The 288,358-nt window shown below is 37.2% G+C and overlaps 3 protein-coding genes across 9 annotated transcripts; all 3 read left to right on the top strand.

Annotated features, from left to right (window-relative positions):
• Positions 1–53,783: 53,783 nt before the first annotated feature.
• LOC588140 (poly(rC)-binding protein 3) lies at positions 53,784–198,156 on the top strand. Of its 5 annotated transcripts, XM_030973096.1 has the most exons (15): positions 53,784–54,281; positions 79,228–79,353; positions 104,617–105,038; positions 107,008–107,031; positions 115,006–115,038; positions 128,759–128,875; positions 149,660–149,788; positions 151,885–152,013; positions 162,319–162,420; positions 165,716–165,766; positions 172,383–172,467; positions 174,762–174,850; positions 179,516–179,565; positions 182,874–182,993; positions 184,206–185,302. In XM_030973096.1, exons 3-15 carry the CDS (start codon positions 104,949–104,951, stop codon positions 184,552–184,554), a joined length of 1,368 nt encoding a protein of 455 aa, XP_030828956.1. In that variant the 5' UTR covers positions 53,784–54,281; positions 79,228–79,353; positions 104,617–104,948; the 3' UTR covers positions 184,555–185,302. The 5 variants fall into 5 exon arrangements, with proteins under 5 accessions (XP_030828956.1, XP_030828957.1, XP_030828958.1 ...); XM_030973097.1 differs by lacking the exons at positions 53,784–54,281; positions 79,228–79,353 and adding an exon at positions 104,071–104,125; XM_030973098.1 differs by lacking the exons at positions 53,784–54,281; positions 79,228–79,353; positions 104,617–105,038; ... (1 more) ...; positions 115,006–115,038; positions 184,206–185,302 and adding exons at positions 117,676–118,334; positions 197,688–198,156.
• A 22,375-nt stretch (positions 198,157–220,531) lies between these two features.
• Positions 220,532–241,334, top strand: LOC100890848 (zinc finger protein 420). Of its 3 annotated transcripts, XM_030972555.1 has the most exons (3): positions 220,532–220,691; positions 230,305–230,354; positions 237,586–241,334. In XM_030972555.1, the coding sequence occupies exon 3, from the start codon at positions 237,616–237,618 to the stop codon at positions 240,526–240,528; it is 2,913 nt and encodes a 970-aa protein (XP_030828415.1). In that variant the 5' UTR covers positions 220,532–220,691; positions 230,305–230,354; positions 237,586–237,615; the 3' UTR covers positions 240,529–241,334. The 3 variants fall into 3 exon arrangements, with proteins under 3 accessions (XP_030828415.1, XP_030828416.1, XP_011683421.2); XM_030972556.1 differs by lacking the exon at positions 230,305–230,354; XM_011685119.2 differs by lacking the exon at positions 220,532–220,691 and having other exon boundaries at positions 229,707–230,354.
• LOC105436407 (zinc finger protein 493) lies at positions 237,691–271,265 on the top strand. Its single transcript, XM_030972557.1, has 2 exons — positions 237,691–237,754; positions 267,569–271,265. The coding sequence occupies exon 2, from the start codon at positions 267,780–267,782 to the stop codon at positions 270,345–270,347; it is 2,568 nt and encodes an 855-aa protein (XP_030828417.1). The 5' UTR covers positions 237,691–237,754; positions 267,569–267,779; the 3' UTR covers positions 270,348–271,265.
• Positions 271,266–288,358: the final 17,093 nt, after the last annotated feature.

The raw sequence follows: 288,358 nt of genomic DNA, 5'->3' as shown, positions 1-288,358 counted from the left end.
TGATTACAAAAATGATTTTAAAAAAAATATTAATTTTTTTTTTTTTTTAAATTTTTTTTTTAGTCTCGATAAATTATGCCCTTCACAAAGCACTTTGCCGGCCGAAGCTCTCCCGTGTCTTCAGCTCACTCACCTGTATCATGCAGCTCACTTACACGGGGGCAGATTTGGTATCCTACCACGATGTGCGGTGTAATATGGAATTGCGATTTTAACCTGCGCAGTTGCGTTGTGTGGCGTGGCAGCTAGCTTCGTAAGAAACGATCATTCACGTCCCTTCTTTTACTTTTTGGCAATATGGTACAGATTTAGATCTAAATGAAATCTACCGGCAGATTTTATTAGAAAAATAAGTTATGCAGTTTATTTTCGTCTTCATATCAACAATGCAACATAAAATTGTCGGTAAGTTGTGTGGTGTTATTCTAGAAATGTCCTGTACCATTGTATAGTCATTGTAGTCCCATATGTTCAAATGGACGTGCTGTTTTGACTGCTGGATTTTGTTGTTGTTGTGCAAAGGTCTAACTTAGTTCACAAGCACTTCAACTAGCCTCGTAATAAAATGAAAGTATTTCCGAACTCTGACATAAGACGGGATCTGATCTGGTTTTAACAAAAAAACAAAAAAAAAGCAAAAAGAATTTCCTGATTTTTTTTTCTTCCTGATTTTTTTTTTTTTTGATTTTAAATTTATTTAATTTTTTTTTTTTTTTTTTTGTCTTAAAAATAGGGGTGCGCCTTTTACACAGGTGCGCCTTATACACAGAGATTTACGGTAGTACTAAATTTGAAAAAATGTTTGATGCACTATTCCTAATACAATCCCCATATAAAGTTACACTGAAATTTTGCCGGTAATTTAATAAATGTGAAACTGGTGCCTGGCCTCCGAAATTCCCCACAGTGGAAGAGCGACTTGGAGCATGGAACTTCAAAGCCATGTGGAAGCTTACGCATCCCATTTTTACACTTTAGAACTCACGCATGCGTTTGAATAAATTACGAGAGTTTGGACTCCTTCTCTATCACCTCCCTGGTGCTACCAAACACTTCAAGCACTGTTGAACATAATTTCTTAACATTGTTCAGTAAGTAATATGTCACGATTTGGTGCATCTACTACAATTTCTCATTTTTAATTGAGGGCTGAACTGTGGCATCATGTGACATTATGTGGCTCCAGTAGATATCCAGATTCCAGTTTAACCTCTGACAAGCTTCAAAATAAAATTCCTACAAATTTTCTGAACAGCAGGATCATTAACGCTCTGCGTAGAAAATAAGGGTGAAGATGACACAACTCGCATCAAATCCCTACTCTGTCAGTGGTGTATGTCATAGGAAAATTGCAATTTGCTTGGATGGAAATGCAACACTATAATACATTATAGAGTTATCCTGTCCCAAAGCCTTTCTGTCATTGACAAGATATCCTTTGTTTATTTCTAACTTCCTTTAATGGCAACTAAGGCACAATGCTAAAGTTTAAAGGGAAATTTCACCCTGATAGTAATTTGGTTAGGAAGGGTAATCCAACCTTCGCAATAGTCCATTGGTGTCGAAGCAGAAAATAATAATTGGAAAAACAGAATGGTGAAAGTTTGAAAGATATCTTAACAATAACAATTTTAAGAAATGTTTTAATATAGGGTCTCTAAATCTGTGTAAATTTTAAATGTGCAATTCTGTTTTTCTCCTAGGTGACTTTTCCTTGGGGCAATATTCAAGATATAATATGGATAGCATATTATTATAGTTCCTCCAAAAGGAAATTATCTCCCTGAGTAATACTGAGTAGAATAAAATACTGCTCAAGTACATTTTTCGTTAATTTGAGACTTGGAACAAAGGTGAGAAATGTCCTCCACTTACACGTCAACTAAAATGACATTACCATTAAGGACATATTACCAAATTATTCCATCTTTCGAAATCCATAAAGCTCTTATTCTTTGCCCGATTTTGTTCAAACATAAATTGGCAACTCTGTGACGTACATGTACCTTCAAACATATCTCCCAGTTGCTTTGTACTGAAACTTTTATGAATTTTATTTTTCTTGGTTGTTGATGAAGAAATTTTATGAAGGAGTTGTGTAAAAATGCTTATGCAATAGTTGTATCTTTAATGTATGTATTCAAATGAAATGTCTTTAGAGCTTTATGTACCAGTAATACATGGACAGACCATAGACAGAAGCAAATTACCAAACCTTGAATGTAAATTAGACCCGAGTTGGTACGGTTGGTCATACCAAATCCCGACCGTCGCTGTTGGGTCCCGGTTTTGTTTTTTGGAAACCGATGCTCCGATAAAAATAATTAAATATGTAAGAAATTGCGGTATTGCACACAACTAAAATGTATCCATCTTAAAACTCTTTATTTAATTTTTACCAATCATATTCTAGCTCATCCTGAATCGATTCGAACTGCCGATATAAATATGGGTTGCAAAGCAGTTCGCGGCATGGGGTTGTTGTTGCCAGCAAAGCTTACAGTACTAGCCGGGTCTCGGCAGGATGAATTAATCAGGTTAAAAAAATATTAATGTTAGAATGATAAAACAGCTTTCTAAAAAATTCTTCTTTACAACCTACCGATCGAGTAATTTTTAAAACGCAAAATAATTATTTTTCTTTTATTTCAAACTCTGCATGCTTCTTTTAAAAGCTGAAAATTACTCGCTACGCCTGTACAGTGCCAAATTATATCACATGACCATAAAAATTTGTTCATATCAATAGTAAAATAGATTCATTGTATTTGGACCATAGCATTTTCCTGCAATTTTATCATACAAATAATGCACTGTTGCGAGTGTATAAGCGCAAGGCCAGTGCACAAAGTTTAGTCAGTTCACATACATGTAGGTGATAACGCATGCGCCCGCAGGGCAAGTGCGTTATCGCACTGACTAAACTGAGTGCACTGGAACTGCGCTAACACACGAGCGAAACAGTGCATTATTTGTTTTATAAGACGGGTCGGCAATACTTTCTTACAATATAGTCTAGATCTAGAGTATAGATAGATATCAGATCTAGATCTAGAATATTCTAGATCTAGATATTGATATTGAAAATTATGCACAAACTAAATTTGGCTGAATTACGCGGAAGCTATACCGGGGCGGGGGGGGGGGGGACCGTAAATCTCCGTGTATAAGGCGCACTTTTTTGCCGCCGAAAAAATTTGAAAGTCGGGGGTGCGTCTTATACACAGGTACAGAAAAAAAAGTTTTTTTTTTTGTTGTTTTTTTGTTGTTGTTGTTTTGTTTCGATTTATGGCGCTATGCCTGGCAATGTCTCCTAGCTCAGTAATTAGTGTGTTGACACACCACTCGGAAACTACAACACTCAAAATTGTCTGTCATCTTGGTTTGAAAGTAATCTTTCTAATATATCTCAATATGTAGTTTATAATAATAATTCCTCAATTTTTTTTCTATAAGAAATGGTGTACCACAAGGTTCTATCCTAGGTACTCCATTGTCAGAAATTTAGAGGATGCTATTCATAACATGCATGACTATTGATGTTTGACATAGAACACAGTGCTTCTGCTAGGTGATGTGATGAGGCTGGTGTGGGACACTTGGTATCATGAAGCCTTAGACTATTATTTTTATTTATGACAAGTTCACAACTTCAACTGCACCTCGATGTAAAATGAAGGTCCTTCCCCGCGTGGGTTTTCGGCAACAAAACAACAAAAACAACAAAACAAAAACAATTTTTTTTTTTCTTCTTTTTTTTCTTCTTTCTCCTCCCCAAAATAGGGGTGCGCCTTATACACAGGTGTGCCTTATACATGGAGAGTTAGGGTATTGAGCGTGTGTCATCAATTTTTGATGGGAGATGTTTTGCACGATGGGAAGAACTAATACACGCCCACGTGATGTCAATTGACCAATCGATTGCTTACATTCTAGAACCCGTCTTATAATCTAATTTAACCCTAAAAAGGTCGGGCTATTTGAGGTCTTAATACGGCCGGGGTTTCAGGGAGGGGAGAGGGGATCTTTGTCCCTCCTTCGAACATAAGGATGACTCAAAATCGCTGCCACTGCCAGGGGATACCTTCGCATTGCTCTGCAATACAGATTGCGATATTTCTAGTTTTCATGGAAAAAGGTTGGGAAATTCAAAAATGGTTGGGAGAATTTACTGTTAATCACTGTTAGAGGGTGTCGACCAGTGATGTCTTCTTAGAAAACCATTAATATCTTTTGTGGTTTGAGAATTTTTCAAGGATTTTTTGCATGTTAGACGGCTAGAACAGTAGAAGGAAGATGATAAGTAACATTTAATACCAAATTCACACAATTTTTTAACCAACCTTCAACAATATTACTGAGTCACTGGGCTACGTAGGATTTTACATTTTAAAAGATCTGTTGTACGTACTGAAGGTGTATACCGCTTTTATAATATACATCATGCACATCGATACATTATACAGAGAAAATTGAATTATAATGAGTTATTTGTAGTCACAAGAAAAGTGTAAGGACGTCTCATTTTGTCTTCCCTGAAAATTTCTCAATTACGGTAATGTTTGTGTTTCATTCAAACTGAACTGAAATACTCCTGCCAAACATAGATTGAGAAGTACGGTTTGTGTAGACAAATTTCCATTTGATGCGAAGGAATGGTGTAATACCAGCATGTAAGGATATTATTGCATTGCTCTCTAGATATAAGAATAACAATCAATAGTAGAAAAGCACTCTTGCTTGGTCAGTCTAAGAGTAATGGAATATTGCCTTAACATTTGATCTATTTATCAAGTAATTCTGATGGGACAGTTAGTGAAACTTTATTTAAAGCAACCTGTAATGCAAAGATCTATTTCATAAGGCACTAGTTGGTAGACCAATTTCTAATATAATTGCTTCCTGTTAAAAGATAAAAATTGTACATTTTATGCCTCTACCACTGAAGTTGGTGCTGGAGTCATTATGTTTTTGGGTAGTCCAAAAGTCTGTCCGTCCATCTGTCTGTCCATATGTACGTCCCAATTTTTTGTTGTCGGTCCAGAATTTTGTTACTGCTATAACTTGAGAACTATTAAACAGACTTTAACCAAAACCTGGATTAAGTATATATATGTATGTAAGTATGTAAGAATAAACTGATTAGATTTTTGTGGTGAAAGAGGTCAAAGGTCAAAGGTCAAAGGTTGCAGGGCCATATAAGTGTTTAAAGTACCAGAAAATATCTTGTTACCATAATAATCATTTAAAGCCCTATTGCACTACTTGTAGCTACTTGCTCCCTCTATAGAAAACAATGCCTAAGTGGTGCTCGTTGGTCCCCCATGATCCTCTTTTTCTTATGTTATTTGAGAGCTGAGTTGATAAGATCCACCTGTCAGTGACTAGCAGGGTGGTCTTATCCTTCCTGGCCAAACTAGTGCAGACAGGCTTAAGCAGTTAAGACCAAACTTGAATGGAGTATGTACAAACATATTGGGGCATTCTTTGTGGAAGAGATCAAAGATAAATGATTACAGTGTCATGAATGTGTTAAACATCCCAGAAAAAAAAATCATTCCTGTGATGCGTAATGATTTGAAAAAATTTCAACCCAACTGAGCTCAAGTATTTTTGAGCGTTTCATATCGCTAATTCTGCCTTCAAAATTAAGCATAAACGTACCCTTAAGGCTCGGTCACACAGAAGGGACGCATGGGGGACACACGGCCAGCGCATTGGAAATTTGCAATTTGGACCAGTATGTTGTCGTTCGCTAGGCGTGCGTCATCATTCCTTACTTGTTCGTCGAGCGCGCTGGACCCACGCTATGCATTCGTCGTCATTCGCTGTGTGCGTCAGGATTTTTTGAGCATGCTCAAAAGTGTGCGCGGAGCTCGACGCATGAATGTACACGCCCAAGGCACGCCAGACATTCTTGGAGCGCGCTAGACCAGTGCCAGACATACGCAGAGCACACACCCTGTATACGCACAGCGCGCTAGCTACACGCTGTGCATTTTGTTTCAGCTCGCTAGCTTTTCCAAAATCATGACAAAAGTTAGGCACACAGCCTTTTCCCATTTCCAATGTGCGGGCCGTGCTTCGTCTATGTGTGACCACCTCTGTTGAGAACGTGGTGCATGCATAGACCATTCGTCCAGCGCTTTAGCAACAGGCTGTGCATTCGTGGAAGTTGTTATTATGTGCGCTCTGTGTACGGTCTGTATGTGCACTGCATGCTCCCTGTATGCGCTCAGCGCGCTAGCAACACGCTATGCATTAGGTGTCAGCTCGCTGTAACTTCGACAAAAGTTGGGCTCATGACAACGCACTGGCCAAAATTGCAAATTTCCAATGCGCTGGCCGTGCGTTCCCCATGCGTCCCCTCTGTGTGACCGGGCCTTCAATGGCACAACAGCATGTTCTTCTTATAAACCCATGACAAAAGAGCATAACATCACAAAGCACCATGCACTTAAGTGTGCAAGGAGACACTAGTAACCAATCAGAATGGACATTTCTGCATGAACGATCTTCACTCAAGTACTACATCCTGGATACAATGTACTTTCTTTACAACAATCCCATCATAAAACAGCACAGCTTTAGTAGTTCATCTTATTTACAGAGTTTGAAACATCTTCATTTTATAAGCAAAATTTGATTTTTTTCAGTTTTTAATTAAGGTGATTATTTAATATAAACACTATTTTATTTCACCATCATTTTGTCCAACGGTTTATGCAATGGTACTGTAGATATTACGATATTGATTCCATGACAATATGTAAAGTGATTACGCTCTATTAAAGGTATTACAAAGTTTCGGTAAAAATATTTAATTCATCTGAAACTCTTTGATGTTATAACAAGATGCAATAGGAATATCTTTAACCAATCTCCACCGCTGAAATACTTTTTTTTTTTTTTAAGTGAATTAAACAGTAATTAATAAATCAATTATTAGTTCCAAGCTGCCTGTATTTAAACCGGCTCATGATGTTGTATACCAGCGCCATCTACTGTTGTAAATGGTTCATGGTATAATCGATATTGAAACACTGTGTTACGTTCGCCCCGCATGGACAGAAGACAAACAGCAATTTTGACACCGCGCTGACCCCGCTCCACGGCGGGGAAGCGACTGTATTCGAATGGCTTCGGTCCATGTTCTTTTTTATAGCTCCATGGTACCAGCTTCTGTGTGCGTTTGTGTGAGAGCAAGTACCGTTCAGGATTGTATCGCACAAATCAAGGGAGTTAATCTCCTTGCAGAGTGAGTTTGACCATAAACCTATGGTTTGACGTACCCGTAAACCCTCCTCCGCAACCGTCTCAATCTAGTCTCAGCTTCGACTGATCAGTCTTTTTGATATACATTTATAACAGACAATTTCAAGTAGGCCTACGGGATACATGAAGTCTTATCATTTTTTCCAATTGTTATATCCGTGAAATGCATTCAGAAAAGAATATCAGAAAGAAAGCAATTTGAAAATGAATGACCACATAATCGTTCAGATAAACATGAAAGAAATACAATAAATATGTCTATCCAGATACCGCTCTCTCTCTCTATCTCTCTCTGTCCCCCCCCCCCACCCCCTCTCTCTTTCCTACAGAAGTTCGATGTAATGTTCATTATACCCTTGGAAGTTTCGAAAAAAATCATTTTCACCACATGGACCCTCTCTCTCTCTCCGAAATATAGACCCAGGCTCTCTCTGTCACTCTCTCTCTCTCTTGTTCCCTCTTTCCCTTTCTCTCGCACCCTCTCGATCTCCCTCTCTTCGCCTGTGCTCCTCTGCACTGCATGTTTGACTTGTTTTCTTTCATCCTCATCTACATTATAACCCCATCAAAAAACTATGGTCCTATCACGTGAATGAAAACTTCTATCGTCTTTGTGATTATTATTATCTTTGTCATTTATATGATCCTCATTTACATACACCCCAACAATGGTCCTATCGCGTGAATGAGAACTTCTATCGTTTTTACGATTATTATTATCCTTGCCAAACGTACAGTATTATCATATTCATTTACATGAACCACAACCAATTATGGTCCTATTACGCGAATGAGAACTTCTATCGTTTTTGTGATAATTATTATCTTTGTCATATAATTATATCACCCTCATTTACATAATGCCGACAAAAAAAATATGGTCCTATAACGCGAATGAGAACTTCTATCGTCTTTATGATTAGTATTATCCTTGTCATAAAATCCAACCAAAAACTACAGTCCTATCACGTGAATGAGAACTTCTATCTTCTTTGTGATTATTATTATTCTTGTCATATCACCCTCATTTACATAACCCCGACAAAAGAAATATGGTCCTATCACATGAATGAGAACTTCTATCTTCTTTGTGATTATTATTATTCTTGTCATATATTTATATCACCCTCATTTACATAACCCCGACAAAAGAAATATGGTCCTATCACATGAATGAGAACTTCTATCGTTTTTGTGATAATTATTATCTTTGTCATATATATTTATATCACCCTCATTTACATAACCCCGACAAAAAAATATGGTCATATCACGCGAATGAGAACTTCTATCGTCTTTATGATTATTATTATCCTTGTCATGAAATCCAACCAAAAACTACTGTCCTATCACGTGAATGAGAACTTCTATCGTCTTTGTGATTATTATTATTCTTGTCATATATTTATATCACCCTCATTTACATAACCCCGACAAAAAAATATGGTCATATCACGCGAATGAGAACTTCTATCGTCTTTATGATTATTATTATCCTTGTCATAAAATCCAACCAAAAACTACTGTCCAATCACGTGAATGAGAACTTCTATCTTTTTTGTGATAATTATTATCTTTGTCATATATATTTATATCACCCTCATTTACATAACCCCGACAAAGAAATATGGTCATATCATGCGAATGAGAACTTCTATCGTCTTTATGATTATTATCATCCTTGTCATAAAATCCAACCAAAAACTACTGTCCTATCACGTGAATGAGAACTTCTATCGTCTTTGTGATTATTATTATTCTTGTCATATATTTATATCACCCTCATTTACATAACTCCGACAAAAGAAATATGGTCCTATCACGCGAATGAGAACTTCTATCTTCTTAGTGATTATTATTATCTTTGTCATATATAATTATTTATATCACCCTCATTTACATAACCCCGACAAAAAAATATGGTCATATCACGCGAATGAGAACTTCTATCGTCTTTATGATTATTATTATCCTTGTCATAAAATCCAACCAAAAACTACTGTCCAATCACGTGAATGAGAACTATATCGTCTTTGTGATAATTATTATCTTTGTCATATATATTTATATCCCCCTAATTTACATAACTCCGACAAAAAGAAATATGGTCCTATCACACGAATGAGAACTTCTATCGTCTTTGTGATTATTATTATTCTTGTCATAAACTCCACCCAAAAACTACTGTCCTATCACGTGAATGAGAACTTCTATCGTCTTTGTGATTATTATTATTCTTGTCATATATTTATATCACCCTCATTTACATAACCCCGACAAAAGAAATATGGTCCTATTACATGAATGAGAACTTCTATCGTTTTTGTGATAATTATTATCTTTGTCATATATATTTATATCACCCTCATTTACATAACCCCGACAAAAAAATATGGTCATATCACGCGAATGAGAACTTCTATCGTCTTTATGATTATTATTATCCTTGTCATAAAATCCAACCAAAAACTACTGTCCAATCACGTGAATGAGAACTTCTATCTTTTTTGTGATAATTATTATCTTTGTCATATATATTTATATCCCCCTAATTTACATAACTCCGACAAAAAGAAATATGGTCCTATCACACGAATGAGAACTTCTATCGTCTTTGTGATTATTATTATTCTTGTCATAAACTCCACCCAAAAACTAGTGTCCTATCACGTGAATAATAAGTTCTCTCGCATTCGTGATAATTATTATCTTTGTAATATTTTTATATCACCCTCATTTACATAACCCCGACAAAAGAAATATGGTCCTATCACGCGAATGAGAACTTCTATCGTCTTTGTGATTATTATTATCCTTGTCATAAACTCCAACCAAAAACTACTGTCCAATCACGTGAATGAGAACTTCTATCGTTTTTGTGATAATTATTATCTTTGTCATATATATTTATATCACCCTAATTTACATAACTCCGACAAAAAGAAATATGGTCCTATCACACGAATGAGAACTTCTATCGTCTTTGTGATTATTATTATCCTTGTCATAAAATCCAACCAAAAACTACTGTCCTATCACGTGAATGAGAACTTCTATCGTCTTTGTGATTATTATTATTCTTGTCATATATTTATATCACCCTCATTTACATAACCCCGACAAAAGAAATATGGTCCTATCACGCGAATGAGAACTATATCGTCTTTGTAATTATTATTATCCTTGTCATAAACTCCAACCAAAAACTGTACTGTCCTATCACGTGAATAATAAGTTCCCTCGCATTCGTGATAATTATTATCTTTGTCATATATTTATATCACCCTCATTTACATAACCCCGACAAAAGAAATATGGTCCTATCACGCGAATGAGAACTTCTATCGTCTTTGTGATTATTATTATCCTTGTCATAAAATCCAACCAAAAACTACTGTCCTATCACGTGAATGAGAACTTCTATCTTCTTTTTGATTATTATTTTTCTTGTCATATATATTTATATCACCCTAATTTACATAACTCCGACAAAAAGAAATATGGTCCTATCACACGAATGAGAACTTCTATCGTCTTTGTGATTATTATTATTCTTGTCATATACTCCACCCCAAAACTACTGTCCTATCACGTGAATAATAAGTTCTCTCGCATTCGTGATAATTATTATCTTTGTAATATTTTTACATCACCCTCATTTACATAACCCCGACAAAAGAAATATGGTCCTATCACGCGAATGAGAACTTCTATCGTCTTTGTGATTATTATTATCCTTGTCATAAACTCCAACCAAAAACTATACTGTCCTATCACGCGAATGAGAACTTCTATCGTCTTTGTGATTATTATTATTCTTGTCATAAACTCCACCCAAAAACTAGTGTCCTATCACGTGAATAACAAGTTCTCTCGCATTGGTGATAATTATTATCTTTGTAATATATTTATATCACCCTCATTTACGTAACCCCGGCCGGCAAAAGAAATATGGTCCTATCACACGAATGAGAACTTCTATCGTCTTTGTGATTATTATTATTCTTGTCATAAACTCCAACCAAAAACTACTGTCCTATCACTCACGTGAATGAGAATTTCTCTCGTTTTTGTGATGATTATTATCTTTGTCATATATTTATATCACCCTCATTTACATAACCCGACAAAAGAAATATGGTCCTATCGATCAAATGAGAACTTCTATCGTCTTTGTGATTATTATTATCCTTGTCATAAACTCCAACCAAAAACTAGTGTCCTATCACGTGAATAATAAGTTCTCTCGCATTCGTGATAATTATTATCTTTGTAATATTTTTATATCACCCTCATTTACATAACCCCGACAAAAGAAATATGGTCCTATCACGCGAATGAGAACTATATCGTCTTTGTGATTATTATTATCCTTGTCATAAACTCCAACCAAAAACTATACTGTCCTATCACGTGAATAATAAGTTCCCTCGCATTCGTGATAATTATTATCTTTGTCATATATTTATATCACCCTCATTTACATAACCCCGACAAAAGAAATATGGTCCTATCGATCGAAGGAGAACTTCTATCGTCTTTGTGATTATTATTATCCTTGTCATAAACTCCAACCAAAAACTATACTGTCCTATCACGCGAATTAGAACTTCTATCGTCTTTATGATTAGTATTATCCTTGTCATAAAATCCAACCAAAAACTACAGTCCTATCACGTGAATGAGAACTTCTATCTTCTTTGTGATTATTATTATTCTTGTCATATATTTATATCACCCTCATTTACAAAACCCCGACAAAAGAAATATGGTCCTATCACATGAATGAGAACTTCTATCGTCTTTATGATTAGTATTATCCTTGTCATAAAATCCAACCAAAAACTACTGTCCTATCACGTGAATAATAAGTTCTCTCGCATTTGTGATAATTATTATATTTGTAATATTTTATATCACCCTCATTTACATAACCCCGACAAAAGAAATATGATCCTATCGATCGAATGAGAACTTCTATCGTCTTTGTGATTATTATTATCCTTGTCATAAACTCCAACCAAAAACTATACTGTCCTATCACGCGAATGAAAACTTCTATCGTCTTTATGATTAGTATTATTCTTGTCATAGAATCCAACCAAAAACTACTGTCCTATCACGTGAATAAGAAGTTCTCTCGCATTTGTGATAATTATTATCTTTGTCATATATTTATATCACCCTCATTTACATAACCCCGACAAAAGAAATATGGTCCTATCACGCGAATGAGGACTTCTATCGTCTTTGTGATTATTATTATTCTTGTCATATATTTATATCACCCTCATTTACATAACCCCGTCAAAAGAAATATGGTCCTATCACGCAAATGAGAACTCTTATCGTCTTTGTGATTATTATTATTGTTGTCATAAACTCCAACCAAAAATTACTGTCCTATCACGTGAATGAGAACTTCTCTCGTTATTGTGATTATTATTATCTTTGTCATATATTTATATCATCCTCATAACCCTAAACAAAAATAATATGGTCCTATATCACGCGAATGAGAACTTCTAGAGAGAGAGAGAGAGAAAGTTGGAGCGAAAGAAAGATGAAGGGTTGATATCATTGACCTACTATGGTGATAGTAAGTGAGAGAGAGACAGTCATCAGACAGACGGACACAGAGAGAGAGACTAACAAGTGATATGGATATAGAAATTATGATACAGAAGGGGAAGAACGAGGTGATGCGATGAGAGGGAGAGAGAGAGAGAGAGAGATATATATATATATATATACAATAAACATCAAAAGAGAATTGTATGGGGTAGAGAAATAAAGAGAGAGGGAAAGAAAATGGGAGAAATAAAGATAGCGAGAGAGAGAAGAGAGAGAGAGAGAGAGAGAAAGGAGAGAAGGGATAGAGAGGGATACAAAAGAGAGATACAAAAGAGAGATACAAAAGAGAGAGGGGGAGATGAGAGTGATATAGAAGCGACAGAGAGAGTGAGAGCAAGGAGTGTAGTAACTCCTTGGTGAGAGAGAGAATTTCAAGGGAGAGTGTTATAACATGGACCGTGGTTATGAGACGGGAGGCGAAGGATATAATTCAATTATACGGAAAGAGAGAGATTAGCCCAAACCATAGCCCAAACACGTGTAGCAATTACTGACCTCTACCAGAGGTCATTTAGCAGGATAAACAAAACGTACTCGTAAACTTACTAAGGGATGATCTAAAAATAAGAATGTGCAGTATACACATGATCGACTGTTCGGGAAAACGTCAAGTCAACCTTATTATTGATTAATCTTCGTTTGTAAGATTAAACGTATCTTCCTTATTTTTAATAAAGAAATGCAAAATAAATAATGTTACGTTCTCTCTATAAATGATTACCCAAACTGTCCCTGTACAACGACTTTGGGGAGTATTTTGAGATCATCCCTAAAAAAAAATGTGCTAGGCCTTCTTCGGGCCAATCCGGCACATAGACTAATACACGTACACACGTAACATGTACTATACGTAGGCCTAATACATGCACAGGGATGCCAGATCATTGCAGTTCGCACGACCACTTGACTGACTTGACCAAAATACAGGCAATGTGTGCGTTCGTTCACAGAGCTGACGAACAACAATATTATCACAGTCGAGCCATAACAAATGCATTTCAAAGTTGAAAACACAGAAACGATTAAGAGAGGGAAATGGAAAAATGAGTTGAAGAGAACAACACAGAATATTCCGGCCCGCACAGGAAATACATAGACTAACGTACGTAAGTACAATAAGATGGCGGCGGTCCGATCGATTATAAAAATTTATATAGCGATTACAGTGTACAGACAAGTGTTTTTTTTCTTCAAATTTGGGAGACAGTATAAAAATCTTACACTAAGGCAACTCGATTTTAAAATAATTATCTTTATGATTATATATATTGTTTAAGTCTGGTAATATGATTTGGTGTCAAAACATGTTAATTACTACACTTTGATAATAGTGCTATATATGTGTTATGCTGTTCAGATGACATGTAAATTTTCGAACTGAGAGGGAGCTATACCAAATTTACCGGGAGTACCGGTAAATTTTTTTATTTTTTAAAATTTTAATTACTCCAAATCAAAAGCTTTTTAGAGCCCAATTTTTTTAGAGTTGGGTGTTCTAACACTATGTTTCACAATAGTAATGCAAATTTTAAATTTCATGATCCAATCCTGATGAAATATTCCCAAAACTTTGTAATACCTTTAAGTAATATTATTATTTACTGTACATTGAAACTGTTAAAACAAAAGTGAATATAAAATGAAAAGAATTAAAATTGAATTAAAATGGATTTATTGTCAATAATAATCAGTTCAACATTTAAAATTTACAATAGTCATACTCATGGTAGAGGTTAATGAGACATCTTGAATTAATAATACAATAGAAACTAGACATAAAATACTTGTTTGGAACAAGTATAGGTGGGCTGGTCAACTAAAATTTGAGACAAAATACAGCAAAAATAAGCGAGATACTGCTAAAAAGACTAGATTCATGTGTGAACGAAATTGATGATGATGATCATGATGATGTCGATGATTATCATCATTATGAGAATGATGATCATGATGATATTGATCATGATCATGAGCGTGATCCTGATATCTTATTGAAAAAATGAGGGATGATTAAGATAGCATATAGTCTCAGCTACAACATATTCAAAAATCAACAAAATCCAAGCAGAAATAACGGCGTTATTGCTCGCAAAAGACAGGAATGTAGAATCCAGATTTGAGAAAAAGTCATCTCCCATAGGGATTACACGCAAAAAGTAATGGATCAAGTGAAAATAGTGTAATAATAAAGTAAAGAGGGGTGTTTATTACATTTGCGATTCTACGTGTTTTAATAATCAAAGTAGATGGTACAGTGAAAGGCCAAAAAGTAGAAAAAAAGGGAAGAAAAAATTTCTTGGAGACGCCCGGACTCGAACCAGGGATCTCGAGGTAGGAAGTCACATGCGTTACCGATATACCAAAACATTTCCCATAGTGATTACACGTAAACGAAAAATGGAATTCTCAAATCCCACTTTGCAAGTGAAATATGAGCATGATCCTGGCATCTGATTGAAAAGTATCAAAGCTCAAGTATTTTTGAGTGTGAAAAGATCTAGTTATAAGTGTTTTGGTTTGAGAGGTCAGATGTTAAAGGTCATATTTAGGACCATTGATCAATGAAAATACATTTACATATATATTCCCCCCCCCCCCATGACAAAATGGCATAACATACAATTTTTTCAAAATGAACATTTGGGGCTTTTGGTACTCGATACATCATATTACACATGTTAAACCATTTTAATTTTTTTTTAAAGAGTCACTATTCATAATTAATTAGCATGTCTAAGGGTACGTTTATGCTCAGCTTTTTCTGGCCAGAATGAGGCATTTGTTACGCGTTTAGTCCAAAACAAGCTTGCGTCCTTTCTCATTTTTGTAGAATCACAAAAAAACGGCGATCATAAAATGTTTAAAATTACCTGAAACGTATGCAAAAAAAATTTGAGACGATTTTGAGTATTAAAAAATTTTGCGCGCGTACTGACGCGCGGACGTACGCGCATGCGCGCATTTTTTGATCTGAAATTGACCGGACTGATATTGACCTTGATCATGATAAATATGAATGAGAAATCACTTTTGGTTATGAAGATCGGATCATGAGCTAATTTTCACAAAATGGCGCCTAGATGATGTCATCAGTCAAGGTCAAGGTTAAAAACGTTATTGTCATTTCTCTGTATGCCTATACATATGTGTGCCAAATTTCAAGTTTTTTGATTGATCCATTTTCAAGTTATCCTGCTAACAAAAAAGTGGTAAGAATTAAGAAAAATAAACTAGATTTGTAATACTTGTTTGGAACAAGTATAGGTGGGCTGATCCAACAAAAAATTGAGACAAAATAAAGGGTACATTTGAAATAGCTTTTTGTCTCAGCTACAACATATTCGGAGTTCAGCGTAAATGAAGCTAAAACGACGTAGATATTGCTCGCGAAAGACGGGAATGTAGAATCAAGTTTTGAGAAAAAGTCATGTCCCATAGAGAATACACGCAAAATGTGAAAAAATTAGCTTGCCTCCTTTAATCGCAAAAATACGCCATGATGCCTTTGTCAAAATGAAAAATTGTGACAACTGGATTTGTAGAGAATTGTCTCAGCTAGAACATATCAAAATTTTAAAGAAAATTAATCAATTTTTAGAAAGATACAATCAATTTTCCAAAAAAATGCTGACGTCATAATAGGCAAATTGAAATTTTGAGTTGGGAGGCCATTATGATGACGTCATGAGTTAATAGAGGGTCGAATGAGACATGAACTCATATTTTTAATCCATACCATAATATTGAAAAAAATTGGGTTCACCTTGCATCCTAAAGCGCGACAATGGATTTTGTAAAGGCATGTTTTTGCCCATGTATGCTATGTATTACAAGAGCTCGCACGCACGGAAATTATCTTAAACGGACGCTCATTCCGTTATTAATGGTCAGAAAAAGATGAACAAGGTATCAAAATGCTTAAAATAATGTGCCAAATATGATGACAGAGAAAGTTTGGCGATTTTATGTTGGAAAATACCAGTACGCGCGAAAACGCGCGCGCATAAGTGCTCTCGCGCAATTTTTGAAAATGCTTAAAATGGCCTGAAACGTATGCAAAATTAATTTGAGACGATTTTGAGTATTTAAAAATTTTGCGCGCGCATTGACGCGCGGACGTACGCGCACGCGCGCGTTATTTGATCTGAAATTGACCGGACGGATATTGACCTCGATCATGATAAATATGAATGAGAAATAGCTTTTGGTTATGAAGATATGATCATGAGTTGATTTTCGTAAAATTTTACAAAATGGCGCCTAGGTGACGTCATCAGTAAAGGACAATGTTGAAAACGTTATTGTGCTTTATACATATGCCTTTACATATGTGTGCCAAATTTCAAGGCATTTGATTGAGCCATTTTCAAGTTATCTTGCTAACAAAAAAGTGGTTAGAAATAAGAAAAATATTTAATAATAATAAATAAATAAAGGCAATTCTAACGAAATTATAAGGTGGTCTGTACGATATACAGCCCACCTGATAAATAAATAAAAAAAATAAAGGCGATTTTAACAAAAATACTAGACATAATACTTGTTTGGAACAAGTATAGGTGGGCTGGTCAACTAAAATTTGAGAAAAAATAGAGCAAAAATAAGCGAGATACTGCTAAAAAACAATGTCATGTAGATTAATGATGTGAACGAAATTCACGTTCCATAGGCATAACACGCAACTTAAGAAATTTCTGATATGTGCCTTTCATCGTAAATTTCACTATGATGTCGTGATCAAAATGAAAAATGGTGATGACTGAGCTTGTAGAGAATTGTCTTTGCTACAACATATCGAAATTTGGAAGAAAATCGATCAATATTTACAGAGATGCAATCAATTTTCCATAAATATGCTGACGTCATTATATGCAAATTCGTATTTTGAGTTCCAAGGCCATTATGATGATGTCACGATACACTTAATGGCCAAATGAGACATGGAATCATTTTTCCGACTCATACTCTATCTAAATATGAAAACAAATTGAAGGTCACGGCTCATTCCAAAGAGCTATAATGGATTTTGTATAGGCATGTTTTTGCCCATATATGCTATGTATTAAAAGAGCTCGCGCGCACAGACGTTTATCTTGAATTGACACTCATCTTGTTATTAACGGTCATAAAGAGATAAACATGGTATCAAATTCCTCGAAAAAATATGAGAAATATCATGAAAGAAAAAAAAATGGCGATTCTATGTTTTGTAATGTTGTTACGCGCGAAAACGCGCGCGCATGCTCGTACGCGCGATTTTTTATAAAATGCTTGAAATGACCTGAAACGTATGCAAAAAAAATTTGAGACGATTTTGAGCATTTTAAATTTTTGCGCGCGCACTGACGCGCGCGCTTTTTGACATGAAATTGACCGGACTGATATTGACCTTGATCATGATAAATATGAATGAGAAATAACTTACCGTTATGAAAATATGATCATGAGTAAATTTTCAGAAAATTTCACAAAATGGCGCCTAGATGACGTCATCAGTCAAGGTCAAGGTTTAAAACCTTACCGTGTTTTCTCCATATGCCTATACATATGTGTGCCAAATTTCAAGTTATTTGATTTAGCCATTTTCAAGTTATTTTGCTGACAAAAAGTGGGTCGAAATAAGAAAAATAAATAATAAATAATAAAGGCGATTTTAACAAAAATATAAGGTGGTCTGTATTAGATACAGCCCACCTGATAAACTAGACATGTTATACTTGTTTGGAACAAGTATAGGTGGGCTGGTCAACTAAAATTTGAGACAAAATAGAGCAAAAATAAGCGAGATACTGCTTAAAAATTCTTAAAAAACAATATCATGTAAATTCATGACTTCACCTTCTATAGGCATAACACCCGAATTATGAAATTGCTGACATGGGGCCTTTAATCGAAATTTTTACTATGATGACGTCATCAAAATGATAAATGATGTACATTGAGCTTGTAGAAAATTATCTTAGCTACAACGTATCGAAATTTGAGAGAAAATCGATCAATAATTACAGAGATACAATCAATTTTCCATAAATATGCTGACGTCATAATATGCAAATTCGTATTTTGAGTTCCAAGGCCATTATGATGACGTCATAATATTTGTAATGGCCAAATGAGACATGAAATCATATCTCCGACTCATACTCTATCAAAATTTGAAAAAAATATTGGTGTCCAGTTGCATTCTACAGAGCTATAATGGATTTTGTATAGGCCTGATTTTGCCCATATATGCTATGTATTAAAAGAGCTCGCGCGCACGGACATTTATCTTGAATGGACGCTCATCTTGTTATTAATGGTCATAAAGACATAAACATGGTATTAAATTGTTCGAAAAAACATGAGAAACATCATAGAAGAAAAAAAAAATGCGATTCTATGTTGTGTAATGGTGTTACGCGCGAAAATGCGTGCGCATGCGCGTGTGCGCGATTTTTTATGAAATGCTTAAAATGATCTAAAACGTATGCAAACAAAAATTGAGACGATTTTGAGCATTTAAAAAATTTGCGCGCGCATTGACGCACGGAAGTACGCGCATGCGCGCGTTTTTTGACATGAAATTGACCCGACGGATATTGACCTTGATCATGGAAAATATGAATGAGAAATGATTTACCGTTATGAAAATATGATCATAAGTAAATTTTCAGAAAATTTCACAAAATGGCGCCTAGATGACGTCATCAGTCAAGGTCAAGGTTGAAAACATTACTTTGTTTTGTTCATATGCCTATACATATGTGTGCCAAATTTCAAGGCATTTGATTGAGCCATTTTCAAGTTTTCTTGTTAACAAAAAAGTGGGTAGAATTAAGAAAAATAAATAATAAAGAATAAATAAAGGCGATTTTAACAAAAATATAAGGTGGTCTGTATTAGATACAGCCCACCTGATAATAAAGGCAATTTTAACAAAAATACAAGGTGGTCTGTATGATATACAGCCCACCTGATAAAGGCAATTTTAACGAAATTATAAGGTGGTCTGTATTAGATACAGCCCACCTGATAATTGACAAAAGGGCCAACAAAATAGCACAATGCTAATCGAGGTTAGTCCCAAATATAAAACCACATAAAGTGGTGATTTTTTGTTGTTGAAATTGACAACGTTCAATGAATATGAATGAATAATACAGGTTTCGATTGATTTTGTCAATTTCATACAAAATCAAATTTGTTTAAAAATCGTTCAAATTTACAAATCGTTCAAATTTAGGCAAACACCCACATCCATGTTATTTGAAGACTTTAATTCAACATGTACATAATATGAAATATAAAAACTCATTAAATTAACAGTGTCTTGGATTAATTCCTTTCTGTCAAAGTATGTCCATTCATTGTTAAAGCAGTAACACCATGACAAAACTGCATAAGACATTTTGAGCGTAAAATGCAAGATTAAATTAATTTTTCTTCTAAAAAAAGGTTTAAAAAAATTAAAAAGCCGTCCGTAGATTTCAAGATTTTTGGGTCGGTTAGGCCTCATCGTAGATAGGGACCGCGATCGTGAACATGATCATGTGAAACCATTATAAACAGGAATTCAACAATAGATAGTCCTAAATGAAAGAATACTAAGATCTTTTAGAGGTGGATTCACTGCCTGCTTCTCAATGAAGACTCAATGACTAGCTTGTACACCAAATAGTGCATAATATATTTATCCTCAAAAAGCAAACCAAGAAAGTTTTTCACTTATAATTTTGGGGCATGTGAAATCTTTCAATGATGGCATTATCAGTACTTTATGTTGTCACCATTCTCCATTACATGTTTATCTCAAACTAATCCCCTCAAAAAAACGTTTGGCATAATCATCACTTTGATTATTATCAGTAGAAAGTGTGCTTATTCATCTTTAAATCAAATATTATATTTGTCATGATTTTGCAGCCATGTAGTGAGCAGAATAAGTATCAGTATAAGGGGCAGGGTAAAATGATAAATATTGCAATTACCTGGCCATAACAAGATGCATCTCTCTGTTCTTAATGAGGATGTTGAATATCATGATGACAATTACGATCTTAAACGTCTTATATGATGTTATGAACAAATATTTGTGTGTTAACGCTCATATATGGTTGGCACAATCACAGGTCCAATTTGACATGCTCTTGTTATCTTTAATGTAACTGTAGTTGGCTCTCACCAAAAATGTTGGAGGCGAAGATGAGAAGGTGAGGTTAGCACAAGCCAAGTTTTCATTAAGTCTCAATCTGTGGTATTCATCATCAGAGCTCATCCTACAGATGAATTCTTATTGAAAGCTGAGATTGCCTTGCAGCCATAATTGAAAGACGAGGGCTTAGTGCTCCCCTGAAAACAAATTAAGTTACCTTAGCTGAGAGATAATCAACGCCACTTATTACACCTTGGGAGAATAGGGTGAAAGGAGAATGAGAAATATTTTTGATCTAATGAAGTTGAGGGTTGTGATTTTTTCTCCCTTGTAGCTTTCTCGAAATGGGTGTGCATTCATAATAATGATAAAGGGGCTTTAATGTCAGTAGGAAATGTTAAAGCCGAATCCCCTGTGGGCAGTGAATTGGCTATAATGCAATAATGTTGCAGAGGAACCCAAAGCAGCTCTGTTTCACCTTGCACTCTCTAACAAGTGGAGCTGTAAGTGCATAAGGTTGGCTCTCATTACTGAGTAATACCCCCTCTTCAGCATCTCTGTACATGTAGTACGCAAACGTTGTCAATTGGTCCAAATCATATAGGGCCTACACAAGGAACGTTACCGGGAAGTTTGACATTTCGTAGAGGGGAAGAAGAAAAAAACGGAAACAAAAACAAAAACATACCAAACGGACCAAATAAAATAATTGTAATTTTCTTGTAGAACACTTTTTTTTCTACAAACTGATACCATATTCATCAATATTCTTATAAATTTACAGGAAGTTTACCTAAATAATAATCATAATTTAGCAGATCTTCATTGATTTTTAAGCTAGTACTCTATCGCAGGCAGATTTGGTATCCTACATAATACCACTACCACGATGTGCTGTGTAATACAAAATCTTTCACTTTTTGGCGATGCAATGGTACAGACTTAGACCGAGATCTACGGGTAGATTTTGTTAAAAAAATAAGATATGCAGTAGGCCTGAGTCATCACAGGTTTTGCCGAACCCGGGTTTGACTTGAAAATTTCGGGCAGGGACCGGGTACCCGAAATTTTCACCACTGCACTGACACCAAAAATCGTGTGCATGCAGCGGCGGGAGTTGGACTAAGTTGCTGTTCTAATAATGTGACGGAAAAGACAGTTACTGCTTTCAAAACAATAAAATAATCAATTGAATTAAATTAAGATGCTTAAAAAATAAATGGATATCGTTTCAGTTGACAGTACCGTTGGTAGGTGTTTTTATCGCTCAAAATTGAGGCTGCAAGAAAGGAATCACGCTTCGTACGTGGTACCGAGTGCGTTCAGAAACGGAAGTGGAAATATGACCCACTGAAGACTGAGCAAGTTAAGAAAGTCCCACACACAAGACTAAAATGTTGATCAGACTATTACAATTAAATCGTAATACTAATAGGCATTAATTTAATTGTCAAAATATATCCAAAACATAATGGTTTACCCTTGATATTTTGATGAAGGAAAATAATTAAAAGCTCTTGAAATAACATCGAAGTGCCTTCCGTTCGTTCCAAAAATGCGTGTATAACGGCAAGCTGAAGTTACGAGTCATGTTGTGTTTACATCGCAATGCGAAGAGAAAATATCAAAAAGTCGGGGTGCAGCCTTTGCGGCAAAAGGGTAAAAAAACAAAAACAAATCAAGTCAAAACCAGCACAAATTTGCACATATGGGACTACGAACGGTAAAATAACTATACCACTATGGTACAGGACATTTCAACACATCTTACCGACAATTTTATCTTGCATTGTTTGTTGACATGAATACAAAAATAAATTGCTAAACCAACATTTGCCGATAGATCTTGATCTAAGTTCGTGCCAATGTATTGCAAAAGTAGAGGAAGGGACCATTTAATGGACCTGCCGCGAAGCATCCATCTGAAGTCGCCATTTTGTTTTCCATTTCATGCAGTTTCGCATTACACCGTACATTGTGGTAGGGGTATATATCGAACACCAAATCTGCCGGCGATCACTTTTTGAGCTAAACTTCCGGTAAATTATAAGAATATTGATGAATTTGGTATCAGTTTGTAAAAAAAAATAGTGTTTTACAAGAAAATTATGATTATTTTGTTTTGTCCGTTGGTTTTTTTTTTTCCTCTTTGAAATGTCAAAGTTGGGGTGCAGCCTATGCGGCGGTGCGGCCTTATCGCCGGCAAATACGGTAGTCACTAACAAATTTGTTTTCCTCAAGCATCTTCCAATCCAATACAAGAAATTAAAATTTAGGTTAAAGGTATTAATACAAAGTTTTGGGAAATTTCGAAAATTGGCTGGATAGTGAATCTTAACAATTTTGGTTTATTTGGATGCCCCTGTGGATGTTTTATAAGCACTACAAACTGTAGCTCCTAAAACCCTTCTGCTTTCGAGAAAAACTGAATATAAAAATTTACCGGTGCTCCTGGTAAATTTTGATAAACTTCAAATAGCGCCTACGGCCGTATAATGGTAGCTGCAACCATGAAATTATCAGAATATGTAGTTGTGATATATAATTTCCAAACGGGAATAGCTAATCAGTCGATTTTAGTCAAGAAACTTTGTTTTATAGTTAATTATTATCTTGACCTTGAGAGGGAGCTATACAACATAAAGAGTTTATTGTTTACAATTTCATAACTTTAGACTCGATTTCAACTGCAACAACGATCACTGAATATTGTAGGATCGCATACGCTTCCAATATGTTCATTTGAACCAAATTCATGACCCCATACCAAACTTTGTATTACCTTTAAGATGAGCTAGGTTGGGGGGGGGGGGGGGGGGTTCTATCACTAGGTCTGAATAAATATTTCTTGTGATATCACAAAGAGTATTTTTATGTATTTTAAGGTGGTGTTGGACGCATTATGTTTTCAGGTTATCTGTCTGTCCATCCCTTTTTCGTTACCGCAATAACTTGAGAACCATTAAATGAATTTAAACGAACCTTGGATGGAGTATGTAACAGCATACAAGGATACACTGATTAGAATTGGGTGTAGAGGTCTATGGTCACAGGGAATAGTAAAAGTGTTAAAAAATATCAGAACATATCTTGTTACCTAGATAACTTGAAAAGTGTTGGAAGTGAATGAAAACTAAATAGCATGAAGTATGTTTGAGCATGCAAGGTTAAAAAGAATAGATTTTGGGTGGAAGAGGTCAAAGGGTTTAAAAAGTGTTAAAAAATCCAGAAAATATCTTATTACTGGGATAATTGAACAGAAATTGAACCAATGACGCCCAAACTGAATTTTCACTGGGTTGTCTGGAATTATTTCTGACTTCTTGTTCTGTCCTTGAGTAAGTGTTCTTGTTGTTCCATAAGTTAAATGATTAACTGGAATACATGCACATGTTGTCCAGTATTACAGGCATGCCATACGTGTAGTAAATTTGTTTCTGTTTTTGATGATTTTAGACGAGTTTAAGCACCAGAGATGACAGAAGGAAGATCAAAGTGTTTTTATCTTGTGCTCATAAATATGCCCAGACTTGTTTATGCAGTGTTTTCTCAAAATTGATGTATGAGTTATGCATCAGCTCAGACTGCCTGACAAGGTACATGTTTTTAGCCAAGCATTACAGCATAATAATAATTCATGTGCGAGATATTGTTTTGATGTCATTAATTCAATGTCACAATTCTCCCTCCAGTGAAGGTGAAGGGAGGGGATAGATTGTAATAAAAAGGGAAGGGGGCAATGGCATTTGATGTATATAAATGTGTATCAATTTTGTATAAACGAACAATTGAAGCAGCAGTGTTTTCATGTCTTGGAATGTTCTGTTACATTTTCAGTAATAGCAATAATATTTGATAGTTTGTTTCATAAACATTGGCCCAAATTTATATCCAAAGGAAGTTTAAATTTAACCCATGGTTTAAATCTTCATTCACATAACCCATGGTCTAAAAGTAGTACAAAATAAGCGCCACTCAGTCAGAGGTCCAATATTAGACTTGCGCAAGGTAAAGTATGCTTATTTTGCTTAATTTTTAAACCATGGGTTATGTAAATGAGGGTTTAAACCATGGGTTAAGTTAAACCTCCTTTGTTAATTCGGGCCATTTTGTCTAGTTTCATTGCTTCTTCCAAGCAGGTATTAATGGGTACCTGGTCTGTTCAGCACTGTGATCATCTGTCAAAGGTGCTTCACTGCAATGCTCCCCAGGGAGTGGAGAAGGTGCTTGTATTTGATTTATGTACCTGATGATTGGGATAATCATATACACATATCTTTAAAGCGCTTTGAGATATTGTAGATGCATTATGTGTGATATATAAGTCCAGAATATTACTTTGGATTCAGCAGCGTTACGCCGCCGCCGCGTCATATTCTTGTGTGTGCTCTAACTACCACATTCCTTGACGGATTTCTTTCAAATTTTGAATGGAGGAGTATCGTGGTATAATCTCAACACCTATAACTTTTGGTGGTGCTACCCCCAGTGTTCCGTCTTCTATGGGGTCAAAAGGTCATAATTTTGTGGATGGTTTGTGTGCGCTCTATAACTGCCACATTTCATGACAGATTTCTTTCAATTTTTTTACAGAGATGCATTATACTCTGATCTACACACATATTGTTTTGGTGATGCTTCTCCTAGTCTTGACAATAGTCTGAGCTACTAGTCGCGATCTCTACGTTATCCTTTTGTTTCAGGGAGGGGAGAGAGGATCTTTGTCCCTCCGACGAACATAAGAATGACCCAACATCGCTGCCACTGCCAGGGGATACCTTCGCATTGCGCGGCAATACAGATTGCGATATTTCTAGTTACATATTACATTGCTTTTTAGGTGATAATACCTTATTTGGTTCTCTTTAGAAACTATAGGGGACAGTCCATTTGCAATGACATGTGATCCTTTTTTGGTCTTGAGATAATTATAGCCTGTTCATACTTCAGACATGACAGCTGGCCGATCAATGCATGGTCATGATAAGCCCTGCCCTTATATACAATTTTCACATGATACAAAATTTACACTAGAGTAAGGATGCTGATTCTTTATGGAGTTTTTGTTTGCAACAATGTGCAAACATGTATTATGTTAAAAGACATTTAGTTTCACAACTGCATATTCTGAGATTTTGAGGGTAGCAGCTACTATTGTACGGCTTTAGGCGCTATTGGAAATTTATTAAAATTTACCAGGAGCAACAGTAAATTCTTATATTCAATTTTTCTCAAAAGCAGAAGTGTTTTAGGGGCTAAATTTTCTAGTGCTTATAATACATCCACATATATCAAAATTGTAAAGAATCACTATCCACCCAATTTTCAAAATTTCCAAAACTTTGTATTACCATTAAAAAAAAGAAATGATCCTCCAAAGTTTGCACAGTTACCTCGATATCCATGCTCCGTTGGCAGTCACCATTTTGATTAATTGAAGTGATGTTAGAATTGAACAACTTGTGAGATACCCAGTGACATTGTAGGACTATCACCCCTGTAAACAGGAAACATTGCAGTATGATGCATTTTTTTTCCAGACATAAGTTCATGAAAATTCATGTATTCATGTCACAACTTACATCCTCAAAATCGCTGAGACATCGGTAGTGAAACTCACAAACAAAATGATATGACGAACAAGTTTCTGTTTTAATGTTTAATAATTCTGTAATACATTACTCTTAAATAAAACATAATTATCATTTTCCAAAAAAATCATTTAAATTTGAGTAGATAGCTTCCAAACATTTGAACTCGTGAAAATGCTGTGTTGACCAAACCCCATGGAATGACCCTATTATGAAAGTATGCCCATACGATGAGAGTAGCATAGTGAGCTTCGACCAATGAAGCTTTCCTTTGATCCTTTGAACTAGTACAAACTTGATTGAAATAATCATGACTCATGTAAGTTTAGAAGTTTAATTTTAGGCTTTGAAAATATTTTTTAATCAATTCAAAACATGCTTCTAAAAAATATATACAATTTGTATAAGCAACTGTTTGACCCCTCACCATATTGCTATAATGAATCAATTGATTACCAGTATTGTTCATATCAATGGGTAACATTGTTCAAAATATTTGAGCTCATGAAATACTCATTCGTTGTGTAGTGAGTAAAGGAATGTGTGATGTACAGTATATAGAATTGCTCACAGAAATCACTGCCATTTTGCCATTTTGCATTGATGGCTCTGTTGTACAAAAGCTAGTCAATATGCAATACCATATCCATGGGGCTGCATTCAAACACCAATTTTTTGCCCAAAATTGCAGTTTTGAAGCAACGTTTAATTTAAAACATGGTTGGGTTAAAGATTTTTTTTTGCCGGTCATAAATCTAATCATGGTTGAGACTGTTGATTTGAAACACAGAAAAAGAAGTGCATTTTGAATCATGGTTGGGCCAGAATCACGTTTTTTCTGTACTGTGTATGGTATTATTTAAAAGGACAATTCGTTGCCGTCATTTTGACAACATTTTCACCCGCTTGCCAGGTACAACTATCATGTAATGTATTTTAATGTAATACGTGATAGATTCAGGTTTTGGGGCGATAATTTTGCAATGACATTAAATTTTTACCAAACTTGGTAGACAATTGTCAAATATATGGATAAAAATGTCTGTTAAGTTTCATTGATGTATATTATACAGTTTTTGAGCAAGTTGAATTCATTTTAGAATTTTCCAGAAAATCATGATTTTAAACAGCACTTTTCGTAAAGTTGGTCAGTGGTAGGGTATAGGTAGGCCTGAGTCATTACAGAGTTTGCAGAAAATTTCGGGCAGGGACCAGGTAACTGAACGGGAAATTTACCCACATCAGAAATTGTGTGCATGCAGCAGCAGGAGTTGAGATTAAAATGCTGAACTAAAAATGCGACAGAAAAGACAAACAGCCTTTTCACAAATGGTTAAAATTCATCGTATCTAGAGCTGATTAGTTTAAAGCTGTTTAACTGAACAGCTTTAAACAGCTTTAAAGTAAATTTTCCCTGTGTGAACGTCGTTTATACGATGTTCGGGCAGATACAAAGTTGCGATTCATATGCTGCTCAAAGCAGGCTGCAGATACGAAGTCCGTATCTAGAGAGCAAGACATTTTGTGTGTGAACGGATATATGTGTTTAAACTGGGCGGGCACTGCTTTTAAACGCTCAGTAGGGCCATTGCGCATTTACGAGCAGTGACAGAGCAGTGAATCTCGAACGACTGCACCAATTGTCTGTGTGTGAATGATGTTGTATCTAAAGCTGATTAGTTTAAAGCTCTTTAAACTAATCGGCTTTAAAGAATTTTACCCATGTGTGAAAAGGCTGTAATACTGCTTTAAAAATTATTCAGAGTGACAGCTTTTTTTCATTCTTTGAAAGGAGTGCAGGGTTAAATCAAGCTTTGTGATACGATACTATGCTGATTAAAAACCCAAGTAGTAGACTGTAGATGGCAGCAGAGAGAAAAAATTCAAAGGCCTTATATCAAGTGAGATTTTCTTCTCTGTTGTGCGCCACCTACAGTGTTCTGCAGGATAATGTATTTTTTTTTTAAATGATGGCTAAATAAACTTAATTTAGAGTGCATTTGTAGTTCCTCAAATATCATTATTCTGTGAGATATTATGGATATCTGTAGTATTGTTTGTCAAGCAAAGTATTGTTTTACAGTGAAGCTTGACTCCTTAATTGCAGCCTCAATTTTACAGCCATAAAAAAGACCTATCATGCTTTGAAATGATATCCATTTATCTATACAGGATATATATTTAATTTATTTGAAATTATATTCATGAATGTATATTTTTAGCTCTGTAGTGCAAAATATTTGCGTGAAATTTAATTTCAAAATTCCGAAATCAAAACACACACGCATACACACAATTGAATAAATAAATCAGAGGCTCAGTCTGAAATTGCTACCTTAATGCATTAATCACAGATCTCTGTTGCCCAGATAAAATACTGGATTAAGAGTTGGAGAAGGAGATCTGAGAGAGATAAAGATAATTGAGTGAGCAAATTGTATGGCATCTCAGTTGAGTGATGAACATCAGGATTTAGGAAGAAGGATTGATATATTTATCATGAACCACTAATTAGAAATACATTTAATTTGCTATATAACAATGTTGGTCACTTTAGAGCACACATGGACACACAACATACATGTAACACATGTAGCTATTAGGGACTTTTAGATTTGCACGTCGACATAGTGGACTGCTACGTGTGACGTCCTTTTAAGGCACTGTGACTTCCTTTATAGGCACTGCCAGTGCCTTAAAAGGATGTCACACTTAACTATGTCGATGTGCAAATCTAAAAGTCCCTATCATGTCAACAAAAATTAAATTTAAAAAGAGTACCATATCTGTCAGCTGCAGCGCCGCATAGGCCGCACCCCCAACTTTGACATTTCAAAGAGGAAAAAAAAACCCAGACCAAACAAAATAATCGTAATTTATCGTAGAACACTTTTTTTTCTTCTACCAAATTGATCAATATTCTTATAAATTACCCTAACAGGTACACTGTAGTTTACCTAAAAAAATGATCGCAGGCAGATTTGGTATCCGATATATACCCCTACCATGAGGTACGGTTTAATGCAAAATTGCATGAAATGGATACAAAGATCAGAAAAAGAGTTGGTGCATGGTGCGACTTCGGCTGGATGCGCAATTGCGTTTGCGGCAGCTCCATAACGGTCCCTTCTTTCACTTTTTAGTGATGCATTGGCACGAACTTGGATCAAGATCTATCAGCAGATGTTGTATTATAAACTTTATTATCATCTTCATGTCAACAATGCAAGATAAAATTGTCGGTAAGATGTGTGGAAATGTCCTGTACCATAGTGGTATAGTTATTGCAGTCCCATATGTACAAATTTGTGCTGTTTATTCATGGTTTTGACTTGTGATTTTTTACTCTTCCGCCGCAAAGGCCGCACCCTGACTTTTTGATATTTTCTCTTCCAAAAATACTGCAGCCTTTACGCCGGCAAGTACGATAAGCAATCAATGTAGCTCCTGTGTTTAAATTTTAAAACAAATGCTTAGTCTGTGTAATTTAATCTGCAGAAATATTGACTCTAAGGTAAAATTTGAGAAGAAAAGACCTCAAACCTCTTTGTGCAATTATTATGAGCAATTTAGCTTTTTTCTATCTCTATACCCCCTTCCTTTATCTTACTGTTCTCTCCTTTCTTCCAACATCTTGTCAGATAGCTTGGAAGAAAAAAAATGGCTTTTGTACATTTGACGTTGTGTGTAAGATAATGGAAAACCGTGTTATTTGGTGCTGCCACGTTTTGAGGTTCCCAAGCATTCCCACTAGACTAAATGTCCAATACTAGATTATTTATTTGCATTTTAACAGTTGCTTTCAAAATTGAATTAAGATTTGTTGAATCAGATGAAGCTATCATTACATGTAACCAGTGCCTCATTGACTGTAATTTAACCCCCCCCCCCCCCAAATGAAATGACAGTGATTGTGTCCCATATATATACTGGTCAGAAAAAATAAGAAATAGGAATCAAAATTTGCATTCTTTGTTGGTTATAGAATGAGCTATGAAGCTTATCCTGAGTACTGACAGCAAAATTACATGTCTGTATTCATATCATTATCCCAAAGGTTGATAATCAATTTTAGGGGGCGCAATAGCTCAGTTGGTAGAGCAGTGGTCTCGTATTCCGCCGACCTGGGTTCGAAACCAAGTCGATGCGCGAGTGCCCTTTGGTAAGGCATTAATCCTCATTACCAGGTCCCTCGGAGGGGACCTAAAGTAGTTGGTCCTCTGATTGCCTACTAATGCCTAGGAATTTATATGATGATTCTTTATACAATGTTTCTTTATAGAGTTTCGGGATACAAAATGTTGTGTGTGGACACGCTGTAAGTTTGAAGTTCATACATTGTAGTTCTTGAGATATCGTGATAAAAAGGCTAAAACCTGTAATTTCAGAGATTGACCCCTATGACCTTTGACATATCTACCCCAGCATCTAATTATATTGTTTTCCTATGGTGATGCATACTATCACTAAGTTTGAAATTCACACCTCAAAAAGGTTCTTGAGATATTATGATAAAAATTAAGGTTAATACCTGTAAATTTCAGAACTTAACCTCCTGCCTTTGATCTTGGACCTACATATCCCACAATCTTATAAGATCTTCGTACCTTGAGTTTATATTGTGGAGTAACTAGGTCAAATGGTCACAGAGGTCGACTTTCAAAATTCCAGGTATTTTCCTCGTTATCGTGATATCTGAAGAACCACAAGAGATACATATGAGACTTGAACTTGGTGATAAAATGTATCACCATAGGAAGATGATCTGATCAGATTTTGGGTAAATAGGTCAAAGGTCATAGGTCTCTTGCAATGATAATTGCAGGGGGAGGAGTGAGACAGAGGGAGAAAGCTGAAAAGTACAGTGTTGCCATTTATACATTCAGTTGTAAGAATAGGTCCTGTTATCATATATTGTGTGGGAAAACTGTTACCCCTCTCTCTGGATTTATAATATGTGATTCATTACATGCAGAAGTGAATGAGTATGGTGGCCCTGAAGGGACATCGCGAATAGACTAAATCGTGAAAAATATGCGATAAAATTCACGATATCGTCAATTTTATCGCATATTTTTCACGAAGAAATTCACGAAATTGACGATATCGTGAACTTTATCGTGAACTTTTCACGATGAAATTGACGATATCGTGAATTTTATCGTGAAAAGTTCACGATATAAAGTTCACGATATCGTCAATTTTATCGTGTACTCTATCGTGTACTCTATCGTGTACTCTCCTGACGGGCGCTTCGTAAACAAAACCAGCCCTAGCTGGGGGAGACAGAGAGAAGGAAAAAAGGGAAAGGGAAAGAGAAGATAAAAGGAAAGAAAGAATAATAAGAAGAAAAGAGGGAAACGGGGGGGGGGGGGGGGGGGGGGGGCGAAGGGCTCTTGCCTCCTCCTCACTCCCCCCCCCCCTCCCCGCCAAAAAAATAAATCAGAGAGAGAGAGAGAGAAGGGAAAGGGAAAGGGAAAGAGAAGATAAAAGGAAAGAAAGAAGAGGAAGAAGAAGAAAAGAGGAAAACGGGGGAAGGGCGAAGGACTCTTGCCCCCCCCCCCCCCCCCCCCCCGCCAAAAAATAAATCAGAGAGAGAGAGAGAAGGGAAAGGGAAAGGGAAAGAGAAGATAAAAGGAAAGAAAGAATAGGAAGAAGAAGAAAAGAGGGAAACGGGGGCAAAGGGCTTTTGCCTCGTCCCCCCGCCCCCCGCCAAAAAATAAATAAGAGAGAGAGAGAGAGAGAAGGAAAGGGAAAGAGAAGAAAGAAAGAGAAAAACGAAAAAGAGGGAGAATAGGAAAGAAAGGAAAAGAGAGAAAAGAAAGGAGGCAAGAGCCCTTCGCCCCTGTTTCCCTCTTTTCTTATTCTTTTCCCTCTTTTTTCTTTCCTTTTATATTTTCTTTCCCTCTCCCTTCTCTTTCCCTCTCCCTTCTCTTGCCCTTTATGGCGGGAGGGGGGAGGGGGAGGTAAGAGCCTTTCGCCCTTCCCCCGTTTCCCTCTTTCCGTCTTCTTCTTCTTTCTTTCCTTTTATATTTTCTTTCCCTTTCCCTTTCCCTTCTCTCTATCTCTCTCTCTCCTATTTATTTGTTGGCGCGGGATGGGGGGGGGGGGGGGGGAGGAGGCAAGAGCCCCTCTTTTCTTCTTATTCTTCTTCCTTTCCTTTTTTATTCTCTTTCCCTTTCCCTTCTCTCTCTCTCTCTCTCTCTTATTTATTTTTTGGGCGGGGGGATGCAAGAGCCCTTCGCCCCCGTTTCCCTCTTTTCTTCTTCTTCTTCCTCTTCTTTCTTTCCTTTTATCTTCTCTTTCCCTTTCCCTTTCCCTTCTCTCTCTATCTCTTATTTATTTTTTTGGCGGGGGTGGGGAGGGAGGAGGCAAGAGCCCTTCGCCCTTCCCCCGTTTCCCTCTTTCCTTCTTATTCCTCTTCTTTCTTTCCTTTTATATTTTCTTTCCCTTTCCCTTCTCTCTCTTATTTATTTTTGGCAGGGGGGGGAGGAGGCAAGAGCCCTTCGCCCTTCCCCTGTTTCCCTCTTATTCCTCTTCTTTCTTTCCCTTTCCCTTCTCTCTCTCTCTCTCTCTCTCTTATTTATTTTTTTGGCGGGGGGGGGGGGGGGTAAGAGCCTTTCGCCCTTCCCCCGTTTCCCTCTTTCCTTCTTCCTCTTCTTTCTTTCCTTTTATATTTTCTTTCCCTTTCCCTTTCCCTTCTCTCTCTCCTTATTTATTTTTTGGGGGGGGGGGGGGGGGGGGGGGGGGGGGGGGGGGGAGTGAGGAGGAGGCAAGAGCCCTTCGCCCCCCCCCCCCGTTTCCCTCTTTTTTTCTTATTATTCTTTCTTTCCTTTTATCTTCTCTTTCCCTTTCCTTTTTTCCTTCTCTCTGTCTCCCCCAGCTAGGGCTGGTTTTGTTTACGAAGCGCCGTCAGGAGAGTACACGATAGAGTACACGATAGAGTACACGATAAAATTGACGATATCGTGAACTTTATATCGTGAACTTTTCACGATAAAATTCACGATATCGTCAATTTCATCGTGAAAAGTTCACGATAAAGTTCACGATATCGTCAATTTCGTGAATTTCTTCGTGAAAAATATGCGATAAAATTGACGATATCGTGAATTTTATCGCATATTTTTCACGATTTAGTCTATTCGCGATGTCCCTTCAGGGCCACCATAAATGAGAAATACTTATTTGCTTAAATAGATAGAGACTGCATTGACAACTGTTGCTGTGCAGATCACACTGCATCACCTGCTTCTACTTCCTGCCATCTGCAATGCCTCCTCTATAGCACTCTCCTTCTCTGTGTCCTGTATCCTTTTCAGCTTTCCTGTTTGCCATAAATATACTCTTCATCATTCATTGTCTACTTGATATATCTTTTTGATTTTTAATGAATAACAAAGCTGGACATTCAAAACTGCATTAGCGAGACACTTTCACTGTGCTGGATTAAAGATAAAGACCAGTTCTGGTCATGCGATTGCATTGTGAAAGAAACGTTGTGGAATCGATCAGAAAAGGTTGATCATCTAGCATATAAATATTGGTGTGTACTGCAGGGTTCTGCAATCATCAAAATGATAAGAAATTTGGCCCAGTCTTGGTAAAGTTACAAGCACTATACACAAAAAGATGTATATGGGACTACCCGACACGGGCGTCATATCTATTCGGTCCGGATATAGTATATATAGTATATATAGTATATAGATATAATAATTTACCAAATATATCAATTAGTAGGCGGTTTCTTGGCAAAATTTGTATTATCACGTATAAGGCAAAACATATTCTTTCACAGCCCTGTTCTTTCACATGATTGGTAATAAGAGCTTCCATTTCATTTTTTTGAGAGGGGGGGGGGGGGGGCGTTTCCAAAACTGATCTTTACCTTTAAAGTTGATATTCATTGATTTTAAAAACTAAATTTATTTTCATTATTGCAAAGTTGAAACTTTGATTCGACAAGGTTATCAAAATTCAATGCTTGGAAACATTCGGAGTAATGATTATTATAAATTACAAAACGCTTAAATACAGCCCCGGCATAGCACCGGAAGAGCTCTCCGAACGCTGCTGAAATGTGTGAGATCACAGTATGGACATGACTTGCACAAGCAGACGATGCCCCATGACATCTCACACATTTTCAGTGCCGTGTTTTCATCTTTTCTTGAGTTCTTTCTCTTACTTCACTACCGTCAGGCTAAATGTATAATCTATGGCCTCACTCTTAACCCCGCGCATGTTTTTATTTTGATGACAAATGCAGCGATACAAAAATAAAGGAATCTGTCGCTGGTAAACAAAATAAGACGCCATTGTATATTCAGCTGCATACACCGGGGTATGTTCGGCGTTTCAAGAGGGAACAAATTCCGTCCTTAATAACATTCCAGGGGGTTTTCAATTTGAAAGTCTGGTTTCTTTGATTGTTAATTAACCCCTATCCTGTGCATTTACAAGCAAAAGATTTTAGTTATCAGAATCGGGTCATATCCCCTTTTGAATGGTTTGAAATGCCATTACATTTATATACACTAAACTCATTATAATTTGACAAATAATAGCTTTGCAATTATGTTCATTCTCTATGGGATGTCGTCTGCTTGGGCAGTGTTGGTCCATATAGTGACGTCATTAAAATATCGTTATTTTTCCTGCGAATCTCTGGTATATCCCAGCTGCTATGGAGGTGGTTGTATTTGTATTTTTTATACATCACCCGATATGTAGTTGACCTATAACTTGTACGATGGCCATCTGTTAGATTACCAGTTTCTAGTCATACATTAGTTGACATATTTGTGATTTTCTTTGAATTTCACCTTTAACAAAATTTAGGTGTCCATGTAAGAGAATTGTGAACAGCACATTACTAGGGGCATTTACACTATCTTCCAAACACGCCAAAAAATGCCAAACCAGAGCCTGACCGCGATGTTACCAAGGGCAACTACGCTTTACCGGCAGAAATGCCAAGCCCGAAACATTCCAAAACGAAGTGTGATCTTTTGGCGTGTTTTGGCGTGTTTGGCAAGTATGAACGCTTGCAGTTGTAACATCGCGATGTTAGGTCACGTGACTTTAGGAGCGGAGCTAGCTGTCGCCCTTGAAGAAAATGATAGAACGATGTAAACAAAGAATAACATAAGGAAACACAGAAAGAGGAAGTGATAGAAAGATAAAAAAACAAAGAATAACATAAGAGAAGGTGATAGAAGGAATAAACAAAGAATAACATAAGAAAACACAGAAAGAGGAAGTGATAGAATGATAAAAAACAAAGAATAACAGAAGAGAAGGTGATAGAAGGAAGAAACAAAGAATAACATAAGAAAACACAGAAAGAGGAAGTGATAGAATGATACAAAAACAAAGAATAACATAAAAGAAGGTGATAGAAGGAAGAAACAAAGAATAACATAAGGAAAGACAGAAAGAGAAAGTGACAGAAGGAAGAAACTAAAAATAACATAAGGAAAGACAGAAAGAGAAAGTGATAGAACAATACAAAAACAAAGAATAACATAAAAGAAGGTGATAGAAGGAAGAAACAAAGAATAACATAAGGAAATACAGAAAGAGAAAGTGATAGAAGGAAGAAACAAAGAATAACATAAAGAAACACAGAAAGAGAAAGTGATAGAAGGAAGAAACAAAGAATAACATAAGGAAACACAGAAAGAGAAAGTGATAGAAGGAAGAAACAAAGAATAACATAAAGAAAGACAGAAAGAAAAAGTGATATAATGATAAAAAACAAAGAATAACATAAGAGAAGGTGATAGAAGGAATAAATAAAGAATAACATAAGGAAACACAGAAAGAGAAATTAATAGAAGGAAGTGATAAAGAATAACTTAAGAGAAGGTGATAGAAGGAAAAACAAAGAATAACATAAGGAAAGATAGAAAGAGGAAAGTTTTAGCATCAGAGTGCCGCGCATGCGCATTACTAACTAAAACATGCCAAAACATCACTGAGCTTTTCAGTCGGTGATGTTTCCGCACAAGTGTAAACGGGTGCGCGAAACATCGCGACTTTTCAAAATGAGGTATATGACAGTATAAATGCGCCTACTGCTTCAAATAATTGATCATGTGGTACCACTAGATTTGTCACTGAGATAACCAGCCTTTCAATCATTCATATCTCAATGTGATAAGCATGTATCAATTTTGTCTTTTGGCAGGGACACTGATTTTGATATATAAATCATCTTAATGTTTTCTATTAGAACATGCTTTCCATATATTGAAGGCATGTTCTCATAGGTTTCCCATATGAATTTGATTATTTTTGAAAAATTTCTGTTTGTGGGCAATTCCACGGTAAAGGATATGACATTCAAACCCTTTTCATATTAGGAGTAGAAGAGGATTTATTCTGGATTAAGGCTGTACTAAAGTCCAGACCCACAAGCTAATTTGAGTATTTTCAGTCTCTCTCAATCCACACGTGATGCAGAATTCTCACTCTGTGTGGAGACTAGAATCAAATCCATATTTAGTTCGGACCAAAATTTGATTCTTCGTAATATAAACGTGATATTCCTAATTAAAAAATTATGCTAGTAATCTCTTTATGGGCTCGCTGTATGTTTCACAATACTTTAGTGCTAATAAAATCTTTTATGACATAACTTCTGGAACTGCTCAAAATCCACTAAAGAGATTGCCTAAAGAACTCTTTTCCATCCAAGGCTTGACTACTGAGGTGCTATTTGGGGTCCTTGTGAAGCTACTTACGTAGGCAACCTGGAAAAGTGCAGAGGAGAGCTGACTACCAATGGACTACAGTACAGGAAGACCAGCAGAGGCACAGAAAATAGATATTTTTCTCGATTTAGAATATGCCGTACCCTCCAAAGATGTTATACCCTTTAAAGAATCTCACTCATTAATTCGCCATTTGCCCCCCCCCCCCCGACCCACAACTTGTTGACGGGAAAATTGCAACTGATATCCCCCTCCTTTTCTTTTCTTCTTCCTCTATTTTCTTTCCCTTTATCTGCTCTTTTCCTTTTTTTCTTTCCCTTTCCTTCCTTCTCTCTTATTTTTTTATGAGGGGGGGGGGGGCTGATTATGTAGGTGACTCATTTATTTTGAACTAAAGAAGGGCATATTATGTGAAAGAATGTGACTTTCCTTAAATCTTGATTTGTGTGGATGTGATAACAACACATGAAAAAGCATGTGCTCTTTTCAGCAAGACTTAACGAATACATAAACGTGTGTCTGATTAAGTAAAATGGCAATTAATTTTTATTTGTAATTTAATGACAGTTATGCAAGACTAGTTAACATTTATAAACTAAATTCCATACAAAAAAAGAAATGGATATTGTTTTTTATTTCAATAAATAAATGACTGATATGCAAGACTAGCTAAACACCTATATTTGACATTATTTAGATATCTAAGTTAATTATTTCATTGTGTTTCTTTTTATTTACTGATTTACCTCTTATTAATGCCTGATCTGCAAGACTACGCAAAAAGTAGTTTCAATTTTGTTTATTTCAATTCATAAAACCACATTTCTATTCCTCAAACATTTTAAACTACTGATGTGAAAGACTAGTCGACGCACCCTTTCGAGAAAAGACCCCCCTCTTTTCTTGAAAGGGTGTGCTAAGACGGTCCTCCGTTCTCAACGCACCCTTTCGAGAAAAGCGGGGGGCCTTTTATCGAATGGTGCGTTGAACTCACCACACCGCGCCGCACCGCAACGCAATGCAACCTTTTGATGTAAGCCCCCAAAGCTAGTCCCTCAAGTAATAGAGTACTGAAGCTGTGACGTCATAAAAATCTATTTTTAGAATTTCTCAATTTCTTCTTCATTTTCAGAAAGAACATAAAAAATAATGTCCAAATGTCGAAAACCAATTGAATATGTTAAATATTCGCTGAGATATGACCATCTGAATAAATATACACCCCATTATTTTTTGGTGTTCTTTCGGAATATGAAGAAAAAATTGAGAAATTCTAAAAATAGATTGTTGATGACGTCACACTTCACCACTCTATACTCTTGTCAAGAGCCAAATTCTAATTGCAACTGCATGTATGAGGGACTGCATGCTTATAGCCTGGAATCGGCTGTTTGTGCAGTATAGACAATACTAAACAATAAGATGGCAAGGGAAAACAATCACAATATCTTGGGGTTATATTAGGCATGCCATGTGCGCAACCATGGAAACAAATGTGCATGGCAGATGTGATGCTTTTTAGCTGGTGTAAATATGAAAATAGTAAATAGGTGCAGAAGAAGTGGTAGCTATATCTCCGGACTAAGTCTGGACTAGTCTCTTTGGCAGTGAATATGAAAAGGGTATCAGATTTATTTTTGTTATTTATCACAGTTTGCAGCATTATCAAAAGTCCTAGAACATATTTCAGTAAGTGAAAAAGATATTATATTCCACATACTAAGAATCTTGCTCTACGATTGGTCAAAATTAAATCACGTGATGAAAGATAGTTCGCCCATTATTGATGGGAGAAGCAAAAAATTTGTTACACTGTGTAGATAGCACTACTATCTACACAGTGCAACACACTTTCACTGAAGATAGAGGTACTATCACTATGAACATGACGGACAAAGAAAGAGGACAAAGTATCACTATGAATATGACTGACAAAGAAAGCGGACAAAATATACAGTTCCTCAGGTAGACAAAGGAACATCCCTTCACTGCTATTATGTAAAAATTTGTAGAACAGGTGTCACATGCATATTCACCTTTTTACATAATAGCAGTGAAGGGATGTTCCTTTGTCTACCTGAGGAACTGTATATTTTGTCCACTTTCTTTGTCTGTCATGTTCATAGTGTATACAGTTCCTCAGGTAGACAAAGGAACATCCCTTCACTGCTATTATGTAAAAATGTGTAGAACAGGTGAATATGCATGTGACACCTGTTCTACACATTTTTACATAATAGCAGTGAAGGGATGTTCCTTTGTCTACCACAGCAATTGTTGAGGGTAGAATGAGGAACTGTTTATTTTGTCCTCTTTCGTTTTCCGTCATGTTCATAGTGTATCTACACAGGGCAACGCACTTTCACTGAAGATTATCCGAAAACGCACTAAAACAGGCGTAATTAAGCGCGCATTACCAATGAGCGCAATTAAAGAAAACACATGCGCGCACCGTACCCTCAAGGGGTTGGGTTAAATTTAAACTTTTTTGGTGTGAATTTGGGTCTAGGTGTCTTTTATGTCGATGCATACACATCCTTTTCTTTTTGTAGTTAAATTGTTTTAGATGTGGAATATAAAGCAAATAATCACCTTTTGGTGATACCGTATTTGCCGGCGTAAAGGCCGCAGTATTTTTGGAAGAGAAAATATCAAAAAGTCGGGGTGCGGCCTTTACGACGAAAGAGTAAAAAAAAAAAAAAAAAGAAAGTAAAAACAACACGAATTTGCACGTATGGGACTAGAAACGGTAAAATAACAATACCACTATGGTACAGGACATTTCCAAACATCTTACCGACAATTTAATCTTGCATTGTTGACATGAAGACGAAAATAAACGTCCTAACACAACATTTGCCGATAGATCTTGATCTAAGTTCGTGCCAATGCATTGCAAAGGTAAAGGAAGGGGCAGTCTAACGGAGCTGCCGCGAACATCCATCCGAAGTCGCCATTTTGTTTTTCCATTTCATGCAGTTTCGCATTACACCTTACATTGTGGTAGGGGTATATCGGACACCAAATCTGCCTGCGATCACTTTTTTAGCTAAACTTCCGGTAAATTATAAGAATATGGATGAATTTGGTATCAGTTTGTAAAAAAAAAATAGTGTTTTCGAGAAAATTATGATTATTTTGTTTTGTCCGTTTTTTTTTTTTTTTTTTTTTTTTTTTTTTTCCCCCTGTTCGAAATGTCAAAGTTGGGGGTGCGGCCTTATCGCTGGCACATACGGTAATCATCTTTTCTCTTGCATAGAACATCTTGGCTGCTTTCCAAGACATGTGCTTATTAATTGCTGCATGAAACATGTTTAATGAGATGATGACACAAATGAGAGGAAACCTGCAAGATTTATGGTCTATAGTCACCTCAACAGAGGAGTGACCAATGTTACATGGACATCATGTCTGAGTAACATCGGTATGATATTAGAGTAACTGTCATCTTACTCACTGAAACATGACAGACTACATCAAATGAAATCTGATATAAATTTCATCAATTGATCAGTAGATGAAAAAATAGTCATACAAGAGACCTGTATAATGATAAATATTGAATGATTAAACTTACAGCGTGTCCACACACAAAACAATTTATCGCAAAACTCTCTAACGAAACGTCGTATAAAGAATCATCGTATCTATTTCAGGGTGTCCACACACAAGAAACGTTGTATAAAGATTCATCGTATAAATTCCAGGATGTCCACACACAGAAGAAAGTAATCCTGAAACTCTACAGCGAAATGTCGTATAGGTGCGCAGTTTGCTACTGCAATCATGAAATGGAAGCAGAAATGAGAGGTCGGGTCTCCTTTCGCTCGAGGTCACGTTAAGCCCCGCCCAGTTATACCGTTCTAGTTCGACTAGTTATACTAGTTACGTCCACACACAACACATTCCGTGATTAGACGTGTTTAGGCGTGTTTAGGCGTGATTAGGCGTGAATCTTTATACGTCGTATAACGAAACGCATGTTTGGGCATCGTTTCGCTATACGACGTTTCGTTATACGACGTTTCGTTATACGACGTATACTTAGTAAGCGTCCACACACACAATTTCATTGTAAAACTATCCCGAAACGGTATTACTAATCACGCCTTACCAAAGAAAAATGTGTGTGTGGACAGGGGGTCAATATCTTCTTCAAAATAGTGATTAGATTGGGAAGATCTTTGTTCTCCAGGAAGGTTTCGATGACTTGTCATTTTGCCTGCTCTCTCTTGGCCGGAGCTGAATCCTTAGGTGGAGGTAGAGGAGCCATGAATTAAATGGATGCGGCAATTTAATAAATGTGCATGAAAAAAATTAAATTAAAACAAAGGTGTTGTGGTCTAGTGGATAAGTCACCCGACTGCAGATCACAAGGTAAGGAGTTCAAGTCCTAAAAATTGAAGCTAGCAGCTGGTTCGGATCTCTTACTCTGTAATTTTATACAAAATCATGATGGACGTCGCACACGATTTACACAGTAATTTAAGTATTTTCTTGTGTTTACAGACTGAATTAATCTTCATTCTTTTGACACATCTTTATAGGTGGTTTTATTACCTTTCTAATATGAAACTTTCTAAGAAAATATGCTGCTAACTTTGTGTAAAATGTAGGAATTACTGACATTACAAAAATGTGCCTAGGACATCGTTTGTAACGTCGGTATTGGGTTCTTTCAATATAGGCTAAAGGATCTTCATTCCTTTTACATGTGTTTATGGGTGGTTTTACCTTTCTGAGAAAATATTCTAAATCTGTGTAAAATGTAAGAATTATTGATGTTACAAAAGAAGTGCCAAGGACATCGTTTGTAACCTTGGTATTGTGCTCTTTCAATATGGGCTAACCCTCTGATATTAAGCACATTTCACTTGAGCTTCTTAGACATGGTAGGGGTATTAAAGGTTACATGTTTTACAGAGGAAATATTGTAGTATGATGTATTTTTTCAGAAATTAGTTGATAAAAAAATGACATGTATTCATGACAAAACTTTCATCCTCAAAATCGCTGAGATATCAGTAGTAAAATTCTCACAAACAAAAAAATATGACCAACAAGTTTCTGTTTTAATTTTTTTTTATTCTGTCATTTGAGTAGATAGCTTCAAACACATGAAAATGCTGTGTTGGCCCAACCTCATGGAATGACCCAATTATGAAAACTGTCTTATTGGTAACCTTTATTCCTTTATGGCAGTTAACTCAAAATAAAAGTCTGAAATACTTGTGGCGTGAAATATTGAGATCCAAAGAAAGGATATTTTGAATAAATATTATAAATATAATATTTTAACAATTCCCTTTAAAGATACTATGTCCCTTTTGCAACCAACATCAAATTCTGTAAAACTGTGTAGGAATTATGAATATGTCATGTATGTCCTAGCCATATTTCTAACCATCACAAGTCAAGTTTAAAGATAAAGTTGGGTTCGGGTCATGTGATTGCATTGTGAAAGAAAAGGTGTGGAATGGATCAGAAAAAGTTGATCATGTAGCATGTAAGTATTGGTGTGTACTGCAAGGTTCTGGAGTTATCAATATCATAATATATTTAGCCCAGTCTTGGTAAAGTAACAAGCACTGTACACAGAAAGATGTATATGGGACTACACAAATGGTGTCGGGGCTACTTACCTTGATTTCCTTATCTTTCTATGCTCATTACTCGGCCAGTATACATTTTCTACCCAAATTGGTTGGCAAATGACATTTATTTGTAATCTTGAACATTCAGCGTAAGTTTCGTTTGATTCTGTGAGAATTCATATTCTTTTTTTTTTTTTTACCAGAACTCAAGTTTATCTTTAAAATTCCTAATTTCATTCATGCAGGGTGAAGTTTGAAAAAGGCAGTGCAAGCTAGGTAAATGCTGATGTTCTGAAACGTTGCTGATTCATATCACTGCAACTGTGTAAATGAAAATACAGGTAGCGCAGGTAAGTTTTGGTTTCTGTTCAATCTGAATGTACATCGAATGCCTCTTAAAACTTTGTGTTTGCAAGTCTCATACTGGGTTTAATCTTTAGAAACAAAAATTGAATTCTGATTTTATCTGTGACCTTTGTCATTCTTGTTGGTACTATTATTAAATAATAATAATAATGTGTTCAAATAAATACATTCCTAGCTGTATTTCACTTTTATTCCAAAAAAAATATGTCTCAATATTTTTGGCCTTTGTCTAAGGGATGTTATTCCTCATCATGCATTTTTTCATCCTGGCTTTGTGTTACTGGGGGTTCTTAAATGCAGATTTTCTGTATGTATTGACATTTTGCAACTTGGAGTTCAGTTCGCGCAAGCTTGAGAATTGGAGATGAGCAAATCTTGATGGGCTTAGACGATAAACACAGCTGCTATGGTTATTGATTGGTGTAGGTTTTGATAATCAAATGTTTTATAGCTGCATGGCAGGCATTTGCCAATGCACCAACAAACAATAAAACCCAAAGTAATTGCAGAAGAGTAAGGTAAGGTGCCTCAGTGCAGTATCACCTAGTGCAATAAACTCGGCAGAAGTGTTAGCTGTTCATTGATAATTAAAACCCTTCATTAATAATGGAGAAGATTCACTGCTTATGCATGCAACGTTAAGACACAAAGTGTCAAAACGGGCAACTTAGGATGATGAGTAAGAGATCATTCTTGTAGACACTATTTGATATCTCTTCAAAATTAGAGTAGAAATGGAGTGATTCCCAGGATCAATACTCTAGGAGCCAAGCTTCTACCATTTTAAATCCTTCTACAAGCAAAACCTCTGGTTTCACTTTGTCATCCCATCATTTTTGCTTTTGTTTAAGTTTTTCACAAAGTTAGTGTCTGTAAAGGCAAAATAATAGGAGTAGGATAGGAGTTTTTATGAATGAAACTTCATCAAAATAATCTCCTATCATCTTAATGCTGATTTGTGTGTGTGTGCAGATAATAGCAGTATCATTCTCAAATTGCCTTAATCTGGACTTATGGTCAAATTAAAGGTCAATTGATTCCCCCTCCCCACTCCCCATGATGCAAGATTTGTGAACAGGTGCTCTTATGATCCTATCAGCGTGTCCACACACAAAACAATTTATCCCGAAACTCTATAACGAAACGTCGTATAAAGAATCATCGTATAAATTTCAGAGTGTCCACACACAAGAAACATCGTATAAATAATCATCGAATAAATTCCAGGATGTCCACACACAGAAGAAAGTAATCCTGAAACTCTACAGCGAAATATTGTATAGGTGCGCAGTTTGCTACTGCAGTCATGAAATGGAAGCGGAAATCAGAGGTCAGGTCTCCTTTCGCGCGAGGTCACGTTAAGCCCCGCCCAGTTAGTTACTTTTTTTTTTTAAAACAATTTTGTTTTATTTCTCCAAATGTACAATACAAACCATAATATACAATTGAATAAAATAAACGTGTTCAATATTGATGCTTTTACATAAACATAATTAAACACAAACTTATTTGCAGTATATATAACTTAGCAACAAAGTAAACGTACAAGTACCTTAACATAATATGTCAATTGTAAATGTTATTCACTTATATACAAAAAAAAAAAACTTAAACAAATCTGGAGGTAATTTTACTGGAACAATCCTGCCCCCTCCCTGCCCCCCTCCATCACAACACAAACATACTCACCCACCCACACACATACTCACCCACCCACCCCCACCCCCCACACACACACTACTCACTCAGTGGATGTCTGCTAACATTCTCAACTCAAGAAAAGTATACTAAACAGGGAATAATTTTCCTCAAATTTTTTGATTAGCAATTTCAGCCGATGGATAAATATTTCAAATGAAATTCTGTACATTTCTATGGAAGAAAACTGCTATACAAAAGATATTTTGTATAGCAGTCATGCAAAAATGCATAGCAAATTGCGATGCGATACCAGGAAAATTATTCCCTGCTAAATAAGTTATCCAGGCTGCAAAATAGAGTTACCCTTTTAACAGGCTCACGGTGGAGAAGAAGAAAACAATCTTAATTAATCTTAAGCTGCTCCCACTTTAAGAAATGTGATCCCAGCTTTCCCATTTTAATTGCTATTTTCTTTTCCTCATCCCTATATCCCTAAAATGTTTTTTTTTTCATCTTTTCTAAAGTTGGTACTTGCCCCCCCCCCGATCTTGACATAAATGTAACATACTTCACCATGAAAATGATAGTATTACACAATTTTATTCTATATGAACTACCTACCAACCCAACAAATATATCTCGCCATTCTAAATCTTTAATTTCATCTAACTCAAAAAGTTGTATTAAAGCCTGCAATATCCTTTGAATGCTCCCGCAAGATAAAAATAAATGTTTGTATGTTTCTATTTCCTGCTTACAAAACGAACATAAATTATCACCTACAAAACCAAATCTATGAAGATGCTCATTAGTGTATATGGCTCCATGCAATAATTTAATTTGAAATTCTCGTTGTTTTCTAATGAGTATAATAATTTTTGGTCTAACAAATATTTCTTTTAATTCTTCATCTATAAAATCATAATCATTTTGCCCATCCCTTACCTGCAAATCATACGTTTGTTGCAGTGCTTTGATAAAATAATCATAAATTGTTCTTGAACCCACATCCACAAACTGTATTTTTTACTAGAAATATGGAAATAAGTATTAAAGCTTATCAAATCAACCTCGAGGAATCGTATTAACCCTGAATCATCCTTCCATAACCTGGGTATCGCATCATAAATATCAATAATCATAAGCAAATTGTTACCTTTCATACCGAGGTTCATAAAATATTTAACAGACTTAACATGGCCTTTCTCAACCAAGTGATTCAGTTGAACAATCCCTCTTTCAAGCAAGTATCTATCAAATATACTTTTTCCATTTATACATATATTCCGATTATTAAAAATAATTGGATTAATATAACCCTCCAAATATCTTAAATTACTTGTCTCTTGCCATGCTTGCAACATTTCCATATAGTATGGTGGAATATCTAAAACGAGTTTAATCTTTTTTAATTCATAATCACATAAAAAAATAAATCTACCACCCACAAACTGTAAGCAATGATCAAAAAACAATTTCCATCCCAAATTTTTCTCTCCATATAAAAGACGTTTTATCCACATTATGCGCTGTATTTTAACAGACATTTCAAAATCAATCATTCTTAATCCTCCAAAGTCATAATCCTGATACATTATTGCCCGCTTAATTCTATCTTTCCCCCTCCATATAAATTCAAATGAAATTTTTGCAACTTCTTTGTATACCCAATGAGGGACAATAACGAGAGATGAAATATAATTTAAATTTGAAAGCGCATAAGTTTTTAACAAATGAATTTTACCCATAATAGTTAAACCTCTTTGTTTCCACCATACAAGCAATTTTTTTTATTTTACTTAGAATTTCTTTATAATTCAAATCATCTTTTAATCTTCCATCTAATGAATAACTAACCCCTAAAGTGTGTATTTCCTTAACCAAATTTCCAAATAAAGGCCCATCAGGTTTGTTCTCATCCTCACCCATCCATATAAAATGTGTCTTTGTTTTATTCACTTTAAGACCACTAATTTGTTCAAATGATTCAAAAATATATCGCAACCTTCTAACCGAATCAATATCCTTCAAAAATGTTGTCATATCATCTGCATATAACACTTGCCTAATTTCAGATTTTCCAAATGTAATCCCTTTAATACCGTTGTCCCTCCTTATTGCATGCGCCAAAACTTTGATGGCAACCAAAAACGAATATGGCGATAATGGATCTCCTTGCCTTACTCCCCTTTCTATTTCAAAATACCCTGTGGAGTGACCACCGTTCATAACACAACTACTTATCTCTTTATACAATAATTTGACCCAAGAGCAAAATGAATCTCCAAAATCGAACAATTTCAATATTTGAAATAAGTATCTATGAGATACAGAGTCGAAAGCTTTCTCAAAATCCACTGCACACAAAAACCCTTTCCCTTGTTCCCCATAATGCATAGAATAAAATAACATGTCATCTATCAATCGTACAGCTTCCCCAATATTTCTATCTTTTATATATCCAACTTGATCATGATGAATTATTTCATTTAAAACCTCTTTCATTCTTTTTGCTAGAACTTTAGATACAATTTTATAATCTACATTCAAAAGCGTGATGGGTCGATAATTTTTTGTATGGAGAGTATCTTTCGCTTCCTTCTCAATTAAGGTAATAACCCCTTGTTTTTGAGATGCCGTTAATTCCCCCCTTTCGTATGTTTCATTCAATACTTCTACTAAAAAATCACCCAAAGCTGGCCAAAAAGTATAATAAAATTCAACTGTTAACCCATCATTTTCCGGGGTTTTATTCAATTTCATTTCTTTTAAAACTTTCAAACATTCATCTTTAGTTAATTTACCTTCACAGATTTCCCTATTGTCTTCATTTAACTTTGAAATATCATTAAAACAGAAAGGGTCGTTTAACTCATTTTGATTTATATCAGCCCTTAATGAATATAAATCTTTATAAAATAGTTTAATTTCCTTTAAAATTTCCTCCTTATCTCTAGTAGCTTCCCCATTTTCTTTGTACACCTTCCTAATTACACTTTTACTTTTATTTAATTTTAACAACTGTTCAAAATATTGCGTATTGTTTTCTCCATCTTCAAACCAAGCTGTTCTTGATCTTATTTTAATGCCCTGTCGAGAAAAATCATACAATCAATGCCGGATTTTTCCTGTAGAATCGGTATAAAGCTAGTTTCGTAGACAGAAATTGAATTTTGTTATAAAAAATCTGTAAATAAATATATAAATGATGTTCCTATACCTCAGAATTTTCTTACAACTGTTTAGTTAAATTATATACGATCGATGCCAGGCCCATTGTCATGAGTGATGGCATCAATTACTGTCTACGAAATGAAACTAGCTTTGGCTTGGCCTTTAGAATTAGAGTCTATAAAAAAAAAAATATGGCCATGATTTTGCATGTTTCGTTATAACAAATACATCGGTATGTGGGACAACAGTAAACATATTTACTCACATTTAAAGGTACTATGTCCCATTTGCAGGCCAAAAAAATGAAAAAGGTAAATTCCAACTGCATTTGAAAGATAATACTAATTTAGAACTTCCCTAAAAAAGGTGGGGCTTGAAAATGTCTTCAAGTGGGAAAATAACGACTATTAGTTGTCAAATCGACTTTAGGGCTATAGAGCCCAAAAGTAATAGTCTTGATTTTCAGACAATTGTACCGAATGGTCATACGTTTTATGCTGCGCAAAGATTCAATCAGTTTAATCTTTGCCATCACAAGAAGTGAGTTATTGATATAGACAAATGCTCATGTACCCTTTACAATTCTTTTCATGTATGTTATTACCAAAGAAGAAAAAAAGCCAGTCAGTCACTCAATAGTGTCTGACAGTGAAGTCTAGCAAGTAAATGGGTTTCCTCGCATAATTTGAATATGAGGACCCTGCTAACGTTTAAATTTCACAGATAGGACATACATGACATATTCATAATTCATGCAAAGTTCTACAGCATTTGAGGTTGGCTGCAAAAGGGACATAGTACCTTTAATGGTTATAAATGTTATAAATAATACAATTTTAAATGGAGTTAGGTCTACATTTAAAAAAAAAATGGGATTGCATAGTCCATGAAGGTATGATAACAACTCAGGGCAGAAAAAAAAGACTAAATAACATATTACCTTCCAATTTGATTGCTTGTTACAGCTTACAATTTGGCTTTAACAAAGTAGCCCCTTTTTTCAAAAGTAGCCCCTTGTTTTTTTTAGGCAATGGGGGAAAAGTAGCCCCCATAAAAAAAAAATCCTAGCCATCAGTGATAATACTTTCTTAGGATATGAAAAACGAACAGTTGAACAAAACACTCCCTTTGACAAGTTTTTAGTGTAAATCATATATAGTATAAGCCACATGTTTAACACAAAGTGAATAAATCATGGGTATCTGAATGCCTGCAATACTCTACATGACATATGTAAGTTACAATTGTATGTATATTTGCCTGTGCTTGGAATTTAAGTACGTAAAACCGCGTTTTAAAAAATACAACCTTTAAAAAAAAAAGGCCCCCCTTAGCTCCAAAATAGCCACCGCAAAATAATTAAGGGGGGCTATTTTTTTAAGGGAAAATTTGAAAAGAGCCCTCGTAAAAAAAAGAAGTAATTTTTTGGTTGCTCTGGGGAGTTGTTGTTTGCAACTGCGTCCCTTCGGGCGGCTTCGGCTGCCATTGTTCCCCAGTAATCTCCTTCTTGTTCTGGACATGCCTCCCGGTCCATTTGTGTGCTGGTCTAGCAAATAATAGGTAGAAACATAGATTTATATAGTAAATAATAAAATCAGTTCTGATTTTTCTGATTTATGACATTTCTAGTGCCCTTTTAGGACCTCAATTTGCTATGAAGGTAATTTTAGACCCCAAAATGTGTGAAATTTAGCCAATATGATCATACCAATTCAGCTCTACTTTAAAAAAATAAATCCAGTGACCGTTAATTAATTAATTAATTAATAATAACAATAACAATACATGGGCCGGCTGGTTGTGCGTATTATAACCAACACGAAAAACCCAACAAAAAGCCAACATCGGCATTTGCTGGAATAAAATGTATGAGGCGCTATTTCATTTTTTCAATGGTTTTTTCAAATCATCTAATATTTGTGGTGGTACACAAATATTAGAAATGGTTATATTTATGGATATTTCAGCTGTCTTTGAACCGATTTTGATCAAACTGAGATGATTTTGTCATTTAAATTGTATGTTCTTTCAAATTTGTCACTCAGTTTTTCATTATCTCACAAAAAATTATCTTGTGTAGCGCCCTCTGCAACAGAACTCAAATATCCCTTTAACACCAGCCACAAAGGTCGGTTCAGCAGAGGACAACTTTGCAAAATCGATAACACTAGCTACTGGAAGATATTCAGAGGTCAAAACCTTAACACCAACTGATGTCCATTTCGGTGTTTAGGGTCGGTGTGAGTGTTTAATAAACATTGACACCAGCCCTAAACACCTAACTTGAAAACACTCAATGAATACGATGTGGCTGATCGGCATGTTTGACAGTAGAATCAAGATTGGAATTTTCAAAGTTTCTCTCTTAAAGCTAAACTTTAGTACTGGTAATGCGATTGCATTGTGAAAGAAAAGGTGTGGAAAGGATCAGAAACAGTTGATCATGTAGCATGTAAGTATTGGTGTGCACTGCAAGGTTCTGGAGTCATCAAAATCATAATAAATTTGACCGAGTCTTGGTAAAGTAACAAGCACTCACATAGAAAGCTATATATGGGACAACACACATGGTGTCGGGGCTAGTACTACCTTGATTTCCTTGTCTTTCTATGCTCATTACTCAGCCAGTATACATTTTCTTCCAAAATTGTTTGGCACATGTCATTTATTTGTAATCTTGAACATTCAGTGTAAGTTTCGTTTGATTCTGTGAGAATTACTATTTTTTTTTTTTACCAGTACTGGAGCTTAGCTTTAAGCTGATTTTTTTATATTTTACCGCTATTTAGGTGTCATCAATTGTCACTAAAGTACCGATTTTTAGTGAAATCAGTTGAGTTTTGTACAGTGGTGTTTGAAATGTTGAGAATTAACAGAACAGTTTTTAATACATAGCCAGAATAGTAATACAGCAGCAATTGCAGCCACAGCGTAAAAACAGCTCATCGATTATGCACTTTCTATATATGGTATGCATGCACAGCCGTTGACGCAAACAGCGCATGCGCACACATCCATTATAGTTGTAGTGTCCAGTCTTTTCATGAATCTTTCCCTAGTTTTGAAAGCAGTTTTACACAAAACTACTAACTTCCCCATTGAGAAACTAGGCAGAGAGTGAGACTGGAGTTTAAAGTCTAGTAAAATATTAATCGTTTGCATATTCATATTGACCCGGACCTGTCACTGGAAAATAACGAAGCCTCTTTTCACCGACCTATGAAAACAGAAAAATACCCATATCTTTAAAAATACATATCAGTTTTGAATGCAAATATATGTGAAGAATAATACAATCATTTTGTATGTGCTGTGAAACTTTTATGAGCTTTGAAGCTAAAATTAAGGAGATAAGCAAATGTGACTGAATTCTGGACGAATTTTGCTCCTCTCTTCGAACAGGGCCTCGATAGCTGTTATGAATTCAAAAGCTTTTACGACTTTTCAGGGTTTTAATTGCACCCTAGCCCTGTGCCTGTACTATCTAGCATTGAAGTCACTACCTTAGCACCATTTTTTCTCGTCTGAACAATGTTACCAAGTAACTATTTAAATTGAAGGAGAAAATACATTTAGCCTGGAATCCAGGCCAGCTAGACAGCACTTTCTCTGCTGATGTAGTTGGGGTGAGAGGTCAGGTACAAGGTCAGAGACAAGAGCTGCTTGCCATAACCATGACCCTGGAAAGGTGACATAAGGTCATACATTCCCAGATTGTTGGAGTAACCTGAGTCTCCTGTAGACAGTGAATAGAGCTGGTGGAGTGATTTACAAGAATCAAATAAACACAGTGAGTGAAATTCCACAAAGGTTATCTCCAGTCAAAATCATTCCATACAGGGGTTTAAACTGTGAAGCCTTTGAAGTCTCTTTTGACAACGGAGTCTGCTAGAGATATGGTCTTTATCATCCAAGTGTAACAAAATGTCATTTTATATTCATCAATATGATGTATTCATGATTCATGAAAGAAGCACAACATAGGATGTAAATGTGAGCTTTAAACCTTATATGTCAGCAATGACAAAGAAGCAAAAGAGGCAAAAGGTGCCATGGCTGGAAGGAGGAGGGGGTGACATCTCTGTGTAGGCTGAGATAGGTATAAGAAATGCTATTAGAGAGAATGACCATACAAAGACAAAAAATAATATGAGGGAGACAGCTTTAGTTGTGCGCTACACATACACTGTAGGTACTTCTGGTTTTAACAATGACGGCTCGCTTGGCTTAAAGTTATAAGTAACTTTTGAGCAGTCCTTATTTTTGGCAAGGGTTAAGGGTGGAGTTATGGTTCGATTTGATTTTCACACTCATTAGGGACTGGGTATATGGGCACTGACCCCATCCTCGTTCTATCTCTGTTTTACTTGCCGTCTGCCTGTCTGCATATAAGTCTGTGTGCCTGACACTGCCTGTCCATGTACTTGTCTATCTTTCCGTATCTTTCCCTTTGTCTTTTACGTACGACCATTTGGTACAAGGGTCTGAAAATCAGACTATTACTTAGGTGATTGTAATCACTTAAGTTGATTTGACAGGGAATGATCGATATTTTCCCACAAAAAGCCATTTTGAAACCCTTTCGTTTTAAGGGCAGTTCTAAATAAGTATTGTCTTTCAGATGGGACATTGTACCTTTAAAATTAATATATATAAGGATTACCCTTAAATGACTCAGATTTGATAAGTACTGCTAACTAATACAAGATCTTTGTTGAGAGGAGAGTTTGAAAATTGAAAAAAGGGTTAGGTTTGTCATTTTCATTATCCTCGTTTTACAAACCATTATTATAATTATTGACCACCTTCACTGACAGGATGCCAATATACTGATTACTTTGTACTGCCCAGATTAATGTCCTACAGGTTAAATCAATAACTCCAACTAAGCTGTGAAAACAAATTCTTATACATAGCCCCACCAAATCTCTTTGGCCCCACTAACGATGAATTCAAAAGCGAGGTGGGGAAAAGCGGACACTAGAGAGTGGGGCCTTGATGATGGTAATGCTGATCCAGATGTTAGGATTTGACCCCTCCCTAAACCATTTTGCCTACCTGCCCCTCAAGGCAGACTTTTGTTGGTTCACAGCTTCATGTTACAAGTTCATAATGATGCTTGCTCTAGCTCAAGAGCGTTTCGCCTACTCCAGAAGACTGGTCATGGTGATGTAGAAAGAGAGAGAGAATTCGAAGGAGTCTGGCATGAAGGTTGAGGGAGGGGGGGGGGGGGGTGCTGATAGGGTTTGAATAAGAGGCAAGAGAGGGGAAGGGAATACAGAAAAAAAATGAGCCAGCGAAAGAGGTAGGCCTGTGGGAAACTGTGGGACGAGTGGTAGCGAGCTGAATATGGAAGACAATCTGAGCTTTAGGAAAGAAGAGAGAGAGAGAGAGAGAGAGAGACACACACACACACACACACACACACTCCGAGACAGATGGATTGGATATGGAGAGAGAAATGAGATAGATGAAGGAATTTACAAATGCATACCGAGAAGGGGACAAAGAGTAATGGAGAGATGAAAATAGAGAGAATGCGGAGACAGAAAGAGAGAGAGAGAGATATAGAGAGAGAAGGGCAGAGTCAGAGAGATTAAGAGAGAGAGAGAGAGAGAGAGAGAGCGAAGGAGGGGGATGATGTACAGAGGGGTGGGAGAGAGAGAGAGAGAGAGAGAGAGAGGAAGAGACAGGTACATGGAGTTGGGAATAGAGGGAGAAAATGGGCGAGTGTTTGAGCAAGAGTGGTATTCAGTGCATTGCCTGAATTCAATCTGGTCAGGGTCATTTACTCAGCTTGCCTTGTTACAGATCCCTCATTCACTGCTGTGTCTGCCTGGAGAGAAGACAGTTAGCCTGAACACTTTCACCTCAGACAGCGCTTCCCTATTTCGTTAGTGCCCAGCGTATCCTCATACCAAAGTACTAGTACACTTTCTGCCCCTCATAAGACACAGAGAGGAGGAATGCTGACCGGCTTGTGTGTGTTTGGTCGTGTTTGAGGACATTTTGTGTGGTGCATCCTTTCGTTGTGTATGGTATCAGTGAAGCTTCACTCTCCCTCATTGTGCATAGTCGCGCATTTACAAGTTGGCTGCTGGTACTACCGCTGTGTACTGGGGCAATAACACCAGGACGCTTCATCTGAATTGTGAGTACTTTCTTGATACTGTGTGGTGTTACGCAGTAGGCCTACTCTGTAATATTCAATTACCTTTGGAGATGGTTTTGAAGCAGGAATCAAGAAGCATGATGATTAAATCAAGCTCTTTCATACTAACCGTGTATTATTATTAAATTTTAAATATGACAAGCATTACAGAAATATTCAACTTAAGAATATTTTGCCAAAAAGTAAACAATTTTTTTGTTCCTTTATGTTCTGATGAATCCTTCTCATTTGCGTGAAGTACCAACAATATTTTTTAACGGTGGAGATACTGAATAGTGGGTAAAGATTTCAGGGTTACACCATGAAATTCTTTCAAAGGAATAGCTATTGACAGTGTTTTTCAACCCTTTTTTCAGTCTCGTCACCCATTTGGGAAGTAGCAAGTTTCGCGTCCCCCCAATTTGTACGTAAATTGTACATAATTCAGCCATTTGGTTGCGAAGTGCATTCATAATAAAATCTTTTAAATCAATCAAATCCCAATTCATCTCAGAATATTTCTTGTGCATCACTCTAAAACTTTTCAAGTGCCATTTACACACCTACAGGCATATTATTTTCTGATTCTTACGAGCGAATAAGGAAAAAATGATATCTGTAATATTTATGAAAATAATTTGTAATCAACATACTAATGAATAATGTTTGTGGCGCCCGCCGCCAAATATACATATTTTGAGGATATTTGGGCATAGCATTGTCACTCCCATCAAGAAAATGCCATTCTATTAAGAAGTGTGTGTGTGTGTGTGTGCATGTGTGTATGTGTGTTTGTCTCTCTCTGTCTCTCATAGAAACATCAAGATATTTAGGGCGCGTTCATGCTTGATTTTGAAGGTAGAATGAGCGATCTGAAACGCTCATCGTAAACGCTCATCGTGATCGCAGTTCCACGGTGTACTTTTCATGCTTACTTCTCTGGCTCATCCAGGCAATTCTCCTTGTGTGGCCTTAATTGGTCTTCCAGCTGGATTCGCAAACCTTCACTGTGCATGCTACGTAGACCCACTAGAGGTCAGTGCGTTGACCCCATTTAAACGCGTTTACAAATTGTAAACGCATCTTTTTGTGAGTTTACGATCGGCGATCGTGATCGCCGTTTTTCGGTGATTCTACAAAAGTAAGCATGGACGCAACCGTGTTTTAAACTAAACGTGTAACAGATGCCTGATTCTGGCCAGAAAAAGTGAAGCATGAACACGCCCTAAAATAAATGACCTTGAATATATGAATATTTGCCCTTGACATGCTTTATAACAATGAAAATATGATTATATGGATACGTACAAAAATGATGCTACTTTCATTTCTTTATACAAATTTTAGTGTACAAATGAAGCACATGGTTGCGACTTGGTCCCCTTCAATTGAATTTTGGGGGAGGTATAATTTAATCCAATCGATTATTGAGGTTAATAATCTATTATCTCCTCAATTTGAAAACATTGTAAACAATTGCAAGCTGCTAATCATTTACTTTCACTGAAGATATTACAATTTTTTGTTTGCAATCAAGTTTTTGAATGAAGACATTTGATTGATAATATAACGGCATCCTACAAAATTAAAATTTAATGCTTATTATCCACAACTCTTTTTACGATAGAATTTTTACATAGTGTTTTGTTTGTTAGACAAGGTAGATTCAATCATATATATTTGCTTTGAAAAATAATTAAAATTTGCTCCCATAATAATTTGGAAAGATTTATTGGAGCTACAGAAGTGGAAGAGAAAAAAATGAGCGAAGGTAGCTGAGCTTGGGTCACACACACAGCTCAGGAGCCAAAAAATAAATAAATGAATACACGCAATTCACATTTTCAGAATATTTAGATAACAAATGTTGTATTTAGAAACTCATGCTTAGTTAAACAACAAATATTTGATGAAAAATTTGCCCAAGTCAATTGAGATCGTTTATAAACAGTCCTCAATATGTCCATCTGGACGGGGTACAGACGAGATGGACGTATTGAGGACAGTTTGTGAACGAACTAGGATCATATTATAGACATTATTTACACATTCTAACCCGACCACAACTTGTTTTACGATTTTCTAGGACTGTTCCAGAACGTAGTGAGAACTAGTTTAGTGTGATGGGGGCTTAATTTGTAGTTGTACCACCTTCACCAAACTAATCAATGAGCTGAGCTTAGCGAGGGATACAAGACCACACACAATGTCAGTCATGAATGAAAATGAGATCACTATAATGTCTAAAAAGTGAGTGACATGAATGACACAATATCGTACTCAAATCTTCATGAAATATACCCACATTGCCTCCTTTTTAGGTAACGTATTCATGTGGAAAACTACGTCCAAACTTTTTGTTTTGTCTCTTTACCGTGACCCATTTGTACTTGAAAGGGGCACACATAGGGCGATGCTTGTTCATGCATTGACCATCTTTTCGGCAAATTTTGACCAATCATAACGATGCAAGCCTGTACAGAAAAAGATGAGGAAGAAACGGGTGAAATCATTCTCCGTAGAGGTTACACATGAGCCCGTAGAGTTTGTACCGGAGCAAGTTTCATAGGAAAGAATTTTCACTGGACTGAAAGGCCCAAAGACATACTTACTATGTGAACTCCAAATAGTTTTGGCCTTACCCAATATTAATACATGCTTTAAATTCTTTCACATGAAACCAAAAGCAAAATGATTGCTCACTACCAATATTTTTCCTTTAACCAGAACTAGCCCTTCTCTTTGATACATTGCTTGATTGTTATACTATTATTCCAGTCATCAGTCTGCACTTGATGGGGAACATTCCATTAGAACCAATCATAAGGATGTTAGCCCAAAATAATTTCGGGATTTAGTTAAAAAACATATAAACATGCTTTAAAATTGTGCAATTTATGAATATTGGAAGAATTGAATTGAATTGAATTGAATTTCTTTATTGTCATGCACAAAATAAAATGAAGGCATAAAAATCGTCTTACGGCTCACATTTGTTTAAAATATTAACAATACATTAACATATCATAGACAAATACCTTTAAATAACATAAATAACATAACAATGTAGTATAATTTAACGTCTCTGTTGAGAGCCAGGGGAATTATTTGATTACCGTAAATCTCTGTGTATAAGGCGCACCCCTACTTAGAAGAAGAAGAAGAAGAAAAAAATCTGGGAAAAAAAATAAATTCTGTCATCTTTAATTTTAAAATTTTCTGAAGACAAAATAAATATTTATCTCTTATTTTAAACACTGCATGCTTTTTTAAAAGCGGAAAATTACTTGGTAATCACAACACGTTACGATACTGATAGCTGTTGCAAGGCAAGTTCAGACTAGTCACAGAAAAAATGCGCAGTGCACCTCGTTAGCTGTAATACGTGCCCAAACGAACCCAAACAAATCTACGTGATCGTAACAAGAAATCATTCCTGTGCCCGTAGTTTTTAATGATTTTTTTCTTGTTACGATCACGTTTATTTGTTTGGCTTCGTTTTGGCACCATTACAGCTAATGAAGTGCACTGCGCATTCTTTCTGACTAGTCTGAACTTGCCTTGCAACAGCTATCAGTATAGAAACTTGTTGTGATTACCAAGTAATTTTCAGCTTTTAAAAGAAGCATGTGGTGTTCAAAATAAGAGAAAACTTTTTATTTTGTCTTTTAAAAATTAAACAATCGGTATGTTGTTGTAAAGAAGAATTTTTTAGAAAGCTGTTTAACTGATTTATTAATCCTGTCGAGAGACCCGGCCAGTACAGTAGCTAGCTAGCTGTGCTGGCAACAACAACCCCATGCGGCGAAGTGCTTTGCAACCCATATTTATAACGGCAGTTTCGATTGATTCAGGATGAGCTAGAATATGATGGGTAAAATTTAAATACTGAAGTTTTAAGGTGGATTAATTTTAGTGGTGTGCAAAACTGCAATTTCTTACATATTTCATACTCAAAATATCCTGTACCTGTGTATAAGGTGCACCCCCGACTTTTTTTTTTTTTTTTATATTTCATGTTATCATGTATAATGCTGTATTTTAACCATTATGATGTATTTTACCTTGTAAATGACCGTCCAATTCAGCTTCGGCTGTAAGAAAGTCAATTTGAATAAACCCTTATTGAATTGAATTATGTCATCTGAGATGCTGAAAATCCCCCCTAACAATGACTTGTGTTTCTAAAGTACAGACCCCCCCCCCCAAAAAAAAAAAGGGCGTAGTGACATGACTTCTGTGCAGGGGATGGAACCCATGGCCTTTGCTTCTCCAGACAAATGTTTAATGTGGGAAACTTAGTTAGATTGGAGTTTACCAGTACTTACCAGCCAGTAGAAACACTAATATCAAACATAACTGGAAACGAAATAGTGCTGTTCACATCAGTACACTGTATTACTATTACTTAAATCTGGGATTTAAGCCTAAAAAATGTTAGTTCAGTATGTCGTGCAATATGATTGATAAATATGTGGAGTGATGCATGTTATCATGTAATATACAGTACCTTCTCTCATATTTCATTTTACGATACTTTGCTTATCACTGGATTCCTGACTATAACGGTTTTAAAGCATCTCTAATTTTAATTCATTGAGGCAGAAAGTCCTCACACGCACACACTGACACACTGAGTGTATAGTGACGTCATCATTTCATGTGTAGTTAGAGAGGATGCACATCCTACTCTTTCCAATGACCCAAGCATGTGATCCTTGTCTTTATCTGTCACACACATTATGAATTTGTCCGTGTCCATGCTTGCTCCACAAGCTGGCAAAAATGTGAAAAATACATCTATCACGTTTACTATTGGGAGTAAGAATCGGGAGCATTCAATTTTACAAGGGATCAATTTGCATGATGGGATTGTCAAAGTATGCTGTACGTATGGTCTTATTATTGAAAGGATATATATGCAGGTTGCTCACAGAGGCTATATTTTTCTTTTTGATTCCTCAGTTTGTTTTCATTTAATGATGTAATAGGTGCAATGGAACATTAAAAAATTCTTTGCATGTTGTTGGATTAGGCATTAGGTTAGAAAGTTTGCAAGTTTCAAGAAATTATATATATTTTTTTCTTCTTTCAGAAAACAAAAACAGTCTTAAATCATGGTATTTTTCTAAAAACCTTCATTGAGTGAACCAAGGCACACAAAGCATACACTGAGTGAGACGTGTAACCACTTCCTAATTAGAGGGATACAAGATACATGTATCTCTTGTTATCATTTGTTTTTTTCGACCCGATCACTTGGCTCATTTACACCTCGAAATACCCTTAAATTAAAAAAAATTACTACTCGATAAACCAATATAAAACGCAACTAAAGAGGCATTTACACTCCAAGCAAAACCATTGGTTTTTCTCACATTCCAGACTTTTATTGGAAGTTGCAAATTACGGTGTTGCTGCCCTTAGAGTGCGTTTATGCTCAATTTTGAAGGCAGAATGAGCGATTTGAAACGCTCATCGTAATCGCAGTTCCACAGTGTACTGTTTATGCTCACTTCTCTGGCTCCTCCAGGCATGATTCTGGCTCTGCGCATGCTACGTTGACCCCATTTAAACGCGTTTACAAATGATTGAGCGTTTATGGTTCCCCAGAATCGCCGATCCAAAGCGCACCTTTGTGTGAGTTTACGATCGCCGTTTTTCAGTGATTTTACAAATATAAGAAAGGACGCAATCGTGTTTTGAACTAAACGCATAACAAATTCCTCATTCTGGCCAGAACAAGTTGAGCATTAACGTACCCTAAGTCACTTATTAAAAAATTTTATATTAAAAGTATTACAAAGTTTTGGTATGGGGTAATGAATTTGGTTCAAATTATTGGAAGCATATGCGTTCCTACAATGATTGTTGTCGCGGTTGAAATCTAGTCTAAAGTTATGAAATTATAAATAATAAACTTGTTATGTTGTGTAGCTCCCTCTCAAGGTCAAGATATCAATTTAGCTATGAAACAATGTATCTTGACTAAAATCGACCGATTAGCTATTTCCGTTTGGAAATTATATATCCCAACTACATATTCTGAGATTTTCATGGTCGCAGCTACCATTGTACGGCCAAAGGCGCTATTTGAAATTCATCAAAATTTACCGGGAGCACCGGTAAATTTTTATATTAATTTTTTCTCGAAAACAGAAGGCTAATTTTTTTAGTGCTTATAATACATCCACAGGGGCATCAATATCAAAATTGTAAAGATTCACTATCCACCCAATTTTCAAAATTTCCCAAAACTTTGTATTACCTTTAAAAAAGTTCCTGCATTGAATTTTAAATCCAACATATATTTACTTATATATTTAAATGTTACTAAAATTACTTTATTTCATGAATTATTGTTGTAAAATCCCTTCCCAACCTTAATATAGCTGGGGGGGGGGGGGGGGTGGAAATGTTTCACATATTCAGATTTTTATTCCATTATGATGAGAGGGGGATCAGACATATATGCTCATAATGTATATCTGCATATTCCATTCTTTGAACATCATTTATAAATTGTTTCATATTGCCAAGATTCTTTTACAGGCTAAAAACACAAAAGGGCACATTTTATGAACAGCGTTGGCAGAAAGTGTGTGGTTTTATGATAATCTGTTAAAAGCTTGATCGTTAAGCTGTGAGTTCACCCAGTTTTTGTGAAATACATTTAAGCATGAAGATAAATACATGTAGCTAAAGGTCATGTTATTCATACACATGCAATGGACAGGTCAAGATATATATAGGTCTATTCCTTATGCAAGGCACTGAATCTACATTGCTTCTTGTAACTAAGGCTGTTCATAACCGTGTAATGAGGTACTTGAATACACTCCCAGGCTTACAGACGAATACGTTTTTTGAGGGCCACCACCATACTTCGGTCGAAGTATCCCAGGTCCGTCTCCGAAAACTCATGCGATTTTACTTGGAGTTGCAGTTGAAGGTGCAGCTTGTAAGTGTCGGCCTGGACAGTGCCAGGTGACCGGGGGGGGGGGGGGGGGGGGGGGGAGAAATGGCGGCCGAGTATTCAAGTACGAGAAATCGTAATCTAGTAGTTTGTGAATGGGATTACTGACTAGGGCTGACTAGTACCCGCACTGTTGACAACTACTCGAGTACGATTTCCCGTACTCAAATATTTAACCCCCCCCCCCCCCCCCCCCCCAAAAAAAAATCCTGGTCACCTGGCACTGTCCAGGCCGACACTTACCCGTGCCAGGGAGAGCGCCTGCCGCTGGCATGGTACCATCAGTAAAAATGTTTCCCAGCTCAATCTCTTTCAAACTCACCACTCAGGAACTGGGACCAAATGTTCGGATTTCTGTTTGGACTCTGAGGGAAATGGATTATTCTGCCATCTTTGGTTTTTAAAACAGCATTGTTTACCGTTATTATTATTATTAAATCGGCGCCTTCAACTGCAACTGTTATTATTTTTTATTAAATCGGCGTCTTCAACTGCAACTTTAAGTAAAATTGCATGAGTTTTCGGAGACGGACCTGGAATACTGCTCCCGTGGTATGGTGGTGGCAAAAAATAAATAAATATAATAAATAAATATATATATTTTTTTAATTTAAAAAATTTAAATAAAAAAATAAAAAATATGGCGTCCAAATATTTGAGTATTCGCTTGTAAGCCTAGGAGTGAACTCGGGTACCTCATTACATGGTTGTGCACAGCCTTACTGATTAAAGTGCTTGTAACTTTACCAAGACTGGGCCAAATTTCTTATCATGTTGATGATTCAAGAACCTTGCAGTACACACCAATACTTATATATGCTAGATGATCAACCTTTTCTAACTGATTCCACAACGTTTCTTTCACGATGCAATCGCATGACCAGTACTGGTCTTTACCTTTGAGAAAAAGTTGTGATGTGGTATTGTATAATATGCGATCATGTTATGATTTAATGCTATACAAATAATACATACATGTGATTGCATTATGGTCGATGCAGCGCATGACGGTATTCACTATGGTGCAATAAAATTCATGAGGCGTAGCCGAGCGTATTTTTTGCCATTGTGAATACCCGAATAGCCATCGCCATAATATCACGAACGAAAACCTGTGTATTATTTGTTTTATAAAATAGAGTCGACAATCTTACTTAGCAAGGTGATAACACTGTAAACCTGCAACCTTCATACAAATAATGTCTGCGCACAGACGATTAGGGCATCTGTTGCCTCGTAAACAGGACTGCATGGTACCGTGTGAACATCCATTGAATTACACGCAGCGTGCATTATGCAGGCCTGATAAAAACCTGATTTAAATAAGTTTCCTGATTCTTTGTTATTTTTTTTTCATTTTTCCCCGATTTTTTTTTTCTTCCCTATTTAAAAAAAAAAAAAAATCTTTATTTTATTTATTTATTTATTTTTATTTTTACCATTTTTTTTCCTTTACCTTTTTTTTTTCTTTGTCCCTCTTTTTTTTAGTGCTCACTATCACCCCTGATTATGCCTTTTTATTGCACCTTTTTTGCACGGTTACCAAAATGCACTCCCTGTGCGCGTATGGTAGAAATTAATGCATGCACACGCGATCCATTATGACGCTTCTCATCGACTACATTCTGGATCCCATTTTATAAATGTAAATACCTCAGGGTACTATTTCTGCCTATGCAGCCCAAATAAGGCTTGCTACATATAAACAAATAATATCTGAAGCACCTAACATCATCGAATTTGCGAATGAGGGCATACATACAATCATGCGCCTGTGCTAGCCTGTGTACTGCCATCTAACCCTGTTATGATGAAATGTCTGTTAAACCCATCGCTAATGAGACAAATCTGTTAATCTCCTCTGCTGTGGAGCCATGCTTTGTAGCAGGGGCAGAGTTGTGACTGTAGTGTTTTCAATGGCCTCCTGTAGCAATAGCATGAAGTCTAATCCCCTAGACAAAATTTTTTATGTGGATAAAGTAATGTGTAAATAAGGTTGAAATTATTTTAAATTCAATTATCAGTTTCTAGTGATACGTTATTTGCCGTATTTGTGATTTTTTTTTAACAGGCTCTTTAAAGGGAGTCACTCGTCAATTTCCATGTGCAGAAGGCCATAATTCGCTGTAGAGGGCAGCATGCATCAGAGAGGGAAATTTTTTTGGGCCTTAGATCACGTGATATTCGCTTGCCTTAGATCACGTAATATTTTCCTCTCTGCCGCACACTGTTAATAGTCTACTGCACTGCATGACAATTTACGTCTCATTTCAAAATGATGGCTAGCTGAACTCGATATCGAGTATGTAGCTCATGAAATATCATTATTTCTGTAAGATATTATGAATATCTATAGTAATATTTGTCAAAGCAAATTATTATTTTACGGTAATTTTGTTGAATTGGAGTCCCTGAAAGTCTTACATGATTTTTTTAAATACTTTAATGCTTATTGTTCCGATCTGCTCGGATGACGGTGTAGGGATGTAAACACGCATATCAAGCTTGACTCGTAACTTCACTACTTCAGCTTGCCGTTACACTCGCATTTTTAGAACGAAGGAAAGGCACTTCGATGTTATCAAGAGCTTTAAATTATTGTTGTGGATATATTTTGACAATTAAATTTATGCCTATTAGTATTACGATTTAATTGTAATAGTCTGATCAACATTTTAGTCTTGTGTGTGGGACTTTCTTAACTTGCTCAGTCTTCGGTGGGTCATATTTCCACTTCCGTTTCTGAACGCACTCGGTATGGCCACGAAGTGTGATTCCTTTCTTGCAGCCTCAATATTAGAGCGATAAAAACACCTACCGTCAACTGAAGCAATATCCATTTATTTCTAAAGCATATTTATTGAATTCAATTGAAATAGAAGTTTGTGAATTGCATATTTTTAGTTCTTTATTTCAAAATATCAGTGTGAAATTTAATTTTGAAAAACCCGAAACCCGAATATTCAAACCTGGGTTTCGGCGCGACGGTTGGGGACCGGGCGGGGAACCGTTTCGACTCAGGCCTAATCTGAAGCCAATACCTAACCATTCAAAAACATGACATACAAACTCTCCTACAATCTTGCCAGCTGAAAGTATAGTAACTCCTCATTGCTCAGAATACAATTTCATGTAAGTAGAGAACAAAAGCTGAGCTGATGTCATTATTTGATTTCATGAATGATAACAACTTTTCTTATGTTGGTGATATGTGAGTAATCCTTTTGTAATGAGTTGATCTTGGTTTTCCTGTCTTACATAGCTTGAATTTCCTTTTATTTCATATTGTTTTTCTCATATTCATACATTTGAATAAATTCATGTATCAACTTTCATACACTAACAATATGCGCTTTGTAAGTCTGTTAGTCTATACAAGAAATACCAAATCAAGTCTTGTCATTATAAAGAGCATTAATGTGACATAAAGTAGTCTGTGGTTGTAAGTTAAGATGATTTTAATCTTATTTAAGATTAACAGAACTTTTTGTTATTGTGATTGAGTGCCTCGATGGACTTGTTTATGATGTGACTTTGCAAATTGGTCTGCACACCCAGTATTAGATTTTGAAACCCATCATCAATTGCCACATTGTGAAATAATTCTAACTGTAGATATTAGTCAATGAGTATTTCCTATTCTTTCTTAATTGTCTAGAATATTTCCTCTTTGTGTATAGGTTAGGTTATATTCAAATCTTGATTTTACAATTATTTAGTTGGTGGATAAAACTCTGTAAAAAGAATGTCCTTTATTTGTAATGAGAAACAATATGAACTGGCCTGTAAAATTTAACAAAGCTTTCTCTGTCCTAGCCATATCAAATTAAAAAAAAATCTTCCTCTGTGGCTGCATGCTCCCACTTCTACCCTAAAACTAATGGATATATAATTTTTTCTTTCCCTTTTGTTACACGCTACAAATAGAATTTGCAAACATGCTAATACGTGCTGATTAGAAACATGCTTATTGCGAGGCACTGTCATATTCAATATTTTTTCATCAGCTTTCAATTTAGTCCTGGCATTGAGTTGATTTTATAGGCAAGGATACTTTTATGATGAACCAGGGGGGAAGTAGGGTAGGACTACTGACACTTTGTGTGTTCTCAATGATTCATTCTTTTCATGATTATAAGCGAGAACTAGTGATTGAGAGGATTTGGTGATAACAATCAATTAGTTCAGATGAACAGGATTGCATGCCTATCATAATTTTACTCAAATTAGGTATCACAGAAGAGCTGCGTTGAGTGGGGACATGCAGAGCTCAACCACGCAAATTCTCTCTTTGTGAAGGAAGATTTTCATATCATGGAAAAAATAAATATTATAAAATTATATGTCTCTCGAAAGCTCAGGATTCTGTCTTTCATGTCATGTCATTTTCATCAAAATCCATTAATTACTTACGACACAGTTGCTTGAGATTTACCCTCTAATTCGTACCGTCTCACTTCGTTTGTCGCCATTTTTATTTGACGGCCGATTTGTATCCCTAGTTTTAGCTCAATGTGCTTGAACGCCATTTGTCTTTGAGTTTAAAAATCCACTGGTTGGAAAGAGCACATCTTAAGCTTTATTTTCATACAAAAAATGATGGGAGTATGTTTCAAAAAGATCGTGAAAAATCAGAGTGAAAAGTTTGAAACAATTTTTCTATATCAGAAAAACATACTTTTAATTCAATTTTGATACGAGAAGAAAGAGAATTTACTGGAGAATACGATCATGTAAATATTAAGAAATTATATTGGAAATTATATATCACAACTGCATATTCAGAGATTTTCATGGTCGCAACTACCAGAGCACGGCCGTAGGCCCTTTTTGAATTACCAGGAGCACTGGTAAATTTTTATATTCAATTTTTCTCGAAAGCAGAAGTGTTTTAGGGGCTAAATTTTCTAGTGCTTTAAAGATGAAGTTGAGTTCTGGTCATGCGATTGCATTGTGAAAGAAACGGTGTGGAATCGACCAGAAAAGGTTGATCATCTAGCATATAAAAATTTGTGTGTATTGCAAGGTTCTGGAATCATCAAAATGATAAAAAAATTGGCCAAGTCTTGGTAAAGTTACGAACACTGTACACAGAAAGATGTATATGGGACTACATGAACACGTGGCGTAAAAAACCCACCCCCCGAGTTTTACGATGTACATGACATATTTAGAATATGAAGGCATTTGAAGAGCCATGCTTTTCAGGGAACATGTCTTATCTGATGTTCTTCAGCACTTGCATAATAAGAATGATAACGCTCACAAATTATTTTTCACCCCTTCCCAGAACTCAACCTTCTCTTTAATACAAAACATCCACAGGGGAATCCAAATATATCGAAATTGTAAAGAATAACTATCCACCCAATTTTCAAAATTTCCCAAAACTTTGTATTACCGGTACCTTTAAGTGCTTTAATTAGTCACATTATTTGATATGTTTATAATAGGAAGAATCATAAGCAAGAGGTGATATGAGAATAGTATATAACATGAGCATTTTAGCATCCAAGACGACAGGAGTATGGGCCATTGATGATGCATCATTGGTTTTTCTTGTGATGGATAAGCTATTTCCTTGCCGATCTAACCTCCTTTAATGTGTATACTTTTCTGACCTTCATGTTGAATTAACAGAATTATCAATCTTAGCAGCCAAGATGAATAATTGGAGATGTTCAGGCCCTGAAGGCTGAAACAATTTTCCCCCCTCTGTTTGAGTAAAGAAGATGATGTTGGGAAAGGTTGTATGTGAGGAGGATGTATTATGTGTACATGTTGATAGTCAGCAGATGCATATATTTGCTCTTCTGTTGTCTTTTGTGTCTCGTGCAAAGCAGGGACTTGACAGCAATTTACAAGTCCCTTTGCAAAGTATGGTGAATGACTGCATGGTTATCCACAATGTCTTTCTGTTTCTTCAGTAAAAAGTATTATTCAGCATAAGTGTTGTTCTTTTGCTCAAAAGAGCTATTATGGGGATTTGCTAGAAAGTAAAGTGACATTTCCTCAGGGCATATTTCATACATGGCTGTTTTGAATCTTTTTGTTTAATTTTTTTTAAATTCTTCGGCCCGCTGGAAGTGGTGCCTTATTGTAATCGCGACATCTCAAGAACAACTTGAGGTATGAACTACAAACTAGGGGATAGTATGTATCCAAAATGGGAAGATGATCTGAGTAGATTTTGGAGTAAGTAGGTCAAAGATCAAAGGTAACAGAGGTCATTTTTTGAAATTACAGGTACTAGGCTCAATATTGCAACATCTCGAGAACTACTAGAGGTATAAGCTTTACTTATAGTAATGATATGTACCACCATAAAATGATGACCTGATGAAAAATGTCACAAAAAGCAGAGTTTAAACTGTGTTCTGATCATCAATGATTTTTGCACGCATTTGCAGGAGCTTGACAATCTCACTTATGTTCACTTTAAGATCGCTGACTGCCTGAATACGCATGCCCACTGACCCGAGTTGATCTAGCCTGCTTGCTAGTATTGTCCTGTGAGGTGCAGTGCCCCATCCTTAAACTAATATACAGGAATATGTGTGATGGGGTCTGTTAAATGCAAACTAAAATAATGAACTAAAAGGCAAACTCTAGCTGAAAATTCTACTGAAATCAGATCTAAACATAGCTCTGTCTAATCATGCACCATGGTACTCATACCACTGGGACACATGTACTCTATACATGTTCTCAGCTGTACCTTGCATGCAGCATAGCACAGCATACGCACACAGTGTATATACCGTGGACGTAATAGCAAACAAATCCGTACTGGAAGTGTAATGCATGGTGAGATATAAAGCATCAATGTTCAAATCTCACTTCATTCAAATGTACAGCCCTTGCACAAAAATGTGGTAATTTGCCCCCCTAAAATGTGGTAATTTGCCCCTCTAAAATGCAAGATTGGTGTGTTTTGAACCACAGTCCGAACATCACTGTAATCGCTGTGTTTTGGGTGTAGACTTAAATAATTGAGGTTTGGCATGTGTGAATGGGCCTATAGGCAGGGAAATCTTTTGTGTTTTTGCTCATGACCTTTCTGACCCCATGCCTAGTTTGGGTTGCTGCTTCTGTCCCTGCCAGGCACCTTGGCACTGGAAGTTATTATTTAGAGTCTTAGAAATGTTCTTCAGACTGATCTTCTCAGATATATCCTGCTTACATTCATGGTTGTCACGTTCCCTGCAAGTTGCACTCTCTCAGGCTTTTTTCCTGTGAGAGAAGTTATAAATTGCTTTTGATGCAAAAAAAAAAAAGGGATATGGGCATCCACTAGCTGTCAGGCTAGGATGAATTACCAAGTAGTTGAATAGCACTACCAACCACAAATGATGTCTATAATGAGATGAGTGAAGTGCTGATTGAAATATATTACAGAAGCAAATGGCAGAGATGCCAGATCAAGTTTTAAGTGAGTTTTCAGTCAAAAATTTTGACTAAATAATTAAAGGTAATGCAAAGTTTTGGGAAATTTTGAAAATTGTATTGATACTGATAGTAATTCTTTAAAATGTTGATATATTTGGATGCCCCTGTGGATGTGTTAAATAAGCACTAGAAAATTTAGCCCCTGAAACATTTCTGCTTTCGAGAAATTTAATACCGGTAATCAAATATTTACCGGTGCTCCCGGTAAATTTCAAATATTTCAAATAGGCCTGGGTCATCATGGGTTTTGCTGAATCCGATTTTGTTTTAGAATCTGAGGCAATGTTACCAAGTCACTTTGGCCCGAATTCACAAAGGAGGTTTGTGGACAAACCTAGGTTTATGTGCTTCATATGACGCATTTCGATGCAATTTTACAAACCAAGGTTTGTAAAAACTAAAAACGCATCATATGATGCACATAAACCTAGGTCGACAAACCTCCTTTGTGAATTCAGGCCTTTAAGTTTGAGCGAAATCTGTTGGCAAACAAAGGAAATATATTAAAGATGGGGAATTCTCGGTGATAAAGTGATCTTGGCAACGTTGAGTGCATTGATGACCGTTAAATATTCAAAATCAGTACGTTATCAGTTACGCAATTTGGGTTTTATTCATAAATGGGTCATTCCATCGGTTTGGGTCATAAATTGTGACATGAAGGTTCAAAATTCAGAGTTGGTGAATAATTTTTTTATTGTTATATCCTGTTTTTAACACCCATTCTTCAATAGATTCCATTGGAATTGTGTGAATTCCTTCGCACACTTTCATTTAAAATGACAAAACAGACACACCAAAAAAACCAACGTTACAAGGACATCTTTTTTACTTGCTCATTTATTTTCTGATCTGAAACTTTGTCACAGTCTGTACTCCACTTTTTTGGGTGTGGAAAACATTTAGATGATGGGAGCAATAGTTTAGAATACTTAAAACTTGAACACAGCAACATTATATCAATTTATAAACATGAAACAAATAAGGAACTAGCAATTTTCAGATCATGTTTTTTTTCTAAAGGGTAATCTTTTCTCTTGCATAGAAAATCTTGGCTACATTCCAAGAAATGTGCCAATTAATTGATGCATGAAACATATTTAATGAGATGATAACACAATTGAAAGGAAACCTGCAAGATTTATGGTCTATATTCGCCTCATCACCTCCAGTTACCAATGTTACACGGACATCATGTCCGAGTAACATCCGATGATATTAGAGTAACTATCCTCTTATACTCATTGAAAAATGACAGACTACATCAAATGTCATCTGAAATATATTTTATCCCTTGATCAGTAAATTAAAAAACAGTATTCATACAAGAGGTATATTGATAGATATCAATGATCTTCTTCAAAATAGTGATTAGATTGGAAAGATCTTTGTTTTCCAGGAAGGTTTTGATGACTGGTCATTTTGCCTGCTCTCTTGATATCTCTCTGCCGGAGCTGAATCCTCAAGGGAGGTAGAGGAGCCATGAACGAAATGGATGCGGCAATCTAATAAATATGCATGAAAAGAAATAAATAAAAAACAATGAGTAAAGAATATTAAATGAGATAAAAATAAAACAAAACTGTAAATTGTTTCTGTGATTTTTCATTTCAAACGTGTGTTGTGTTTGCAATTATCAAGTACTTCTATCTAGATCTGTTGTAAAATCAAATTGTAAGAATTAAGGATGGAACAACTAGACAGAGGATTGCAAGATGGATAGGGAGGCACCATCCTCACTTTTGGCTCGTTTCATGCCCAAATAGAAGTAGGTATTATTATTGGTTGTTCATTTTGATTTTTCTTTTAAGTTTAATATTTGTGTTGAATTATAAATTTTTGTTAAAAAATTATATTTGTTATTTATCATTATTTTGGAAGGGGAGGGAAGGTGTTGAAGCCCCTTATCCCTCACTTCAACCTTTGGATGAGGGGGAAGGGGGAGCCAGATCAATGATTATTTAATTTATTAAAAAAAAAAAAAAAAAAAAAAAAAAAATTAAAAAAAAAAAAAAAAAAATCATTACATTATTATGTATCCAATTTGAATTGAATCGGGGGGGGGGGGGGGGGATGCCCTCCCCTTTCGCCCATTCTTCTCCATCTCAACCCCAACCCCCCAACCCCCTAACCCCCTTTTTGCCCAAAATGTTGGTATTTCGGGTCTCAGATTGAACTTCCTAACTTGAAGGAAACAATGTTCAATAACTTGTGTTTTTCGTTAGGCTTAGCCATCATTGTTCAATGACAATTAATGGCACCATATAAATAATATTAATTAATTTAACACTTGTCAGAAAAAATCTGAGGTGTAGGAACATCATGAATATCATTATTTACGGGATTCTTATAACAAAATTCAATTTCTGTTTAAGAAACTAGCTTTTTAAGGGAAAAAGTCCGGCATCGATTTTGCACGTTTTGTTATAACACATATATCAGTATGTGGGACAACAGTAAAATATTCACTCACATGTGATGGTTTGAAAGCCGTTTTAAGTTAAAAATAACACAATTTAAAACGGAATTGCATTTTTAAAACATGGAATTTCATTGTCCATGATAATAATTGGGGCCATAAAAATAACTTTAAAAACATATTACTTACCAATTTGGGCGCTGACGGGCGAAAATGGCTGCTCGACGTTACAAGGACATTTTCACGTTTGTGGTTGCACTGTAGGGGTAGGTCGTCGCAGTCCGGCAAAAAACATGTTCTGCGCATTTGTGAATAGCTAGCAGGTCATTTTAACACCGTAAACTGAAGCTAGCAGGCTGGTTTATATCTCAAACACCGTATTTTCACACCGACGTTACCAAATTACGAAGGACATCGCGCCCGATTTTCGCGGTAAATTAATTGTTTTCTTATATTTACCGACCGATTTAATCGTCATTCTTTCTACATATGTTCATGAGGGGTTGTACCTTCCCAATAAGACGAAACTTTCTGAGAAAATATCTTGCTAAATTTGTGTAAAATGCTAGAATTACCGCCGTTACGAAAAAAGTGCCTAGGACATTGTTGGTAACGTCGGTATTGTGTTTTTTCAAAATGAAATAACTTGCTGATTTTTTGCACATTTCACTTGAGCTTCTCAAACATAGTAGGGGTATTAAAGGTGACATGTTTTAAGTAGGAAACATTGCATTATGATGAATTTTTTTCCAGAAATAAGTTCATGAAAATGACATGTTTTCATGTCACAACTTTCACCCACAAAATTGCTAAGACATTGGTAGTAAAACTCTCACCAAAAAAAAAATATGAAGAACAAGTTTCTGTTTTCATGTTTATTTATTATGTACTACATTACTCTTCAATATAACATACTTTTATTTTTCTAAAAATCCATTTAAATTTGAGTAAATAGCTTCTAAACATTCAAACACTTGAAAATGCTGAAAAGACCCAACCCGATGGAATGACCCAAATATCTTAACCGTAGTGCCACTGAGAAAATTACTCATGCTTTAATTTCTTCTCGCTTGGATTTTGGTAATGGCCTTTTGTTTAGTTCGCCTCACAACCTACTCGCAAAATTACAAAGATTACAGAATGCTGCTGCTCGTGTCGTGACCCTGTCCAACAAGTACAGTCACATCACACCAGTCCTCAAATCACTCCATTGGTTGCCCGTAGAAAAACGTGTTGTTTTCAAGATTATTTTGCTATTATTTCACTGTATACATTACCCTGCTCCGCAGTATAACATTGGCTTGATTAAGCATTACTTTCCTTCTAGACAGCTTTGTCTCAAAACTCTGGCTTACTTGTTACTCCTAGGGTTAAAACAAAGTGGGACCTGGACCTTCATTATGGAATACTCTCCCTCAATGGATTAAGAATAGCAGTTCTGCTGAAGTGTTAAAAAACAATCTTAAGAAATATCTGTTTAATTTAGCTTATAATTGATTACCATAACCTTTCATGTCTGTACCTTTCCTATCGCACTTTGTATAAATGTATCATGTATGTATTTCATCTTTTGCACAAGCTGCGCCTTGAGCATTTGACTATCAAGTGGATTTGGTGCCTTATAAATCGTATGTATTATTATTATTATTATTAAAACGATTTTGGTGTTATCAGTGAGTTAATTGCGACGCTCCGCATCGCCTGCAATGGTATACACATACCGGTAGTCCAACCATTTCAATTTGTATACTATTGTGGCAATGTCAATGCTTTAACCAGATTGTCAGCTGTACGTCATCAGAATAAATTGGATGGAAATGAGATTTGACAATCAGAATTTGAGACAATTTTTTTCTGCTGATGTTGCAGGAAATTAATGTGTGCTACTATCCTCACACCTATCTGAGCAAAGTAGCCACAAGGCATTACTGGTCCTTTTTCTATATCAGCCTGAATATATCATTAGCTTACTTAGACATGTATATGATGTACAGATGTTATGCATATTTTACTGTAATAAATAAATGCATCTGCCTATTTATCAGTTTGTCCATTTATCTATTGATTCATATCTATTTATTTGTCTATCTACCTTTTTAGTCAAACAATATGCATCCATCTATATTATTTATCCGCCTTTCTATTCATCCATCACCTGCATCTATAGTCTAGATATCCTTTGTTTGTAATAACTACTTTAAAAAAAAAAAAATTTAGTTTTTCTACATTAACTGCATATGACAAGAATTTAACAATTTAATGTAACAAAACATATAAATATATTTAATAGAAAGGTGGTATTAAAACAAAAACTATTTAATGCAAGTCATTAAAAACAAAGGATGCTAACTGAAGGTTCGTTCAAGTGATTTTTTCAAGCTACAATCACAAACGCGAATCACAAATCAAAACACCGCTAAAAAGCATGGTTACTGAGGGAGAGCGTTCAAGCGATTTTTTTATCAATGCTGATTCTCGCTCATTTCAAGCCCAGCCACTGCTCATCACACTGTGCAGTTTGACCCAGGAAGTAAAGGTCAACTTCGCAGCGTGCTTTCTGAATTTGTTTACTGTCGCCTATCGGCCAAACCGGAAGCAGGCCACGGTAATGGCGTTATAGAATCATGATTGAGATCTCCGCTTGAAATCGCTTGAACGCAACTATGTTTTTAAACAAACATATTTGAAAACCATCTCAGTTTTGAATGCTTTAATACATTTTTGCTCTTAGAAACGGTAAAAAAAAAAAAACTACTTTTTTTAAAAAGCCGACTGTAGATTTCAAGATATTTGGGTCGGTCGCAAAGGGCAATACAACATTTTTTTTAGGCCTGATCCGCATTTATTGCTTCATCCCAAACTTGATAAAGAGGATTTTGACAATACTTTTTGAAAAAACCTGCTGCTCGGTCGTCCGTAGCAGCATAATTATGAATATGGTATCATTAGACAGGGTATTAGCTGCCCTTTACAAAGGGCACACACTTTCTTACAGACATACACTTATTTTTTTCTCCAAATGAATTATATGATATCGTACTTTAATCATCTCCTTGAATGTCAATAGAAATATCTATTATGTTAAAGGGGGTTTTCATTCATATTGAATTAGGTATCGTTAGAAAGGTTATTTTCAGTTCTTTATTTTTGTATTTAAGTTCATTGTCAATAAACATAAGGGGAACAAGATATAATGGAATGAAGTTACGAGAATCAAGTTTTTCTGAAAGAATTTCGTCTATGATACCATTAGGAGGTTTGGGCATGTGACGTCATTCCGTGGAGTATTCATGACATGGTCACCGCGCGCATTCTTTTCGCAATCAGATAACACTGCAGGGTACATATCAGAGTGAAAGTATAGACATTATATCAGGATATTAATCATCAGTAAAAATGACAGAAGACAGCTCAGATGAACTCAAAATGATCTTGGAGTATGATGAAAAAGAAGTTAGAAGCAGTGATGATGGTATAGAAAGTGAAGATGATGGTGAATTGGGCGAATTTAAAGATGACGAAAATGTAAATGCTGATCAAATCGTGATGCGGGAGTTGCAGCTGCAGCTACTCCAGGAAGCTCCAACGCCGACGCCAAAGGGGCGTCGGAGCTTCAGCGGCCGTTCAGCGGGTGCATAGGGAAACATTCAAACAGCGGGTTGGGCGACATTATCTCAAAATATGCAAAGGGAGTAATTACAATTTTGACTTACTAGGTTGCTCAACATCTCTGAGCATCTGGCTGGCCAATTGAAATTATAATTTGAAGAAGTCTTCGATGGGGAAAAGGGGGTGATTCTCGATCATCCTATTCCGACGATTCTTCCCTGTTGTATCGTCGATTCAACATGCATGTCGAAGAGAAAGTACCGCACTACCGCGCCGTCTCTGCTGATTTTTTTTTGATCAGCGGACATTTCAACTAGACGAGTAGAAATTACAAGCAGAGGAAAACAACCGTTTTAGTTCACCTGCATTCTGATCGCGGTCTCCTTGCTTAATTTGTTTGATTGACAGACGTTTCAGCTAATTTATAACCCGAGAAAAACAAGTATTATCTCCAAAAAATGTCACGCTGCAAAGCCTGCAATACACCGAAACACAGTGGACACTGCACTACGAATGGCTGAGCTGAGCTATCGCTAGTTTTCCCTGTGCTGCGAAATTCAAGTTACGCTAATTATCAAAACAAAACATAGTCGAAGCTTGTGTGTCAGGATCTGCAAGCGATCAATTTTACAGTACCAAACGTCAATATTACAAGGAAACCAAACATCGTGAAGTAGCCAATGCTTGTATAATTGAAAGAATGTTTATTACTTTATTGTAAGTTCAATAAAACACTTCATTTAATATCACAAAAATGGCAAAATCTACTAAAAAAATGACCCATGTTTGTGTACTAATTTATATTGATATAATACGTTGTACTTCTGGGTTTAGGAACAGTCCACGGAAATATGTCACATATACTATGTTACGAACGAGAATATTAACTGGTTCCTCTGCTTACACTATTGATCTTTCTAAGTCTAATAATAATTTAACTACACATGCAAATTTTAATCAGTCAATCAATAAATTTGTATTCCTTATGTCATAAGCATTCCAACAATAGCAAACATGCATATTTTCATCACTTTCTTCCAAATTCACCTTTAAAATGTTCTTGTATTATTGTTTGTGTATCTATATATTAAGATTGTCATGACTGTTCATGTTTTGTATTTTTACCCTGTAAACTAATTTTGCAATTCTGTCTTTGGCTGCAATGAAATTTTAGTTATGAACTATTTCAATTTTAATTTTAATTACACACTTGATCCAAGATTGGTTAAAACAAACTAATTGGTTCTCAAGTAGTTTTGAGCTAATAATAGAGGGTATTTCAATATAATGCAATTAAAGACATATTTTTGCTTTAAATATGTATTTTCATACACTATTTCTTCGCAAAAATTCAAAGTCATCTGCATTAAAAAAAAAATTCTTACATAGATTAGTAATGATCACTCACAATGCTGTGTAAAATAATTTCTGAAATTAATGATTAAAAACAATAAAAAGTCATTAGAAACCAAAAGCCTCAATGTTAAATGCCTGACAATGAATTCAGACCCATTGTTTCATTCATAACCTTGTTTTTCTGGAATGTGTATTTTTTAAAATCCTCATAAATTGGCATTGTAAATACTATTACGAAGTGACCATGGACTAATAGTAATAAGAAAGAATGCTCACCACCACATTATAATTTTTTTTTTCCAGAACTAAACTTCCTCTGAAGCATAGAAGAAAGTTCTAGAAATTATAGAAAGTGTGCTCGCTTTGGTTGATGAGTACTTTTCATCACAATCCATGGCTCATTTCTGCCCATACCGAATTAGCTTTCATCGACATTATGATGAGGCTTCAAATTAATTCAATCTCGTTACCTCGGAATATGCAATCAGGCTGCAGCTTGCAGTCTAATCTCTGTTTTGGTATAAAGACTGTCTCTTTTTATCTCACCTTGTTTGTCATATGGATGATTTAATCCCATGATCCATTGGAGCTCTAATTCTCCATAGCATACAGATAGATCCCTAAAGACATCTGTATGATAAGCTGTACGCGCCCTGATTCTGTGATTATCAGTGTCCATTTAAGGTATCATTTAATGTATCAGATCAGTGAAAGCTCCTCAGTTTGATAATTTTGCTGAAAGAAACTGGCAATTTTTTCTTTCTTTCATTAAAGATACAGTTGAGTTCTGGTCATGCGATTGCATTGTGGGAAAAAAGGTGTGGAATGAGCTTCAGTGTATATCCTTTCTAAATAAGGTGAACAAGCATGAATTGATAGCTCATAGTTCATAAGCTTTCTGTATGGCTTTATGAATAGAGAAATGTCAGCTTGTGCACAGTAATCCCCTCCATCATCGCTCAACCTGCCATTGATTTTCTTCTCTTTGATTTAATGAAGCATCAGAGGACTGACTTTGCACCTGCTTGGGGCCTTGTCCCTGTCCCCTCTGCAATAATCACCATGGTCAGTGTGGGAGGGAGTTGGATGGGGGAGTAGCCCTCATTGTCAGTCAGGCCAATGTACTTTTCATAACTTCTGGATAATGGGTAAACAGGGGGTGGGTGGGGGGGGGGGGGGGAGGAGGGGTATCAAGCCTCAAAATTGATTGTCATTAGTTAGCAGTACATGTAGATGCCACATCTCTTTATTTTTCGATCTTGTACTTCACACAAAGATATACATATTAATTATATTTCTCAAATAAATAGTTGTCACTTTACCTAATGTGTTCAACAGAAGTGAAATACATTTTCTTCATAGTATATATCCCCAGAGCTAGACAAATTGATAAGATTTTTGGCAAGCCCATAAGCATGGAATTAACGCTGCCCTCATCAATACCTTCTACTTATTTTGCTTCTGGATGCTGCTTCTTCGCATTGCCACCTTTGTCAATGCCTTGTAATCTTGCGCATTCTGAATTTTTCTTCTTCTTCCAAAAATTTCATTCATTTTGTACATTGTATTCATTATTCCTTATTAGGTCCCTTCCTCTATCCCGATTCCTTTCCAAATTTGTATGCACATACATTAGCATGCCATTGGGGTCACTGTACTTTCCTTTCCCAAAATCACCCATGCATTTAAGGCTGCGAGGATTACTTGCACTGTTAACAACTGCTTAAGTATGATTTCTCATACTCGAATACTCGGCCGCCATTTTTTTTTTTGTTGCCCGCGCCTGGCACTGTCCATGCAGACGCTTACCCGTGCCTGGGAGGCAGCGCCGGCATGGGTAAAAATGTTTTTCAGCTCAATCACTGTCAACTCACCACTCAGAAACTGGGACCAAATGTTTGGATTTCTGTTTGGACTCGGAGGAAAATGGATTATTCTGTCATCTTTTGTTTTAAAAAATGCATTGTTTACTATTATTATTAAATCGGTGCCTTCAACTGCAACTCCTAGTAAAATCGTGTGAGTTTTCGGAGACGGACTTGGGATGCTTCTCCCGTAGTATGGTGGTGGCAACAAACAAAAAATCAACAACTCTAACAAAAATTATTTAAAAACCCCCCCGAAAACATGGCGTCCCAGTATTTGAGTATTCGCCTGTAAGCCTGGGAATGTACTCGAGTACCTTATTACACGGTTATGCACAGCCTTAATGACCATCAAGTTGACATTTTGTCTGTTTTGCCTACCTCCACTATCCTACATGCTACAGAGTTATTCCTTAGATAGTCCAAGAGTCGCTCTTTTATAATAATAATAATAATATTAAATTTATATAGCGCAGCTTTTATACAAAATATATTCAGCTGCGCTGGTTAAGAGCTCCGTTTTACTAAATTCTACAAAAAAAGATCTCTCAGTTGAACGAATAAGTTTTTAAGTTTCATCTGCGACATATAACCTGCCCTTCAAAATGCCATCTTAATACTCTCACATTTATGGTCCAATTTTTTTTAGAATTGTTAAAAATAATTAAATGATACCATAATTGACCCCCTAGTACGAAAAATCGCTTTAACTTTCTCATAACAATTTCTTTCTAACTCAATATTTCACAGTATTTTTATCTTGAACTTGTGCACGTCCCTGCTAAATTATAGTTGCCACTTTTCACCTCTGATGAGTGCCCCTTTCACATCTGATAATTTCCCCTTTTCTTTTTGTAATAAAGTGCCCTTCCCCTTTCTTATAAATGCCCCCTTTTTACCTCTGATGACTGCCCTTTTTAGGTATGAGAAGTGCCCCGTTTTAACCTTTGATAAGTGCCTCTTTTTACTTGGACACATGCCCTCTTTCCTTTCTCATAAGTGCCAATTCCCCTTCTTATGAATGCCCCTTTTCACTTCTGATATGTGTCCCTGCCAAATATGACTCATTCTTTGGAAGCCAATACATATCTCAATTATGATAAAATCATAATATTACAGTGTTACCATGATGTGTGGTGACTTATTTGATTCACAATAACATTATGCAATTTCATTGACTGCTTTTAAATATGCCATAGTTGAACAGATGCTATGTTAAAGAACAATTAAAAATAATAATTTGTTGTTGTATATTTGCTCTCTTCTTACCAGGTAGCTGAATATTACGACAAGCCTGTATGGTGTGAAAGTTAGCCTCCATTACACTCGCTCCTGCTACATTAAAAAGATTAACAGAGAATATTGCAATAGGAACCTTGTTTCCCTTTTCTTAATGAGGTAAGTGTCCGGATTTACTTACTGTCAGAGTATGTGATTAGATCAGTATCCGTTATATTTGCACTCTGTATTAAACAAACTATAATAAGTCAAACATGTACAACTATACAGGTGGGCTGGAACAGTTTTTAAATGAGATGTAGTGATGAAGTTAGTATGAAAACTCATGCTTGTACATGTGCACACTGACGCAAGAAGTTTCTGTGTAATGTTCAAAATGGTATGAAAAAATTGACCCCCCCCCCCCAGTTTTATCTTAACCATTTAAAGCACCCATACCATATTCACATGCCTGTGTATATTTGCAGATTGACATATTCTGAAGATATTTCAGTCTGTCTTCTGTTACAAATGTTTAGGTAACCTGCAAGACTCTTTAATCATTATTCCCATTGTGGCCAAAGATGATCATACATGCATTCAGGGAACCTACATGCACTATGAACGTGACTGACAAAGAAAGCGGACAAAATATACAGTTCCTCAGGTAGACAAAGGAACATCCCTTCATTGCTATTATGTGAAAATGTGTAGAACAGGTGTCACATGCATATTCACCTTTTTACATAATAGCAGTGAAGGGATGTTCCTTTGTCTACCTGAGGAACTGTATATTTTGTCCGCTTTCTTTGTCTGTCATGTTCATAGTGATGTCACTATAAACATGACGGACAAAGAATATACGGTTCCTCATTCTACCCTCAACAATTGCTGTGGTAGACAAAGGAACATCCCTTCACTGCTATTATGTAAAAATATGTAGAACAGGTGAATATGCATGTGACACATGTCTACCACAGCAATTGTTGAGGGTAGAATGAGGAACTGTATATTTTGTCCTCTTACTTTGTCCGTCATGTTCATAGTGTGTACTAGTGATATTTGAGGTCATGATCTACTTCATCTCACTTTACTTGCATTTCTATTTCATAATTACAATTCTAATGCCAATTAGAATTGCCTGAAGTAGGTGAAATAGTTCTAGAACCTTAGTTGCTCCGGCAACGGCTGGGAAACCCCTCACCTTATTCCCTATATATGACCATGCCTGCGCAGATATATTCTCTTTTCTTCTACCAGTAGTCAATTCACGTTTCTCCCCAAGGAAGTTTAGATAACTTAATTTATTTTCCCATACTTTTTTTTGATTTTCTTACGATTGTTCTTTTCCACCCTGATCACTAAACATGTGTTCTTCTCGAGAATCGTCACCATGATCAGAGGAAGATAGCGGCACTCTCCCCGGGAGAAAGAGGCTGACACCTCTGAGGCTCCTGCCGCCTCTCCTGCCCATTCAAAAGGGGGGGGGGGATGGAGGAAAGACTAAGCACAGTGCTAGTGTTACTCCTTAAAAATTATCCTCGCAATCGTCGGGTTAACCTTAGTCTTAGACTTCCACAGCAGCCATCGACTTGACAACGGGTGCATCCCCTGCTGTTCCGGCTGCGTTAATCTCGGCCCTGCCTGTGGCTGCCTTAATCTCGGCCCTGCCTGTGCTGGCAGGAGCCAACAACTCAATGAAAGAATTACCAATACCTGCTCCCATTAGCCCATATCCTAAGCAGAGCTCAGAAAACCTAAACAATTTTCTTCTGGAGGCACTGCGAACCGCCCTGCTCATGCAGAACCAGCAAAGTCTCCCGTCATTCCTTCATTACCAATGTACTGGCCGCTTCGAGGTCCTTTTCTGCATGGGCAGGAAATTTCATCCATAATATGATCTTCTTGATCAATAATCAATTTTTCGCGAAGTCGGTCAGTGGTACCATGTATTTATTTCTTTATTTGGCTTGAAACGATATATCTTTCAGTATCTAAATATAAATTAAGGTACATTATGGAGCATTATGGAGCTACAGTAAAACAAATACAGCCATTTTCAGAACTTTAAAGGGTGCTATTTATAACCTGTGTGGTTATTGGTGCTGGAAATTTTGCACTCTCAAACCAAATTTTTTACGACGTCGCCTGTGATGATGGGCTCAGATTTCAGTAGAAGAGAAATAGAGAGATAAAGTTGAAAGGCAATGAGAAAGATAGATGAGTGTCAGAGCTTTCTGAAAGAATGAGATTAGTGACAGACGGGTGAGGGAAGAGCATAGAGAGAAGCATTCTATTCATTGAGAAGGGGAGAACTGTATGAGGAAAGAAGAGGTTCAACAATAATATTGGTGTGAAGGAAATAGAGCAGGGAAGAGATTATAAAGTCTGAGCGGGTGCTTGGTCTCCGGTGGCCAGTCTCAAGTCAGAATAATCTCCTTTTTTCACGGTTGAAAAACCTCATCAGGGAGTACAACGCTCTTTTCTCTGCTCAGGCTCTCACATCGCATGCATTACATTGCTTGCTAATCAGTCTTACTTTCGATTTAAGGATGAATCTCAATGGATTCAAAATTTGTAGCCAACTTTGCTTATCTTATGATTACTGAGCAAGTTTCCTTCAGATTTATAGCTGCGCATCAAAACGTAAATCACCTTTGATTCTATTTTTTTTTTGCAGCGAATTGGATTCAAAGTTCATAAGTGCTCATTGTTCCTTGCGTGTTGAAACTTGTATTATACAGTGCGTCCCAGAAAAAACAAAACCGAGAATTATCGATGTTTAATCATAACTTAGTCACATTTATAATTAATAAATGACACATATTTGGAAAGCTTAGATCCTCCTCTTTCATTTGATGCAAATCATCTGATGCATATTTCACGCATGAGTGATTAAAATGAATTTGAAGAGAGGAAACCCACAAGTCATTTGGCGGATGATATCTGAACTTCAAAGAGAAAATCACATTTCTAGAAAGTTGAGTTTCTGCCCTTTCATATGACACCTCAATCATGAAACATGAGCAAGGAATGACAAAGTTCTGTATGTCTAAAGTAGTGCTTGCATTTTCATAATTCTATCAAACGTATTTGTTTTCACTGGCTGCCTGCCGTAGCAATAAGCAGAATTGACAAAGGACTTAACTCCGTTTCGTTGACAATCGGCCGTAGACGAAAGACTTCATGCATGGCCGATTGTCAACGAAACGGAGTTAAGTCTTTTCTTAATTCCGTTTGTTGCTAAAGGCAGGCAGCCAGTGGAAACGATTTTGTTTGATAAAATTATGTAAATGCAAGCAATACTTTAAACATACAGAACTTTGTTATTCCTACCTTATTTTTCGTGATTGAGGTGTCATATGAAAGGGCAGAAACTCAACTTTCTAGAAATGTGATTTTCCCTTTGAAACTCAGATACCGTCCACCAAATGACTCTTTGGTTTCCTCTCTTCAAATACATTTTAATCACTCATGCGTGAAATATGTATCGAAGGAGTTGCATCAAATGAAAGAGGATAATCTAAGCTTTCCAAATATGCGTCATTTATCAATTATAATTGTGATTAAGTTATTGATCAAATGTCAATAATTCTCGGTTTCGTTTTTTCTGGGACGCACTGTACATTGATTGCATTGACTCGCTTAAACAAATGGCTAGAAGAATCAAGAAAACAATGATACAACTAGAAATGCAATCGTGTCACAACGATGTGCGTGCAATGACGCCGTGTTTCTACGTGTCGAACGAAAGAGCTTCTCTCGGACTATCCAGAGCAATTTCTACGAAGTCTTTAGCTTCTGTAATATTGGAGACAGGTAGGGCGAAAGAAAGGCCTCAATATGACCTTGATGGGATGGTAGTGACTATGCCTACGATGTTTGAAAGAAATTGGGATAGGGGAAAGAACCTAGAAAGGGCTCGCAAGCACTACGTGCAAAAACAAATGGGATTAGTTGCATGTTCGTCATTGCAATCAAGATCGTTCTAGGGGTCAAAAGCGTGAACCCGATTTGCCCCCATAGACAATGCGTGTAATGCATGGGCGGAAAACGTACAGGATCTGTATTATGACCGGAGTTAAATTGTTTTTTTTCTCTCTCTTTATGTCTCTTTATGGGCCGTATATGGTATCATTGGAAAGAGAATTTCATGGTCGTTATTGTAAACTACTCTCTTTTTTTATATGATAATCCTATTGAAACATGTGATGTAAAATAGATTTAAAGGACAAAATGGCGTCTTAAATGGCCCCCTTGACCAATTTTAAAAATCCGGCCAAGAGGTGCCCTGCGTATTGCATCTCGGAATGTCATTGCAAATTTTCAAGGAAAAAAAGGATGTTTAGGGGGCGAAAAGTAGTCTGAAAAAATGACGTCTTGGCCGATAAGTGTTATAATCGGGCGGAATTCGTATAGTGACCCTTGTTCAAATGCGATTTACTCACAATTTTCTGTGTAAACATATACCATACTTGGTATCATTCGAAAGGGCACTTCATTGCGGTCAGTTTGACACCATTGTCATCTGCACGCAATGTACTGCACGCATTAAAGGCGCTATTATGTAATGCATAGCAAATTCATCATTTTTGGCGATAACTTTGCGCTGACGTTATTAAAATTTACTAAACTTGGCAGACAGTTGTCACGTATATGGATACATGTGTCTGCCAAGTTTCAACGACGTAGGTATAAAGATCGCCATTTTAGAGCAAGTTGAAGTTATTTCGGAATTTTCTTGAAAATGGCGAATTTGGAGGGCAATTTTCGCAAAGTTGGTCAGTGATAGGGTATATAATTTTGTATATGGCTGGAAAGGGCATATCCTCAGGTATCTAAATCCAAAAAAAGGTACGGGTCTGCCAAGCCATAATGGAGATACGGCCACAGAGAGAAAGCCAATTTCCAGAACTTTAGAGGGCGCTATTTATGTTTTGCAAAGCCATTGGAGCGTGAAATTGGGCATGGCTATCAGCAATTATGAGACAAACATACTGTGAGATTTTAATACAAAACGGACATTATATGAGAAAGTTATGGCAGTTTTAGATTATTTAGGGGTCCATTTCTCAAGAATTTGAGAGATTGTTGACGGAGTCGGTTTCAGATTTGAATTTTGAGTATGAAGATGGCATTTTGAAGGGCAGGTTATACGTAGCAGATTAAAGAACATCTCTTAGACTATCTAGAGAAATTTGTTAGAAGTTTGTAGGATCTAGGATAGTGGAGATAGGAAGGAAGATAGAAAGGCCTTAAAATGGACCAGAAACGGACAAAATGGCGCCTGGACGGTTATGCATGAGTGATTTCGAAAATCGAAAAAGTAGGTGACCTTGATGAGATGCTAGAGACTATGCCTATGAAATTTGAAATGAAAAGGACATGAGGAAAGCCCTAACTAGGAATCACAAGCACCATGTGTAAAACGAATGCGATTTTCTGACGAGGAATATAATTATAAGGAGGAGAATATTAATGGGGCAGAATGTGAACGAAAACAAGGCAATGACGAAGGTTCGTCATTGCAAATAGAGACACAAACCCGCATTTGTATGGTCATTACAGACCTACTGAGTTGATTTGGTGGTGTAATTGATTATAGTGTCTTAACTTGAATTTAGAATTATCTCATTCACAATTTAAGAACACTTACACTGATTGTACCATGGAGGTGGGAGGAAACTCCCTAATTACAAACTTACTTTTCAAGTCCTGGTACTTTGTGATCAGCAGATCTGCCACTGGTGTAAATAGCCTCAGCTAACTGCCAGTGGGCTAGCTTTCCACCACATATCAGACATTGTTTGTGTGTGCACGGCCGGGGCGACTTCAGGGAATGCACATTACAGTCATGTATGCTTTATCGATCAGCTGTCAAATTAAAATTATGAGATCATGGACAATTGACAAGTACAATTTTTTAAAACAATATCTAGCCAATTTTTCTCCTATATCTTTGGTTGTACAACACCCACATTTTTGTGTGAATTTTCCTCAGATCAGTAGATGTATGTTTGACTTTCAGGTCAAAGTCAAATCAAGCGTTGCTGGGAGCCAGAGAATGGGTATGCGACTATGCGGCATTAATTTGCATTTGCTGATGCATCAGAAAAAGTTTTTACAAGAATCTGCAGATCCCTGGGCCACTGGAGCAGGCATTGGAGCATTAATAAGGGGCCGTTGATAATTGTGTTTTAAAACTTGGGCTTTAATTCTTCAAACTTTGTATGTAACTTCTGTTGCATTTCTTGGATTTATAAAGGAATATTTTCTCAAGTGAAGCACATAAACAAGTATCTTTACGGTCTGTTTGATGATATCTACCATCATTTTGAAGTTGTCTGAGATACGCTCACGTCTTGGGGTTTTGGTATGAAGCTGACTGTTTATAGTTCATGAATATGCCTACTGTGCTTGGAACGCTAGCGTGCCCCTCTTCTTAAAGCTTTTTGAGAAATAAAAAATCATATGGCAGTTGTTTTGTATTTTTTAGATTGAATTTTTCAATCCAGATGAGACTTGGACCTATTTTTTTCCTTTAAGGTTTGCCTTAAACACTTTATCATGAATTCCTTTTGTAGAGGTGTTGTGGTCTAGTGGATATGTCACCGGACTGTAGATCACAAGGTCCGCGGTTCAAGTCCCGCCGCAGCACTAATGTCCTTTGGCAAGACATTGATCTACATTTGCCACTCTCCACCCAGGTGTTAAATGGGTATCCGGTAGGATGCAAAAGCTAATGTGGTTAGATTAGCAAGTGTGCGCTTGTAAAAATGACGCCTGGCTGGAATGCTCCCCAGGGAGTGGAGAATGTACATACATTTTGTCCGGGTAATCCTGAATCCAATGACCAGGGTAATAATATACTAATCTGTAGAGCGCTTTGAGAGGGCCTCTGGTCCTGAAAAGCGCTATATAAGAACGAGCTATTATTATTATTATTTTGTGAACACTGGACCCCTAGAAATTGGCGTTCTATGGCTGTTTTTATCGGGCATATGTTGTCCCTGCTCATTATTTTGATGTACTGCTCCTTCTGCGGCTGCAAATCCATACCAAATGTGGTATCATTTTAAAGTAAAAAAAATGCACTTTCTAATAATACTAAACATAATCATGATTATGTCATGACAAGAGAGATATAATCAATCACACTTGAGTTTCTGAACACTTTCTGAGAGGATTATTGCCTGCTTGACCTTAAAAATTTCGAGCTGTTCACTGAGCTGAGCTGTTCACCGGATGTAGGGTTGGAATTCCTGCGAGAAACCTGGGCTTCCCATCCCATATGCGGAAGTCAGATGGAAAGAAATGAGCATCTGTCACAGTTTCTATTGTCTGAATAAATACCAATATCCTTGATAATTATAATCATTCATCACGCTAAGATTAAATGTCACAGAGCCATGGTGCAGTTTGAATTCCTACAACCATCAACCCTCCCCCTCTACATATGTGATGGTGTATCATTGAGATGGATAGATACCAGTGATGGCAGGATCATTCTCTTCCTCTTATTGCCAATGATGGCAGTATCACCTGGTCAGGGGCCAGAGAGTGTAACAGAGTTCCTGTCTTACTCTATTACTTGATTTTGGGAAATGATATGTGGTGCCTGCAAGCAAGGACCTAACACATGATGTAAGGGTGGTGGTGGTAGTGAGGAGACACTTCTGCTACCCACTAGCTGCTCACACTATAAGTTGCAAAAAGTACATTATGGTAGCAAAGTCCTGGTTGGAGCTGACTAATTCAATTTAACCTACACAAACAAGTGAGCCCCCTCCTCTTTAGAGATGACTCCCTCCTGTTGTTTTATTGGTGTCCATAGGTGGTAGATCGTTATTATTGTGAAGGGAGTGAGCAAACAGGCACTGTGATCAAATTAGGATAAAGTGACTTTCAGAGGCTAGTCTTATATTACAGGTCCCACCCCAATCATTTGCGTTGAAACCACAGTGAATAGTTCATTGCATTGGGTCACAATACGGATTCCCCTTGGTTTCCGCCCAATTAAAACACGAAGTGGCTATGACGTCATTTTTCAGACCCCTTTTGCTAACTTTCCAATCTTTTTTTTTTGTCTTGAAATTTTTCATATACTGGGTGGCCATATGCAGGGTATCTCAAAACCATAAAGAGTTAATATGGGAAATATGACAGAAAAAAAATGGCGATTCTTTGTTGCATACGGCCGTGACGAATGAAAACATGGCACAATTTTTTTTGAAATGTCCTGAAATGTATGCAAAATGAATTAAAGACTATTTGGAGCATTTTTAAATTGTGCGCGTACCACATACGCGCATTAATTGACCTGAAATTGACTAGACAGATATTGACCGTAATCATGATAAATATGAATGAGAAATGACTTTCCCCTATGAAGATATGATCATGAGTTGATCTTCAGAAAATCTTCACAAAATTTCACAAAATGGCATCTGGATGACGTCACAATAACCTGCAAATGTTGGAGACATGTCTTATGATAGATGGATGGATGGATGGATGGATGGATGGATGGATGGATGGATGGATCCATCTATCATCTATCTATCCATCTATCTATCTATCTATCACCTATCTATCTAAAGCCTACATGATGGTAAGTTACCATTTTCCATAATGTCATTGCATTTTTGTCTTATTCTCCATTTACATGTATCTTTTCTTGGTTATATATAGCATTTACATGTATCTTTTCTTGGTTATATATAGCAGGAGCTGCGATACCACTGTAGTAAACTCAATTTAATCTTTGGCTTAACTAGGTTAGCTTGGTGTCTGTTTCTCTTTGTTTGCTTCCATTCCTGGTGCTTTGGCAAGGGAGGTGGAAAATTTAATTAGCGTATAGGATGGAGCATCTATGACCAAAGGGCATGCTAAAACTATTAGGAGGGCACTATATGATCAGTCTTGAAATGTAGAGTGGGTTGGAGCCTTTAGTTAGGTTCACACAACAGTCCATTGAATTGAAGTTAAGCTCATGGTTATACGTTTTGAAAGCTATCCTGTAGTTAAGGATGCTCTTGTATTAACATAATTTAAAGTTAATTTGAATTTACAATCCACAACACATCTTAAGGCTAGCATGATAACTATGCGCAGCCGAAGTTATGTGCTGTAAGGACGCAATTTTACTTAAAGGTTACGCTCAATTGTAGATAAAATATAAGCTTTCCCAGCTTGTTAACTATGAATACTTGTTTTTTTTGGTCCCACATAAACACTTTTTATGGTAATCGAATCGTTGTTTGTAACTTTGTGGTTTTGCAAACTTAAAATTTTAAATGGAAGACGGTACCATGTGAACGTAGCTTTTTGTTTTACTTATGACTTACACGGAATTGCATTATGTAAACTGAGGGACCTTTTGTTTGGTTGGTTTTAGGTGTTTGTGTGTTTTCTATTTATTTTTTTGTTGTATTTTTGTAGTTGGGTATTATCATGCACGGAAGTGTTAGATGTGTAGTATGAAGATCAGAGTAAGATATGGAAGTAGTTTTTTAACATACCGAGATAGAAATATCAATTGTTGGAGATGGAGTTGAAATTCACAAACATTTTATGGGGGGAGAATTTCTGTTTTTTCTTTATAGAGCAGTAAAGAAGAAAGAGAGAGATGATGTGGTGGAGAAAATAGTGTCCTAAAGAAACATTCAGTGCTGTTGTGTTTTCCCCTAAGGCTCCTATATAGAAAAAAATATTTAAATAACTTAGAATTTGAAAAGCTTGCAATATATGAAATAGTTAGAAAGAAAGCCTAGCCTCTGATACTGAATACTCATTTAGTTTGGCATGTTTTCATGAAACTTCTCTTTCTTTCCCCTCAAAATTATATTGTCAGACTATAAATGGCTATGGTTATTGATGGTTCCATATGTGTTGACTGTAAAACTGTGCATAACTGTGTAATGAGGTACTCGAGTACACTCCCAGGCTTACAGTCGAATACTTGGACGCCATGTTTTAAAGAAAAAAATTAATTATAAATCTAATTTTTTTTATGTTGCCACCATCATACTATGGAAGAAGTATCCCAGGTACGTCTCCAAAAACTCACATGATTTTACTTTGAGTTGCAGTTGAAGGCGCCGATTTAATAATAATAATAATAATAGTAAACAATGCTGTTTTTAAAACCAAAGATGACAGACTATTCCATTTTCCTCCGAGTCCAAACAGAAATCCTGACATTTGGTCCCAGTTTCTGAGTTCATTCGTTATGTCTCTTTAGATCAGATTAATGTATCTTGATCTTCGGAGTAGTTGCTACAACCGGCCGTGTCAGACACGTTGCCCCGGGGTGCGAGATAGGACTCTTGTAGCGTGCCCCCACTTTACACAATTATACAATAACAATTAACATTACATTTAATTAAAAGAATGAAGCGATTAATAGTACTCTCATGTCACAGGGAAAATATATTCTATATATTATGAATCAATTGATTTGGTCGATCCAGGTTGATGGCACAAACACGGCACTACTAGACAGAGATCCTAATAATTATAGAGCTTGGTCTCGTTGCTCTGTTCGCCAGCAGTTTAAGGATATGGAATCCCGCGGCACATTACTCACAAGAGTTCTAACAAGCCAAGCTTATACAGAGCTATGATAAGTAATTTGTGCATGTACCACCCACTCGATCGATCCACAAACAATTATTATTAAAATGAAGAAAATAAACAATATTTGACTTAATATCAGCACTCAAAACTGTATTGAAAACGAAAAGGTAGCCAGGTAACCATCTAAAAATTCATAATAATAAATATCTATAAAGATTTATCAAGCAACAAAACAAATAATATCATGTTCAAGAAAAGGATATATGCACTGGACTGAAACTTGAAAGATAAGTAGACAATCCACAGCGTCTCCTATTATGAGGTCACACTCAGCTGTGATGAAAACTGAGTGCGCGCAATACGCTGTACTGCTGTTGTGCGTATAATGATGCTGGTGCTTCTCCGCGTTAATAGTCAAAACTAATATCCAAGAATACGTGAAGAAAAACAAATTTGAAATTTTTTTAATTCTGTCAAAAGTGAACATTTGTTAATGTTTTGCTATAAAATTAGGTCCATCGATGACGAAAAATTCCAGATTTTCTCAAAATCGCCCTCCAAGTGTTGTTATCCGTAGTCCGATGTAAATTATAATTCTTATCGTGCGCTCAAACGCGAGTTACGCCTGAAATTTCTGGAGCCCACAGAAAACACGTCCTCCCCTCCCCTCCCCTTAAACTAAGTTTCTGAGTGGTGAGTTGACAGTGATTGAGCTGGGAAACATTTTTACCCAAGGTACCATGTCGGCGGCCGGCGCTCTCCCGTGCACGGGAAAGCGTCGGTCTGGACACGACATTTTAAAACCTAATCTTGCCATCCTGCGCTGCATATTAATATATGAATATATATTTGCGTTGGTACGGTGTGGTGGAGATCAAAATTAAATCGGCCAGATTCTGGTCTTAACCAGTATGTCACAATGATTATAGAAATTTATGACCTGGGTAATCCTTCGTTAACGGTAAACCTCTCGATTTTCTCGCAATGGCATTCATTTTAAGTAAACATAGCTTTTGTAATTTTTGTGTGAAATCTCACTATTTGATGTATTATCGCATCGGATTCTGTGTGCGTGCGTATCATGAATATTTATGATTAGCCCATGACGTATGGCTCCTATTGAGCCAATCAAATGCAGCGATAGGATGGCAAGGTCAGGTTAAAAAAAAGACGAGGCCTGGAAAGTGCCAGGGCACAAAAAAAAAAAAAAAAAATGGCGGCCGACTATACGAGAAATCGGACTCGAGTAGTTGTCAATAGTGCGAGTACTCGTCACAGCCTTAGTTGACTGCCTTGACGGGCTCAGTTAAAACTGTTGATTAAGATGAACTTGAAACTGTACATAGTGTAGCCTTGAGATGTTTGGGGATTCTCATAGAAAATGTATTAATTTGAAGGGAAATTCACTGAAAAGTAAGTGCTCATATCCACTGCACAAATCAATTGTTATCTTCATGCTCATGCATTGTCTTTGCATTGTATGTGTAAGTAGAGCAATGTATGCCCAGTCAATATTTTTCACTGTAGTAAATTTCATGCCTGCAGTTTTGATGTATCACAGGCCTAGAATCTTGACATGCGGTATATAACATTAAATATTTAAATCATTGTGCAATATGTATTGCTCCCTTGAAATGAAATGGCTCGAGCTCCTTGGAGTATGAGCAATTTATGATCTTTAATATTTAAGTTTTTGAGACAAGAGCACAAGGAGAGAAGAGCAAGTATACATGAGAGCCCACCTGAGTATTGAACCGCTGATTCATTAATCAAGCAAGGGGTTGAGAATGCTATCTGTGTCACTCTCCATGGGGTCCGGTCGGTTGTAGAGAGAAGACACATGGGAAATAGTATATTGGGGTAAAGTGAATATTGTAAGAGATATTAGAATCCCAGATAGTTTGAGGAGAATGTAACCTTGTGAAGATTTAAGGCTATTTGGAATAAAGGTACAGGCCTACATGAAGTGTTCCAAAGGCAAAAGTGCAAGGATCAGGAGGGGCACACCTGTGTCATGTCAAGAATAATTGCATGCAGGGAGGTTATAATTTCAAAGGCATCACTCAACAATTAAGAATAGTGTTAATGGTACTACATGTATGTCCCATTTGCAGGCCAAAAAATGAAAAGTTTAAAATTCCAATAGCATTTGAAAGACAATACTTATTTAGAACTTCCCTCAAAACGAAAGGGCTTGAAAATGGCTTTTTGGGAGAAAATAACGTTCATTAGATGTTGAATCACTGCAATCACTTAGTAATCGTTTGATTTTCAGACTGTTGTACCGAATGGTCTTAGGTTTTGTGCCGCACAAAAATTCAATCAGTTTAATTTTTGGCCATTACAAGTCGTGGGTCATTTTATGTACTGGTATGTTATTACCAAAGAAAAAAAAAATGTCATCAGTCACTCAATAGTGTCTGTAAGGGAAGTCTAGAAAGTAAACAGGTTTCCTTGCATAATTTGAATACTAGGACACTGCTTACGTTTCAATTTCACAGATAGGACATACATGACATATTCATAATTCCTGCAAAGTTCTACAGAATTTGATGTAGGTTGCAAAAGGGACATAGTCAGTGGTGAAGATGAGAGACAAATACCCTGTTTATAAGGTGATCCGTTGCGTATCGATCCAACGGATCACCTCTTGATGTCGTCAAGTTTCTTCTATCTTCTTAATTATTAATATTATTTATTTATTTTTTCTCTCATGTAAATTTGATCGTTAAATACCTCAATAGTGGAAAGAGCTAAATCAATGAAGTTTCATAACATGATGTGTCAAGTCAATTTCCAGAACATAACGTCAATATTTTTTTGAAAAAGTGGTCATGTGACCTTCCAGGCGCCTTTTTTTTTCTTCATGCATGTCTTTCAACGATCATATCTCACCAACGGAATGTCGTACAGATTTAAATGAAGACTGTTAGTTGGTGCATGAGTTCCCTTACATTCGGTATGTGGACGTAAACTTGATGTGATGTCATTTTCATCTTTTGAAGCCCTCGACACGCATGAATAAACACCAAATCTGCTCACAATTAAGACATTAATGACTGCAAAGGGATCCTCTTTTATGTGGTACCAGGAAGCTGTAATGAATGGAGATACCGTCTCGAAAGAATTTACCGAGGGAAAATTATTCAAGATTAACCTGGCTTAACAAAAAGAAATGTAACCCTCTCCAGCCATCATTTCCATCAACAGCTGTCCATATCAATGCACAGTCCCTCTCTGGCATTCCAAATAGTACGAAATGTTACGCAACGCCATCTGCTTCCCTAAGTTCTCTATTCACTCTTTTGCAAAAATATGCAAGCATCGGGCTTTGAAGCCATGCGTGGCACCGACAAATTAAGTCATGTTCAGGGAAGATGTATTTTGCTATAACATATAAAATGCAGAATTCACAACATATGACCAATGCAACTTTCTATTAGTCATCAAATGAGTTTTCCGTTCTCGGATAGCTCTACTGAAGACATGGCCATTTTAACCAGCGAAATCGACCAAGCAAATCATGAGTTAGAACGAATGAAAGATTTTCATCATCATGCTTTTCTCATCTAATTATTGACATTTTCCGAAAATTTCCGAAATTTGTACATAGCTAGGAAGGTAGTCCAAAGGTTTATCTTCCTAAAGAACTAAATTAAATTGTGTTATATGTTTGCGCATTTATTGATTTAGGGCTAGAAGTTGTCAAGTTAGCACCACTATTCACCCAAAGTACGGGCCGGCAAAGCAAAAGCCGCCGTGCTCGCTGGGCTGGGCTGTGTGTGGAAAGGGAGGACTTAGTGCTACTAGGGAGCTGTACGGTTTCGGAGGGGGATTAAGGGGATTACGTTAGGGGAAACAAAAGACGCGCGGTGCCACGGATGACTTCAAAGGGGCCTCTTGGACGGGATCTCCATTCATTACAGCTTCCTGGTGGTACCAAAAAAGTGGTACCTCATGGCAGAAGATTTTCCACACATTTCCTTTAAAGTTCACACTCTTTTTCAGAATCATTCACCACCCACGCCATTTGCACGTACTTATATGGATATTGTTACGGATATATATTAGCTAGCAATCCATACAATTTTATAAATGATTATGAAAACCTGCTGTATGTAACATGGGGACTGGAAGTGGAAGCAGAGAAGTTTTTAGTGCTATGATTGTTGTTTGGTAGATCCCTTTGGAAATTTCTTGCTGTAAGTTAGTGTGCATTCAAGAAGTGGTGTACATGGGTCTGGTGGTTTTCGTTGTAATGCAGCGATGATGTGACATGGTTTTCGTTGTAATACAGCGATAATGCGACATGGTTTTCATGTTTCGTGTCAGAGTTGCTGCCTCTCTGGATTTTGGCCAGGCAGTTTACCATGGTGTGCAATTTGCTGAAGTTACACACATGTGTCGTTCAATAATTGATTGAATTAGAAAAATAGCCATAGATTTTGTTGGTAAATTGTTGTATTTTGCACCAGTTTTAGAGTTCTAGAGTTTTAGAGTTTCCGAAAAACAGGCCTAATAATTACCCGAATGAGATCGGTTTCCCAATTTTTAAATTTTTTTCCTGATTTTTTTCTTCCTGATTTTTTTTTCTTCCTGATTTTTTTTTCTTCCTGATTTTTTTCTTCTTCTTGATTTTACTGCAATTTTCCCTAATGGGGTTGAGGGAAGAATTTAAAAAAAAAATATTTGTTTTATAGTGCTCACTATCACCCTTGCATAAACTGTGTGGTTTCAGTAATTCCTTTTGTTGGTTGTTGTAAAGAGTGTATTTTAGATCACAATGTAGACAAATTAAATATTGTATTAAAAAGGGATCCGGACAATTGTTAAGCTGTTTTTTGAAGCATGAAGAATAAGTGTATGTTAATTCTTATGTGAGAAATAGTTACTTTCTGCTGCGAGCGTTTATATCTACAATGGACAAGGGGTAACATGGCGTGACATGGCACAACCTCCGGAGGTTACCTCACATTAGATATATAATCAAGGTAAAAGAAAAAGGAAGGGAGAGAGAGAAAGAGAGAAGAGAATAGGATATTTTAAGACTTGCCTTCTTTTTGCAGGGCAAAAAAGTTTGTAATCAACGGTAATGTTAAAATGTTTTGTCTTTTCGTATTCATTTGTTATTCTGTGCATTTTTATAAGACATATTTATTTAGAAATCAATGATGTAGCGCTAGAGTCTTAAAGTAGTGCATTCTGTGCAGAAGCTTAAATTGCAAAATTGTAAGTGTGTTCATTCATGAAATCCCTGTGCAACCTACCCAATTTTATTTTTTCCAAAAAGCTGTGTTTAATTTAGTATTTTTATGCCTCCGTTACGAAGTATCCAGAGGCATTATGTTTTCGGGTTGTCCGTCCGTACGTCCCGTTCTCATGATCGCGTTATCTGAAGAACTGATGGATGAATTCCTGCCAAACTTTGGTCATGTATGTATCTTGCAGAGCCGATGAACTGATTAGATTTTGGGGTCACAAGGTCAAAGGTCACAGGGCTCATTATGTATGCAAAAACAGCTCGTGATCGCGTTATCTGAAGAACTGATTGATGGATTCCTGCCAAACTTTGGTCATGTATGTATCTTGCAGAGCCGATGAACTGAGTAGATTTTGGGGTCACAAGGTCAAAGGTCAAGGGTCACAGGGCTCATTATGTATGCAAAAACAGCTTGTGATCGCGTTATCTGAAGAACTGATTGATGAATTCCTGCCAAACTTTGGTCATGTATGTATCTTGCAGAGCCAATGAACTGAGTAGACTTTGGAGTCACGAGGTCAAAGGTCAAAGGTCACAGGGCTCATTATGTATGCAAAAACAGCTCGTGATCGCGTTATCTCAAGAACCGATTGATTGATTTCTGCCAAACTTAGGTCATGTATGTAACTTGCAGAGCCGATAATTTTTTTTTAGATTTTGGGGTCACGAGGTCAAGGCCAAAGGTCATGCGGCTCATTTTGTATGCAAAAATAGCTTGTGATTGCATTATCATTAGAACAGATTGATGGATTCCTGCCAAACTTAGATCATGTATTTATCGTGCAGAGCCAATGAACTGAGTAGATTCTTGGGTCTTGAGGTCAAAGGTCAAAGGTCATGGGCTCATTATGTATGCAAAAATAGCTTGTGAACGCATTCTCATTAAAACTGTCAGATGGATTACTATTTAACTCAGGACATCGTGCAGAGCCAATGAACTGAGTAGATTTTAGGGTCATGAGGTCAAAGATCAAAGGGTCATATATGTATATGAGAAATTGCTTGTAATCACGATATTCTGAGAACCTGTTAATGGATTACAATTGAACTTGAATTTGAAAAATTTCTTCTGTTTTGGTTTGTAAAATTGCTCTATGACAGAGGCATCATTTTCGAACGCGCGCAGTCGAAGTTTCCATCTAGTTTAGCTTGCATTTGTAAACAATTTACGTATATCTTGGGAAATGCCAAAGTTGCAAGGTCAAATGGAATCGGACCAACAGAAATGTGCTTTCTGATTGCACTGCTGCATTATGCCTGCATGAGCATGCCTTTTAATACGATGGATTCACAATCCACAGCGCCATCTAGCGACAAAAATAGCAGCTGTGGCATTGTTATATACCCTATGGTATTAAGGGAATTTAAAGTCCACTTCAAAAATATATTTTCTTTTAATAGCTACACGGCTCTTGTTGGTGGCTAACGGCTGGCGCTGGCGCTCGTTGTACGGGCATTTTCAGTGGCCCAGTGGAAGCAAAATGAGTTGCCGCTGGTCGCGTTAGACAGGTGGTCGTTGTGTACCCGTTCTTAACTACATGAAATCTCACCGGGGGGGGGGGGGGGGGGGGGGGATCTTAAGTGGTCATTACAAACAGGTAGTCGTTAACACGGGTTTGACTGTATCAGTATTGTTGACCGTTGGGTATCTGAATGTCTGCAATACTTACTGTACATGACATATGTATGTTCGATTTGTATGTATGTTTGCCTTTACTTGGAATTTAAATAGGTAAAATCATGTTTAAAAAAACATTACAACCTTAAAAGAAATCCCCCTGAGCTCTAAAATAGCCACCGCCAAATAATTAAAGGGGGCTATTTTTTAAGGGAATATATGAAAAGAGTCCTCAGATCCACTGTTACACTGCTTTTCTACCACAGAGGGCAGCAGAGTAGATTCTAGGAATCAAACATAAACTTTAGACATGCAAATACCTCACAGCAAGCCCATTCCGAAAAAAATGTATCTACATGTAGTAACTCATCAAATATCACTATTTATGTGGCATTTCTTGGATAACTACTGAATTCTTTGTCCAAGTGATGTAAGATCTGCTTACAGTAATTTTGAGTAGATGTTGTCTTTCCCAGTGTGCTCTCTTACTTTTGAAGGATTTCTTTGTACCATCACGTTTCTTCGTTCGGGTTTGTTTCGGCACGCTTTACAGCGAATAAAGTGTACTGCGCATTCTTTCTGTTACTAGTCCGAACTTGCCTTGCAAAAGCGACGTGTATCAAAACTTGTTGTGATTACTAAGTAAATAACAGCTTTTGAAAGAAGTTTAGAAATTACGTTGATGTATGGACTATGTTGCGCGTTAACTAGTAACTCCATATAATTCTATTTTTAATTACCGGTAAACTACTAAAAAGCAGAATCCCTACAGACAGTAAAACACATAATAAATGATAACATTAAGACAAATTGATTATGATTAAATCTGATTCTATTCTATAATTTCACTTAAGTAACAATAATTACTGAAGAATCAAAAACCTCCTCTGTCTATCTCAAAAGACAACTGAAATATCACTAGGCACTTGGTAATTACTGATGATCATCAAACATTGATAACTGTTAAAAGCAAATTTATGTATAGGAGACTAAACTTAGATCCTAGCATTTATGTTTACCACTTTACTTTATACAAGTCCCAAAATATTAGGAGTTATGCTCAATACAAGTAATAAGACAGAGTCGTTTAAATATCATTCACTCTAAGTTATTAAAAACAGCCAAGAAATTAATACTCAAATCTAAGCTAGACTTGTAGCGTTTAGATTTACTTAGGCACAAAATATTGTGGTTTAAAACCCACGAAAAAAATCTCTACTTGTGTAGTGTACGAAACGAGAAAACAACAATCTCAGTGGATCTAGACTAGGTCTAGTACAATTATAAACATGTAAAATATGTGTTACAATTTTTGCATACTGGCTATCAACAACAGGCACTCAAAGTTAGTCAAATTAACCCTAACAATGGAATGATAAAAATGCATGAAACATTATCATTCTGTGAGTCATGGGAGTTGGATCGAAAGTAGGTGTAGACTAGCTAGTCGAAAAACGGTGGTCGATGAGCCGGTTGTTGATTGCGAAGAAGATGCAGACGATGATTGATGCTGGTGATCACGTCGGAGACGATGATGAAGATGATGACGTGGTTTGCGATAGTCTTGTTAAGGATGGTGATGAGACAATCAGATAATAGATGAATACAATGATGATGTAGATAATGTCAATGATGATAAAGCTACTAGTCAATAGACCAACTTGCGATGAGGTGGATGAAAAATGATGCAGATCGTAGAATCAACTGTTGAAACCAAATAATGGAGTCGATGATAACAAGTTGTCACACAGTAATGCAGGGTGAGAAAAACCAAAGATCATAAATGTTTTATTCTCACTGCACGAAGTTCAATGTAAGGTGATGTCAATGAAAAAAAAAATACAAAAATATATCTAGCAAAAGTACAAGATGTAATCGGTGAGCAAGTCCACCAGGAGTGGTCCTGGGACAAAGATGTTCGATCCTCGTTGGATAAAAATTTGACCGGTACAATAAACACAACACAGTACAACCTGTGTGTACAGATATCAAAAAGCCCCCTTTGATTCCCACATGGAAAATTCAAGCGAAGCCTCAATCACGACTGCAGCGTGATTGGTTCTACTTACACGTACATATATGTTAATTAATCACATGATGAATAAACATCATTTAGTTGATAAATCCAGTTTGAACGAGTTTCAAAGTTCCAAAATCTTAAAACTCCCTAATATAAAAATAATACTAAAAACACAATATACCAGTGTACTGTAATATTAGTCGCTACAGAAGCATGTAGTGTTTAAAAGAAGAGGAAAAAGGTATACATGTTTATTTAAAGGCATTTTTGTTGCTATATATGGTCAAATTTAAGCATGTTAAGCAGCTCTAATAATGACATGCCAGATAACTAGTGAAATCTTATTGTTGCTCCACTGTCTAGCAGAAATGCTGGACATTTTTTTTTTTTTTTTTTTTTTTGGGTGGGTGGGGGGCAATGGCATGCATGGCAATTTTACTTAGAGTTGTGATAAGAGAGGAGAAGGAAAAGATAGGTAAAGGCCATTGGGTCTGAAATATGCATGAAATTCCCCCCTCAAAGTCTTCACTGGGGAGTTGTTACCCTTCTGTTCTTGGATTGCAGTGTGTGAAGGCAACCAAGCCAAGAGAGAATAATCAAACAGCACTGCTTAAAGAGAAGGTTCTGTTCTTGTAAGGATGAAAAATGATTTGTGAGCTTTCTCATTCTTTTTACATTAAAGGTACTATGTCCCATTTGCAGGCCAAAAAATGAAAAGGTTAAATTCCAACGGCATTTGAAAGATAATACTAATATAGAACTTCCCTAAAAAAGTGTCTTCAAGTGGGAAAATAACGACTCTCAGTTGTCAAATCGACTTAGGAGCTATAGAGCCAATAAGTAATAGTCTTGATTTTCAGACCATTGTACCGAATGATCATACGTTTTATGCTGCGCAAAGATTCAATCAGTTTAATTTCGGCCATCACAAGAAGTGGGTTATTGATGTAGACAAATGCTCATGTACTCTTTACAGCTCATTTTATCTATGTTATTATCAAAGAAGAAAAAAAAGCCAGTCAATCACTAAATAGTGTCTGACAGTGAAGTCTAGAAACTAAACAGGTTTCCTTGCATAATTTGAATATTAGGACACTGCTAACATTTAAATTTCACAGATAGGACATACATGACATATTCATAATTCCTGCAAAGTCCTACAGAATTTGATGTTGCCTGCAAAAGGGACATAGTATCTTTAACACACACAATATTTAATACAATTTTTAAAAGTTAATACGACGGTATGATTTTCCTCAATAAAAATGATTTTCAAAACATAAAAAAGGTGAAGTATCCTACAAGCATCTCACATCCGCAATTTGTGGATGTTCATAGGTTTATTGAACACACCATTCATGATGAAATCATGTATATTCAACCAATGATCCATACAAAAAAAAATCTTCCTGTATGTAGAAACTGTAAGAGGCATTGATCTTTTTTCCTTTTTTTTAAAAATACAATTTTTGAGATTAAAGATTACACCTTTTAAATTGACTACCTTTTGTACTTCGAATTTCATGTTTTTCCTTCTTTCTTGTGATTGAGATAATCTACTCCCCTGAAAGCAAGGTATAGAATGCAAAATTATATTCTACTGCACATGTTACGAAGTCGGATCAAGAAAACAAATAAATACGAAGAAAACAAAAGAGCTCCTGTTTATCCAAGCGTGAACACATACCACACAAAAATGATACCAAATGATTTGGGATGAAACACTCTTTCATGAGATGTATAATAATTTACTGTTCATAGATGATTTTTTTAATAATTACCAATTTTCTAGGTGTAAACTTTTTTTGACTCACAGGGTATACGATCAAAAACGCAAACAAACTGACAATAAGAGGACAGGAGAGGGTGTCCTAAAGCAAAAATTAACGGAGCGCGCGCACATGCACACGGCTAGCTAGCTGTTCGATCCACGTATAGCTAGCTTGCATGTACATAACTCCAGGAAGCTCTGACGCCGATGCCGAAGGCGTCGGAGTTTCAGGTGGTGCATCGAAAAACATTCAAACAGCGAGTTGGGCAACATTATCTCAAAATATGCAAAAGGAGTAATTACAGTTTTGACTTACTAGGTTGCTTGACTCCTCTGGGCATCTATCTGGCAACTTGAAATTATAATTTGAAGAAGTCTTCGATGGGAAAAAGGGGCTGATTCTTCGTCCTACCCCGACGATTCTTCCATGTTGTATCGTCGAGTCAACATGGCGAAGAGAAAGTATGCATGCGCGGTAGTGCATACTTTACTCCAAAAGTATAGAGGGCTATAGAAAATGCCTTACGGATTGTATTTGACCCTTTTGGTTAGCTGCCTGCCCCGATAAAGCCGTGAGGCATTTTCTATAGCCCTCTTTACCCAGGAAGTACATTTCAGGAATTCTCGAAATGCTTGCCCGTGAATAGTCTTGAACTGCACAGCTTTAATCCCCATGGGCCAGGGCAAGTGAAGTATTTCTGGTTCGCCCAGATTGCAATTGACCCTTTGGGCTAGCTGCCTGCCCCGCTAAAGCTGATAAAGAGGCACTATAGCTGTCTATACTCTTGGAGTACATTTCAGAAATTCTTGAATTACTTGCCGCTGAATAGCCTTGATTTAGACATCCTTAATCCCCTTGGGCCAGGGCAAGTGAAGTATTTTGTGTTGCCCTGACAGTGTTAGACCTGTGGGGCTAGCCAGTGGGGCCCGGGGGTCCCTGGCAAAAAAAAAAGGGGAAAGATTTTAACCCCCCCCCCCCAAAAAAAGTGTTCCCCCCCCACAAAGCAACTAAACGAAATATCTGACGACGTAATTTTCCAATTTCAGGGGCCATCTGCTTATCTGACTGTGATTACCATAAATCTTCGTGTATAAGGCGCACTTTTTTCCGTTGGGAAAAATCTTATACACAGGTACAGGATATGAATTACATAATGCAAATAAATAATAGAATATACTATTTGAAGTAAAACTACGTTCCTAATTTGAAGGGGAGAGAGTTTTTTTTTTGGTTTTTTTTTCAGTCTCGATAAATTATGCCCTTCACAAAGCACTTTGCCGAAGCTCTCCCTTGTATTCAGCTCACTCACCTTTATCATGCATTTGCTTTCTGGAAACAGAACTCAACTATCCCTTTAAGTTTTTGATTTTTTTATATAATTTTGAAAGTATAAGGTCTTATTCAATGAAACTTTGACTAAAGGGTTATCAAGTATCCAAGTATCCCCAATAATGTGAGGAGTAGAATTTCAGGTTACAAAGTCAAGGTCAAAGGTCATTTCAGGTCAACAAACTTAGACTATGTTGTGGAATCATCATCAAAAACTTAAACTCGAGGTTAAGATGTTGAATTTTTATACATTCCTATTCCATGAAACTTGAACATAGGGGTTATCAAGTATCACCAATCTCTGGCTTATTTTTCGAGCTAGTTTGTGATGAGCGTATCGGTCTGGTGAAGACACAATTCCGAGCTTTGGGATAATATCCCGAGTCTGAATATAGCGGGTTTTATGACAATCTCGAGCTGATAAAGAAAAGCCTAGTGGGTGTCAAGAGAATGGTTAGGAACTGATTGATTTGGCTCGGGGCATGGAGGTGTAGCTCTGTTGGCAAAAATATGTTCCTTCATTACTTCCTATATCCATGGACCTAAGAAATCTAAGGCTTGAGTGGAGCTCATCTGCAAAGATGAAATCAACACCTTTTGCTGATGCTACATCTTACCTGGTGTCATCATTAATTCCTCCCAATTAGTAGCATGGAGTTGTAGCAAGACTGTGAGTTGAGCTGCTGTATTGAGGTTAGGTCTGCTGATAGGGTGAGGCATTTCATTTTGGGCCTGGATGCCAGACTGGATATATTATCTGTGCATGGACAGATAGTTATCATTTGTACAAAACTATAAAAACTCATTGAGATGAATGCTGTAAAGTAAGCGTTGGTCTATATTGGTCTAATAGAAGAGGTAAAACATGCGGGCTGCCATCTTGAATTATAATGTAGGCATGCATTTGCCATTTTGCTTAACCCCAGACTAGAGGTGGGGTTAAAGGTACTATGTCCCATTTGCGGCTTATGCCGAAAGCGTAGAATCGCGTTGACTTGAACGTGACCATTCGTCCAAAGCCCCCCCCCCCTGGTTATGAAACAAGGGTGCGTTGGGAGTGTCGTGTTGACTGGAACGTGACCATTCGTCCAAAGCCCCCCCCCCCCCCCCCCCCGGTTTTGCTGAAATAGTGTGTTAACTAGTCTTCCACATCAGTCGTTTTAATAGAATTTAAGGGCTAGAAATTTAAGTCGTTTAAATTGAAATAATCAAAATAGAAACAGATTAAAAATTAAATAAAACTTGTTTTACGTAGTCTTTCAGATCAGGCCTTTATAAGAATTAAATCAATTAATTAATTCAAGAAATATTTAAAAATGTCAAATAAAAATAATATCCATTTCTTGCTAAGTATAGAATTCATTTTTTTGATGTAAAGTAGTCATGTATAACAGTCTTTATAAGTGAAATAACAAATAAAAAAATAAGCTTCTGCAATTGGGCGCTCGATCACTTTCGGGTCAGCACGCTGTAGACCGTCTTGCGTTCATACTTCAGTATCTAGCATGCTTCATACGTGCTACGGTTCGCTTCAGGAGTGTTCAAGCGCTCCTCTGGAGTGGTAGAGTATGGATACGGTACGCTTGAAAAGAGCGCGTAAACACCCCCACAGTCTCCGCCCACAATTTTCAAGTCAAACCTGGTTTGACAAAACTCGTTATGACTCGGGCCTAATATCCACTGAAATTTCTCACTGTCATCCAAAGCTCAGGCATTGGCAGTAAAGTGTAAAGTGAAACCTTTCTTTTCTCATAGACCAACATGAACACACTGTATTCAGGATGTTCTTGGATTGATATGGGTAGCTAAAGGATTTCGCACCATCTTTTGGTGCCATTGCAGTGGACACCCAATACATGCCTTGTTTGTTCACAGTGTACCCTGCTCCCTGGATACCTAAGAAAACATCTAAAATATGTGTGTATTCTGCTGAGCTAATTCATGACCCCCACGTGGTTATAGTGCATGCACATGTAGGCTGTAACTCTATCATGAAGCTCCAGGAATGCACACTCTTTGGATTGCCTGTCCCAGGTGTGATCTTCACTCTGAGTTTAGAATAAATTAGCTACATGTATTATGTCTGCAGGTGTGCAATTTGTTCGTAATGATCTACATCTGGGGTTTCCACTGTAAGGCCTTAACTATTCTTGTCTGTAGATCTTTGCACATTGTGTTTTCAATAATAGACAGGTTAAATGCAGATCTAATCTAATCCTTTTAATAATTTCTCTTGTATGATAGTCGTAAATTGACCAATAATATGAAAGTTATGAGTGTTTAAAATACGAGATCACTGAATCTATGCAAATCGTGAATTGGCAATTTAATTACTGGATTGTGACGCAGCCATGGACAACTCTCAAGTTTGTCAGGTAGAAAAATATAAGACATTACTGTTTTTCTTCTCAGCCCCTTCTCCCTTGAGTCACTAATCAAATGTATTTTAGGTAGCATATTATTAAAGGTTCTCTAAAACAAAAGACCAACCCAAGTCATGCATTTTGAAAAATTCACAGTTTAGTCTTTGTGTGTGTGTGTGTGTGTGTGTGTGTGTGAAACAAATGGGAAATGTACTGCACATTGATACTGCCAATTTAGCCAGTTTGAAGTACCCAATTTTCTCATTTATTGTCCGATATCATTGAAACTTTCACCAGTCTGCTTTCTTTTACAGTAGTTTATTGTTGAGATTGGATTTCCCTTTTAAATCTCAGATATTTGTTACCTGTTGAAATAATTTCTCTTCACAAATGAGTACAAGTTATATTTTTGTTGATTAGTTTTTATGTATTTGTAATATTGAATTACATTATTAAAAATATATAGATCTAATGAGTCTTGTATCTTTTCCTTTATCCACCAGATATAGCACTACACATAGGTAATTTATCACAACCTACAGTATCAGAGATATAGCGTAGCTCACCAATTGACTTCCAACCATTTCCCCTCCATCACCACTGCCAAAACGACTACTGCACCCACCCTCCAACCCACCCCAGAGGACGGAGGCCCCTCCTCCCTCCCCTTTGCACTCCATTCCTCCGGAAACGGACCATTTGAGCAGGTAAACTGGCCCTGCCATTAGGCCTCGTTTACAGCCCCTTCCCCAGTCCACAGCAGTGGATACCCTACCAGGCTCCACCACCACAACCACCACCACCACTTCCCCCGATACATTGCACTCTCGCTGAGATGACGACCAATGAGAAGCAACAGCAGCAGGGAGGAGGAGGGGATTCCCCTAATGTCACCCTCACTATCAGGCTTGTCATGCAGGGAAAGGTTAGTTAATGATCCATCTCAAATTTATTTTAGATAATTGACCTCTGATATCCCTCGTTCAAACATTTATTTCCGTATTAAAAATCTGCCACAAGATCTTATTCTTATTTATGTATACATATAAATGTGCTGAAATGTTGATGGTAAGCGTGATGTCAACAAGGAGGTTAAAAGAGATTGAGTCTCAACAAACAATAATGCTAACATATGGTAGAGTTTGAAAAATTGAAACTATTTGAAAGGAGAGGAGGGTAGAAAGACAAACCAGTAATAGTATGAAATTATGAATGAAGACATATGAAACATAAATGTAGCTGGAGAGGACAACATGCACATGTACATGATATCAGAATCATATTAGTTGGCCTCGTTTTCCATGGTGAATGAGTATTCAATTCACGATTGGAGATAATCTCCAGATGACGAACAGAGCACACTGTTTGAAACTAGTCGACACAGATATACTACTTTTCACCAAATAATCCTGTAGTTTTAGAATACTCCTTCAAAACTACTGTTCAGAAAAAATTAGGCTTTCAGGTTATTGATGTAATTCAAGGTTTCAATGTTTAAGGTAAAGACTAGTTCTGGTCATGCTATTGCATTGTGAAAGAAACATTGTTGAATCAATCAGAAAAGGTTGATCATGTAGCATATAAGTATTGGTGTGTACTGCAAGGTTCTGGAGTCATCAAAATGATAAGAAATTTGGCCCAGTCTTGGTAAAGTTACAAGTACTGTACACAGAAAGATTATGTGACTGCGAGACACATTTGCGATATCTATCCTGTCAAAATAGATATATATTTCATTTTTTGAGAGGGGGGCGTTTCCAAAACTGGTCTATACCTTTAATATATCCATATAATTCATGGTTTTATTAGAAATGTAAGGTTGTGGGTCCGATCCCTGCGTGACATTTACATGTTCTTGGGCAAGGCACTGTATCCAAACTGCTCTTCTCCACCCAGTTGTTAATTGGGTTTCCAATAAAATGCAAAGATCAATATGATTGGATTACCATGTGCACCCCACAAAAAGGTGGCTGGCTGGAATGCCGTCTTGTGGAATGAAGAGTATGCAACGTAAATTGCAGAATTGTAATTGACTCCAGTGGCTGTGGTAATTGATACTGGAAGCGCTACATGTATGTTTTAACTGATGAAGCGCTTTATATAACAAATAATCTCCTTCCTCTTCTTCTCTTTCTTCTTCCTCTTCTTTTTTTCCTTCTTTCCTTCTTTTTCTCCTTTCTTTTTCTCCTTTCTTTTTCTTACTTACTTCTTCTTCTTCTTCTTCTTCTTGATTCCATTCTCTGGTTTATGTTCACTTAAATAATGTGCATTATATATTAAACATCTAATCAACAACCTCTGAAAAAGCTGCCTCATAGAAGCATCATTTTTCATAAACTCTCACTTGAAATAAGCCTACAATGTACAGGAAATTTAATGTCCTTCGACTCTGTAGGTCAATGGACCAAACCATGTCAGATGATGAGGAATTTACCGGTACCCCAAATTTAAGGATAATATACATGTAAGGTAGCTATTATCCACATAATAGCGGCATGTGTACCTTGAGCATTGGATTTCAAGTGGATTTGACGCCTTATAATTTTAATTTACTACTTCTATTATTAATGTTATTAGTATTGTTATTATTAGTAATTATATTATTGATGTTATCATTATTATTATTATTATTTTTATAATTATTATTTTTGTTACTACTACTATCACTAGTACTACTATTATTATTCATTTTATGATTAGTAATGTTATGATGAATTTTAATGTGGTTTCATTCATAAGCTCCTGCTATTTGTTGATATATTGCTGCTGAATTGTTCATGTGGTAATTTGTTGAATAGGTTACAAAAGACTTTCCTAGTGACTTTAATGCACATGTTACAGGATTCTGAAGTCTCCTTATCTGTTTTCTTTTCTTTTTTTCATCTTGTTCACAGGAAGTAGGCAGCATAATTGGCAAGGTAAGTTCAGTATTGTCAAAATATATTTCCAACCCCCCCCCCCTTTGGTATTTTTATGTGTATAAACCCCCCCTAAAACCCCCCCCCCCCCCCCTTTGGGTTTTTTTTTTTTTTTTTTTTAATTAAAAAAAGAAAAAAAGAAAAATTATTCCCATGGCTGACCTAAAAAAGGCAACCCCCAACGCAGCAAAATGTGAAATTTCCAAATTTCGAGACCCCCCAAAAAAGTGTCCCCCCCCCCCCTGCTTATTCAGCGGCTGGCTGAGTCGATGCGAAATTTTCGGCCCGATTTAAAAATGTTAAACCCCCCCCCCCTCCCCCCCCCCCCCCCCCCTTGAAAAAATCCTGCATACGCGCCTGCCTGTGATATGGATGGCTTAGTATGAAACTTAAATTAAATAATCCATTTTCTGTATTTACCATTAGGAATGCATGCTAGAAAGTGTGGAAGAACTTCACTCTGGGTTTGATGTCATTTAGAGCCTTAGCAATTCAATAGGTTTGTCAAGCATGATATTGCAATGCGATCAGAGAAAGTTCTCAAGCTCATTTTCATGGGTGATTACCACATCTCAGGGGCTCTGGCTTTGGTAAATTTCACTTTAATTACATCTGAAATTATCCCAGGTGTTATTTGTTTCCTTTCTCTTTCCCCGTAATCAAGTGTGACACGCGCCAATGCCCGACAATCATAACATGCATTGACGAGTCAAAGTTAATCAGGGAGTTAGAAGCTCATATTTGTTCCTGGAAGTGAATTGGAGAGGGATTAAGAGAGGAGATCTTTGAAAATTTCTTCAAGATGTCTTCCAGGCATAAATTTCAGTACTGGAAGAGTTGATCGCTGGATCAGGTTTGAAGCATTCAGTTTTGTTAATCCTGAAACCCATGGTAACTTTAATGTGTACATGAAACTGTGTTCTGTTGTATGCTGCACCCAAGCCTTAGATTAAGCAGCCAGGAGCAAGGGGCAATTTATTTTTAAAAGTTGCCCCTTGCCCACGGGGATTTACCAGAGCAAGGGGCAATTTCTTCAGAACCAGGGGCAATTTTCCAAAAACAGGTAATGACCACTAATTAATTAGGCCTACACAAGTTAAATAAGTTCAAAGTAAGCCTGAGTCATTACGGTTTTTGTGCTAAACGGTTAACCGTTAAAAGTATACGGGCGGTTTCGTTTAACCGTTTAATAATAATCTGAAAAAGTGAAAATACAGTATTTGTAATAGTGCTGTAGCTCGGAACCCTGCTGGTCTTCAGACTGTCGGGCTGAGCATTCCCAGCCCCGGACTATGGCACAAATTGGGTCATCCTGATAAACAGAGACCAGTAATAAACAACATAAAACATGTCTTATTATTTATTCCTCATCTGAATTTGATATCATGATTAACCTTGCAAAGTTACTCTGTGAAGATAGCTGATCTGTGACGTGTTTATATATGCCTTTGCAATGCAATGTTTGCACATGTCAGGGAGAGAGAGCTCCCTGCATGTATCATTGCCATATGAAATTATGTGGAAGTGTGTATCACACACACCCAAGACACACCCTGCAATGAGCTGATCCAAGTTAGTGACCAATCAGGAAGGTTCTCTAGCTATGTGGGTGGAGTTTGATACCAGCATAAATTACAGGTTGGTGACCGCGCGTGCTTTCACCGTACCCAGTTCAGTGGGAGGTCAAGAAGCCACGCCCACATGTGTGCATGTGACAAGCATGAGCTCTCCATCTGTGTGTATGTACAGTGTATTTGGGCGCCGGAGGTTTGTGTGTACATGTGTGTGTGACTGAGAGAGCATGCATGGGCTAGCATGTCCCTGCATGTCCCTGCATGGACGAGGCAGGGACACGAGAGAGTAAAGAAGTAAAACAAGTGATACTAGATAGAAAGGGTGGCTGTGTTAATCGGCTGAATTGAAGAATGATCAAAAACTTAAATTACTCACAATATCCAAGACTTTGTTTATTGATATTTCTAAAACTTCAATTATTATTGTTATCAATATTTTTGTATTTTATTTTTATATGAACATTATTTTAGGGGGCGAGTCGGCAAGGGATGGATATTAATATTGAGAGAGAGAGAGAGAGAGAGAGACTCGGGGGGGGGGGGGGGGGGGGAGAAGGGATGTGAGAGGAACTGACCATCGAATGTGTAAACATTTAGAAAGTTGTGAGCTGAGAGTGCAGTAATAAGAAAAGGTACATGAGCGATGAACACATTGCAGAGAGAAGGGAATAAAGAGGGTGAGAAAAGAGAGAAGGGGGCTGGTTGTTTTATTGTTTACAAATTCATTCATGGGGATTACTGCTGCCAGAAAGCTGGCGCGCAGCGGCCAGGGTGTAACATTACACTGCGGTTTCTTTGATTATCTTTATCATCGGCTATTAGCACATTCCAATATGTATGCAAATAACGGTTAACCGGAGCGAGAAATGCTAAACGGTTTTGATGAATGCGGTCGGATAACCGTCGGTTAAACGGTTTGACTCAGGCCTAGTTCAAAGAATGTTAATTCATAATGAATACGATCAATTTAATAACTTTTGAATCTTAACAAGATCAACAGGAAAGATTGATTAAGAACATTAATTTGCACATTAAACAGTATTTTAAAGTAACTAAAAATATTGATGAGCAAATGAATAAATAAATTGTCAATTTCACAATTAACATCGTTTATCCCAAATCTTCCGCCACACTCTCGGCAGTATGAGCAAATTTGAAAAATTATCTTTTTGATTGTTGTAGACCCTATAACCAAAGAAATAAGAAGAAATCTGACCAACTATTCGTATTAAAAATCGTACATGTAAAAATGTCCTTAGACATTCGACAGCTGAAGTTGCGTAACGTGCGTTCTCGAAACCAAAATCGTTCCTCGCACACACACTCCCTGATGGGATGCTAGCGGGCTGGAGTTTGCCAACGAAACCAATGCACCTTCGGAGATTCGCAGCGTGCAAATTTATCGGGACTCGAAAGGTTTGTGGTGGGAAGTTGGCCGGCTAGCTTTTTGCCAAAACAAGGCTAGGTCGGCTGCTGGCGAAATGAGAGTAACTACGATCGAGAACATCGTAGGTGTTCTTAACTTATCAATAAGAGAATTCTAAATTCTATTTGAGATGAAATAATAAACTAGACCTACAAACAAACCTTGACAGATCTCTAATGACTATTTGAATGCTTGTTTATTTCTCCATTTGACGATTTGCTTTCTTGATCCTTCGATACATTTGTACGTGCGTGCACCACAGCATGCACCATCTACTAGCGATCGCATGATCTGAACATACAGCACAGTACGGACGTACGTGCGCTAGCATGTAGTATAACCAAGGGGGGCATTTTCCCGGCAAACACTTGCGCCTTGCCTTCTAGTTTTAGATGATTATGGGCGCAATTGGTGGTTTTATGAGTGCAAATTTGCGCCCTGCGCCTGCTTAATCGAAGGCTTGGCTGCACCCATAGACCATCAGCCCACTAAAAGCGTCAACCTTGTCAAAATGTATCTCCCATTAATGAAGAGAGACAAAAGCAGGATATATATTTGATCTCGCCTCACCTTACATAGGGTGCGTTTTTAGTACATTTTTTTTTGCCTACAATCAGCATTTTTTCAAACGTCTTTCAGGCAACTTTTCAAGGGGATAAACGTAATCCCTTTTTCAACCGTCTTTAGATATGGATATATTGAAACGCTGAAAAAATTGCATTTTGAATGTGACATAGAGCCAGAATCCAGTTTCTGAGAGATAATTTATAAACGCAAAGCTGTTTTTAAAGACGCATATAAATCGGACCTTCCCAGGCTAATTTCCGGTTTTGAGAAATAGCGTGCGCCATGTGCTGTGGCATGTTGTTGTACAAGCATGTGTGTGTACTCGTCCATCGTTCATTGTTTTTTGCATACATTCTTCATCGTTTACGCATCGTGCGATTACGTGCTTTAACTTTTGTATTGTCATCAAAGGTCATTTCCGGTCAACAAACTTAGACTATGTTGTGGCATCAGGTTAAGATTTTGAATTTTTATGATAATTTTGAAAGTATATATTCCTATTCCATGAAACTTGAACATAGGGTTATCAGGTATCACCAACTTTTGTTATTTGTTCATATTTCATGAAAGGTACAAAATAAGAATTCGTCACTGAAGACGAATGAGGTGGTCGGGGGGGGGGGGGGGGGGGGGGGGGGGGGGGGGTTTAAGGAGAGAGGATAGTATAAGGAAACATGGTAGGGGTGAAATAAGAATACAAAGGGCAAAAGAAAAGAGCTAGAGAAAATTAAGGAACATCCTAAGACATAAAGAGGGAGAACAGGAGCAAGAGGCAGGAAAGGGAGAAGGGTGAGAGAGTAGAGAAAGAGAGAGGCAGAGACAGAGGGAGACAGATCAAGAAAAGAAGAGGGAGGCAGAGCAAGAGAGGGGAAGGAAACAGAGCAAGAGACTGAAGAGAGAGAGAGAGAGATGCAATGAAGAACGATGCATTCAATATTTCCAGCATAAACAGAATTTAATATTTATTATATAGAGAAAGAGAGAAGTATAGACATGTAAACAATTTTATGTCCATGGAATAGACATAAACCTTGCATATACCTGGGCTAAATAACTGGAAAAATATAAACGTCTGGGAAGGAAACTAGCATCATAGAAATGGGACGATTTGATATTGTAGCAGATTTGGGAGATCAACTCTATATAGCTTAAATACAAGACAAGGAATCAAATTTCCCATAGGGTTGTAAACTTGTAGGCACACTATTGACGTGTGTGTGTATTGGGTTTTTTACAGACGTGTATCAATCAGATATGATTATTTACGTCTGGGACCGACCTTTAAACGTCACCATCTGAAAGACGTGACTCAGTTTCGAACCTGCGTCCTCAGCTGAATCAGTTTGTAACTTCCACTTTTTAGCTGGATTACAGGCGCACGCCACAACGCCTAGTTGACATTCCTATTGTCATTCCTCTCCCAGAGATATAACACGCAAAATTAAGCATTTTATTACATTTATTGTGATTATATATAATATGTTATAGTAATCGAAGAAGATGGTAAAATCAAATAAGAAAAGAAAGTGATTTTTTAAATTTTTTAATTGACCCACCAAGAATCGAACCTGGGTCACCGGAATAGGATTCAACCAAAATATGTCCCATAGACATTACATGCAAAGCTGACAAACGGCATAGTCGCAATTTCAACTTTCAATTCAAAATTTCAACATGATTCCAATATCTGATGAAAAAACGGAAGACACACTTTCGATAGCTCATAGTATCAGCTATAACATACTTAAATTTTGGGGAAAATAGAGCAAAAATAAGCAAGATACTGCTCAAAGAACAATGATATGCAGATGCATGACGTGAATGACATTCACCTTCCATAGGCATAACTCGCAAATAAAGAAAATTCTGACATGTCGCCTTTAATTGAAATTTTCACGAAGATGAGGTCATCAAAATGAAGTATAGTAGTCATTGATCTTGTAGAATGTTCTCTTAGCTACAACATATAAACATTTGGAAGAAAATTGATCAATATATACAAAGATACAATCAATTTTCCATAAATATACTGACGTCATAATATGCAATTTTTTTTTTGAGTTCCAAGGCCATTAGGATGATGTCACAATAAATTTAATGGCTAAATGAGATATGAAATCATATCTCTGACTCATACTCAATCCATATATGAAGAAAAAAAGTGAGGGGTTCCCGAGCATCCGAAAGAGCTATTATAGATTTTGTATAGGCATGTTTTTGCCCATATATGCTATGTATTACAAGAGCTCGTGCATAGATATTCATCTTGAATGGACGCTCATTCCGTTACTTATGGTCATAAAGAGATAAACAGGGTATCAAACTGTTTGGAAAAAATGTGGAATATCATAAAAGAAAATAAATGGCGATTCTATGTTGTGTACGGCTATGACAAACGAAAACATGCGTGCCTTTAAGAGCTAGGTGAGGTAAATATGGCGGCGTATATGGGGGCCAAGCATGTCACTATCCGTCCAACTATACGACTATACCTCTATCCAGCCGCATACATCTATACAACTATAGCATTGGCGGATTCAGGGGGCACCCCCCCCCCCCCCCCCCCCCCCCCCCCCCGGTAAAAAAAAGGGGGAAAGGGAAAAAAAAAAAGGAATAAATGGAAAAAAAGGAGGGGGGAAAAGAAAGAAAAGGGAAGAGAGAAAGAAGGAGAAAAGAGGGAGGAGAAAAAAGAGAAGAGGAGAAAAAGGAGAGGAAAAGGAAGAAAGAGGAAGAGAGAGAGAGAGGAGAGAAAAGGCGGAAAATGAAGAAAGGAGGAAAGACGGAGAAGAGATGGTATTATAAGAAGGTGTTATTTTTTACCGGGAAAGGGGGGGGGGACGCAATTTTGCAGTGTGCATAATATGAGGTCCCTCTTGCCAGGCAGGTAGCCGCCCCGCCCCCCCCCCCCAAAAAAAAAAAATAAAAAAATAAAAAGCACAAGAAGAAAAAAAAAGAGATGGAATATAGGGGGGGGGGGGAGAATTTTTGTGAAAGTGAAAGAATTAAACAACGATAGAAGAGAAGTGCGAGAGCATAAGGAATTGCATTTCTTTTAAAAGAATAATGGGATAAAAACCAGGGGCATCGCTAAAGGGGGGGGGGGTGCGACACCCCCCCTTCCACCTGTCAGTATATTGTCAGTAAAATTGCGCTGTATAAGTACATCGAACGATGCAAATCCATGTGTCTCTCTCGATTTCTTGGTTTCAAAGCATATTTATAGGGAATTCTAAACGGGAACCAGTAAATTGAACTTGTTTAGAAGTCTATTAGTAAATTTCTATTTAGCAATTCCCACTTTTGTCTACGTTTTCTAAGAGGGGGCACGTTCGTTTCGTTCTGAAGTTTCCTCTACACACGTCTACAAAATTGCGTTCAGTGGACTAACCGCTGCACCCCAAATGAAAAATAAAACAATGATTTTGTAAATGAACATGGGTACTACGGTAGTATCCGGTATACCAGTGTGAAAGCCGTTTGTAATAATGGTATCAACAAAATCAATACTAAAAAAGCTTCAAGGTAATACAAAGTTTTGGTATAGGGTCATGAATTTGGTTAAAATAAACACATTGGAAGCATATGCGATCCTAAAATTTTCAGTGATCGTTGTCGCGGTTGAAATCGAGTCTAAAGTTATGAAATTGTATATAATAAAGTCTTTATGTTGTATAGCTCCCTCTCAAGGTCAAGATGATAATTAAGCTATAAAACAATGTTTCTTGGCTAAAATCGACCGATTAGCTATTCCCGTTTGGAAATTATATATCATAACTACATTTTCTGAGATTTTCATGGTCGCAGCTACCATTGTACGACCATAGACGTTATTTGAAATTTATCAAAATTTACCGGGAGCATCGGTAAATTTTTATATTCCATTTTTCTCAAAAGCAGAAGTGTTTTAGTTGCTAAATTTTATAGTGCTTATAGTACATCCACTGTGGCATCCAAATATATCAAAATGGTAAAGAATCACTATCCACCCAATTTTCAAAATTTCCAAAAACTTTGTATTACCTTTAACTTCAGTATTTGATATGGTATCCTCTCAATTTAATCATTTTATTAACAGAACAAAAGAAGATAGGATGCAAAGCGTTTTAAAAAAAATATTTGTGAACAGCTAATGACCCTCGTACCCCATTGGCTTAATTATGACAGACCATTAACCTACACTGCATATTAATTATTATATTAGCCTTCTTTCAAATGGGTTATGGCTATAGAAAACTTTTGAATTGCACCACACCTCAACCTGCTAATTGTGTGTTTCTCTTTTACTTTCCATTACATTTTCCTGTGGTCGTGGTATGTATGCCTTGAATAGTTTGCCATAAATAAACCACAGGGTTTTCTTATCATTTTCTAACTTTGTATGATTGTTTCACCTTTTTTTTGTCACAGAAAGGAGACACTGTCAAGAGGTTTCGAGAAGAGGTGAGTTGGCAACTCATTAACTTTTTGTTTTCTGAATTAGACAAAAAGAAAGAATTACAGATAGAGATGGAAATGGTAGAAGTGTTTTGCATTTTATTTGCTGTTCAACATATTGAGTCACTTAATGAAGAATCAGTTTGTAGTGTTGTTGACAACAGATTTTTTTTTTCTCTCTCTCTCCTACTACTTGTTCCATGTAATGCACTCTACTGTGTGAGTAAAATAAAAAGTTTACACCCAGAAAATTGTGAATTATTTAAAAAAATCATCAATGAACAGTAAATTATGATACATCTTATGAAAGAGTGTTTTATCCCAAATCATTTGGTATCATTTTTGTGTGGTATGTGTTCACGCTTGGATGAACAGGAGGCAATGGGTTATCATATAGAATGTGCACAAACTTTTTTTTGATTTACTTGTTTGACAAGGGTAAAGTCCTTTCCTCTTTCGTGGTTACCGTTCGGCCTTCGCCGCCACTCATGTCGGGTTTCGGGACGGCTCGGGGGTTTATCTCCCATTTCTTGTCCGAGTTACTGTGTTCTTTTTCTGCAGCGGCCAGCTATCCCGAAGCTAATAATAGGTAGATACAAAGATTCATATAGTAAATTAACTAATTTCTTTCACATTCGTTTAGCAAGAGTCATACACGTATATTTGTACTGCTTTACAATTGGTGTAAATTTGAATATAAACTGTTTCAATGTTGTTGTTTTTTACCATTTCCAGAACTTGACCTTGTGTTTAATGTGCCAGAAGCCATGGAGTGGATGGGTCCTCTAGCGTAGGGCAGTGTATAGGCTATGTTAGTTATTTAGCACTCCTTGCTGATATGTACACTGCAATTCAGCAGAAAACATGGATAGAATTCCAAATGATCTTGTACATATGTTTTGGAACAAGGAGAACAACATGAGACAATACTTGTTTCTTTCTAATTTTTCTTTTGCTTCCCAAATGGTACAAGTCTCATAGGTTAGATGGGATGACTATTTCTGAACATTTTCTGTGTGAATAATGATTGAGGCATTATCGCTTTACAGCACCAAACTCTAGGTGGCAAAAATGGAAGTAACACATCTAGCATACTCAAAACTAATTACCTGTATCTGGGATATAGTTCCTTGCATTTTATGTTGTTTTTGCTATCGTGTACGTTCCAACAAGGTGCAGACACTTCCAATTGTACCAAGAAGCGAAGTTGAAGTGCTTTCCATCTCTTGTCATTATCTGGAGTGGTAATTAGAAGATGTGCTGCTGCTCTCCAATTTAAGGTTATGGGGGCTGTTCTCATTCTCTCAATTTTCTATTAGGAAGCTGTGAGCAGATGTTGATGTGCATGTTACAGAGGCTGATCTCTAGTCCTTTAACATAGAGCTTGATGCTAGATTTGCTTGGATGGATCCATTTGAACAACTATTGAGTATGGTAGTAATAAATGGAAATGGGCCTCTCTCAATGAAGAGAGCCCAGTGATGCACTAGCTGGCAATCACGAAATGTGAAGTGACTGCACAAGTGCAAACTCTGGTAAAGGTTTAATGAAGTCCCTAGATAGAGTTTGCAGTCTATTAGTTCATGGGTTAAGTGAAATGACGCATTGAGAAGCCCTTCCATCAATTTGCTGCTCACTCAAGCATTCAGGAAAGCTAAAAGATCATTTCATAGCTATATACACTGTACTGCCTATAGAATGCACAATTTTACTGGAATTGTAAATTTACTATAGGGAAAAAAAGAAGGTAAGTAAACTAGCAAAAGAAGCAGTAAAACGGTGATCATCTTTTCCATACAACATTATTTAAGTCTGGATCTTGTGAGCCTGCTTGTTAAAAAACTTGATAGGTTTGAAAGAACACATCAATGGAAATTGAAATGCTTAAACTGTGGAAACGGTATGCTTAAAGTACAAGTCCACTCCACTAAAAATTTGAGCTGATTAGATAGACAAAAATCTAAAAAGCCCAAATATAACTTGGTTTTGGAAAATGGTGTTCAGACTTTCTTTAATAATTTTGTTTAATGAGCAAAAAACAAGTTAATGATCGAGCCGGTTCTCCTGCAATGCACTTTTTGTGACGTAGGGTCCTCACAACGCAGATTCGTAATGTAACCAAATTTAATGCATACGTCTTTGTGAAGTGCCTCGATACAAGCTATTTCATTCATCTGATAAGAATAACAGGACTCCTCAATCCTCTCTCTCTCTCTCTCTCACATGGTGCATCGATCTACTGTAGGCAAGGCAATGAATGACATGTTTGGAGTTCAGAGATAGTGGGAATATTAAGCCCCCCCCCCCCCCGGGCATGAACTACAGCAATATTGGCACCACACACCGGGGGATGCCCAGCCATTTTTTAATGTATATATATACATCTTTCTGTGTACAGTTTTTGTAACTTTACCAAGACTTGGCCAAATTTCTTATAATTTTGATGATTCCAGAACCTTGCAATACACACACATTCTTTTCTGCCAGATGATCAACCTTTTCTGTTCGATTCCACACCGTTTCTTTCACAATGCAATCGCATGACCAGAACTCAACATCATCTTTAAGCCCATACTACTGAGAAGTTTGTCTACTTTTTGAACAAGTTTTTGATGATACCTTTTATTTCCAGTTATCAGGTACTTGAAGTCATCAGCATACAGGGTAGTTATTAATTTCTGGCCGGCGAAGTCGTAGCCATATTGCTGCTTCTGGGCTTCAAGATATTCAATAATTGGGTTGGAACACATGAGAAATACAATGGGGGATGGAGGGTCTCCCTGAAAAATCCCTTTCCTGAAAGCAAAGCGTTCCGATTGCCACCCCGGACCGCATACTCTGCCATTCAGTCTTGAGTAGAGAACATTGATGTAACGGGCTAGTGGTTGGGGTATTGCGTAACGGCTTAATGATGTAGAGATCAGCTGATGACTCACGCTGCCAAACGTGTCAGCCAGGTCTAAGAATGTGATGTGCAATGTTTTTTGTTTACATCAAGCATGTTCACCAGAGAAGTAATGAAAGGAGAAAACACATTGACACATTGTTTGATCAGAGACATCGGGACTGGATCCAGTTCACAGGACTTGCTGGGAGCCTTCATAATGACCGTTTCAATTTCCTACTTTGTTACTGGGCAGAATGTATCCAAAGTCGGAATGTTTGTAGCTGCTGTTGAGGATGGATCTATATCATCCATCTCAGATTCAGCATCATGCAATGTAAACGTAGAGCGAATATCAGCAATTTTGTTTGAGAAATGTTCAGAGATGGTGTTGACTAAGGCCTCATCTGATTCAGCTGTAAGCATTACACGTTTACATGTAGTGTTGAGAAGCCCTTTTACTACACTGAATAACTTCTTTTGATCACCATCACTTTCATCAATTTTTGTTGAATAATGTACAGTTATTGCATGGTTGATCAATATATGAACGGCATCTTTTTGTTGATTAAAATTGTCCCTATTGGAAGTGGTCTTGGATTTGGGTCATTGGCGTTCACATCTTCTCAAGGCCTGTCTAGCTTAAGGGGTATCCTTGGTAAACTAAGGGCTTGAAGGCCTCGATCGAAAAGTCCTAGAGCTGATCGGTGCATGTTTGTCCAGAACACCAGTGAGCTGTTCCTCATAATATCTTACAGCACAGTCTACTGAATTAAGTTCAATGTTTATCCCTGAAAGTGACATACACACATCATCTGAAAATTGTTTAATGTCCACTTGTTTCAAATTTCGAGATTTAAGCGTAGTTGAGAGAAGAGGTATCTTGGTAAGGTTAATCGTAGCCATGATTCCATAATGATCAGAGAGTTATGGATGAACATGGACCTCTGAAATCAGGTCTGAAGAGCTGCAAGTAATCAGGAGATCGAGGCAGTGGCCACGTATATGGGTAGGCCCCTTAACATATTGCACAAGGTCATGCGACTGCCGTAAGGACTTAAAGCGATTTGCATTGCAGTCAGCAGGATTGTCTACATGGATGCAGGATGTTGACATCACCACATATCAAAATATTAGATGGATGAAATAAATAGTCCTCAATCATTTTCTCAAATTCCTTTAAAAACTTATCAAAAGCAACAATATTCTCATGTTGATCACAGCCAGAACGATAAACGTTTATGAGCCTGGCGGATTTTGAATTACATGTTACTTCTAGGTGAATAGACTCAAAAGTGTCCAATTTCAATTGATCACTCTTTTGATGCACAGGTATGTTTGATCTGTGAAGAAACCCAACCCTGCCACCAAATTTGTTCTGTCTAGGCACATGAAGAAACAAGAAGCCCATAGGAGTAAGTTCAGCAATCACTGCGCTGTCATATGGACGCAACCACGTTCCTGAAATGGAAACAACATCTAAATTATGCTGCAGTACGAGTTCAGTAAAGTCAATCAATTTGTTCTGTATCGACTGTGTATTATTTATTGAACAGAAATTTAACTTTGGTCTAAAGGTCTATCAAATGTAATTTGGTTTGGGATCTGATGCTGCTTCCTGGCTCCAGCACGCACACCTCTTATGCTTTTCACACTGGCAATATTTTCCTTAACCCCGTACTATAGGTGGGGTTAAGGGGGGGTCTTAACCCCACCTATAGTACGGGGTTAACTAACCCTGCAAAATAGCAGGGCTAACTCCGCAATTGTGGTGCTAACTCCTGCTAACCCCGCAATTGCGGTGCTAAGCAAACGAATGAGAACAGAAACGAAAAATAGTCCGGTACTACGCAATGGAGCATATCGCAGCTGGCCAGATGCGAAGTATGTCCTATCATAACATACACGATATCCGGGGTTAACGAAATGCAGTGAGAACAGCGGGAATTTTCTTATTCCGGAATAGGCGCTAGTACGGGACTAAAAACAGCGAGTGTGAAAAGCCAAAAAAATAGTCCGGGGTTAAGGATAGTACGGGGCTAAGCAAAGTACGGGGTTAAGCAAAACCAGTGTGAAAAGAGTATCTGTGAGTTTTCTTGTATTGAGGAATTTCATATGCATCTATCCCCAACTCCCTTATGCAACTGAGCACATGCTCTGTAATTGGGAAATAACGATTGATGTCTGTAGAAGAGCAAAGAGAGAAGTTCATGTCTGTAATAATGAACATTGCTTGGGGATATGCCCGAGCCTTGAAGATGATGGCTACCCCATGGGCCGGGGTTAGATGCCACATCTCCACAACTAAGAAGTTCAACATTAAATCTTGCTGTAGAATTGCTATAGTAGCATGTACATGCTTTGCAGAATCCTTTGTGATGTAATCTCGTTCCTTTTGTGACATGAGAAAGAGAGTCCTGCAGTATGACTTTGCATTCCATTTCCCAGGAGGATTGAAAGAACAGTCGTTATACAGACCATCATTCTCTCCCTTTTAAATTGATGCCATTGTTGCACTCTGAAAAAAGCTTTCCTATTGTTAGACATTCAAATGGATGAACACTTTGAATAGAAGAGCTCCACATGAAGAGGGCACACAGCAATGTTATGGCTAAAGTATATTCCGTCAACCAAAGTTTTAAAAAAATTCTGCGAAGTTCTCTAGATGCGTAGCTACTCAAAAGTGAACCCAAATATACCAAACTGATCCTTGGCATGTCAATTTGAAGTAGTATGAATTATAACACTTATATTGCCACCAGTACCACACAAAAAGTGAAACTTTAGGAGAGCAAAAATTTAGCATGGCAGCCTGTTAGGCGCACATCTTATCTATATACCTTTCTAGCATGACAGGTTTAGAGATTGAGCTACCAATACGGACATGCTGAGGGCGATATGATAAATATGATTTGAACCGTTTAAAAGCTTGTCCATCTATTCCCAGATTACTCTTGAGTATGTGTAGTATCTTCCTAGAATAATTCTTGTATGTTTTCAATCTTGTTTGTTTGGGCTATGGTTCCAGTAAGGGCAGACATACTCAGAGGTACCAGATACCGTCCATTGCATTAGGTTTCTCTTTGCGTTCACTCTGGATTAGTTCTTTTTTTTGTTGGCATAAATTGATTCTTGTCTCAGGGTACACTTCCTGATTAGGGCATTTATTTTTGAGCAGCTTGTGAAGATCGGGCCAGGGTTTGGGTCGATGTGTCTGCATTTGAGAATACTTGATCTAAAAGTTGCTGAAGTGTTGGCATAGTAAAAAGGGTACTATATCCTGCATATTTCAATACAACTATCCATTTTGTCTCGCCTGCGTAGCAAAAAGCGAGACATAGGCGCCGCTTTTCCGGTGACGGCGGCGACGGCGTCAACATCAAAAACTTAACCTAAGGTTAAATTTTTTAATTTTTGATATCATTTTTAAAGTATAAGTTCTTAGTCAATGAAACTTTGACTATAGGGTAATCAAGTATCCCCAATCATGTGAGTAGAATTTCAGATCACAAAGTCAAGGTCAAAGGTCATTTCAGGTCAACAGACTTGGACTATGTTGTAGCATCATCATCGAAAACTTAAACTAAGGTTAAGTTTTTGAATTTTTGATATAATTTTGAAAGTATAAGTTTTTAGTCAATGAAACTTGGACTATAGGGTTATCAAGTCTCCCCAATCATGTGAGTAGAATTTCAGGTCACTAAGTTAAGATCAAAGGTCATTTAAGGTCAACAAACTTAGACTTTTTTGTGGCATCAACATCAAGATTTTCAAAATGCTTCTTCTTCGTTATTTTTCAACCGATTTTGAATCTGATTGTTTCATATGATAGGGCTAGGAGTGGGATTTAAAATTTCTACACAGAATCGTGAAATTCATTATCTATGCTAATTTATGCAAATTTATTCGAAATTACAAAAAAGGCTTCTTCTCCTTCATTTCTCGACCAATTTTGATTTGGTCTGCTTTATATCGTAGAGCTAGCTTTGGTACACTAAACTTCTACACAGAATTTTGAAATTGTTGTCCATTAATTAATTATGGTAATTTATGCAAATTTATTCCAAAAATAACAAAAATTGCTTCTTTTCCCTCATTTCTTGACCGATTTTGATTTGGTTTGCCTTATCTGGTAGAGCTAAATTTGGAACACTGAACTTCTACACAGAATTGTGAGATTTTGCTCCATTGATTATTTATGGTACTTTATGCAAATGAAATGAAATTATGTTCCTTCCAGGGCATCAAATTTTTATTTTTTGACCAGTTCAAAAGTGTACCACATAAAATTTACGATATTTGTTGTTGCGAGATGCGAATGAGCACTACGTCATTGACGTTCTGGTTTATCATATTGAATTGCGTTATGCAGGCGAGACCGCCGAGAGCGTTTCCCTTGTTTTGTTTTCCTGTATTTCTACTTCCATTGCATGCCTCATCAAAATGTGTATCCACACAATAGCCTTGCGGATAAAGTTATTGTTCCCAAAATCAGACTCTTATCTCCCCCAAAAAGTTATGATACTTTCTTGCATATTGAGCCTCCTTGTGTATGAATGAAAATTACATAGATACCGAGAGTGAATCTGATAAATTTCATATTGCTTAGACATTTTCAGACTGAACCAGCCTGAAGAACTAACACATAACTGTATGCAAAGCAAACATGGGAGTGAGCTCAGCCTGAAATAGGCACATTTGTATTCATGTTGATTATTTACTTTAGAAGGTCACAAAGGTCACCATAAGAAAGTTCAAATCAATTTCAAATACACCAGGTTATTCGCTAACTTCCATTCTTTGACATGAATAAAACTTGAAATTATATAATATCACCAGGAAATGTTCATTTATTTACATCTTCTAAAATGCAAAACACTATTTACAATGTACAAATTATTATAGTGAAAGAGTGCTTTGTACAGTGAGTACTGAAATGTTTACACAATCAAATTTTGATTTATTGCTTTTTTTTCAACATGGTCAGAGTGCCTTTATTCTGGAGTGTAATTTGCAGATTACAAGTTATTGTTACTTACAAATTCAAATCCAATTGGGTATATGGGAACACATACATGAATGAATTTCGATGTTGTGGTGCCCGGTTTGAATTGAACATGCGGGGAACAGAATATTGTCTGAGAAACTGGCCTCAGGCTTGCTAATGACATGTGAGTTTTAACTTCAGAAGTGAATATTGAAACTATCAACATTGTAATAGACCTATGCATGCCTTAGCAAGATAGCAAAGAGTTTATCCATATCAGAAAATGCCAAAGATGTATCATGTAGCGAACTTTTGGTATGCAAGCACTATCACTACATTTTTGTCTCGCCTGCGTAGCAAAAAGCGAGACATAGGCGCCGCTTTTCCGGTGACGGCGACGGCGGCGGCGTCATCATCAAAAGCTTAACCTAAGGTTAAGTTTTTGAATTTTTGATATAATTTTGAAGTATAAGTTCTTAGTCAATGAAACTTGGACTATGGGGTTATCAAGTCCCCCCAATCATGTGAGTAGAATTTCAGGTCACTAAGTTAAGGTCAAAGGTCATTTAAGGTCAACAAACTTAGACTTTGTTGTGGCATCAACATCAAGATTTTCAAAATGCTTCTTCTTCGTTATTTTTCAACCGATTTTGAATCTGATTGTTTCATATGATAGGGCTAGGAGGGGGATTTAAAATTTCTACACAGAATCGTGAAATTCATTATCTATGCTAATTCATTTCTCAACTGATTTTGATTTGGTTTGCTTTATCTGGTAGAGCTAACTTTGGTTCACTAAACTTCTACACCGAATTTTGAAATTGTTCTCCATTAATTATGGTAATTTATGCAAATTTATTCAAAAAATAACAAAAATTGCTTCTTCTTCCTCATTTCTTGACCGATTTTGATTTGGTTTGCCTTATCTGGTAGAGCTAACTTTGGTACACTAAACTGTTACACAGAATTTTTTGAAATTGTTCTCCATTAATTAATTATGGTAATTTATGCAAATTTATTCCAAAAATAACAAAAGTTGCTTCTTCTCCCTCATTTCTTGACCGATTTTGATTTGGTTTGCCTTATCTGGTAGAGTTAAATTTGGAACACTAAAGCTCTACACAGAATTTTGAGATTTTGCTCCATTGGTTATTTATGGTACTTGATGCAAATGAAATGAAATTATGTCCCTTCCAGGGTATCAAATTTTTATTTTTTGATAAGTTCAAAAGTGTACCCCATAAAATTTACGATATTTGTTGCTGCAAGATGTGAATGAGTGCTACATCATTGACGTTCTGGTTTATCATATTGAATTGCGTTATGCAGGCGAGACCGCCGAGAGCGAAAGGGAAGAAACTCAACTTTCTAGAAATGTGATTTTCTCTTTGAAATTCAGGTACCGTCTGCCAAATTAATTTTTGGTTTCCTCTCTTCAAATTCATTTAAATCACTCATGCGTGAAATATGCATTATATGAGTCGCATCAAATGAAAGAAGAGGGTCTAAGCTTTCCGTGTCATTTATTAATTATAATTGTGATTAAGTTATGATAAAACATCAATAATTCTCGGTTTCGTTTTTTCTGGGACGCACTGTATGTAAGGTTATTATAGAAAAATTTGCCATTTACCAATCTCATAATTATATTTAACAAATATTTCTAAAGTGCTTTCTAAACTTAACTACAATCTTAACCACAAAAGATGAGTACAAAGTTATGTCAATAAATAAGTACATACTCCTATCAAAATTCCTTTACTTTTACTTCTGCTCGTGTAAAACATGTATCAAATTACTGTTAGAAAGGGAAGGTGTGGACAGAGGGAGTTCCAACAACAAATCGAAATAAAACTAGATTTGTAATACTTGTTTGGAACAAGTATAGGTGGGCTGATCCAACAAAAAATTGAGACAAAATGAAGAATACATGTAAGATAGCTTTTTGTCTCAGCTACAACATACTCAAAGTTCAGCGTAAATGAAGCTAAAACGATGTAGATATTGCTCGCGAAAGACGGGAATGTAGAATCAAGTTTTGAGAAAAAGTCATGTCCCATAGATTATACACGCAAAATGTAAACAATTGAAATGCCTCCTTTAATCGCAAAAATACGCTATGATGCCTTTGTCAAAATGAAAAATCGTGGGGGCTGAATTTGTAGAGAATTGTCTCAGCTAGAACATATCAAAGTTTTGAAGACAATCGATCAATTTTCACAAAGATACAATCAATTTTCCAAAAATATGCTGACGTCTTAATATGCAAATTGAAATTTTGAGTTCGGAGGCCATTATGATGATGTCATGAGTTAATTGAGGGTCAAATGAGGCATGAAATCATATCTCCGATTCATACTCAATCAAAATATGAAAAAAAATTGGGGTCACCTTGCATCATAAAGAGCTACAATGGATTTTGCATAGGCATGTTTTTGCCCATATATGCTATGTATTACAAGAGCTCGCGCGCACGGAAACTTATGTTAAACGGTCCATCATTCCGTCATATATAGTCATAAAAAGATAAAAATGCTATCAATTTGTTTGTAAAAATATGTGGAATATTATGAAAGAAAAAATGGCGATTCTATGTTGTGCAATAGTTTTACGCGCGAAAACGTGCACGCATAAGCGTGTGCCCGATTTTTGTCTCGCCTGCGTAGCAAAAAGCGAGACATAGGCGCCGCTTTTCCGGTGACGGCGGCGGCGACGGCGACGGCGACGGCGACGGCGACGGCGACGGCGACGGCGACGGCGTCAACATCAAAAACTTAACCTAAGGTTAAGTTTTTGAATTTTTGGTATAATTTTTAAAGTACAAGTTCTTAGTCAATGAAACTTTGACTATAGGGTAATCAAGTATCCCCAATCATGTGAGTAGAATTTCAGATCACAAAGTCAAGGTCAAAGGTCATTTCAGGTCAACAGACTTGGACTATGTTGTAGCATCATTCTCGAAAAGTTAACCTAAGGTTAAGTTTTTGAATTTTTGATATAATTTTGAAAGTATAAGTTCTTAGTCAATGAAACTTGGACTATAGGGTTATCAAGTCTCCCCAATCATGTGAGTAGAATTTCAGGTCACTAAGTTAAGGTCAAAGGCCATTTAAGGTCAACAAACTTAGACTTTGTTGTGGCATCAACATTAAGATTTTCAAAATGCTTCTTCTTCGTTATTTTTCAACCGATTTTGATTCTGATTGTTTCATATGATAGGGCTAGAAGGGGATTTAAAATTTCTACACAGAATCATGAAATTCATTATCTATGCTAATTTATGCAAATTTATTCGAAATCACAAAAAAGGCTTCTTCTCCTTCATTTCTCGACCGATTTTGATTTGGTTTGCTTTATATCGTAGAGCTAACTTTGGTACACTAAACTTCTACACAGAATTTTGAAATTGTTCTCCATTAATTAATTATGGTAATTTATGCAAATTTATTCCAAAAATAACAAAAATTGCTTCTTTTCCCTCATTTCTTGACCGATTTTGCCTTATCTGGTAGAGCTAAATTTGGAACAATAAACTTCTACACAGAATTGTGAGATTTTGCTCCATTGATTATTTATGGTACTTTATGCAAATGAAATGAAATTATGTCCCTTCCAGGGCATCAAATTTCTATTTTTTGACCAGTTCAAAAGTGTACCACATAAAATTTACGATATTTGTTGTTGTGAGATGCGGATGAGCGCTACGTCATTGACGTTCTGGTTTATCATATTGAATTGCGTTATGCAGGCGAGACCGCCGAGAGCGTTTCCCTTGTTTATAAAATGCTTAGAATGGCCTAAAACGTATGCAAAATGATTTTGAGACGATTTTGAGCATTTCAAAATTTTACGCGCGCATTGACGCGCGGACGTACGCGCACGCGCGTGTTATTTGACCTGCCATAGACCGGACGGATATTGACCTTGATCATGATAAATATGAATGAGAAATAGCTTTTGGTTATGAAGATATGATCATGAGTTGATTTTCGTAAAATTTTACAAAATGGCGCCTAGATGACATCATCAGTCAAGGTCAAGATTGAAAAAATTTCTGTGCTTTGTAAATATGCCTATACATATGTGTGCCAAATTTCAAGGCATTTGATTCAGCCATTTTCAAGTTATCTTGTCCACAAAAAAGTGGTTAGAACTAAGAAAAATAAAGAATAACTAGATTTGTAATACTTGTTTGGAACAAGTATAGGTGGGCTGGTCCAACTAAAATTTTAGACAAAATGAAGGGTACATTTGAGAAAGCTAATTGTCTCAGCTACATCATACTCAAAGTTCAGCGTAAACGAAGCTAAAAACGACGGAGATATTGCTCGCGAAAGACGGGAATGTAGAATCCAGTTTTGAGAAAAAACCATGTCCCATAGAGAATACACGCAAAAAGTGAAAAATTGACATGCCTCCTTTAATCGCAAAAATATGCCATGATGCCTGTGTCAAAATGAAAAATTGTGGTAGTTACATTTGTAGAACATTGTCTCAGCTAGAATATATCGAAATTTGGAAGAAAATCGATCAATATTTTTCAGAGATACAATCAATTTCCCATAAATATGCTGATGTCATAATATGCAAACTAAAATTTTGAGTTCGGAGGCCATTATGATGACGTCCCGAGTTAATTGAGGGTCAAATGAGACATTAAATCATATCTCCAATTCATACTCTATTTAAATATTTAAAAAAAATTGGGGTCACCTTGCATCCTAAAGAGCTACAATGGATTTTGCATAGGCATATTTTTGCCCATATATGTATTACAAGAGCTCACGCGCACAGAAATTTATGTTTAACGGTCGATCATTCCGTCATTAATAGTCATAAAGAGATAAACATGGTATCAATTTTTTTGTAAAAATATGTGGAATATCATGAAAGAAAAAAAATGGCGATTCTATGTTGTGCAATAGTTTTACGCGCGAAAACGCGCACGCATGCGCGTGTGCGCGATTTTTTATAAAAGGCTTAGAATCGCCTAAAACGTATGTAAAATAAATTTAAGACGATTTTGAGCATTTTGAAATTTTGCGCGCGCATTGACGCGCGGACGTACGCGCACGCGCTCGTTTTTTCACCTGAAATTGACCGGACTGGTATTGACCTTGATCATGATAAATATGAATGAGAAATGGCTTTTGGTTATGAAGATATGATCATGAGTTGATTTTCAGAAAATTTCACAAAATGGCGCCTAGATGACGTCATCAGTCAAGGTCAAGGTCGAAAAAATGTCTATGTTTTGTTCTAATGCCTATACATATGTGTACCAAATTTTAAGATATTTGATTGAGCCATTTTCAAATTATCTTGCACACAAAAAAGTGGGTCGAAATAAGAAAAATAAATAAATAAATAATAAATAAAGGCGATTTTAACAAAAATATAAGGTGGTCTGTATTAGATACAGCCCACCTGATAAATAAATAAAGGCAATTCTAACGAAATTATAAGGTGGTCTGTACGTTATACAGCCCACCTGATAAATTCACCTGGAGTGGTTTTTTGAAAACGCCTGCCAAAGTTTCACCCATTTTTGGTCATGTGACTCTCCTCGCTTCCGTGCTGACACATGCAGGTGACCGATGAGACGCGCATGCACATTACTCACCAGTACGGGCAAACCTAAACAGTTATTATGGGTTTTTACAATAGTGAAAATGGTACCGGTAGTTCAAAAAAGGACATATTCTTTTTTTAATGGTGTTTAGGATGTGTAAATGAACCTATGATATCAATTTTAATGCATTATGATAGTGGTTTATTGATGTACTGTTATCCGATCAATCACTTTTCTGTTTTGTAGAAAAATGTTTTCCTTTCTTTTCTTTCCCCCTCTGCAGAGTGGAGCTAGGATAAACATTTCAGATGGGTCTTGTCCTGAAAGAATAGTCACAATAACAGGCTCTCCAGAAGCAATAAACTTGGCATTCAAGCTTATCACAAAAAAGTTTGATGAGGTAAGAATAGATTTTACAAGTGAAATTTTCTATTTCTATTCAATGGGGAAGATTTCATAATAATCTTAAACACAAAGTCATCAAAGGAAGGTATTTGTTCTATTTTTATGCCTCCGCCACCGAAGGTGGTGCCGGAGGCATCATGTTTTCGGGTTGTCCGTACGTCCGTCCCGTTTGACCGTTATCACAATATCTCAAGAACCATTTAAGATTTAAACTTAAGACTCGGGAATAGTATTTATCACCATAGGAAGACGATCTGATTAGATTTTGGAATACGTAGGTCAAAGGTCACAGGTCACAGAGGTCAACTTATGAAATTCCTTGTATTGAGTTTGTTAGCGCGATATCTCAAGAACCATTTGAGATTTAAACTTCAAACTTAAGGATAGTATGTATCACCATAGGAAGACGATCTGATTACATTTTGGAGCACGTAGGTCAAAGGTCAAGGGTCATAGAGGTCAATTTATGAAATTCCATACATTGAGATTGTTATCATGATATCTCAAGAACCACTGGAGATGTAAAAACTTCAAACTTAAGGATAGTATGTATCACCATAGGAAGACGATCTGAATAGATTTTGGAGCACGTAGGTCAAAGGTCAAGGGTCACAGAGGTCAACTTATGAAATTCCATACATTGAGATTGTTATCATAATATCTCAAGAACCACTGGAGATTTAAACTTCAAACTTAATGATAGTGTGTATCACCTTAGGAAGACAATCTGATTAGATTTTGGAGCACGTAGGTCAAAAGTCAAGGGTCACAGAGGTCAACTTATGAAATTCCATACATTGAGATATTATCGCGATATCTCAAGAACCACTGGAGAATTTTCACTTCAAACTTAATGATAGTATGTATCACCATATCATAATATTTCAAGAACCACTGGAGATTTAAACTTCAAACTTAATGATAGTGTGTATCACCATAGGAAGACAATCTGATTAGATTTTGGAGCACGTAGGTCAAAGGTCAAGGGTCACAGAGGTCAACTTATGAAATTCCATACATTGAGATTGTTATCATGATATCTCAAGAACCACTGGAGATTTAAACTCCAAACTTGTTTAAATTGCTCTATGGCGGAGGCATCATTTTCGACTGCGCGCAGTCAAAATTCCATCTAGTTCATCTTGAAATAACTTCATGACAAATATTTAATAGTGCATTCATAGGAAGAAAAAAAAAATTTCCTATTGGGGACCGGGGGAAAATGCAATGAATTATTGATGATTTATTGCATTTTCTTTGTTTTTTTTAAATTTGTGGGGGCTGCACCCTATGCTAGCCCCCGCTGTGTACAGTCATGATTCAGTGGCAAAGCAATGGCCTCATAACTGTTGAGGCCCCAGGATCAAAACAGTGTCAATATGCTATATTAGTGCCCTTTTGTGAAGCATTAATCCTCATTACTGTCAGTTGTGACTTAAGGCTGTAGGTCCCCTAGTTGATAAGCACAGTAGCACACACATGCTTTAGCAGTCACGTAAAACAAACACTCGCATAGTATTATTTAATAAGATTAGTGCTGTAACATCACGGATATCTCCAATTCCGTTTAACTGCCAGTCAAAACCGGACTGTTTTCGGTTAAACGATTAAAAAAAAAAAATTATAAAAAAAAAAAAAACGGGAAAACGAAACCGTCCAATTGAAAACGGAATCTGCCATGGGCGGTCGGATACCGGACGGTTAAACGTTTGACTACAGCACTAAATAAGATCTGAGAATGTTTACTTTTATCTAGATCTATTGGGAATAAATCATTGTCAAAATCATTCCATAAACTGGGGTAAAAAAAATAATTATTCTATCTTTATGACCAACAGTGTACATGTACGTATTTTAAGGAATATTACTTCAATTGTTTTAATTATTCTTTGTATATTGCTTTGACGGAGGATTTTCCAAATCGAATTGTTTGTTCTATATGGGTCATTCCATCGGGTTGGGTCATAAATTGTGACATGAAGGTGCAAAATTCAGAGTTGGTAAATCATTTTTGTAATGTTATATCCTGTTTCTAACATATCCTACAATAGATTCCATTGCAATTGTGTGTATTCCTTTGCACACTTTCATTTAAATGAAAAAACACACAACAAAATACTAACGTTACATGGACATCATTTTTTACTTGCTCATTTATTTTCTGATCTGAAACTTTGTCACAGTCTGTACTCCCCTCTTTTTTGTGTGGAAAACATCAAGATGATGGGAGCAATAGTTAAGAATACTCAAACTCACCAACATCATATGAATTTATAAACATGAAATAAATGAGAAACTAGCAATTTTCAGATCATGTTTTTCATCAAAAGGGTAATCTTTTCTCTTGCAAAGAAAATTTACATTCCAAGAAATGTGCCAATTATTTGATGCATGAAACATATTTAATGAGATGATAACACAATTGAAAACCTGCAAGATTTATGGTCTATATTCACCTCAACACCTACTGTTTCCCATGTTACATGGACATCATGTAGTAACATCCGTATGATATTAGAGTAACTATCCTCTTATACTCATTGAAACATGACGGACTACATCAAATGTCATCTGAAATATATTTCATCCATTGATCATTATATAAAAAAATAAAAAATATTCACACAAGAGGTATTTTGATAGATATTAATGATCAAATTTTTATCTTCTTCAAAATAGTGATTACATTGGAAAGATCTTTGTTTTCCAGAAAGTTTTTGATGACTTGTCATTTTGCCTGCTCTCTTGATCTCTCTCTGCCGGAGCTGAATCCTCAAGGGAGGTAGAGGAGCCATGAATGAAATGGATGCAGCAATCTAATAAATATGCATGAAAAGAAATAAATAAAACCTCATGAGTAAAGAATATTAAATGAGATTTTAAAAAGTATAAAAAAACTGTAAATTGTTTCTGTGACTTTTCATTTCTAACGTGTGTTGTGTTTGCTGATTATAAGTACTTCTATCTAGATCTGTTGTAAAATCAAATTTTAAGAATTAAGGATCAAACAATTACACAGAGGATTGCAAGATGGATAGGGAGGCATCATCCTCACTTTTCGCTTGTTGCATGCCCAAATAGAAATAGGTATTATTATTGGTTGTTCATTTTGATGAATTATTTTTTTAAGTTCAATATTTGTGTTAAATTATTATTTTTGTTAAAAAATTATATATGTTATTTATCATTATTTGGAGGGGGAGGGAAGGTGTTGAAGCCCCTTATCCCTCACTTCAACCTTTGGATGAGGGGGAAGGGGGAGCCAGATGGAAAACATCAATAACTATTTAATTTTTTTTTTTAAAGGGCTCATTACATTATGTATCCCATTTTAATTGAATCGGGGGGGGGGGGGGAATGCCCTCCCCATTTAGCCCATTCTTCTCTATCTCAACCCCAACCCCCTTTTGGCCCAAAAGTTGGATATTTCGGGTCTCAGATTAAACTTCCTAACTTGAAGGAAACAAAGTTCAATAACTTGTGTTTTTCGTTAGGCTTAGCCATCATTGTTCAATGACAATTAATGGCATTATATAAATAATATTAATTAATTTATCACTTGTAAAAAAAATTCTGAGGCATAGGAACATCATTAATATCATTATTTACAGGATTCTTATAACAAAATTCAATTTCTGTTTAAGAAACTAGCTTTTTAAGGGAAAAAGTCCGGCATTGATTTTGCATGTTTCGTTATCAGTATGTGGGACAACAGTAAAATATTCACTCACTTTTGATGGTTTTAAAACTGTTTTAAGTCATAAATAACACAAATTTAAGCCAAATTACATTTTTAAAAAAATGGAATTTCATTGTCCATGATAATAATTTGGGACATAAACATAACTAAATAAACATATTACATACCAATTTAGGAGTTGACGGGCAAAAATGGCTAACCACCGTCAAATGGACATTGTCACGTTTGTGGTTGCATCGTAGGGGTAGGTTGTCGCACACCATAAAAAAACATGTCTGCGCATTCGTGAATAACTAGCAGGTCATTTTAACACCCAAAACTGAAGCTAGTGGGCTGGTTTGATCTCAAACACGGTGTTTGACACCGTAATTTCATACCGACGTTACCAAATTTCGAAGGACATCGCGGCAGATTTTTGTGGTAAATTAATTATTTTCGTATATTTGCCGACCTAATTAATCGTCATTCTTTCTACATATGTTCATGAGGGGTTGTACCTTCCTAATAAGATGAAAATTTCTGAGAAAATATCCTGCTAAATTTGTGTAAAATGTTAGAATTCCCGCTGTTACAAAAAAAAAAGTGCCTAGGACATTGTTGGTAACTTGGGTATTGTGTTTTTTCAATAAGGAATAACTTGCTGATTTTTTGCACATTTCACTTGAGCTTCTCAGACATAGTAGGGGTATTAAAGGTGACATGTTTTAAGTAGGAAACATTGCATTATGAAGAATTTTTTTCCAGAAATAAGTTCATGAAAATGACATGTTTTCATGTCACAACTTTCACCCTTAAAATCGCTGAGACATCGGTAGTAAAACTCTCACCCCCCAAAAAATGTGATGAACAAATCTTTGTTTTCATGTTTATTTATTCTGTACTACATTACTCTTAAATAAAACATACTTTTATTTTTCTAAAAATACATTTAAATTTGAGAAAATAGCTTCTAAACATTCAAACCGTGAAAATGCTGAAAAGACCCAACCCGATTGAATGACCCATATAGGCGTGAAGTAAATGGTCTTGGAACGTGAGACGTAGCTGTACTTAACAATTTTTATTACAAGCTTGTAAAGTACAGCTACATCTCACGTTCCTTGACTATTTTCTTCACGCCTACATTTTCTGGAACATCCGTTGTCATGTCAGAGTTGAGAATTCTCGCACTTATATATATATATAAATATATTTTCCATATCCAGTGCTGTAACTACAGGGGGCACAGGGACCTCAATCGAGTTGTGAACAAAAATATATTAAAGAAAGAGAAAGAAGGGGATAATGGATGAGAAAAGAAGATCCTGGGACCATCTCTTGAACCCTCCCCTTAATCAGTACCCTTGTAAATTCACATATCATTTTCCGAGTAAGACTGGTGCCCAATCAATGGATAGGCTCATGCTTATCCACTGTCCATATCCTTTTAAGTCCTTAAATTGAAATAACCTTTGGGCACTACTGTAAAATCTATACTTCCATTGCATTATGCATCACTCCTCCTCCATCCATCTCTCTCTCTCTCTTTCTCTTACTTTTTCTCCTTCCCTCTCTCATTCTTTCTATTTCTGTTTCTCATCCCTCCTCTCTCCTTAATGTTGTCTGTTCATCTAAATACCCAGTATTAATCCTGTTTTCATCAGTAAGTATGTTAATGAGCGTTATAGTTGTACATTAAAGCTAATCTTGAGCTCTGGTATGGAAATCATATTTTGAGAGAAAATTGCTTTGATTTATTCTGGATTGTTTATCCTACATTAGATTGATTGTTTGAACCAGTAAACAAACAAAAAAACACACACAAACTTACTGGGAATCATCTTCAATAAAAACCACAAATCCCATTTGCACATGATGTCAGGCCTACTTGACCGGATTTCCTTATTTTTTCTTTGCTCATTACTCGGCCACTATATATTTTTTACCAATATTATATCTTGAACATTCAGTGTAAGTTTCGTTGGATTTTGTGAAAATTTATTTTTATATTTACCAGAATTCTATTGTATCTTTAAATAGACTCTATCACTGTAAAGACAAATTGGCAGTCATTTACCACCTCCACCTTACATCATGTTAGAACAGGAGCAAAGAAGACGATGGAAGCAAAAGTACCAGCAACCAAGCTCGTGCATTAAACAAGTAAATAATACAGCAATCGATAAACATACGCTCTAAAGTGCGTTATCAGCGGCTGCGCAGCATTAAAGGGACTTTGTAACATTGTTCAGATGAGAGATAGTGGTACTAAGGTAGTGACTTCAATGCTAGATGTACAATTAAAGATAATCTGAAAATTTGAGTGAAAACGGATCATTATTCATGGTACAAATTGGGAAAAACTGATCTGATCAACTCCTTAATTTTCCCAACTATATTATTCTACTTCTATTCTGCTACTTCTTGGTCAAAGCCTGTTCAGCATCAAGACAAAGACAATTTAATTACATTTTAGGTGAATGTAAATCGTCACAAAGCAATAAAATGGCTCTACATTCCATTCCAGACAGTTAAGTGTTGAAAGATGTTTATAGCCTGTTTTATGTATTTTTCTCATGGAAAAACGGTTGGGAAAATTTACTGTTAATCACTGTTAGAGGGTGCCTCACATGGACACCTTCAAAGAAAACCATAGATATCTTTGTGGTTTGAGAATTTGTTTAGGATTTTTTGCATGTCAGAGGGTTACTATAGTAGAAGGAATATAGTAAGTAACATTTTATACAAATTTTTTTTTTTAATCAACCTTCAACAATGTCACCAAGTCACTTAAATAAATCAATGAGAATATATATAACGAGGACTTGCATTGATTTATTAGCGTCAGCTCGGCTGTGGTAAGGCAATTGAATTCCAGTGAGCTTATTCTTATCTTCCCCTGTACAAATTTCAGTACGCTTACACGCGAGCTCGTCAGCGTGCTCGCCAATGAGTTCATCGACGAGCACGCAGACGAACTCGCCAGCGAGCTCGTTTCGTTCCAAATATGCAAATTAGCTACGAGCTCGTTGGCGTGCTCCAAATATGCGAGCTTGTCACTGGCCGATAAGCTCGTTGGCGAGCTCGTTGGCGTGCTTGTTGGCGAGCTCTTTGGCGTGCTTCAAATATTCAAGCTCGTCTGCGAGTTTGTCGGCGAGTTTGTCAACGAGTTTGTCGACAAGCTCGTCAGCGAGTTCGTCGACAATCTTGTGGAAAAAATGGCTGCAAGCTTAAATGCGTGCTTAACAGCAGGTTGGCATTGAGAACAAATATGTGTCTACATATAGAGGTGAACTTGATGATCCTGTCGAACTATTGGCAAGCATATATATATATTTATCTAACTTATCAACCTTTCAATATCCTGGTAACATCTGCAGGCTGGCCATGCAGGGACAATTCAGTTTGCTAGCTGGTGAAGAATACAGTGATACTCTTAGGGCAATTTAAAAGCTCATTACTTCTGGGATATCAATCAATTGAATCACTAATATATCAAAGAACAGAAAGAAAAGATGTAACATAAAATGTAACTTAAAACAAGTAGATCTTTATTAGATTCAATACAAACCCTGTATAATGCATGTTACCTGTATGCAGGGTTCACAACTTCACACAACAATATGAATGAATAAATGATTTCCAAATTATATAATTACACTGTATAATGAAATCAAATATGTGAGTAATTACACTGTATAATACTCTGCCTTTGAAGAAATATTATTATCCCTTTTGGTAATTATCCATCATTGTAGTCACTCATAATATTACAAAGATCCAAACTAATAAAGCGGTATTCATACAATAACTATATAGCATCCCCCCTTCTTGTCAGTGTATTCACCAACCCAGGGTACCAAGTAATGATACATGTACATATACTATAGGATCTCTAGAACAATCCCTTCTTTATATCCACTAGCAAACTAGTTTTCAGTATTCAGACCAAATGCATTCTTGTGCTCTCATGTTGCCTAAAAGACAGGGTTTGTCAGTCAAGATACAGGAATATTTACATGAATATAACCTTATCACATATATTATTTATAATGTTACTTTAAAGGTAATACAAAGTTCTGGTATGGGGTCATGAATTTGGTTCAAATTAACATATTGGAAGCATATGCTATCCTACAACATTCAGTGTTCGTTGCCACAGTTGAAATCGAGTTTAAAGTTATGAAATTGTAAATAAAAAACTCTTTATGTTGTATAGCTCCCTCTCAAGGCAAATATATTAATTAAGCTGCAAAACAATGTTTCTTGATTTATATCGACCGATTAGTTATTCCCGTTTGGAAATTTTATATTACAACTACATATTCTGAGATGTTCATGGTCGCAGCTACCAGTGTACGGCCGTAGGCGCCATTTGAAATTTATCAAAATTTACCGGGAACACCAGTAAATTGTTGTATTCAATTTTTCTCGAAAGCAGAAGTGTTTTAGGGGCTAAATTTTCTCATGCATATAATACATCCACAGGGGCATCCAAATATATCAAAATTGTAAAGAATCCCTATCCACCCAATTTTCATAATTTCCCAAAACTTTGTATTACCTTTAATGAAGTGAATATACTATGTGCTAGATAGATAGAGAAACAAATTTCCCAATTAGAATATATGAAAAGATATCTCACTAGAAAGAGAATTATGAATACTTTATCTCATTAATCATTACTCTACACTTCTCTTTGATAAATGTTTAAGAGAGGTAGGCCTAACTGTTGGCCTAGTCTAATTATAAATACACAAGTAGAACATTTAGTTATAAGGTGTGAGGAATTAGTTTTTTTTTCACCTAAAACAAAGGAGCTGCACTACCATTCAAAACCCATGTCTGCTCTTTACAACAGCAAGATGGAACTAGAAATGCAATCATGTCACAACGATGTGCGTGCAATGACGCCATGTTTCTACGTGTCAAACGAAAGAGATTCTCTCGGACTATCCAGAGCAATTTGTACGAAGTCTGTAGCTTCTGTGATATTGGAGATAAGTAGGGCGAAAGAAAGGCCTCAACAGTGACCTTGATAGGATGGTAGTGACTATGCCTACGAAGTTTGAAAGAAATTGGGATAGGGGAAAGAACCTAGAAAGGGCTCGCAAGCACTGCGTGCAAAAACCAATTGGATTTGGTGCATGTTCGTTATTTCAATCAAGATCATTCTGGGGACCAATAGTGTGAACCCGATATGCCCCATAGACAATGCGTGTAATGCATGGGCGGAAAACGTACAAGATCTGTATTATGACCAGAGTTAAAATGTTTTTTCTCTCTCTCTTAATGTCTCTTTAAGGGCCGTATTTGGTATCTTTAGTAAGAGAATTTTATGGTGGTTATTGTAAACCACTTTCTTTTTTCTATGATAATCCTAACACGTGATGTAAAATAGATTTACAGGACAAAATGGCGTCTTAAATGGCCCCCTTGACGAATTTCGAAAATCCGAAATTTCGAAAATTTCGAAAATCCATGAGGTGCCCTGCGTATTGGAACTCGGCATGTCATTGCAAATTTTCAAGGGAAAAAAAGGTCGTTTAAGGGGCGAAAAGCAGTCTGAAAAAATGACGTCTTAGCTGATACGTGTAAGATTCGGGCGGAAACTCGGCGGAATTCGTATAGTGACCTTTGTTCAAATACGATTTACTCACAATTTTCTGCTTGAACATATACTATACTTGGTATCATTCGAAAGGGCACTTCATTGCGGTCAGTTTGACACCACTGTTATCTGCGCGCAATGTATTGCACGAATTAAACACGCTATTACGTAATGCATAGTAAATTCATCATTTTTGGCGATAACTTTGCGCTGACATATTCGAATTTTACCAAACTTGGCGGACAGTTGTCACGTATATGGATACATATGTTTGCTAAGTTTCATTGATGTAGGTATAAAGATCGCCAATTTAGAGCAAGTTAAAGTTATTTTGGAATTTTCTTGAAAATGGCGAATTTGGAGGGCATGTTTCTCAAAGTCGGTCAGTGTTAGGGTATATAATTTTGTATATGGCTGGAAAGGGCATATCTTCAAATATCTAAATCTAAAAAAGGGTACGGGTTTGCCAAGCCATAATGGAGATACGGCCACAGAAAGAAAGCCAATTCCCAGAATTTTAGAGGGCGCTATTTATGTTTTGCATAGCCATTGGAGCGTGAAATTTGGCATGGCTATGTGCAATTATGAGATAAAGGCATTGTGAGATTTGAATACAAAACGGAACTTATTTGAGAAAGTTATGGCAGTTTTAGATTTTTAGGGGTAAATTTTTCAAGAATTTGAGAGATTTTTGACGGAGTCGGTTTCAGATTTGAATTTTGAGTACGAAGATGGTATTTTAAAGGTCAAGTTATATGTCGCAGATGAAAGAACATCTCTTAGACTATCTAGAAGAATTTGTTAGAAGTTTGTAGGATCTAGGAAAGTGGAGAGAGCCGAGAGGAAGGAAGAAAGATAGGCCTTAAAATGGACCAGAAACGGACAAAATGGCGCCTGGACGGTTATGCATGAGTGATTTCGAAAATCGAAGAAAGTAGTGACCTGGATGAGATGCTAGAGATGATGCCTACAAAATTTGAAAGGAAATGGACATTCGGAAAGCACTAGCTAACTAGGAATAACAAGCACTACGTGCAAAACGAATGCGATTTCCTGACGAAGATAAGAAGAATATTTATGGGGCAGAATGTGAACGAAAACAAGGCAATGACGAAGGTCGTCATTGCAAAAATACTCATCAAATGGGCCTAACACATCAATACATTCTTATCAAGAATGCTACCAGTGGTAATTCCACAGGAGAGAGTAGACAAGAACGTGAGAGAGGGGAGAAGAGAGGAATAGGGATATGTGTCTAAGCAGGGGGAATCCTATGTACATAAGGAGAGAGCAAGATAGAAACAGGGAGTTGACCTCGAATCAAGCACTGGATGTGTGCTCTTATGTAATACCTGATAGTGACATTTCAGGGTGTTAAATATATGATACAGTCAGAATAAATGGCAACCCCCCCCCCCCCACCCCTTCCCAGTCTGGTATGCTGCAAATAAATGTTTCAAAGTTTCAAAAGATTTTAATTAAATTTACAAGTAATTTGACAGGTTACTTCAGCATGAAAAAGCTATTGTTTTAATTTCAACACAAATTTTCTGAACTTTCAATGTAATTGCATATACAATGTATGTTCTGACAAAGAGGCTAAAAAATGTATCTAAATAATAAAGTATGCATTTGTTTACCTTAATTATTTCAGGTAAGAGATATCTTCACATCAATATTTGTCTTAAAACAAAAATTACATAAAAAGGATTCTGGTGGAGACAAGAAACTAGGAAGTAGGAACTCATTTTCCTTGGCCCAAGACATTTTTATAAATACATGTACATATATTAATAGAATAAATAAAAGAAATTGGCATCCTGAAAGGAACTTTAAAATACGTATACATGTATACCGTATGAGTCAAAAAAAAGTTTACACCTAGAAAATTGCTAATTATTTTAAAAATCATCTATGAACAGTAAATTATTATACATCTTATGAAAGAGTGTTTTATTCCAAATCGTTTGGTATCACTTTTATCGTCCTTGGTTTCACGAAGTGACGGTAGTGAGGAAAATCGTAACGCAAAGTGAATGCAATTTTTTTTCACTACCGTCACTTCGTGAAAACAGCGGCGTTATGTGGTATGTGTTCATACTTGGATGACCAGGAGACATTGTTTGTGAAAGTGCAAAAACCGACTTGCGCCAAAGTGATGCCTACATTATGTATTATGTTGGGATCAGAATTGAATTTATCAAGGCCGCCATCCATCTCCAGCCTAACCGCTCACGATGGTGGTCTCCTGCGTTCCAAATTACCTCTCTAATTTATTGAAATAATTTCATATTTCTTATGTTATTGTATGCTTCGTACATGTTTATCGAATGATATAATTGAACATGATTTTTCATTTAATTACTTTTGTAAACATTGTATTCATTGTATTTGTTATTGTTCGAAATTTTGTACTTTGAATTTGAATTTGTATATTTTTGAACGCAGAAATAAAATCAATCAAACAAACAAACAAACAAACAAATGAAATGCATTGCATATGTTTTTTGCAGAAGCAAAGTCACACGCACACACACTAACAATGTTTGTTGATATTTTATATTCAATTTGCATGATTAATTTTGTTTGGGATGTTATGTTGATCTGTAATGACCGAAATAATACCCATATCGCGATTGTTTTATTCAAACATCACATAAGCAACTTTGGCGCAAGTCAATTTTTGCACTCTCGCATACAATGCCTCCTGTTCATCCAAGCGTGAACACATACCACACAAAAATAATACTAAATGATTCGGGATAAAACACTCTTTCATAGGATGTAAAATAATTTACTGTTCACAGATGATTTTTTAAATAATTCTCAATTTTCTAGGTGTAAACTTTTTTTTGACTCACACTGTATACCCAACTGTTTTCCTGGGAGCTCGATCACCTGTTTACCAGCGAGATCGCGACGAGCTCCCCCTTTTTCCTGTCAGCTCCCCCATTTTCACCGAGCTCGTGGCGAAATACCCCATTTTCCAGCGAGCTCGCCACCAGCTCCCCAGTTTACCCCCAAGGTCGTGGCGAGCTCCCCAATATACCCCCGAGCGCGCCACGAGCTCCCCAGTTTACCCCCGAGTTCGCCACGAGCTCCGGAGTTTACCCCCGAGCTTGCCACGAGCTCCCCCTTTTACCCACAAGCTCCTATAGTTTACCCCCGAGCTCGCCCACGAGCTCCCCCGTTTACGCCCGAGCTCGCCACGAGCTTCCCCTTCTACCCACGAGCTCGCCACGAGCTACCCCTTTTATCCACAAGCTCGCCACAAGCTCCCCAGTTTACCCCCCGAGCTCGCCATGATGTCCCCCTTTTACCCGCGAGTTCGCCACGAGTTCGCCAAGATTTTGTAAGATCGTTACTAGCGTCCTGGAAGCGTGTTACAAGCTTAAAGCCTAAAAAACTATCTTTTTAAGCTTACCACGAACATAATACGAGTTCGCGACAAACTTAAATTTGTATAGGGGTTCATCCCTTGTCTGTCCTGCTCTTGCTTTGCTGCCTAACCTCGATGTGACACTGATATGCTTTTCACACTATGATTTTCTTAGCCCCGTACTGTCCTTAGCCCCGTACTATCCTTAGCCCCATACTATTTTTTCCGCTTTTCACACTCAATTTTCTTAGCCCTGTAGTTTTTGCCTAGCGTGAGCTAACAAAATCCATGCTGCTCTAGCTCAAAATCTCTTACCTCGACTATCTCTGATTAGACACAGCGTTTCCACCTTTACGGGTTAGCATTGCTTTTCCTTAGCCCCAGAATATTTTGGCTTCTGTTCTCACTTACAGATAAAGTTGAGTTCTGGTCATGTGATTGCATTGTGCAAGAAACGTTTTGGAATCGATCAGAAAAGGTTGATCATTTAGCATATAAGTATTGGTGTGTATTGCAAGTTTCTGGAATCATCAAAATGATAAGAAATCTGGCCCGGTCTTGGTAAATTTACAAGCACTGTACACAGAAAGATGTATATGGGACTACACGAACGTGTGGCATAAAAATCTGTCCGGATTTGTATGATGTTACATGCCATATTTAGAATATTCAGGCATTTGAAGAGCCATGCTTTTCAGGGAACATTTTTTATCTAATGTTCTTCAACACTTACATAATACAATGATAATGCTCACAAATGATTTTTCACCTCTTCCCAGAACTCAACCAACTCTTTTAGCTCTTAACTTGCATTTCAAGAGATAGCAATTACAGTGCTAAGCCTCCTTTTTTTAAATAATGATAATCATTAAATGATTATTAGACCTTATGAATGGTAGATTAAATGGGTATTAGATGAACTGGGAATTAGACTAACTATTCATTAGACTTGATGTGTGAGAGGCTAAATGGGTAGTAGACCAATTAGAGAGTAGGCCATATGAAAATTAGACCAAATGAATATTAGCCTGAATGAACATTAGACCAAATGATGAGTAGACGAAATGATTATGAGACCATGTGGATAGTAATCGGGCTGGGTGTAGACCAAATGGGTGTAAACTTATTGGGTAGTAGATGAACTGGTTGTAGACCAAATGGTAATTCACCTTGGCCCAAATGATAGTACGGGGCTAAGGAAAAATTTGCCAGTGTGAAATGCACATATAAGGACATGCCAACAAATATATACCTTACTGTTTTTTGGGATCGATACATACTTTTAGCACAGATTTAGATGATTGAGAGGAAGGGAGATGAAATTGCCGGTTGGAGGCAGAAGACAGACTGGCAAAATTGGCACAATGGTGGAGGGGATTGAGCAGGAAATTTGGAAGATGTATCAACCGATTGATCACCCAGATGCAATTACTTAGGGAGAGAGAAAGAGCAAGTAGATGGAGAGATTGCAAGGCTTCTTTACAGTGCTGGAGTAAACTGTAATCTTAGAGCTGACCTTGTTTGAGTAGCATGATCAAAAAAGTTCTTGGTCAGGTTGACATATAACTTAAAACCTGCTGACATGACCCATGCTTTCTTTAGAGCAAGAGCTAATAGTACTGGTATTACTGTGAGGTATTACTGGATTCCATTGAACAATTTTACTGGGTGTATTTGAGAAAATCTTTATTAGCGTTTGGTTATTCAGAGCTGAGTGAAAGATAAGTTTTACCGCCTTAATTTTTTTTTTTTTACCATTCTATTTTGTTTATATTTTTTTTACTACTCTAATATTTTTGTACTGCCCTTTAATACTCACCACTCGTAAGTATTTGTAATAATTGGTAATTAGGTCTGAATCTGATCATAAACCGGGCTCCGATCATGACCATCGGAGCACAGGTCAATATTCCCTTTTCCTGTGCACCGATCTAGACATGTGAGACAACAAAGTAGAGTTTGCATTGAATTTTTTACATACCTTAAATATAAACTAGAGTTCTGGTTAAAAAAAGAAAAGGAATTCCCACAGAATCAATAAAAACTTACACTGTATGTTGAAGATTACAAATAAATATCATGTGCCAAACAATTTTGGAAGAAAATGTATACTGGCTGAGTAATGAGCATAGAAAGATGGGGAAAATCAGGTATAGTAGCCCCCGACACCATTTGTGTAGTCCCATATACATATTTCTGTGTACAGTGCTTGTTACTTTACCAAGACCGGGCCAAATTTATTATGATTTTGATGACTCCAGAACCTTGCAGTACACAACAATCCTCTCATGTTACAGGATCAACTTGTTCTGATCCATTCCACACCTTTTCTTTCACAATGCAACTGCATAACCAGAACTCACCTTTATCTTTAAACTTGACTTGTGATGGTTAGAAATATGGCTAGAATTTTCATGTTCATTCTCCAATAAATGATATTAGTATTCTTTTATTGAGGATAAAATTTCATTGGATTCTTATTTTTTAAAGTCAATTTTGCTTTCAAAAGAGTGAATTTCTCCAAGTTTATTTCTTCTCAAACATCTAGGATTAGGTGTGTTCATATTAGCAATTATGATCGCAAATTTACTATCACAATTGTGATCGTGATGACAAACATGACCCTACATGTTTTAGAAGGAAAACAGTTAATAGGAAAAGAATACTGATATCTTTTTGGAGAGTGAATTATTGTATGAAATTGCACCTGGTGTAAAAGTTAAATTATAGCCATCTTTTTTACCTGCTCAAGCTAAGTTTTAGGTATGTACAAATTCAATCATAAATTTGTTCTGTTTTTAGACCCTGATCTTTATCGAGTTTCCATCCAACAGTGCTCAGACATGCATTTCGCTTCATGTTCGTTTGTTTTACGATGTTTCTTTTTATGTTCAGACTTGAAAAGAATGCATTTACTTGTTGTATAGCAATACAATGAATTTTGGTAGGCTTAACAGTGGGTTACTTGTACTCTCTCCTCCTTCCGCCTCCCACAACCAACCTACAAATTGCATAGATTGTTTCAAATCAAATGAAGCGTGTTACACAGCCAACCCCTCATTCTGCATGCAAATCACTAATCTACTTCCTCCAATTTTCTAAAATGTTGTGCCAGGGATATGTAGCTGCAGCGCAATAAGTGGATGGTGAAAACTGATCCTGACGAAGCAAGGAAGTGCATAGGTACTAAGGTCCCCTTGCATGAAATGGACAACTTATATTGTAGAACTGAGAAAGGAAACTACTGGCTCTCAAATTTTCTATTGATTTTACCAGCTTTGTTAACTGGTTCTCACCAAAAATTTGCCATTATGTGTGCACTTATGTTTGAAAACACCAATTTCAGCACATTCGTGAAGTAACCTATACTGATCAATATCAGGTATGGAAGCACTATAAACATACAGTTTTATGTTGTCATTTTCCTTTAAAGCTTATCAACACTGGTGTGGCTAGGAGGGCCACTCATTTTGCTTTTGCTGGCCACTGAAAATGCCCACACAACAACCGCTAGGGCCAGCCGTATAGCGACCAACAACAGCCGTGTAGCGACCAGCTCGCACAGCTAGGCAATTGTCAGCACAGTGGTAGCCTTTAAGTTAGATCTAACAGTCCTTTACACACAACAAAACTATTCAACCCCAAGCTTTCATTAAAACTTCAATCAAAACATTTAATTACCGACAGGATATTGTTTTTTGCACTTTTCATTATGGACTGGGCTTGAAAACGTATCAATACAGAGTCATTGTCATGAACTTCGCAATCGTTCGTTTGTTCGTCTCGCACAGGCCTGGTGAGTGGGCGGAGCCTGTCTGTCAATGGATTTTCAGGCTCGTTCATTTTCATTTCATTTAAAGGGATAGTTTAGTGCTGTTGCAGAGGGCACTACGCAAAATAATTTTTTTGTGTGATATTGAAAAACTGACTGTCAAATTTGAAAGAACCCATAAATATAAAGATTTCTAATACTTGTGTACCACCACAAATATTAGATAATTTGAAAAAGCCGTTGAAAAAACGAAATTGCGCATTTTACGTCGTATTTCAGCCAATGCCGATGTTGTCTTTTTTGTTGGCATTTTCGTGTTTGTTATATTAGGCACAACCAGTCGGCCCATGTATTGTTATTTGTAATTAAATAATTCATTAACGGTCACCGTATTTTTTTGAATGCGGAGCTAAATTGGTATGATCGTATTGGCTAAATTTCACACATTTTGGGGTCTATATTCACAGAAAATGGCAGTTCGTGCCATAACATTTAGTGAATGGAGAACTCCTTCAGATCCATTATTTAAAAGATTGCGAATCCTAAATGTGTATAATTTACATGATTTATCAATTTCTACTTTCATGTTTGATCTAGTCAATGGCAATTTGCCTCATATTTTGATAGAGTACTGTGACATTATAGAACATAGCTATTCCACAAGACAAAATTAAGAACGACACAAGGTCAATTTTCATTGTCTTTTGTGGGCAGGGAATATTGGAATAGATTATCTGTTGATGTCAGATTGACAAGGTCTAGAAATAGGTTTCTGAAATCTGTTACAAGTCATTTGTTGAACAAGTCATGAATGAAATATCAAGTGTACACAATTCATGATTCATATTTTACATTATTAGTTTGTATATTGTAAGACATTGTTGAGTACTCATTCTTTTTTTTTTTTTAAAGTATCGATTGTAAAAGTAAATTCATTATTTTTTGTTTTGTTACGTTCTCTAAACTGATTTGTACCAAAATACTTTGTTAAGCTGTTTAAGGGGTTAGGTTCGACTAGCACATGTGCTATTACCTGGCCCCTTTTACAAACCAATAGTTTCTCTTCCTGTATATGTAAATTATTGTATGAAATGTATGAAATGATTGCTGTTGGTAAGTAAATCAAATCAAATCAAATCAAATCAAATCAAAATAACCTTCATAGCAATTTTAGGTTCTAAGGCCAAATAAAAAACAAAACATGTTTAGCGTCCTGTTTTTTCGAAAAATAGGAAGGAGGAGGCCCCCCCCCCTTTTTTTTTCTTTCAAAATGGCTGCTTAAAATGGCCACTCGGTATATTTTCCCTGACAGTCAGGCTATTTTTCAAGATGGCCGCTGACATTTTATTTTTTTTATTTTTTAAAATCAGAAATAGATTCATTTTAGCAGTGTTTTTCATGTTTTTTTTCTTTAAAAAAAAAAAAAAATTTAAATTAAAAAAAAATAAAAAAAATTAGGAGACGGCCCCCAAAAAGGAAGCGGGCAGGGACGCTTAACATGTATATTTTTTTAGATGGCATAAAAGGGCATTTGAAATATCATAGATAAGAATAAGAGCAATAACCATGCACTTTGAAGGCATTAGCGATCTGAAAACAGGACTCAACTATCCCTTGAACAATCATTGATCTCCTTCTTTTTTTTTTAAGCTGGACAATTTTAAATATTATGTTCAATCATTGTGTATTTTTATTTTGACTAAAAACTTTACCACTCTTTTTTAATTTTGAAACACTGATTTAAAAAAACTTGTGTTGTTAGATTTAACGATCAGCTCTCTCTGCCTTGTTTTTGCCCGACTGACCCCTTGGTTTGCGCACTGGCGGGTCTGCGAGAGGCATTGCAAGTGCTGTCAATCAATTATTTAAAATCAAAATGGTCGCCAACAGCCACCTGTCTACAATGACCACCTGTCTACAACGGCCACTTTTAGTGTTTCCCTTGGGTGGTCGCTATAGACCGGTTTGACTTTATAAACAAGCTAAATACAGCCTTTGGAATTGATGCTTGGTGCCTTTACTTACAGGTAATACAAAGTTTTGGGAAATTTTGAAAATTGGGTGGATAGTGAATCTTTACAATTTTGTTATATTTGGATGCCCCTATGGATGTATTATAAGTACTAGAAAATTTAGCCCCTCAAACACTTCTGCTTTCGAGAAAAATTGAATATAAAAATTTACCAGTGCTCCTGGTAAATTTTGATAAATTACAAATAGCGCCTACGGCTGTACAAAGGTACCTGTAGCTGCGACTATGAAAATCTCAGAATATGTAGTTAAGATATATAATTTCCAAACGTAAATAGCTAATCGGTCAATTTTAGTCAAGAAACATTGTTTTATAGCTTAATTAATATCTTGACCTTGAGAGGGAGCTATACAACATAAACAGTTTATTATTTACAATTTCATGAATTTAGACTCAATTTCAACCTCGAGAATGATCACTGAATATTGTAGGATCGCATATGCATATGCTTCTAATATGTTCATTTAAACAAAATTCATGACCCCATACCAAAACTTTGTATTACCTTTAAAATGAATAAAAAACAGAAAAAGTAGTAATCTTTCACATGGCCTGCACAGAACTCTATTAAAAGCGGGCAAATGGATACGATAAAATGCTTCCAATTGCTTCTCTCTAGAGGAAAGAAGTATGGTATATAAGCCACATATGTTAAAATAGAAGGGGTAATTTTCACCTCTGGTCGGAGCATCTTCTCCATCATGAGAAAGTCCATAAATCAGAAAATGGTGTTTAAAATTGTTAAAACAGTTATTGTTCTTGAAAGATTTGCCAACTGGCAACCTTGCTTGAGACCACAATATAAGTATCTAAGCAAACCAAGAAAGAGGCCTAGAATTAGTTAATTGGGCCTAATAGGAGATTAACTGAAGAAAACAGGCAATGTGGGTTTGCAAGCAGTTAAATAATGCAATAATGCAAATACAGTACAGAACAGGCTAACAATTTTTTATATTATATCTATTTGGACCTGATAGATATCGCGCACGTGTCACACACGTGTCGGGTAGTCCCATATACATCTTTCTGTGTACAGTGCTTGTACATTGCAGTACACACCAATACTTATATGCTAGATGATCAACCTTTTCTGACCGATTCCACAACGTTTCTTTCTCAATACAACAGAATGACCAGAACTGATCTTTATCTTTAAAACATACCTGAAGAGAAAATATTTTCAAAGAGAATGAAACGCCAATAATACCAAAATAACAACAACAAAATACCTACTTGTAAATAAACCATAGGTCCTGACAATGGGAGTGTCGTGGTCGAGTGGTTTAATAATAATAATATTGGCATTTATATAGCGCTCTTACAGACATACATGTGTATCACAGCGCTTTACAACATATTATTATTACCCCGGTCATCGGATTCAGGCTTACCCGCACACAAGGTATGCACATTCTCCACTCCCTGGCGCTTGACTGGAGATGCGAAGGTCGAGAGTTTGAATCCCGACACGGCACTAATATCCTTTGGCAAGATATTAACCTGCACTTGCTACTCTCCACCCAGGTGTCAAATGGGTACCCGGTAGGATCCGGCCTTCATTGTTGGTCAAACAGCTTGTGAGCATCAAATAACGCCCGGCTGGAATGCTCCCCAGGGGGTGGAGATTTTGCACACAGTGTGTGCGGGCAAGCACTGAATCCAATGACTGGGGTAATAGTATATTTGTAAAGCGCTAAGAGACATTTGTATTAAGCGCTAGATAAAAATTAAATAATATTATTATTATTATATGGAAAAAAAACTGCATGAGGAATGGACTTTTCTGCAGTGGAAGTGTGTCGCGCGTGGTTGTAAGTTTCATTTTAATGAATTCCTTTTTTTGGTCATGCAATTTTGGCAGCTCTGCGCTTGAGGTACACACTTTCAACTTAGTGACAGTAAGTATCAACATTGGAAGACGATCTAATTAGATTTTGAGCTAAGTAGGTCAAAGGTCATAGACTTTCACAGTGCTCATGGTAGTAAGTGAAAATTGCATGGACAGCGGAGGCATAATTGTCAACTGCGTAGTCAAATAACTTTTGTTCTTCATTTAATTAATTTGTCTTCTTCATTTTACCCACTTCTTCTTCTAAAGTTCTTTGCTTTTTTTTACCCAGCTTTTTGGGGAAAAAGCAATTTGCTCTGTACACAAAATTTCATAAACTTTCATATTCTTTGTTATTGATGATGGAATTTGTAGAAACATACAGGTACTTGCAATAATTATATTTATGGTGCATGTATAATTTGAAAAAAAATTCAGATTTTCTTTTCTTTTCTTCACTTGTCTTTTTTTGATGCAGGACCTTTCGAATTCAGTGTTATCACCCGGTACTCCTAAGCCCCCTGTCTCGTTACGTCTCATTGTACCTACGAGTCAGTGTGGTTCCCTCATAGGAAAGGGTGGCTCAAAAATTAAAGATATTAGAGAGGTAAGACCAAGATAACATATACCGACAGTTTTGCATGATATATTCTTGTTAACCATTTTTTCAGAGCATAAAGGCGACTGTTCAGTTGAAATTGTGGTGTCGGCCAAGGGCAGTTTCATAAGTGTCACAGATTCTCTTCATTTTTTCAAAATATGCTTCTTCCCTAAAAAGGTGGTGCCATCCATGCATCTTTATAATAAATCATAGAGACTCAATACCTAGGGATTGTAGTAATTGTAGGATCAAATTTTATTTGGTTACTTTTAGTGATCCATGACAAGTATATGTATGTATTGATCATGTAATTATGTTGATTACTATACAGGTAATAGTCAAGTTCCTTAGGCCCATATTTTTTGTATAATTGTTGGGACACAGTGGACAAAGGCAACTAACATTCTACAAGTTCTCATTTAGCCCAGAAATTCATTTTTCTCCACAGAACCCACCAATTTTTAGTGGATATTTTAAGTGGATCCCCCCATTTCCTAAGAAATTAAGAATTTATTGTAATCATTTTATTTTAATAATTTACTTATGTTTACAGTGTATTTGTATACTGATTTTTTAAAAAGAATATCTTTTCTTACTTGCTGTTATGATATCTATAATGCCTTTGTTTATCTTTCTTTTGGAAATAAATAAATATGAATTGAAATGCATTGAATTGAATTTAAATCACATATTCATGGTCAATTATGCTAATTTATGCAGATTTTATTCATTTTGGTATAATTATTCTAGTATTAAAATTTTAACTCGTAAAAAGGCATATAATTCTCCTCATGGTCGATCAGGCAAATTTCTGTGAATTGTTTTGAAACTAGCTGTCACTGCCCTAGTTGCCTGCATTGGTATATATATTCTATCTCTCAAAAGTACTGTTTTTTCTATCATTACATACCTGTCATGATTATATTGACATCTTCTCCACAGAATATATTAAATCAAAGCTATTTTTGGGGTTAATTATGCAAATCTTTATACATATATACAGGCGCGTACGCAGGATTTTTTTCAAGGGGGGGGGTTAACATTTATAAATCGGGCCAAACATTTCGTAAGGTCAGCTTTTTTAGGTCATCCATGGGAATATTTTTTTTTATTTATTTTTTTTTATAAATTAAAACAAAAAAAAAATCCTTGGGGGGGGGGGGGATTTAGGGGGGTTATGGAAGGGATTTACATACAGAAAAATACCAAAAGGGGGGGGGGGGGTTTAACCCCCAAACCCCCGTGTACGCGCCTGCATATATATTATATACATGTATATATTACATCGAGACCAGTCTTGCATTTTTCAGCACACCTGATTGTATTTCCATGCAAATTTCTCGCTGATTCAAGGATGACCATGGTTGGAAAAGTAGTACATTTTGAAGACGTCATTGCTTCATAAATATATTTAAGATAGTTGGCCGTATTACCAGCTAAATCTATTCAAAAAAGGGGAAAATTTGCAAAATTAATGGTAAAGGATAACTTTGCTTTAGTATGTTCTGAGGCGAAAATGTTTGTAAAGTCATGATAAGTATGAATAGATACATAAAACATCATTTTTGAAAGATAGAATATCAGTACCTATATAGGCCCTTGTGACAGCTTAACGACAGTTGTTCTAGAGCGACCATTTCTTGATAATATCCACAATGCACTACTGTAGTCTTGGAAGTCTGATATCCTGTTCCCCAGGTCTGATGATGGCATACAACTGAGTGTCATCTACAGTACGTACATTGTATCCCGAGTACTGCAATGAGCATTGATGAATTTTGATAGGGGGCAAGTGTACAATATAAACGCAAAAGGGGCAACGACTGATCCCTGTGGGATGCTTTTCTTGCATTTATTCCTGCTGTAGAAGGATTTATTGAATACAATTACTTATCTTGTTTCCTCTTATTAGAAGATGCATTCACACATCTCCACACAAGACTTTGTCTTTGTTGTTTGTGCACATATGATGAAGTCAATTATCCTAGTTTTTAATAAGCAGTGTTTATTTCTAGAGTTATATGTTAATCCTGATTTGATTTCATTTTCTCTTCTGGTAAATAATTTGATTTCCTTTGCCATCTTTGATGTATCTATTTTAGACGACTAGTGCATCAATCACAGTGGCAAGTGAGATGCTACCAAGCTCAACAGAAAGAGCAGTCACAATCTCAGGAACTCCCGAAGCAATAACCAAAGCCATTTACCAAGTCTGCTGCGTCATGCTTGAGGTAATGATACACTAATCTAGTACTTTGTACAATTTTGAGAAGCTCAATAAAATGAAGTATTTTTTTCAAAAAGCATTGTAAATTGTTTTTTTCTCACTTTTAAAGGTAAAGAACAGTTTTGGAAACGCCCAGTTTTGGAAACGCCACCCTCTAAAAAATAAAATGGAAGCTCTTATTACCAATCATGTGAAAGAATACGTTTTGACTAATATGTGACGATACAAATTTTGCCGGAAAACCGCCTACTAATTGATATAATTGGTAAATTATTTTATCTATCTGGACCGGATAGATCACGCACGTTTTTGAATTTTTAATATAATTTGGAAAGTATAAGTTCAAATTACATAAAACTTGTACCCAAGGGTTATTAAGTATCACAAATTTTAGGTCACAAGGTCAAAGGTTATTGCAGGTCAACAAACTTAGACTATATTGTGGCATCATCAAAAACTTAACCTCGGGTTAAGTTTTTGATTTTTTAATATAATTTTGAAAGTATTACTTATTATTCAATGAAACTTAAACCAGCAAAGAGCGAAACATAGGCGCTGCTTTTCCGGTGACAGCGGCGTCAACATCAAAAACCTTTTAAAACCAAGGTTAAGATTGTGAAATTTTAGCATAATTTAAAAAGCGTTTGTTCATATTACATAAAACTTGTACCGAAGGGTTATCAAGTATCACAAATCATGTGACACAAATTCCAGGTCACAAAGTTAAGGTCAAAGGCCATTTTAGGTCAGTAGACTTTGATTTTTTTTTTAAACAACTTAATATAAGAATTAATAAATCAATTTTTGTTATGCATATTTCATGAAAGTTATCAATTTTGGTACAATTAATAATAAATAATTCTTCTGATGATTCTTAGTCAATATTCTCTTCAAAATGTTGATTACATTTAGAGGATTTCATTTTGGGGGGCCTGCTAATAGGCCACTCTGCCTATAAATAATGTCCCAACCTTAATTTTTCATCATATCGAATTGCCTAATGCAGTTGAGACCGCCCGAGGGCGTTACCCTTGTTACATTAGTTTAATTTGTAATTATTCAACTTAATTATTGTACTTAAACTACTGGTACTTCAAACTTAAATTGAATTACATTATCTTTCAAGTCCACGAGCAAACTACTTTTGACATCACTCACTTAAAGATAAACTCCAGTTCTGGTAAAAAAAATGAAAATTAATTCTCACAGAATCAAACGAAACTTACACTGAATGTTCAAGATTACAAATAAATGACATGTGCCAAACAATTTTGGAAGAAAATGTATACTGGCTGAGTAGTGAGCATAGAAAGACAAGGAAATCAAGGTAGTACTAGCCCCGACACCATGTGTGTTGTCCCATATATAGCTTTCTGTGTACAGTGCTTGTTACTTTACCATGACTCGGTCAAATTTATTATGATTTTGATGACTCCAGAACCTTGCAGTGCACACCAATACTTACATTCTACATGATCAACTGTTTCTGATCCTTTCCACACCTTTTCTTTCACAATGCAATCGCATTACCAGTACTAAAGTTTATCTTTAATACCTCTGAATTCATTCATGAAAATATTACATATTTGGCATGTGAAAGAGAAAAAATTGAAATCTGACATGAATGATAATCATCAGTTTTCTAGTGATTTATGAGAGATTTAGGAGTTTCAACTACTAAACTTCTCTTCTTTTTTTACCAATAGTTAACCATGTTACAGTATACGTAAGTGTATATACGACACAAAGAACAAAATGGTCTTGTTTGTATAATAAAGAGGGAGTGTGCGCTTCAATCGTAATAGTGTGAGAGATCGCTCAACAAGAAATTAATGTTATTTTTTAAATGGTTATTCCAATTTGAATGAATCTTCTGAATGGTTATTGAAACCAAAACAACAACAAATGGGAAGAAACAGGATTTTTTTTTGGGGGGGGGGGGGGGGCGGGGCGGAGGGGAAACATCAGTGATCTGTGCGACGATAGGCGAGTGAAAATGTTGAGCTATCCAGTAGCGGTAAGTATATCACTGCCTGCAGAAACATTCTCTTCGCGACATTCCCCCACCAGGAATCCCACATGGTCTGGTAGGGCAAATAAAATGGGACTTTATTCTTTACACTACATTTCTTAGAGGTAATGCAAAGTTTTGAGAATATTGGATGGATAGTAATTAATTCTTTTAAATGTTGATATATTTGGATGTCCCTGTGGATGTATTATAAGCACTAGAAAATTTAGCCCCTACCGGTAAAACACTTCTGCTTTCGAGAAATTGAATTAATCAAAATTTACAGTTGGGCCTGGTACATTTCAAACATTTCAAATAGCACCTTAGGCCATTTCATGAAATCTCAGAATATGCAGGTCTGATATATAATTTTCAAATGGGAATAGCAAATCGGTCGATTGCATACCTGCCAACCCTTCCGAATAATCCAGAATATTCTGATTTTCTGGATTTTTAGGACCTAAAAATTCAGAATATGCTGATTTTTGTCTCGCCTTCGTAGCAAAAAGCGAGACATAGGCGCCGCTTTTCCGGTGACGGCGGCGGCGACGGCATCAACATCAAAAACTTAACCTTAGGTTTAGTTTTTGAATTTTTGATATTATTTTCTAAGTATAAGTTCTTAGTCAATGAAACTTGGACTATAGGGTTATCAAGTATCCCCCATCATGTGTGTAGAATTTCAGCTCACAAAATCAAGGTCAAAGGTCATTTTGGGTCAACAGACTTGGACTGTGTTGTGGCATCATCATCGAAAACTTAACCTAAGGTTAAGTTTTTGAATTTTTGATATAATTTTCAAAGTATAAGTTCTTAGTCAATGAAACTGGAACTATAGGGTTATCAAGTATCCCCAATCATTTGAGTAGAATTTCAGGTCACTAAGTTGAGGTCAAAGGTCATTTAAGGTCAACAAACTTAGACTTTGTTGTAGCATCAACATCAAGATTTTGAATTTGTATCATATTTTCAAAATTGTTTGTTCAAATTCCATGAATCTTGTACCCAAGGGTTATCAAGTATCACAAATCATATGACACAAATTCAAGGTCACAAGGTCAAAGGTCATTTTAGGTCAGTAGACTTGAATTATTTTTTCACAACTTAATATGAGAATTAATACATCATTTTTAAAAAAATTATTTGTTCATATTTCATTCAAGTTATCGATCGTGGTACAATTAATAGTAAATATTCTTCTGATGATTCTTGGTCAATATTCACTTCAAAATGCTGATTATATTCAGAGGATTTCATTTTTTGGGGCCTGCTAATGGGCCACCCTGCCTATAAATAATGTTCCAACCTCAATTTTTCATCATATCGAATTGCGTAATGCAGGGATTTTATTTTTTGGGACCTGCTAATGGGCCACCCTGCCTATAAATAATGTTCCAACCTCAATTTTTCATCATATCGAATTGCGTAATGCAGGCGAGACCGCCGAGAGCGTTTCCCTTGTTTAAATTTTTGTCTCGCCTGCATAGCAAAATACAAGACATACTGGTAGACGGCTGCAGCGTCAACATAAAAAACTTAACCTAATGTTAAGTTTTTTAATTTTTAGTATTATTTTGAAAGTATAAGTTCTTAATTTTTCATCATATCGAATTGTGTAATGCAGGCGAGAGCGTTTCCCTTATTTTCTTTTTTTTCTTTCTTTTTTTTTGGTGCTACAGCAAAATTAAGATTGTTTACCATGTGCTGCGATATGAGAGTTCACGTATTGCTATATTGGTATTGGTATTGGTATTGGTATTCGCTTTTTGGTACAGATTTACCGTGTATTGCTAGTTACACTGCCGCTGCAAGTGTGATTTCTTATTTTTGAAGGCAAACTGTTAAAAATTCCTAATTCTTATTTTCAAATGTTGGCAGGTACCGTAATTAACGGTGTATAAACCGCACCTTTTTGCCGCGGAAAAAAATTCAAAATTGGGGGTGCGGTTTACACACGGTACACCAAAAAAATAAAAAAATTAAAGTTTCGATTTATGCCCCTCCACCTGGCACTATGCCTGGCAATGTCTCCCAGTTCAGTAATCAGTGTGTTGACTCACCACTAGGAAACTAGAACAACACTCAAATTTGTCTGTCATCTTGGTTTGAAAGTAATCTTTCTGATAGATCTCAATATGTAGTTTATAATAATAATTCCTACACACAGTGTACCACAAGGTTCTATCCTAGGTAGGCCTGAGTCAAACCGTTTAACCGACGGTTATCCGACCGCATTCATCAAAACCGTTTAGCATTTCTCGCTCCGGTTAACCGTTATTTGCATACATTTTGGAATGTGCTAATAGCCGATGATAAAGATAATCAAAGAAACCGCAGTGTAATGTTACACCCTGGCCGCTGCGCGCCAGCTTTCTGGCAGCAGTAATCCCCATGAATGAATTTGTAAACAATAAAACAACCAGCCCCCTTCTCTCTTTTCTCACCCTCTTTATTCCCTTCTCTCTGCAATGTGTTCTTCGCTCATGTACCTTTTCTTATTACTGCACTCTCAGCTCACAACTTTCTAAATGTTTACACATTCGATGGTCAGTTCCTCTCACATCCCTTCTCCCCCGAGTCTCTCTCTCTCTCTCTCTCAATATTAAAATCCATCCCTTGCCGACTCGCCCCCTAAAATAATGTTCATATATAAATAAAATACAAAAATATTGATAACAATAATAATTGAAGTTTTAGAAATATCAATCAACAAAGTCTTGGATATTGTGAGTAATTTAAGTTTTTGATCATTCTTCAATTCAGCCGATTAACACAGCCACCCTTTCTATCTACCGGTAGTCTCACTTGTCTTACTTTCTTCACTCATGTCCCTGCCTCGTCCATGCAGGGACATGCAGGGACATGCTAGCCCATGCATGCTCTCTCAGTCACACACACATGTACACACAAACCTCCGGCGCCCAAATACACTGTACATCAGGCCTTCTCAACAAGTTTATTAGAAGTGCCAAAACGAAAAGAATTTGTAGTTGAAGTGCCACCCTGTACGGTTGACTGTGCTGCGAGGGAGCGTAGCGACCGAGCCGAAAATGGGTGGGGTCCAGGGCGAAGCCCTAAAGGGGGGTAGCAGGGGGCGGAGCCCCCTGAAGCTGGTGGATTTAGGGCTTTTAACACCATTTCATTCCACAATATAATCAATCATAATTTCATAATGATGTGAAAAAAATAGTACAATTCCTGAGTACAATTACACTGGAGATATATTTATATGTAGTTTTTTTGTGTGCAATAAACACGTGCAATAAAGTGAAAATCAAACAAACAAAAACAAGATGTTTCCAGATATTGGCAATGTTAAAATTGGTATCCCATCGTAAGCTAAATTGTAAATTGTTGTTCAGACCTTAGGTTTAGATTCGTATAAAATGGTAAAAAACAATAAATTCCCCTTTCTTCCTGTTTGTTAAGCAGGGATTTTGGGCTCAAATTCGACTGCAACTTCTTGATTTAGCTGGGTATTTAATTCTAAAATATATATTTTCTTTCTTTCTTTTTGTTTTTTGTTTTGTTGCAACAATCGCGCGCCACTCCGACTGACCGCAAGCGCCACAAGTGGCGCGCGCGCCGCCAGTTAAGAAGGCCTGCTGTACATACACACAAATGGAGAGCTCATGCTTGTCACATGCACACATGTGGGCGTGGCTTCTTGACCTCCCACTGAACTGGGTACGGTGAAAGCATGCGCGGTCACCAACCTGTAATTTATGCTGGTATCAAACTCCACCCACATAGCTAGAGAACCTTCCTGATTGGTCACTAACTTGGATCAGCTCATTGCAGGGTGTGTCTTGGGTGTGTGTGATACACACTTCCACATAATTTCATATGGCAATGATACATGCAGGGAGCTCTCTCCCTGACCATGTGCAGACATTGTATTGCAAACACGTCACAGATCAGCTATCTTCACAGAGTAACTTTGCAAGGTTAATCATGATATCAAATTCAGATGAGGAATAATAAGACATGTTTTATGTTGTTTATTACTGGTCTCTGTTTATCAGAATGACCCAATTTGTGCCATAGTCCGGGGCTGGGAATGCTCAGCCCCACAGTCTGAAGACCAGCAGGGTTCCGAGCTTCAGCACTATTACAAATACTGTATTTTCACTTTTTCAGATTATTATTAAACAGTTAAACGAAACCGCCCATATACGGTTAACCGTTTAGCACAAAAAACGTAATGACTCAGGCTTAATCCTAGGTCCTCTACTGTTTTTTAAGTTACATTAATGATCTTACACATTCAGCTGCACCTCGCAGTTAAATGAAAGGCCTTCCCGCGTGGGTTTTTTTAACACGGACCTAGCTTAAGGGCGAAAAAGAGGGGTGTGGTTAATACAACGTTAATTACGGTATGCGATTGTAGTAAAAAAAACATTGTTTCAAAGCTAAAGTAATATCGGTCTTGAGAGGGACATACAGAGTTAATTATTTACAATTTCATCACTTTAGACTCTATTTCATCCGCGACAACGATCATTGAATATTGTAATATTGTAAAATCACATATGCTTCTAATATGTTCATTTGAACCAAATTCATGACCACATACCAAAACTTTATTATTACCTTTAAACTCGAAATTTGCTAATATTTCCAAAAAATCACAAATGTTTCATTTTAAATTTGTATAATTATTTGAAAGTTTTTTGTTATCATCTTGTCTTGATATTTCAAGAATGATGCAAGCCATGATCTTAACAGAATTTAGGTGGAGGCATATTAGTGTTGCAGTTACATTGGTCTTGTGTTTTTGTCTTCTTCTATTTTGGAGGGGAGGGCTGGTGTAATGATGGAGCAAGGGAACATAAATGGAGAAGCCATAATGTTGGCAATCTTAACCCTAAAAACTGCATATTTTATGACTAGCTACAGCCTGGGGGAGGGGGCATCATGGCCCCTTTCAGATTTTGGCCAAGGATCATACTATTGACGCCAAGTTTGTCACAAATGTAGGGGGTGATGTGAGCTACAAGATGAATAATTTAAATTTTGTTAATAATTAGTCCTGCAAATGCAAGAAATTCTATTTTTTTAAAGGACTTAAAAATCCAGGTTGTAGCTTCCATTGATGCCTTTTAGATAATATTTTTCAATTTTTTGTTGGTGGTGGGGGAAGCTTGTGAATTTACCCCCAAAATAATTTCTGTTTAAAAGCTCTTTTCTTTAGCCTTTGAGCAAGACTTTTGAGAATGCCATTTGCAAAGATAATCAATTCTTATTAACTGCTGCCAAATAAACCAATTAAAAAGAAGAAGGTGGTTGTTCTAATAACCACACATCCACCCTGTGATTGGTGAATCATCAAGAGCGATAATTTGGATTCAAACATTGAATTCAAGGTGTAATAATAGTTATTAATCTCTGATAACTTTAATAATAACAATTGTTAATTCAATATAATAATGATTGAAAAATAGTTGTGAGATGAATGGCACTGACAATGAGCCTGTACAAATACTATGTACAGAAACCCACTCCAAAGTATACGGCTGAGTGGTAATAGTATTGACGTATACAAAACTATGTACTATTTTGCATGAACTCAGGAGTTTAGAAGACAACTCAGCTGCATATATATATATATATAAACCCCTCAAAAAAGTTTTGAAAATGTTATATCTTTCTTGTCATGGCATAATAATTGCCATATTCAGTATCATTAGAGAGTGGGTTTATTCCATTTAAAAATGATACCCCTTTTGTTCTGATTTTTATGCCTCCGTTACGAAGTAGCCGGAGGCATTATGTTTTTGGGTTGTCCGTACGTCCCGTTCTCGTGATCGCGTTATCTGAAGAACCGATTGATGGATTCCTGCCAAACTTTGGTCATATATGTATCTTGCAGAGCCGATGAACTCAAAAGTTTTTGGGGTCATGAGGTCAAGGTCAAAGGTCATGCGGCTCATTATGTATGCAAAAATAGCTTGTGATCAAATTATCATTAGAACAGATTGATGGATTCCTGCCAAACTTAGATCATGTATGTATCTTGCAGAGCCAATGCACTGAGTACAGTCTTGGGTCATGAGGTCAAAGGTCATGGGCTCATTATGTATGCAAAAATAGCTTGTGAATGCATTCTCATTAGAACTGACTGATGGATTACTATTTAACTCAGGACATCTTGCAGAGCCAATGAACTGAGTAGATTTTAGGGTCATGAGGTCAAAGATCAAAGGGTCATATACGGTATGTATATGAGAAATTGCTTGTAATCACGATATTCTGAGAACCTGTTAATGGATTACAATTGAACTTGAATTTGAAAAATTTCTTCTGTTTTGGTTTGTAAAATTGATCTATGACGGAGGCATCATTTTCGACTGCGTGCAGTCGAAGTTCCATCTAGTTTAGTCATGGAATGTGCAGTACATGTAGATCAAAAGAAGGGGTAAGGTCAAAAGTGAAAATTTGCGAGATGCACTGCTCTTGTTCGACTGTGCATTCATATTGCCCTATAGAGTGGTGAAGTGTGACGTCATCAAAAATCTATTTTTAGAATTTCTCAATTTTTTCTTCATATTCCGAAAGAACATCAAAAATAATGTCCAAATGTTGAAAACCAATTGAATATGTAAAGTATTGGCTGAGATATGACCATCTGAATAAATATACTCCCCATAGGAACTTAGTGTTATATGCTCTGGCTCCTAATGGTTAGGAGCCAGAGCATATAACACTGAGTTCCCAAAGGACATATATTCATTCAGATGGTCATATCTCAGCCAATACTTTACATATTCAATTGGTTTTCAACATTTGGACATTATTTTTGATGTTCTTTCGGAATATGAAGAAAAAAATTGAGAAATTCTAAAAATAGATTTTTATGACGTCACAGCTTAGGTACTCTATTGCCCTCGTCTTTTCAACAGTTGTTAACCCTAATAAGGCCGGGCTATTCGAGGTCTTAGTATGGCCGGGGGGGGGGGGGTGGGCATTATGGCCCCCCCCTTAAGATCTCGACCGCGAAGCGGCCGATCGCCGCAAAAATTTGCACGCATGTCAAGTGAAGCGTATAGAATAATATGATAATTTCAATTTTTTGAAAAATTCACTCATTTGCATATTTATGGTAACTTATGCAAATAAAGTCATAAAAATCACATTTTTACCCATAAATCATATATTATTCATATTTAAGCATTCTTTTTCACTACATATATTCATTAGACCATTCTGAATAATAATACAACAATTTTTTTGGAAGAGCCAGCTTATTCCTTATGTTATCCCTTGTTTTGATAATTTCTTATGTATTTCATTGTTTTTTTAACTTGTGTATTTCATTTTTTTTTTTTTTTAATTTCATTTCTTATTACAATTCAACTATTTTGACTCCCGAAACAACCACTTAAACTTTAAAAAAGACCCAATAACCCATGTTTGGTCTGTTTTTAGAAAAAACGACTTTTCCATATGTTTTGTACACAAATCACGAAAATGAGCAATTTTCGGGCTGACATGCAAAAAAAAAAGGTCACGAGACCTTGTAACTGTAGGTCCGATTTTCAAAAAAATTATTTTAAAAGTTGCGCAAGACTCGAAAGAAAAAAGTCAGCGAGCGGCGGGGCGCCATCCATATGCATTCCCGAGCAATTGGAAAAATCGTGGAGGGGAGGGGGGCCATAATGGGCCTTATTAGGGTTAAGCTAGGCATGATACTTCAAAAAGTTGATGACCAAATAGGCAGGAATTTTTAATTCATTTTCAAATTATATAGAATTTGGCATTCAAGGAGTTGAACCAGTAGGGAGCAATAGCCCACTGCCAATTTCAGAAATCACACTCTCTATGTCAAAATTAGAAGAGTGCTTTGCATAGCAATACCACTGCTTACCAGTTCATTTTGAAACTTTTCATTTTTTACCCTGCCTTTTATTCTGATGTAGTGCTTGGTTCATGGCTGCAAAATCATAACAAATATGGAATAAATTAAAGAAGAATAAACATGCTTTCTAATGATATTAATAAAAAATTATGATTATGCCATAAGAGAGCTATAATCTTTCCAACTTGAGCTCTTTTCTTGAGGGCTTTATATATAAAATTGTCTGTTCATCACCTGATGAAGGAAGTAGGATTTCCAAGAATGTGTGAATTTTATCAATTAACAGTTGAAAGTTATTAAGTATGAAACCCACATGGATTCTTCTTTTTTATTTTGTATATGTTATCATATATATGTGATACTCTAGTCCCATTAAAGTCTTATTAAATGTAAATGGGATGGTAACTAAATGTTTTGTATCTCTTCGTCACCCATTGCAGTCACCTCCTAAAGGAGCTACCATTCCGTACCGTCCAAAGCCCGCTACAGCACCCATCATATTTGCTGGAGGCTCAGTAAGTATGACTGAACAACACCTACATGTGAGTGTATACCAAACACTGAGGCCCAAATTCACAAAGGAGGTTTGTCGACAAACCTAGGTTTATGTGCCTCATATGACGCACCTTGGTTTGAAATGCTTCGAAACGTGTCATATGACGCACATAAACCTAGGTTTGTCGACAAACCTCTTTTGTGAATTCCGGCTTAAGGGTTTGGCTTAAAGTTGAAATCATTTACCGTAAGGGAAATGCAACCCTATCAGTCATCTCTATTTGAAGGATGTCAGGGTTGGCCGCTTTAATTAATGCCAAACAGCTTTTGACAAAAAATAAATGATAGACTGGGAAATATCAAAACTTGTATGATCACACAACAAGAGCAATGAAAAGATGACTTAATGACGTAGTCATGGTCAGAAGTAATATATATGTATAGCAGAGATGCCAACCCTCCCGATTTCATCGGGAGGCTCCCGATAATTCACCTCAACTCCCGACCTTACGATCACCATCCTTATCCTCCCGATTTATTATAAAAAATTAAAAAAATGATTTTTTTTTTTTTTTTTTTTTTTTTTTTTTGGCGCTTATCAGTATATATATCTGTGAATTGAATGAGAAATATCGTCTGTTAACTTTAGCATGTAGTAAATCCACTATATTAAAAGACAAATTAAGAGTAGCGAAAGATTGTTTCAGCATATGGATCGCCGTAACCAATGCGTGGATATTGACACAGAATCCAAATGGCGGAAAATCAGCTAAAGAAGACCAAGAAATGGTATCAGAAGTATAAGACCGAACACTGTATCATATATATGAAAGGAATTCATCATGCATTTTGTACAATTTGTATGTTATTTTAAAAAAAAGTGGGAATTATTGAACTAAATACACATGTAAAATGCTGCAAAATAAGGCTCAGATTGCACCAGAGAGCATCTAGAACCCCAGAGCTTCCAGGGCCCTAAGGCGGGCCCTGGACCCCGGCCGCATGGGTCGGGCGCTACGCGCTCGAGATGTGCGCTACGCGCACATTATTTGGTGTCCGTTACAAATCCTCCCTATTTATGTTTTCCAAAAGTTGGCATCTCTGGTATAGGGTATTTGTAAAGTGAGTATCCCATTGGCTATACAAAAAGGTGCCTTATGACTGATATATTTGCACAAGCTTCAAATTTATTTTTAAAAATTGCACAGTAAAACTTACAAAAGTACAAAAGTGAAATGGACTGGGTCTTAGCTGGGTCTTAGCTGCGTGCATATGACGCTGAATGTAATTGATAGGCCCTGAAACCAAAGGAGGATTGAATGAGATTGTAAATACCCTGTATATAACAAATGTTGCATGCAATTCGTTGTTCAATGTAACAAATATTTACCTCCAAATTCAGAATTCACTCACCTTGGCCTGCAACCTCGATGAAATATAACATCACTTGGGGAAATTCTTGAGTTTGTTATATTGAACTTCAAAGCATGTAATATTTGTATAATATAGTGCATATCAAGATTCTAGGAATCTGATTGTTCAAAACTTAAGTCTTGAAATTCACTTCTGACTGCTGGGAAGTATAGTAAAAAATTATTGATGGGCAAAGCTCTATTAACACATGCAATGCAAGGATGCAATAGATGCACTTGAAGTTAACAATGGATGTGCGCAGTGATCTTGAGACTACACTATGTCCCTCAACTTCATCAAAGGGTACAATACAGTTTCAAGATCACCTTGGCCAATAGTTTTAGCCATACGCCTCAAAGCAGTCAATTTTTGCAGAGTATCAAAGCTCCTTCCTCTCTGTTGTTCCTTCTGAAATAGTAATGACATTAACTGTACAAAAAAATTGTAAAATTCAAATCCTAAAACACAAATCAAATACAGATTAATTGTCAATTGATTTAAAATTTATTCCATAAGATCTTTATAGCACGTACTTTATGAATATTTTAATATATTGTAGATTTGATTGTGCCAGGGAATATTATAGTGCTTTTGATATGTTAAGTTCATTTTATCATTTAAAATAGATCTCATAAAGTATACGTAATCCTGATTTAGTATACATGTATGTTTAAAGCTGAGCCTGTTTATTTTCTTTTTTCAACCCATAGGAACAATGAAGAAGTTTCTAGCTATAGTGGTTCATTAATATAAACAATTATTAATGAAAAGGTCGAGAGTTTGAATCCAAGCATTATATTTGCCTTTCAGTAAGAAATTAATCTGCATTGGCCACTCTGCACCCTGGAGAACAATAAAGGGAAAATAAGGAAAGATAGAGAAGAAGGTAGAATTATGTGGAAAGATGCAACACAGAAATAAAAACAAAGAAATACATATAAACTTTAGGGAAAAAAAAGAAGAAGAGATGAAAGAAGTGGGGAAAAACGGTAGCATAAGAATGATAGAAAAAAGGTTAAAGAGGGTTAAAAAAAAAAGAATGATATAAGGAAAAATAGAAAGAAAATATAAAATGATAAAAGTATAGAAAGACATAGGTAATGATATAAGAAAAGATGAATAGAGGCGGGGGTAAGAGTTGTACTGAGAAAAAAATATGGGCCTTGAATGTTTTTGCACTGATAGTGATGGGCCTAGGTTTAAACTAGCCTTTCAACTAAATTATATGCACAACAAAAGAGTCTTGAAATTACTAGAAAATAAATGATATTGTAGCACAAAACTGCAGAAAAAGGTGAAAAATCCACTTTTAGCAAGATATTCTGACAAAAATTGAACACATACAAGTCTATTAAATGAAGTGATTGAAATTACAGATTTGTTTGATATTTTTAATGGAGGCGATTTATTTCGCAAATTTGATGAAGGTCTTTTGATTTATGATGTATGGACATAAAAGATGAAATGAAACAAATTTAGGTTCGCGAGATCACATATTACAAAATGACATGATCGGTTGCATTCATCTGGATACCTCAGATATTTGTATACCTAGCCACTCTAGCTCCACATATTGGTTGCTTGACTTATATGTGAGTAATGATATTGGACCATTAGGTGAATGCAACAAGAAGTTGCTGTTATTATTATTCTAAAACCCTCTTCATGAGATTAATTCTCTAAAAAGTCAATTTGTTTTACAGACATGATAGGAAAGCAAGATCTCCAATTTGTATGGTTTATGATATTTTTCGGTATTTTGAATATTACAGCTTAGATTTAGCATTTCAAACCAGTTTGAATATAAATATATATATATATATATATATATATATATATATATATATATATATATATATACTGAACATGTATATACGTGGACAGAACCGTTACTTTATTTCCTCGTTATTTTTTCAATATACTTGACAGCAACAACAGGCATATGCTGTCCATGGTAACTACGCTCTTGCCCAGCCAGACGTAAGTATCAATTACAAGGAATAATTATAAATTTGTTGTACACTCCAATGCTAAACCCTGTTTTTTCCAAATTCCTTTATGGCATTGTTTAATGATGTTAAGTCTGAGATACGTGACCCTATGTGTTATCAGTGTCTGTGATATGGTGTAATATTGAAGCTCTAAAAAAATGCCGCTTCAAAATGATCAAGAAGTGCCTCAAAAAAGTAAAAAACTCATTTTCCCCCAATAGACATAATATATATACTGTTGGAAAAACAGTTTTTGAAATTTCGAATTCCAATCATGAATATATTGATAATCAGACAGGCTTGTTAAAGTCATGGGATTCCTGACTGACATAAAGGTTTATAATTATGATTGCAGCATGAGCTAAATCAAGGATTTTTCAGAATCTAAGGCAATGTAACCGAGTCACTTTGAGTAGGTGTGACTGATTGTAATACTGTTTATGTGAAAAGAATAGGGGAGAATCAATGCATTTTCATGACCTGGAGAAAAGAAAGAGGAAAAAAGAATAAGTGTTGCATGTTAAAATAATACGGGTATGACAAATGTTTGTTCAAAACATTTGGGGGGCAGAACACATAGAAGGAATAGATTAATTGAAAACAAATTTACTGGGCCACTCTAAACCCATTAGGAGCCATCTGTAACCAAATTTTATTTGTATTAACCTTCAATTAGATAATGATTCTGATAATTGCAATCATATCAATCATAAAAAGAATTTGTGCAATTTACCACAATAAATCAATGTATCTACCTATTATTTGCTAGTTTACCTAAACTACGCAGCCACTGAGAACTAAAGCATCACATTCTCGCTTGCCCCACCCCAATACATCGCCTTCCCAGGGCACGCCCGCCATCTTCCTCTTTCTATTCTCGCACGCCGAGAGAACTCATCTTCAGCTTAGTCACTGATTTTGTATCCTTTTGGGCACAGCTTAGTAAGTTTTGCGCATTTAATTCTATCCCCATTTTAATTACGATTAATTTGGTGGTACAGGCTCTCGGTCACATTTTATATCTTAGGCAGAATTTTAACTTTAATTTCTGCCTCCCAATTTTCTCTTTCGCGACCGTGTTTTGCTGGCTTTGTTACGCCCTGGGCTGGGCGTTTTGTCTCAGCTTAGCACCTTTTTGTCGGTTGATTTTTGTTTGGTTGGTTAGGGAGATAATTTATACATCTGCCTAGCATCCCAACTTAGCCTTTTGGAAATAAAGTGAGTGCTGAGTTATTTCGCTCCCACTTTCTTTCTTTAGATTTTCTCTATTTTACCTGTGCCTCATCCAAACAAGTGCAGCTTTCGGGAGGTGTGAGTGGCAAGCCGACTACTCGCTCAGGTATTGTCTTCCCGGGCGTGTAAGTTAGGGACCGCTGGTAGGGGCTCCCGGAAAACTTCTGCTGGGACCCATGGTGAGGAGACTTCCGACTCGTGGTTGTGCCCGCCCCCTTGGGGCCAAGTTCCCTATGAGGCCGAGTTTGGGGATCAGGATGCTGATCTGGTTCAGAGTCATTGGCAGTTGTGGCCCCCGCAAGTCTCTTCGGTTCTGGCAGCAGATGCGTAGGCTCTGGTTGAAAAGAGGCCTTTGCTTTGGCTCAGTCAGATGTCGCTTGGGCTTCTATGTTTTTTCGTCAGGGTGCTCCCTCCACGGGAATACCTCTGATGGGAGGACTTTAAGTTGACCTACGAGTAAGTGGCTGAGGAGGTAGCTCGTGTGGCAGCGCCTACTGCTTCCAGCCCAGGGGTGGCCATGGGTCGTCTCGTGGAAGAGGTTCTTTCAGGAGCAGGGGGGGGGGGGGGGGGACGTCAGGCCCACGGCAGGGCTCCGGCCAGGCCTAGGCACATGTTTTGATGTCTTGCCCCGAGCTTGGGTTTACAAAGTAGGCGGATGGCTTCGGTTCTTCCTTCCCGCTTGGGAAGCAATTCCCAGAAACACATTTGTGCGCTCCGTCATGCTAGACGGGTTCTGCATAAGTCTTGCAAAGCCCCTCCCGATTGGCGCGACCTGTAAAATTGATTTTAATCACTCATGTGTGAAATATGCATCATATGAGTTGCATCAAGTAAAAGAAGCTTTCCAAATATGTGTCATTTATTAATTATAAATGCGACTAAGTTATGATAAAACATAGATAATTCTTGGTTTGTTTTTTCTGGGACGCACTGTATAGTAAAATTCTGTCACGTTTTGTTTGGCAATACTTAGTGTTTGAATTTGCCAAGCATACTTCATGTTTTGTGTTCCGTCCCGTTCACGACTTTGTGTACTGGGGTTTTACGCCGAGTCGGCTGTGTGTGTGTGTGTATAGCTCGACTTGTTACAGAATTTATTGTGCATTCCTTGTGTTTGACGCTTGTTGATTCCCTTGTTCGTAGTGGGTTTAGTTCACTTCTCATTTAAGATAATTTGTTGATGCTAAGATAACTCTTTGTTCGAAGTAGCCTTTGTGGCTACTTATTTGTTATTTGACGCTTTAAGGAAAGTTGTCAATTCTTTTGTTTGGGGGGGGGGCAAGACATCTTGCACCCCTGATCGGGTAGTTTATGCCTGGTGTGTCCGGTGCACTGCCCTTTAGTAAGTTGGCTACTGTACCTCCTGGGCCAGCCATGGAGGTGCGCCCATTTGCCAGTATGCCCAGTCTAGAAATTCAGAATGCTTCGGCCGCGAATATAAAGACTGCCTCAAGCAGAATGCCCTTAACAGGGCCTCTCACGCTTGGGGAGGCCTCAAGCTTTATGGTTTGAGGCTCTGTTACTCCGCAACAAGGGTGACCCGGGTTTCACGACGACCCGCCTCTCACTAACAAGGAAACAGAAGGGTGCCGTGCTCGCTGATGCTTCCCGTGAATTGTAGGAGCGAGACGGCCACGGTCCCACTGGCCGTAAAGCTAAAGTGAAAGCTTAAACTAGCAAGGTTGTTAAATGAAAGAGCTCATCCACCCATGCTTTGGCTGAGACTGGGGCTAAAAAGGCGAAGAAGAAATCTACGCCAAAGTCAGCCTTCTCTGCTACCGCTCGGGCGCAGCTTAGGGGTTTGATGGAAGAAATGTTTGGGCAGCTGGGGGTTCCAGTGGTCCTGACAGGCTCACAAAGTTTGACGTCATTTGGCGCCTGCCTTTACTCGTGTCTCGGGTGGCATTGAGGACCCTATCACAAATTTTTGTGTGTGTCGACAACCCAGCCTTTGGGGTTTCGATGTGCAGCTCCTGCTTCTCTCGGAGTCCATCCAGGGGAGGAGTCGACTGCTGCCGCACAGCCGTGGGGTTCAATGCCTCTTGATCGGCAGTGTGACTGGGACTTGGCTTCCCAGGTTTCAGCGTTATCTGCCTCGGACTCTCAGCCGGGCTCACTCTGATGCCTGTGCTTTGTTGGAGAAATATCTTCCTAAACTTTTTCTCCAGCCTACCCTCGGGTTGGTTGACCGTCATCATTGTTTAGGACACATGCTGCCCCGGAAGGTATCCCGCTGCCAGAAGAGTTTAAGGCAGAGTTTACGAGGCTCTCTGCTATCTGCACCACGGCTGCTAGAGAGGTAAAGCGCCAGAGTTTGGCGTTCTCCTTTGTGGATGAGGTCACTCGAATTATTTTGTTGCCAAGCAACTTTCGCCGGAGTCATTCAACTTAGCCCTGAGACTTGGGATTACAATCATGTCAAAGGCGTACAAGCACCGGGATAAGCCGTTTGCAGCAGTGGCGGATATGACAAGAGTTTCTCTTCGTCTCTCCCCCTATCTAGGTTCGCTGGTCAGCCTTTTGGCCAGGCCTGACAAGCTGGAGGTTTTGGCGGAGGATTGCCTTGTCTTGGAGAATTTACTTCTGTTGCTCTTGGGCCTCATGTGGACCAGTCTCTCGTGCTCGGTGGACATTTTGTCCTCGCAACGCCGCAAGCTCGCCTTGTTGGTGCTGGGGTTACTGGAGCTTGACATCCCGTCTCTTTGTGAGGGGATTCCCTCAGCCGATCCTTTGTGGGGGACAATTTCCTGCTCTGTTACAGAAGGAAATAGATCGAAGGAAGCAGGCGGCGGATATGGCCAGACATTTCCGCCCCCAACAGCCATCTAGGACTCGTTCGAGGCCTCCCAGCAGGCCTACTGCTTCCACCTCACGCCAATGGGCTCCAGCTCTGGGTCCCCACCGTGTGTTGGTGCCGCATTGTGCTTCTGCACGTTTGCCCCAGCCTCGACCGAGCCGTGGCAGGGGGCCGGCTAGAGCTTCAGGGGGGGGGGGGGGGCAGAGGTCTTCGGCCTAGCCCTTCCCTAGGAACCAAGCAGCACTTTGAGGTGTTGCCCCGAGCGTTTGGAGACAGAGTCGGCGGGCAGCTCTGAGGGTTCCTTCTATATAGAACTAGAAGAGCCCCTCCGGGCGGCATCATTTGGGTTCGTCCGCTACCATTGTCCGCCCCTTTCCCGAGCGAGATTCTCATGTTGCTCGAGAAGGGTGCTATAAAACGGGTTTGGATCACCCTTGTCTGAGCCTCTCTCCGATCTGTATCATCCCCAAGCGCTCGGGGAAACTGAGGATGATCCTCAACATGAAGAGGATCAACCTCCACATCGCTCCGGTGCATTTTCGCATGGAGCATTTGGCTACTATCCTCCCGACAATAGGCCGGGAGGACTTGGCAGTCTGAATCGGATCTCAGGGACGCCTATTTTCACATACCCATCCATCCCCGATCGAGAGATCTGCTAGGGTTCGTTTTTCAAGGCGACATCTACAGGTTCCGGGCTCTTCCCTTCGGGCTGAGGCCAACTCCTCGAGTGTTCACACACATGGTTTCCGCTCATATTTCCTTTCTCCAGTGAAGTGGTCTCCGGCTGTTTGCCTACCTAGACGACTGGCTCCTTTTAGCGAGCTGAGAAGCCCGTCTACTAGTTCACTTACAACTTCTTCTGCGGACCGCGCAGGGCCTCGACTTTCTGGTAAATTTGGAGAAATCAGAGCTGTCTCCCACCCGTACCCCGGTGTACGTGGGCACGGATTTGGAATTTCAGATTGGCCCGTCCCAGTCGGGACAGGATTCAGACCATTACCAGGGTGACCCGGTACCTGCGGCGTGCCCACAGGGTCCCGGCCAAACGGTGGTTTCAGTGGCTAGGTTTTTTGGCCAGCCTTGTGGACGTCTTTCCAGACTGTTGTCTTCACATGAGACCTTTTCTTGACACAGTTCATGTTCATCACCAACCAAATAAACCCTTATAGAATTTTAAAACATAAGAAACATACTCACATTCTGTATTATACCATAAGGATTATTAACTACTTGGTAGCCTGCCCAATTTCTTTTTAACTTGTTCATTTTCAGACAACAGTAATATACAAATAGTTCATGTTTTTTCAGTGTATTCATAAATATGCACTGCACACAGGTTAAGTCGTAACTTGATAATGACAAGTCTTGTTCATAGTGGCTCATTGTGACTTAGCCAAGTACATTGCATTTCACGAATGCATGAGCTTCAGAACGTGAATCATTTGTTTTAAAAAATAGGTTTACAATATGAATTTAAATTTGAGAAATAAGCAAAATAACTTCAAAATTCCAAGCTGTGCATGGTCTTTGGGACAGCCGTTTGAATGACATCATTCACAGTACATAAGTGTGACTCATTCTGCGTATCAATGCCCTTGTCATTTGAAACTACATGCATTTTATCACGCCTTTGATTTTGTTCTTACCAGAGATGTACATACATGCACCTCAGCCATGCATTATCACTTGTAGCCATGTGTCATCTCTGATGGGTATTTATATGCACAGTAGGCATCGTACACTGTTAGACAGAATAATGCACGGCCACATGATGTTATTTGACCAATAACATTCTTGAACATGTATATAAACATTTCTTTTATATTCTCAGAGAAGTTGCATAGTGGAATGCCCCCCCCCCCCAAAAAAGAGTGAAAAAGAAATCTGAATATTGGAATATTGGCCATAGAAGGTTTTTCTTTCTCATATCTCCAGGTGGTCTATTTGCATGTTGGTAGGTTGTCAGTACTAACATGTAGCATCAGGATATGTTCTGATGCCTTTGAATTCTTCTTTAATTTTTAAGACTTTGAGAAGAGGATTTGCTGATAGTTTTGGTCTTTTTATTTCATATTTACAGAATTGATATTAATAGTAGAGTCTTGCTTACTTTAGTAATACAAATTCTGAATATATGAAAGTTCTGCAAGATGAGTTATTAAAAAGGCTTTTGCTGAATTTGGAAAATTTAGGTTGGGAAAGATAAAATCTTAATCTTATAATCTTTCTTCATATTCTAGTGCCTTTTTCAAGACAACAGATGATATTATATGTCTTACAGACACTTTATATAAATATGTTAGACACTTGGATTGTCTATGTACAGCATTTTGCTGATAAGGAACTCCTGGAATTCACAGTATAGGAACAGTGTGAAGATCTTATTTTGCAAATCATCAGATATTTGTGAAAAACTTTAAGCATATGATCATTACGAGTCTCCAGTTTCAATTGATTATAAACAAGGCATATGAGCCGGTGTAATGACAGAATGTTAAGGGGAAAATTGGTGTATGTGCCCCCCTTTCTTCACCCCCGGTGATCTTGGTTTTCTCTCGTGGTCTACTTTCAGTTAACCAAGCTCCACCACCAACTTGCCCTGCACCACCAGCAAACCCCCTACGCAATCCCTGGACAGACCCCATTTTCTCCTGCAGGTATGTTCCATCCTCTCATTCTCATAATCAATGTCATCATTTGTTTTCATCATCATCATCATCATCATCATCATCATCATCATCATCTTCTTCTTCTTCACACCAGCAATCTAACCATGACCCAAACTATCACCATCCCCTTGCCCTCTCTGTCAATTTTTCTGTTGAAAACTCTCTCTTTTTAGACTCATATTTGCATATGAATGGCAAAATTTTTGTCACACCTGATAGTTGATATCAATCGCAACTATGTAGATAAGAGAAAGGAAACTTGCGATTGATGTGGATAAATCGCAACTCTTTGTAAGACTGGTCAACAAAATATTTCTTGTACTAAAAAGTGAGGGAGAAAAAACTTTTGAGATATGAATATAAATTTTGATCTGTGATCTTAGTTGAAGAATGTTCTAGGAAATGTCCTCGAAAATAGGTTTTTGTCTTCTATTTTTCATCTCCTTTAGTTTTTGCCTGCCCACCCCTCTATCCCTTTCATTTGATTTGTCCAGTTTTGATCAAAAGACTAGAACCCCCTTGTCCAAATATATATGGGTTTTTTTTTCAGTGTAAGATCCTGAGTTGCATTATTATTTCTTGCAACATACTGTTTTTTCATCACTAGGTTTTGCTTTCTCCCCCCCCCCCCCCTTGCCCCCCTCTCTGCCTCAGACTCTGTGAATCTATATACATGTATTGTACCACTTTACCTTTCCTGATGACCCACAATGTTATTTCCTTTAGCTCTAATACAGAGTGTTTTATTTCTTATGAACATATTATATAAAGCATGTTTAGTGTTTCAAATATTTCACAATTGAGGTATACAGCCTACTCAAAAAAATGTGTCAGATATGTATTGCTGAACCAGGTTTTTGTGTAAATGTGAAGTGTCTCATTAATGAAATATTATGCACACATTGCAAAATATTGCCCATTGGGCTTTAAAAAAACATTCAATGAGGGCTATTATAATTCAATAATTAGCATATAATTGGAATTACCTCAGTAGGCACAATATAAGAACAAGTGATAGGTGTTGAGAATCCATTCAGATATTTATTTTGTGAGGTGTTTAACACAAATTTATCAAAATGTTGAAAAGTGTAGAAAAATGAAAATAATCTCTAAAGACATTGGACATCCTGACACCGTCTTCTTTTAAACTAGTGGAAACAGTGGTAGACCCTGTTTTTAACTCACTTGGTTGGTCTGGCCTACGCTAGACTGATTCACTAGACCGCTCCTGAGGTACGGTTCGTTTTGTCTTCAAACTTGTCTCAATTTTACCCTAATGAACCCTTCTTATGCTATTCTTTGCTAGTCTCTTTTTATCTTTCCTTACCATATGTTATTCTTTGTTTTTGTTTTCTGTTATAATTCTCTCTTTTTGTCTTTCCACATGGTATTCTTTGTTCTTTCCTTCTATCATCTTCTCTTTTATCTTTCCCTGATTTATTCTTTGTTTTATCCTTTTATAATTTTTCGCTTTCTGTCTTTCCTTATGGTATTTTATTTTTTGTTTTTCTTTCTATTATCTCCTCTGCTATCTTTCATTCCAGCAATTCTTTTTCTTTAGCATTCTCTCATCTTCTGCATTTTCTTTCCTTCCTTTCCTCATCTCTTCTTTCCTTATGTTTTCCTTTGTTTCATCCTCTCATCTCTCTTTTCCTTATGTTATCCTTTGTTTCATCCTCTCATCTCTTCTTTCCTTATGTTATTCTTTGTTTCATCCTCTCATCTCTTCTTTCCTTATGTTATCCTTTGTTTCATCCTCTCATCTCTTCTATCCTTATGTTTTCCTTTGTTTCATCCTCTCATCTCTCTTTTCCTTATGTTATCCTTTGTTTTATCCTCTCATCTCTTCTTTCTTCAATTTCTACTTCTTCCCTTATTTAATCATCTTATTTCCAAAAGTCATTACTTCCATTTCAAGTATGCTTCATGGCACAGTGGTGTCTTCACAATCACTGTTAGGCCACTCGAACATAGAACAGTCTAGCTTTAATAGACCGGTCCAGGAAGTAAGTGAGAATGTGGACATTGATTGTTATTTTTTGTTGAAATATGAGAAAGTGGCAAAATCCAAATTTATTCATGCATAGAGTTCAGAATTTATCCTAAAAGTGTACCATTTTTATCCTAAATTTGTATCATTATTGTCAGCTAAAGATTTGGGTTAGATCTTCATTTTAACAAAGCGTCGATTTGTTACTATGTAGAAGCAAGTGTTTATTTATTCTAGACTTATTTCAGCCTTATATTGTTCCCTTCCCTCCCCTCCCTGATTATGCTGACAGCGTTGACACAGTTTGCAGCCCAGACAGCTGCTCCTCCGCCACAGGTACAAGGTCAAGCCACAACACAAGAAATCACCATTCCAAACCATGTAAGTATGCTTGATCGGTAGATACATATATTTACCACAATAAATCAATGTATCTATCTATTATTTGCTAGTTTATCCAAAATACGCCACCATCGAGAACTCTTTAAAAACATCACCTTCCCAGGGTTCACGTGCGCAATGTATGCCCGCCCGCCATTCATCCTCTTTCTATTCTCGCCTACCGTTACAGCTGAGTCACATTTAAAATCTAGGATTTTGTCCTTTTTTTGATAGGCTTAGCTCTTTTTACGCATTGAATTCCGTCCTCATTTTAATTGCTATTAATTTGGTGGTACAGGTTCCCAAGTCACATATTTGTTTTTTGCAGAAATTTGAGTATCATTTCTGCTCCGCATATTTCCCTTTTCACCACTGTAAATTACAGGCTTCGGTACCCCACTGGGTTAGGGCGTTTGGTCCTGGCGTTAAGGCCCATGCTGGTTGGGATTTCTTACGTGTGGTTAGGCGGTTGATTTATTCGTCGCCCTAGCGTCCCGCCTTAGCTCGTTATGCTTCGCGGATCACCGCTTCTGCGGTGCGACCTTTTGTCTGTTTGTGATTGTTTGGTTTATTTTTCATGCATGCTGTTGGGCTTAGTTGGGAATAAAAACATTTTATTTGAAACTGTTTGGCTGGAAATAAAGTAAGCGTGGAGTTTATTTCGCTCTCGCTCCCTTTGTCTGGCGTTTCTCTTTGTTTGTTTTCTTTTTGTATGCAGGTTCATGATGAATAAGTCAGAGCCTCTTACCCGTGTCTCTCCCCCAGCAGCTACTGGAGGTGTGTTCGACAAGCCGACCACTCGTTCATTCAGTGTGGTGGCGTGTAAGCTAGGGAGCGCTACTAGCGTCTCTTGAACAAGCACGTTACTGTTTGCCAGCTCAACTTCTGTCGGGCTCGGTATGACATCCATTGTTGGGACCCGTGGTCCCAGCAAGGGGGCGATCAGTTTACTGATCACTAGCCCACTCCACACAATAGAGGCGGGCGTCATCGGCTTGCCGACCACTGGCGCTCGTGCTCTGGGGAAGAGTGTCGCCATTGCGGCCACTGACACTCGGAACCCGATCACTGGCTCTGCTCCAGCCAGTGACACATGCAATTTGAGTGGTTCCTCTGTACTGGATACTGGCTTGAATCCTTAGGAGCCGGCTTCCTTTAGATGCCAACCCTTCTCTGTTGCCATCGATCAAGCTGAGCCTCTCTACTACTTGAAGCACTTTGCCGACCTCTGGTGGTACAGGCCTTCCTTTTACGCAGTCGGCTCTGTCTGGGCTTTGGACACGGGCGTCCAGGATCTAGGTCCAGTTTGATCCTGTCCGGGTTCGGACCTGTCCCGACATGGTGGCTTGATCTGGTACCAGTTGCCTGGATTGTGTCTGATCTTTCGAATCTCTCCTTCCAGTATACAGGCCTGTTTAAATGTTCCTGATACTCAGGATCCTGTTCACATACTGGTTTGGTACCCGGTTTTGGTCTTTCCCGGTGTTCGGTGCTCGTTGCCACCTGGCCAAGGCTGCCCCTCTTATCTCAGTCGCCGCCCGGCAAGGAGACTAATGATCGTGGTTGCGCCCACCCCCTTGGGGCCAGGTTCTCCATGTAACTGATTTTGAGGGTCAGGTTGGTGACTCTGAGTCACTAGTCGGCGCGGCTCCCAAGCCCCTCATGGTTTTGCAGCCGAGGTGCAGGCTCTCCTATAGTCTGAGTTACCAGAGGCCTTCACACTGGCTCTGCCAGGTACAGCCCAGGCTTCCCTTCTCCCTCCACGGGAATACCGCTCACGGTGTTTTGCCAGTCCGGTGACAGGTATCTTGTGAGTTTGGAGGTTTTTCCCTCCTCCGGGGATCTCCTCCCCTTGTAGTTATGACAGGCACCACCCTAGGGTCGGCCAGTCATGTAGAAGTCGTCACACTGAGCTCCACCTTTGGGTCAAGCTCTGTGTCTTACGGCGTGGTTGCGATACAACGACCCCGTCGGGAGTGGCCCCGGTTTCACCCACGACGTTGTTTGATCCACTTTCGGGAAACACAAAGATCCCAATCTCACAGAGGCTCTCGTTGCCCGGTCTTCGTCTGTGCAACCTGTTCTGCCGCACTGCAAGATGTGGTCCATCGTCTGAGTCTCTCCGCAATCACAAAGGGTATCTTCTTCATGGGCATAGCCCCATCTTGCCATGTTGGCCTTACACCGGCTCATTCTCGTCCGCATTCGATTTAGGCATTTCCACTCCGGCCACTTCAGGTTAAGTGCTTGATGAATACGGGCTTGGCTGATGGTGGAGGATTCTGTTCAGGTGGTGGGACAGAATCGAGGAAGCTGTGTCGGGATACAAGGCGTTTGTGGGGTTGTAAGTAGCCGTATAACATGGGGCTGTCATCTGCCACCTGCTTCATCCGTTCCTTTAAGCAGGTGTTAGTGCGTCATTGGTTAGGAGATCCGATGCCAGCGAGGTTATATAACTCCTCAACTTTTGTTGGTTTCAGGCAGCCTGTTATCTTTCAATAAGAGTTATTGAGTGTGGTGTCAAGCTTCTTCACATGGGCTGATCTGCTCCAAACTGGGCAAGCATATTCTGCGGATGATATGCAGAGGGCAACAGCTGCAGTTTGTACAGTTTTGGGGTCAGTGCCATAGTGTGCAGTTGCTAGCTTTCCTATGATGGCATTTTGAGATTCTACTTTGCCTATTGTCTTCTCAATGTGCTTCTTAAAGGATGGCATGGAAAACAATGCAGGATATGACTGGTTACAATAAAGATAAATCTAAATCTGTGTAGTTGATCAAGATAGTGAATTTGTTCATGAACTCAATGACTTCTATTGCCGATTTGATGTAGAAAATTTCTCTATTGAAACGATTATTTAGGGGTCTGCTGTGGAAAGAGTTGACAGTTATAAGTACTTGGGAACAACGGTATCTGATTCACTCGACTGGTCATCGAATGTTACCTTGCTTAGAAAAAAGTGCAATCAGAAAATGTACTTCTTGAGAATGATGAGAAAGATGCATGAAGACAAAAGAATTCTGACTCTATTCTACAGACCATTGATAGAGAGTGTAGCTACATACAACATAATATGCTATTTTGGGAATGCAACTCAAAAAGATAAGAAGAAGTTAGACAGTACGAGGAGAGTAGCACAACGGATAATTGGCAGTAGCCTACATGCAGTATCCACACTGTATGAAGAAAGTGTAGTTGCTAAAGTTAAACGAATCATGAACGACCCCACCCACCCGCTTCACACTAATTAAAATTACAATAGGTCAGGCTTTCGTTTGTGTGTGCCCAGGTCTGCACGAGTGAGAACTCGGCAATCATTCATACCAAACTCCATCCATATGTACAACGGAATGTCTCGAAGACCCAGTGTTGTACTTTAAAATACCTGCCAACCCTTCCGAATAATCCGGAATATTTTGTTTTTCTGGATTTTTAGGACCCCAAAATCCAAAATATTCCGGATTTTCAAAAAAACAAATTTGTGTTGCTTAAGCCAAATTAAGCTTGTTTTATCATGTCGCGATGTGAGAGTTCACATATTGCGTGCGTTGAAGGGCTGCATGATTGAGCAGCAAATTTGTATTCGCTTTTTGCACAGATTTACCGCGTATTGCTAGTTACACTGCCGCTGCATATGCAAACGCCTGTTAAGGGTACAGATTTCTTATTTTCGAAGACATACCGTGCTAAAAATTCTTAATTCTCATTTTAAATTTTGGCAGGTATGCTTTAATATTATATTTAATCTAATTAATAATTCCCAAATTGGTTTAAGACGCAAATATATGTATGGATACCAACCCTTCTCAGTATATTTATATTTATCTCACCTGTTAATTTGTTTGATCACCTGACACCTCTTGCTCTGCTTCAATTAATATGTTAATTATTGTTCTGAATTAGTGTTTATAAAACAACATTCGATCCTCTGTTAATTTTTGCTTAATCATATGTCAAACCTTGTTTATTTACTGTTAATGTCTACATTTTTGTAAATTTATTAGTAAATGTTAATCTGTATATGTTACACCAGTAAAAGTCAAATATCCAGAAATGGACAATAAATACTAAATTGAATTGAATTGAAGTGCAATCGAGTTTTACACCTAGGTGCACTGGATGCTCGCAGTGGTTGAGCTGCACGTTGTTCCAGTCTAGCTTCAGTTCTCTCTTTGCCTCCCTTTTCTTCAAGTGGAAGACACACACCTGAGTCTTGGATGGGTTTGCCCGTAGGATGTCGTTGATCTTGTACTTAATATAGTTTCATGAAACAATCCCCTGACCTGTTGTAAGCCAGATATACTTTTCTGGTTATTCATCATACCTTGGATATCATACCTTGGAAGTAGGCATAAAGTTATACAAAACTTATTTGCCCCTCGGTGTCTGCTAGTGGGTTACTCTTGAATTTGGCGTTGTGCAGTTACGGATGAACAGTTCATCAGGATTAAACTTGTTATTCACTTCGGGTCAGAGCTTTGTAGATCTCTTCCCCTGTACTCGTGATTCTGAATGTTTGGAATGCCTGATTGGTGCCTGATTAGTATGGGCTGCTCGCACAAAAATGAGTACATGCTATATTATGTGTAATGGTAGAAACTAAAATTAATGTCCATTTCAATATTTATGTTACTATACCCTCTTTCTTGCTCTTGGAAATATAGCTCATTGGATGTGTCATTGGAAGAGGAGGAACCAAGATTCAAGAGATCAGGTAAGATTGTATTAGTAATATTTTATTTTATTTTGTTGCTTATAAGCTATTGAACATGTTGAATAATTATACCGAGTTAGACAATGCCACCTGTGTGCTCAGAAACCCTGTTTTAAGCGCCCTATTAATGTAATTAATAAAAATGATATTCTGCTTTTATATAGTGTTTAATACAATGTCTCTAAGTGCTTTACAGATATACTATTACCCCGGTCATTGGATTAAATACTTGCCCACACACACTGTGTGCAAAATCTCCACTCCTTGGGGAGCATTCCAGCAAGGCGTTAATCTCACACCAAAGATTTAAATTAACACACAACACGTTTGTATGAACCATAGCCATTTGATAATAAAACAGTATTTGAATGGGATCATGCAACATCAAGTCTGGTGGAATTGAAGACATTTCTTTCGAGAGAAAGAACTTGAAAGCCTGCTTGTGAAGCAGAGGTTTTATATTTTACATTTTCATAAAATGAAGACATCATTGCAGATCTATATTGGACCTAAAAGTAATGTACAGTTAGCCTTTGTTTCGGATGAAAGTGGAAAATGCAGCTTCATATCAGTGTTTAAACTACGAAGCCATGGCACATTCTTTAACATGTGATCAATAGGGAACACTTCTGAGGCATTTTCTAAGAAGTTTTTTGTGGTAACGGTTCACTTACCATTGTTCGTTCTATGGTAATGGAAAATTACTTAGTGATTTAAACTCACTGGAGCCCTTGGAGTGAGTTACACACATGATATAATTGCCAGGATGATAGGGTAATGGAGACCAGTAATAATAATGATAATTATCAATCAATAATAACAATCGTGTTAAAAGAATATGCATCTAATGACTTATGTTTTTGCCGTCACCGATCTTGATACAGGTTGAAGATCTCTATAGAAATTTGTAAGAAGTCTGTAGCATCTAAGATGGTGGAGATAGATTGGTAGAAATAAATGGCTAAAAATGGATCCATGGTTGATCTCATGGTTGATTTCGGGAATAAGGAGATCAGTGACCACGAGGGGGTGCTGTAAAGGCTACGCCTACACAGTTTTAAAGGAATCAGGATAGAGAAAGGGACCCAGAAAGTGATCACAAACACTGCATGTAAAACATATATAGGATATGGCAAGACGAAGAACATGCCAGGACACGCACTCTCACCCAAATTTGTATTGCCTTTAGACAACCATCAGTAAGATTAGGTCGAAAACAAATGGAATCTTTATTTTTACCTTTCTTCCATTGCAATTTACTCAAAATTTTCTGCGTGAACATATACCTCATTTGGTATCTTTCTAAACAGTATTTCATTGTGGTCAAGTTTGACACCATTGTCATCCACGCGCAATGAACAACAATTTTGTCATGCATTTTAATATTACGCGTGGAAAATTCAGTTTTTGGGGCAATAACTTTGTGATGAAGTCATCAAATTCTATCACACTAGGCAGACAGTTGTCATTTATAGATATACACATGTGTACCAAGTTTCATAGACTTTAGTAAAAAGCTAGCAAGTTGATGTTATTTAGCATTTTTTCTTGAAATGTGCGATTTTACAGAGCAATTTTTTGCAATGTTGGTCTTTGATAAGGTATAGTTATTATTTGGCTGGAAAGGGTATATCTTGAAGTAGGATAGTGGAGATACAGAGTAAGAAAAAAGGCCTTAAAATGGACCAGAAACTGACCAGAAACAGACCAGAACCAAACAAAAAAATAGTTTTTCAACTGTAGACCAAATTTTGATGTGCAGTCCCATGTTTAAAAAAAAATGTAACTCAGCAATCATTAGCTGATAATCCAATTCAAAATTATCAGTCAGACAGAAATCTCTCAAAATTAGTTGTATTTGATTATCTAGCAGGGAAAACAATATCTCAGTCTTCCTTTTGCTTGCTAGCCATTCTCCCACGGGAGTCGCCATTTTGATTAAAATAGTGATGTCAGCATAGTAAAACATATGAGATACCCACTTACTTGTATTTCAGCTACAATGTATGATAATCACACGTCAAATGCAGCCATGACAAAACAGTTTCCTTATAGCAAACCATTTTGGTAATGCATTCAGATGAATGAATATTCATTCTTTCATCACATGCTGTGACAAGATTTTTGAAACAGTTTCTTTTGTTAAGCAGCATTTGGCATGCATAACTTGTTGCTGTGTCAGACAAAGCTCTGCCATTATTCAAAAGAGTGACAAAGACGTACATGTACCTCTACTCACCAAAATCACCTGTTTGAGATACAGGGGTAAAGGTGGCTGTCAATTTGCATCAATTACTCTATTTGATCAGTCATTATGCCACACCATATGTCAGTGGATATGTACTATTCTGACATCACCATTTCAATAAAGATGGCGAGTCTCATGGGAAAATTGAAACATTTGAGAGATTTTGTTTCCTTGCTATTAGTAATCAAATAGGGTTATTTTTAATATTTTTTTTTACTGACTGACAATGTTGAATAAGATTATCAGCTAATTTTCTTAAGGTTTCACTTTCCTTTACCTTTTCATTAGTCTTGTTCAGATGGGAATTTGCTAGTCGGCGTAAGTTAATCCCTGTAGCAGTAAATACCTCTTGTATATTTCACTTACATCAATAGTTGTCCACATGCTCTTACTTGGACCAACTTGCCACGAGTAAGTTAACATGACCTTCCACTGACCAGCGTAACTTATGCTGAGGCAGCAGAGCCAACTATACACAGAGTTTGGCCATCCGGTTCGAGTTGGACACAATATGGCGACTACTGCTTTGTTGAGCAAGCACAAAACAAACGAATATACGCCATGTTGTGACCCAGTGAAAGCAAGTTGGCCAAACTCTGTGTATAGATGGCTCTTGAAAGGTCACAGTTACATGTACTCCCGTTTGTAAGTTGAGAGCATCCACACGGTCAACTTACGCTACCCTCTAGTCATGTATTCTGGGAGTAAATAGGTCAGGGTACAGGTAGGTGTAGCTAACACGATCAGACAGTCACTTCTCTGACCTTGACACCTACCTCACCATATTTACTCAGACTAGCTCTTAACATGACCTTTACCCCAGGATAACTTGCCTCCGTTTGAAGAAGACTATTTTATGTCATTATTTTTTGAATTTGTGATTTTCAGCAAGCTTTTGTCAATCTGTTATAATTCTGATGATTGCGAAAGCTCATAAATAACGACTCATAACTTGAGGGTTTAATTTCACCATGAAATTGTATGAACATTATGACTAAGAATCAAGTTGCATTATTATAACTTGATATTTTTTTACTTGCCTATTCACCTTGGTTCATAGGCAAATGTCAGGAGCCAACATCAAGATTGCAAACTCACAAGAGGGTAGTACAGACAGATCAGTAACAATCACTGGGTCACCAGAGTCTGTTGCAGTTGCTCAGTGTCTCATAAATACCAGGTGAGTTGTGATAATTGTGACAGGGTGCAGGGTGTAGAAGCAGTTGGCGCTGGGGTGCAAGGTATACTTTTATTAGAGGCAGTCCAGCAGCCTTGTAATCAATCTTAAAGAATTTTCTCAATGTAATGTTACATTACCTGGTGTTTATCTTTGAAGGACCAATCTGTACATCTGTCTTTTTTCCATATTTTTTATTGTTGTTATTTCTTTTCTTTTTTGTTGTTTTGTTGTTGCAATTGCAAGAAAACTACAGATTAATACATTTTGATTTTAGTTGTTCATTCTGATGGTTGGATGTCAAGAGTAAGAGAATGCTTGATGCACAAAAGTAGCACCAATTTTACAGTATTTTATCAAGATATATTCTATCCATAGTAAGTTGTTAATCATGTTTGTGGGTTCATATATTATCAGAAAAATTCAAACATTGGTTTTGCCCAAGTAATGCTGAAGAACTTTTGATCTAAAATCTCTTCATCACTGTTCATGCTTAAAGTACCTTGCACCCCTGTGTTCAAGTTTTGCACAAGGTTTGTCGATAAGTTTTTTCTTATGTTTGCATGCTAGAAATTGTGATTTATTCATAGATCTATTGACGTATGTGTTATAATTCTTTCTCTGAAGAGATTCTGTAAAATATGGGAGATTCTGGATGATTGGCATAGTAACACCAATCCTTGCATCACCGTGTTTTGAATTTAGTAACTGGTTGTCCCATTCAGAGTTGCTTGCATAGATATTTGTATGTGTGTTCCACTTGGCCATGTTTTCCCACCATTCAAACATGTTTTCTCCACCATTTCTTCAATACTGCCATCTTATTATCATTCACATTGTTACTGTCTATCCTCCCACCCTTCTCTCTCTCTCTCTCTCTCTCTCTTCTCTATATATATATATATATATATATATATATATATCACTCTCTGTTGTACCCAAAAGATTGTTGAAATGAGACTTTTATGTTCTTCATATGTCAAAAAATATTCTTCCTTCTTTCCAGCGCTACTCACATACTCCCAGCACACACACACATATATGAAGTTAATGTCTTTATTACCACTTGAAACATTGTCATTGTTCCTCCACAAGTGGTTTCTTTCCGTTAGTCCTTCCGTTTTCCTGATTCCCGCCCATCCCGAAGGCTGCTTTCCCCTCATCTCTTCCTCCCTCATCTTGTTACGTTTTTCTCCCATTGCCTTGCCCTCACAGCCTCGAGCTAGCAAAGGGGCTGACCTTCGACCCATCGACCTTTGCTACCGGTGTGACCTCATCCTCGTCCTCCAAAACGTCTCCGTCTCTCGTATCCTCACCTCTGACCTCTGCCACCCTGTCCGCTAACCCCCTCACCCTCCTTCCTTCCACCATCAACAACAATGGCACAGCAGTCGGCACGGTAACCACTACGGCACCCACCCATCTCACCATCCCTCTCAACAACCTTCTAAAGACGGTGCCCATGCTCAACCTAGAGGCAGCAGGCCAGCTGGTTAAGTCCACCTATGCCACCAAGATGCGTGCATCTGCGGCCAACTCTTCCAAGAAATTCACCCCTTACTGAGTTTCTACAGGCGATCTCTCTGTGGCAAATTGTACATCGAGTCTTTTACCTGAAAAGGGGAAAGCATTCATTATGTACATGCATACAGCATTTGTGCTAACGGGAGGTAGAGCTTACATGATGCCATTACCAGTATTCAGAAAGTGTTCTCCAATAGTGGAGAATCTTAATTGGGTAATTCAGTGGATCGTTTGAATGTGTAAAATTCTAATATGAAATAGACTAGTTTTAATTCTATTTATTCATGTTAATGCAAGGTGAAAACTTCGATTTCCAATTTTCATGGCTGGAGAATAATAATGAGCAACAAGTTTTCTATTTATTTTCTTTTTAACTTTTACCAATATTGAATCAAATCATTTTGACAAAGAAAAGCCTGACTTTTTTTCTTGAAATTTAGAATGGGCTTAGGAATTGTAAAGTTTTGATAATTTGTCTCATAAATCATGTCTTGATGTGTGTTAGAAAACTTGATTGCACTGAAAAGATGAAATGGCTACCGTACATCTGTGATCTGTATTCTTCAATTTCATCCTATGAGACATAACGTTTTCACTAAATTTATGAAAACTAACCTTCTAAATATTTGTAAGTACATGTATTAATCAATATTCCAGGTAATTAGAAACAAAACTAGAGTTAGATGCTTCTTGTAAGTGTCGGCTTGCATGGTGATGTAGATATACAGTAGGCTTGCGGGTGCACCATGTGAGAGAGAGAGAGAGAGAGAGAGAGAGAGGATTGAGGAGTCCTGAAAAGGACTCTCGGTAATCTTTCTTGGGGGTGTGTAGTCCTGAAAAGGACTTTTTGTGTAGTCTTGAAAAAGACTGTTGGTTATCTTTCTTAGCTTATAGTTCTAAGGAGAACTATCGCTTGGAGAGGATGAGTGGCGGGAGTGGCTCGACATTTCGAACAGGTTGACTATTTGTCGTCAGGAGTGGAGAATAGCTGACGTGCGTGAGCTTAAGATTACCGAGAGTCCTTTTCAGGACTCCTCAATCCCCTCTCTTTCACATGGTACACCCGCAAGCCTACTGTAATACTAGAGTTATAATGATATAATTTACACTAGAGTTCGGACAGCATGGAAGCAATTTTTTCTATTGCTTTTTTTTAAGCATTGGTTCAATACTTAACACACTTTATTATTTGAAGGTAGAAATCTTGAGCTGTTATTTATTTTACTTTGTTCGTATATATCCATAAGAGGCTGTACTCCATCTCTCCATATTTGTTTTTATCCAATCCTTTTTCTATATGGTAAAATACTTTTTTGATGGAGAAAGTATGTGTTCTCTTTCTTGCCTTATTAAAACTTACTCCAAAGTTTTCATGACCATCCAGACTGAGTAGTTTAATGATTCACCCCTCTTAGACTGCACTACTTGTAACCAACAATGCCTAAGCGATACCCATTGGTCCCCCATGGTCCCCTTTTTCTTATGTTAATTGAGAGCTGATTTGATGAGATAACCACCTGTCAGTGACCACTCGGGTATAATGCCTCCTGGCCAAACTGGTGCAGATAAGCTTTAAAAGAAACGTCATTTCTTTGTCTTCTTTTTTTAATACCTGTGGCCTGTTCAATGTAGAATGAACAATAAAAACCATGTAAGATGGATTTTTAATTTACTGCAATGCCACTAAACGCATCATCCGTTTAGAGCCAGAAGTGCACCAATTTTGTAATACAACAAAGGGGTTAATGCCCTTTCCTGGCTCCAAACAGACAATATGAAGGGTGTAAAAACAATATTCACTATTGCACTACATGCTAGTTGTATTCATTGTAAATTGTAGGAATTTATTTCAGAAATATGACATAGGTATAATATTTGAAGTTTGTCAATTGAAATATTTGAAGATAAGATTTGAATTTGCTAGAATTAGATTATAACATGATATATATCATTCTTTTTAATGCTTGTTACTGTTTGCTGTATTAGAGTATGAGAGTTTGTATGAATCCATGACATTCAAATCGAGAATAATGATTACATATGTATTCTAATTTCATGTGCCCTTTTTTATGCCCCTATGGTAATGGTTGAAAATTGAAACTTTCATGAAAGCTTTGTATTCAGGATTCTATTTGCTTGAATATGCTTCAGACGCATCAATTATTAATAATAATAGTAATAATATTTAGCTTTTATATAGCACCAGGTAGTTTAAAGGGCATACAGGGAATTGTTTTTTATAAAAGCCTCTTTTAGGAACTTTGACAAATATAGGTAGATTACGTACATGTAGGACTATAGGATATTTTGGATCAGGAGCATTGTTTTTTAATTTTCTCCTTGACTCAATGAACTGATAGACCAAAGTTGTTGCGCACAAATGTGTAATATGTTGTTTATAGCCTCTTCATTAACCCTAAAAAGGCCGGGATAGTTAGGTCATCTCACAACTGGGAAGGGACCCCCCCCCCCCTTCCAAATCTTGGCCATGGAGCTACAAATATTTTTTGTGGCACATATGTAGAGAAATTTAAAATGAACTCAAAATAGAAATTAAATTTTCTTGACTTGAAGCAATTTCGAATAATCACCTAATTAATTATTCATATTATATATGATCAGGCTTTTGTGTATATTAAAGGGGAAGTCCACCCTGATATTATCTTGATTTTAATAAAAGCAAAAAAATTAGAGTAACAAATTAGTGAAGTTTCTTTGCAATATCCTATTAAAAATAAGAAAGTTTTGAATTTTTGAAGTTGTCATCAGTGTAACACAAATTGACAACACTGTGGTGTATCTTGCGAGCTCCTCTACAGTTTGCTCTGTTCAGAAAATTGCATACATTTTCTTAGTAATTGATGATGGAGTAGACTTTAAACTTGTTAGGGTGAATATAGGGATTGAAAATACTTTGAAGTTTTTTAGTACAGTGCAAATGAGAGGGGAGTTTGCAAGATTCGTCACAGAGTTGCCAATTTGTGTTTGATTGATCACAATTTCAAGTGGACTTCCCCTTAAGTATAGGAAAATTGCAACGTTGAGCCACGCAGCCAGAACCTTTTGAAATGCTGGGCGCTAAACCCATTGTCTAATTTTATAACTTTGGTGTCAAAAGATGCACTAGACTTGGAGATTAGAGGAACAAAAGCATGGGGTTGTACAAAAATTCTGCGAAGTTAATGGTGAACTGTACAGAGCAAATTGGAGTGAAGCTCGCATTGTACGTAACAATGTTGTCAATTTGTGTTTCACTAATGACAACTTCAAAAATTCATAACTTTCCTAATTTTGATTGGATATTGCTCAAACTTTCACTAGTTTGTTTCTCTCATTTTTCTGCTTTTATTAAAACCAACTAAATATCAGGGTGGACTTTCCTGTCAAGAGGATCACTGGAGCTGATTCAAGTCCATTGTAATGAACAGACTTTGGATTATTTGGATATGGATTATACATATGAATGTTTGAAATGAATATCCTTTCATACAGATATTAGAATGAGGTAAAGGAGTGGGGGTTATCATTCAGCACTGGGTTTACAAGAAGTCCTCTAGAATTTCATTCAAAAGTATACATAGTAGAAAGGCATACAAGTACAAATAATACCACGCACAATTTGTCTTTTTTATGTTTAAACTTTAAAAAAGTGACCTACCTCTGAATTCTTGCCAACTGTTTTTTTTGTATCTCTCAGAATCTTCTTCATATGAACATTCAGATTGAACGTATTTAGGTGTCATCCCACCAGACTAAAATGTCTTCTGCCAACCTCACTTGTTATTTGGAGAGAAAAGGCATTATTGTATTGTATGAAAAATAGTATTAGTGGCAGTGGTGGTAATTTTACCTGACTGCTAAGAAAGCATAAATGCATGCTAGTGAGCAACCAGAGGACTGAAGGCTTAAGAGACCTGGTAATGAGAAATAATGCCTTACCAAAGGGCATTAGTGCATTGTCTTGGTTTCGAACCCGGGTCACCGGATTACAAGATCACTGCTCTACCAACTGAGCTATCGCGCCTCCTCATAGACCATAATCCTTGGGTGAATTTCTTAAATAGCTCTTTGAATTAAACACTTCGTCCACACCTGGTTTGTGAAGTACTTAATTAAATCCACAGACTGACTGCTCTGTCTGATAGAACTATTAAAATGGCAGTTTTAGATGTAGAAAAAATCACTCTTGATTGATTCAGGCACCTGTGCGTGATACTTAGGCATTTTTAAAATATATTAGTCAGGTATGTTAACCCATATTATCATCAATGATGAGGGTAAAAGAGAGCATATTTTTGACTAAAATGGGTCTGCCAGTCCAAATTTAATTGATTTTATTTTGAAACATGCTGTATACACTCATAACAACAAAGGTAAGAAGTTGTTGATTTTTTTTAAATCAAAGACGGGGGAATTTTCTTGCATATTAAGGTATTTTGAAGGTACTTGTTGTCAAGGGGGTGTTCACAAAGACTATGATCGACTTTAAAAATAAAGGTGAGTTCTGGTCATCCGATTGCATTGTGACAGAAAAGGTGTGGAATGGATCAGAAAAAGTTGTTCATGTAACATGTAAGTTTTGGTGTACACTGCAAGGTTCTGGAGTCATCAAAATCATAATAAATTTGGCCCAGTCTTGGTAAAGTAACAAGCATTATACACAGAAAGATGTATATGGGACTACACAAATGGTGTCAGGGGCTACCAACCTTGATTTCCTAATCTTTCTATGCTCACTACTCGGCCAGTATACATTTTCTACCAAAATTGTTTGGCAAATGACATTTATATTTGTAATCTTGAACATTCAGTGTAAGTTTTGTTGATTATGTGAGAATTCATTTTCTTTTTTTTAACCAGAACTCACCTTTATCTTTAAGTTGGACTGAACTATGGCTGGCCATTCATGCCACTGTTTGCTCTCATTATTATTATCTTTAGAAAATATTTTTTATTCAATAATGAATTATCAAAAAATGTAAATTCTGTAGATTTGTGACCATGGTTTGTACGTCCCTTATGAGACTGATGCCAGTAAACGGTGAGAGCAACCAGTGGTATGGATGGCCTGCCATAGTTAAGTCCAACTTAAAGTCGATCTTAGTCTTTGTGAAACACCCCTCTGGCTTATGATGAGGATAGGGACTCAGTGGTGGACAAAGGGGATGGCCCCTATTTTTGATCCGTATGCACAGCATGGCTGCTTATTTGAATTTGGCATCTTGTCACTTGTCACTTGTCACAAGCCCCACTGTCCTACTTGTAGCTACTTGCTCCCTCTATAGAAAACTTTCCAAATCGGTGCCTGTTGGTCCCCCATGATCCTCTTTTTCTTATGTTAGTTGAGAGCTGAGTTAATGAGTTAGCCACCTGTCAGTGACCTCGCTGTGTGGTCTAATCCCTTCTGGCCCAGTAGTATTGACGGTCTTTAAATAACACTTGAATAATGGAGAGTTTATAGCATGGCAAGAGACAACACTGTCCCAGCTAAAGCCTATTAGATTCTTTAAAAGGCTTGATGGATAGGTGCTGCAGCCATGTTCAGAGGGAAGGGGTGGAGGGGGCTAGGGGGCTGTGCTCCCTCTCCCTTGAGGATTTTTCAAGTTCATTATTCAGGCAGCAAAGTGCCCGAACATATCATGTTGTGTTTGTGCAGCATGATTTCCGAATCCTAATTTTGTGTGGTCTTTTAGTGTATTTAGTGTATATTGATGACCAATTAACAATTTTACCTTACTGGTAATGATTTTCATTATTTGACTCAATTAGCCCACTCATATAATTGAAGAAACGGCAAAGTTGATGTTCAGGCTAGAAGCTTCAGCCTTAATCTAGAAAATGTACCAGTAATTGTGTACAGCATTCATAGCTGCACCACCCCCAGATATCTATTATTATTATTTTATGAACCTGTCAACTCATCAGTTAATCAAGTTTTATCTCACAGGCTTATGATATATTCTACCTACAAATTAATACATTGATCTACTTACTATGTATATATTCAAATGAATACACAATGCTCCATCCTTAAATATCACTATTGTTAGCATCAACATTTATGTGTTCCCCTCCCTTGCTCACAAAATGAGAAGAAAAAAGTTCATATTTAGAGAAAAGACGTTAGCTGCCTTAAAATGATACCCGTCCATGATGATTACAGCAAAGCAACCCACCGAGTCAATGGGGTTAGGGCGATATCCTTCTTTTGATATATCAGGTCCAATCTTATGACTTCCTTAGCTATGATACCACCAATTTACTGAATAGTATGCGCTGCTTGGTCATGCACCCACTTTTCAATGCTTGGGTCCCTAGTGAGGACTTTCCAGTAAATATTCAATTTTGACTTTGTATTTGTGATTCTTCGGAGTATTGGATTAATTAATTTACAGTCAACATCACAACAAATTTGCCATCTTTTGTGCTTTCAGGAAATTCTTTTCCATCAAATTATTTGTTTGTTTCAGATGTAAATGGTTAACATTATGGAGCAAAGCTATTTGAATATCAAGTTCTATTTTTTTATAAAGCCCAGTCTAGTGAGCATCAATTTAAAGATTCAACTTTAGATATTGCTTCAGAAACAAACCAACTGAGATTATCACTGTTTTGAAATGTACTTGCTTCATAACTTATTTGCACGACAATTTTTTTTTATGGACAGTAAGTACTGTGAGATTGCAGTATGTTCCATGGAAACAAAGAGTTATTCACCTTCCATTTTTCTACATAGACTAAAGAAGGCTATACAGAGAGGTTATTAATGAAAATGCTTGTATACAGGTTATGTTGCTTTGTGTTCAGTGTTCCAGGATAACAAATTAAAGTCTGATTTATTATTGTCTTCCTTAAGCTTTTGACTGTTGCTGACTTTCTTAAGCAAGACAAAGCAGCTTGTTGTAAGATACCGGTATATTGTTCCAGTGTAATTTGCTGTACTTTAGGTAAACGGCTTATGTATGTTTGTTTTTTTAACAGCAAGATTTAAACAATCACTTTGTACCCATTTTCTCTCTTCTCAGTATCATCCTCTGTCCTTTTTGTTTTCTGTACTATTGTTTTGTATTTCTCTCTATTACTCTCTCTCTCTCTTTCTTTATCCCTCTCTCGTACTTTCTCTTTTCTCTCTCTCTCTCTCTCTCTTTCTCTTTCTCTCTCTCTCTCTCTCGTGCTTTGTCTCCTCACCTTCTTCTCTTTATCTGTATCCCTTCATTTCTCTCTGTTATAAAGCTACAGTTTCATTTTGGGCAGTTATTGGTGTATATTGGTTGTGTATAGATGAGTAGTAATTTAAGTAAAAGTAAAACAAGGGGAAATGCATAAAAAGCCAAACTTCTTTATCATATTTCATGATTTGTTTTAATCAATTGAAACTGAAGGGGAAAAAAGGTCTTTTATCAAATGGCACATGAATTTCAGCAAATACCAATCAATTATCTCTCTTTTTTTCATTACCATATTCAAATCGTTTTAAATGTTGTAATTAATTATGATAATAATGTTAAGACTGTTAAAATTGTTTTTAGGAACTGAAAATTAGTGCTAATTTTGAACAAAAATGCATTGAGTATTCCATTCAGGGTTTCACAGATCATTAGAAAGAGAGCTTTGTTAAGTTGAAACACAGCAAATGATATACTATTAAAGCTGTTATTTATCGCATGATTAATTTTTCGCGCTGAGCGACCCCAAAACATATTTGCGTTGCACGCAATTCAGCCCGTTCAAAACATGCATAAGAAGTCATGCTTATATTTTTGCGAGTTCTAAAAATTCGCGCTTGCCAATCTTAGTTTTTCCCGGTTTAGAGTACTTTGTGTAAGTTGCTCAAAATTTTAAAATGTAAGCTTTGGGTACAAATATTTAATAGGTGATATTTTTCAGAATTATGTATGTTAGGCTCTGGTTGACTTAAGTTGATGACATTACATTTCTGTATAAGACATCTCTTTTTTGCTATTGCAATTCATGACCACATTCTTGTAAAATTTCCAAGTAGGATCTGTTTTAAGGAGGAGCTTTACAGGGTTAGTCTTTATTGGAGTAGGAGAATTGTCTCAAGTTGAAGGAAAATGGATTAAAACTTACAAAATTTATATGTAGTTTATTAATCACTTGTACTCATTTTTAGAATACTTGTATACTAAATGTAATAATCATGTCTGCGCTAAAAATAATAGTTTGTTAATTGGAAATATTTGTATGTCCAGTCATATGGGGGGGGGGGGGGCTGCAGCCCTCCAGGCAAATTCCACAGCAAGATAAAAAAATACAAAAAGAAATATTAATGATTATAAGGAACCCCCTTGAATGCATATAATATATCTTTTGAACTTGAAGGAGACATTTGTTTTAACAATATCTTCTAACATTATGAAGAGATGATGGCATAGCATGAGTTCAGCTACTGGCCTCATGAAAGAGAGACACTGATCTCGCGCAGAAAATGATTTGTAAATTTAATATTTTATATTTAATTGTTGCTATGCCACTGGGAAGAGAATTTCCCTTTCAAACTCCCACCCAGCCCCTTCAATAGGCCTAGGACCAGTGTTTGTCAACCTTTTTATATTCATGGCACCCTTGTGAGCAAAAAAAGTTTTGCGTCGCCCTAATCCCAAATTCATTACTAAAGATTCATTTTACATCACTCTGCCACTCGTCACATGCCATATACACACAGTTGTTTTTATAAAAAAGTTTTTAAAGTTTGCGAGCACACCCCCAGTATAGTACGATAATACTCTGTAAAGAGGTCTGTACTCAAAAGGAAGAAGAAGAAGAAGAAGTGAAGTGAATCAGCGAAAGAGAACAACATTTTTAGTATCTTGGTAAAAAAACACACTTGACATGCCAGATAAGATGTAAAATATTTCTTTTTATAGAAGGTAAAAGATCATAGGGTCATGATAGTGTACAAAAAAACAGAAAATATCCTGTTCCTGTGATAATTCAACAATAAAATGACCCAATGTCGACCAAATCGGGATCAAGTATTGAACAATCCACACCAAAATTACATTAAAATCCATTTTGGTTCTTGAGGTCTGATGTTAAAGGTCACAACTGATCAGTGAATATACATAGGCGGAGGCATATTAGAGATGCAGTCCTATTCATCTTCCTCACATTTTGTTTCATTTTGTATAATCTATTTAATAAGTTCTGACTTTATACATTTTCTTGCAAAAGTGAGATAGTACATGAATGTGTGAAAAGAACAATTTTTGGAAGCAACTATTAACAATTGTTACATGATTAGACTTTTGGCAGGCAGTTGTTCAATCCTTGAAAGTCAAATATGAGTGTGTTAAGTATATCAGTGTAAATTGTTACCCCACCTTTTTGACATTTCTGTTTTTGTGCTAATGTGTACTAGAAATATTATTTTTAAAGTCTTGCCAGCTGTGATGCCATTCAACAAACGATTCTTGCTTTGAAAAACCCTGCTTTTGAAGGCTTACTTCATTCCATCACGTCTTTGTGATAGGTTGGGTTACACAATCTTTTGTATAAACATTTCCTATATTAACCAAGGGTCAGGTTGTCAGGCTACATAATATTTTGTGAAAATGTGTCCCTATATATTAAAAAATGGTCAGGTAAGCAGAGTATAAGTAATTTTGTCAATGATAATCCTTAAGATAAGGCTAATCAAATATTAGCTAACTGAGCGTGCGCCTGTAATCCAGCTAAAAATGGAAGTTATATATACAAACTGATTCAGCAGAGGACGCAGGTTTGAGACGGAGTCACGTCTTACGGATGATGACGTTAAAGGTCGGTCCCCAGACGTAGATAATCATATCTGATTGATACACCTCTTTAAAAACCCAAATTACACACACTCACGCACACACCCACACACACACACACACACACAATCAAGCTATCAAGTACATATGGAAAACATGGCCTAATAATTCAGACAATGACAAAGTGTCGGGTAGAGACAGCAAATTTTCTTAATCCCCTGTAGGTTTTACAGATAACTTATGGCGATAAGAGGGATGTATTTCATAAACGTTACACCTGACCCCTCAGGAATTAGGACTTGATAATTCATGAAAGCTTGCGTAACTCGGAACAATAAAAAACTCATTGGAATGAAGTAAGCCGCTTTTGAAAGCTAAATATTTCATGAAGTGTGTCATGAATTTTCTCTGTGAAACATCCAAATAAAAGTAAAACTGTGTGTATCTGAATATATTCATTGTTTGTGTGTCTCTCGCTTCTGTCTCTCAAATACTCATTTACAACCTACCTGTAGATTGATAAGAAAACAGTGGAAAAGTCTGTGTTGTAGGATCATTGTATCACATTTTTTAATTTTTTTATTGTCATCATGAAATGAAGTCAAATTGGAAGAGAATTATTTCAATGGCAATTTTTTACTTTTTTTGTTTTAAATTTAGGTATTGTTCTCCTATATAGCTTTCTGTTAACCAGTTGTCAAATAATGATTATTTTAGCTTGAGAGAAACACACATATTGAAAGAATTAAACCTATCCATTAACATAACTGTTGAATTTGTACATTATTAGTTACTGGTTTGCCAAATTGTTTGGACTGGGTTGTAGTTTGGATATCTGTGTGTTGTGTTCCTTATTGAATAGTTTTTGTAAAATATAACATATGAATATGGTTGGTAATGGAAAACATGTATTCTATGTGGTGTAAGATGATATTTTAAGAGGCACATTTTATCCCATTTGTATTCATCATGTTGTGCATTTTTAGACAATTGAAGTCGCGTGTTTACCGGTAGTCAATGTATGTCATGAAATTTGCCAATGAGTTGTACAGAAATTATTGTAAAATATTAGTTTTAGCTGTATTAATCATTGAATGTACAACACTTTTAGTCATGGAATTTGTATGCCACACATAACCATGAAGAAGGCTGTACTTGTCAGATATTTTAGGAATAGGTCATGTTTGATCACATGGTTTGATTATTAGGAGGTCATTATTCTTGATTCTATAACCTGCAGAGTAGCGTGATGATTTAGGATTAGAGAAAAAAAGACAGCATCCAAGAGAGGGTCATGTGGTTTGGTATTTGAGTCATGTGATAGGTCATATGATATTCCATGTGATGGTAGGAGTCATTCGAGTATACAGAGCTGCTTTTATCGCATGCTGAATAAATATCATCCACCTGGGAAACATTAAATATACAAAACTTCTTCTCTTTTGTGTTTTTTTTTATGTACTTGTATCTTGGAAAAAAGTGTAAAATATTAAATCGTAGGAGAAATTTAAAATCTCATGAAATATTTCAAAAGTGTATAACAAATAAGTTATGCCACAGGACTTTGAACAATAAAATGTATTTCTACAATATTAACAAGTATTTTAAAAATTATGATACCTGGAAAGATATAAGAGGTTCAAAGCAGAAGGTTCGTAGAAGTAAAATGCTAGTAGTTTGATGCATTATAAGAATTACCAAATTGTATTAAGTGCTTATTTTTTACTTGTGGATATCATTTATTGAGGATGTTATGCTCCCACACATCCTAATCTGTGTTTCCCTAGTCTATGTATTAATTGCATGTTTGTCCCTTCATTGTATAGTATGATTATGTGCCATTTTTTAAAAGTATGTCTACTTGTAATGGCCACTTTTGTCTAGAGGACCTCTGTCTTTTACTGCCCTTCCCCCTTCCACCAGAGAAAATATTATGCAGGACCTGTCGAGATTGCCCACCTACCGGTATGCTGTTTTCCCAAGAGTAGAACTTGTCTTTTTAGTCTAGTGTCCATGCAAGGGCTGTAGATGGACGTGTTTGATTGTATTTGAGAAAAATCACTCAAATTAGAAAAAGTTTGGGAAAATTGATTATCATCAGCCCAAAAAGGAAGTAGTGTGTCTCTTCTATATTGTCCAAAGAGCATATCCACCGGATTTACTGGCTATGGAGACCTTTTAGTATGAAATGCCTACTTTAATCATCCTACAATTGTATAACTCCACCAGGAAATAAAACATGTAATTTTCATGTCATTATTGGAACTGTGCAGTATGGTATGACTGAGTGGTTGATAGCAATGAGAAAGTTACAGAGGTGCCACACATCAAAAAGAGGGAGGGCACTCCCAGTGGTAATTCCTAAAGGATTAAAGGGCATCTCCACCCCCCCCCTCCCCCCAAGAAAGTTGCAATCACTTCACATTATTTTGCATCAAGCCCATGTGGTTTTTTTTATATTCAACATCAAATGTGTAAATATCAGAGGTGATTACACAGTCATGGGACCTCTAGTCATACCAGCTTTTAAAAAAAAGAAAAATTTTAACTTTGTGTATATATCAAGTTTTTTACTCTTTGGTTATCATTTCCAAACTATAAATATTTTCAGTTTCTATCTGGATGTTGATCTCAATGTTGCTCTAAATGATGATACAGATAAAGTTCACCAATAGGCTTCACACAATGAAGAAATGGATTGAAGGCAATCCAACCCTTGTAATAAGCTCATTTGTATGAAAGCAAAACATTAATAGAAACAGAAAGAGGAAAGTTTGAAATAAATCAGACCAATAATAAGAGAGTTATGAATGTTTGAAATATGAGATCCCTATAGCTATGTAAATTTCAAATTGACAACCAGTGGCAGCGGATTGGGACGTAGTTGCTGAAAACTCTCCCTTTTGTCGTGTACAAATATATCAATAATTTCAGATTTTCTCCCGAGCGCCATCTTCCTTGAGGCACTACCCAAAATGTATTATGGATGTGGTGTATTATCTAAGGTTCTTTAAAAAAGTAATATAAAAAAAAGAAGACATATGGGGTATTTTTGTAATTCGTATGTCCGATTTCGTTCATTCACCAGTCTGCTTCAAAGATCTTTTTCTCAGCTTTCTTCTAGAGTTGTTTCTCTTAATTTTGGATTTCCCTTCAAACCTAAAAACTAAAGAACGATATATAATCAAGTTATAAAACTAAGAAATACATGATTCTCTATAGTACAAACAAATTAACAAAAATATATTTCTGTGAATGTTATCTATATATGTATATTGCAATTGATACAGTCTCATTCTTTTAATATCATTTTGGAGTTGTTAGCAAAATTTAGGGCAATCATATATATTACTGAGTTTTTTATTGTCCATCCATTTTTCTACTTTCAACACCAGCTTCTTTTCTTTCTCTCTAGGTTGTCACTAGAGGTCAACGGTTTTTCAGGTCTTGGTATGCCAGGTGTAGGGGTCTTTTGAAGCTAGCAACACCCATCCTTAACCCCTTTCTCCGCCCTCCATGACCCCCTCACATACTATCCTCCTAGTGGGTCGCTCAATCTGGACCAAGCAAGAAATAGGACTCTTCTCATAGCTGTTGTGCAATGTCAACTGCGGCGTGCAACCCTCATGTAGTCATGGCCTGTTGTTAGAAGGTAGAAAACTTATTTTGGATTATGGCCATTGTACACCATATGCACTTGAGTTGTGACTTGTGAAACAGAACTACGGATCATATGAATATTATGCGACACAGTTTTTGTCTGAATATGTGTCTAAATATTAAAAATTAGATTTTTTTTCTCCATAATGTATGTAGTCGTAATTTTACATTATTCACTTAAAGGGATAGTTGAGTTCTGTTGCAGAGGGCGTTACACAAAATAATTTTTTTGTGAGATAATGAAAAACTGAGTGTCATATTTGAAAGAACATAATATTTAAATGACAAAATCGGTTCAGAGACGCCTAAAATCGATTTTGATTTATCATTATTGATTTACCAATAGAAGCCATTGGACGATTTCTAATATTTGTGTACCACCACAAATATTAGATATTTTGACAAATTTGAAAAAAACGTTGTAAAAAACTAAATAACGCCTTCTACATCATATTTCAGCCAATGCCGGTGTTGGTTTTTTGTTGGCATTTTCATGTTGCTTATATTACGCACAACCAGCAGGCCCATGTATTGTTATTTTTAATTAAATAATTAATTAACGGTCACCACGTTTTTGAAAATGGAGCTGAATTGGTATGCTCATATTGGCTAAATTTCACAAATTTTGGGGTCTAAAATTACCTTCATAGCAATTTAGGTTATAAAAGGGCACTAGAGATGTCATAGATAAGAATAAGAGCAATAACCATGCACTTTGAAGGCATTTGCAGTCTGAAAACAGAACTCAACTATCCCTTTAAATCCCCCAAAGTGTTGGAAGCCCCAATTTCGCAAACAATTTGATGGCAAAATTTCACTAAAATGTTATTATAATGTGAAAGAGGATGTCATATAAGACACACTTCTACAAAGATTTCCCCCCAAAGAATAATAATAGTGGGTTCTTGTATAGCGCTCATTTCTGTCAGACTTGACACTCCTGGCGCTCCTGATGCGTTTGAAGACAATTATTGATAAAAGAATGTATAATTTGAGTTTTCTGTTGTATGCAGAAAACCTAAATTGTGTATTCTTTCATCAATATTCGTCTTCAAACACATTTGTTTTGAAAACCCTTGCAGAAATGGGCCTTAACTGACATCCTCTTTCACATTATGATACAATTTAAGTGAAATTTTGCCAACAAATTTAGAGCTCCCAACACTTTAGAGGAGCTTTAGCTTACAGGTAACAGGGTGACTGATGCTTAGTTAATCTTTGGAATTCTAGGGTATACTCTACGATTTTCTCCTCAATGCAATCACTAAGTTGATGTGGCTCTGAATCTGCTTGCATTCATATATAGAGCATGACTACAATGGAACAAAAGGTCATAGTCAGATGAGATTTAAGCATGTTTATAACTGTATTCTATTGTTTAATGTTTTTGTATGCAGCAGATAGTATTTGATGGTGTATAATCAGGTAGCAAGATTGAATTTAGGTGATTATCAAATGTTCTGATAAACCAAAAACATGCTTCCAATGAATATAGTTGAGAAATGATTATGAAAAATAGATATTTTACTGGAAGAAATTATGATCATGTAGAAACACTTATGCATCTCTGTTTTGTGATTCTGAAAAGAAGGATAAGAGTGCAACCGTCCAAGGTGGTGACTTGGTGAATCCAAATGTTTAGTCAAGTAATCATTGTAAAGAATTTTGTTTTCAATTTGTACAGATAAAACAAGAACATCGAGAATATGAGACATTATCAAGTGATAAGTGATGCGTGATGAAAGTTATAAGATGTTATATGTATTTTACTATCTTTTAGTACATTAGGTAGTGTTTCAAGTAGCATTAATCATTTTTGTTAATCTAGATATATTAGATAATATTTTAGATAATATTTTGGATAAGGTGACAGGGAAGTGAGTATTATGTAAACATAGGGTATATAATCTGAAAATGGCTTTCGTAAAGTGAGACGTGTTTTCTTCCCTCCCCCCCCCCCCCTCTTCTTCTTATTTTTGTTTTCTTTATTGTCCTGAAGAAGTATGGTAGTAGTACAGAATTTTGTAGAGGTATATCATATAGAGTAGATAAAAGAAAAATATATCAGAGATTTTCCTTGATTTTGAACAGGAATTGCTGAAATATGGCGAGAGCATTGTACAAAGAAATTGTAGATATTTGTATTCATATGTCATTATCAATATTATGCAACTAAGTAGAGTTGTGTAAGTTTTAGCCAACACAAAAACTCAATACTTCATCAAGCGCAATAATCTTGTACGTTTTTTTGTCAATTTGAAACATAAAACTTGTACCAGGTATCTTTGAATTGAAATATTTGTAAAAGTTATAATCATTCAGTATACTGCTTTGGCATACATAAAGCAATTGTTTTAGGTGTTAAGTACTAACAAATTCAAACAATATATTTAACCTGGATAACAAGGTAAATTCTTATTTAATTTTCAATGACAAAGATTTCATTTTGAAAAATATTACAAAATTATCCAAACAAGCTAGCTTGCCATTTCATTGTAAACGTTTTTCCTTCAACTAATCGCAAACACAGAAGAACCATAAACAATGTATGTGTACATGCAGGCGGTGAACAGGGACTTTTAGATTTGCACGACGAGAACGTGGACTGCTACGTGTGACGTCCTTTTAAGCCACTCTTAAAGTCCCTATTGTACGCTAGTGGAGCGCTGCAAGGTGGGGGCCTAGGGCATTAGGCCTTTTTATTTGTGTGGACGAGGACGCCCTTCCCGTCCTCTAACGATGCGAATTGGCTGCAGTCAACCCGTCCTGTTCACTAGTTTATAACCTTTTTCGTTTTCAGTCGACGCCCGTTCTCTACACGATGACGTATTGGGCCCCACGCCGTTTATTCAATTTCTCCTTCTTTCACTTCTTAACTTATTCTTTGTTTTATTATTCTCATGTTATTCTTTTTTTTTCCTCCTATCGTTTTTTCTTTCTGTTTTTCTTATGTTATTCTTTGTTTTTTCATCTTTCATCTTCTCTTCTATCTTTCAATTATCTATTCTTTGTCGTTTTCTCTTTCTCTCTTTGCTTACTATTCTTTGTTTCTTCCTTCTATTTTTAAGTTATTCTTTGTTTTTATTATTCTCTGTTTTTTCCTTCTATCACCTTCTCTTATGTAATATTTTGTTTTCCTTATGTTATTCTTTGTTTTTCTATCATTCATCTTCTCTTCTCTCTTTCCTTTTTCTTCTATTTTTTATCATTCTATCCCTTTCTCTTTCTGTCTTTATATTATTTTTTTGTTTCTTCCTTCTACCACCCTCTCTTATGTTAGTCTGTTTTTAGTATAATATTAATTTCCTCTTCCTATCTTTCCTTACGCTATCCTTTGTTTCATCCTTTTTTCACCTTCTCTTATGTTATTCTTTGCTTTTTTTTATCATTCTATCACTTTCTCTTTCTGTCTATATGTTATTCTTTGTTTCTTCCTTGTTCCTTCTATCACCTTCTCTTCTCTTATGTAATATTTTGTTTTCCTTATGTTATTCTTTGTTTTTCTATCATTCATCTTCTCTTCTCTCTTTCCTTTTTCTTCTATTTTTTTTTTCATTTTCTCTTTGTGTCTTTCCTTATATTCTTTGTTTCTCCCTTCTATCACCTCTTATGTAAGTCTTTAAAAAAAAAAAAAAATTACATTAACTTCCTCTTCCTATCTTTCCTTGCGCTATCCTATGTTTCATCCTTCTATCACCTTCTCTTATTTTATTCTTTGTTTTGTTTTTATCGTTCTATCACTTTCTCTTTTTTGTTTTTCCTCATGTTATTCTTTGTTTCTTCCTTTTATCACTTTCTCTTTCTGTCTTTCCTTATGTTATTCTTTGTTTCTTCCTTCTATCACCTTTTATTATGTTATTCTTTTTTTTAATTATTATATCACTTTCTCATTCTGTTTTTCGTTAATCTCTTTCTGTCTTTCCTTATGTTATTCTTTGTTTCTTTCTTTCACCTTCTCTTATATAATTCTTTGTTTTTCCTTTTGTTATTCTTTGTTTTCTATCATTCATCTTCTCTTCTATCTTTCCTTTGTCTTCTATTCTTTATCGTTTTCTCTTTGTGTCTTTCCTTATGTTATTCTTTGTTTCTCCCTTCTATCACCTTCTCTTATGTTAGTCTTTTAAAAAAATTATATTACCTTCCTCTTCCTATCTTTCCTTACGCTATCCTATGATTCATCCTTCTATCACCTTCTCTTGTTTTATTCTTTAAAAAAAAAAATCATTTCATCACTTTCTCTTTCTGTCTAATTTCCTTTCTGATTTACGCTGCGATGTAGCAAGATGACGTCATTTTGACGACGGGGTTCTAATTTTCTGACGAACCTCAAATCCTATGTTCTCAAATTTGGCCTGACGACGTGAGACGACCCGACGCATGCGCAAATCGCCGAAATTACGTCACATCTTAGACGTCGTCTTATGTGGACGCGACACAAACGAAAAGGCCCTATTGACGCTCACGCAGCGTACGTTCGAAAAGAGCAACCCTCAGCCGAATGATGCATTGAGCACGTTGTGTTAAAACAACCCCTTCACGACGGGGTTGTTTTTAGCTCATCCGGCCCGAAGGGCCCGATGAGCTTATGCCATGCCTTGTGGTCCGTCCTTCCGTCCGTCCTTCCATCCTTCCGTCCGTCCGTCCTTTCACAGTTTTCAAAATGCTTCTTCTTCGTTATTTTTCAACCGATTTTGATTCTGATTGTTTCATATGATAGGGCTAGGAGGGGGATTTAAAACTGCTACGCAGAATCGTGAAATTCATTATCAATGCTAATTTATGCAAATTTATTCGAAATCTCAAAAAATGCTTCTTCTTCATTTCTCGACCGATTTTGATTTGGTTTGCTTTATCTGGTAGAGCTAACTTTGGTACACTAAACTTCTACACAGAGTTTTGAAATTGTTCCCCAATAATTAATTATGGTAATTTATGCAAATTTATTCAAAAAAAAAACAAAAATTGCTTCTTCTCCCTCATTTCTTGACCGATATTGATTTGGTTTGCTTTATATCGTAGAGCTTACTGGGGTACACTAAAATTCTACACAGAATTTTGAGATTGTTTTCCATTAATTAATTATGGTAATTTATGCAAATTTATTCCAAAAATAACAAAAATTGCTTCTCCCTCATTTCTTGACCGATTTTGATTTGGTTTGCTTTATATAGTAGAGCTAACTTGGGTGCACTAAACATCTACACAGAATTTTGAAATTGTTCTCCATTAATGAATTTATGGTAATGTATGCAAATTTATTCCAAAAATAACAACAATTGCTTCTTCTCCCTCATTTCTTGACCGATTTTGATTTGGTTTGCTTTATCTGGTAGAGCTAAATTTGGTTTACTAAATTTCTACACAGAATTTTGAGATTTTGCTCCATTGATTAATTATGGTAATTTATTCAAATTTATTCAAAAAATAACAAAAAATGCTTCTTCTCCTTCATTTCATTTTTAAATTTTTGTGCAAAATATTAGGATGATTATTTGCAAATTTGATCCCTCACAGAAAAACACTTGATTTGTGGATTAAAAAGAGGAGAAAACTAGCGCAAGGCCAGGATAGGCCTAGGCATGGCAATCACACTGCATACCCCCCCCCCCACCCCTTGCACACACACTTTGGATAGATATAACTATGGTAGTAGGGTCCATGGTAGAACAATGCTCACAGTTATTGTTTATGCTGGTGGCCCAATTTGGCAAAAATATAACAATTTTATAAATGATAGGAAATATCAAGAAATGATAAATGTACTAGCGAATATAAATTGTACCACATAAAATTTACGATATTTGTTGTTGCGAGATGCGGATGAGCGCTACGTCATTGACGTTCTGGTTCTTTGTTCAAATGTATGCGTCAAGTTGTCTTGTATATCAGCTTTATTAAAACACAATAGGATGAAAAGACTACTCCCGGAGAGGCGGCGCTCTTGAGAGTAGTCTAGTCAAAATAGCAGTTTACCCAAACAATTTATCCCACTGCAGTGAACTTCGAATATGTACCTAAATAACATACATGTATTATAAAAGTTTAGGAACATCTAAGTAGTGGAAAGTTGAACTATTGTCATCTTTGAATAATCCATCATGCCCAGTAACATAGCCAACATCAAAAACATCGCTCTTAGCAAATTATGCGAAAAATGTGAATTTGGATATCTTTTTTGATGGAAACTTATTTGCATATTTTGCCAGCATGAACCATAAAAGTGATTGAAAATGTGTCCAAGTCGTTCACTGACCTCGAAAACAGTGGATTGAACACTTGATTTGTTCAAATTAATTATATACAACCATATTTCAGCTCGAATATATATTTTACTTTCTTCGTTGTTGAAAAATTATTTGTGCATTAATACAAAGTTATGTTCCTTACATTTACTTTGAGACCTGACCTAGTAAACATTGGACTTAACTTCTTCTTTTTTAATTGGATACTCAATTGAAAATTCATACTGAAAATGGTCTGATAAAGAAAATTGCAAACAAAGAGCAAGTGGCCATATTAAGAAGCAATGAAGAGGATGAGCACCGGATATCAACTGAAGTTTCAGGACTGCATGTTTTGACAAGCATTTTCAAAATATCTCCTCCTTTCACCCAAGATCGTGGATGAGCTATGGCTATCGTTACTGTTACTTCTTTCCTCGCATTGTTTGACAGTGGAACGGCCTTCTTCTTGAAGTTGTCCTGGCTCCACTCCATCAGTGGAAGCCTTCTGCAGTGTGAATCAAAAAAAAGTTTACACCTAGAAAATTGCTAATTATTAAAGAAATCATCGATGAACATTATACTGTTATATGTCTCATGAAAGAGTGTTTTATCCCAAATCATTTAGTACCATTTTTGTGTGGTATGTGTTCACGCTTGGATGAACAGGAGACATTGTTTGCGAGAGTGCAAAAATCGACTTGCGCCAAAGTTGCCTATGTGATGTTTGAATAAAACAATTGGGATTTGGGTATTATTCGGTCTTTGCAGATCTAAATAACATCCCTAACAAAAATAATCATATGCCACACATATCAAATATCAAATATCAACGAACATTTGTGCGCGTGTGTGTGGGTGTGTGTGACTTTGCCCTTTGCAAAAAACATATGCAATGCATTTCATTTGATACATTCAATCCATTCTCTCACTCCGCTAATCCCAACATAATACATATACTGAAGGCATCACTTTGGCGCAAGTCGATTTTTGCACTCTCGCAAACAATGCCACCTGTTCATCCAAGCGTGAACACATACCACACACAAATGGTACCAAATGATTTGGGATAAAACACTCTTTCATAAGATGTATAATAATTTACTGTTCATAGATGATTTTAAAAATAATTAGCAATTTTCTGGGTGAAAACTTTTTTTTGACTCACACGGTATAGCGACAACTAAAGACAGGAGGGAAGTCAATTCCGGCAATTTTTTTACTGGCATTATGTATATATATATATATATATATATACACCTTTCACCTGCACACATGGGCATCCCTATGTCATCACACACATGCACTTACATTATCTGCAATAATCTCCAGCAGCGAAGGAGGCAGATTATCTTGAAAAAGAAGAAGATACCTCAAATGGCAATTCTCAGCAATATTTGAATACCGGTAGCCAGATGCCCCATTTTATTCTTTTGACTTTCATTTTTCAGACTCATTTATTATTAAATGGCTATGCTCACTCATGCATGCATGACTGATATTATTCCAATTGCATATCTTAAAAAGGATTAATTCATGTTAATTTTAAAATTTAAAGATATGATTATCTATAGAAAATTTTAGATATAAAATGATAGCTTTTAGCAGAGTGTATGTTAGTAGGGTAATCAAAGGGAAAATTATGAATTTCCTTTTAATTGCCACTGTCAATTTCCACAATATGCACAATTATATTCAATATATTAATTTGAAAATGTCATTGTATGCACTAACATTAAAAACATCAGTTGAAGCACTAAACTCATGTGAATCTAGTACTTGGATGCAAATTTATAGGGAAAATATAAATTTTGTTATACGGCAATAGCTAATTGCATATTATGCAAATGTTGCTGTTTTATTCACTACTAATGGAACTGTAACATATTACCGGATATCGTTAACGGACGCTGCTGCTCGAGGCTGTGTCAAACTCTGTGGAGAGCGGATGAAAAGACAATGACCGCATATGTACCTGAAGAGTAAGGGACAACTACTGTCCATAATAACGGACACCACCGTTCGAATAATAAACAAGATCCAGGCAAAACACACGGGTAACGAATATAAAGCTGAAAAGTGTTCTTCGAAACGGATACGAATAGTTGAATGACCATCTCCACATCACCAGCTTTATGCAAGATGCCAAAAGTGAAATTCTGAAATGCTGGGAAGGGGGCCAAGGCCTGTAGGTAGGCTACCAGTTCCCCTCTGCTAGTGGCAACAATGGGGCAGAAAAGGCCGCCCTAGAGTCAATTGCAGTATAAGAAGAAGTTGTACCTCTAGAACTCCTAGAAGCTCATGATGAGCCAAAAGAAAAAGCCTTCCTGAGCCCCAAGAGATCGATGAAGGGTATTTTTTAGTCTCCCACTATTTGACGATCAACTCTCAAGTCTATCGAATACATTGATTTTAAAAACATTTTAGAAGGAGAAGCCCAAGGAGTCTTGCCGCCTCCAAGGTGAGGATGTGAAGAGAAGAAATTCAAGTCCTGGAATCGTAAATGGGTTGAGGAGCTTCCCTGCCCGTGGAACCTTTAGAACAGGGATTGTGGGATAACCGCCAGCCAAACCGTATACAGGTTGGTTGTACCCTGATGCAAGAAGTCTCGAGTTTGATGGCTAACTCCAGATCAAGACGGACTCTGTAGAGTGTGTATTGCTTGGTGTTTCTGAAATCTACTCGTTCGAGGATAGCATCAAACTCAGGTGCCATCATCATAATGTTGATAAAATGGCTCCTTGTTTAATCCGGTAGGAAGAGAAGGGTGCAGCGGATGGTGGTCAGGGCATGGTCGCATGGATGGACCCTGGGAGTCAGCGAGAGTATGGTTTTTAAGATCTACCTCCTATTAAACAAGTTAATAATCAGTCTCTTGTTAAGTATTACGCCCCTATTCAGGCGCGCCAGAAACCGTTTCGGCGTTTGGGAAGGGGGCAAACATTTTAAAGCCCATCTCGAAGCGATTTATGACAAATTGAGCTCCAAAATAAATTCAAGCTTACTACCTGTGTATACGAATTATTTTTGCCTCCGGCCATCGGAGGTAGTGGCGGTGGCATTTTGTTTTCGGGTTGTCCGTCCATCATTAGGTCCGTTTGTCCGTCCAGCTTTCTTGTTATCACAATATCTCCATATTTTTTGTTCTGTGCGTGTGTGTGTATGTGTATTTTTTTAAGGGGGGTGTTATAATTATAATAGATTTGATTCAATTTTTCTTTCTAAATGGTTCTCAGTGTATGTAGTCAAGGAGGATCATTTATATATGGCTTAATGAGCATTGAGATAAACAATAGAAACTGAAATTAGACCGTAAATAACCTGATTCAACAGTTCATAACCTTAATTCCGTGATTAAATTCCGTGATTAAAGTTAAGATGTAAGCATGAAGCAGTGACTCTGAACTATTTGCATGCGTCCGGTAAATTGGTCTCGTGCGTCCCTTAAAATTGCACGCATCCGTTAATCCGTTTGATATGCCGTAAATTGCACGCGGTGATTTTTATACGGAGCCCGGGAGGGGACATTTATTGTGTCTGGACTGAATACTACCCAGAAAAGGTGTCAGACATCGGAGGACGTCCAACTGTTGTACGTGGGGATCAAGATACCGAGAATGGATATGTGTGTGAATTCCAAAGGTTCTAATTCCGTGAGGACAACGAAGATGGCATGACGGGCATTCGCAGTTATCTAGAAGGTCCAAGCACCGGTGGTCCTTCCTTCGAAGAGGATGCATGGAATTTTTGCATGGAAAGATAACCACCCTCTAGGACGATCGCTCCCCCCCCCCCCGAGAAAATTACCCTCATATTGAATTGAATTGGATTTTGTATTTTCATGCACAAAATAAAAGGAAGGCATAAAAATCGTCTCGTAGAAGGATTACACACCAGCTATAACTACCCCTAGAGCAACCACTCTCTAGGACGCCTACCCCCCCCCCGGACAAATACCCCCAGACAATTACCCCCTGCGACAACCAATCTCTAGGTCAACTACCTCTAGACAACTACCCCTATGACAACCACCCTCTATGACAACTACCCCCAGACAACTACCTCTATGACAACCACCCTCTAGGATAACTACTCCCGGACAACTATCCTAGGGGGTAGTTGTTCGGGGGTATTTGTCATAGAGGTTGGTTGTCCGAGGGGTAGTTGTCCTGGAGGGTGGTTGTTCTAGGGGGTCGTTGTCTGAAGGTAGTTGTCCGGGGACAGTTGTCCTAGTGTATACATAATTATATCCCGTTTATTCAAAAGAACAGATGTTAGGCCAACAGTTTTGTCTTAATTTCAGTCATATTTCTCCGGATGGTCTTCCCAAGTTCCCAAATCTAAATAAATATTTATATCCCGTTTATTCAAAAGAACAGATGTTAGGCCAACAGTTTTGTCCTAATTTCAGTCATATTTCTCCGGATGGTCTTCCCAAGTTGACATTGTCTGCAAATTGTCAAACCCCACAACCATAGAATTTGGACTCCCCCAGGGATCAATAATAGGACACATAGGATACTCGATATATACTCTTCCTATTGGAGATATATCGTGTGTGTGTGTGTGTGTGTGTGTGTGTGATTGGTTTTTTTACAGACGTGTATCAATCAGATATGATTATTTATGTCTGGGAAGACGTGACTCGGTTTCGAACCTGCGTCCTCGCCTGAATCAATTCGTAACTTCCATTTTTTAGCTGGATTACAGGTGCACGCTACAACGCCCCGACATCATATTTTTTTATTAATTATCATCGTTATGGTGATTACATACAGTTATATGTATCCTTGGATCCTAAAAAACTCCAGGAGCTTTAGAAAGCGCACTTATCAAACTTCAAAGTTGTATTTCAGATAATAGGCAATGGATGGTAGTAAATAAGTAAAAGTTAAATGATGCAAAGACTAACATTTTTGTTGCTGCTTCAGTTCACAATCTGTGCAGTCTTCCAGATGATCGGTTAGGTGTTGGTGGCACACACATTAGCCCTTCAAAAACAATAAGAAACCTTGGCGTTGTACTTGATTCTTGCATGTCGATGTCTCACCATATCTCCCACATCTGTAGTAGGGTTAAATTTTATTCAAGGAATATTGCTAGAATCAGAAGGTTTATTGGCCAGTCCGCCTGTCATAATGTTGTGCATTCTATAGTTCTATCCCGTATTCATTATTGTAATGGGCTTCTCTCTACCATTCCATCGACTTAATTTGATCGTGTGCAACGGCTACAAAGTTGGGTAGCCCGATTGAAATTTCAGGTTTCTAAGGACCATCCATCTCGGCCACTCCTGAGATCATAACACGTCTGGCTTCCTTTGAAACAAAAATACTTTTTTTTTTAGTTACTCGACTTGTTTATCTTCAAAATACTCAATAATCAAGCTCGACAATATTTAGATATCTGTTTGAATTTATATAAACCTGCCAGGTCATTGAAGTCAGCCAGTGATCATCTCCGTCTCACATATTCAGTTACCCGCACATTAGCCGGTGATAGGACATTTACTGTATCTGCTTCAAAATACTGGAATGATCTACCACTTAGAATTAGGCAGTCTCCATGAGTTATTCTCTTCAGAAAGGCCTTAAAACACCTTTTTTGCGGTTTGTAGTTGTAAGTTGTTTTTCTTATTACACTTTACATGTATTTATGTAATTTTCATTTTCATTCACTGTATGCGCTTCGGGCCTTAAAGGAAACGAGTGGTATTCGTAATAATAGTAATAATCATGATAATGTTAATAATAATAATAATATAAATAATATTAAATAATCAATATCTTCCTAACGAGCCATAAAAAGATGACAAAATATGGTATACATAAACCTCAGGTCAAGGGTCAATATCCAGGTATATTTGTGGCCGCGTGTGCATTCACGTGTGTAAGGGTGTTGATTTGTATCCGTGGTTGGGGGGGGGGGATGATGGGTGCCAAAATATTTTCGGCAATGGAATTTTTTTTTTTGGGGGGGGGGGTAGTGAGCACGCGAAGCGCGCTCCCTAGGGGGTTGGGTGCAGGGAGAGAGGAGTTTCCCCATTCCCTGGCGAAGCGCGGAAGCTTCGACGCTTCATTAAATTATTAAAGAAAGAAGACGATTCGTTGGAACGTTCTCGACTCTTAATCCTTGTTTGAATCAAGTTCCCCTCCCTCTGCGTGTAGCGCGGAAGCTCTGACGTTTCATTAGATTATTAAAGGAAGAAGACGATTCGATGTACCATTCTCGACTCTTAATCCTTAATGTTTAAACCAAGTTCCCCTTCCTCCGCGAGTAGCGCGGAAACTCTGACGTTTCATTACATTATTAAAGAAAGAAGACGATTCGATGTACCATTCTTGACTCTTAATCCTTGTCTGAATTCAGTTTCCCCACCCCTCCTGCGCGAAGCGCGGAAGCTTTGACGTTTCATTAAATTATTAGGGAAAGAAGACGATCCGTTGTACCGTTCTCGACTCTGAATTGTTGTCTGAATTCATTCCCCCCCCCCTCCCGCGCGAAGAGGGTTAAGCTTTGACGTTTCAAATAATTATTACTCTTAATCCTTATGAATTCATTTTCGGCCATCTCGCGCAAAGCGCGGAAGCTTTCACGTTTCATTAAATTATTAGAGAAAGAAGACGATTCGTTGTATCGTGTCCTTGTCTGAGTGCAATTCCCCCCGCCCTTCCGCGCGAAGCGCGGAAGCTTTGACGGTTCAATAAATTATTACTCTTAATCCTTGTCTATATTTTCGCCCATCTCGCGCGAAGCGCGGAAGCTTTCACGTTTCATTAAATTATTAGAGAAAGAAGACGATTCGTTGTATCGTGTACGTCCTTGTCTGAATTCAGTTTACCCCTATATACGGTTGTCTCATTTATTTCGTATATATGTATGTATTATGAAAATGAGATAGCAAAATGTGTATATTGATGGTCATCTTGCGAGTAATAACCATGAACTACTCTCATCAGGCTCTCATCATTAATTTTTCTCTCTTTTTTTTTTTTTGATGGTGAATTATTATTATTATTATTATTATTTTTTTTTTTTGGGGGGGGGGGATGATTGTACAGGCCATCCCCCACCTGAAATATTGGGGGGGGGGGGATATATCCCCCCATCCCCCCCCCCCCCCCCCGGGATCGACACCCATGCACGTGTGCGTACTCGCGTCAACATTTAGAAATGGTGAAAGTCATTTCCTGATTTTTTAAGACTGCAGTTCAGGCCATTTGACGCTTTTGAATATTTCACGCGTGTTAATGCGAGCAGATCGTGTTTGTAATGTAGAAAAGCCTTTTTTTTCGCATGGATAGGATTTCCGATATTTCCCCCAGCAACTTTCCTGCAAGTCAGAATTTATAAAGCTTATCATTTTATTGCAGAGTGAATGTATGACTTTTTTTTTTTCTTGCGAGGTTACCCTGGGGCGAAAATCTGATCGAGTCCATTAATTCTATCGACAGAATTCACCTTTTTGGGGGGATCGGCAATCTCAAACATGTTAAACAATCTCAATGACATATTTCAATCCATGAATCTGGGTTTAGAAGAAAAAAATATGAGCGCAGCCTTCGTAATCATTTTTTTTATTTTATTGAATCTTTATATGAGATATGCATATAATTTAATTCAATTATAGGGCTTTAACCTCTTTAAAACATTAGACGGGCTGAACTTGACTGTACAAATATAAATATGGCTCCATAAAACATTTGCTAATAAATTGTTACATTACCGGTTATAATTAACTGTGTACTGCTTTAATCAAGCTTCAACAGTTTCATGACAATTGGTATTACAGCAGGTTATTACAAATGCTTGTAGGGCCATGTTTTTGTACATATCACAATTATGTCGCGAACCTCGGTTTTAACCTGCAATATAATTAATTTGACAAGCAACAAAAGCTAATAACAATTTGCTGTTTCATTTCAATGTACATAGCCTATGTAGCTTATGTGGATTGAGCGTACCATTATTTGTTGTACTTTTCATGTTTTCATAGTGTTCTATGCAAATTATAATGTGTTATTTGTAAGTAAAGGAAGTGCTATAGAGAGACAATAAAATCATCGTTTTATCATCTGAAATTCATTAAATGAGACTGTTCTACGATAGATTGGACATTTTCAAGGTACTGAATGTTGTCATCTTGGAAATAGACAAGCAGCTTGTGTACGGTGCACTATTCAAAACACGCTGTTATTTGTTTAACAGGTTTTAACATCAGTCGCCTGTGTAGTCTTTTGCACATCCACATTGTCCATTGACATGTATGTGGAAGCGTGGCCAAGCCTTTATAACACATGGTTTCCTAAGATAATGGCAGTAAGAGTTCCACTATTTGTGTGTATTGTCTTGTAGCCACCCATTTAATTTTGACATGTAAGTACTGGAAATTCTAAAAATACCACAAGATTATTTGTATTTATATTCAGTGGAACTTATTGAAAACTCATCTGTATTCCCTAATGACTTTTCTACTCTTTATATTATATTTAAAAAAATATATATATTATGTTTCACGTCAAATACAATTTTATCCTCCCATTCCTTACAAATGCGTCAAAATTGAGATTTTTGTGTTTGTTTCATTTGTTATAAGAGTTGTAAATGAACTGAATAAAAATATTATGTGATTGTAGAACATAAGATAGACAGGACTCTCCATATATTGTAGGCTGAGAACAGACACTGGCAGCTGTTCGCCAACTCAGATATTTATTTGCTGTATTTGTGCCAAGGTTTTATGGAAGATGAAATAATTTTTTTAAAATAGGAAAAAAAACATTTATTCCAGGAGTGTGTGTTTATCATTTGATATGCTGAATAAAATTAGATATATTCAAATAAAAGGAGTTGAGCTGTTGTGTGTTCGGATGGTCACCAAAAGACCAAAAGCCTGCTGTCAAAAGAAAAATCATTAAGGAAAAAAGAGGGTATAGAAGTGGACGAATAAAGTCTAACCTGGCAAAGAAATATGCAGATGAAGGTGCAGAGAGGGAGAATAAAAGTGGCATAGTGAAGACTAGGCAGAAACAGGAAGGAGAGTTTCAAGCGCCAAAAGTTACAGAAGAGAAAGACCAAGAAGAAAAGATATATATTAATGTGCGCAGATGGAAGTAACAGGGACTTTTAAATTCTGCACGACGAGAACGTGGACTGCCCTTTTAAAGCAATGTGACATCCTTTTAAGGCACTGGTAGTGACGTCACATTGCCTTAAAAGGGCAGTCCATGTTCTCGTCGTGCAGAATCTAAAAGTCCCTAATATACAGAAATATAAGAAGGCAGGGCGTGGAACGTAAAATAAATGAAAGGAGGGGCTAGATAGAAATAGAGAGAAAGGAAGTAGGAAACAAAGACGGCAAATGATTAGAATTATATCAGGGATGTAGGGCAATTTCTCCTCCACTGGATGAACAGTCCCCCCCTGGATAATTTTTTTTTGTTATTTGGAAGTGCTAGAAATTAAGAGAGTATGCAGGACGAAGTCATACGTTGGTTGGAAGTGTTGGATGACGTAAACTCGATTCATTGTGCAATTTTTATAGCCATTAAGCATAAGTTTAGAAGAAACAAAATTCATCCGGATGTTATTAACGATGAAGGTTGAGATTCTTTAAAAAAAATAAAAACGTTCAAAACGGGTTGCGCCAGTGTCAGAGAAACAAATGTCGCAAACTGCGTTTACTTTAATAGAAGTGCGTTTATAACACATTTTTGTATAAGCATGATCCGACCCTTCCGTCATGGCAGCTGATAACTCCCCATTGAAATATAGCCTCGCCATGGAATTTCGTCAACTTGTAGGGGAGACTCAACCCTACATTTTGCATCCATTTGAGTGTCGATCCCTTTCGTAATGGTTGCACCATATGCAATGCCAGAGAAACAAATGACGCAAAATAAGTAATCTCTAATAAAACCCTGTTTATAGGAGTGAAGTTATAAAGATATTCGATATTCGATATTCAAAGTGCGAATATGAATATGAAACAATCATGAACATCTGAAACTACTACTACCCCATTAAAAGAAATGAGATGGTGACGTCATTGTTTACTCTTAAATAGGTTTACATTCATGAGTCCTTTGCCTAAGAATATACAATGCTGAATATGCCTTTTGTACATCAAATTTCATGTTTTTCCTTCTTTCTTGTGATTGAGATAATGTATTCCCCTGAAAGCAAGATATAGAATGCAAAATGATATTCTACTTCACATGTTATGAAACCGGATCAAGAACACAAATAAATACGAAGAAAACAACAAAATTGTGAAATTTTATGTACAAAAGGCATGGAGAGTTGTTCACAGATGATGTCATCAAATTTAATACCGCCCTTTAGTGACTAGTCATTTCAAAAAGCTCTAACTTTCTTATTCCTTGCCCGATTTTGTTCAAATTTTCACTGATTTAATTCAAATCTTTTAAACTTTACAATAAAAGTAACTTAGTATGAAGGTTTTGGTTTCCTTCAAGGGGGCAGAGCCTGGGAAGCTCAGGGGTTAAGGCATTTAATTACGGTCAAAGCCTTATGGCCCCCACCCGAACTATAACTTGTTGGCAGGAAAATTGCTACTGATATCCCCCTTCTTTTCTTTCCTCTTTTTTCCTTCCCTTTATCTCCTCTTTTTCTGTATCTTTCCTTCATACTCTCTTATTTTTTGATGAGTAGGGGGGGGGGGGGTAACAGCTGGGAGTCAAGGCCCTTTCGGTCCCCCTCCATCTTCTTCTTTTCCCTCTATTTCTTTTCTTCTTCCTCTTTTTTCTTTCCCTTTCTCTCCTCTTTCTCGTTCGCTTCTTTTCCTCCTCTCTCTTTCTCTCTCTCTCTCTCTCTCTTTCTCTCTTTTTTGGCAGGGGGAGGGGGCAAGGCCCGCTAGCCCCCCTGGATCCGCGCCTTGGCCCCTCCCGCGCGAAGCGCGGAAGTTTGACGTTTCATCAAATCATTCAGAGAAAGAAGACGCTGTGTTGTACCGTTCTCGACTCTTAATAATCCTTGTCTGAATTCAGCCCCCCTCCCGAGCTTGTGCGGAAGCTTTGATGTTTCATTAAATTATGAGAGAAAGAAGACGATACGTTGTACTGACTCTTAATCATGACTGAATGTTTCTTTGTCCGATAAAAAGTCACTGTTCGTAGGGGAAAATAATTGCCGGCCGACCGCCATAATACATGTCACCGACTTCAAACTTCTGCATTGATATAGTACACGAGGATCAAGCAAGAATACCGACACAGTGGACCCGACATAATTATCTATGCTTATCTTTCTTGCTTCCTCGACGTGGCGACTCCACCCAACATCCCCCTCTCTCTCTTACTCCCATCCCTCTTCTCTCAGGCTCTCCCCTCTCTCTCTTCTCTTTCACCCCCGTTTCTTTTGTTTTCTTTTTCTCTTTTTCTGTTTTTTTTCCTTTTATCCTTTTCTTTCTTTCCTTTCCTTCCTCGTTTTCTTTTTTCTCTTTCTCTCTTCTCTTCTCTTTCCTTTCTTTCCTTTCTTTTCCTTCTCTTTTTTCTTTTCTTTCGCTTTCCCTCTCATTTCCCCCTCCCCCTTTTCTCAATTTTACCGACAATGTCCTGACCGTGTGGGGAGGGGGGGGGGGTCGCACCCCCCTTAGCGACGCCCCTGATTGCAAGATGATTTATGTGGAGGGGAGTTCCTGCCATGCAGACGCCCCTAAAGTGCCCCCATTACCGAAATTGAACTAGATCAGCTGGAAAGGAAACCCTATGAAACCCTTATGCGAAGGTTCGCCATAGTCTCGGCTATTACACTACCAAAGAAAACAATTGCCATAATTTCAATCTCTTTTACTCTAATCGAATGAGGCGAAAAAGTGATCAATCCTCATAATCATATTCTTCAGATAGTACTTCAGACAGGCGCGCCGGAAGCAGTTTGGGATGGGGGAGGGAGGGGGGGGGGGGGGAACAAACATTTTAGGGGGCTCACCTTCCAGGGGCAGTGGCGTAATGAGCAAAATATTTTGGAAGGGGGGGGGGCAGAAGAAAAATCTGCATCACCACCACTCTTACACGTTACTTGCAAGCCTCGCGGAACGTTTTTCAAAGTGGAGTGTTAGCGATCAGGTAGAGCGTAAATTGGCGTGCGGTCCAGGGCCTGAGCCCCGGTAGGGGTCAAGGGGCTGAGCCCCCGGAAGCTCATTTTTTTAGGCATAAAATTACGGTCAGATAATCATAATTTAGATACCTTATTTGTGACACTGGCAGGTCACTTATTGGCGGGGAGTCGAGGGGGCAGAGCCCCCGGAAGCTCAGGTGTTTTAGGTATTTATTTACGGTCAGATGAGCATCCAGGGGACTTGTGACATTGGCAGGTCCCTTTTTTTGTTCTCTCTCTCTTTCTTTCTTTTTCTCTGTAACGTACTTTTTCAAAAAGTGAGGGGGGCTCGAGCCCCCGAGCTCCGCCGTTCTGCAGGTCCTGACATGAAGGTTTCTAAATGAGATTTTTTTCGCCCGACTGTAAATGTGGGGATTTCAAATTTTCCAACAAACGCATAAAAAAGGTATGACTTGCAAAAAAATTGAGAAAAAATACCGGAAAATTATGTTATTTAAGCAACATTTGTAAATCACTGGTATCTAATAAGGAATACCCCCCCCCCCCCATCAGTAGGCCTACGCCAGCGTTCAGGCTCACGTACGTCTTCTCAGTGGCGTAAGCAGGATTTTAGAAAGGGGGGGGGGTGTTTAAAATCGGGCAAAACATTTCACAACGACTCAGCCAGCCGCTGAATAAGCGGGGGGGGGGGGGGGGGGGGGGGGGGGGGGGGTAAAAGGACACTTTTTTTTTTGGGGGGGGGGGTCCCGAAATTTGAAATTTTGACCCATCTACATTCCGATCGGTTGGGGGGGGGGGTTTCCCAAAATACATACACAAAACATACACATTAAAAAAAAACTCAAGGGGGGGGGGGTTACCCCCCTCCCACCCCCCCCCCCCTGCGTACGCACCTGCGTCTTCTCACCCCTATAACAAAAAAACACACGCTTTAGAGAAGCAAAAAAAAAACCGATTTTTTTTTTTTTTTTTTTTTTTTTTTTTTTTTTTTTTTTTTTTTTTTTTTTCTTTTTTTTTTTTTTTTTTTTTTTTTTTTTCCCGATCGGCTTTCCCATCTTCTCACAATATATCCACGATGTGCGCGTAAAAAACCTCCATTGATAAATTTAGGTGGCATGCGGAATGTTTAGGAAATTCGATTCCTGTTAATTAACTTTCCATTTCCTTTAATGGAATTTTATATATGTGATTTAATTCAGGTTTTATAATTGTTATGTTCTTTTGGGTTAAACATTCAAACCATCTTTACTCTTTTAATAATACTAATAATCAGGGGCGGGGGGGGGGGGGTCAAAGACGTTTAAATAATTACCCCCCGCCAATTAGTGACCTGCCAGTGTCACAAATAAGGTATCTAATATACAAATAGTGAATGGGCATGAGTGCAATGGTGAATGGTACAAAATTTTGCACGAGGTGAAAGATAAGAGACGCATTCAACGATCGAGGCGCATCCGAGTTGAATGGAGCACCTCATCTTTCACCGAATGCTAAATATTGTTCCATTGCACGAATAAAAGACCATTCACTATTTGTTTCAACACCTCGGACGTTAACGGGCTTAAAACAGTTTTCCTAGGCCTAAATCTCAGCGATTTTTTGTTTGGGGGAGGGGGGGGGGGGGTAGTGAGCATCATTTTTTGGGGGTATATGACCCCGAAAATGTGAAAATCGAGCCTACCAATATATCGCTCAGTGGGGGGAGGGGGGGGGGGGAGTATGCATCATTTATTTTTTGTATTTGACCCCGAAAACTTTTTTTAAATTTTTTTTATTAAAAAAAAAAAAAAGCCAGGGGGGGCCGGGCCCGTCGGCCCCCCCCCCCCCCCCCGTGGATCCGCGCCTGCTAGCTAGACTCTCTGCTCTTCCTGGGCGTTAATAGTCCACTTTAAAAACGTTCCGCGGTGCCTGCATGTAACATGTAAGAGTGGTGGTGATGTTAATTTTTTCTGCCCTCCCCCCCCCCCGTTCCAAACGTTTTTGCTCCGATCATACGTCACTGCCCCTGGAAGGTGAGCCCCCTGCGCCTAGTAATAATAATAATAGGCATTTCTTTAGCGCCATCTATCCAGATAACTCTATTCCGAGGGGAGGTGAGGGGAGCAAAAATGCGTTCCCCCCCCCCACACTTCTTTGGTCGGGGCGAGCGCCCCCTTGCCCCCCCCCCCAGCCTAGCCTGTAGGCTATGACTTCAGATAGACTAGCATGTTTTTTCTAGACTTTGTTTGCAAAATATTTTTTTTTTAAATTGAAAAACGTTATAAAAAGGGTTGATAAAAGGACATGATTCAATTATTTCATTAGTTGGTTCAAAAATAAAGCAAGAACATAACATTTTAATCACTACGCAAACCATAATGAATTTCATTGAAGATTATTCGGGGGAAAGATCCCGGGGGGGGGGGGGGGTACTCAGATTATAGTCGGACGGGGGTGTGCGGCTGAGACCCACGAACCCATACCCACATCCAAGGGTCCTTTTGCTGAAATAGGTACCCATGTCTAAGGATTTTTTGTCAAAAATGGACCCATGTCTAAGGATTTCAAACTTCAAATATTACATTTTTTAAGCTGTAATAATACACTCCAGCAAAGCATATGGAGAGTCAACGCTAATGCATATTGACCTCTAGCACTGCACTACGCGTTAATAGGCAGCATTTAAATACATGAATAGTCAATACATTCATAACACAGAGATGCACACAATTATGCCGATGCGGCTGATCGGCAAGTTCGACAGTGGACTCACAATTTGATTTTTTAAATTATTCTTTCTAACATCGGAAAGTTAAAAAATGTATATTACTGCTATTTAGATCTTATTGATTGTCACTAAAGTATCGATTTTTTAGTGAAATTGGTTGAGTTTTACACAGTGGTGTTTGAAATGTTGAGAATCAATACTAATAGCACAGCTTTTAATACACAGCCAGGATAGTAATGCACCTATGTGTGTAATAATACAATGGCCAATAATTTTGCAGTTTCTCGATAAAGTTCTTTATTAGTAAACTGTACCATACTACATGTAGTTTACAAGTAGTTTACACACATAAAGATGAAAACACCATGCAACATAATAATACTGTGCTAGCTAGCACCTCTAGCATCTGTTTTAATTGAAGGACTTTTCCTGTTAACGTACCCGTACACGAGCTCTCAAGCATTGGCTATATATAGCTCCCTGCTTGAGCCCCGCTGGCGTTATTTTTTTATGCGGCACAGATTGGGGCATGGCGCGTGTTAAACCTATGGGAAGTACGTTCTTTCCCTTCTAAATAGTGTCTGCACGTACGTGAGACTAGTCAGCAAAAGGACCCTTGGATCAGGGCATGTGAGTTAAAGTCTCACCTCCCTGCTTGGATGTGGGTATGGGTTCGTGGGTCTCAGCCGCACACCCCCGTCCGACTATAATCTGAGTACCCCCCCCCCCCCGGATGTGTTTAGATAACATTCCTCTTTGTTTAAGTTTTATTGACTAATTATTGTGATGTTCTCCTTATTGACGTGCTGCCTCCTCTTCAGATTTCCAATTTGATTTTAATTGTTGATGTAATGATTTTCCATGCGGTAGTGGATTACATGTAACACTATTAAAAACAGACCTCTACTACTTATTACGCACACGACCAGTATTAGTCTGTAAATCAAGACCCTCTTAAAAAAAAGCCCCAATCTGTGCCGCATAAAAAAATAACGCGCCCCGCTGCTGCCCGGCTGCTGGGCAGAGGGTACGCAGGGTATATATAGCTGCCGATCTTTCAGCGTGCGAAGCGCTACAAGTTTCCGGGGGTACGACCCCTATACGGGCGGATACCATACCTAGCGCGCATTATGCCATATGAGTACCCGGTATAGAGCCCATGGGGTCCTGATATATGTGGTACCCCGGGAACTAGTTCACTGGAAATGCAATCACCGAAGGGTCCATTTATTTAGAGATGGGAGAGATTTAGGCATTTTCAATGTAGGAGAAAATCCCAAAATCCAGGAGAAAATGAGGGAGAAAAGAGGGGAAAGGAATAAATGAAAAAAGGGACCCATGTCTAAGGATTTTTTTAATGAATAGGGGACCCATGTCTAAGGATCTTTCCTGAAAAAGTCACCCTTCCGAGCGGCACATCCCCGTATACCCAATATACGTGAGTACCCCCCCCCCCCCCCCGGGGGAAAGATACTCAAAAAAAAAAATATAAGAGTGAACAATTTTTAAGACTATCCCTAACTGATTTGCATATTTTGTGGAACTATGGGTAATAAATATCAGTGCTGTATGCGCAGAGCTAAGCTAGAGCTAGAGAGAGAGATTCGAACTAGGCCTTAAGACAGTTAGTTCGTAGTAGGAGGCCGTCACAGTTAAAAAAAAATGTTACCTTTCCTCGCCTCTGAAGCTACAATTTGCCAAGTTGGTGTATCGAAATGAATCCATACTGAACATATTTTCAAAACAACAGGTAGGATTTTTTTAATTACAGGGTGAAAAACGTTAAAAGTACTTACTCTTTCAGATGATTGTACGTAAACGTTGTGTTGATTAATTTACGATTGCGTTGACAGCAAGCAGCAATGCAGTTGAACCAGGGAGGTCTCATATCCCTGGTTGAACATTGCAGATTTCCAACATGCTATGCAGGCGATGTGGCCTGCGCTGCACTGCGGAGCAGTCACTTTAACAGTTAGATCTATAGACTAGTTAGGATAGATCCTAGACCGAATTTTCCGTCTCTTTCGTTTGTTAAAGGTAAAGACCAGCATTGGAAACGCCCCAATTTCAACAAATGAAATGGAAGCTCTTATTCATGTGAAAGAATATGTTTTGACTATAGATCTACATAGAGTCACCAGTCCCCGATGAAAATTCCAGCAGGTGCTAACTTTTCAGTTAAGAGATTGACTAGATCAATATTGTAGCTCTATTTGTCCGATATTTGTCCGATTGGAGGTGAAATTTGATGTTTTTGTGGAAGTATGATGGCTGTGGTCTGTCTCCTATCGCAGATATTTTGATTGTGCCACCGCATGGCCAGTTGCATGGGGTGGCCGCAAACCGGCACGTAATTACGTGTTTTTCTGGTTCGCGGTGGGGGGTGTTAATACACACATAACATGCGGGATCGTGTATGATGGTATGTGTGCTGATGTGTGTACCCGCTATGACCCGATAGTTTCTAGTACTAGTACGTACCCCCGTATGGGATGATCCATTCGAGGAAAAGGTGAAATTGTTTAAAACTTGACAAATTTACCGTAGCAACAGATAAACATGAGAATTTGGGTTACCCGTAGTAATTTGGTACATGCTTTCATCGTGACGTAGCGCATAAAGCTTTGTGACGTACGCGTGCCGCAAACCGGTACTGCGTGCCCGCAAACCGGGGAACTCGAAGCATTTCGAAACGTGGTCAATGCTGACCACGTTGTGGGTCAGTTTGGTTATTTGTGACCTCTATTTAATAAGTAAGTAGGGTAGAGTACCCAGTATTCGGTCACTTAAGGGGAAATCACTAATATTTTGAATTCTTACCTCTTTCATTGGGCAATCTACCCATCAAAAGAAAAGAAATTTATTCCTCTAAAAGGATTTTATAGTCGCTGAAAATATAGAATAACGATAAGCAAAAGACTTCCGAAAGAAGACGGAGCATTTTTCTGCCCAGAATTCGGTCGCGCCGACTAGAATTCGGTCACGCGATTTGTGCGTGGTATCTCCGTTGCAAAGGATCGTAGCGTATTTGTGCACTATTTTCACACAATTGCGCGATAAAGCACTGAATGTCGATGCGTTGACCGAATACTGGCTGAGCGATACCGCATGGCAAGGGTATCGTATAAATACCTCTTGCACATCTGCAAGTGCGTCATTTGCAAATTCGCTGTGATGGAGCGAACACGGAAGTGATTCTCTTCACACACATACTAATAGGGTGTCTGAACGATTTTTCAATATTCAATTGGGATCGTTTTTCACCATTTTTGTTTGATATTTGAATAAAAAGTGTAATCAGAATAATACATTTCAAATTTGAAGCTTCACCGATGTTTCAATCAAAAGATACAGCCCCTCCAAAATGCTGGTATATTCATATCATTTTGGTCAAAATCGACGAAAAAGACGTCCACGCAGAGTGATGTTGTTTTGCTAAATTTAGCCAAACAGCTGTATCGCGCGATATGCAAGCGTATGCATATCGTACGCATGCTGCTAAGCCAATGCGCGACTTGCAAGCTTGAGCTACGCTGTCTCCGCGACATGTGCCATTGACTAGTATGGTAAGCGTTCGTCGCACAAAAAACCCGGAAGTGAATGCACGTTATAGTCAATGGCAATATCGCGGAGATGTCTCCGCGATATTGCCATTGACTATAACGTGTATTCACTTCCGGGGTTTATGGTGGGAACGGCCATCCATACTTTCATTCACTATAAGCGCACATGTTACGCGATGTAACCATGGTTTGGACTGAGCGGAGCTCACGCCTCCCTAATTAGCTGATTCCAAAAATGTGGGAAGGGTATTTTTAAACTGTTGGGGCGAGTGATCTCTTGGGGCTAGCGAAAAAATAAGTGCATACATATTTTCCTTACGTCTAGCCGGACATAAGCCCGGGGGGCGCAGCTCAGGAAAGTGGCAAATTTTGGAGCTAGGATGCAAACAACATTTAAATCGCTGTTTTGACCAAGATATTTTTAGAATTTCGGGGGTGCGCCCCATTGGGGAATATGGAGAAAAACCTGCTCTTTCATATGACACCTCATTTATTAAGTTTCACCTTCAGGATCACAAGCCCCAAAGGTTTGAATTTCATTTTTTTTCATAAAATCATTGACCAATTTTCATGGTCGCGCAATGCACGTAGACTGCATAGGGATGCGTGCAATCTCTATGGGAAGTATTTTAGCACACAACATCGGGTGCGCGATCAGACACCCTAATACTAAATTCATTGTGACAGCACACGTAGTTGTTTCGCAATAGACTTCTACATATGGCTATGCATGTTAGCGCATGTGCTAAGACAAGTAAGAGGCCGCGAAAGTGCGGAAAGTTGTGCGACACTGACCAATTTCGAGCGAAGTTGGAGATCTTTCCGGGGCCCTAAATCTGATTTAATTTTGAGAGTTAAGAAAAGTTGTTCAGCTGCCTGATTTGTGCAAGTTTCGTGGCTCATAAATTATTTTTTAAATTGTTACAGCTGTTGAAACGGCTGTCTGACCGAATACTGGGAATCGACCGAATACTGGGCGCACTACCCTATATGGACTCTTTATTGAGGGTATTGAAGTATTCTGTGAGTATTCCAATAAAAATAGAATCGGCAGTTCCCGCAGACCGGAGCCACTACTCTATCATATACAATTCACATTTAAAATTAAACCACACATGATAAACATTAATAAAATATGTACCTTCGACCTCTGCATATGAAATCTTCTTCAAAAAAGTGTTATTATCTCTTCCACTTGACTGTCTTCAGACGTCAGCCATCTTGAATCAAAGTAATAAATATTCATGCCAAAGTTTTTTTTAGCCTCCACCCCATTGACCTCATTCATAGACGTGCGCGTATGTGCACGTACATGTACATAACGCTGCTGCTACTCACGTTTGAGTTCTCGTGTTGTCTGCTTCACGTGCGCGCGCTATCCTCGACGTGACGCACGGAGGAGCTAGCCGAGGCGAGGTCATTGAATATTCATTAGCCACCATTTTGATTTCTGTCGGTCAATGCTTGACGTGGGTCATCGAGAAGCAGCCAAATGCTCAGTAAGTCCTTTTTATTTATTTTATATTTCTCTTTCGTGGGGAAGGGGGGGGGGGGGTAAAAAGGGAACTTTTAGGGACTGACAATTGCCTAGAAAATTACTGCAATTGAAGATAAATGATGTATTTCTCGTGAAGTTTGTCATGTTTGTGGGAGGGGCCTAACGGCTAAAATCTAGCCGTGATATCTTCAACATACGATGGCATAGGCGATCGTTCAGTCTCTATATCCGAAGGTCTAGTGGAGCCAGACGTAGTCTCAGTGGAACAACCGACGATATAGAGACTGAAGCTTTCGGTCTAAGAGAGTCAATGCTATTGCGTATTGACCTCTAGCACTGCATACATGCTGTGAGGTTGGGACCTAGAAGTCTATACACAAATATACACGCCACACAATATCGCATAGACTGTACACAATCATGTCGATGCAGCTGTAAGCAAAGTTTGACACTAGACTTACAATTTCAATTTTTAAATTTATTCTTTTTAACATCAGTAAGTTGAAAAAAATGTATTTTACTGCTATTAGGTGTCATCAATTGTCACTAAAGTACCAATTTTGAGTGAAATCAGTTGGGTTTTGTACAGTGGTGTTTGAAATGTTGAGAATCAAAAGCACAGCTTTTACTACACAGCCAGGATAGTGATGCTCCTATGTGTGGGCATAGCCAGATGGGCGGCCAGGGGTATGAAGGGGTGACCAAAGTTCGCCGACATTTTAAAACATATTACAAAATGTGATATTTGATCTATGATTTCTCATATTCTACACAAATTTATTTATTTAAATTATTACCAAATGGACGGCAAAGTTTTTACTACAGATTGATTGAACTACAAAATTTATCGTCGAAGGATTTCGGAGATATCGCGATCTAAAAATTTGATGTTCGATCGTACGTGCGCGCTGCATCTAAAAAAGTCATAGAAACAACGAGACCTAACTTCACGCACGGGGGCTTACAGTTTATTTATCAAAAAATGTGATCCATCAAAAATAAGGTAATATCATAATTTGCAAGGCAATATTATAGTATTAATGACTGCTTTGAGAGAAATAGTTGTTTTATTACGCTCAAGGGAAGGTTAGAATTGTGCTATTCCCCGAGGCTTGCCGAGGGGAATAGCCCAATTGTAACCTTCCCGAGAGCGTATGAAAACAACTATTTCTCGAATATTAAAGCAGTCATTAATACTTTTATATGCCGAAAAAAAATAGACTAAAAAATAAAAAATAAAAAATACTTTTTTTTTTGGTCGAAGATGAGATTCGAACTCTTGCGTACAAAAGGTGATGTATCTAAAGTCAGCGCCTCAGACCTCTCGGCCATCGCGCGTTATTAACATGCATGGCAGTTTTGTACAATATATACATTAAAATGGATTAAAACCGGCTTCGCGTGTGATGAATGCTTCGCAAAAGCTCCATATACGGACTCTTCTTTTACTTTTGCAATGCATATTGGCACGAACTTAGATCAAGATCTATCGGCAGATGTTGTTTTTTTGTTTTTGAGAGTTAATTTTCGTCTTCATGTCAACAATGCAAGATAAAATTGTCGGTAAGATCGATCGAGATTCAATTGTATTGAAATTGCCGACCAATTTTTCGCACACGTATGGTATCCTCCATCGCTCAAACCATTTTTTAACATGTAAACCTATGGGGTAACCATGGAGACTGACCTATTTTTTTAATAACCATGGTTATTAAAAATATTGAAATGTTTTATGCATGGTTACCGGGAATTTTACAGGAACAGTTGAAGTTTATGAATGCAATTCGACCAATCAGATGGCTGGATTTCTTAAGTGAGGTATATAAATCATACTATCAGTTGGTACCACTTTCTACTTACAATTTTGAGGATATCTGCTCTCAAATTGAAGATTTTCTGACCCTTATCGGTAAGTCGATAATTTTTCGGAACGGACGCAAAAGATTTGCCGATCTTTTGTCTATATCTTCACAATTTCGTACCCAATTCCAAAGAAAATTTCATCTTTAGGTAATTTGATGATATCAGATTTTTGAAATCTTACTTTTTTTTGAGATAGTGAACTTAGGTCATGCGCGAACTTTGGTCACACCACCATATACACTATAGTAGGGTGATCGTGTACCCGATGTTGTGTGCTAAAACCCTTCCCATAGAGATTGTACGCATCCCTATGTGGTCAACGTGCATTGCGGGACCATGCAAAATTGGTCAATGATTTTATGAAAATTTTTAAAATTCAAACCTTTATAACAAATGATCCTGAAGGTGAAACTCAATAAATGAGGTGTCATGAAAGAGCAGGTTTTTCTCCATATTCCCCATAGGGGGCCACCCCCAGAATTCTAAAAATATCTTGGTCAAAACAGCGATTGAAATGTTGTTTGCATCCTAGCTCCAAAATTTGCCACTTTCCTGAGCTGCGCCCCCACGGCTTAAGTAGGGCTAGACGTAAGGATAATATCCAGGTGCTTTTTTTTCGCTAGCCCCAAGGGATCATTTGGCCTAACAGTTTGAAAATACCCTTCCCACATTTTTGGAATCGGCTAATTAGGGAGGCATGAGCTCCGCTCAGTCCAAACCATGTTTATTATTTTATACTAGGGCATATGACTGAAAAACAGAGCAGATAAAAAAAAAAAAATTGTAAACAAGCGATTTCCACAAATTCAAACCATAAACACTGTTTATATTTGTTTGGAGAAAAACCAGGATATATATTGATATATCCATATAAGTAATACGCTAAGGCTCCGCGGGGGGCGCGACGTCCCGGCGAGCCTTTGTATTCTATTGTTTTTTAATGAGATCGCCGACCCAAGTTGGTGCAGCTATCTCCTCCTGAACCCTCCCCTCGGGGTACCCGTGCCCGGTGCCATCGTCCGCGGGAGAGTCTACTCTGTGGAATTGGCTATACTCCGCCCGAGGTCCTGCTCCGTGTCGACGTCCAGGGCGAAAACAGACGCGACATGCATAATGCAGGATATGCGTGACGACAGAGATACCTCATGGATATTCAACATTACATCCGTAGACACACGACCGACGACTATCCACTCACATTAAGTTGCGTATTAAATGCACTATGCACAGGGTCGGGATTACCCAGAGTAAAGCGTCTTGCTATATGATGTGATTTGTAGTAGCTAGGATGTGCTTTGTAGTAGCTGTATCAAACAGACACACAACAGATGACCATCAACTCACATTATGTTGCGTATTAAATGCTCTATGCAAAGGGCGGGATAACCCCCGAGTAAGCCATCTTACTATAGGGTGTGCTTAAGTAGGGCTAGACGTAAGGATAATATCCAGGTGCTTTTTTTTCGCTAGCCCCAAGGGATCATTTGGCCTAACAGTTTGAAAATACCCTTCCCACATTTTTGGAATCGGCTAATTAGGGAGGCATGAGCTCCGCTCAGTCCAAACCATGTTTATTATTTTATACTAGGGCATATGACTGAAAAACAGAGCAGATAAAAAAAAAAAAATTGTAAACAAGCGATTTCCACAAATTCAAACCATAAACACTGTTTATATTTGTTTGGAGAAAAACCAGGATATATATTGATATATCCATATAATAATACGCTAAGGCGTCGAGGGGGGTATCCGGGGTCCATTTTACGGCGCCCAAATCTCCCCTCCCGCCCGCCCCCGGGCGCCGCCGGGCGGTCCCGCGATACCTACTGGGCCACGTCCCGGCCCGGTGCGACGTCCCGGTCGTCGTCGACATCATCGATGCGTCCGCACGTCCTACTTATTCGTCACGAGCTTCATGCTTTAGCATGAAGCGGAAGTGGACGAGCGGTCTGAGGCGCCGGTTGCGTTCGATTCGCCGGCAGCTCTTGCACTTTTTGCACGCACGGGTTCGATCCCGCCTCCGTCGCAAGTTTTTTTTTCTTCCCCGTGTTTGTTTTGTATATTTTAGATGTTGTAATCTTTACCATTTTTTAAATTTTAATTAAAATGTAGACCTGATATTTAAAATTTGAATGAGTTGAGTCTTTATTTGATATTTATTAGCTTATTTCATGATATCTAGGCCTAAAATCAGCGCAACAGATGTCTTCCCATATCCACGTCCAAACTTAGAGACCTATTTCCATCATTATTGCCGGGATTTTTTATATAGTTTTCGTGAGTGGAGGTGTGAAATCAAAGCTTATTTTGTGATTATTCTGGCCATGTTTACTCAGTTTTGATTATCATTTATTAAAGGAAAGTTTTCACAAGAAAATCAGAGAAAAACATCGTTCAGTTTCAAGAGCTCTGCCGTACGCATACAGTGTGTAGTGCAGTGCAGCTGCGCTGGCTGCTCGACTGAGCTGAGTGAGTGAGTGAGCTAGCTATTCAGAGTCGAAGAGACTATGAAGGGCCGAACATGCCAATATTCGACAACTATACGCTATATTATGTATCCATCCATGCGACTATTTATGTCTATCCATTCATTGAAGTAGGCCTACACGTGAACACAACAGCGGGCAGGCCGAAGTGCCATAAGATTGTTGGGGGGGGGGGGCAAAATATTTTTTTTTGCATCTTACATGTTACAAAAAAAATCTGCATCTTACATGTTACATGCAGACCCCACAAAACATTTTTCAAAGTGTGGGGGGGGGGGGGGGGGTCAGGTAGATCGAAGCGAGTTGAGTGTAGGCGTGGGGTCCACGGGTTGTGGGGGGGGGGGGGCGAGGGGGATCAGGTAGATCGAAGCGAGTTGAGTGTAGGCGTGGGGTCCACGGGTTTCAAGGGGCCATAAACCCCCGAAAGCTCGGGGGGTTTAGGCGTTTAGGGTCAGATGAGCATATTTTTAATACTTTATTTGGCGTGGGGTCAATACGTAGAGTGGCCTACGTTACTATATGCTGGGGGAAGGAAAGGGGTACGCAAGATGAACGAAAACAATTCAACATGTTTAATTTTTTTCGCGTACTTTCGGCGTAGAAACTTGACGCAGAAAGTACGCCTTTTTACGCAACACTACGCTACATGACTACGCAACAGTACGCTACCCTACGCCAGATCGTCAAAGCAGTAAAAGCTTTCTACACAGTAAACAACCATAAGCAAACCTGTACGCCAGCCTACGCATAACCTACGCAGGGACTATTTTCCCATTAATACGCAGCCTAATTTCTGCGTAGTCGGTACGCCACACTACGGAACTCTACGCAGTTCCAGTGGCTTAAAGAATAACTACAGGTACAGTTGGATCGTTTTTTAAATTTTTTTTATATATAAGGCCAAATTAAAAAAAAAACATGTTTAGCGTCCTGTTTTTTTGAAAAATGGGAAGGAGGAGGCCCTTTTTTTTTTTTTCTTCTTTCAAATGGCCGCTCCGTACATTTTCCCTGACATTCTGGCTATTTTTCAAGATGGCGGCCGACAATTTTTTTTTTCTTTTTTAAAATCAGAAATACATTTTAGCAGTGCTTTTCATGTTTTTTTTATTTCAAAAAAAAAAAAAAAAAAAAAAAAAAAAAAAAAAATAAATAAATAAATAAAAATAGGAGGCGGCCCCCTAAAAGGAAGCAGGCGGGGACGCTTTTTTTTTTCTTTCAAAAAAAAAAAAAAAAAATTTCAAAAAAAAAAAAATAGGAGGCGGCCCCCAAAAAGGAAGCGGGCGGGGACGCTAAACATGTATATTTTTTAATGGCCTGAATGGCAAATAAAGTTCTTGGTGGTTTTAATTTAGGCAGTCTCTATATATCTATTTACACCCCCCGCCCCCCTCTAGATCGAATCCCGCGGATTTCCGCGGGTCCTGCTAGTCTGTTATATATTAATCATTTTTTGGCCATCTGATCTTGAAGACTCGAGGTGATCACTTTTCTGTGTATATTGTCCGTTCAGAGTTAGAAGGGTGTAATAACTCTTTATTTAAAGGGAGTGTAGTTTGGCAAATACTGGTTAATGCCATTTACGTCTTCTTTTGGACAACTGCACGTAAATGAAAGGACTTTATTAACAGTAGTCATCGACTAAAATCTCTATATGGTCAGCGTTCGGGGAACAGACAGGAGTTCTCTTCACGCTTCAGTTTCGCACAAAGTGCATGCATGTGATTGCTGTGGTCATGTCATCGGTAGTTGTATTAACCCCAATTGGCCCCGAGTCAGGCCACTGGAAAGACACGTAGTCTCATCAGTCTACACTTCCTTTAAGTATGCAAGCTGACACTCTTCTGGCTCCAAACAGACAATTTATGTTACAGCTTGTTCTGCATCATTGTAATTGAGTGCCTTCATCACCCTGCTTGCTTGATAATATTCTCGCTTCTTTCTCACTTTTTTCAGTAACGAAGCAGAAAGACTCAGACAACGATCAACAAAGCTTGTTATTCCAGGTGAGTAACTCCTGGTCCCTGTTTCACAAAACTTGTCATCAGTGACAAATGACAGTTTTTGTTGTAAGCTACTGAAATCCTCACTTCTGATTGGTTATCAGCAGGTTTGTCACTGATTTTTATGCCTCCGTTACGAAGTAGCCGGAGGCATTATGTTTTTGGGTTGTCCGTCCATATGTACACGTACGTCTGTACGTCCCATTCTCGTGATTGCGATATCTGAAGAACCAATTGATGGATTCCTGCCAAACTTAATTTATGTTTGTTACTTGCAGAGCCAATGAACTGATTAGATTTTGGGTTCATGAGGTCAAAGGTCAAAGGGCTCATTATGTATGCAAAAATAGCTTATGATCCCATTATCATTAGAACAGATGGATGGATTCCTGCCAAACTAAGATCATGTATGTATCTTGCAGAGCCAATGAACTGAGTAGATTCTGGGTCATGAGGTCAAATGTCAAAGGTCATGGGGCTCATTATGTATGCAAAAATAGCTTGTGAACGCATTCTCATTAGAACTGACACATGGATGACTATCAAACTCAGGACATGTACATGTATGTATCTTGCAGAGCCAATGAAACTGATTAGATTTTAGGGTCATGAGGTCAAAGATCAAAGGGTCATACATGTACATGTATATGAAAAAAAGCTTGTGATCACGATATTCTGAGAAATTGAATTTTCAAAATTGCTTCTGTTATGGTTGGTATAATCGCCCAATGGCGGAGGCATCATTTTTGACTGTGCGCAGTCAAAGGTCATCTAGTTTGTTAGCAAGATAACTTGAAAATGGTTCAGTCAAATACCTTGAAATTTGGCACACTTATGAATAGGCATTTGGAGAAAACACGGTAAGGTTTTCAACCTTGACCTTGACTGATGACGTCATCTAGGCGCCATTTTGTGAAATTTTTTGAAAATTTACTCATGATCATATTTTCATAACGGTAAGTCATTTCTCATTCATATTTATCATGATCAAGGTCAATATCAGTCCAGTCAATTTCATGTCAAAAATAGAATCTCCATTTTTTTTTCTTTCATGATATTTCACATTTTTTTACAAACAAATTGATACCTTGTTTATCTCTTTATGACTATTAATAACGGAATGAGCGTCCGCTTAACATAAATGTCCGTGCACGCGAGCTCTAGTAATACATAACATACATGGGCAAAAACATGCCTATACAAAATCCACTATAGCTCTTTGGGATGCACCTGGACCCCAATTTTTTTTCATATTTGAAAAAAGTATGAGTCGGAGATTTGATTTCATGTCTCATTTGGCCAGTAAGTGCATCATGACATCATCTTAATGGCCTTGGAACTCAAAATACGAATTTGCATATTATGACATCAGCATATTTATGGAAAATTAATTGTATCTCTGTAAAATAATATTGATCAATTTTCTTCAAAATTTTTCTTCAAAATGTTGTAGCTCAGACAATTTTCTACAATCTTAGTTTTCACTATTTTTCATTTTGATGACGTCATCATAGTGAAAATTTCAATTGAAGGCCTCATGTCAGAAATCTCATAATATGCGTGTTATGCCCATAAATTTTGTTCACGTCATGAATCTACATATTGTTTTATAAGAATTTTTAAGGTGTATCTCGCTTATTTTCTCTCTATTTTGTCTCAAATTTTAGTTGACCAGCCCACCTATACTTGTTCCAAACAAGTATTACATGTCTAGTTTTTATTTATTTCTCCCCACTTTTTTGTTCCGAGGATAACTCGAGATCGGTTTAGTCAATTTCGTTCAATTTTGGCACAGTCATAGATCATTGTCATAAAATGTGACAGGAACATTTTTCAAGGTCATCAAGTCTTCATGACGTCATCCAGGCGCCATTTTTGTTGTTGTTGGTACTTTCAACTCATGATCATATTTTCATAACAGAAAGTCATTTCTCATTTATATTTAACATGATGAAGGTCAATATCTGTCCGGTCAATTTCAGGTCAAAAAATTTCAAAATGCTCAAAATCGTCTCAAATTCATTTTGCATACGTGTCAGGCCATTTTAAGCATTTCGCAAAAAAAAAAAACTCATGTGTTTTCGCGCGTCCTGGCAATTTGCAACATAGAATTGCCGAATTTTCTCTGTCATCATATTTGGCACATTTATCCAAGCATTTTGATACCTTGTTCAACTTTTTCTGACCAGTAATACTGTTTAAGATACATGTCCGTGCGTGCGAGCTCTTATAATACATCTATCATATATGGGCAAAAACATGCCTACCTATACAAAATCCATTTTAGCTCTTTAGGATGTAACGGGACCCCAATTTTTTTTTCATATTTGGATAGATTATGAGTCGTAGATACGATTTCATGTTTCATTTGACCCTCAATTAACTCATGACGTCATCATAATGACCTCCGAACTCAAAATTTCAATTTGCATATTATGATGTCAGCATATTTTTGGAAAATTGATTGTATCTCTGTAAATATTGATCAATTTTCTTCCAAATTTTGATATGTTCTAGCTGAGAAAATTCTCTAGAAATGTAGCTTCCACAATTTTTCATTTTGACAAAGGCATCATGGCTTGGTTTTGCGATTAAAGGAGGCATGTCAATTTTTCACATTTTTTGTGTATTCTCTATGGGACATGACTTTTTCTCATTACTTGATTCTACATTCCCGTCTTTCGGGAGCAATATCTCCGTCGTTTTAGCTTTGTTTTCGCTGAGCTTCGAGTATGTTGAAGCTGAGACAAGAAGCTTTCACAAGTATGCCCTTTCTTTTTCAATGATATGCCGGGATCATGCTCATGTTTCACTTGCAAAGTGGGATTTGAGAATTCCATTTTCCGTTCACGTGTAATCGCTATGGGAATTGTTTTGATATATCGGTAACGCACTTGACTTCCAACCTCGGGATCCCTGGTTCGAGTCCGGGCGTCTCCAACATTTTTTTTCTTCACTTTTTTTTGTCTTTTACCTTTCACTGTACCATCTCCTTTGAATATTAAAACACGTTGAATGGCAAATAATGTAATAAACCATATTTACCTTATTATGACCTTATTATTACCCTATTATCACCCTATTATCACTTGATCCATTACCTTAACTCTCCGTGTATAAGGTGCACCTGTGTATAAGGCGCACCCCTACTGTGAAGACAAAAAAAAATTGGGAAAAAAAAATTTCAGGGAAAAATAAAAAATACTGTCATCTTTAGTTTTAAAATTTTCTAAAGAAAAAATAAATATTTATCTCTTATTTTAAACACTGCATGCTTTTTTTTAAAGCAGAAAATTACTTGGTAATCACAACAAGTTTCGATACAGATAGCTGTTGCAAGGCAAGTTCAGACTAGTCACAGAAAAAATGTGCTGTAATGCGTGCCCAAACGAACTCAAACAAATATACGTGATCGTAACGAGAAATCATTCAAAACTACGAAAGCACAATTGGAAAGACAACTACTGCTCAAAACTTGGACAAAGAATTCAATACCGTAAATCTCAGTGTATAAGGCACACCCCTTTTTTTAAGACCAAAAAAAAAAATCAGGAAAAAACAAACAAATCTGTCATCTTCAGTTTTAAAACCAACATTAATTCTGAAAGGTTGTGTTGCCCCTTACGGAGCTCCAAAAACAATAATCATCAGCAAGGTTTTGTTGCCTCTACGGAGCTCTAAAACCAATAATTATCGCCAAGGTTTTGTTGCCCCTATGGAGCTCTAAAACAATAATTATCGGCAAGGTTTTGTTGCCCCTACGTAGATCTAAAAACAATAATTATCGGCAAGACTTTTTTGCCCCTACAGTGACTCAATTTAAACACGTGTATTTTTGCACGGACATCGCAGCAGGCCCATTCCGATGATAAATTTACCTTTAGTAACTCCTTAAATATCACTATATTTGTGGCTTTTCTTGGACAACTATTGTATTCTTCCTCCAAGTTATGTATCTGCTTACAGTAATTTTGAGTAATTGTCTTTCCAATTGTGCTCTCGTAGTATTTAATGATTTTTTATGCCTCCGCCACCGAAGGTGGTGCCGGAGGCATCATGTTTTCGGGTTGTCCGTCCGTACATCCGTACGTCCGTCCCGTTTGACCGTTATCACAATATCTCAAGAACCATTTAAGATTTAAACTTAAGACTCGGGAATAGTATTTATCACCATAGGAAGACGATCTGATTAGATTTTGGAGTACGTAGGTCAAAGGTCACAGGTCACAGAGGTCAACTTATGAAATTCCTTGTATTGAGTTTGTTAGCGCGATATCTCAAGAACCATTTGAGATTTAAACTTCAAACTTAAGGATAGTATGTATCACCATAGGATCTGATTAGATTTTGGAGCACGTATGTCAAAGGTCAAGGGTCACAGAGGTCAACTTATGAAATTCCATACATTGAGATTGTTATCATGATATCTCAAGAACCACTGGAGATTTAAACTTCAAACTTAGTGATAGTGTGTATCACTATAGGAAAACAATCTGATTAGATTTTGGAGCACGTAGGTCAAAGGTCAAGGGTCATAGAGGTCAACTTATGAAATTCCATACATTGAGATTTTTATCATGATATCTCAAGAACCACTGGAGATGTAAAAACTTCAAACTTAAGGATAGTATGTATCACCATAGGAAGACGATCTGATTAGATTTTGGAGCACGTAGGTCAAAGGTCAAGGGTCACAGAGGTCAACTTATGAAATTCCATACATTGAGATTGTTATCATAATATCTCAAGAACCACTGGAGATTTAAACTTCAAACTTAATGATAGTGTGTATCACCATAGGAAGACAATCTGATTAGATTTTGGAGCACGTAGGTCAAAGGTCAAGGGTCACAGAGGTCAACTTATGAAATTCCATACATTGAGATCGTTATCGCGATATCTCAAGAACCACTGGAGAATTTTCACTTCAAACTTAATGATAGTATGTATCACCATATCATAATATCTCCAAGAACCACTGGAGATTTAAACTTCAAACTTAATGATAGTGTGTATCACCATAGGAAGACAATCTGATTAGATTTTGGAGCACGTAGGTCAAAGGTCAAGGGTCACAGAGGTCAACTTATGAAATTCCATACATTGAGATTGTTATCATGATATCTCAAGAACCACTGGAGATTTAAACTCCAAACTTGTTTAAATTGCTCTATGGCGGAGGCATCATTTTCGACTGCGCGCAGTCAAAATTCCATCTAGTTTCTTGTTACGATCACGTATATTTGTTTGGGTTCGTTTGGGCACGCATTACAGCTAACGAGGTGCACTGCGCATTTTTTCTGTGACTAGTCTGAACTTGCCTTGCGACAGCTATCAGTATCGAAACTTGTTGTGATTACCAAGTAATTTTCTGCTTTTAAAAGAAGCATGTGGTGTTCAAAATAAGAGGAAAATATTTATTTTGTCTTTTAAAAATTATTCGATCGGTATGCTGTAAAGAAGTATTTTTTAGAAAGCTGTTTTATTATTCGAACATTGCGGTAATGTTTCTTTCAACCTGATTTATTTTTCCTGCCGAGAGACCCGGCCAGTACAGTAGCTAGTGCTTTGCAACCCATATTTATAATGGCAGTTCGGATTGATTCAGGATGAGCTAGAATATGATTGGTAAAAATTTAATACTTAAGTTTTAAGGTGGATTAATTTTAGTGGTGTGCAAAACTGCAATTTCTTACATATTTCATTATTTTTTTCGGAGCATTTTGAGTACTCAAAATATCCTGTACCTGTGTATAAGGCGCGCACCCGACTTTTGATTTTTGCCAACGGAAAAAAAAGTGCGCCTTATACACAGAGATTTACGGTACTTTTTTAGTGTAATCCCTATGGCAGATGACTTTTTCTCAAATCTAGATTCTTCATTCCTGTCTTTTGCGAGCAATATCGCTGTTATTTCTGCTTGGTTTTTATTGATTTTTTAGTTTGTTGTAGCTGAGACTATATGCTATCTAAATGTCCCCTCATTTTTTCAATCAGATGTCAGGATCACGATCATGATCATGATCATCGTCACCATCATCAATATCATCGTGATTTTCATCATCTAACATTATCGCTATCATCATCATCATCACCATTACTATCATGATCATCATCATGTTCATCATGATGTTCATCATGATCATCATTTTTTACATGTCTATATAACTTCTCCCTTTCTCTATATAGTAAATATTCAAATCTATCATAAGAAGTGAAGACAGACCACCTAATTCGTCCTCATGACGAATTAAATTTCTAGTTGTTTTTGTTTATTTCATTTCTAACTATAATTCAACTATTTTGACTTCCAAAATAAACACCTAAACTTTAAACAAGACCCAATGACCATTTTTGTCACTTCATTATCATTTGCGTGTAATTTGTTCTTTTTTTCTATTTCTATAAACGTGATGTATTTATTTCTTGTAATTATGTATTTTCTTGTAACGCCAGTGAAAACCTAATTTCTATGTAACTTGTTTGCAAAGACCAAATAAAATATATTGTAACTTGTATCTTGTTTTTACCTCTTTTTAGGAAAAATGACATTTTCATATATATATGTGTTGTACACAAATCACGAAAATTAGGGAAATTGCGACATGCAAAGACAAAAGGTCATGTGACTTTGTAACTGTACGTCTGATTTTCAAAAAAATTGTTTTAAAAGATGCTCAAGATTCGAAAGGAAAAGGTTAGTAAGCGGCGGGGCGCCATCCGTACGCAGAGGGAGGGGGTGGGGGGAGGGGCATAATGGCTCCCCCTGGCCTTCTAAGGGTTAAATGTTACTAATTGAAAATTCCAGACATTGCCAGCTATGCATTTATGTGTAAATTTTACAAATACCTCGCCTAGTCCTTTAGTATCTTTTGAAACACAGGATGATCAATCGGTGTGTTTACATAATCCTTAGAATAAGGTTAAAACACTTTGGAAAAAAACTATACAATTTCACAATTCAATAACTTATTAATTACATGATCATTTGACACCAAATTGCACATCAAGAAAAGTTATAATACACACAGGTACCTAATATTGCTGAACTGAATTGAATGAAACACTTTTTAGTTATTTTTAGACTTAAGTTCATGATTAATGTTAGATTTAAGGCCCCAACTGTTACAGGTATTAAAACTAAACAAAAGTTGATCTAATGGGATAGGAAATTGAAATTGAACTCACAGCATTAAAGCTGGTTGACTTGTCATTTGTCTTGTTTTATTTCTAGTCGTCTTACAGTAGCTGGTGTGCAGCAATAATGAATAAGGACACTTCATCCAGAAGTTCTCAGAGATCTGATCGTAAACTCCCAGCCCGATACCGTGATGACTCTATAGAAGTAACAACAAACGTACTGCAAAGGACGAGTACCATTTCACAGAGTGGAAAATCACAAGGTAAAGAATATGCATCAGCCCATGAATCCATTAATGATATTTCCTCAAGTAAAAATCCTGAAAACAGCCACAATAGTGAAGTACTATCAAAAAGGGTGCTTAAGGTAAAATGCAAAACTGATGTTGTGCGCTGTGATGATGTTAGCGTGAAGCGAATTCTATCAGGAAATGGAGCTGTCAAACTACAACCTAAGCAAAACAGAAAACCAAAATCAAAAGAGGAGATTGGTACAACACGGGATGAGGATTTATCTAGTAAGATGGACAGTAAAACCACCAAAAAAGTGCTCCGATGTGAGACTTGTTGCCGTACATTTACCAGGCAGAGCAGTTTGCAGCGGCATGTGCAAGCAGCTACTTGTTGGAAACGCTTAGCAGCAGAAGCTGACATGGGAGAAGAAAATCGGGACACTGGAGAACAAATGCTTGAGGGTGCACATCCTAGAAAAGGAAGAATTGTTTGTAAAATTTGTGAAAACAGCTTTGTAGACAAGTATACATTTTTGGTGCATCGCCGCACACATACAGGGGAGCGACCGTACCATTGCACTCTCTGTGACAAGAAGTTCTCTCAACGAAGCACATTACAATTCCATGTGGACACACATTCTGGTCAAAAGCATGAGTGCTCAATTTGTGGCTACAAGTTTACCCAGGCAAGAAGTCTTAAGAGACACATGTATTTTCACACAGGGAATAAAGAAATGAAGAGAAATTTGGTCAACCGGGACTTTCACAAAATTCTTGTTGAGGTTGAGAAACCTGAGAGGAAAGAATTTGAACTTTGTGACAAAGAGAAGGTGGTTATGGAAATGTACGAATGTGAATTCTGTAAGAAATATTTCAAAAGGGTTGCTGAACTAAGAGTGCATTTACGTGTTCATACAAATGAGCGTCCTTTTAGCTGTACAACTTGTGGGAAATCTTTCAAGCAGCTGTGTCATTTGAATGGTCATCAGAAAACCCATGAGAAATCAGAAACCTTTTCATGTGCGGATTGTGGAAGTCAGTTTACTCGGGCTAAGAGTCTTCAAAGGCATCAAGCTTTCAAGATGTGTTCAGGAGGAAAAGTGTTATGTAGGAAAAGAGGAAGGCCTCAAAAGATTATTATTATTGATCAGGAACATGATGAGGGCAAGATGGAAGCCACAGATGAGGTTAATATACATGTAGATGTAACTGATGGTACTACTGCACATCAAGTTTTAGAGAATGTATATGAGTGTGCCAATGATATCAAATCTTCAGAAGACAGAAGTGAATCTCTTGGGAATGGACCTATTGGTAATACAGATGGACAGTGTGAACAGGAACTGTGTGGAAAGGCCCTCGTAGGCATGAACAATTTCATGCCTCACAAACGTACACATGGTACAAAAAAGGCTTTTACTTGTAATGTGTGCAGTAAGAATTTTAGGTTGTTGAACTGTTTGAATGAGCACTTAAAAACTCATTCACAAGATAAGCCATATTCTTGTGAGAACTGTAACAAAAGGTTCAAAACGCTGCGGTGCCTGCTGAATCATGCAGGGAGGAACTGTTGTACTGGCCGTCGTCCATTTATATGCGATACTTGCGGTAAGTCATATATGTATTCAAGATATCTGAAGACCCATCGATGTCACAATACACCAGTCAAGGTGTATTCATGTAGTGATTGCGGGAGGATGTATAGGCGACGAGACCGCCTAATTGAGCACATGCGTATACATACAGGAGAGAGACCTTTTATCTGCAATGAGTGTGACAAAACATTTGCCAAAATTGCAAATTTTAGGTTGCACCAGCGTGTTCACACAGGTGAAAAGAAATATGAATGCTCACATTGCAGGAAGCGCTTTGCCCACAATAGTACACTCCGATATCATGAGAGCACCCACAAAACTGAAAAAGCCTTCCCATGTGACCAGTGTCATCGGCAGTTCCCACGGTTAAAAGCTCTTCAAACCCATAAGCAAGTTGCTCACAATCATGGTGTCACAGGGAACAGGTATTTGTGTGCAAATTGTGGTAAGGTTTATCAGCATCTGAAAAGACTATTGAAGCATCACTGTGAGGCAACCAGCGGTAAACGTTTCTTGTGTGGAGTGTGTTTTAAGCATTTTGACAGGGAGAAGCAGTTGGAGATTCATATGCGGGTACATACAGGGGAGAAGCCCTTTAAATGTGAGAAATGTGAGAAAGGATTCTCTCAGTCAGGAGGCCTCAAAGATCACATGGTCTGCCATAATCGTGTAAAGAAGTTTCAATGCGACCTTTGTGACGTTAAGTTTTTGCGAATGAAAAGTTTACGCAAGCATAAACTTATCATCCATACTGGCGTTGAACCACAGATCTGCAAACTCTGTGGAGCAACTTTCAAGTACTACAAGGCCTTGAAGAAGCATGAGGCTGTCCATGAAACTGAGCAGAAGACCTTTACAGATATCCTGGAAGACATTGAACAAGCCATTAACAGTGCATCAACTCAGGTGGAAAAGTCAAACGAGGCTGCTGTTGTCCAGGAGGTTAGTGAAGTCGATCATATGGATCAGGTGGCTGAAGTGGTGATCCAGGATGATGGAACTTGCCAAGAAGTCATCATAACAGATCATCCTGGAGATGGCCATGTATTTCACTTGTTGCAAGACCCAGAGCAGCTGGAGATTGACCAGAGCATCCATGAGATCCAGATTCAGGCTCAGCTGGAAGAAGAGGAAGAGAGTACTCATCAGGTTTTAACATCTGATGTTGCATCAGTAGACCACCATGAAGAAGTTGTTTCTGCTCCCTAATAAATGGTGAATCAATCTTTGTGATGGTCCTTTGCATTTAAAATCTATTTGATATGCGGACAAGTATCTAGAATTTTGTCTAAATACAATAATGTTTTTAAAAAAATCAAAGATTTTGTAATACAGTATTATTGAATGCTCAGGGGAAAGAGGGGCCCAAGTCAATCAAATAAGAAATTAATTAAGAAAAAAAGAAAGATATGTTATTACTTTAAGAGACAATATGTTTTCATTTCCAGGTACCTTTAATTCATGATCATACTTTGTCTAATGAATAATGATAATGATGATAATGATAACAATGATAATAGTTATGATAATCATAGTATTAATCATTGTTATTATTATTATTATCATTATTTATAATATATAAGATTTTAAGTTCCCAATTCCACTGTAAATAAAATGCATGAGGCACATTAGTGTGAAAGATGATGTCACATGAAACTTTAAACAAATGAAAGCACCTTACACAAAAATACAATGTGAGTAGGATAGAACATGAAAAAGGAAGAACAATTAAAACCTCAATCACTCTTGCACGGTTGGAGCAGTTTTGGCTAGAGTGGTCAAATGTGATTGTGAATACGAAACTGTGCCTTGAAGTGTACCTCTGGACCAGTTCACTTGCTAGACCACTGTATCCTGCAGTGTGACATATTAAACATGATAGAAGAGGAGATGAAAGGAGAGAGAAACAAAGGTTAATATAAAAGAGATACAAACTTCACTTACAGTAAGTGATCTGCTAGTGAAGGGAGAGTATTCAACGATGGAAGGTTCTGCATTAGTGAATCCCCCCCCCCCCCCCAGCAACTTAAAGAACATGTCCATGCCCTGTATAAAGGTAGCCAAAAATAATGCCTCTTAAAGATAAAGTTGAGTTCTGGTCATGCGATTGCATTGTGAAAGAAAAGGTGTGGAATGGATCAGAAAAAGTTAATCATGTAGCATGTAAGTATTGGTGTGTACTGTAAGGTTCTCGAGTCATCAAAATCATAAGAAATTTGGCCCAGTCTTGGTAAAGTAACAAGCACTGTACACAGAAAGATGTATATTGGTACTACACAAATAACTTGCCTTGATTTCCTAATGTCTCTATGCTCATTACTCAGCCAGTATATACATTTTCTACTTAAATTGTTTGGCAAATGACATTTATTGATAATCTTGAACATTCAGTGTAAGTTTCGTTTGATTCTGTGAGAATTCATTTTTTTTTACCATAACTCAAGTTTATGTTTAATTATATACCACATACTAAGAATCTTGCTCTAGGATTGGTCAAAAGTAAATCATGTGATGAAAGATAGTTTGCTCATTATTGATGGGAGAAGCAAAAAGTTTGTTACACTGTGTAGATACATGTAGTACTACTATCTACACAGTGCAACGCACTTTCACTGAAGATAGAGGTACCGTTACTATCTACACAGGGCAACGCAATTTCACTGATTTATCCAAAAGGCAAAAGCGCACTAAAATGGGCGTAATTAAGCGCGCATTACCAATGAGCGGAATTAAAGAAAACACATGCGCATACATACCCTCATGGGGTTGGGTTAAACTTAAACTTTTTTGGTGTGAATTTGGGCCTAGGTGTTTTTTATGTAGATGCATACACGTCCTTTTCATTTTGTAGTTAAATTGTTTTAGATGTGGAATATAAAGCAAAGAATCACCTTTTGGTTTCAAGCGATGGCACACTATCACTTCCTCGTCGATCAGAATGTATACGCTATCTTTCTTCAGCTTCGCTTCGGAAAGATAGCTACCTCCAGATCGCCTCGGAAGTGATAGTTTGTCCCATCACCTTCACCAACGGTAATTATTTGCTTATTATAACTACACTGTAATATAACTACCGTATCCCAAAACGATATAGTTATACAGTTTCGGAATAGTTATACAGTTTTGAAATAGTTAAACAATGAAATTGTGTGTGTGGACGCTTACTAACGAAACGTCGTATAACAAAATGTCGTATAACGAAACGAGGGTTAGGGCATCGTTTCAAAAAAGAACTCAATAATGATTCATGTGTAATCATGGAATGGTATAACTGGGCGGGGCTGAACGTGACCGCGTGCGAAAGGAGACCTGACCTCTCATTTCCACTTTCGTTTTATGACCGCAGTAGCAAACTACGCACATGTACGACGTTTCGCTGTAGAGTTTCGGGATTACTTTCTGGTGTGTTTGAACACCCTGGAATTTATACAATGATTCTTTATACAACGTTTCTTGTGTGTGGACACCCTGGAATTTATATGATGATTCTTTATACAACGTTTCTTTTAAGAGTTTCTGGATAAAAATGTTTGTGTGTGGACACGCGGTATTATACTTATGCTAAATTATTGTAATCTAACCAATTTGTCACTTGGAGGAGGGATTTGGTTCCGAGATAGCGCAACTGGATATCTGTTGTTCCTTTTGTATGGACTCGTTAGAGGATAGCATACTAGCAACTTCTATCGCTCTTGTCCGGTTACGTTTCGATCGCGGTTGGAAGCCGGTGCAGAAAATGAGTAAAATGGGTAATATTTACAGAGAAGAATGTTGTGAAATATTTTTCAAGAAACAATGCGCAGTGCACTTCGTTAGCTGTAATGCGTGCCAAGAGCTCAATTGGAAAGACAACTACTGCTCAAAATTACCATAATCAGATACACAACTTGGACAAAGAATTTAATAGTCGTCCAAGAAATACCACAGAAATTGTGATATTCGAAGCGTAATTGGGTACATTTTTATCGAAAGGGGCCTGCTGCAGATATCTAATCCATCGTTATACTGCTTTTTACCGTAGAGGGCGGTAGAGTGAATTCTAGCCTCGTGCTCAACTTAAAGATAAAGTTGAGTTCTGGTCATGCGATTGCATTGTGAAAGAAACTGTGGAATCATATCAGAAAAGGTAGATCATCTAGTATAGGTATTCGTGTGTATTTCAAGGTTCTGGAATCATCAAAATGATAAGAAATTTGGCCAAATCTTGGCAAAGTTACAAGCACTGTACACAGAATGATGTATATGGGACTACACAAACACATGGCGAAAAAATCCTACCCGGATTTTTACGATGTTTCATGTCATATTTAGAATATGAAGGCATTTGAAGAGCCATGCTTTTCAGGGAACATGTTTAATCTGATGTTCTTCAACCCTTGCATAATAACAATGATAACGCTCACAAATAATTTTTTACCTCTTCCCAGCACTCAACCTTCTCTTTAAACATGTGTAATTCTGCACGGACGTCGCAGCAGGCCCATTCCGTTAATAAATGTACCTATAGATGTTGGCGACCATGGAATGCCACAACTCTCTGTCCCATATTCTATGAAGTAATTCATTTACCCCAAGATCAATTCCACTTTCAGAAATCCAACTCCTTAAGCTACTCATCCACAGAATCCTCCTTCTACCCCTACTCCTCCCCTCTATTCTTTCAGTCAGTGCAAGATTTTCCAAACCATTCTTTCGAATAACATGACCCAAGAAGCTCAGCTGTCGACCTCTTATACTATTCAGAAGCTTTCGTCTTGTTCCTGCCATGGCAAATACCTCATTATTAGGTGATACGTACGAAGTCTACGTATCGATTGATTTCTTCAAGATTTTTATTATCATTCTTCCTCGAATTCGTTCATAGGATATCTCAAGACTGAATAAAGCCATTATCATGAAACTTACATGATGATAGATCTTAGTCTAACTTAGAACTGCGTGACTTTTTAGAGACTCAAAGTTTTCGTGACGTCATCCAGGCGCCATTTTGTGAAAATCAACTCATGATCATATCTTCATAACAAAAAGCCATTTCTCATTCATATTTATCATGATCAAGGTCAATATTTGTCTGGTCAATTTCAGGTCAATAAATGCGCGTATGTGTACGTGTGGGTGTTAACGCACGCGTAAAAATTTAAATTGCTCAAAATCGTCTTAAATTTTGTTTGCATACGTTTCAGGACATTATAAGCATTTCATACAAAATCGCGCAAAACACACATTTTTGCGCATTTTTGTTTGTCACGACCAAACGCAAAATACTTCCTCTGCAATTATTTTTGACAAAATATTTCTCATATTTTTCCAAACAATTTGATACCATGTTTATCTCTTTATCACTATTAATAACGGAATGAGCGTCCGTTCAAGATAACCGTCCGAACGTGCGATTTGTGTAATACTTAGCATATATTGGCAAAAACATGCCTATAAAATGTCCATTGGGATGAATAAGGACTGCCAATTTTTTTTTTATATTTAGATAGAGTATGAGTCTGAGATAGGATTTCATATCTCATTTGGCCATTAAGTACATCTTGATTCCATCATGATGGCCTTGGAAGTCAAAATACAAAATTGCATATTATGCATCATAACATTTATAGAAAATTGAGTGTATTTCTCTCAATATTCATTGATTCTCTTCTAGATTTTAATATGTTGTAGTCGAGGCAATTGTCCACAAGATCAGTGTACATTGATTTTCATTTTAATGATGTCATCATAGTAAAGATGTCATCATAGTAAAGAATTCAATTAAAGGCCACATGTCAGAATTTTCTTAATTTGCGGGCTATGTCTACGGAAGGTGAAATTTGTTCACATCATGAATCTACATGACATTCATCTATGAGCACTATCTTGCTTATTTGTGCTCTATTTTCTTCTGTTATAGCTGAGACTATGGGCTATAAAAACAGTGCTTTTAATTTTTTGATTAGATGTCGATATCTCGTCGAAATTTGCAATTGAAAGTCGGTATTGCAAATTTTGTAGAACTTTCCAGTAATTATGAATATGTCACTTATGTCCTAATTGTGAAATGTTAACGTTAGCAGTGTCCTAGTATTGAATTGAATTGATAATGGTTTTATTGAGAACAAAAACAAAAGAACAATAATGCATTGCGGCCTAAACGGCCGAATTGGACCGAATGTTTTACAAATGTAAAATACAATATATAAAAACATATCATTTAACATCAAAATTAAAGAACTGATCCTGAATGAGTTAATTGGTAAAAAGAATACCGTATTTGCCGGCGATAAGGCCGCAGCGCCGTATAGGGATTTGATCTCTTGCGTACAAATGTTGATGTGACTAAAATCACCGCCTTAGACCGCTCGGTCATCCCGCACTGATGCTAGCATATTGAGTTTTCTGTGATGTATACATCGCGCGTCTCTCTTGTGTATTGCAATGGATTCAAAATAGTGACTTTGCGTGCTGGATGCCTCGCGGCAGCTCCGTTAAACGGGCCCTTCTTTTTTACTTTTGCAATGCATTGGCACAAACTTAGATCAAGATCTATCGGCAGATGTTGTTTTTGGAAGTTTATTTTTGTCTTCATGTCAACAATGCAAGATAAAATTGTTGGTAAGATGTGTGGAAATGTATAGTTATTGTACCGTTCGTAGATCTAGTCCCATATGTGCAAATTCGTGCTGGTTTTGACTTACTTTTTAATTTTTTTTTTTACTCTTTCGCCGCATAGGCCGCACCCCGACTTTTTGATTTTTTCTCTTCCAAAAATACTGCGGCCTTTATGCCGGCAAATACGGTATTTAACTCGAAATTTGTATTTCTTTTTTGATCTCCCAAACTCAGTTTATATAAAAAGGAGATAAAGAAAAGTGAAGACGAACATGATGATGGTGTAAAGTAAAGACAGAAAAGAAAAGTGGGTGGTAAGATGGTGAGGTTAAGAACAAGATGAAGAGGATAAAGTAGAAGAGAAGGAGGAAGAAAAAGAAGATTCAAGTGGGGATAGTGAGAGGATAGACAGAGGTAACACTATCCTAAGGTATCGATATCAATATTCAAGCGTTACACATTACACAAACTACAAATGATAGAGGCGAAGTTATGTATATGTGAATACTTATATGACAAATTGTACACAATTATATTTTACTCTAGGTAATAGCTACTTAAAGAAAAAGGTTGTTTTATCCAAACTTTAAAAAAGGGGAATTATTAGAAGAAGTAAAAATAGAAGAAGAAAGAGGATTAAGAAGGAAGGAGAAGGGTGAGATGCCTAGCTGGGCCTCTTCCCTCTCTTGCTCTGTCTCCCTCTGTCTCCCTCTGTCTCGATCTGCCTCGATCTGCCTCTCTCTTATCTCTCCCCTTTCTCTCTGCATCATCTCAGTGTCTCATTTATTAGTTTATTACATGTATACAAATCAAATCAAAGGAAATTTGAGGCAATTTCTATCCTTTGGCCGTTCACTGCCATGCATACTAACAATCATTTCTAGATTTAACATCTTATAGATGTTGGGTTATGGATGGGTAAAATATTAAAGGCAGGCTTTACTACTTCAGCCAGAAGGGATTAGACCGCCCAGCAAGCCAGCGAGGTCACTGTGACAGGTGGCTTTCTCATTAACTCAGCTCTCATTTAACATAAGAAAAAGAGGATCATGGGGGACCAACAGGCACCGATTGGCAAAGTTTTCTATATAGAGGGAGCAAGTAGGACAGTGTGCCTTTAATATCTTACTCATATTGATTGAAATGGGTTATAACAAAATATTGCAATGAGCTAGCGCCATGAGCGTCCCTGGACGGTGTGTCCGCTCTATAAGTTTACACTATTATTATTATATTTTGTATTGAATCAGGAGTAAACATCACTGTGTACATGTTTTAATTTATAAAAAAAAGTGTTTAAAACCTTTATTTGCATGTTATCTCAAGACTTGACAGATGGCACACAGAAGCATTCACATCCACCGTGCGTCAAAACGTTATTCTAACGGTAGATCTTTCTTTCCAATATGGAACGGTCAATAGGCTGCATGAAACTTAGTTTAGATATAGGCTTTATTAGTCATAATCAGCTCTAATTACGTCATTGTTGCGTATTTAGTGCGTCAAAATATAACTTCAATTATTGGTATAAGTATATCTCTGCAATCAGGCGAAAATTTGAGCTTGTTTAGTAATAGCAGGGCACTCTCCCTGGTAATAGTAAACAGTTATATATCACGGTCCTCAATCGAATACCTGAAGGGGCACTATAGGCCTACACCTTTTAATCATGGTCATCATCATCAATATCGTCATTATCGTATTCATGAACATTATCATTATATCATCATCAGCAATTTCGGCACACTTTCATGATCGTAATTCAAGAGCCTAGCTATTTATGCTAGAAATATTGAAGGCATCTTTCTCAATTGCATCTCTCCCCTCTCTCTTTTCTATCTTGCTCCGTCTTCCTTCACCTAGTCTTGTTCTGCCCCTCTCCTTCCCTTGGTCTCTCTCATTTTTATATCTCTTGTTCTCTCCCTCTCTCTTACACTTTCACCCTCTCCCTCTCACTGTTTCCCTCTCCCTCTTCCTCTCTCGCTCTGTCTCTGTCTCTCTTTCTCTACTCTCTCCCCTTTTTATCTGCATCATCTCAGACTGGCTCATTTATATTTATAACAACAATTTAATCCAAGGAAATTCGAGGCAATTTCTATCGTTTGGCCATTCACTACCATGCACACTAACAATCGTCTCTAGATTTCACATTATAGGTGTTGGGTATTGGATGGGTACAATATTAATACCTTACTCATATTTTATATTAAATCGGGACTAAATAAATCTTGTTTAGTATAAGTAAACAGTTTAATCCTCTATCGAAATCCTGAAGGGGGCGCTGTGCCACTTTCAATCATGGTCATTATGCTAATATCGTCATCGTATTCGTGATCAAAATCATTTTTTGATTATCGGCAACACTTTCATGATCAGTATTCAAAAGAGCTTATTTATGCTAGAAATATAGAAGGCATTGTTCTCAATTGCATCTCTCTCTCTCTCTCTCTCTTGCCTTGCCTCCCTCTTATTCTCTTGCGCTATCTCTCTGTGCCCTAAATACTGTAGTTGAAACTTGACTCATGGATAGACCATAATGGGAGTAGTATCTTATAACAAAAGATGAAATTGTGAAAATGCATTTTTATGCCTCCGCCACCGAAGGTGGTGCCGGAGGCATCATGTTTTCGGGTTGTCCGTACGTCCGTCCCGTTTGACCATTATCACAATATCTCAAGAACCATTTAAGATTTAAACTTAAGACTCGGGAATAGTATTTATCACCATAGGAAGACGATCTGATTAGATTTTGGAGTACGTAGGTCAAAGGTCACAGGTCACAGAGGTCAACTTATGAAATTCCTTGTATTGAGTTTGTTAGCGCGATATCTCAAGAACCATTTGAGATTTAAACTTCAAACTTAAGGATAGTATGTATCACCATAGGAAGACGATCTGATTAGATTTTGGAGCACGTATGTCAAAGGTCAAGGGTCACAGAGGTCAACTTATGAAATTCCATACATTGAGATTGTTATCATGATATCTCAAGAACCACTGGAGATTTAAACTTCAAACTTAGTGATAGTGTGTATCACTATAGGAAAACAATCTGATTACATTTTGGAGCACATAGGTCAAAGGTCAAGTGTCATAGAGGTCAACTTATGAAATTCCATACATTGAGATTGTTATCATGATATCTCAAGAACCACTGGAGATGTAAAAACTTCAAACTTAAGGATAGTATGTATCACCATAGGAAGACGATCTGATTAGATTTTGGAGCACGTAGGTCAAAGGTCAAGGGTCACAGAGGTCAACTTATGAAATTCCATACATTGAGATTGTTATCATGATATCTCAAGAACCACTGGAGATTTAAACTTCAAACTTAGTGATAGTGTGTATCACTATAGGAAAACAATCTGATTACATTTTGGAGCACGTAGGTCAAAGGTCAAGGGTCACAGAGGTCAACTTATGAAATTCCATACATTGAGATTGTTATCATGATATCTCAAGAACCACTGGAGATTTAAACTTCAAACTTAGTGATAGTGTGTATCACTATAGGAAAACAATCTGATTACATTTTGGAGCACGTAGGTCAAAGGTCAAGGGTCATAGAGGTCAACTTATGAAATTCCATACATTGAGATCGTTATCCCGATATCTCAAGAACCACTGGAGAATTTTCACTTCAAACTTAATGATAGTATGTATCACCATATAATATCTCAAGAACCACTGGAGATTTAAACTTCAAACTTAATGATAGTGTGTATCACCATAGGAAGACAATCTGATTACATTTTGGAGCACGTAGGTCAAAGGTCAAGGGTCATAGAGGTCAACTTATGAAATTCCATACATTGAGATTGTTATCATGATATCTCAAGAACCACTGGAGATGTAAAAACTTCAAACTTAAGGATAGTATGTATCACCATAGGAAGACGATCTGATTAGATTTTGGAGCACGTAGGTCAAAGGTCAAGGGTCACAGAGGTCAACTTATGAAATTCCATACATTGAGATTGTTATCATAATATCTCAAGAACCACTGGAGATTTAAACTTCAAACTTAATGATAGTGTGTATCACCATAGGAAGACAATCTGATTAGATTTTGGAGCACGTAGGTCAAAGGTCAAGGGTCACAGAGGTCAACTTATGAAATTCCATACATTGAGATCGTTATCCCGATATCTCAAGAACCACTGGAGAATTTTCACTTCAAACTTAATGATAGTATGTATCACCATATCATAATATCTCAAGAACCACTGGAGATTTAAACTTCAAACTTAATGATAGTGTGTATCACCATAGGAAGACAATCTGATTAGATTTTGGAGCACGTAGGTCAAAGGTCAAGGGTCACAGAGGTCAACTTATGAAATTTCATACATTGAGATTGTTATCATGATATCTCAAGAACCACTGGAGATTTAAACTCCAAACTTGTTTAAATTGCTCTATGGCGGAGGCATCATTTTCGACTGCGCGCAGTCAAAATTCCATCTAGTTTATTATGTTACACATTTAGCATACGTATTACCTAATTAGTCTTAGTCAGGCCTTCTCAACTAGTTTATTAGAAGTACCAAAACGAAAAGAATTTGTAGTTGAAGTGCCACCCTGTATGGTTGACTGTGCTGCGAAGGAGCGTAGCGACTGAGCCGAAACTGGGTCCAGGGGCGAAGCCCTAACGGTTGGTAGCAGGGGGCTTTCTAAAGGCCCAAATGGGGCATTTTTAGCACCATTTCATTTCACAATATAATCAATCATAATTGATGTGAAAAAATTAGTACAATTCCTGGGTACAATTACACTGGAGGTATATTTTTATATGTAGTTTTTTTGTGTGCAATAAACACTGGAAATGTCAAAATAAAGTGAAAATCAAACAACAAAAACCAGTGGTTTCCAGAGATTGGCGATGTTAAAATTGGTATCCCATCGTAAGCTAGATCTACTTGTTGTTCAGATCTGAGGTTTAGATTCATATAAAATGGTTAAAAAACGATAAATTCCCCTTTCTTCCTGTTTGTTAAGCAGGCATTTTGGGCTCAAATTCGACTGCAACTTCTTGATTTAGCTGAGTATTTAATTCTAAAATATATATTTTCTTTCTTTCTCTTTTTTGTTTTGTTGTTGCAACAGTCGCGTGCCATTCCGACTGACCGCAAGCGCCACAAGTGTTGCGCGCGCCGCCAGTTGACAAGGCTTGGTCTAAGTGATGAATTAAAGACTAGTTAGAAACTCTTTCTGTCCATGAAATTCTAAGCATCCTTCTCAGGAACCAAACTTCACAACTTTCCAGTCGCTTTCTTAGGTCTGATGTCAGGGTCCAAGCTTCATATCCATACATCAGAACTGGATAGACATAGCAATTGAGTATGCAAAGTAGTGTCTTCACCTTCAGCTTCTTATCAGGTGGGCTGTATATAATACAGACCACCTTATAATTTGGACACATATGGACAAAGCACAACAGCATTTTCAACCTTGACCTTGACTGATGACGTCATCTAGGCGCCATTTTGTGAAATTTTCTGAAAATCATCTCATGATCATATCTTCATAATTAAGTCATTTCTCCTACATATTCATCATGATCAATGTCAATATTTGTTCGGTCAATTTCAGGTCAAAAGACGCGTACGTCTGCAAAATTTTATAATGCTCAAAATTGTCTCAAATTTATTTTGCATACGTTTTAGGCCATTTTAACCATTTTATAAAGAATTGCGCACATGCACGCATGTAACGCCATTACACAACATAGAATCGCCATTTTGTTTTCTTTCATGATATTTCTCATTTTTTTTTAACAATTTGATACCGTGTTTATCTCTTTATGACCATTAATATCAAGATGAGCGTCCATTCAACATAAATATCTGTGCGCGCGAGCTCTTTTAATACATAGCATATATGGGCAAAAACATGCCTATACAAAAAGCATTATAGCTCTTTGGGATGCACCGGGACCCTCAATTTTTTTCATATTTGGATAGAGTATGAGTCGGAGATAAGATTTTATCTCATTTTGTCTCATTTGGCCATAAAGTTTACAGTAACATCATCATAATGGCCTTGGAATTCAAAATATGAATTTACATATTATGACGTCAGCATATTTATGGAAAATTGATTGTATCTGTAAATATTAATCTTTTTTTTTTCTCCAAATTTCGATCTGTTGTAGCTAAGAAAATTTTCTACTAGCTTTTTTGCCATCCTTTTTTATTTTGATGACGTCATCATAGTGAAAATTTCGATTAAAGGCCACATGTCAGAAACTTCTTAATTTGCGTTTTTTGCATATACGTAAGGTGAATTTCATTCACATCATGAAGCTACTTGACATTGATTTTTTTTAGCAGTATCTCACTTATTTTTGCTCTATTTTGTCTCAAATTTTAGTTGGAACAGCCCACCTACCGGTATACTTGTTCCAAACAAGTATTACCTGTCTAGTTAATTTCTTTTTTTTTTTTTCAACCCACTTTTTTGTAAGCAAGATAACTTGAAAATGGCTCAAATAAATGCCTTGAAATTTGGCACACATATGTATACCCGGTACGGGTAGGCATATGGACAAAGCACTGTAAAGTTTTCAACCTTGACTGATGACGTCATCTAGGTGCCATTTTGTGAAATTTTCGGAAAATCTACTCATAATCATATCTTCTAAACGAAAATATTCTCAATTGTATTGATCATGATCAAGGTTAATATCCGTCCGGTCAATTTCAGGTCAATAAGCGCTCGCGCCCAACATTTAAAATGTTCTAAATCGTCTCAAATTTTGTGTGCATACGTTTAAGGCCATTTTAAGTAATTTATTAAAAAATCGCGCACACACACATGCGCATGCGTTTTCGCGCGTAACACCATTACACAACATAGAATAGCCATTTTTTTTTCTTTTATCATATTTCCCATATTTTCTCGAACAATTTGATACCATGTTTATCTCTTTGTGACCTTTAATAACAAGATGAGCGTCCATTCAAGATAAATGTTATACATAGCATATATGGGTAAAGACACGCTTATACAAAATCCATTAAAGTGCGGGTTCATAGAAAATCACAAATATGGCAAATAGCATATTACTAGAAACTGGTAAGCTAACAGATGGCCATCATGCAAGTTTTAGGTCAACTACATATCAGTGATTTATAAAAATACAAATAAAACAACCTCCGTAGCATCTGGGATATGCGAGAGATTCGCCGGGAAAATAACGATGTTTTAATGCCGTCACAATATGAACCAACCCTGCCCAAGCAGACGACATCCCATAGAGAATGAACACAATTGCAATGCTTTTATTTCTCAAATTATAATGAGTTTAGTGTATATAAATGTGATGGAATTTTATACCATTCAAAAAGGGATATGACCCCAATTCTGATAACTAAATTCTTTTGTTTGTAAATACACAGGATAGGGGTTAATGAACAATCAAAGAAACCACACTTTCAAATTAAAAAACCTCCGGAATGATAGCATGGATGTCATTTGTTCCCTCTTGAAACGCCGAACATGCCGCGGTGTATGCAGCTGAAAATACAATGGCGTCTTATTTTGTTTACAAGCGACGGATTCCTTTTTTTATTTAAACCTTGCATTTTTCATCAAAATAATACCATGCATCGGGTTTAGAGTGAGGCAATAGATTAAAAATTTCGCCTGAGGTCATTGAAGTAAGAGAAATAACTGAAGAAAAGATGACAAAACGGGCACTGAAATTGTGTGAGATGTCATGGGACATCGTCTGCTTGTGCACATCATGTTCAACATGTGACGTCATATCTTAGCAGCGACGGGGGAGCTTTGCAAGTGCTATGTCGGGGCTGTAAGTGTTTTGTAATTGTTAATAATCATTACTTCTAATGTTTCCAAGCATTGGCTTTTGATAACCTTGGCCAATCAAAGTGTCACCTTTGCAATAATGACATTAAAGTTAGTATTTTAAATCAATGAACCTTCTCTTTAAAGCTCTTTGGGATAAACCTGGACCCCCAATTTTTTTTTCATATTTTGATATAGTATCAGTCGGAGATATGATTTCATGTCTCATTTGGCCATTAAAAATGTTCTGATGTCATCATTATGGCCTTCAAACTCAAAATACAAATTTGCATATTATGACGTCAGCATATTTATGGAAAATTGATTGTATCTCTGTAAATGTTCAAAGATTTTTCTTCCAAATTTCGATATGATGTAGCTGAGACGTATGTCTACAAGCTCAGTGAACACCATTTTTTCATTTTGATGACGTTCAATTCAATTCAATTTAATTTTATTTCGCAATATAAAAATCAAAATATACAAAGTAACAGTAAATTTTAACTATGTTTACAAAGGTTATATGCGGGGCTTTCCATGAAGGTTGCGAAAACCTGTGTGAAGTTGGATCGCCCATTAAAGAATGAAAAACAGTACAAAAAGAAATATAACATATTATAAGCACACAACAATAAATTAAGTAAAATAAGCAAAGTACAATCACTTCAACTACCTATAAGACAAGAGAAAGTAAAATAGAGAGAAGAAAAACAATATATAAAGGGGGAAAAGAAAGGAAAGGAAAACAAGATAACAATGAAAGAGGGTTCAGATATAAAATTAGAAAAAAATTTTTTAAAAAAATCAACAACTGTGCTGATTAATAATTATTTAGTAGTAAGATTTTATATTGTTTTCTAAAGGAAGATATGAATTGTGATTTCGTTATTACTTGGGGAATCATATTCCACTGTTTAGGACCTAGATAACTCATTGATTTAGCTTCATAACTAGACTTAACAGACCATAAATGAAATTTGTTGGAAAGCCGTGTATTATAATTATGAATTTGACTATTATATTGAAAGAGGTCTGAAAAGGGGGCAGGTAACAACTTGTTTTTATATTTGTACATGAATGTTGCGATTTCTTGCTTATTTATATCATATATATTTAATAACGATAGCTTCTTAAACGTCATAGCGAAAATTTCGATTAAAGGTAATACAAAGTTTTGGTATGGGGTCATGAATTTGGTTCAAATTAACATATTGGAAGCATATGCGTTCCTACAATATTCATTGATCGTTGTCCCGGTTGAAATCGAGTCTAAAATTATGAAATTATAAATAATAAACTCTTTATGTTGTATAGCTCCCTCTCAAGGTCAAGATATCAATTTAGCTATGAAACAATGTTTCTTGACTAAAATCGCCCGATTAGCTATTCCTGATTGGAAATTATATATCACAACGACATATTCTGAGATTTTCATGGTCGCAGCTGCCATTGTACGGCCGTAGGCGCTATTTGAAATTTATCAAAATTTACCAGGAGCACCGGTAAATTTTTATATTCAATTTTTCTCGAAAACAGAAGTGTTTTAGGGTTTATTTTTTTTAGTGCTTATAATACATCCACAGGGGCATCCAAATATATCAAAATTGTAAAGATTCACTATCCACCCAATTTTCAAAATTTCCCAAAACTTTGTATTACTTTTAAAGGCCTCATGACAGAAATTTCGTAATTTGCGTGTTATGCCTATGGAAGGGGAATTTTGTTCACATCATGAATCTACAAGACATTGTTATTTTAGCAGTGTCTTGCTTATTATTGCTCTATTTTCTCTCAAATTTGGTTGGAACAGCCCACCTATACTTGTTCCAAACAAGTATTACATGTCAAGTTCTTTAATCTGTTTTCTAACTTGGAGAAAGTTGATTTTGCAAGTGCAATCCTTCTCTTGATTTCTTGCTCGCCTCTTGCATCGTCTGTAATTGTAGTCCCTAGGTAATTAACAGTGGTGGCTTGTTTTATTTGATTGTTGTTGATCTTAAGAGAGCATGGTATTCCTCCCTTCTTTGAAATTACCATGCATTCTGTTTTCTTGTAATTTAGTGATAATCCTCTCTTGTCACTTTCTCTGACGACAACATTCAAAAGTCGCTACAGGTCCTCCTCTGATTCTGCAATTAATATAGTGTCATCGTATGTTTGTGATATTATGTCCTCCTACCTTTAATCCTCTTTCCTGTTCTAGGTTTCTGAGTATCAACTCATGACACATTCTTGCCGAACCCCCCTCTTAATGTTGATGTAGTCGCTCAATTCTGTTTCCACTCTGATGCTGTTTGCTCCCAATACAGATTTTGCAATAACTTTACATCCTTTGTGTCTTTTCCAATCATGGTTAAGTCTTCAAATAGCTGATTGTGTCTTACTTTATTGAAGGCTTTCGTATACCGGTAATTAATGAAACACAGGAGGAAGACATCTTTCTGCATTTCTACGGCCCTTTCTGCTATAGACCACAGAACAAAAACATCATTTCTAGTTCCAGCATCCTTGACAAAACCAAACTGCACATTACTGATTTCTGGAATCAGGCGATTCCTTGCTCTCTGAAGTAGAACTCGCAAGATGATCTTTGTGATATGGCTCATGAGACTGATGATTCTATGTTGCCCGCATTCCACTGCTCCTGGTTTCTTGGGAAGTATAATAAATATTGATTTGCACAGGTCATCTGGAAACTTTCCATCATCATAGATCTTATTTATGACTTCAGTTAGTTTCATGACACCATGGTTCTCCAATGCCTCGACCATCTCCATCACTATTCCATCAGGACCAGCAGCTTTGTTCCTCTTCATCATACTGATCGCTGACCTCACTTCTGAGAGCAGAATCCTAGGTCCTTTGATGGATTCTGCATAATGTGGAGGTTCTATTCTTATATCATCAAAAAGCTTGCCAATGTACTCAGTCCATCTGTTCAGTATCTCTTCCGTTTCAACCAATACTGATCCATCCTTTGCCTTCATGCATCCTTTGCTTTGATGCATCCTGACTTGGAGCTCTGAAGTTTCTTTCCAGAATGATCATTTACCTTCTTCCCTGAAATCATTTGCATTAAAACTTCTCTCTATCTCAGCACACTGTTTGTTCAGCCACTCATCTTCGATAGGATCTCCTCTGTCATCCATCTCTGTTTACTTTTCTTTTCCTTTTTAGGTAATGTCTCTTCAGCTGTTTCTACAAGAATGTCCCTCGTTGATTCCCAAGTGACTTCCTCTCCCTGGATTCCACATCGTTTGCAATCACATGACCAGAACTCAACTTTATCTTTAAGTTGAGCACGAGGCTAGAATCCAGTATACCGCCCTCTATGGTAAAAAGCAGTATAACAATGGATTAGATATCTGCAGCAGGCCCCTTTCGATAAAAATGTACCCAATTACGCCTCGAATATCACTATTTTTGTGGATTTTCTTGGACAATTATTGTATTCTTCCTCCAAGTTATGTATCTGCTTACGGTAATTTTGATTAGTTGTATTTTCAATTGGGCTCTCATAGTTTTGAATGATTTCTTGTTATGATCACGTATATTTGTTTGGGTTCGTTTTGGCACCATTACAGCTAATGAAGTGCACTGCGCATTCTTTCCATGACTAGTCTGATCAATTCTTTTTATTATTTTATTATTCTAACATTAATGTTTCTTTTAACTAGATTTATTCATCCTGCCAAGAGACCCGGTCAGTACAGTATAACTAGCTAGCTGTGCTGGCGACAACAACGCAGCGAACTGCTTTGCAACCCATATTTATATTGGCAGTTCGGATTGTTTTGGGACGAGCTAGAATATGATTGGTAAAAATTAAATAATTAAATTAAATTAAGTTTTAAGGTGAATTAATTTTAGTGGTGTGCAAAACTGCAAATTCTGACATATTTCATTATTTTTTTCGGAGCGTCGGTTTCCAAAAAACGAAACCGGGACCCGATGTTGACGGTCGGGATTCAGTGTGACCAACCGTACCGACTCAGGTCTACTGAGAATTATGCGATGTTTGATGGTCAGTGTGATTTGAGCACTAATGATTACCGGCAATATTACTTACATATTGTGTTAATTTTCATTAATTTTTTTCATGGTTATTTGGTTGTTACAACTTAATTAATTATTAACAAAATCTGAAATATTTATTAAAAAAATCCTAAGGTCATAAGCTTTCCAGTGATATACCGTATATACTTATATTTTGATTAAAGGGCTACTTTAAAATAGCCATAAATCATGATATATCTGCCCCTGTCTCGATCCTTCCCTTCCACTTTTCCCTCTCTCTCTGTATCTCTCTTTTTATTTCTCTCTTTATTTCTCTCTTTATTTCTCTCTCTATTTCTCTCTCTATTTCTCTCTCTATTTCTCTCTCTATATCTCTTCCTCTCCTCTCTCTTTGTCTCTCGTTATTTCTCAGGGCCTGCATCTGCTTAGGACGAGTTTCTTGGGGGGGGGGGGTGCAGGGATCGAGGTACTGTGTACTAACGTTATGTTGGCTTTAACTGTGTATATATTTGTGAATTATGTCAATGTCATGTTATGTTTTTCCAATTTTTCTCCAAATTTGAATGTGATTATATCTCATTTCAATGTCATGCTTTTGATGTAAAATGCAATATAAAATCCCACGATAAATTTCCATGTCATTATTGGACGAAATAAAATTGAATTGAATTGATTGAATCAATCTTGAGAATGTGATTTTGGTTTCTATACATTAAAGGCTAAGTCGACTACAAAAATAATTTGCTTTTAATAGATGCAAGAGAAACAGAGCAAAAACAAATAGAGTAAAATTGGATAACTAACACTTGTTTGGAACAAGTATAGGTGGGCTGGTCAACTAAAATTTGAGACAAAATAGAGCCAAAATAAGCGAAATACTGCTAAAAAGACAAGGTCATGTAGATTCATGATGTGAACGAAATTGATGATGATGATGATGATAATGATGATCATGATGATGTCGATGATGATTATCATCATTATGAGAATGATGATCATGATGATAATGATGATCATGATCATGAGCGTGATCCTGACATCTTATTGAAAAAATGAGGGATGATTAAGATAGCATACAGTCTTAGCTACAACATATTCAAAAATCAACAAAATCCAAGCAGAAATAACGGCGTTATTCTGCTTGCAAAAGACAGGAATGTAGAATCCAGATTTGAGAAAAAGTCATCTCCCATAGGGATTACACGCAAAAAGTAATGGATCTAATGAAAATAGTGTAATAATAAAGTAAAGAGGGGTGTTTATTACATTTGCGATTCTATGTGTTTTAATAATCAAAGGAGATAGTACAGTGAAAGGCCAAAAAGAAAAAAAAAGGGAAGAAAAAAATTCTTGGAGACGCCCGGAGTCGAACCAGGGATCTCGAGGTAGGAAGTCAAATGTGTTACCGATATACCAAAACATTTCCCATAGCGATTACACGTAAACGAAAACGAAAACATCCCACTTTGCAAGTGAAATATGAGCATGATCCCAGCATCTGATCGAAAAATAAAGGGCACATTTAGCATATTAAAACTAAAACTAAAACGACGGAGATACAACCCTGTATTGCTCGCGTAAGACGGGAATACATATGTGTGCCAAATTTCAAGTTTTTTGATCGATCCATTTTCAAGTTATCCTGCCAACAAAAAAGTGGTAAGAATTAAGAAAAATAAATAAATAATAATAAAGGCAATTTTAACAAAAATATAAGGTGGTCTGTATGATTTACAGCCCACCTGATAAATAATAAAGGCAATTCTAACGAAATTATAAGGTGGTCTGTACGTTATAAAGCCCACCTGATAATAATAAATAAATAAATAAAGGCAATTCTAATGAAATTATAAGGTGGTCTGTACATTATACAGCCCACCTGATAAATAAATAACTAATAAAGGCAATTTTAACAAATTATAAGGTGGTCTGTATTAGATACAGCCCACCTGATAAATAAATAAATAATAATAAAGGCAATTTTAACAAAAATATAAGGTGGTCTGTATTAGATACAGCCCACCTGATAAATAAATAAATAAAGGAAATTCTAACAAAATTTTAAGGTGGTCTGTACGTTATACAGCCCACCTGATAAATAATAATAAATAAAGGCAATTTTAACAAAATTACAAGGTGGTCTGTATTAGATACAGCCCACCTGATAAGGAAGTTATAATTTTTGTTAAAAGTATGAATAACTATGGAACTTAAAAAATAACTACACAAATTGCCAAATATGGTAGGTTGTCAGTTTGTGACGTCATTGCCTCACTATTTATCAATTTCTTTATGTATTTCCCCTCCCCCCCCCCCCCATTAATTTCCTTTTTAATCCCCAAAACGCATGCCTTTGCCCCGGTTATATGATTTATTTCATATTGTATGCATGTCATGCTCTTTTATGAACTTTTAAGAATTGATACTATTTTCTGAATATTGTATGCATAATCATTGATTTTTATATAAATAGTTTATCAAAGTTCACATTTTGCATGGTTTAATTGAAAAGAATTACTCTGTATTAGTGCATCCATATATAAAAACTTATTACTATCAATATAACTTGCTGGTGAGAGGAAATATGATTTTTAGGGGAATAATTTGAAATTTATATTAGCAATATAAAGAAAACAATCAGTGGATAGTGAGGCAATGACGTCACAGGCTTATGAACGAGTTGCCAATTTGTCTTTTGATTTTCAAAGTTTTTTGTGTCATTAAAAAATAATAATTTTCTGATTAGTTATCCGATTTCGCTCAAACTTTTTTTGATTGGTTTGTAGGATTTTTTGATTCTTTTGAAAATCAGTTATTTTTGGAGTGGACTTGCCCTTTAAAGGCATCGTTTAACAATTTTAAATCTGATATGCATGGCCCCACGTGTTATCAGTGTCTGTGATATGGTGTAATTGCAGCCCTGAACAAAATTTCGCTGCAAAATGATCATGAAATGCCTCAAAAAAGTAAAAATCACTGAGTGACCGGTTTTACCATACTCATTTCCCCCATCAGTGTTAGGAAAACCGTTAGAAAACAAAAAATGAAATTTCGATTTCCAATCATAAATATCTTGATAATCAGACAGGCGATTGGCTTGTAAAAGTCATTGGGTTCCTGACTGACCTCAAGGTATATATTTGTCATTGCAGAACAAGCTAAATCCAGGATTTTGTTTCAGAATCTGAGACAAAGTTACTGGATCCCTTTGAGAACAGTGGAGTATCATGGAACCAGCCATTGAGGGGGCACCTGGTGTCGCAGGGAGGGGGTAACACGGTACATCTCTATGAAATGTGAGAGAACGCCATCGAGTGGGGTAATCATCTCCTTTCAAATTACTTTTCATTTTTCTCCCCCCTCCCCCAATCTCCTTTAACTTTCATTTATCATCAATTGATGGGGGCAGGGATTTATGTGCCTCCCTTCGTATCCATGTCATTGCTGGGGTGTTGGAAAAAAAAATTGCTAACGGGATTACGAGACCACTGCTCTACCAACTGAGCTATCGCGCCTCCTACGCCATTAGAACTGACGGACGGATTACCATCAAACTCAGGACATGTATGTATCTTGCAGAGCCAATGAACTGAGTAGATTTTGGGGTCAAAGGTCATGGGGCTCATATCCAAAATAGCTTGTGAACATATTCTCATTAGAACTGATGGATGGATTACTATCAAACTCAGGACATGCAAGTATCTTGCAGAGCCAATGAACTGATTAGATTTAAACATGACTCATGAGGTCAAAGATCAAAGGTTCATACTGTACATGTAATGTATATATGTAAAATAGCTTGTAATCACAATATTTTGAGAACCTGTTAATGGATTACAATCAAACTTGAATTTTTTTTAATTGCTTCTGTTTCGGTTTGTAAAATGGCTCTATAGTAGAGGCATCATTTTTTATTGCATGCAGTCAAAGGTCCATCTAGTTGTTTTTACGTTAGATAAGGTGATATGATTCCAGATGTAGAATGGATTTAATGAGTGACACAAAATATGGAAGCACTATGAAGATTACCATTGATTGATAATCGTAAAAGGGGATCGTCTGAGAAGTAGGAATCTTTGGTGTGTATCCCCTGGTATCCCCCATCAAGTTAGCTGACCATAAAATGGTTTGAATTTATCAAACTCCTAATGTATAATTATGATTTGAAAGAGATATTTTTTAATGAAAACCGTTGTTTGCTACCTTCATAATCTATATCGTGTTGTCGAAATACAAATCGTTTATTGCCGCTCACGGTGGCCGTGCGCTTACAAACCCATTGTGCAGGGCAGATTGTTCTGCGAACAGCAGCGTAGCTGATTTTGATTTTGATTTAGTGACGGTTAAAGAATATATTGTCATTTTTGTGCAAAAGAAGCGAACAGGCTAAAATGTTGGCTACATTTCCTTCTGATCAGGAAGGATTTATTTACAGGTGTATTATGCATGCTCTCACTATTGATTTACATGTGTCATATTATTTCAAATTGACTGATCCATTCCAGAGAAATGGCAATAATATTTTCTCTATTGGGATTTACTTACTAGGGAGTTCTTTGTGATTCCCGTTCCCCCCTCCATGATTTTTAAGCATAGGTACCTTACCTATAGTTCACATTACTGTTTTGTGAGGTTGCATTTGGCTGGTCAACATTTTGGAGAAGAATCCTTCATAAAGCTTGACAGCATGCACATTACACAAATTTACTCACTCAACTCAAAATCCCATTGTTTATTATTAGGTGGTCTGTCGATGACAGATCACCTATTGATTTTGTTAGAATTTTCTTTATTCTTTATTAGGTGGTCTGTCGATGACAGATCACCTATTGATTTTGTTAGAATTTTCTTTCTTTATTCTTTATTCTTTATTTATTTTTATTTATTTTTATTTCTTCCGTACACTTTTTATGCCTCCGTTACGAAGTAGCCGGAGGCATTATGTTTTCGGGTTGTCCGTCCGTCCGTCCGTACGTACGTCTGTACGTACGTACGTCTAGTTCTCGTGATCGCGTTATCTGAAGAACTGGTTGATGGATTCCTGCCAAACTTTGGTCATGTATGTATCTTGTAGAGCCGATGAACTGAGTAGATTTTGGGGTTACAGGTCAAAGGTCAAAGGTCACAGGGCTCATTATGTATGCAAAACGAGCTCGTGATCGCGTTATCTGAAGAACCAATTGATGGATTGCTGCCAAACTTAGTCATGTATGTTACTTGCAAAGCCGAAAAACTGATTAGATTTTGAGGTCACGAGGTCAAAGGTCAAAAGCCACAGGGCTCATTATGTATGCAAAACGAGCTTGCGATCGCGTTATCTGAAGAACCGATTGATGGATTCCTGCCAACTTAGGTCATGTATGATTCTTGCAGAGCCAATGAACTGAGTAGATTCTTGGTTCATAAGGTCAAAGGTCATGGGCTCATTATGTATGCAAAAATAGCTTGTAATCACAATATTCTGAGAACCTGTTAAAGGTACTATGTCCCATTTGCAGGCCCAAAAAATGAAAAAGTTAAATTCCAACTGCATTTGAAAGATGATACTAATTTAGAACTTCCCTAAAACAGGTGGGGCTTGAAAATGTCTTCAAGTGGGAAAATAACGACTATTAGTTGTCAAATCGACTTTAGGGCTATAGAGCCCAAAAGTAATAGTCTTGATTTTCAGACAATTGTACCGAATGGTCATACGTTTTATGCTGCGCAAAGATTCAATCAGTTTAATCTTGGCCATCACAAGAAGTAGGTTATTGATGTAGACAAATGCTCATGTACCCTTTACAACTCTTTTCATGTATGTTATTACCAAAGAAGAAAAAAGCCAGTCAGTCACTCAATAGTGTCTGACAGTGAAGTCTAGCAAGTAAACGGGTTTCCTTGCATAATTTGAATATGATGACACTGCTGACGTTTAAGTTTCACAGATATGACATACATGACATATTCATAATTCCTGCAAAGTTCTACAGAATTTGAGGTTGGCTGCAAAAGGGACATAGTACCTTTAATGGATTACGATTGAACTTGAATTCGAAAAATTTCTTCTGTTTTGGTTTGTAAAATTGCTCTATGACGGAGGCATCATTTTCGACTGCGCGCAGTCGAAGTTCCATCTAGTTTGTGCACAAGTTTACTCGAAATCGACTTGGTCAATTTCCTTCAAATTTCTGTCAGTCATCAGGCCCTACAATATCAAGTTCCTAAAACCTTTTTCAAGGTCATGGGGTCATCGTGACGTCATCCAGGCGCCATTTTGTAAACATCAGGTCATTTATCATATCTCGATAACGAGTTATCAAAAATCAACCATATACATGTGTAAAAACATGCCTATACAAAATTCATTGTAACTCTTCTGAATGGATGGATACTCCCCATTTTTTTTCATATTTGGATAGATTATGAGTCGGAGATATGATTTCTATTCTCATTTGACCCTCAATTAACTCATGACGTCATCATAATGGCCTCCCAACTCAAAATTTCAATTTGGATATTATGACGTTAGCAGATTTCTGGAAAATTGATTGTATCTCTGTAAATATTGACCAATTTTCTTTCAAATTTTGGTATGTTTTAGCTGAGAATATTCTCTACAAATGCAGTCATTTCATTTTGACAATGGCATCATGGCGTATTTTTGCGATTAAAGGAGGCACGTCAATTTTTCACATTTTGCGTGTATTCTCTATGGGACATGACTTTTTCTCAAAACTGGATTCTACATTCTTGACTTTTGCGAGCAATATCTCCGTCGTTTTATCTTCGTTTACGCTGAGCTTTGAGTATGTTGTAGCTGAGACAATATGCTATTATAAGTGTGCACTTTATTTTGCGATCCGATGCCGGGATCATGCTCATATTTCACTTACAAAGTGGGATTTGAGAATTCCATTTTCCGTTTACGTGTAATCTCTTTGGGAAATGTTTTGGTATATCGGTAATGCACTTGACTTCCGACCTCGAGGTCCCTGGTTCGAGTCCGGGCGTCTCCAACAATTTTTTTCTTCACTTTTTTTTTCTTTTTGACCTTTCACTGTACCTTTGCCTTTGCTTATTAAAACATGTATAATCACAAATAATGTTATAAACAACCATATTTACTTTATTATTCCCCTATTATCACTTGATCCATTACTTTTTGCGTGTAGTCCCTATGGGAGATGACTTTTTCTCAAATCTGGATTCTACATTCCTGTCTTTTGCGAGCAATATCGCCGTTATTTCCGCTTAGTTTTTGTTGATTTTGGAGTATGTTGTAGCTGAGACTATATGGTATCTAAATGTCCCCTCTTTTTTTTAAATCAGATGTCATCATGGTCTTTTGATGATCATCATCATCATCATCAACATCGTCATCACCATTACTATCAAGATCATCATCATCATGATCATCATTGTTTACATGTCTATATAACTTCTCCCTTTTTCAATATAGTAAATATTATAATCTATTATAAGACTTGAAGACAGACCACCTTCTTCGTCCTCGTGACGAATTAAATTCTAGTTTATTTCTTTATTCTTTATTTATTTTTATTTCTTCCGTACACTTTTTTGTGCACACGTTTACTGGAAATCGACAAGGTCAATTTCCTTCGAATTTCTGTCAGTCATCAGGCCCTATAATTTCAAGTCTAATCAACTTTTACAAGTTCATGGGCTCATCGTGACGTCATCCAGGCGCCATTTTGTAAAAACCAGATCATTATTATATCTCAATAACGAGTCATCAAAAATCATCCGTATTTGGTATACATCAACTTCAGGTCAAAGGTTAACTAAAAATGTCAACAAATTCCGCGCGCGCGCCTCGACGCGTGTATCAAAATTTTATAATGCTCCAATTTGTCCCCAATTAATTTTGCAAACGTTTCAGGCCATTTTAAGCATTTTGCAAAAAAACGCGCATGCGTGTGCGTTTTCGCGCGTACTTGCATTTCGCAACATAGAATCGCCAAATTTTCTCTGTCATCATATTTCGCAAATTTTTTCAAGCATTTTGAGAACTTGTTCACCTTTTTCTGACCATTAATAACGGAATGAGCGTCCGTTAAGATACGCATCTATGCGTGCGAGCTCTTGTAATACATAACATACATGTGCAAAATCATGCCTATACAAAATTCATTGTAACTCTTCAGAATGGATGGATACCCCCCAATTTCTTTCATGTCTACATTGTAAATAGATTATGAGTTGGAGATTTGATTTCATGTCTCATTTGACCCTCAATTACCTCATGACGTCATCATAATGGCCTCCGAACTCAAAATTTCAATTTGGATATTATGACGTTAGCAGATTTTTGGAAAATTGATATCTCTGTAAATATTGAGCAATTTTCTTTCAAATTTTGATATGTTTTAGCTGAGAATATTCTCTACAAATGCAGTTGTCACGATATTTCATTTCGACAATGGTATCATGGCGTATTTTTGCGATGAAAGGAGGCATGTCCATTTTTCACATTTTGCGTGTATTCTCTATGGGACATGACTTTTTCTCAAAAACTGGATTCTGCATTCTTGTCTTTCGCGAGCAATTTCGCTGAGACCATAAGCTATCACAAGTGTGCCCATTATTTTTCGATCAGATGCCGGTATCATGCTCATATCTCACTTGCAAAGTTGGATTTGCGAATTCCATTTTCCGTTTATGTGTAATCGCTATGGGAAATGTTTTGGTATATCGGTAACGCACTTGACTTTCAACCTTGAGACCCCTGGTTCGAGTCCGGGCGTCTTTACCAATATTTGTCTTCACTTTTTTTTCATTTTGACCTTTCACTATACAATCTCCTTTGAATTTTAAAACACGTAGAATCGCAAATAATGTAATAAACAACCATATTTACTTTATTATTACCCTATTATCACTTGATCCATTACTTTTCGCGTGTAATCCTTATGGGAGATGACTTTTTCTCAAATCTGGATTCTACATTCTTGTCCTTTGAGAGCAATATCGCCGTTATTTCGGCTTGATTTTTGTTGATTTTTGAGTATGTTGTAGCTGAGACCATATGCTATCTAAATGTTCTCTCATTTTTTCAGTCTGATGTCATCATGGTCTGTTGATGATAATCATCAACATCATCATGATCATGATCATCATCATCATCGTCATCACCATTACTATCAAGATCATTATCATCATGATCATCATCATGATCATCATTGTTTATATGTCTATATAACTTCTCCCTTTCTCAATATAGTAAATATTATAATCTATCATAAGACTTGAAGACAGACCACCTTATTCGTCCTCGTGACGAATTAAATTCTAGTTATTATTTTGTTACAAATTTGTGGTGAGGGGGGGGTGGGGGGATGGTCCCTCGCCTCCTTACACTACGCTAAAACACCGCTCCTAAACATTGACTTTCCAGTCTTTAAATTTTGAAACAAAGAGAAATAATGCTTACATTATTTTAGTAATTGTTTTATTTTGTCATCAAAATATACTAAATAAGAAATGAAATATGACTTTTTAAATCACCTTGCTGCCAGTCTAGGAGGATTATGAGATGGTTGAATTGATTGATCCCACAAAGTGCATTTCTAAGTACTGGTACAGTAATTTCTTTAAAAAATGACCCCAAGCAGGAAAAAGGGATCGCTAATGTATGTTTCATGTATATGATTTGAGTGATGTTATACTAATGTGATGTACTTTATTTGAGATAACAAAAGTAACTGCAATACAGTACAGAGTGAAAAAAATATCTAGTTCAATGATGGGTTAAAGGGTTAGAGAAAAATGGTATATTGAGGCTGATTGCATTTTGTACCATGTTTGCTTCCTTCCTTTCCAGTGTGAAGAGAATTAAGCTGTGCTATCTCCTGGAGGGGACTCTCTGTAATGCCTCGTGGAAGATTTCACTCTTGATGTTGAAGAATTAATAGAGCAGCAGCAGCAGAAAGACACACACAAGAAAGTCTTCACATTAAACCAGATGATGGATATCAAGAATGGAACAAGTAAATGTTCACATTGGGTAATCAGAAGGAGAGTAAAATCCAAGCATGGAGACTGGTAAGAATTTTAAATGCAAGAAATGCAGCAGATTATTCACAACCAGTGGTGGTCTGAGGAAGCATTTATTAAGATGTCATGAGAAGCATCATGTAATGAAGAGTCGTCTAAGAAGCAGGCAAACCCAAACCCCTGAGGCTTGTATGACAAGAGCTGATAGAGATAGTAGTGACCAACCAATTGATACGATAAAGACATCTGCTGGAAATCTGACTCCTGGTGAAGAGAGTGAAGAATTTTGTTTTAAAACAAAGTGCTTGAACCAAAGGAAGGTGTGTAACATCTGCCTCAAATCTTTTGCAAATGTTCAAGTTTTAAAAACACACATGCGAAGACATACAGGAGAACGTCCATATTTCTGTACATTGTGCGAGAAAACTTTTACCCAAAAGAATGGTCTGATCGTCCATATGCATACCCATGCGAATGAACAATTTCCCTGTCAGGAATGTGGTTTAGTTTTCACCCAGCTTAGAAGTCTAAAGAGACATTCAAAATATCACACGGGTGAGCTGCAGATGAAACGCAGTGCCTCTGGACAATACAATGAGTTTAAAGTAAGAGTTTGTAAGGCCTTGTCTGACACTGGAGTACAAGAATATGAAAATGTGTTTCGTTGCAACTTTTGTGACAAGGACTTTAAGACTGGAAGCCAGCTGATGGTTCATAGGCGAGTCCACACCGATGAACGTCCCTTTGAATGTAGGATGTGCCAGCGCAGCTTCAAGCAAAAGATCACGTTACTTGATCACGAAAGTACTCATCTACCACAAAAATCTCACAAGTGCCACCAATGTGGGTCGTTGTTCAAGCAACAAAGGACCCTAAGGCAACACAAGAAATTGCAGATTTGCAAGAAGAAGGTGAAGAAAAATAGAGATAGTGAGAATCAAAAGGGGGCAGAAATCAGTGTACCTCAATGTCAAGAGGAAACCAATTTATTATTTTCTGATGTTGCACAGAATGCTGAGGTGTCCTGTTTGCAGAGCATGAAGCACTGTATTGAGCAGAACAGTGATGGCAAATTAGAATTAGAAACAAAAATGATTGAAGAGAGCATTGAAATTCAAGACAAAGTCCAGGTAGAATACATTACTGGTTTAGATGGTGAGCAGGGAGTTCCAGAATTAGTTTCTCGCAAGAGTGATCTTGACCATGGTGCATATTGTACATCCACTGAAACTGACACGAATACTATTCCAATGTTTGTTTGTGAGTATTGTGGCAAAGTTTTCAAGGGAAAGAGAAATGTGATTCAGCATCAGAAGACACACACTGATGAAAGGCCATTTGTATGTGGTATATGTTTCAAGGGGTTCAAGATAAAGGCAACTCTGGTGGAGCATGTAGGGATCCATACAGAAGGTAAACCTCATCCCTGCCAAACATGTGGCAAGCACTTCAAGACTCAGAAATGTCTTCAAAACCATGTAGGAAGAAATATATGTACAGGTATTAGACCTTATGTCTGTAGGGGTTGTGGCAAAGCATTCATGTATGACAGATACCTGGAGAAGCACAGGTGCCTTGGAAGTGTCCCCAAGACATTTGAGTGTGAAGAATGTGGGAGAAAGTTTACCCGCCACAACCTTCTGACTGAACACAAGAGAGTACATACTGGAGAGCGTCCTTTTGAATGTGAAGATTGCGGTAAGATGTTTGCCAAGAGGGACCTTTGGAGACGTCATCGCCTCACCCATAAAGACAAACGATTTGAGTGCCAGGAATGTGGAAAGCGATTTGCCCAGAAATCCACAATGCAGGTTCACATGGCTGTCCATTCTAAAGAGAGGAAACACGTTTGTGATGTATGCAATAAGTCATTCAAACTGGCCAGCTCATTACGCAATCACCTCAAGGCAATGCACACCAAAAACAGCCAGGCAGAGACCAAGCCCAGTGCATATCTGTGCTCTTACTGTGGGAAAGTCTTCAGGCACCTTGGGTGGATGCTGAAGCACCTCTGTGAAGCCAGTGGTGTTAAACGTTTCAAATGCTCCATGTGCAGTAAAAAATTTGACAAGAAGCAGCAACTGGAGGTCCACTCTCGTATACACACTGGCATTCGCCCATACAAATGTAAAGAATGTGAAAAGTGCTTCACTCAGGTCAGTAGTCTCAAGGACCATATGGTTACCCACACAGGGGAAAAGAACTACAAGTGTGACATCTGCCACTGTGCCTTCACACGTAAGAACAGTCTCCAGAGGCACAAACTTATCATTCATGAGGGTGTCGAACCATTCATTTGTAGTAAATGTGGCTTGACTTTCAAGTACAAGAAATCATACAATGCTCATGCCAATGTGTGTGAAGTTGTCAAAGTAAATGAGCGGTCTAACACAGTACAAACTGAAAAGGTTCAAGATGCAGTAACTGAGGACCGAAAAATGGTCAATGCTCCAGATTTTGAACAACAGGTGCTGGATAATATTCTGGGTAACATTGAGAGGGCTATGAATGGCGCTGGTATTGAGATCAGACCTGATGTCCAGTACCAGATAATAGTGGGGGAAAATGCCAGTGAAGTTACTGTCCACGTCACAGGGGACGAATAGTAGCACCAATCACAATAAATGACAATTCAAAGTCCTGTTTGATATTGTCATGAGTATTGAGTAGTGAGTTATCTTATTGATACTGAGAGATTCATACTTCCCTGACCATTATGTAACTAACGTTAAACTGAGAAATGCATTCAGTCTGAGTTAGAGGGTAATCTAAAATTTGTAATTAATACGTTTTTTGTAAAATGAAGAAGAAAAAAATAATGACAAAAAAAACAGTATGATGAAGTAAGAAATATATCAAATAGTAAGAAAGTTGTGAATTTGGATTTCTAAGTTTATTCCTTTTCCTTCTTCAAATATGAGCCTTACATCCATAACACATGTGCATGTAGTTCTGCCAGCATGAATGGTTTTACACTGGACAAAAAACTCTTAATGAAGAAGTAAACTAATTCATTTCTATTTCAAATGACATTAGAAACAATTTTTCAAATAGAAGTTGAAAATACCTACCCGGTATATCAGGAATGGCCTAGCACTTTTTTGGGAAGGGGAGGGTTGCCCGTCCATCTGCCCAGCTTTCTTGTTATTGCGACATCTCAAAATCTGTTGAAGCCTGAGTCCACTCTAATTTTCAAAAATTATAGCATGTTGTAAATAAATCAAAGATTAAAACTGCCAAATATCACAGGTGTACTTCAATCAAGCGATTAAACTTTGGATTTAAACCTTGGAACTCTTTCAGCCTCATAGGAAGATCCCGCCCCCCCCCCCCACTCCGTGACTGCATGCTTGTTTCCAAAATCTCTGGCTCGTAACGGGGAAAAAGATCTGCCCGTATTGACTTTACACACCGGACTTATGCTGAAAAGGGAGGGGGGGGGGGGTGCTGAAAAGGCTCATATAACAAAGAAAAAGATCTACTCGTGTTGACTTTACATACCGGACCTAATCTGAAAAAAGGGGGGGGGGGGGTGGGGGTGGGGGTGGGAAGGAGATCAAGTTACGATCATAGGGAATGTGAGTCAAAAGACAAATGTCACAAGATAAAGGTCATTGAGTGATAATTATGTGTTTGTGTAGTCTTGTACAGATTGCAGCCTAATAAAAATCCTTGTGGTTCTGATGTGGACTTTAAATTGAGACCAACTGTTGCAGGACCAGTATATATATATATATATTATTGGTATATATTGATCGACCAGCAGCACAAAGCTGAAAGGGTCAATTTACAAAAAATACAGTGGATGTATATTATACAGTTATTGACTGGCAGGGGGTGTAATATAACATTATTTGGACCGCTGAAGGGAGTTATATTTCCCAAGTGGTTATATTTTCCCGAAGCGCGCAGCGCTGAGGGCAAATAACTGTTATATTAGATAACCTTGGTTGATATTTTTGTTTTGTTTTTGGGGGTGGGGGGGTTCCATATTTTTTTGGCCCAAAATTTTAGAATAAGAAGTGCAACAAAAATAATTTCAAGGCAGAAAAAAAAAAAAATCTTGCCCAAAAAAGCATTTTTGGGGAAGAAATTTTTTTTAATAATAAAAAGCATTTTGGGGGGGAGAAAAAAAAATTCATGAAAAAAAATATTGAAAAAAAAAAATGACCCTTAGTATTAAATGGTGTAATGTGTGTAATTGGTGACATACAGTCCTCAAGAGGGCGACATGAATTGATTAAAAAATATATTCATTTTACCAGTTTATACACATTATGTACTAGCAGGAGATATACAAGAGCAGGGGAAGGTATATAACTCATGAAAGGGAGAGTGATAGAGCGAATATCCTACCCTTCATGTAAGCAATCTGATTGGTATTCTGCTGAAACCATACTTGAAACATGTAAAAAGCTATATCCGACATAGTGAAGATTTCATGAATTATGAAAAATGTTAACTATAATATTTTTTAGTTGCTTTTGATGTTAGCACTCTTTATACTAATCATTAAGTTGGATTAGATTCTTCTATTCAATATTGATTGGAAACATACATGTCCTCAAGAGTTGAAAAATAGAATAACCAAAGAGTTTGTTCTAAAAGCTGTCAAATTGATTCTGTGTAATAATGTACTTCAATTCAATTGTACATTCTATAAACAAATCAAGGAACCGCAATGAGCTCAAAAATGACCCCAGCATATGCAGAAGAATCTGCACAATTGTATCGAACCAAAAGTGAGAAGAATAAAAGATTTAAAGAATTAGAATCCATGCTTAAAGAGAAGGTTGAGTTCTGGGAAGAGATTAAAAATAGTTTGTGAGCGTTATTGTATTATGCAAGTGTGGAATAACGTCAGATTAAAAATGTTCCCTGAAAAACATGGCTTTTCAAATGCTCTTAATATGACATGTACGTGTAGTCCCATATAAATCTTTTTGTGTACAGTGCTTGTAACTTTACCAAGACTAGGCCTTACAGTATAAACCAATACTTATATGCTAGATGATCAACCTTTCTGATCATTTCCACAACGTTTCTCACACAGTGCAATCGCATGACCAGAACTCGACTTTATCATCTCCGAAATGAAAAATGAAATGTATAAATCATTATATCAAACTTGAAGATTATGAGCCATATAATACAGTAATTGCTACTATTTGCTCTCAAAGTTTCATACAGAGGAGAAAGGAACGTTACAAGCTTGAATTCAAGACGAAAAACAGAAGACTACTTGATAACGTCAGCATAATTGTAGAGGATATAGCCACTGATTGCTTCTCCACGTGTGTTTATGTGCTGTCAACATATATCACTTTGCTTATTCGTTTTAGATTCTTACATTCGAATATGTCAACCATTTACAAAAATTTATCTTACAGCTCTATTGTTACATTGAATCTTTATGAGTAAATAAGCAGAATCGATTTGAAATAAACTTTCAGATTCTCTGAAAAGGTTATCCGAGTCTGAGGCTATCATGAGTCGGAAATTGCTGTAGACGGTCAATGTGTAGGGGGGAGGGGGGGGGGGGGGGGGTCGTGTGTCCGGACACTCTTTTGCCTTTGGATTTAACAAATATTTATTAAATGGCACCGACCATCGTGAACATTTGTGCTTCATAATATTGTTCTCAAACGATTTGTGAAATACAACTTGGGGAAAAAAAACATGTAAAAACACGTTAATTTTACCTTTTTTTGAGATGGGCCCCCTCCCCTGGTGCTCAAGGGGGAGGGGGTGCGATTTTTCAAATTTTCGAGGGCCAAACAAACAAATTAATGCTCACTCTGCTGATGGTTAATACAAATAATTAATATACAGTGCGTCCCAGAAAAAACGAAACCGAGAATTGTCGATGTTTTATCATAACTTTATCACAATAATAATTGATAAATGTCACATATTTGTAAAGCTTGGATCCTCTTTCATTCGGTACTACTCGTATAATGCATATTTCACGCATGAGTGATCAAAATCGATTTGAAGAGAGGAAACCAAAAAGTCAATCATTTAGAGGACGGTATGTGAACTTCAACGAGAAAATCACATTTCTAAAAAGTTGAGTTTCTGCCCTTTCCTATGACACCTCAATCAAGAAAAATGAACTAGGAATAACAAAGTTCTGTTTGTTTAAAGTTGTGCTTGCATTTCCATAATTGTATTAAACAAATTCGTTTTCACTGGCTGACTGCCGTAGCAACAAACGGAATTAACAGCAGACTTAACTCCGTTCGTTGACAATCGGCCATGCAGGAAGTCTTTCGTCTACGTCAACGAAATGGAGTTAAGTCTTTTGTCAATTTTGCTTGTTGCTACTGCAGGCGCAGCCAGTGAAAACGAATTCGTTTGACAAAATTATGGAAATGCAAGCACTACTTTAAACAAACGGAACTTTGACATTCCTTGCTCATTTTTCCTGATTGAGGTGTCGTATGAAAGGGCAGAAACTCAACTTTTTAGAAATGTGATTTTCTCGTTAAAATTCAAATACCGTCCGCCAAATGACTTTTTGGTTCCTCTCTTCAAATTGATTTAAATCACTCATGCGTGAAATATGTATCATATAATTTGCATCAAATGAAAGAAGAGGGTCTAAGCTTTCCAAATATGTCATTTACTAATTATAAATGTGAGTAAGTTATGATAAAACATCCATAGTTTTCGGTTTCGTTTTTTCTAAGGCACTGGCAGTGACGTCACTAGTCCGCGTTCTCGTCGTGCAGAATCTAAAAATCCCTATTTATACAATGATACGACTGGAAAACGATTAGATACACACACAATTTCGTGTGCATAATTGAACCACACATAAACATGCACGGAAATGGATGAGCTCCCATGGATGCGTATTAAAAATTAAACACGTTTGGGATTAAGCCCACCCCGACACGAGATAAAAGGCTCCAAGAGAGCATCCAACTCCAAATCAGAGTAGCGTACCTCCTAAACAAATACAGGTGAAATTGAGGAACGCAAAGAATTGTTAAACAAAACACCATACTGTTAGCTCATTAACAAAAGCAAATGTGGTATGTCTTTGTGTCATTATGATGACAGTATACCGAAGATCCATTTAAAAAGAAATGTATCACCTAGCTGGCCGGGTAAAGCTTTGCCGATGGGGGGGGGGGGGGGGGGGGGGGGACAAAAACAAATGAATCCTAATTAAATTACCCCCATATGCAAAACAAAAGATTCAGTCATTTAACATATTCACAAAAATCATTAAGAATTGACTGCAACTTAATCCCTTTTTACAACTAAGAAAAGAAGAGTAATTTACAATGAACAAAGCATGAAGCTATATTTTTGAAGATGCATGACCCGGCCTGCACGCCCTAGTTTTATGCATTACAGTAAATAATTTAAACCTCTGTATATCTATGTAGAAAAAAACAGGAACATTTTATATTTTCCTTTGCATGGCCTATATTGTAAGTTGTAGAACCTAATAGGCAAAGAGGAATTCGTCTACATTACTAGGTTCACATTAAACTCATATTGAGACTTGATAATAAGAAAACTAAGAAACGAATCCTGAAGCTTTAGAAGCCTCATGAGGCAATGATAACTCCCCAGTCATGTAGTATTATAGTTGGTATACATCAGAATTTTCTTGAAACCTAGAGTAGTTAAATTCAGGGCAGAAATGATCTCCCTAGCCTCTAAGCATCTGAAATTGGCTTGTTTTAATCAGGGACGTGATAGACAAGGACTGGTATCAAGTCGCTCTCCTTTGACCCCATACTCGATTCCAAGCCGCCTAAAAGTTGTGCGCTAATTGCAATGACGACCTTCGTCATTGCCTTGTTTTCGTTCACATTCTGCCCCATTAATATACTTATCCTTATCGTTATCGTCCGGAAATCCCGTTCGTTTTGCACGTAGTGCTTGTTATTCCTAGTTAGGTGCTTTCCTCATGTCCATTTTTTTTCAAATTTCGTAGGCATTATCTCTAGCATTTCATCCAAGTCACTACTTTCTTCGATTTTCGACATCACTCATGCATGACCGTCCAGGCGCCATTTTGTCCGTTTCTGGTCCATTTTAAGGCCTTTCTTTCTTCCTTCCTCTCTCCACTTTCCTAGATCCTACAAACTTCTAACAAATTCCTTTAGAAAGTCTAAGAGATGCTCTTTCATCTGCGACGTATAACCTGACCTTCAAAATACCATCTTCATACTCAAAATTCAAATCTGAAACCGTCTCCGTCAACAATCGCTCAAATTCTTGAAAAATTGACCCCTAAATAATCTAAAACTGCCATAACTTTCTCATATAAATTCCGTTTTGTATTTAAATCTCACAGTATCGTTATTTCATAATTGCACATAGCCATGCCAAATTTCACGCTCCAATGGCTTTGCAAAACATAAATAGCGCCCTCTAAAGTTCTGGGAATTGGCTTTCTTTCTGTGGCCGTATCTCCATTATGGCTTGGCAGACCCGTACCCCTTTTTGGATTTAGATACTTAAAGTTATGCCCTTTCCAGCCATATACAAAATTATATACCCTAACACTGACCGACTTTGCGAAAAATGCCCTCCAAATTCGCCATTTTCAAGAAAATTGAGAAATAACTTCAACTTGTTCTAAATTGGCGATCTTTATACCTACATCAATGAAACTTGGCAGACATATGTATCCATATACGTGACAACTGTCTGCCAAGTTTGGTAAAATTCAAACATGTCAGCGCAAAGTTATCGCCAAAAATGATGAATTTACTATGCATTACGTAATAGCGCGTTTAATGCGTGCAATACATTGCGCGAAGATAACAATGGTGTCAAACTGACCGCAATATAGTGCCCTTTCGAATGATACCAAGTATAGTATATGTTCACACAGAAAATTGTGAATAAATCGCATTTAAATCTTATCTGCCATAGTTTACAGGAAGGATTAGACCGCCCTGCAAGGTCACTAGACAGGTGGTTATCTCATCAACTCAGCTCTCAGTTAACATAAGAAAAAGAGGATCATGGGGGACCAATGGTCACCGATTAGGCATTGTTTGTTGTATAGAGGGCGCAAGTAGCTACAAGTAGTGCAGTGGGCCTTTAAACAAAGGTCACTACACGAATTCCGCCGAGTTTCCGCCCGAATCTAACACGTATCGGCTTTGACGTCATTTTTTCAGACTGCTTTTCGCCCCTTAAACGTCCTTTTTTTTCCTTGAAAATTTGCAGTGACATGCCGAGTTGCAATACGCAGGGCACCTCCTGGCCGGATTTTTGAAATTGGTCAATGGGGCCATTTAAGACGCCATTTTGTCCTTTAAATCTATATTATATCACGTGTTTCGATAGGATTATCATAGAAAAAAGAGAGTTGTTTACAATAACAACCATGAAATCCTCTTTCTAATGATACCAAATACGGCCCATAAAGAGACATAAAGAGAGAGAGAAAAAAAAAAAAATTTAACTCCGGTCATAATACAGATCCTGTACGTTTGACACGTAGAAACATGGCGTCATTGCACGCACATCGTTCAGATCCTGTACGTTTGACACGTAGAAACATGGCGTCATTCTAGTCTGCAACTGTTGACCTGGTGGTGAGATAAAAGAGCGCTTGAAATTTCAGGGTTCAGAATTCCTACATCAGAAAATGGTATCACAGCAACTGTTCGCTGTCCCTCTCAATGATTTCTCATCCATTGTTGAATGTGTTAAGAGTAGAACAAGCGAACACAAACTTGTGTAATTTCATTTTTTTTTAACTTCAAAAATACAAAAAAAAACACGCGAAAACACGCATTAGCAAGCTTAATGTTATTGAAGATTGTAAATCATGGATTGAATAACGGGACATTTAAACATGCACAAATTAGCGCATTATCCTGAAATAATGAGGTTTGTCCGAAGATAATTTTTCTTTTACCAACCATGGCACTCAATTTATAGGAGGGACGGAGTACTAAATTTGAAAATTTGTTTGATGCAATATTCCCGATACAATCCCCATGATTTACTCTGAAATTTTGCCGATAATTTAATATGTTGTAATAAATGTAAAACTGGTGCCTGGCTTCCGAAAGCCCCCGCAATGGAAGCGGTTCGGAGCATGGAACTTCACAGCCAAGTGGAATGTTACACATCCCATTGTTACGCTTTAGAACTCACGAATGCGTTTGAATAAATTACAAGAGTTTCATCTCCCTGTTTTAAGCTTGAAGAAAGATCGCATAAAATCGGAATTCCACGTAAAATGATAAATGTTTCCAATGTGAATGAGATATTTCCATATACTTGTATTTCATTGAAATTGTTTTAGTTCATAGTTAGTGTTTTTCCTAATTCATGTTTAATTAAATGTAATTTATACACAGTAGTGAAATGTCCTAATAATTAGCAATTTACATTTTGTAGTATTTTTGAAATGAAATGCATATATCTAAATCATCAGGAATTTAGAAATATCCTGTAAATTCAGATAAATGGTATAAAAACACGCACGCACCCCATATTCATTTGGCAAATTCTGGGTATATTAAGTGGGTTTCGGGTTGGAAGCTCCATCTGGTAGGCCTATACATCTGGTTTTTATATGGGCCACGTGGGCTCCATATACTTTAGCTGGGCCCTGCCGATTTTCACCAACAAAAACCCAAATGGGGCCCATAATGTGTTGGTACTTTGGTGCTGGGTGGGAAGGCCCATCTGGTATACATCTGGGCCACATGGGCTCTAGTCGAGGCCATACAAAACCCAGATGGGCCCCGGACTTTTTGTTTTGCTATCGGAGTTCAGTGCACCGGCGCAGGTACGGCACCCGGCCGGACACCTTCCGGGAGCCATGGGTGCATCTGCTCATCGGACAGAGCCTGTACGCTCAACGGCAGGCAGCCGACCGGAACCCTTACGGGCGCCTTGCATTTCACTCGCCCAATTTTCACCGGGCGCCGCAGAATATGATTGTGACCACACATGCCGTAGAAATGATAATTGGAAGGTTCCGGTCTCTATAAATCCACGGTAAGCCCCCCCGGGTCCGGTGTATATGTGACCTAGGCATTATAAAGGAATAAAGAAATATAAGAAAGATAATTTTGACGAAATCAATAGGTGAAGTGGTCTGTCGATGCACGCAGACCACCACCTGCAAACTATACACTGAATAAGTATAGATGTAGGGTCTGTAATAGGCCATTTTCGTAATGTAACGCAACACAGTCAACAAACATACAGGTTGGCACTTCAACCACAATACATTTTTGTTTTGGCACTTCTAATAAACTAGTTGAGAAGGCCTGAACTAATGTATGCAGTTCGAATTTTGTCTATTGAAATACGATTATTATTATCAGGTGAATGAAATAATTTGTATTGAGGCACTTCACAAAGACTATGCATTAAATTTGGTTACAATACGAAAATGGCCGATTAGAAGACTGTGCCGGAATCTGCACTGAGTATGAGATACCAGCTGGTAATCCCTTTATCAGTAACTAGGGGCAGACAAACCCATGTGCGCTTTAATAGCTTCCTGGTGCTCAGCTGACTGAAAAAAAAATTCGCGTCCAATATTCGCGTCTGCGTGACCGTTTAATTGGGCCGACGCAGACGTATATAATTGACGTATACATATGGAAGGGTTTTATTGTCTTTTTACGTCCAAGACGTGAAGAAAAAAAAAAATCTGCGTCCAATATTCACGTCTGCGTGTCCCTTTTGGGAGACGCAGACATGAATATCGGACGCAGATTTTCATGTCTGCGTGTCCCTTAATTCAGGGCCATTGAGTAAAGAAAAACGAAAAAATTACCAAGCAAAGATATACGTCAATTTTGTGGATTTTCACGTCTTGGACGTGAAAATTAAAAATTTGTTGCATAGGTATACGTCAAATTTGTGGATTTTCACGTCTTTGACGAATACGATCACCGGATAACTTTTCAATTTTTAAGTTCATTTTTCTGTCTCAGGAAACTTTTTAATGGTAGGAATATGCTGTTATGTATCTTTCTAGTATGTTAACGAAGTTTATTTATTAAGTATTTTTTTTAATTCAAAGTAATCAAAGCATTCAGGTATTATATTCAGTTTGGGGACCTTGCTCTAACAAGCCCATGCAGCTTCTATAAGGTCTCCTCTTTCTTATATGTACAGAACATGAGCAACTACATGAGTAACTTTTTATAGAATATATTTAGTTAATAACAAGAGTTGTATGTTTAACATTACTATTGCACTTCAAATTGTGTTTGTTATATTGATAAACTGCTGTTCCAGTTTACTTTATTTGAAATTCTATGTACAAAATAATGTTTGTGAAAGAAGAAATAAAATGAACTATGAACTATTGTAACCATTATTTGCAACAGGTGTAAAAAAAAAAAATTATGGGGAGGTTGATATTAAATTCCACGTCCATCTGAGCTAGATGGATGTATTCGTGAATTTATATTTATCCATCTCTGTTCCTCAAGGAAGCATTTGATCCGGGTTTTGAGACATATTTTCTGTACTTTTTTGCTCTTTGCTCATGTGGTACCTATTGATCGCGTGCAAAAATATTTCTTCCTTACCCCATTTTCACGAAAAAGCAAACATCTGAAGTTAACATCAACAATAATGACAAAGTATCTAGTAAAGCAAGGTCTATTATGAAACTCGGTTTATATTACATAGTAAATAATGTACGATTTCTAGGTTAAAGTCGCTGCCAGGTCGGGGAAACCAGGAGATTACTCGACCCAGCACAGTGCTGTTGGGATACACTGATGTATAAGAGCTGAGACATGCATGAAATTGCGAGAGGACGAGAGAGAGAGAGTGATAGAGAAAGGAGAGTCATGATGCAAAATAATAAATTATGAGAGGAAAGAAAGCGGGAGAAAGAGAGAGAATAAAACCGAGGGAAGTAATTAAAGAGACAAATTATACAGAATTAAGAGAATAACAACAAATAATAACATAATATTGAGCAAGTAATGCATACGTCATCATTATATTTAATGATAAAGCATACACTCTTTTCCTGCAAGATCGATGAAAATGTCAAAAAGAAACCAACATTATTTTATTATTATAATCATAACTTATTATTATAAACATTGTTATCGTCATTTTTATTATTATTACTCCGCAAAACATTAATAGGGTTAAGTCCGTATATTTTTCTTTGCTCAAAAATCACGAAGTGTTTTCAGGGGCAACTTCATACTGCAGATGTCCGAGAGTCTTTCTTATATCACTATCAATCTCGCTGTAACCCCCCCCCCCCCCCCCGGAAAAAAAGGGGGGAGGGGTACTCACATATTAGGACAACGGGGTGAGCCGCTCTAATGGATCACTTTTCACATATAGTCCCTAAACATGGGTCTCACTTTTAACAAAAATACCATTAAAAATGGTCCGTTTTTCTAAAATATTGCCGTGCAATTACAAACACATGAAAAAGACCCGAAAAATTAAAGAAAAATTGTGTTTTTTTCGAGAAAAATGTCCAAAATGTAGGGCACACCCTGACCAGACCAAATCTGAGTACCCCCCCCCCCCCCCCCGGGGGGGGGGGGGGGGGGGGGCTGTACCCAGAATAGGTGCCTTCTGGAGGTCGTATAAATGAAGATGAGAGATCTTGGTTATGCAGTTATAGGCTTCCAAGTTCCATTCCCTTCTATTCACCATTCCTGTGTGTTCGATGATGATTGGAGTGACATCCGCTTCGTTCAATGCCCATACTTTGCCATTTTGTTCAACAATTAAAGCTTCTAAAATCTAAATGTTTATGATATAAATGATTTAATATTGTTATATTTCTGTTTATGTAGCAAGGGTTTATTGCCAAGGTCCATGTCATGTAAATTTATATTCAATTATGAAATACATTCTCATGAAACTCGTAATGCTGGTAATTTTCATTTTCTAAAAATCCGTACAAATGTTTTTAAAAATACAGTTTTTTTAAAGGGCCAGTTGTATGGAAAAAATATCCCGTTTAATATGAAAAAATCTAATTCAATTAATATTTTTAAACGATTGTATAAATCCCATCTTTTATCATTGTATTGCAGCCAAAATAAATGACATTAAGTTTCAGTTAATTCAATTTTTAATGTATTCCCCCTCCCTTTCCCTTCTTCCCTTTTTTTTTTCTTCTTTTGTATTGGTGTTCAGGTTTCCTCTGCTTTCCCTTTCCCATTTTTTCTTTTCTCAACAATACAGTGTATACTTGTTATAAGGTATTGACGCTCATAAGGCTAATTGCCCTTTTTGTTAACCCCACATTTTTCTTGTAATCAATCTTTTATCTGATAAGATAACATTTTATTTGACTCTATCGCCCACCTTCAGGGGTATGACAGCACCACATATTTACAACACAATACAGAAAAATACATAAAACAAAGTAAGATATGATAATAAAATACATAGACATGATATATACATTTTTATATTTCTAAAACACAATAAACATGAGCTAAAGACTAAGTATACACTAAATACAGTTTAAAGTTATAAGTCTAAAATATCACGTGGTTTGGTTTGTCTACCACTACGAGTACTACACTTTTATTAACAAAAACATGCCTTTCATCATTAGGATCCAACGAAAAGAATTGTATTATCACTGTTATGAATTTTACGAGTTTTCTTAATTGTTTAACGCTAGATATACCATGTTTGTATGTTATAATTTTTTTTTTTTATGGAGAATATCAAATGAATTGAATTGAACGTTCCACATCCTCTCGATATCTATCCTGAGGTCTTGATACTTGAGACGTTTGTCTCTTTCTTTGACGGCGATGTTGATGTCATGGGAAACGGTGACCTCGATGATATTTACTGAGTTGTTGTCCCTGAAGACAATGTCTGGCTTCTTGCAGTTATTATTATTACTTTTTATATATTGTTTCGTCGTTATGTCGTCATCATCATCATCACCGTCGTCGTTAAATTGTCATCATCATCATTATTATTAGTATTAGTAGTAGTAGTAGTAGTAGTAGTATTAGTAGTAGTAGTAGTATAGTAGAGTAGTACGATATTTCAGTGGGGAATATATTTGTTGTCACTGCCAGGATTACCAAAGAGGTTAAACGAGTTAAACCAGTTTGACGCGCCGGAAGCATTTTGGGGTAGGGTTGGTGATAGGGGTAGGGGGGGAATATTCCAGGGGGCTCACCTTCCAGGGGCAGTGGCGTAATGCACAACAACGTTTTGGGGGCAGAAGAAAAATCTGCATCGCCACTACTCTTACACGTAACATGCAGGCCTTTGGCGGAACGTTTTTCGAAGTGGAGTATCAACAATCTGGTAGAGCGTATAGCGAGCAAGGTGAGCTGAGCGCAAATTAACGTGGAGTGGGGTCCAGGGGCTTTGACCCAGCAGTGGTCAAGGGGTGGAGCCCCAGAAGCTCAGGGGTTTTAGGTATGTACTTACGGTCCGATGAGCATCCATGGGCCTGCGCTAGGGCCCTTAGTGGGGTCCAGTGGACGTACGGAGCCCCTGTAAGCTCAGGGGATTTAGGCATTTAATTACGCCAAGATGAGCATATTTTGATACCTCATTTGTGAAACTAGCAGGCCACTCGTTCTTTCTTCCTCTTCTCTTTAACATACTTTTTCAAAAAAGTGTGGGGGGCTCGAACCCCTGAGCCCCACCGTTCTGCAGGCCCTGACATGAAGGCTTCAAAGTAAGCATATTTTTGGTTGCCTGATTGTAATTTTTCCAACAAACGCATAAAAAGGTATAATTTACAAAAAAAATGAGAAAAAATCCCTGAAAACCATGTCATTTCAGCAACAATTGTAAATCACTGGTATCTTGGGGAGCAACTGACTCCCCCCCCCCCCCATCAGTGTTCAGGGGCTCATGTCTTCTCACCCCTATAAAAAAATACACACACGCTTTCCCATCTTCTCACAATAAATTTCGAGGATACATATGTGCGTATCGCTATTATAAAATCTTCCATTGAATATATAGGGGCATGCGGAATGTTTAGGAAATTTTAATTCCAGTTCACTTTCCTTTTCTTTGAATGGAATATCATTTTGATTTGATTCAATTCGGGTTTTATTATTTTTTAATGTTCTTTTTGGTTCCTAAATAGTAATCAGTTTTACTGCTTTACTGCTGATTTCTTTTTTCGGGGGGAATGAAAATTAGTTTTGACCCCTCCCCCCCCACACACACACACACACTTTTTTGTTGGGAGGGGGCGAGTCCCCTGCTCCCACTTCTGGCGCCTATGATCGCAACAATGGCTGGATTTCTGAAGAAGGGTCACCTACAAAGAGACACATCAACAATAATAAAAACCATCTTTAGATATTTGTATATAGACCTACCCCTTCGTCAAGATTGTGAATACACTACCACGAATGACATAAATATTTGGTTATTTCTTTACGTGGAAAAACATTGCTCAAGCAACGTATACTTCGCAATTGGGTGTGATGGACTGAATATCGATTTTCGAGCAAGCGAGCTAAAAGTATAAGGTCCCATTTGAAAAATTACATGATGAATATTAAGCACAATCTAATGAAGAAAGACTGAAAAGTTCTTTTAAGTAATTATAGGGTACATTATAATTAAAACATCTTTAAACGCGCAAGTATAAGCACTATAATTATAAGGGCTCTTAGATGCCTTGAATTGTAGAGGTGCATCATGGAGAAAGAAAAGTAGGCACTTATATAAGGGAAAAGGTTTACTATGTACAAAGGATAAGGGGGCACTTTAGGGGAACCTGAAAAAGTGGGGGCACAGTGCCCCCCCCCCCCCTCTAATCAAGAATGCCGCCTCTGACTGTGGGCAAAAGTGCGAAACTAACCCAGAAAATCTAGAAATAAACCACTTTTCAATTTTATTTCGCGGGTCAACTGCCCCCCCCCCCCCTATCAGTACGCCAGTGCTTCCAGTATCCTTCCATGAAAATATATAAATTCCTACCATTAAAAAAATTCTGAGACCGAAAAATGCAGCTGTTATAGATTTCTAAATACCGAGAAGTTATCCCAATATCTGGCGATCGTACGCCTTCGGTTTGTCAAAAATATATTCTTGTTGCAAGGGAAATCAGTTTTATTCTTTATTCTTTGTCATGACTGTGTTTACGAAAATCATGAAAAATTACAATTTCATCTAAGATGAGGGATAGAAATCATGAGGGGAAAAAAGTGTGGCGAGCTGTCCGAAAAGACACCTCACCCTGGACAACTCGACCGTGGCGAGTTGTCCAGGGTATTGTGGCGAGATGTCCAGGGTATTGTGGTGAGTTGTCTTGGGGCGAGTTGTCTTTGTGGCGAGTTGTCTGGAATTCCTTTTTAATATGCTAATTAATCAAAATAGTAAGGCCTCGCGGCGCTGATTTATTTTCAACCAAGATATATTTGAGAGAAGTCGCGAGAATAGTTTGCAGTTAAAAAAAAAATGAATTGCCATAATTAGGCGCTAGATCGATCTACTTCCTTTCCATTTAGTGTTCACCAAGTGCATGGCTATAGTTTATATTTTTGTATTCTTTCACCCAGTAATAGTGGTTAATTTACAAATGTTGTTATTGTGATTTATATACCTCACTTAAGAAATCCAGCCATCTGATTGGTCGATGTATTTATGTATTTATGTATTCATAAACTTCAACTATTTCTGTAAAATTCCCAGTAACCATGGTTAAAACAGTTCTATAATCCCAGTAACCATGGTTATTGGGAAAATAGTTCAGTCTCCATGGTTACCCCATAGGTTTACATGTTAAAAAATGGTCTGAGCGATCGAGGATACCGTACGTGTGCGAAGAATTGGTCGGTAATTTCAATACAATTGAATCTCGATCGATCTTACCTACAATTTTATCTTGCATTGTTAACATTAAGACGAAAATAAACTTCTAAAAACAAAAAAACAACATCTGCCGATAGATCTTGATCTGAATTCGTGCCAATATGCATTGCAAAAGTAAAAGAAGGGCCTGTTTAATGGAGCAGCCGCGAAGCATCCACCACGCGAAGCCGTTTGTAATCCATTTTAATGTATATATATATAAGAAAAAACTGCTATGTATGGTAACAGAGCGCGATAGCCGAGCGGTTTAAAGCGGTGATTTTAGTTACACCACCTTTTGTACGCAAGAGATCGAATCCCATCTTCGACAAAAGTATTTTTATTTTTTATTTTTTATTTTTTAGTCTATTTTTGTTCGGCATATAAAAGTATTAATGACTGCTTTAATATTCGAGAAATAGTTGTTTTTATACGCTCTCGGGAAGGTTAATTACAATTGGGCTATTGCCCTCGGCACGCCTCGGGTAATAGCACAATTCTAACCTTCCCTTGAGCGTATAAAAACAACTGTTTCTCTCAAAGCAGTCATTAATACTATATTATTTTTCTCTCTCCCGATTTACGATAGAATGACACTCCGATTTGACTGATTACCATTATTAAAACATTAAAAGACAATTACGTCGCAGGATTTCCCAAAGGCTGTAACAGAATTTTTTTCCCAGATCAGAAAGTGTAGTTTTACCAAGACGAAAGTCGATCAAGATCTTGAGTTGCGAATTGCAAGCGCTGATTCTGAAGGTCTATTTTGAGATAATTAACTGTGCGCGAGCGGAATTAGGGTGGGTTAAGTGGAAATAGGCAAAGAAAATCCCTCACGCAGACGGCGCACTACGGACAATCGCTTACGATTTCAGGCGCAATAATGGCAGAGTTGGATTTGCTAGATTTTGGCCCCCCCCCCCCAATTCCGAGAACGGACGGACCCCATGCGTGTTACCAAAATGTCCGGTAAAGGGGTACTTCTCGTGCGACAAAGTCCGGCCCGAGAATTGTATAAAAAAAAAAAGAAGGGGTGTATTAGTTTTTCACCGGAGATTTCTTTAGAAAGGGGGTGTTTTTTTCTTTTTTTCTCTCATCTCTTTTGGCTCCTGAGAAATTATTCCGAATTTAGGGGGGTACATTAAGCATTTTTCATGATTTAGGGGGGTCTCCAAGGCAGGAAAAGCCCGTGAAAAACCCGCGAAAGGGGGGTTCGGAAATGTTGGCAGTCCTCAGATAGGGGGTGCTTTCAAAAAGAGGGAACGAGCATAATGCGTACCCTAAATTACACTGAATGGGGGGGGGGGGGGGATTGGCTCCAAATCGATATACAAGTACAGTGCGTCCAAGATAAAACGAAACCGAGAATTATCGATGTTTTATCACAACTTAATCACAATTATAATTGATAAATGACACATATTTGGAAAGCTTAGATCATCTTTTGATCATTTGATGCAACTCATAATTTCATGCATGAGTGATTAAAATCAATTTGAAGAGAGGAAACCGAAAAGTCGTTTGGCGGGCGGTATCTGAATTTCAAAGAGAAAAGCACATTTCTAGAAAGTTGAGTTTCCAATTCATATATGACACCTTATTCAGCAAAAATGAGCTAGGAATAAAAAAGTTCTGTTTGTTTAAAGTAGTGCTTGCATTTCCATAATTTGATTAAACGAATTCGTTTTCACTGGCTGCCTGCCGTATCAACAAACGAAATTAACAAAAGACTGAACTCCGTTTCGTTGACGAAAGACTTGATGCATGGCTGATAGTGACGAAACGGAGTTAAAGGTATTGGAAACGCCCCAATTTCAAAAAATGAAATGGAAGCTCTTATTACCAATCATGTGAAAGAATATGTTAATTTTGAATAATACATGATGATAACAATTTTGCCGGGAAACCGCCTACTAATTGATATATTTGGTAAATTAGTTTATCTATTGGAATGTACAGAGAGATAAAAATGCATGTGTCGCGCACGTGAGTTTTTTTTTTGGCCTTCGAAAATTTGAAAAATTGCACCCCCCCCCCCCCTTGAGCGCCAGGGGGGGGGGGGGGCATCTCCAAAAAAAAAGGGTAAAATTAACGTGAAAAGTGTAAAAACTAGAAATGCAATCGTGTCACAACGATGCCGTGCAATGATGCCATGTTTCTACGTGTCAAACGAAAGAGCTTCTCGGACTATATCCAGAGCAATTTGTACGAAATATGTAGCTTCTGTGATATTGGAGATATATAGGGCGAAAGAAAGGCCTCAACAGTGACGTTGATGGGATGGTAGTGACTATATGCCTACGAAATTTGAAAGAAATTGGGGTAGGGGAAAGAACGTAGAAAGGGCTCGCAAGCACTCGCAAGCACTGCGTGCAAAAACCAAGGGGATTTGGTGCATGTTCGTCATTGCAATAAAGATCGTTCTGAGGGTCAAGAGCATGAACCCGATATGCCCAATAGACAATGCGTGTAATGCATGGGCGGAAAACGTACAGGATCTGTATTATGACCGGCCGAGTTAAATGGTTTTTTCTCTCTCTCTTTATGTCTCTTTATGGGCCGTATTTGGTATCATTAGAAAGAGAATTTCATGGTTGTTATTGTAAACTACTCTCTTTTTTTCTATGATAATCCTATCGAAACACATGATGTAAAATAGATTTATAGAACAAAATGGCGTCTTGAATGGCCCCCTTGACCAATTTCAAAAATCCGGCCAAGAGGTGCCCAGCGTATTGGAACTCGGTATGCCACTGCAAATGTTCAAGGAAAAAAAAGGACATTTAAGGGGCGAAAAGCAGTCTGAAAAAATGAC

Source organism: Strongylocentrotus purpuratus, unplaced genomic scaffold (assembly GCF_000002235.5).
Source record: "Strongylocentrotus purpuratus isolate Spur 01 unplaced genomic scaffold, Spur_5.0 spur5_scaffold_6, whole genome shotgun sequence".
Classification (NCBI taxonomy): Eukaryota; Metazoa; Echinodermata; class Echinoidea; order Camarodonta; family Strongylocentrotidae; genus Strongylocentrotus; species Strongylocentrotus purpuratus.
Note: the sequence above shows the minus strand (reverse complement) of the source record. Positions and strands in the feature narration are given on the sequence as shown.

Coding starts and splice junctions, on each gene's coding strand:
- LOC588140 (XM_030973094.1), top strand. CDS start 118,032: ATGTTCACCAGAGAAGTAATGAAAGGAGAAAACACATTGACACATTGT. Junction 149,789..151,884: donor AAATTAAAGATATTAGAGAG/GTAAGACCAAGA, acceptor TATCTATTTTAG/ACGACTAGTGCATCAATCAC. Junction 165,767..172,382: donor ACGCTCTTGCCCAGCCAGAC/GTAAGTATCAAT, acceptor GTCTACTTTCAG/TTAACCAAGCTCCACCACCA.
- LOC100890848 (XM_030972556.1), top strand. CDS start 237,616: ATGAATAAGGACACTTCATCCAGAAGTTCTCAGAGATCTGATCGTAAA.
- LOC105436407 (XM_030972557.1), top strand. CDS start 267,780: ATGGAGACTGGTAAGAATTTTAAATGCAAGAAATGCAGCAGATTATTC.